The sequence below is a fragment of the Falco biarmicus genome, chromosome 3 (assembly GCF_023638135.1).
Source record: "Falco biarmicus isolate bFalBia1 chromosome 3, bFalBia1.pri, whole genome shotgun sequence".
NCBI classification, from domain to species: domain Eukaryota; kingdom Metazoa; phylum Chordata; class Aves; order Falconiformes; family Falconidae; genus Falco; species Falco biarmicus.
This window is the reverse complement of record NC_079290.1, coordinates 120,814,308-121,100,917: the sequence shown is the minus strand read 5'-3', so window position 1 is coordinate 121,100,917 and position 286,610 is coordinate 120,814,308. Positions and strand designations below refer to the sequence as shown.

The following is a 286,610-nucleotide window of genomic DNA, read 5'->3' as shown; positions in this document are numbered from 1 at the left end:
ACTCCCTTCTGGGGCCAGCATTCCTTGTGCACAAGTTCAAGTGCTTTCTCCCATTTCAAATTATCCAATTTGTAGAGTTTCTACCATAAGCTCCTTGATGGCTAGACATCCAGGACCCCTTACTATCTATCTTATAGAGCAAGAGAAAAAAATTCAGGGGGAGAGGGGAGGGTTGTGTATGTGGAGATATCTCCTATATATATACAGGATATCTGCTGTTTTTTCCTGGTTTATTTTCCTTTTCTAAAGCTGGAGGTGGAGGGACTGAGAGTGCCTCCACAGGCAGTGCTTGGGTGCTAAGCATTCCAGGTGATAGACATGCTTGATCTAATGTTTAGTTGGGAATAATCATGTTTGTTTATCCTGTTTCCCTACCTGGAACATTTCCTACTTTCTTCACACCAGTGTGGATGGTTTTTCTTGTCTTCTGTCTAAGGATGTGATACAGCTCTTCCCAGCTCCTCTAAGATGATGGGAGTGCAGGATATTCTTTATTCCGCCCTCCCCAGTAATTTGGCTTCCCCCCCTCCCCCCCAGGTGAAACAATCTGATTTGTCTTAAAACTGCAGGATCACTTATTTTTAGTGGAGAACAAACACAGTTCTTTGATTTATATATTAATGAAAAAGAACCTAATGGATGTAGGAGGACAAGTGATATTTGCTTTAATGCATCTTTTGACCATTTGCAGTGTCAGTGCTGGGAAGCATGTGGCAATTTTTCTGGGCTTCTGTATTTTACTGTGTTTTGGGTAAGAGCATCACTGCTGATGGGAATTGTTGAAAAAGAGGATGGGTTTGGGCATAGCAGGAGGCATCAGTAAAGACAGGAGTGGGCAGGTGTCCTGGTGATGGGAAGGGACAGGAGGGGTCACAGTGCTGACAGCATCGAGGAGGGGAGCAATGTGCCAACAGGAGCCAGGATGCTGAGTGAGGAAGCCTGGAGAGCCCTAAGAAACTGCAGCTGTGTCCAAGTTCGGATGCATATTGGCTAAATAAAGAGTTTTTTCAAGCAGAGTGACCTCCAGAATAGGCCTTTTCTTGGGAGGTTCCTGTGCTCGGAAGCCAGCCCCACCAGCAGCAGGCAGGAGGGAAATTCCCAGCTGCCCTGCTCCCCAGAAATGGAAATCAGAGCCTGCCGAGGCAAGCGTTGCTGTTGGAGGTCGTCTGGGCTCTTTTGGGAGATGATTATTTGCATTCAGTTCTATTAATTTCCTCTCCTAAATTATGCCCCGTGGGCCCCAGCATTGTTGTGGCTGTTCAGCCCTGGGTTTCGTTGAAGCCTTTTCAGTACTGGGAGGATGCTGGAGAATATATTTCACTACTTAGGCATTATCGTATTCATGCCAGTCAGATTTATGAATCAGTGCTTCTTACTTCAGCTTGCATTACCGGGGTTTTCTCTCCTCCTGCAGCCCCCTTCCCAACATCTTTCAGTTGTTTCCAAACAGCTGGCTGGCTGGTAGCATCGCCAGATCAGAAAAAAAATAAAAATCTCTATGAGCTACAAAAAATTTAAAAATAAAATCTCTGTGTTCTACATAGCTCATGAGAATGGGTTAAAAGCTGTGAGGTTTTAAGCATTAATACAGTTTGAGATTCAGGGGTGATTACTCATTTACTTCTGTATGTTTTATCTCACTGGCTTTAAGGATTTAGGGTGCAAGTTTTCTTCAAGCTGTTGCTATTAAAACAGAAACCCTCACTGAGCCCAGGAACTGGGCCTTTAAGGGCAACAGTATCAGGATGTTCTGGGTGAAATGCGAATAAATCTCAAGTGAAGCAGTTTAGACATCTGAATCGTGGTGTTGTAATCTGATCTCTGCTGGTGGGATCACTTTCCTGTGTGTCCCCTTATAGTGAGATCCTGCAGGATTTTACCCTGGGCTGAAGGGAATCAGCATGGTAGGGAGGAATTATCATATTCAGCACCTTCCTCCGAACACCTGGCAGGGAAGCCTCCGTGATGGAGAGGAAACACTCAAATATGTAGGTATACATATTTATATGCACACATATATGGCTGTGTACATATTTATCTAAGTCTTTAAGGGATGGGATACAGTGTAATCGTATACACTGGCATAAAGTGCTGTTTTCCGATGCATTCCAGTGTGATGCTGTCTTTCAACGGGTACCAACGGGGACAGACGGTACAAGGCAGCCCACAGCGTTGCACTCAGGGTTGCAATTCAGCATGTGCAATGAGAAAGCCTGATGGCGTGGTCCTCCATCAGAGAGGATGCTTCTCTGGGAGGACAGAGCTCACTCTGTGGTTTAACCTCAGCTGGCAACTGCGTACCCAGCAGCCGCTTGCTCGCTCCCCCTGGCCCCACAGCGGGATGAGGTGGAGGACTGGGGGAAAAAGGTAAAACTTGTGGGTTAACATAAGAACAATTTATAAGTGAAATTAAATGAAATATAATATAAAGAAGAATTGTAATGAAAAGGAGAGAGAGAGGAGTAAAACCCAAAGGAAACAAAACCCAACAAGCGATGCCCAGTATAGCTGCTCGCCCCCCACGGAGCGATGCCCAGCCAGTCCCCCAGCAGTGACTGGCAGCCCCAGCCAACTCCCCCTGCGCCCCCCCCCCCCCCCGTTTACATACTGGGCATGGCGCCCTATGGTATGGGATAGCCCTTTGGCCAGTCTGGGTCAGCTGTCCTGGCTCTGCTCCCTCCTGGCTCCTTGTGCCCCTGCTCGCTGACAGGGCTGGGGGAACTGGAAAGTCCTTGGTTTAGCGTAAGACCGACCTAGCAGCAGCTACAATACCCGTGTGAGCAACATCATTGCCATACTGATCCAAACCACAGCGCTGCACCGGCTGCTAAGAAGAATAATGAGCTCTATTCCAGCAGAAACCAGGACACTGCTCCATGTTATAAGGGGTTTGTAGAGGCTCCGCTCAGCTTGCAAGATGCGGTGGCCAGGGGGATGCGTGTCCGGATCCACTGGCTGGCTTGTGGGGGGTGATGCCTGCATTGCTGTGCCCAGCCTGCTCGCTACTGCTGCCCCAAACCCATGCAGCACCGTGGTTTTGTTTAGGTTGGTCTCAGTGACAGGTAAAGCTGTTGGGTTGCATTCAGATGAACTCAGTGAACTGTGTGCATAGGCTTGACTGAACTGCCCGTTTCATTCAAATTCTTACCGCTGAAAAGAAGCCCGCTGTGCTCAAGTGTCAAGAGGGGCCAGCGCTGAGCAATTCATGTTGTAGTTCAGCCCTGGTGAGGGCAGGACCGTCAGTGAGGCTACGACATTAGAAAGTGGGGGTGAACTTTCCTGGTAAACTGATAAAATGAGTATTTTCTTAGTTTCAGTTGCAGAAGAAAGTAGGGGTTTGGAGGTGTTTGGTCGGTTTTTCTTTTGTTGCTGTTGTTTTTTGGTTTTGGTGGTGTTTTTTTTGGGTTTTTTTTTTTGGATGAAATGTACTTAAAACCCTGGAGATTAAAGAAAAGAAAGTGCCTGCTCACGTGGGAATTACCGTGACCCCTTACAGATGGCACAGCTGAAAAGCATCCCTGCCATGTGCCTCGGGTTTGATTTACTCCATTGGTGCTGATGATGGGTGACGAAGTGCCAAGGAGCAGCGTTGTGGCAGTCAGCAGGACCTGAGAGGTTATCTGAGTCCGTGTGTGCGAGGCGAGTGTCGCGGTGAGCTCAGCCCTGCCTGCTGCTCGGCGTGTGCCAGGGGGAGCATGTGCCAGCCTGACGCATCCTTCCTCCGCACGCCGCGCTCGGATGCTCTGCAGGGGGGCGGGGGGAGGAAAAGAAAAAGCGTGGCTCTGAGGCAGATTTGGTAAAATTTGCATCTTGTCTCTGTTGGTACGTGTCTCCAGGCCAGGAAACGTGCTTTCCTTGAAAGTCTGTCTTGAACCACAGGGTCTGATAGTGCAGGGCTGGGCGCCTGGGGTGCAGGCTCAGCTCCTGCCACGGAGCAGGGTTGGTGGCAGTGACGTGACTTTGCTTTGTGCTGCTTAAGCATTTCAGAGAGGCAACACAACCTCTCTTTGAAGTACAATAAGAAAATTTTAATTGGCCTATATTAGTGCAGGAAAATAAGGTATATAGTAAGTAGGACTAATAGCCAAAAAATGGCTTTTAGTTTTGAGTACTGCAATTCTTGTTCTTTCCTGAAATTACACAAGCAAATGCCTGATTTTTCAGCTGACAAAAACTTGTGCCATGATAAAGGAGGAAGCCATCCAGAATCAGAAATCATTTGTGAAAATACACGCCTTAATCTCTGTGCTTAAACCCCTTGTGTAATGCAGATACTGTTGCTCACCCACTCACCAGACTGTAACCGAATGTTTTTTTAATCTGGGGCGTTTTGAGAGCTGATTTGTGGCAACTACCCACTTCAAACCCTTGAAAAGCAGAAATGCATGCCCTCCCTGCAAACCACTTCATCTCTAAGCCCTGCTTCTCGCTTTGTGCTGGTGATAACCCGGAGCAGCATCGGGGAAGCCTGAGGATTATCATTAATGCTTGTGTAGTGATTTGAAAACAAGAGCTCTGCTTTACAGAGGAGCAGTTGTCTCCTCTTGTAAAAGCAAAAAGGATTAACTCCTTTCTTGAAAGCACATTAATTTAGCTGAAACAACATCGGTTCACCTAAAACATGTCATGGGTGGTGAAATGGAGTGTGCAAGGGCCTGTGTGACCTACTGCTTCTTTTTTCAGTCAAGTGTTTTGGGGCGCCTGGAAGCAAAGGTCTTGCTGGCAGCCCCTACGGAGGAGCGGGTGCAGGCAGCAGGTGGAATAAGAAACCACCAGAATATGGTTCTGCATTTGAAAAATAATAACAATGAGAAAAAGAAGTTAATTGGACTAGATTTTCTAAGGACCACTAGTTGAATCCTGAGATGGCAGCCTAGGGAAAAATATTTATAAGCCTTACAGATCAACTACACCATTCACTGGAAAATCTATAGTAATTTTCTTTCTTTGACCTTGGGAAGACCTGGGATTTTGGAGAGGGGCTGGTTGATGTTTGTTAAGGTCTAAGAAATATAAGAGTTCTTCACAAAAGATCAGGTTTGCCATTCTGTGGCATATTCAGCTTTCCTAGGAAAATTACATCTCACATTTGCTTTCAGTGTCCTTCCATGACCTCCCCATGAATACCACATCATACCAGCAATATTTCTGCAGAATACTGTTGATATGAATAAACTGTTATCTCCTTGAAGTCTTTTTCTTTTGTCTTTTTTTTTTTTTTCTTTTCACCCCTTAGCCCTGTTATGCCTGTTCCTGGGCAGGAGAAAGCTTTGCCTTGAGTCCTGGCTGTTTGGTCCGTGGGTTTGTGCATTTGTAGGGCTCTCCTGGGTTTGCCGGCTGGTATAGAGCACAGCGGTGTGCACACACAAAACTCTGTATTAAGGTCATTTAACATGCAAGGGAGGAGAACAGCTTTTAATCCTTCTTAGATCTGGCTGGGCCAGATTCAGACTGGCGTTAACGAAGCCTTGAGGCATCCAGTTTCATCTGCAGTGCTAATTTAAAGGAAGAAAGGGAGATATGTCATGGCCAGGAAGAGTGCTGAAGAGATGTATGGTCGAGCAGTCCGATCCAGGATTTGCAAAATTAATTGCTAATTTGTGATTCACACAATAGATCACACATTTTCATGGACATTATATATACATATAAAATAAGTATTATATATAATATTTAAATTTATAGTAGCATATTGTTATATTTAACTTGATATCATGTTATTATATCTAAAACACATTATACATATATAAATATATGCATTAAATAGTATATATATTATATATATGGACTCCTGAGGTAAGCCTCTCTGAGCAGAAACCAGGACTGGTCCCAAGGTCCGTGGGTCCCGGCCAGCACCCTCAGTACGTGTTTATTTTGAACGTCTCTTGTCAGATTACGTCTCTAAATTCTGTTTACAGCGCTGTCTTTGCGCAGCCTCACGGTTCCTTATTTTTAGATTGGGTGCATGACGATAAGGGCAAGGATGCATGGCTGTGGCCAGAGAAGCGTGCTGAATGGCACCCAAGTCATAGCAGAAGGGGGATGAACTTGAACCCCATCTTGGCTTTAAAACAAACAGAAAAAAGTGGTGTTGCAGTGCAAAAAGAGAGATGTCTGCAGGACCCAGCTCCTGGCCAGATGGTGCACCCAGGGCCAGTCCCTCCCCGTGAGGAGCAGTGATTTAAATCAGTGCATAGCAGGCAGTAACTGTAGAAATAAAGTGATTCTAATTTCTGGAATCATTACCATTATGTCATATCAATTCTGTATAGAACAATCAACCTCTGAATCTGATGGGACATTTTGCAGTTGCTATTGGTAACGTTCACTGTTCCTTCTAAAAACACTGAGTCTGGGGGAAGGATGTTAACGTCGAAAGCCGAGTGGTTAGCACAAAATTTGTGTTTATTTTCCAGGACGTATTTTATTTTGGGGGTCATTTAAGGATAATAACAGACAGTGATTGATCAGGGGCAAAGTGGCTCCATCTGGCTCAGGAATCTGACTGTTTTGCTCTGCCTTCCCAGGCAGTTTTCCCGGTTACGGTTAAGGAGCTCAATGCTATCCTTAAAATAGAATATTTTATTTGTGAAAATGGCTTAAAATCCCCAGTGGTTTCAGCACAGATACATGTTAGTGATACAGTAACATTGTTAATTGCAAACCTCTCCTCTTAACAGCCTTTTATGCATGTGTTATGTTTTTATGAATCCTTAAAAGACTTCTTTTCTAGTGTCTTATGGCATAAATGACTCATCTCACCTGACATGAATAGTGAGAAAATCAGAGCCTGCTTTTTTCCTGCCTCCTTTTCTTCTGATTTCAGAATGCATAATTTCTCTGCTGTGGTTAAAGCCAAAGCCTCAGCATCCTTTCAGTTACTTCACAAGAATAAGGAATAAAACCCAACAGTGTTGGGTGGGGAAGAGCAGGGTGAGGAAGGACAATACTGTGGGGTCCTTTTGGTTTTCTAGAGGCTGCTTGAGGTTTTTTATGGCTGGGGTTTGGGGCATGTTGTGTTTAGCATTAATGCATTTTTTTCTTCCAAAACTCAGGGCGTAAGGTCACTTGCTTCACCTGCACTTCTCAATCTGCTCCTGTTTTCCCTGCTCCTGCAACTCAAGCTGCTGTCAGTACAAAATGTGACTTTTTTTTCCTTTTGCCGCTTTACCTTACATATTTTTATTTGTGTTCCAGTTGCCTGTCAAAACAGGAGAGTGTTTGAAATAAAAATATAAAACCTCTAAATTAATCACTATAGATCAGACTTTCTGCATGAGCCTTTTGCATCAGTATGATGACCTCACCTCAGCCGTGTGTGACAGTGGCACCTTCCCCGTGGGTGATGCTGCTGGTACTAAACCATCAGATGTCCAAATAACACTGGGGAGTCAGCAAGTTTCAAATTTCTTTGCTTTCCTCTCATAAGTGCCTCAAAATTATTCCCAGCATTTCAAAACGTTGCCCTTTGCTGACACAGGCTGATTTAGAGAGGAATGATATTTGTAATATTCATAGCAAGTCTCTTGCTAATTAGTGCTTCACAGAAGTACTGTTGGGGTCCACGTGTGTTATTTTCTGGACCAGGGCATGGCCTGGGGTGTGGGAAGGGATGCAGTTTTTGGGGCTGGGCCCTGCTGGCCTTCGTCCTCTGTGCAGCAAAAGTGCAAGTTAAACTGGGAGAAGCAGGAAAACTTTATGTCACCTTGTTCCCAGGCTGTTGTCGTTTCAGGGGTGCAGTGACTTTTGAAGCAGATTTTTGTTGCAATATGCAATGCATTTCCAGAGCACAGTGCAATCTTACTAGATGTCATGCTCTTGCACAAGCACTGGGCTTGGAAAATCCACTTGGCATCTTCAGGTCCAAGGAGGAAGGTGCAGATACCAATGCTGATGTGCTCCCAGAAAGTTTTTACTTTTATGGATGGTGATGCATGTAATCGTAGAATTGGAGAATGGGTTGGGTTGGAAGGGACCTTTAAAATCATCTAGTCCATGGGCAGGGACGTCTGTTACTAGATCAGGTTGCTCAAAGCCACGTAATCATGCCTGTGAGCAAGTTTTCCAAAGGTCTTTGATGCCTGTGATGAGTCTGACGGTTCTCTGTGGTGGCAGATGCTGGGAGCAGGAGCTACAGGATCCTGGAGCTGGAGCCTCAGACCCTCCACACCAGGAGGAGGGATGGACGTTCAGCAAGAAGAATCTCTGCATAGGAAGGATTATTATTTTGGCTATTTGCAGATCTATCAGTGATTAAAACTGTTACTAATGGCAAGTTATTTATAAATGTTTAAATCATTGGGGCTGTTTGCATCAAGGCAAACTTTCTTTTATTCCCACTGCTCTTGGGTGTGCCAAAAAGAATTTGCCCTTGCAGTGGTGCCAGTGCCTTTTCTCTAATAATACTACTCTACCTGTTAATACATTTTTCCATGGAAAAATGCCAAACGCTGTGCTGTTCTGACCTCCATGTCTGCCCCTTTGATTTGCACCTATTTAGGCAAAGCACGTCCTTTAAATTTATTAGTAAAACTGCAAGGAGATGTACTGGTATCTCAGCAGTGGCACTGGGTCCAAATTAAAGGTTTTGAGCCAGAAAGTGTGTTAGCATCTGTTCTCTAGATGGAAACAGAGCTGTAAGGAGGAGGAGGATGGCCTCCATAGGGTCAAATGAGCATTGAGGCTTTTGGAAAATGAAGTTATAACTGCTGAGCTCAGAGTCTAAGCATCAGGTGTGATCTGTGCTGTGCAAACCTGCACATGTGCACTCACCTCTGTGGGGAAGGACTTGCCCTCTCCTGCTTCTCGTTTTGGTCTCATGAGCAAACAGAAATGGGTGATCTTAATAGTAGGGTTGCATCTCTTTATCTCAGAGAAAGACTGATGTGCTTCAGTTGCCCTGGCATCACCTTTGTGTTGGTGAAATGCAGTTGTTTTGCCATTAGGTATTTAATTAGGAACTGCTTTTCCTCCTAATGCTGAGCCACATGCAGCTTTTTAATCCAGCATTTAAGTTTTGAAAATAGTCTATTTAGTGTAAGTTGAAGGCACGCACAGAAATATTTCCCACTTCTCATTTAGTCAGGGGGTCCCAAATATGCAGCAAATTGTTGGCTTGTGTGGTGACTTTCACAGACTTGATTGCAAATACGGCACTCAATGAAATGATTTTGCAGCGGTAAATAATGGAGAAGGAAAACAAGCAGGACATTTGCTGACCCCTGGAAGAAATGCAATCTCATTTCCAATTGACTTGTGTCTTGAGGTCTGCTGGCTTCCTAACTAAATTAAAAAAGGCTTCAGAGTGAGTTACTTATTAGGCATCAGAGACTCTACATTGGACAGAGCTATTACAAATGCCCTGACTTTGAAGGACAAGCTTTGACTAGCTTTCCACGCCCATTAGACATCAGAGAATCTACATGGGAGGGGACGCTTCACTGAGGAGTGTGTTCTTTGGTGTCTAATAATTAATAAAACTTCTCTGCAGGTTAGGGCATGCAAAATACTGTTCTCCTCTTGAATTAGCAATCTAATAAACTCATGCTGCCATTTAGTGGGGTCCCTGGAAGAGTCACTTTTTTTGTTGCCTCTTGTCCTATTTCCATGAAGTTTCTAGCAAAGTCACAATTCAGGCTGCTGCCTCCTGGTCTGGCGTGGTGGTAATGAACTCTGTTCAGAAGCTGAGGGGGATATGTGTGTAGGAAGATGTATGTCATACAGTCATACCGTCCCGTAAGCCCTGTGTGTGAGCTTTAGGAGACCAGGTGAAAATTCAGAAATCTGAGCACAGCTGAGCAGCGGAAGGAGCCGTTCAGATGAGACTTTAAATCAAGCCATGAAAACACTGAAACACAAGAAGGCTGCTTGAGGCTGGGAGAGTCATGGAGTGGAAAAATCCATGCTGTGGGCTTTTTTTGCCATAAGGAGTGCAGGAGTGAGCAGGGCACTGCTTGGAGCTGGAGACCGTCAGGAGCATCCCTCAGCTCAAGGAGTGGTGGGGAAGTGAGCAGAGCACTGCAGGGCACAGGCATCAGGGGCTGGGCTTCATCCCCTCAGCTTTTCAGAATCACTTATTGCAAGCCGACAGTAGAATAATTTATGCAAAATTTGGGAATCTTTGTCAGAGAGGCATAGAACTTCTTTGCACTGTTTTACAAAGTATTTTATGGTTAGAAGCTATGGAAGAGCTTAAATTAAAATAATTGAAGTTACCTGTAGGGAGTAAGTCATGACAGAGTAAGGAATGCAGACCTGTCCATTAGGCATTTACAGAAAAGCCAAGAGCAGTAACTACTAAATATGTAAATACTGAAATGTCCTTTCCCCTCTCATATGGGCACTACCTGTTTTGGGGTGAGGGATGAAGGTATGAGGGCGATGGAGCAGCAGAGGGGTGAGAGCTCTGCATGCATCTGCTCTGTCTTTTTTAACATAGATGGTAATGAGGGAAGGTGACAGCACAGGGTAGTTATTGGCCTTAGTTTTTCTAATTAATACCTGGTTAATGAGAGGGGGATGATGATTTTTGTTTCTGGTTCTTTGGGTGGGTGTTGGCATAAGCAGGGGGTCCTGGCTTCTAGAAGGGAGCAATCAAGTGCCTGGTGGTTGTGATCCCATCGGGGTTGCAGTGCTAGCCTGGAGGTTTAGGCTGGCTTTTGGGAGAACTGGAGCAAAGCCAAGGAAAACTGCATGTTACCTTAAAACAGGCAGTGGGATCGGAAAAGCATTGCAGAGTTTGTGCCTCTTGAAAGCATGTGGTGTCCCTTGAGTTGTGGGCAACTTGAGACATGGAGTCAAGAGCTTTGTTTCGGAGCTGGTAAGATGTTATATAGCCTAACTCTGACACTCAGTACAACACCCTCAGCGTTTAATAAGGCTGGGGGGGAACCCATCAGTCTGCAAAAATTTGAATTTTCTCATATTTGACTTGACTGAAATGATCAACTGCTGTGAATTTTTTTTTAAGTTCTGCATATCATCAAGGGTTTGCCATATGTTAATTCAAATAACCCTAATAAAATTTTGCTGCCTACTCAAACTACTAGATATATCTTGGGCTGGAGAAAAGGTGAGTGACGGCTGTCCTGGAGGATGGGGAAGAGCCGAGGAGGACTGTTGCTTCTCCTGTGAGTAGGAAATCCTCTTCACCTGTTGGCTGCTCTGGAGGAGGTACCCTGGGAGGTCCTTCTTGCTTGTGACCAGGACTCTCTGCCACGCTCCTGCTGAGAGGGGGCTCGGTAGGGGTCCTGCAGGGTTTGGGTTGGTTCTGTGTACTTTCACCAGAGGCTGGTGCCCTAAGAGAGCCGATGGATGTTGCACAAGCACAGATGCTGACAAACCACAGTGATTCTTTGCTTAAGTGTTTTTTTAATATAATATGAAACTACCTGAACAGAACCGCAGAAAAAAGCTGAAATTGCTACAAAGTCTTTTGCTTTATAACTTCTAGAACTTTGTTTTTATACTTTGTTTTATAACTTTCCTCTCCTGTTAAGAACTTTGATTAATGTGTCCATTTGCAGTTGTAAATTAACCATTTATTAATTCACTGAGGAGAATTTGAGCATCTGATGCAATTAGCTGTGCCAAGGTGCTGCTGTCTTTCAGAAGAGATGCCAGTCTAGAACATAAGGTCAGTGAGTCTGTGAGGGTTCCAGGCTTTATCAGGAAAAATTAGCAACTTGTTCTCACAGCCTGGACAGCATAAACCTTTTTTTTCCTTTCCTTCTTCCTTTCCTTCTTCCTTTCCTTCTTCCTTTCCTTCTTCCTTTCCTTCTTCCTTTCCTTTTTTATTTTGTTTTTGTTTAATAAAGGACTGACTTTAATTAAGGAAGTGCATCCTTGCATACTGGAGAATGAGCAATCGTTGTGGGAAGGGTGTTTTGGATGAGCACAGCCTCCCACATGTGACAATGAGTGGGTTTTGCTGGGGCAGAGTGTAGCTGAGTGGTATATGCAGAGGGGCAGGATGGACCCTACAAGGGAAGCTGTCAGGCACCCAGAACACTGCACCTCTCCCCCGCCACCCCTCACCAGGACTCAGGACAGCTTGGCAGCAGGGAATCTGGCCCATGAATGCCTCCTGTAGAACAGCAGCAGCCAGCTGATGGATTTACTGGCAGGGAACAACTATGAAGAAACAGTCTCACAATACACCTCCAAAGCTGTGTTTTGCATCAGCACAGCAGAGATGAGCAGTAAGGATTTGTGCTCTGCTAGGTGTGATGCTGGGTGTGCCAGTCAGCTCTGTGCCTTGGTTTCCACAACGGTCAAAAGGCTATTATGGCACTAATGGAGGGGTGCAAACCTCTCCAGGTGACTGCAGCTCATCCCACGGGCATTGCCATTTATCCCTTGCCCATCAGGCTGGAATCTGAATCCCATGTCTGTGCCTTCTGGGGGGGATGGCTACCACCCCTCCATGCATATGAGCAAGGTGAAGCTCTGGAGAAAAGCACCAAAAAACCCAGCTCTGCGTTAGGCTGGTCTGCGCCTGGCACCCATCCTGCATTAGCCTGGTCCCTGCCAGGCACTTTGCTGTCCAGTGCCAGCACCGCAAAGTGCCCGACTGCAGCCGCTCAGGGAGGATGTGCCCTTGAAAAAGCTACTGGGGCATGGCCACCGGCAGGGCCCGATCCTGCAGCCCTGTGGCAGATCTGTCTGTAGATGTGTGTTTGTTACTTTGCCAGCCTTCCTCTGCCTTTCCCTGTGGTCATTTTGGTTTGTCTCATTTCTTTCACTTTTATTTATTTATTTATTTTATTTTTTATTTCTTTCCTCCTTTCCTGATGAAAGCAATCAGTAAGTTGCAGGAAGGTTCAGGTTTTCCTCTCCTGCTACTCAATTAAATTAAAACAAAGGGCAGGAAAGGGTGAACTAGGTCTGTAGGTGTTTAGTGTTCAAAACTGACAGTTTTGACTGTCTGAAGACTTTTATGTTGAAGAAAGTTAATCCTGATTTTCCAGTTTACCCTGGCTGTGGACCTAAACTGATACTCAGTTTTCCCACTATTCATCCTCTCATGTTAAAGCTGGCCCAGGGCAGCCTGGTGCTTGCACATGCCAAATCAGATCTGCATGTCTTCCCTCCCAGCAAGGGACCCAACCAAGGTGTCTGGTGTCCCAGGGCAGTCCCACTAGCCTTCTCATCCAGTGTCTTCAGCTTTCTGATTGCTGTCCTGGGGCCGTTCCCCACCGGCCATGGCTGTCCTGTGCTGTGGGATGCAGCTCAGCAGCTGGGATGATTCACCAGCTGGAACCATCCTCGCTGAGGAGGGCGAGAGTTTTAAAGGCTGTTTAAAGATTTGTTTTCTACTGAAGTATATCCAAAAGAACAAACCAACGTTAGACTGCAAAACAGGTTGAGAAAATCTCAGACGCTGTGTTTTCAGCCCAGACTGGATGGGAAACCATCTCATCCCCTGCTCTGGGAGGTACAGCCCTGGCTCACGTGAGTGGCCACAAGCTGTCATCTTCTGAGGGCTGGTGGGGAAGGTGCCTGTGTTTGTCCCCTTCCAACAGGGACTAGCTGCAAGCACTATTCCATGACTTCCATGCAGGCAGAGATGCATAATCTGCGTACAAGTAGATCCATGAGTAATCCATGCATAAGTGGCACCCGAGAAAAAACAACCCCCTTTGTGTCCCAGGGTCTCAGGCTGTGTATGCTGTGTTGCAGATTTGGGGGATAAGGCGAAATACTTCCCCCCCCCCCCCCATCTTGTGCATTGGGAAGCTGCTGGGCTGCTTTTGTGAGTGTTCCTTGCAGACTGGGTTATTGGAGGAGTGCTCCCTGCTTAGGGCTTATCTACAACATTTTCCACCTGTGCTTCATTCCTTGCATAATCAAGCTGTGTTAATTCATAGTGTTCAGAATAGAAACAGTCCCTTTTATAGCCAAAGTCTCTTTCTTTAGCTGCCACCGACAGGTTTTCCAAACTGCGACAGCTGTCACTGTGCCCGAGCTTGGCAGCGGGCAGGTCCTGCGCCCCAGCCCTCACCTGCAGCCCCCTGCCCTTCCCCAGGCCGGCTCCATCCATCCCTGTCCTCCTTTAAAAACAAATCATGCATCTATTTCCTCCTTTGCCATTGAAGCGTTTGACAATTATTACTACTGTCCTTCCTTTATTGTTTTTGTTTATCCATCTGTCTGTCATTTCTGTAGAAGCTGCGCTGGTTTTAATTAATGAGAAATTGTTGTTGTATTTGCTGTTCAGCACTCTATTTCTTCGGAAGCAGGGGCTTTATTCTTCTGTTAGTGAGCCATTTCGAACTAGCCTTTTCCAGCACAAACCCCACTCAGTTTAAAGTAGTAGTTTTCTGGGATTAAGTGTGAGCGCTTGCACTCAGACTAGGCAATAAATGTCTTTATTTCTTATTTTGCTCTTGACTGAATGGATGTTCAGCTGCCTGAGACCGAGAAACTCTTTGTGGGTTTGCATTGAACCAGCAGCAATTCCTGTGTTTTGGAGCCTTTAGATTTTGCCTGAGGAGCTGCTTGCACTGGCTGGGGGCTCTGCAAGCCTGGCTGTGGGCAGGGCTGGAGCGCAGGACCCCACGGCTGCCCCCCTATCAGGTACCTTAACTGTGCCGTGCCTCTGCCCCTGCCGTCCTTCGCATGGGCTTGGGGCTGTCTTACTTTCTGGGGAAGATGCTGCCTGGAAATCATCTTAAAAGTAGAGGTAGTCACCAGTGCTGGGGTTTAATTCTGCCCAAAGTTCCTTGTCCTACACCCAGTTTCACTCCCCAGCTGGAGGATGAAGACTTTGAGTCGGAGGTTGGGTGCTCTGCACCAGGTGCCTCTGCAGCACCCAGCAGCAGCTGCTGCTGCTGGTCCAGGGCATGACGGGTTGGTGTTTCATTAATACCTGCAGGTTTGGAGGCACCTGGCTGCTGCTGCAGGGTGCCCAGACCCCAGGTGCTGCAGGTGCCCAGCTGTTCTACCGAAGCCCCTGAGCTGAAGGTGTTCAGTGCTTGGCTGGATCAGTCCCAGGCTCTGAACCAGATCTGTCATAGAAGTGGCAATTGGCCTTAGATTTTTCTGCTCTTGTCCAGGGTCTGACTCATTAATTTCCGCACTTACTGGAAGCATAGCTCATTATTGCAACATTCAATAAAATCATAAGCCAAAACAAAATATTGACAAGAAAATTGTTTCAATACTAAAGGAAAATTTGTGGCATGCTGTTAGCGATGAGGTTTGCTGCACTGCGCTGCATCTTCACTTAAATGCTTGCCATATCTTTCTGTATCCTGATTTTTTTATGTGGTCCCTTATCTCTTTTTGCCTGGCTCCTGCATGGAGGTAGGCATTCTTTTGTCTTGCACTTTCTTTGGAGCATCCTTTAATAATGACAGCTCTGATATATTTTTAAAAGGAGGACAACAGCATCATCTTTCAGCATGTTTGGAGCGATGAACCTGAATGCTGCACTTCCAAGAGAACTGTGAAAGTCAGTTGCTGATGAGGGTTCTGAGAAATGTACTGCTAGATGTTAATTATCCTGATCATTACTGGTCTTTATTTTTGTATTCAAGTCAGATTTCTGTACTAGCAACTGCAGACTTGGCAGTGGTTTGTTTTTTCAAGTAGAGGTAATTGTATTTAGTGATAAGATTCCTGCAGCCTTTCTGTTTGCCTACCTAATTCAATCTGCTTGTCCATACCCATCTAACTGGGGGCGTTAACAGCTTGTGGCTCCAGGAGCTGTGGTGTTTTTCAAACTCCCACTGAAGCCGATGTGGGCCCAGAGCCCCTGGCCTGTTACTGGCATTGCTCACGGCAGCAGAGCTCCGAGCTTCTGCTATGGCACCTGGTCACAGGACGGGCACTCAGTGGTGCATCAGCTAAGCTGAGATGCTGCAGGACCAGCAGACACTGCCTGAAAGAAAGGTGTGGACCTTCAAAGTAGTAGACCAGATCCAAAACCAGATAGAGGCACCTGGACAGGATTTGGGTAGGTCAGGATGAATCAAGGATGAAAACTGTAACCACTCTCGGTTGCAAGAAATGTGTAAACTAAAGCAAAGAAGCCATTGGCTGTGGTTCGGCAGTAATTTCCAGTGGATCCTTACGCAAGGGCCAACAGGATGGCCACGATGTGGGTCCACCAGGTTTGGCACCTGGGTGGTGCACAGCTCGTGGGTGAACTGACTTTGCACTAGTGGAGAGAGGGCAGAGAAGGAGAGCTGATGGACTGGTTGTTGAAAATAAATTACCCAAAGTTGTATGTAGCTTTGGGTCAGGAAAGTGAGTTCAGGTTGGATGAGTCCTGTCCATCAAGATGCAGTGTCAGTGTGATACCTGGGCCCTTACAACCAGTTTGCTTTGTGGATAGTGGGGACTTCTCCAGCAGAACTGGCTCAAGTTGCAGAGAGAGATCTCAAGCAGGGATTTTATTTGTTGTTTCTCCATGGACCAGGTCACCCATTCGTGTCAGAGCCCAATCCACTGGTAGCTGCCAGGGGAATGCTTTTTGGAGTAATGGGGGGGGGATGGGGACGGGGACGGACACGGACGGACAGACTTTTGTGCCAAAGGTAGCAGGAATTTTTTTAAGCCTGTATTACCTTTCATCACTTCTGTAGTAGGAAGCTGCATCCCCGAGAGTTAGATTTTGACAACCCTTTATTTCTGTTGATGTTCATCCAAACGTTGCTGGTTCGTTTGGTCCTGGCATGCCCAATGGCATTTAGGTGGCACTGGCTTCAATGGCATCCATCCTGAGTAAGGCTGGCTTAGGAAAGCCCGTTCAGACCCCATGTAGGACTACCAGCATGATTAAGTACTACTTGATTTGAGGGGGAAAGTGCCAAACCAGAGCCTTGCCTTTGCTGACAGTTCAGTGATCTGCTTCTGTCTCAAGCTTTAAGAGTTTCATGAAAAACCACTGAAAGAAGTTGCATCAATGGCTTTTCTGCTCAAATTGCGTTTGAGTTTAGGTTGGTAATGTGCATTTTGAATAAATGTTACCTCTTCTGTGCATACAAAGACTTTTAAATTGTCTTCACTAGCAAAAACGCTTATAGCTGTTACGTACTTTGCCTCTGCAATGGCAACATCTTCAACAGCAGAGCTGGCTGTTAAGGTTTTATGACTTTCAGGTATTTTTGTTGCCCTGGTAGCAAAGAGAGGATGAACTGACTTGCAGATCTGTTTGTAAATGAGTGATGAGGATGCACGAGGCGGAGTGAAGAGCCCAGCTTTGCCTTGGATCCTGGAGGGAGGTCTGCAGCCTCTGTATTATGAGGGAAAACCCTTTATCCTTGTAAACTTGGATTAAACATGTTTGATTCAAAAGTAAAGAAATGCTAACAGCTTCTGCAGTGTGTTTTTACAGTTACTTCTTGGAGTGAAAGCATGCTTGGACTTGGAAGCAAGTTTCCAGTCTTCACTGTGGAGAGGGGATTAAGAATCCCCAAGATGGGAATTTTATTTTCCAAGGTATTCATTCTGGCACCATTTTTATTAGCATAAAGTAGTGTAAAATGGTTTTCTATAAAACTCATGAAGTCTGTACTTGCCAGGAGAAGTCTGCACTCCTGAGCATTTTTCTTGGAGACGGGTGCTTCCTGAAGGCATTACACACTGCGCTTGCAGTCTTTGCCCTTTATGCTGAAGGCATTTGCCCTGATAAAGTTGTGCCTTTTATGACGCTTTACTGTTTAGCTGGGCTGCTTGAAATATCTTTGTATAGTGCTTTTGAAATAGTAAAATTCACTTGTATGAAAAAAAAAATCATGATTTTTCCTTTTTAGCCACTCGTTAAGGTGACTTCCACATTCTTTTATTTTTAATATGCCAGTAGAAATAGTATTGCCAAAACAGAACAACTTTTCTTCCCATGCTCATATAGAAAAGGAATCGTGATAAAATCAGACTAGTTTCAGGAAGCGTAAAAGGGGTGAGGATAACTGGAGGGGAAGCTTGAAGTGAGCGCAGGATCCCTGTAGATAAAATGGAAGTGTCAGAAGCACATTGTCGCTAAATTTCTGGAGACTATACATATGATTTGTGTGGTGAGGTTGTTGGGGGTTTCTTTTTCTTCTTTGTTGACAATAGAATTACTTTGTTTCATTTTTCTGAAGCATCTCATGTTGTGAGCATTGCACTGTTATTTATACAGCAACCTCTCAAGGTACGTATGTGGAATTGTTAAGTTTTTTATATATATATCATACCTGTGAAATCAATCCTTTCATGAATAATTTATCTTGAGCTGCTTAGCACTCAGTATAGATTATTTTGAATTCACAGAAGGTTTTTCACAAGGAGTTATAAATCCAAATGATTTAAAAAAAAAAAAAAGCCATTCACTGTCAACAGATAAACCTGTATGAGAATAATAAATGATCATCTGTCGTGCAGTACTCCTCCCAATGTCACCTGCAAGGAGGTCGTGACAGCTCTTCACTTGTCACGGTGGAGAGGGTGACACTTGTCTTTCCTTTCCCCCCTCTCTTTCCCTTGCCCCCTCCCTGTGCAGCGGGTGGCGATGCCGTGCTGGCCTCCCAGCCCCATCCTCTGCTCCAGGCGCTCCAGCGCTGTGGCTTCCGCGCTGCGTCACTCCAGAGCTGCTGTGGTTTTGTGGCTGTTGATGCTCCTGCTCCCTGCTCCAGCAACGGCTAACACCCTGTGCCCTTCAGTCACAGCCTGACCCGCAGAACACCAGCAGGATTAAATGCCGTGCTTTTAACAGCTTTCCAACCTATTGTGCAACTATTTTCTTTGGAGACCTTTAATTGCTTCATGCTAGAAGATTAAAATGTTTCGATGCTGTTGGTAATTATTAGGTAATGATTAGAAATAGGGTTATTTATAAATTAGCTGCCCGTTGTTATTATCCTCCCTGCAGGCTGCACATTTGACTCTGTTTCTTGGGAATTCTGCTGACATCGGGAGGAAGGCAGAGCGGTGCAGGGTTCACCGTATTGAGCCCTGGGTTGTGGGACAGGGACAGTGAATGCTTGCACAAGCAGTCACTCAATGACTTGTTTCAGATGGAGTCCTGCAGGCTAGAAAAGCAGTTTGCTATTTCTGCTTTGCCCCTTGCGCTGCTGGCTGCTCTCTCAGCTCAGAGCAGCTATCCTCTCCATGGGGACCTTGCTCTTAAATGTAAGGCGTGCGCTTGCCCTGAGGAGCAGGCATGCCGGTCCTGCTGTGGAGCATTTTGTAAGGGATTTGGGACTTACTCCCTCAGTGTAAATCTCATCCTTTCAGTGTACCAGCAAGGCAGCACAAATTGCCTTTTGTCTTACGAAAACACTTTAGGCCCGTTGCTCTGCATTATTTAGGTTAATTCTGTGGGTGCATCAGTTCAGCTAGAAAAGCTGAATAAACACAGGACCGATATTTCCCTGAGAAGAACTGAGGAGGATTTCAGGCAGAGACTCTGTGTTGCTTTGAAAGCTGAATAAAATCAGCAGTGCTGCTTTGTGACAAGGGCAAAGGCAGCCCTGGAGGGAGGATGCTTTCTGGATGCTGCATGGAAGGTGGTGATGTGATGGTGGGAATGGGGGAGGTGGTGGTAGAGGAGAATCCCCCACAGCCTGGCTCGTCACTGCCATGCCAGGTGTCCTTGATGCCTCCATAAAGCCATATGCAGTTAGCCAGCCTGCCATGCTGCATGGAGGCAGCTGATCTCAGCACAACTCAGAGGGGCAATTTTGTTGTACCCATTGTTCAATGCCATGTCCTGATCCAGCATTGCACAGACTCCCCATAGCAAACAGCAATGGAAGCAGGTCGGCACCAGCTGCTGGGCCGATCCCTGGTAGTTTTATCAATTTAGTTTACTTTGGGTACGTTTTTCTGTAAATGCAGGTACATACGTAATCCTTTAATAATTTTTGAGTTCTTCAGCTCCCTGTTGTGCCAAAGGCAGTGACTTTACAAGCTTGTTATATGTTGGATAAATGACTTGAAAAATGTTCTTTTGATTGCTTTTGGTTTAGTTGTCATTGTTTACCTCTTCATCCTGTGCTTAAAAATTATAGTAATTGACTTTGTATTATTCAGGTCACAGTTTACCCTCGCATCTCTCCTCTCGCTCTCCCTATCATGGATTTCAGTGAATGTATGTCTAGCTTATCAGCTGCTTCTTGCAAATTGTACCTTATGTTTGAGCAGGTACCTATCTGGAGTAAGGAGCCTGGAAATACTGTTTGATTCATTTGACCCATCCTGTAGAAAACACTCTTACAGCTCCAGCAACTTTTCAGTTACTCAGAGCTCCCCAGAGAGGTGTAACTGGAGTCCCCAGGCTCAGCTGTGTGTTAACGTGCAATAGCGGCAATGTTTGTGGAGGAGACCTTGCTGAGGCCATCTCCTAACATATTCCCTGGTGACAGTTCAGTTTAGAGAGATTGAGCTGGACTGGGGATACAGGCTGCCATTGAACAAGATCTGATAAAGTTATGATGAAATCTTTAACCCTTAAACCCTTTTCTTTCCTTAGGGTTTCCTTATTCCTGCATTCCTTAAGCTCCGATCCAGAAACGGTGCTTAAGCAGTACTGATCCAGCAACATGCAGGCATCAACCTCAATGCAGTTGCTGCTTGGAATGGTGGGTTTTGTTAAAGATAGAAGAATATTAAGCACAGCTACAATTCTGCCATCCTAATTTTGTCTTGATACTTATTTATTTTTCTGTTGTCTGTTATGTTCCAAAGTTAATGTGCAGGAAGGGGAAGAAACATTAAGCACTCTGTGTAAAGCACTGATGCGTGCAGTAGGACAGGATTTTAATTTCATCATGTAAAGAACTTCATTTAATTCTCAAATTTAATTAGTAAACTATTTAGCAGCACAATTAATAGTTTGAAAGACAGGATAAATGTCACATTAATTTAAGTTCCAAATGAGACAAAGCTAGGACGTATTACAAACAACAGTAATGACAGAAAAATAATACAATGCAACACAGAAACCTAGCAATAAGGGCGAAAACCAGCAAGATGTGTCTCAAACTGGAAGAATGTAAGATAACTGGAAGAAAAAAGAACCCAAACCTACTCATTGCAAAGGAAAGAAGCATGTGAGAGGCAGCAACACCAGGGAGACTGAGAAGCAACAGGCAATAAATCAGACCTCAGCTTAGAATGGGAGTAAAACAATTAGTATAAATAAAAACAATAAAACTTAAGCAAGTAAAATTTTGTTAGCTTTTGTAAATGTCTCATAAGGGTTCTTGTAATTGCCTACAGTTATTTAAAGCATGTGGATGCAGGAGAGAAAAAGTGTTGCCTCAATATTATCCGGGCTGATGTAAGGAATGAGGTGATGAAATCAAGCTGACCTCCTCTCCTCAGCTGACATAAAAGAAGGAAATATTTTCCCAGAAAGGAGGGGATGATCACTGCCCTGGTTGCTGTTAAAATACTGGAAGATAAAGTTTAGGCTATAAGAGTAGATGGGCAGAGGAAACAGAGACTGCTTTCTTCAGGGGTGTGTGTATGTACGTGTATATATATGTACATATGCCTATATATATAAATCTGTTCTTTCTAGACACAACCTGGGCATACCTACTTAAACGGTGTAAGTCAGCAAAGCTACATTAAGTTGGGGGTTGCAGTTGCCTCTTATGTACCCAAACCTGCCTGTTATGTACCCACAATTACAGCTTAGTGCATCACCCCACCGTATGCTGTCCCGCACCCCTCTGCTATCGTGCCCCTGGGACAATGGGGCTTATGGCGAAACACTCCTGGCCCTGCTAGCCCTGAAGATATTAAAGGGTTTGGGACTGTTTGCTCTCACTAAGTCAGTATTTTGGTATTTGCAATCCACGTTTATGCAGAACAGCTTATTATATCTTTATTCTTCTCCTGCCTTTCGCAGCCCTTATGTTTGACTTTCCTTAGACGTACAAGGCAGCTGATTTCCTTCCTGTGTCCACTGCTCAGCTGAGCTGGGTGCAGCCGATCCGTTCAGGGGAGCCCTCTCTCATATCGAGCTGGGAGAAGAGCTGGTATCAGAAACAGAAATTACACTTTCTGTTTCACTCCTCCTTTCTCCTCTCCCATTTTTGAGGGGGAAAAGAAAGGGGATTTCAGCAGCAGTGGTTGCAAAATCAGCTCCAGTCCCTTCCAGTTTATGTTTTCTCCCCAAGAGTTTACTAGTAGTTGTAATGTTGTCTAAGAGAGTATCGGAGGTTTTCCTATAAAACTTTTCACAACTGAAGAAAAAGGGAAGAAGAAAGACTGTTAAAGTGAAAGCACTAATGCTTTATAGAGCAATTGTTTTGGGTTTTTTCCCCCTATATTGAAAAATGTGTAATGGCAATTGCTTCCATGTAACCAGGAGGCTGAACCTGGCTGTAAATGGTCTATTTTCCTATAGGAACAGGGCCATGTGAACTCTGACTTATTTTATTGATAGTAGCACCCTTGAAAGAGCTAGGTGGATCCAGAGAGGCAATTTGAAAAATAATTTCAGCTCTTTATCTTGGATTGATCTAAATACTCCTCAACGTGACACAAGTCAAGCTGGTGGTGGGCATGCCAGTGCAGGGCATCCCCGGGGCATCCCCCCAGCCTTGCTCCATGCTGTGCCTGCGCTCACAGCACTCAGACGCTCCTGCAAAGATGATCTCCTGAGACATTCAGAAAGGGATCGGAGAAGACTGCCATCTTTAAGACGCCTGTACCGTGGATGTTTGGGTTTCCAGGCAGATCTGCACAATTAAGGCTTTGTGCAGAGACTCCTGTTAAAAATGAGCAGCCATAAAACTTCAACGAAAGAAATACCTTAGAGCTTTAGAAATGTCTGTAATATTCACAACAAAGGCTGTTTTGACTCTGTCTGATCATTTCACACCCCTTTGTACAAGTCTTCCTTGTGCTGCTCTGAGTGAAATACCCATCCCTGGCTGGAGAGGAGATGGAACAAATTGTAGCATGCAGCATCACTGTCAGCTGTGATCTGGATGGTCTGTGGTCTGGACGGTCGCCTGCCTGAGCACTGGCTAGAGATTATTAGCTATTTGATTGCAAGCTGGAGCAAATGTTTATTGTCATCCCAAACATGGAGAGCTGCTAAATGCTTTCTTCCAGCAAAAAGCGATCCTGAGCTTTCAAGCTCTGAGGAGAAGAGTACAGAAAAAAGGAGCTATTGTGTCTGTGTTGGGAAGAAAAGGAGAAAAAAATAAAAAAGTTTTTCTGGATGCCCTTTTCCTGATTGTTTCAATTTTCCAGCAGGACCACGTCTTGCTCCTGAGCTGCGAACAATCCAGGCGCTGTGTGAGGTGCGGCAGATGGAGACGTGTGGGGTGCTGGTGGGCTGGGAGGGTCTGGCAGCTCAGGCTTTGCCCAGGGGAGCTCAAGGGGAAAGGTGCAGGGGGTCAGGCTGGGATACATGAAGTAGCTTCTCTGGGACATGAAAGACTGAGCTTTCCTGTCTCTGCCCGACTGGAATGCCCCGGTGAGGCAAGCAGCTGGGGAGGGGGTGTGCTGGGATGCCCTTCCCCAGGGTGTGCACTGTGCGGACCCAGGGCAGAGCATTTTGCTGCATGGCAAAGCTGCTGTGACCCAGCCGCCAGCTCCAGCTGTGCTGCCCTGCAGTGATGCTGCTGCTCTTTGCTGCTGCTTTTTCCCTTTCTCTACCTTAAAACTTCCCACCCATGTTGGACAGGAGCACCTTTTATGGCGATGCCGTTAAGTCCTGCAACTCAGACTTCAAGCTGTGTCAAGGACAAAATGAGGTTTAGTAGATTTTTCCTTTTTCATTTCTAATTTCTTTGGGTTTGTGATTATTACTTTGCAGCTGTTTTCCAAGTGCATATGCTGTAATTGAGTTATTTTCGTGTCTGTTTGCTGCACATGTACCAGAGGGGTATCATGGTACCAGGTGAGGCAGGTGGAAAGAACCCACAGTGTTAATTCTAATGCTAGAAATATCTTCATTAAAAGTTCAGCAGAGATCTTCAAATGCTTTCTGAATAGGCCATCTGTCAGCTGAAAGATGTACCTGTCTGGGGAGTCTCAAAGAGAGCCCAGGGTGGTAGTGAGGGCACTGATTTTGATTTATTATTTTTTTCAGACCGTAAACACCTCCTGGGTGCTTTCCAGTCTCTGCCCTGGAGACCCCCCAGCCCCAAGGCCAGAGCACAGGGGTCAGACAATGAAGTAAGCCTTTGCTTCTTCTAATTCCAAAGCAAATACACCCAGTATAAAAAATATTTTTAGAAAGGAAAGAAGTAAGTTTGAGACGGAAACCTAGGTGTGAGTGAGTACCAGAAGGAAGGGAGAAGTGTGAATGGTACCCTGTGCCAGAAGATGCCCTGAGTAATGGTGACCTTCATGGCCATGACCTGACAGGTGGTCCTGGTGGATGTGAATAAATTATGAGGCTCATTTTGGTGCCATCTTGCTAATTAAACTGATTTTTTAAATGTTCTGCTGAAAATCCTGTTGGAAATCGAAGGGAAAGCTTTGTTCTTTAGAAACACCTTAATGCCTCTGCCCCATCCTCTGGGAGGAGATGCTACTGAGCGCATAGATGGAACCTTTCCCTTAGGAGCCTGTTTCAGACCTAGCGGAGTATGTAAAGAGGATGGCAGAAAGAACAGAGTGTAAATTAGCATCTCTTCATCATTCTCCTGTGCTGGCATGTATTGTGGCTGGTGTCTGGCCCGGGGCTGCAGCCTTTTGTGCTGCTGTAGTGAGTGCCATTCCTGCACTCCAGCCTGCTCCTTGCTTTTCGCGCCCCAGTGTGATGAGCAAGTGCACCGTTATTACTGTCTGATAAATGTTGCACTGCAGCTGTTAGCAAATCACACACAATGTTCTTCCTCTCCTTCTCACATATTTTATTGAGAGGCATACCTTGCACATTGGAGAGAGCTGGAAATAATTACAGGGTATTTGTTGCAAAAAGATGCTTTCAAGTAAATTATATTCTGAAGATGAAGGTCTTTGGATTCTTGACCATGTAATGAATCTTTTTCAATGGATGAATCAGGCTCTCAGCAGAAGTCAGAGGGCTGGCCTTCTGGCAAATATGTCTGTGCAAGATTCTTAGGCTGTTCCTTCTCCCCCAGTCTCCTAGAGTCTCTTGTACTGGTATTTGCTAAGGGGCAGGTGGAGGATCTCCAGGTTTTCTTCCTGTCCATTAAAATCTTGCTGTGGAGCTGTATCTGCTGGGAGCAGAACTGCTGGACTTACTTGTGAACACTTGCTTTGGAGCTGTATTTGCATAGTGTGAGCTTTTAACTCTACACCCGCTTCCTGAAAACCTCTGAGTTACGTTCATGCTGTGTGTGCTGGATGATGAATTCCTGCATGAGATGCAGATGGTCCTGTCCTGTGCTTCACCTCTAATCCCTGGGGGTTTCCCCAAGGATGTGGGAGAGTTGTCTCTCCTTTCTGTCCATTCTGCCATGCCTACTGTCAGTGCTAACTAAATAAGCGGTTACTTTTGTATGCAATCACCTTTTAATTCTGGGATGGGGAGAATGTCATGTGTGATTTTGCACTGCAATCATCGCCAGTGTGCTGTGGGGATGTTGCTGTCTGGCAACGGGGATTTTGGTGCTACAAACATGAGGATAATCTTTCAGGGTAAGGCATACCCTGCTATTCTGTGCATAAATACCATTTCTTGCCCGTATACATCTTCAGTAACAACAACAGTGGTGCTGGTTTTTGCTCTCTAATAGAGTTACCGGGGGAAGAGCTATTTCTCCTCCTCACCACTCTCTGATCACAGATGCTTTTTCTCTCCAGCACCTTCGAAGCTGTCAACCTACATAGCAAGACCCTTGCTCTTCAGATGTGAATTTATTTCTTCCTTCCAGTATTACCCCTTGGCCACTGGGCTGACCAGTATTGAACAAAAATTATTTCCTAGGCCAGTGGCTTTCTTGAGATATTCTGAAGATGCTGAGCTGCTATTAAAACTTTTATTTCTTATTCTCATTCTGTATCACAAGATGATTGTATAATATAATTGACATGAATCACGTCCTGCAAAAAGAGTATAGTTTGTTGGATACTTCAGTTCAGAGATTCAGTATTTTTGTTTTTTTGTCACTTTGTTTTAGGCTGCCTCACTGCTATGGTTTAGCAAAGAAGATTTGGTGTCTGTCTGCTGGGTTTTTAATGACTGGGCTTCCAGTAGGACAATTATTAGAAATTGCAGGGGCTGTCTGGAAACAGGCTGTTTGGTGAGAGTAGGAGATTGTAAAAATGTTTCTTCACCACCTTAAAACATATCTACAGAGCACTGTGCAATGAATTTGTTTTCTACCACTGTGGATTGGCTTCAAGTTGAATTCTCAGCTTCCTAATTGCCCATAAAGTGGGGGTGGCGGCTCTGCTTAAATGTTAATAAGTAAACAAACAAATTATGAGACAGAAAGGATGTAATCATAGGCTATTTACTTAGAAATCTGGATTTTAAAGCCAGTCTTCCTACTTTAATCCCATCCATAGAGTTTTGCACTCCTAGGGTTGGTACCTGAGCTACAGTTGTTCTGCAGCTCTGGAATTATCAGTACAAATTAATTAACGCCGTCTTCCCAGAAGTGTTCTGCCAGCAGCAGCAGCAGCTGCAGTGATGCTTACTGCCCTTAAGGCAAAAGCAAAGCAAGCGGTGCCCGTGTCCCTCTTGGCTGGTGCTGGAGTGGTGCTGGCTGTGCAGGGCAAAGCAGGGCTGATGCTGGTTTTCCTCATGTGGGGAACTTGACATTAAACCAGGGTGAAACTAGGGAAAGCAATGAGCCACCTGGGTGAGAAACTAACATGTGCCAGGGTGGAAAAAGCAAAGCCACTAAGAAAAAAACTGCTGCAGTCAAACACTGAAAACAACTAATAGGAAGGTGATAAATAACAGAAGGAGCCCAAAACCCTGTGGTTAGGAGCCTGGGGGATACATGTTACTGCAAGGAAGCCCTTGCAAAAGAGTAATGCAGCTCTGCTGAAACTACCCCCTTTCAAGCTGTGCCAGTGGGTCCATGCTGAACGTGTGCTTCGTATCAGCTTCTTTTGAGGGGATGCAGTCTAAAATTATGCCTAGCACTTCTGCCAGGCTACATTCAAAGCGAGTTTCGAGTGTCGCCAAACTCTATTTCTGTCAACTTTCCTGTGGTCCTTGTTACAGTAGCAAAAGGCTTGATTCTCCGTTGCCAGCTTAAGGCTTTTATTTTATTTTCCATATATTCCCACTGTTTTATTTTCTCCTACTACTGTATCTTTAGACTCTGTAACCTAGGGAAAAAAAGCTGTAATGCCATCCAGCCCATACTTTTGTGAGTGGTGCCGAGGAATTGTGACCACGGGCTGTCAGGGTGCTGGGTTCCCACTTTGCTGGCCTGAGGATGCCTCTGCTGCTAGTGCCGATGCCAGTGCATCCCCATGCTGCACAGTGAATCCTGTAAAGGCACAAGGGCTCCCTCCACCAAAACAGCTTGAAGTAATAAAAAGTATGTAGTATGGGCTGTAATTGTATCCCTGTTTTATGAGGGTATTTATTTGCATCACAAAAGTGGTAAAAGAAACCAGCAAATAATACAGTGACGCCAAGGTAAAATGAACTCCCGCTTGTATATTACTTAGAGTCGCTTTAGCTGCTTTATCCAACAAATGCAGTTTCCAAGTGCTTAAAACTCTTGTGCAAGGTCAGTGACTGGAGTTTTATCTGTCTTGAGGCACGATTTTAGCTGCCAATTCATCCACTGCTCCTCCAAAAATGTGGCCGCTAAAATTTGGGGTGATTTACGACATCTTTGGTGTAAAGGATGAATCCTAGTGACAGCACTTTTCATCAAACTTGCGTTGTGAATTCCTTCCTTCCCTTTTTGGGGTGACTGTGTTGGGAAAGGGCTTTTACCTGATAAATGTGCAGGGGGGAACAGCTAACGAGCTATCAAAATACACTCCTTTGGAGGCAAGTCAGCTTGCAAAATCGAGTCTTCCCTCCCTTGCCTGCCCCTGTACTGCAGGTGTGCCCAAGCAGAGCCTCTGGCCAGCTCACAGCAGCGGTTATAAAAGTGTTAATGCCAAAGAGGAGGAGACTTTTTTTTTTTTTGCTTTCTCTCCCCCTACTGCAGCTTTTAAGTTTGGAAAGCATGTGCCTTGATTTTAATATAAAGTAGCCATTGATGTGAGATGCCATGAATAAAGGGCGCTTTTATTTTTTCTTTGGCATTGAGTCATTGTACAGTTAGTTTTGTGGCAGTGCATTTGTGAATGCATTTGCGTGTGTGTGTATGTGTGTGTGTGGAGGGGGGTGTGGAAAAAGGCACTAGCAGCACACGAGCAGAATAGATTTATTTAGAAACCATTAGATTTTTCTCTATCCATCTTCTTAATGCCCTCTCCAAGTGTCAGTCAAACTTCTTCTTTGGATTTCACTCTTGGGTATCTTCAGTTATAGCCATGCTCCTCTGATAGGACACACTTATGCACACAGATATGAGAGAGATAAAATTCTTCTATGCTCCTCTATGCTAATAGCACCAAACCCTCTTACATCACTGAAAGCTGCATTGTTTTAGAGTTTTGCTCGGGAATGTCATATAAGTAGTGTTTTCTCCCATTGCCCTCCTTTAATAGAAGTAATAACAGTAATTGTGCTCTTCACCTATTTATCTCAAAGTGGATCACATAGTATGGGTTACAGGCTTCCCTGGGGAAGGGGCAGAGAGACCTGGGGTGAGGGAACCTTGTGTAGCTCTGTGGATGGGTGAAGATATGTGAGATGACCTACCGTCACCCTGCAGCAAAGAGGTATTTCTTATTAAAAAGAAATAAATTAAAGAAATGGAAGCAATAGCATTTAGCTAGAGCAGCTGACTGAGAGCTTGCCCAGCTGTGGGCCCCGTTGCACCAACCCCTTCGTGCTGCCTCCCAGCCTCGTCCCTCCACCGCAGTCACCCAGCGGCTCCCTCCAGCCGCAAGCTGCCAGGGTGGCAGTGCTCAACATAACACGTGCCAGTATTTTTTTGGGAAAAAGAGGTTTTTCCAGGGAAAGGAGGGGAGGACCCTTTGATCATCATTTCCCATTCCTCAGGCCTGCCCCTGCTGAGTTTCCACAACCTTAAACATCCTCTTGCAGCCTGGTTGCCGTGTTGCAATGGATGTCCAGTCTCCACATCTGCTGCTTTGCAGGCACGTTGTTTGACATCAAGATGTTCGTGTGTCTGCCTGCCTAGCTAATATCTGTTGATCTTTCTGGCACTCTGCCTGCCATGGTGGGGAAATATTGAGGCTTAATGGAAGCTTTGCAGCTGACGGCTAAATGGGCTTAATTTTGACTCGTTTTTTAGCAGAAATAATGTGTTTGGCTGGCTAATGCTATAGCATTTCTTGTTTTAACATTATCAGCAATTTTTGTGACAATTTCATGGCTCAAAAATGTCAACATGTTACTTTTCAACTCAGCGTGGAGAAATGTGTGCTAAATACTGAGTCCCTGTGTCACTCACTCATTCCTGTTAACTGCCCAGCGTGAAACCCTGTGCCTGCCAACCACTTTCAGCAGGTTTAAAAGTTCTCCTGTGTGGTGTCGGAAAGCCAGAAGTGCTTGGAAGGGCTCTCCTGGTCTCCCTGGGACTTTGTGTGTGTCGTCTGCAATGTCACTGCATGGCTTGTCAGTCTGAAATGCTTCTGCGAACTTCGTTTCCATCCCATTGATGGATGGCACGGCAGCTGTGTATGTCTGTAAATGGTGCGATCAGGCGCTTGTGCACTTGACTTTGCAAAAATACAACTTTTAAACCTATCTTGGACTATGTGTGCAATTTTGAAGGCAAGTCTCTTCCAGGGTAGCGTTCCTCCCAGCTGCCAGCCAAGTGGCTGAGAAATGCTTCAAGCCTTAATGCCCATGACCCCTTCTTTCTGGCTGAATAGGGAAAAAAAGCACGTTTGAACCAAAAATATTTATATTCTCTTCACACCAGCTGGTCTGAGCTCTATGGTTTATGCTAGGGGTCGTAGAAAGGGCAGAGTTTGACTTCAAGCCACCAACAGCTTTGGAAAGCAAGTGTGACCCTAAACAGCCTGATGATGATGATGATGATGAAGGGGTGTTTCCTATATCCCCACATAATTTTCACCTGTTCTCTGGGTTGTCCTGGGAGGTTTCTTGATGTGATCAGTATTTGCCCAGACTTACAGCCCAGTGCACTGTGATACTCCAATACAGGACTAAAATGCTTGGGGAGAGTTAAAATTAAGTAAGAACAGGTAACATAATAGGGCTTGGTCAAAATACTGAGAAAGGTGCCCTCAGCTTGGCGACAGGCTTTTAATAAGCAAACTCAGATAGTAACAGAACGTGCTCATTTTATTTTCACAAGAAAATAAAATATTTTTAAAGAAGTCTGCTGGTTTGAGGCCTCCGTGGAGGAATCCATAATTGTAGGTTAACCGGGGGCTGGTAAACAGACCCTTGTGCAGCCTGGGTGTAATTGAGGGTGCGTGGGTCAGGCTGTTTAATTGCTGTCTGCTGGCTTGGAATAGAAAACTCTCCACCGCTACCGCATCACTCGGCAGCTGATTAAGTAAACAAATTGCCAGCCACTGAGCTGCGTGATGTCCTGCGGGAGGATCCACTCACCCAGGATGTGCAGGGCCAGGGGAGCATCCTCAGTCCTACTCTGCTTCTCCGGCAAGAAGGGACCTAATGAAACTCCCAAACAAAATGCCATGTGAGCCAATGGTGCTCTTGCTGAAAGACAAAATTAGAAAGTAGAGAAGATTGAGGCAGCTGGGAGTGTGGGGTCTACGGTCCATCCTGAGTCTTTCCTCCATCACAGTATTGCTTGGCACCCCTGAGCATCTTCCGTGGCTGCTGTTTCCCCGGTTTGCTGGTGCTCCTCAGGGCAGGCAGCATTTACACGGTGTTTTATGTGTTTCTGAAATATGGACACTATTGGGCTATGGACGTCCAATAAAAGTTGGTGTTTTCCTACCAAGATTCCAAGCAGGAATTTAAAGAGAAAACATAGCTGTCAGCCTGCTTGTGATGCTGGACTTTATAACTTGACTGCAGTGAGGGCTCTTTGAAGCTTCTGATCCCTGATTCGATGTCATTTGGAAAGATGGTGCAATTTATTCCCAATCTGCAGATTAAAAGAAAAAAAAAAAAAAGATAGCAGGATGTACCTGTGTTTCCTCTTTCCGTCTGCCAGACTGATTTTAATAGCTGCTTCATTATTCTTATCTCCTTCTGAATTATGACTTCTTACTATGCTTCTGCATGTAATTTAGGGTTTTCCTGAATTTCACTGTGTTCATTCAGAGCCCCCTTAAACTGTGTTTCTCTGGTGCTGTGTAGGAAAATCAAATTGAAAGAATCTGGGATAATGAATTCATTGAGTCACGTGGTGCACAGAGGGCATCACAGCACAACCATCATCTCCTAATACCGTAACCCACATGTACTCTACACTTTTATTGCTCTTGCTCCCACTGCATTACAGCCAGATTCACCAGTGTGGTCTGGCAGCTCTGGATATTTGTGATGCAAAGCAATTACAAGCCTGGCTGGTTTTATAGCTCCATTGTGTCTCTGGGATAGCGCCACTTGGCCGGAGCAGGCTGGTGAATCTGCTGCTTAGGCTGCACGATCTTCGGAGGAGAGACTTTGTATTTGTTCTTTGCGCGCACTCTTTCCTAATGACAGTGATATATAAGATTACAGGGTGTGGCTGCTTTTTGAGATTCCTCCTAACCCATGAGCTGAGAATTCCTGTTTAGAGATGCTACCCAGCAGCTGGGGGGAAAAATCAAACACATTTGCAGTATAAAATGTTACAAACACTGGTGAGACAGTCTGAGGTTTAGCACCTTTCAGCCACCTCCGACTTTGATTTTGGTGCCCTGCGCAATGTGGTGCTTTTCAAGAAAGTGCTGTTTATCGTATCCTCAGTTCATTTGAATAAAGCAGGGACTTAGAGAGCAAGCTATTTCCTTGTTTAATATACACACAAAACTGCAGAATTACTCCATAGCTCAAACTTGTAGACTTGAAAAACTATCCAGCAAAGAAAGAAAATTCTCCAGCTGAGGAATAGTGGTGGTTTGGACTTTTCCCCTTCCTTAATGGGTTTGTGTCTGGGCATAATTTCAGTCCTTCCTTCTGATTTGGTGGACCAAATGCTCAAGTGGGTGTGAAACCTGCAAGGAAGAAAAGCAAGCAGAGAGCAAAATAAGTGTGGTGTTGCTCGTGTGACACTGTGTGGCAATATCTCAGCATAGCTACCTTCAGGAAAGGCTCCTGGTGGCAGCAGTAGGACACGGAGGAGGCAGTGGCATGTTTTCAAAGGCTCTTAGGTGAGTTGGTAGGTCTCTGTGAAGGTGTCCCTTCACTTTGTATAAGAAAGAAATGTGCACAGAGCAAATCCACTTCAGGCTTTAATGGGGTGTGGAAGAGGCTGGGTGTTCCTTGCCCCAAATCGCTCTTTGGGCTCTGTTTGGCCGGAGTGTTGGGCTCCACAGACCATGCCTCGCAGAGGAGCTAGGGACTTGCTGCTCTTCAGCTAATGGGGCATCTTCAAGGCATACATGAAGTGCATATGTTGCAAAATTGGATGTCCTAATGTAGGAAAAAGTAAAATTTTAAAATTTTTATTTTGTATGTCTTTTTCTTCAGGGAAAAGTTAGAGAAGTGGCTCATAGTTTATCTTTCAAATGTCAGTACACAGTAGAGTACGAGAGGCAAGCCCAGTGTTCTCAAGGTTTCCCCCTCTGCTGTTCGTACTCCTACAAATCCATGTGAAAGAACAAGCAGGAGGAGAACAAATCTGTATGCGGTGTTGTCAGGGACTGCGGTGTCCCAAAAGCATCCTGGGATCTGGGAATGAGGAGCAGGAATGCCCATCTTTTGCCTCCCTGGCGATGGGTGGTAAGCCTTTCCGAAGGAGAAGGTTCTGCAAACCAAGGTGTCCCAGGAGGAGTGTTCTGCAGTCCTAGGCCCTCATACCCTCCTTTTAGTTTAGCAATTTTCATACTATAGTTTGTTTTGTTTTCTTTGTTTTTGAACTTGAGAAATAAATTAGTTTTACCTATTTTAATGTTCTAAAAGTTGGGCACCTGTTCAACACTCCCTGAAGGAGAAGCTGTGGGCAGGTGGATCAGCCCATCTGTCTCAGACACCTACCTCAGAGGGGAAGGATCCCTCCCCATTTCCCTACTAGCTGCACAGGGAACAGAGACGATAGGTTGTGTCCTTTGGCTTGGAGACAGCAGAAGTCAGGGGAGCCCACCTCCAACAGAAGGCAGTCTGCTGTCTTCCAAAGTGTTGCAGCAAACAGAACTAGATGTCCTAATGGCATTGACCTAGGAAAAAAATCCCAGATACTAATGAATGCCAGATTTGCCACATGAATGAACGGAATTTTTATTCCTTGGTCAGAAGAAGAAATAACCATGATCTCTCGTAGGCAGAACCCAAGCCTTAACAATGGGGAGGGGTGGACAGGCCATGTGACATGCTTAGCTCTTGAGAAACAACTGGAAAAAAATTGAGCTACTGAGTTTTCCTGGTCTTTTTTTTTTCCCTCCCCAGCCCCGACTTGTTCTGTTCCTGACCGTGGTTATGCAGTTTCCCGTTAACTGCGTGGATGTCTGCATCTCATACCTGTGCTGTGCCCTGGTCCCATGTACCCTAGCGTGGTGCTGGGCTCCAGCATGTTGGGTTTGTGCTGCAATGTCTGCCAATTCAGTAAAACCAGAGTCCTGAGGGTGTGTTACCAGGAAGGCCACCTGGTGCCAGGACAGACTAATTAAAAATATCTGCTATTCCTTCTTTTTGGTGTGTTAGATGTTGTTTGGGTTCTGGATTTTTTTTTTTCCCCTAAATAGAATTTCATAGTTTGAAGATGGCATAAATACATTACAATCATTTTTCTCTTTGTGCTTCTGGTCAGAGGTGCTGAAAGTTGCTTGACTGATATTTTGTGACTGCCTCCCAGAGAAGGGCTGCTCTAGCAGGGTCTCTGATGCCTTTTTGCTTTGCTCTGAAGTCAAATCAAGGGAATAGCGCTGGTGTAACTTGGGCTCATGAATCCAAAAGAAGCTGTGGGTCAAGGAGCCCATCCTAATGTTTGAGAAGTCAGGGCTAAGCTTGGGCTGGGGGCTTGGGCTGCTGGAAGGTGGAGGTAAGGGTCTGGGTTTCCATGGGAAGGGCAAGTGCATGCCAGGGGGCAGGGAGTTTGGCCGAGGTCTCTCCACTCCCCTCACCTGCTCAATCCATTCTCTTTGATTACAGCAACACTTGAAATTTCACCCTCTCTGAGAGAGATGCTGAGGTGTCTGCAGAGGCAAAAGGGGGGATTATGGATTTGTTTGGAAAGTGTTTTTGATTTCAGCTTTTTCTTTTCTTTTTTTTTTTTTTGTGAGTAAATAAATATCTTGCAAGTGTTACTAGCTGGGGAGTTGCAGGGCAGAAAACTAAATAAAAACCTGGAAAAAACATGTATTCTCCTAATCATTTTATTATGCCACAGCAATTTACAGAATACCTGCATTGTGCATGTGGGATGTACCCTTAAAGAGCCGTTAAAACTAATTCTGTACCGTAATTAAGCTTCACTTGTTTTCTTCTTGACTAAAGGTATTTTGCACTGTACTTTGCGAACATCTTGGGGGGCAAAGTGTAAAACGAGGACTCTTTCTAGCTGCACTGTGGGATGTGGGCACTGCTGGCTGTGGATTCTGCAGCACCAAGCTCTCAGCACCTCCTTGCTGGGGCTGTGCAATGGGTGGCTGGCCCTGACTTGAATTTCCCCGCTGGTAGGCTCGGGTGCCTTTGCCACTCTGCACCTGGCAGCAGTCCCCACTTGCATGTCGCTCCCATTTCTATTCCCTTTGGGAGCACCATACCCCAGGAAACTCCCAGCTTCCTCTGAAGTGCTTGGCATTCCAGAAGTTTGTGCTCAGAAGCCGACACACCTTCACAGGACCTTCTGAGAGCAGTTTTGGGAGTCTTGTTTGGATAGTAGACTCTATCCTTATTCCTACTGGAATTAATGACAACCCTTCTCGCCACTGTCACAGGGCTGGATTAGGCCCTTAAAGAGCTGGTGGTAGCATGGAGGACAAGTCTGCTTGAGGTTTGTCCTGCTTAAAATAGGTTTTCCTTAGTCTAACTTTCTTATATTTCTCTCCTCATTCTTCTATCTCTAGGAAGTTATTAAACTTAAAGATTTTTGGGTTTTAGGAATTTGCCACTCTGCCTGTTTCTTACATAAGGTTTTCAACTTTGTTCAAGGTACCATAATTGGTATGAATAAGAAACAGCCCAAAGGAATAGTAGGTTAAACTTCAACCTAATATAACTCCATTTTTTTACAACCGGCAAAGTTAAATCAGGACTAAATTGGGATTAGTATTTTGTATTTGTGAGACTCTCTGTTTTTTCTCTTTGAAGACTGTGCTTTAGAAAATCCTGGATGCTCAGGGTGGGAAACACCTTCATAGTCACTTCTTTAAAATTCTACTTATTCATTTCTCATTAAATCTCTGCATCAGTATTATGGGTGTTTTACTGATACATCACAATGTATACAGTTAGTTTCACAACTCCATCAGATACTCTCTATCATACAGTTCATTACATTTAATACAGTTTTGTGGGAAGACAGGAGATGTAAACTCCAGTAGACTGTTCAATAGTTTAATTAGGTGTAGCAATGTATTTTTTCCTGTCTGTTGATTCTTCCAGGTTCCCTGACAGACAGTTCTGATTTTTTTTGTCTAAGTAGAGCTGAAATAGTTGCTTGGTTTTTTTAGGTATGGTTAGTTGACTGCATCTGTAATCAAAGGAGTAAACTGAATAGACCAAATTCTACCACAAGATTAATTTTATCCTCTACCAAGAAATCTGCTGCTTTTTACCCATTTTCCAAACACACACATGTTGCTGATTCATAGATGAAAATATTTGTTGTTAAATTGGTGATTATTTTCTGGAGCTTTTTGACTTTCATCTGTGTAGGTGGTCCAGAAATTCCTTCTAGTCATCAGATAGGCAGCAACTTCGCAAACCTCCTTTGCCCTGTGTGCCACAGAAATAAAAGAGCTTCATCTTAGCTTCAGCAACGTATGTCCTGCTCTTTGGGCCAACCTTGTGCACTCATGCTCTTGGAGGTTAGGTCTGAGTCCTCCTTGGAGCTGCTGTGGCAAGAGGAGCCCTTTCTTCCCCAAAGTGCCATGAGAAGAGCTGCTGAACGACAGGCAGCTCTGGGCAGGTCTGTCAAGCACCAATGAATGGGAGCAGTTTTTTTGAGAATCAGGCTTCAGTGAATTCCACAGCAGAAATATCTCATGAGATGTATAAAGTGAATGCAATGAATACTGTAATTAGTGGTATTGCTTCAGGCTCTCTGCAACCTCAGACAGATCTTCCAATGCATGGGTTTGTGCAGGAGGTGAATTCGCTGTCACAGTATCAATGGGCTGGGTTTGCCCGACCTGGTTGTGTCATCAGAGCATCATCAGATTGCGCCTCAGGGTGTCTTTTGCTTGCGTCTATGTGCTTGGTCACATCACTCTCTTCCCACCAGATGTATTTCTTCTTAGCCAGCAAAATTCAGTCTTTTGGGGAACGCATCGTCGTGACGACTATCCTGCCTGGAATCTCTGATGCTTTGATAACACGAGCGTTAATTAATCCTACAAACACTGTCATTAGTTTTTTTGCCTGGCTGTTCCAATCAGTCCCTAGCAATATCCACAGAGACTGCTCTGTGCTCCCTGTACTTTTTTTCTCCTGTCTCTTAGTTCTGTCCCTGAGGGTTGGGTACAGTTCTGACTGACCTGAGCAGCATTTCTTCAGACAGGAATTTTCAATGGACCCTGTGCCTTGAGTCTTCCTCTCCTTTTTTCCTATGATCCTCACAATATATCAGTGCAGATCTAAAAGGCTTGGAGGTGTATTTTGGGACAGTAGAGAACAGATGGCTGCCTCCTTGGTGCAGATCTCCAAAGGCCTGTTGGGTGTTGTTGCTGCCCATCTGCTCCCCTCTGGCGAGGACAATGTAGCCCTTTGTCCTTCTCTAAATAGTGCTTCTTGGCAGATGCCAGCAAAAAGCCCACCCTGGCCCTCCAGCTTCTCTAGGACTGACGTCTCCAAAGCAAATATAGGTCTTGCCCCTCCCGGTCTGCCTTAAGGTGCTCCCAAGAGCCCTGTCCCTGCAGTGGCACCAGTGCCACTAATGCTGATGCTCAGTGCAGAGCCCACCTGTGTGTGCAGTGGAATAATAATGAATATCCTCTCCAAAACATTTTGTGGTGTGGATTTTACTCCATCATCTTTATGGTGTATTGTGCAAGTTTTTCATTGCTCCCTGATAACTTCGCCACAAGCACCGTGTCTGTCAAACATTTATTTTGCCTTCTGTGAGCTTCCAGTCCCACGGGTGGCTAAGCAAGGTCCTCCGATGCATCCTTTGATATTCCCTGTTTATCTTATGGAAATGAGTCCCCCTGATATGGACTGATTCTTTCTCTTGCCATGTTTCCCAGCTGTCTTTCTGGATGATTTTTATTTCCCATTACCCCCAGGGCTGTTCAAAGGCTTCTTTGGAGTCTGAAATCCCTGCCTGCTTTCCCTGCTCAGAAGACCATACCTGATGGGTCATTATGATTTACTCTGAATTTTGATGCCCGGTGTGTGTTCTTCCATGCTGGCCCTGTGTGTAACACAAGCCAGAGTGCTCTGGGCCAGCACTGTGGTTTTCTTTTTTTTTCTTCTTCTTCTTTTCCTTTTTCCTTTGTTTTTGTTTTATTTGATTTGATATTCAGACCTCACTCAGTTCTCTTTGGCTGTTCTTCCTGAATAAAAAAAAAATGTTTAAAGAAGCTTGTGATCCTGGGTTTTTCAGGTAAATACATTGCTTTCTTCATTTGGAATGTGTGATTTGACCTTTAAAAATAAATAAAGAACAGCTCTGTTTGCTAAGTAGTTACAATGGAAGGGTCTGGTAATTACATGAATAGTTCATCTGGTCTTAAAATTATTTACTCAATAAAGCCAAGTTTTGTGGCTTTTGAATGTGCAGCATTTTCATGAAATAAAGAAAGAGTTAAAAGTGTAAAAAAATCAAATAGATACAGCTAGTGGCTTCTAGATATCAGAGGTAGCTCAATAGAAAATACTTTCAAGTTTAGGATTCCTAAATTGTTCCTACTGATGGGCAGTGGATTGTCCCTGCTAAAACTCCAATCAACCCTGTTTTGGGATGCAGATTCCCACTTGTGTCTGATGGCATCCCCTCCCCCACCTCCCCAGGGCTGACTCCGGTGTTCCCTCACAGATTCTGTTTGGTCCACAAAGGTGGATTTGCCAGAGAAATGTTTTTCTCCAGCTTCCAAGATACCAAGTTTGTGATTAACAGTGAATAAGGCACTGCTCTCCTTTGGCAATAGACTTTAAGTAAAACCCACTTAGGTCCTGTGCATCCATGTAGGGACTGGAAAATGCTGGTGCTGGCATCAGGAATGGGAGGTTCATGTTTTGTCAGAGAATGGGAAGCATGGGATCCTAGGTATCCTGGTTTGGAAAACCTTCAGTTATCAGTGATGCATTTACAATATTATTTTATTTTTTTAAGTCTAGAAATAATATATTAGTTTAATTGGTAATTTAACCTTTTTATCTCTCAGTACATTGACTTTATGTTCGCTGGCTTTGTGTGTCATGAAAGTAAGGCAAAGTTAAGCAAGTGAGCAGGACACTGGTATGGATATGTGTGCATTGATGGGCTGGGATGGAGATGTCCAGGAAGGAGGTGGTGGAGAAGCGGCTGGATGGGGAGGTAGAAGAGTTAACATGATCGTGGAGGCTGGCTTGTTGCGTGTAATCTGTTGGTTTGTGAAAGCTCTGGCAACGGTATGGTACGTGCTTGGATGTAATGAAGCAGGACAGCTGCTACACCTTGTCCAGCTGACTTAAGAGCCTTATAATTAAAAAGCTTAATAGAAATCAAATAAAATGAAGTACAAAATTAAAGGGCACTAAAGAAAGCCCTGGGTGGTATTTCAAATGGATGGCCTTTCCCCCCAAATTTTGTAGGAAAAAAGCTTTAATGCATGTCCTGGTTTGAAGCTCATTTTTCATCACAGACAGAGCTGGATTCTCTGTTGAGCATCATCCTGACAGGGCTGAAGGCGCCAACCCCAGCACCAGTAAAAGAGCCCAGCACACTTTCCACACACTTGGTCCTGAGCTATACCAGCAAAGGGCAGTGTTGTTTTGGGTTTTTTTATACTTCTTTTAAACCAGCAGGCCAACAGGCATCTGCACTTCATCTGGAATATTGTCTGTTTGTTTGGAGAATTTGGTATGGCTTAAATTCCAAGTTTTCTTTGGATCAGGCCTTTAGGATTTGGTTTGATTTATTTCCAGTGACACTACTGAAATGTAGCTTCCTTCTTTTTTTCCCATCTCTTCTGACCTGCTAAGTTAAAATAAACATTATGTTTTGATGTATTTATTTATTTATTTTAGTTACCACAGAGGCAAGAATGTGGAGTGAGAAAATTTGATTAAATTTCTAATGTAGTCATATTAGCTAGGACAGGTGCCAGGTGGCTTTGGTGCCCTTGTTGCTTGGGATGTTTGACGTGTGTTTTTAGGCTAGTTTTTCACATTCGTCTTGGAGTCCTGAGCAAAGTGAGTTTTATTACAGCCGCGTCTCCATCTGCACTGTGCGGGCAGGTTCAACAGGGCCGTGGTGGCAGTGAAATGCGCCTTTGGCACCACAGCGAAGCAGCTGCACTCTTAAAAAGCCAGACCAAGACAGCTCTGGTCTTGTTCAGCGTGGATATGATTTTTATGTCAAGCATGATGCCCGAATGGGAATGTTCACGATCGTATGCCATTGGAAGAGTTTCATCCATTCTCAGGTGCTGCTTGTTTCTTGCTGAGGTGTTTTGGTGTTTCTAAGCTGGGACAGTCAGTGTGCCCATGTGGTACGCAAAGGCAAAGCACCCTGGACACTGAGGATTTAAGCAACTTGAGCAAATCCATGCAGAGCATTTAGCTCCTATGCTGGAAAGATAACCCATCCTACATGCCCGCCCTTGCAGCCACTGTGCATGCAGCGCAGGCGAGCAATAAATTGCAGTGAAGACAACCTGTTTGGACACTACAGCTGCATTGCTTTGGATAAAGGGCACAGCTCTCACGTGCTGTGGTGCTGAGCAAGCGCTGCGCATCCTGCATCTTATCAAGGTGACGGCTGCTCTCCTGCCTGGCCCCCACGGGCGGCTGGTGTGTGAGCATGTTTGGGGACACCCTGGCATCGGCAGTGGCCCTGGATCGTCCGTGCCCCTGGTGCTGGTGGCCAGAGCACGCTGTGCTTTTAGCCTGGGTGTCTGCAGGGCAGAGGGGCTGGGTTTGAAGGCAGCCTCGGGGCAGCCCAGCGTGGGTGTCCCAGAGAGCTCGCAGGGAAAGCAGAAGTGTTGCAGAGTTAATGAGGATGACTGTTGGCTCTGACTTGAACACCAAGGTTTGCTGGTTTTGGCAGCTGGGGATGAAACTAGTCGGGAGCTGCAAGCGCAGCCGGGCTGTTGCAGAGCTCCTGCCTCTGCTGCTCGGGACTCCCAGCCACCAGGTTTTGCTCCAGGCAAGAGCTTCTCCTTTCCCTTTGCTGCCGGTGGCTTCTGCCCACACATTACAATGCACAGTGTGCAGCAAGCTCAGAGGACTGGTGAGGAGGGATAATATAAACCGGTTTTGCTTTAAGAACTAAAATCTTTTTGATGTTTAGGAACCAGCCTGTGGTCTTTGAGCAGCCAGGGGGCCTCTGATATTATTTTCATTGAACTAGAGTTTGAATAATGCTGTGCCAGTATAAGAGGAGGGAAGGAGGGATGCTTTTGGGGAGGACATACTGTGAATAATAATATGTTGACCTCATTTAGCCTCTGTAATCTATGGATAAAACCCCCACATTTTGCATGTTAATGAATTCATACAGCAAATGGGAAGGGAGCAAGCTTGGTGAACAAACATACACAGAAAATGATTGCATAATATAGATAGAAGGGGGGGTAATGTCGTTTATCTAGGTTAGGAATTACAGCAATTTCACATGTGTGAAAAAGAGATTGGAAGGAGTTAATTGACTTACTCAAAGCCTCAAAATTCAGAGGGGAGTTTGGGGATGTGGCCCCTGAACTTTGTGCTTAAATTTCTGAAGCAGACACCTTCGGGTGGTCAGCAAACTGAAGGATCCATGAATCTCTGCTTGTTTCTGGCATTTCAAATTTAGCCCTGTATAAAGGAGTTGATGGGAAATAAAGGAAATAAATTCAATATACTTTTTTTCCCCCTTGCCTTTTCTTGAAGCACTCCCTCTCTTCAGGAAAATCCCTTTAGAAACATTCATGAGTAACAGGAGTTACAAACTCTAAGAAGGCTGTTCGGTGCCACGCTTTCTAGCTGCACTTCATGGATTTTTGCAATGTACACACCCAAGCAAAAGGCTGGCCAGTCTGTTGTAGGGACCTGTGAGGACAGCACACGTCACATCTCCCTGATGGGCACATCTTCTCAGTGGTGGCACTGCGCCTTGTTTTAGGGCCACCAGAGCTGGATAAGGGAGGCTTTATGAGCTGGGACAGAATGGAGTTCAAGTTTTACTTGCTTTTGATGCATCAGTAGCTCTTTCAATGCAAAGTTTCCCCAAAATCTTTCCCTTCAAAGCCAGGACGTCCAATACAGCCACCTGTGAATATCTCTGCAGAGGCAGGAATTTGGCTTTGTGCAAGGCCGGGCTGGATAAACTCTGTATTTCACCTGGCTCTTCCTGGAGACCTGGGCTGACCCCAGGCAGCTGAGAGAGGCAGGAACTGCCTGTGTAAACTCACCGGGGTTTTTGTGATTCTGCTTCCCTAATTTGAAATGTTCATGTGTCACCGAGCCCATGTGGTCTGTGGAGATAAATGCTTAGGGAATGAGTCTGGATTCCTTCTACCCCATCTGTCTTTTATAGGAGAGCAGAGCCCAGGGCTTTCACAGCAGGGGAGAGGGAGCATGCTAGCAGAGGGGTGTTGCTGGCAGTTCTCAATGGCAATAGTGTTCAATATTTTTCCATTTGGAAATTGCTGAAAACTTTCCCTGGAGCAGGTTTCTGTCAGTGAAATCCAGTGGCAGTCACAGGCTTGCTTCCTTTTACTACAGTCAGTGTATCTCATGGTTCTACTGACCACAAGGTAAAAAACAGTTTTAAGAGCATTATAGGACATATGCAGGTCATACATATTTTGATTATTAGTGTTGGGTCACCCCTGTGACACCTTATGGGGAAAATACATTTTCATACGGGATTCGAAAAAAAAAACAAAAAACAAAACAGGGATTGCCTGACAGCATTTTAACTTGCTTTAAAAATTCATATACAAGTGCTGTTTCTACATGTGATTATTTCTGTTGATCATATTTCTGCTAAGAATTATTCTAATTATCACAAAAGATAGTGCAGCACAAGGCAGGACAGGGCTGAGTCTGACATTTGCCCCGGCTGTACTTTAATCTATTTGAACAGAGAAGCTGTTCCTCCAGCTCTAAGGAGAAATGTTCCTGCTGTGTATCCTTCCTGGAGGCAACTAATTGATTTCTTCAGGGTAATACTTGGTGAACCTTGTTACGGCAATAAATACAGGTTGAATCTTTGTCAGAAACATAAATGTTTTACAGACACATGGATTATTTGTTCAAGTCCTTTCTTGAATAATTTATTTTTTCGTCCCAAGATCTGTTCACAAAATTTGTTGTTGGTTACAAACCAGACTTTTCTTTAAGGAAAGGCTTGAGAACAGGTTTGCTGAAACCCCCGTAAGGCTGTGGCTTCTCTGGGAAACACTTGATTAAAGATGAAATCAGAGTAATCATGGTCACTGGTTCATTTACTGTGGTCCTGTTGGGACCCAGGTGTGACAGGTTTTTGGGGAAAAATTGGGATGTTCTGACAAGGGAATTTGTTTTCCAGCGATTTTTCTAGAGGATTATACATCTATAGGCTTGAAACTAGTCTCTGAGATACAGCTGTCCTGCAACATCTCGGAAAACTTGGAAGCAATCAGCTAGTTTTAAAGGTGAAAATCCTTTAAAATGTCCATTTTTTGTTCATTTTCCTGATCTGATCTCATACATCCTCACCTGATGTCTAATGCATGTGCTGCTCGTGCTGTTTGTCGGTAGTGCGGCGCTGCCCCGGCGCCTCAGGCAGAGCTCCAGGTCTGAGGAGCCTCCCGTGGTGTTGGGGAGCCTCGGGCTTTTCTTTGCCCGTCTCACGCTCCCTGCGTGGCACTGGGAGCCCATATGCCAGGCGCAGCTGGTCGGCGGCTCTGAGATCCTCCGCCACCTCCGACGGGCACTCGGGGCTGGAGGGAGCAGCAATCGCTCGGTGCCCAGCACAGGCGTGCTGGCTGTATTGCGTTGTGCACATCCTGGAGGCTTTGAAACGCTTTGTAAATTTCTACTTTAAAAAGATCCTCTGATAACACACCAAGGGGGATGGCTGAGTACTCGGCATGGGGCCTCAAGGGGAGACTGTGCTGCTGGTTTGTGCTGCTGTCCCTGACATGTAAACCCAGACTCATCCTAGATGTGTCCTTTTGGAGACAGAGTCACTATCTAATTCCCTTCAAAAATCACTTTCACTCCTGTTCCTATAGAAAGCAATAAAATTTTACTCTGTATGACTGCTCTACCCTTTATTACTGCTCTACTCTTGGTTGTTACTACTCTGCTCTTGCTTTTATTGGAGTAAGACTGGGGTCAAAGTGGACGAGGTAGAGTGCTGGATCTTGGGATATTTTCATGCAAGTTACTATTTCTTGTTGACTTGTTACTTCATTGTACCAGCCTTTGGAGGTGTGGGCCTCGCACACGGCTGGGAGGAGCGGCTCCAGTAGGAGATGCCATCCTAGAGATGCACACCAGCCCAAGTGCTGGCTGTCGTCCCTTCCTCTCCACACTCATCAGCACCCATGACCTTATTACGAGGGGTGTGAGGGGGTGACAGGTAGTGTGTGTGTGGGGGTGACAAGGGATGTCCCTGTCTGTTGACTTTGTCATTTGCTTCTGGCCCACAAATTTTGTCTCATCCAGTTTTGAACCCCCTGGTCTCACCTGCCACACCAGCCTCCTATAGCAGCAGGCTCTGGAGACTCATTCTCTGCTGCACCAACAAATACTTCTTTTTCTCTGTCTTACACCAATCTTCTACTAGTCTGGAGTGCTCTTTGGTTCTCATGTGGCAGGCTTTGCTGACTGACAGCTCTGTGTTGGCCTTAACTGCTGCCTTAATGGAGCCAGCGTTGTGGCTTCAGGTGTCCAAGGGTATTTTTTCTCGAAATCACAGACCTCTTCTGTCTGAAGCATGTAAACTAGGTGAATTTTGTATTGTTTTCCTGGATTTCACCCTAAAACCCTCCTACGCTGCACTTCAGGTAATTAGGTGCTATTTTGGATCTCATCTTAATTCCTTTATTGGATCTAACCCTTAGCTGCTTCACACTGATCAGGCTTAGTCAACAGATATATGGGTGGGAGACGATGGTTGCTCAGGTATGATAATCATAGCAGCCCTGTCTGAGAGATTGCAGCACTCCACGCTTCAAACTCCTGTGGTGAGAATAAACCTAGCAGCCACCTGAACCCTGAGATGCTGTCCTAGCTGAACCCTGCAGATGCTGTCTTAGCTACAGACCAGCAGCTGTCCTTTTGTTGGTCATCACTGGGAGCACTCAGCATCGACCTCATCAACCAGCCAACTTGGCACAGTGGCAGCTTTTATGTTGTCTTGAATTTCAAAGCCAAAATTATAATTCAGAGGGAAAGGAGGAGATGTAAGAGTGCAGCACCATAAAGGAGGGGTGATGGTGTGTGGTACCTTCATTAAAATAAATCAACATGTGACCACTTTTCACTCGGGGCACTGTGCTGTAGCAGCAACACAGACAGGATCACAGAATCACAGATGGGTTGAGGTTGGAAGGGACTCCTGGAGGTCATCTTGGCCAACTCCCTGCTCAAGCAGGGCCACCTACAGCCAGTTGATGAGGACCATGTCTAGATGGTTTTTGAATATCTTCAAGGAGGGACATTCCACAAGCTCCCTGGGCAACCTGTGTCAGTGCTCAGTCACCCTCACAGCCAAAAAGGGTCTCCTGGTGTTCAGAGGGACCCTCCTGTGGTTGTGCCCATGGCCACTTGTCCTGTCACTGGGCACCACTGGAAAGAGCCTGGATCTGTGCTCTTTGCATCCTCTCTTCAGGTGTTTATATACATTAATGAGATTGCCCCAAGCCTTCTCTTACCCAGTCTGAATAGTCCCAGCCTCTCAGCCTTTTTTCATTGATGAGGTGTTGCAGATCCTTAACCACCTATGTGGCCCTTCGTTGGACTTTCTCCACTATGTCCATGTCCTCTTGTAGTGAGGAGTTCAGCACTGGGTCTGCTACTCCAGGCGTGACTCACCAGCATGGAGCAGAGGGGAAGGGTCCCCTCCCTTGCCTTGCTGGCAATACTTTGTCTAATGCAGCCCAGGACATCATTTGCCTTCTCTGCAGCCAGGCCATGTTGCTGCCTTATGTCTAACCTGGTGTCCACATGGAGCCCCAAGACCTTTTCTGCCAAGCTGCTTTCCAGCTGAGTGGCCCCCAGCATCTGCTGGTGCTTGGAGTTGTTCTTCCCCAGGATTTTTTTTTCAGGGATCTGAAACAAGGGCAAGCTCTGAGCATGGTACAGACTTTTTATTTTTAACTTTGCAATTCTAAATCTGGAAAACTGGTAGTCTGAGAAGTGAAGAGAATAGCACTTTTGGAAGAAGGTTCATTGCCCTGAATTCAGGCATAAGGTAAAGCTGCTGTCTCAGCTGGTCACCTTGACCCCATCGTTGCTATCAATGGGATGGTGGCACCTCCGGAGGACAATTTATTGCAAGTAAATGTCTCCCTTAGAGAAAAAGTGTTCCTTGGGGTGCTGTGTCTCTCTGTTGACTGCCAAGGGAGCCTAGATGCTCAGGCTGCACCAGGCCACCAACTCTTAAGGGACTACAGTGAGCTGAGGCAAGTGTATTTAGTGGGTGCATTGCTGTAAGAATAGTTACAGAGATTTAGGAGCTTGTTTGAGCTTCTCATGAATTTCTTCTGTTGTGCTTCATGAAACTCTGTGTTGTCTTCTGTTTTCTCATCTGGACAAGACAATTATAAAGTATTTTAGCCACATTCAAAGTTGCATGAACTGAATTTTCAAATGGGAGTATAAAACATTTATTTCAGAATTGAAGTTTATGTTGAGTTTTCTTTTTTTCCTTCAATAACATTGATGAGTGTACAAAATCCTGGCCTGTTTCTCACTTTTCTAGGACCATTGGTCTCTTGTGCTCCTCAAACTTATTCAGAATTTTCTAAACACTGTGTCAACTCAGTCGATTTGGGGCAGTGTAAGAATGTGGTTGTTTCAGATGTCCGTGTTGTGTCCAGTTTTCCAAACCTTGAGAATTAGACATGCTGTTTTATTAAGTTAAAAAAATAATTAAAATAAAATAAATAGTTTTAAAAAATGAATAAATAACTAAATAAAAAAAATTAAAAATAGGGAGTACAGAATAGCTCTTTGCAGGCTGTTATGATCAATCATGGGGAATAAAAAAGTGAGAGTCTAACCCCAAGAGGTGCATAGGGATGCCTTTTAAAAAACAATTTCAGAAGAAATTGAGGAAGATGACTTGTAGTAAAAAATCAGACTGTAGTCTTTGACTCCCAAAAGAGTAAATGACAGGCAGAAACATGGGCCTGAGGGGCTGTGTTATCCCTGTGATTCTAAATTCTCATCCCAAAATGTCTTTTATAGGTACCGAAGAATCCCCTGGAGGACCTGAACTGGCTATTTCATTCAAAGCAAATATTATAAATAGAAAGGGAATAAGTAAATACACTGTATTGACACAAGGGCATCTTTGTTGAGTATTTTTCATGCCAGCTGGCAAGCTGCCTACTTTGTACCAATTTACAGGTATACCGACAGCGAGCAAGTCAAGCCTCCCCACAAGTAGCAGCAGCCACGGTAAACTTTGGAGATGAAAAGTCCAGTGTAGTACATGCTTCGGGCTCTGTTGCCACTTTCCAGCATAGGATGGAGACCAGCAGGCTCCCTGGCATGGGTCTGGGGCACGTCAAGATGGTGCAAGAGGAGTCCATGCCTTGTAGTTGTCTCTCTGTTTTCTGGGGCTTGCTGGGAGCAGAAGGAGATGGGAAGAAAGGTGGAAGAAAAATATTTGTGTGGAAATCTGAAGGTGATAAGGGGTCTGTGTGTGTCAGCTGGTGCCTTTCTCCGTGAAGGGCCTAACATCTTCAGTCCAGGCGGTGATGGGCAGCCATGCAGCCAGGCGGTGTGGAGTCAAACAGCCCCCTCCTCCCGCCCTGCGTTGCTTCTCCCTCTTGCCTGGGGTGTTGGGAAGCAGGCACAGGATGACCTGCTGTATTTCTTGGCTGCGACGTGCTTGCCATTTCTGGTCCAAGAAGAGAGTGATTTAAGCAAGACCAAGGGACTCGGTTTGTGCATCTTTCCTGGCTGGGAACTGTAACAGGTTGGCCCTCTCCTGGATGCTCCCTCACCTCTCCCCTGCCTGCGACCCCATCCTTTTGTAAAGTGGCCTGAGCGTAAGGAGGTTATTAATTTTCTACACAAGATTTTTATGTGCAACATAGGTTGTGGAGAATTTACAATCTTATACTAAAGGACTAAGCTTTTATTAAGAAAAAATATTAAAAAAATAGTGAGGGTAAAATCACAGTTGTATGAAAACTCCAGGAGTTTTTGAAATTATTTGTCTTTGCTTATATCTTTACTCAGCATGTCCACTTGTTATCCCATGGAGAGGAACCTCATTTCAGAAGGAAGAGGGGTTTTCTTTGGTGGAAAATGGATATGTTAGAACTAAAAGGCTAAAAAAACCTTAAGATTATGAAAAGTGGATATGATATTTCTCAAAGTTCACCAAAGGTCACTTTGCCCTTAAATGTCGTGAGACTTGCAATAACGGGAACAAGGCTTTCCTGAACCCTGTGCTGTACAAACCTGCTTTCTCTGCCCAGCCTGTGAAGTGGCCCTGTTTTGTTGGTCCTATGCAGGTTCCCTCCTTGGCATGAAGTGGTCTTCAAGAAGTGCAAACGACTGCTGGCAGGGTGGCTGCAGCGGGAGGGAGGTGGGGGAGTAGGTGCATAATAATCTTATACTGCAGTACTTCTGATGCAATTTAACTTTTCCTAGACAATCCTAAAATAGCTTTCCATCCTTGTGCTACATCAAAGAAGATGTGCTAGACCATTAAGAATTAACGCAGCAAAAATCAGCATTCTTACTTAATTCAAGCCCTAACCAAGGCATAAAGCTAACTCAGCGAAACTAGGAAACTGGTTGATATCTTTCATTTTAAAATCAGAAATGGTATGTTTCATTTTAAAATCTGGCATGGAGCTGTCACTTTTGCACTAAGTCAAAATTTTCAGAAAGTAACATTTTCAGCTACATATGGAAAGAACTCAGATGCCTGTTGTAGCTGAGTACAAATCAGTTATCTGATTGAGAAGTCCCATCTTCATTTTAAATGTTCAGCTTTTCTGACTTTAGGATTTAAAAAAGATCTTTGCATTTTAGAAAAGCAGCACATTTAGACTGTGGGGATGTGCTTCTGATGCAGCTTTCTCTAGTGCACTATCCAGGTTGTATTAGATAATGGTAAATTCCCTGTCCCACTGACAAGCAGTATACTTTCAGTACATTGCATTTAGCATAAAATAAGAATAAATAAAATAAAATAAAGTGCTCCATTATTTATTCAGAAGGCATTTCAAACCTGCACAGTACATTCCTTCTTGGAACTGTGACTGTACAATTTCGTACTATAGGAAAATGGAAAGGAGACTGGATTAGGCAAGACTCAATGCTTATCTATGAAATAGATACTCTAATGAGAGTCTGAAATATTTCTTTCCACCTGTATGCTGGTTTCTTTGGTGTGACAGAAGCAATATAGCCTCAGAGCTTTTTGTTGGCTAAGTGGAAAGCACCGTGTCTGCAGACTTTTGACGTATGCCAAAAATTAAAATAATGTATCAAGGCGATGGTGCTGCCAGCCCAACCTTTGTGAGCGTACTTTGATTTATCTCTGTTTCTGCCCCTCCTGGCATCCATCGCTGCTCATCAGCAAATCTTTATGCATCTCTATTACTTGTTTTTCCAGGTAGCTTGAGGTGAAGCTTGATAAAATGGTGATAATTAAAATGTGAAGTTCCTGGTGTCTTCCAGATAAATGGTAAAACCCCCAAATTACTTCATGCGGACATAGCACTGGCTAGCATCTGATCTGCCCTTAAAATTCTGGTATTGGATTGTGTAGCCTCATACAACATTTCCTCCAAGCCAGGTAGGATGGTGGCGAGCTTGGGATGGGAGGAGGGAGGCTTACACGCCCCCCTCTTTGCAGACAGTGGCAAATGCAGCATGACCTCTCCTTGAAGATGAAAGCATCTCAGTGGAAGAAGACAAAACCCCAGCCAAACCACGTGGTGAGTGGAAGTGACTAATAAATAATAATGGATTTTTTTGATACTACCCGAGTCATGTTATTGCTTTGAACCTCTAGCTACAGGGTAGCTGCTGTGTCCTCATGCAGCCGTTTCCCTGCTGGCTCGGGGCTGTGTAACGCCAGCCTGCACCCAGGGCTGGTTCTGCATCCACACCAACGAGGGAAATCCTGCTGTCCTGGGACCCACCCTCACCATACAGAAGCATGTTCACTGCAAAAAAACCCATCTGGGTCTGTTGCTCTCGCAGAGGGAGAACTTTTGAGATCCAGAGATGAAGCCTCCACTTGGAGAGCCTTGTTTGCTAGCTGGTGAGCTACCCGAGCCCCCAGCACCACCCAAGTGCAGAGCGCTTCTTTTATTTCGTGCTGGTTTAGACTGTCAGGGAATTCTGCAGGTTCCCCATTTGTGGGGTGCTGGGTGGCCCTGCTGAGCAGAGTGCGCTTATCAATCCAGCTGGGTGGGTCTGTGCTGGGGGAGAGAAAGGACAACAGGTCTAACACAGCATAACTAACATTTTTTTCATTGCTTTTGCGTGTGTGTAGGTTTTGGGTTTTTTTGCTTGATTCTGTTTTCCTAGTTCTTCTGGTGGATTTTTTTGCTTGTTTTTTGTTTTGGGTATTTTTGTTTGGGTGTTTTTTTTGTGTTTTGAGGATTTTTTTATTAGGAACTTAAATAATTCACATTGAAACAGTCGCAGGACAAAGCTGCGGTCTAATCAGAAGGACTTCCAGTATCTCTTACAGCAAGGTTGGGATGGAAAGAGAGTGCTGCCCTTCCAGAGGGAGAATTCACACCCATCAAAAGAGAGGTGACAAGGTTAAATAACCCTGGATACCAGTGCTGGTAGAGGAATATCGGTGAAAATGAGGACCCCTGGTGCCAAAAAAATTCTTTTAGCTTTCAGCAGAGAGGCTCTATACTATGAGCAAACTGAAGATGTGTCCTATATGTGACCTTATAATCCAGCAAACATTTTGAGCAGCTGTGGAAATATTTGTGTGGCTCTGGCTTTCATCGGGACATCACAGGTAAAACCTATAGCTCTGGCAAAGAGCAGAATGTGGGTTTTTTAGCTATGAGGGAAATTTAAAGAAAGATCTCTTGAACCAGGCTGTGGCTGAGCCTTTGGTTTCCTCTTGAAGAAGGCAATTTGCAGTGCTATGGAGGCTCATGTTTCTTTGTAGTTAAACACAGAACTTTCCACTCTAAGTTTGATGTTTCTCTCCATAGCCTCCACCTCTAAATCTCTCCAGAAAGTGGTAGGTACTTGGTATTTCCTATGTAGGATCTTGATCAAGAGATAATGTTTAGTTGTTGAAGGCTACCTATAAATAACTGACACTGCAGCATGCCTGTGCTTTTTTCCCCCTTGTATTTTTAAGTCATGTCTCACAGATGGCCCAGCCTGAACTCCATTACTGTCTTCCCTTTGAAGGAGATTACAAGAAGCAGAAGCTTATCTGTATTTATTTATTTATTTATTTATTTATTTGTTTGTTTGTTTGTTTGTTTGTTTGTTTATTTATTGGTAACACCAATAAGTACCAGCAGAGATTTCCTCGGATCAATCCATGAAACGGAATTTGACCTTGCAAGAGCAAATGCAGGTGGGACAGGTTGGGTTGGGGGGTGCTGGGAAGGGCCTTGAAAACAGAGACAAGCAGTTTTCTGATGCTATAAAGAGGGAGGAGGTGGAAGGTGAGATGCTCCAAGTGGCAGGTCATCAGCAGAATATTGGATGACAAGGTGACATTTGTCAAGGACAAAAGCATACTGAGATTGTGAGAATCAATCTGATGAGATTTTCTTTGCATGGATGTATAGAAAGGCTGTGCCTTTGGTGTGTGCCGCAGAGAAAAGGAACAAGGTTTCATTGTAGTTGGATATAAGTTCTTGGAGGAATCTGTGAGTCGGTGCTGAGGTGGCAGTTGTAGGTCACAGTGTGTCATAGCAGTGTTTATGGGGTGAACCCATCGTGTAGGGACACGAGAGCACACAACAGCGTGAGGCAGAGAGGACTAGAGATGCTGCAAGAAGGGCTGGGTATCCAGAACTGTCATTCTGGCATTGTAGGCACCAGGTTGGAGAGACTGATGTCTAATCTGCCTTCCTCCCTGGTACCCCGAGAGGTCTGCGTGCAGAACTGATCTCATTTGTTTTAATCAAATTATGAATGAAGTGAAGGTGCTGTAACTTCCAGGTTTTTGCTTGTTTTCTTGGGGGGGTTTTTTGTTTGTTTTTTTGTTTTTGTTTGTGCTTGTCTGTGCGTCTGAGGCTACACATTTATTTTCTGTTGGTCGTTGAGGATTGGCCATAGGTCTTCCAAGTTAAATTGTTCTTTCTGGGTGTGTGCAGGGACAGAAAGTTGGGTGAGCCTAGTGATGCAGTTGTAAATATAGGAAAAAAATGTTTAAGTCAAGGTTATCATTTTAGGTTCTCTCAATAGCCAGTTGGGAAAAACTGGGAGCTCTTAGAGGTGTTTTGGCTTCTGCTGAAACAGTCATTGAGTAGCCACCCAGCTTGAATGGAAAGAGTCTTGCCCATGGGAACATGGAGTACACCAGCATGGCACAGCCCAAGATAGACAGCTCCAGGTGTGACCGAATATACAGCCTCTCCCTGGCATCATGCAGCATCGCTGCAGGTCCCACAGCCCCCTCGTGCATGGCACAGTGGGTGTTTGCAGTTTTGCTAAAAGCTATAGAGGCAGTTGCAGAGCTTGTGCTGGTGAACGGGAAGCTCTGCTGTGCGTGAGCCCTGCTTAGGCTGGACTGTCCTGGTTTAACCCCAGCTGGCAGCTGAGCACCCAGCAGCTGCTCGCTCGCTCCCCCTCACCCCTGGTGGGATGGGGAAGAGAATCAGAAAAAGGTAAAACCCATGGGTTGAGATAAGAAAATAATAAATGAAATCAAGTAAAATACAGTACTACTGCTAATAATAATTGTAATGAAAAAGGAGATACTGAAAAGAAAGAGAAGAATAAAACTTGAGAAAAAACAAGCAATACCCAGTACAGCTGCTCGCCCCCAATGGAGCGATGCCCAGCCAGTCCCCCAGCAATAACTGGCAGCCCCAGCCAACTCCCCCTGTTTATATACTGGACATGGCGCCCTATGGTATGGGATAGCCCTTTGGCCAGTCTGGGTCAGCTGTCCTGGCTCTGCTCCCTCCTGGCTCCTTGTGCCCCTGCTCGCTGACAGGGCTGGGGGAACTGGAAAGTCCTTGGTTTAGCGTAAGACCGACCTAGCAGCAGCTACAATACCCGTGTGAGCAACATCATTGCCATACTGATCCAAACCACAGCGCTGCACCGGCTGCTAAGAAGAATAATGAGCTCTATTCCAGCAGAAACCAGGACAGAGGACTGCACTCATGGAACCAGTTCAGCTGGCTTTTGGGGTGCTTTAGGGAATTTGTGGGTGCTGCCTGCCTTGTCGGCTGTTTGGGGGGCTGCAGGCCAGTAGCTTCAGTGCCCTGTTGGTTCCACCCGTTCCTGTCCAGAAAATGGAGAAGGTGGTACTGAAAAGTGTTGACATTTATTTCTGAAATTAGTGACATAAGTGAGTACTACTTTTTTTTTTTTTTTTTTTTTTTTTTAGTTAGTGCATTCTCTGCCAATCTTTTGGATTCACTTCACTTGTTAATCCCTGCTCCAGCCATTCAGGGATAAGGTGTGATGCTTTTCCCTTTGGAGCTACTGCTCTGTATGAAGAGTATGGAGACTTGGGAACTGGCCAGTGCTTTCCCTACTCCCAGGACTCCCTCTCTTCCTTCTCTGTTGTTGCTAGATATTTTGTACATCACTGAAATGACTGTGGGGTCCCACATGAGTCTTTTCTCCACCAGAAGACCTCAGAAAATTGTTCCTCAGTTTCAGCTCCCACTCGGCACTGCTTTAAGTTCACGTTGCAAGAAAACGAGTGGAGTAACGTACCGTGGTGGCTGTTCATGTCTGTATGGGTGTAGGGGCACATGGAACAGGTACTGGTCCTGGGAACTGCCAACTCCACAAAACCTAGAAATCAGCTGGAGACCGGAGGGTCAATGGAAGAAGGAGAAGAAAAAAAAGGGGAAAAGATGGGGCAAGAGATGCCCCCTGTCCCATCCAGACATATGTTGACCCCAGAGCTCTCGGATGTGTTAGTACAGGCAGCTCTTCCAAAATGCCTCCTTGCACCAGTGTCAGCAAAGACTTTAATGGTGTTTCCCAGCCTGGCTGTAACTGTGGGCAAAGGGAAACGCTGTGCAGAGCTCACAGACTGGTGGCTCTGGGGACAGCGTATTTCTGCAGAGGAGGGTGCTGGGGGGACCTGGCTGGTCCAGACAGGCCAGTCTGGCAGCATTGTGCCATGGTGGGCTCACGGGTGCAGCTCCCAGCAGGAGGTCGTCCCTGCTGAGACACCAGCACGAGGGCTGGGCTCCAGTACAGAAGGGCTTAATTGCTAAATGAACATCAGAGCTGCCCCAAAGCTACCATTGTGCTATTGATGCAGCTTTTTTTTTTTTTTTAAGAATGCCTTTCTTTCCTTTCTTTTTCTCTGGTGTTTTTTTTTTTTTTTTTTTTTAAATGAGTAACTTGCACAGAAAAAAACCCAAAATGCATCTGAGTTTCATATGTGCCTCAAAATGATGTCAGTTAGAGATCACATCTTGTGAACTTCCCTTCTCACTTACCACATCCTGGTGGGGTTTTCTGTGTCCCATCTCAAGTCAGACATTTCTTACAGGAGGTAAATATAGCTGAGCACCTACTCGTGATGAAATGCGTGGGCCGAAGCAGTCGCCTTTGGGGGTGTAAGCACTTTCTAATTATAGCAGGTCCAGCTTCCTTTTTTCTCCCCTTCACATGTCATTATGTAAAACTCATTCTTCTCGGTTGTCTTTCCTGAAATAGGACCTCGGTGGATGTGTGTACGCAGACTAGAAGCGAGTGTCGGAATAGTGTCCTGGCCCAGTCTCCCTTTGGCCTGGTGGGAACTGGACCAGTGTAAATCAGATGACAAGGGCAGCCTTTGTTTCATTTTGTCTTGGGCAGCCCTGGGGTGCGAAAGGTGAACACAGGAGCTCTGTTCTGTAAAAATTTCAAGAAAGCTCTTTAGAAATTAGTTAAATAATGGCAATTTGGCTCCTGTAGGCTGGAGGCTGAGAATACAAAGAGGATAAATTGCACTGTGAGAAACTGAAGATTAATCACTAAACTTTCATCTCCCATTTAACTCACTGCTATAAGTGTGTGGCAATTGTAGTCCAGCCACTCTTAGGTGGTTTTGTTGTGGTTTTTTTTTAAAGGGAGGCGAGAGGGTGGCAGATGAAGGTCCCGTTGCAATACTTCTGTGCCCTAGAGAGTCACCAAAGCTGGTTTGACTCCCAAAGTGGAGGGGGAAGGGGTCAAGGTGAGGTGGGCAGCTGTACTTGATTCACTCTATGTAGTACATCAGCCTGGATTTTTCTGCTGAAGAAGTGAGCAAAATCAGTTGTGTAGGGCCAGGCATGCTGCATACGTAGGACTGAAGTTTCCATTACAAAGAGTGCTGAAAAGGACAATTTGAGTGGAAGTGCTGCTTCTACCACCCCAACACTGCGGTCAGAGGCTAACTGCAGTCCTCCGTCCATTCCAGTGGTGTGAGCATGTGTTGGGACTGGGGTCAGGGACCTCTCCAGCATTGTGGCTCCAAATGTCGTGGCATTTTGCCATGCCTTTGACAGCAGTCGAGGTGGATGCTGCAGTGGGAGGGATGCTGGGAAAGGCTGTGGGCTTGTGAGGTGCAGAATGTAAAGGAACCAGGGCTTTCAAAATAAACACACGTAAAAATTGCCCATAACCAAGGCAGACCACTGCTCACATGCCAAGTTATTTGATAACTGCTGTCACAGTGGGTACAAGATTATGCGATGATGTACTGAGGCACTCGCAAGATAATTCATCCTGTAACGTTGCCTTGTAAGCAGAGTGAATGGTTCTGACTGAGCAAATAAAGAGGGTGCTTTGTAGCCCTGCAGTGTTCTCTGAGATAATATGCCTGGGTGTACAGGTCCATTGATTTATTCCTTTGTTTTTATGGACTAATGTTTGTGGCAGACAGATGCTGACATACTGATATTGCAGATGGGTGGTGATGTATCACTTGCAGAACCTTTAGCTGTTTTTTTGTTTTAGTGTTTAAAATGCTTTTTATTGCAGCTCAGCCTTTTATTCTAATTATCCTGGTGTTGTCAGTAGAGAGCAGAGGCCGGAGGTTACAAGTGCCGTTACCACAAGGACAGGAGGAAAGAAGGGTGACAGCAAGGACAGGGATGTCCTCTGCAGCCAGGGCCATTGGGAGTGTGTCTGAACTAACAGCAGCCTTTTGGTGGCAACTTTCTTTTCTGGGTGAAGGGGTGGCACAATGGTGCTCCTGCAGGATGACAGCCACTGGTCAGGGTTTGGGACAGTCCCTAAAGTTCTCTTTTATGCGTCCACCCTCCTCAAAACAGGAGTGTCCATTGGGCCACGTTCTTCTTCTATCCATGGGTCATGTGGAGTCATAATCCTGTGATTTGGGGTTTTTTTACATGACTTTACTACCAGGGAGTGAAGGTGATTCACAACAGGCATTGCTTGTGGGAAAAACAGCACGACTCCAGCCTGGTGGGGTTGCCCGGAGCCCAGCTTCCAGCCAAGACACAGCAGAGATCTGCCCCATGCTTTCAGTGCAAGGTGGGAGAGGGTAAGAAAGGCCGGTAAATATGTTTTTACGTGGCAGTGCTCCTTTCTGTGGATAAGTATTCTCCTCAGTCCTTCACTGTCAACCAACCTAACGTGTGGATTTACAGATGAGTGGAGAGGTTATAATGGAAATGTGGAACGAATCACTCCTTAAATTGGTTATGGGAAAATCCAAATAACTGGGGTGTTCAGCACTGCCAGAACTAACAGTACATGGTATTTTCTTCCTCATAGGATATATAGTTGAGCCACTTTTCTCTGCTGCTATGATAAGGGATCAGAGATGTTCCATAGGAATTAATGGTGTCCCTTTATGCTTCCAACTCTCCACAGCTGCACTCAGTGTTTCAAAAAGTGCATGGAATCATTCTAATCCATAAAAAAAGCCTGAAAACAGTCAGTATTTGCTACCTGTCCTGACCTAAGAGCCCTGCCTGTAACTATTTTGGGTGCTGTTTTTCTGCTGTTTTGGGGAAGTAATCCAACAGAAATGGGCAGATCTTTAAAAGCTGGGGCCATGTGGAAGCTCCTGAAATGAAATTACTGAAGAAGCCAGAGCTGCTGTCCTGTGGGGTTCCTAGGTCCTCAAAGGGGCTCTTTTGGAGTACTGGCACTCATGGAAGGCATTTGCAGCAAGGGCTGTAGAGGGCAAGGAAGCAGCTAAATTCTTGAAGTGGTTTTGTTTCTTGAAAGAGCATCTTTGTCCCAGCAGAAACACTGTTTTCCTCCCAGGAGACGGAGGCAGGAGGCTTTGCCTTGTTCTTGGTTGGTGGAGACTACGTGGACCTGCAGGGAATAGTCACCCGTTTTCTCTGAGATGGGTGGGATGACAGGTGTGGAGGGTTGCCGTGAGTGCTGCTTCCAGCAGGCTCTTGACTACTTTCAACAGTTTTGAAGCAATGAGGCATTTTGCAAAAATATGAGTACCTTCCCGTTCCTCACTGTAACATTTGGGTGGGCTTGGTAAATCCAGATAAATAAGTATTATTATGCTTTATGATTTTGCTATATCGGCTTTGCAGTTGAAAGCCTGTCCTCAAGCAGAGGTGGGCAAGCAAGATTAGTCAGTGTAACAGTTATTCATGTGTTCTGTCTGAAAGCAAGGGATACTCCTTTGCAGAAGCGATTGTGAAAGATTTCTCTCACCCCCTCCAAATCTGATGTAATAAATCAGAGCTAGAATGATCTCTTCTCTTTCTTTTTCCCTAGTGTAGCATGATATATTTTCTGGGAACAAATGTCTCATGTGCCTCTCTGCAATGGAAATGACCTCATTTTGAGAAAATGTCTGTGGATTGTGTGATTCTGACACTGTACATTGCTACTGCTCTCCTACTGAGGTGCAAAAACTTTGCTTCTTTTGGAGGCAGCTATGGCAAAATTATCCCGACCCTAACGCTGAAGCATATCTTGTGTGTGCATAACGTTTGGAAGGCTCTGCCCAATGCTGCCGAGCTGCACTGGCAAGGAGGTGCAGTGCGCAGCTTGGAGCAGTCCTGTGTTCTGTGATGCACACTGCAAATGGTCCAAGATGAAGTCATCCAGGCCTTCCTCTGCTGTTCTCTGAATCAGCTTATTCTCATAAATTACTTTCAGGTTCCTCCATAAAACACCCAGGGTGTGTGTTAGTGAAAGAAGCAGGGATCTCTCCCACATATATACTGTAACGATTGCAGCTCTCTGTAAATAAAGCAGTTTACAGCTGAGAGCTAAGCTTGCTGCAGACACACCAGTCATTTTTTATGGTAACAGTAGAAGAATTATTCCTTATTATATATCTGGCATTGAGGTATATCAACAATATTACTCTTTCAAAGCATCATGAGGGAAGCAAATCACCATAAAGCTCTTGGTTTGAGGGCTGTAGAATAAATCCATATTGTTTGCTCTTCTGCTGTTTTATGAATCACCTGCGCCAGAAACTGACAAAAAAATGTCATAGGTCATAATGAATGTACACTGAATCATAAGATTTGTGGGGAAAACCCCTCTGAATTTCATCAATGAGAGGTTTTATTCAGCCCTGCAGAGGCAATGCTTACTCCTCCAGGTTTCCCTGTCAATCATAAAGAGGAGGCACTGTTAGTCAGTGAGCTATTGGAAGAGGAAGTGTTTAAGCAGGATGCTAACTTCAGTAGAAATTAGTCAGCAGGACAGAGCAATAATCATTCAAGACTCTCAAAGGCACTTAGAGGGGGTGCTAGGCTGCCAACAAAAATACACAAACCTGTTGAATTCTACTTCTCCCCAGGAGAACTGGACTATAGCACATGCCATAGCTGTCTGCAGGAGCTGCAAGGTGATGAAAGAGAATTATAGATCAGCACAAGGGTGCCATGCAGAAAACTGGATGAAAGAGCTACAAAAAGACCAAAAGTCTTCCACTACAGGACTCATGCTGGTTTTCTGCCTTTTTTAATTTTTTAAAGGAATCAATATGCTGTGCAGTCAGAGAGCCAGCAGGCTAGAATTTATGTCAGCTTCCAAAAAATCTTTGATGAGGACTTTCACGATGATGCTTTTAGAGAAATTTAGTTATGGACAGAGATGATTTCTAATGATATTCCATTAGATGACTAAGTAGAAGCTGAAATCCTCTTTGGGCAGTGGAAGTGTGCAGGCTGCATTCGCCGTGCAGGTGGGCAGGGTTTGCAGTGGCTCAAGCCTTTGCAGGGGAGACTTGGACAACTCAGCATTAAGTTCTGCACATCACTGAAGAAAGCAAACAAAGGTAGTGGGTGTGCAAAACTTGGGATGGAGAATAATAATTGACATTATCAAAGCATTTGAGAAATATGGCTGTGTTCTCCCTGAGCTTACTGTCATGAACACCATCTCGAAGTGCCTCTGCTAATGACCAGACTTTTAGGCTGTGGCTAAAATAGGCTGAGATTTACCTCTGAAGAAAGATTAAAAGTGTTTTAGCAAAAGGGGAAACAAGCGTGATTTTGTAGGATATATTAAGCAACAAGTGGTGAAGAAAAGGCCAACCCAAGTTTCCTGTTGAGGTCTTTCTGCAATACAGGAACAAACACAAAGCCTTAAAGACTGAAAAAGAAATTTTAAAACAGGCAGCTGGCACAAAACTGCTTCGTTGAGCATCTGCTTAGAGACACAGACATGAGATGTTAAGTGGACAGTGTTCATAATACCTTAGCTAAGATTAGCTAGCTGTTAGCTAACATTAAGATGTTATGGGAGTATCAATATTTCTGCTCATGAAGACAGCCTGAATGCCAGGTGCTTGGAAGGCGCTCCCTGCGGGCACAGCATTCGGAGAATGGGTCAGCGAAGGAACCTCTGTTCTCTACTGTCAGAGACAGGTGCTTACATACCCTTTTCCAAGTATTTATGATTTTGCGAACCCCTCAGTTTAGGATCTGTTTATCAGTGGTGATTTCTCTTGCTCCATAAGTATTCAATTAAATTTGTTTCTCCAAAATTTTAAGCAGGAACCATGAGCTGCAAAGTGTTTCGGGGTTTGTCAGTTTCTCACACAGAAGAAAACCTTTTTTCATTAGGAAATGGTATTCTTACAAAATACAAACATGGTGTTTGTTTACAAAGCAAATCTGCAGATGGTGTTTTTGAACAGTATCAAAACTGTGGTTTAGGACAGGTGAGATTTCATAAAATCACTGATCGTGTTTTGTGCTTGCATTGTAATTACCTAATCTTTTTTTTCTTGTGGCTTTCAGAGAAAAATAGATGAACAGCATCCAGCAGTGCTTATGCTGATACAACACTTTTAAACAGTAATCTAAATGGAATATGAATTAATAATGTGCCTGATCCCTGCTGTAGTTCCATTTAAGTTACACATTTGCACCAGGGCAACAGACTTGACCCAGTGCATTAGGTGTCCTAGGCTGAAAATTCCCTTCTGTTCAGGGTTTGTGCAAGTTTTGTACCCGTAGCAGTGAGCTGGCCTGCTCCGTGCAGCACTGGTGCAGTTTCATTGGAATGGGAGATGTTCCCTGTACCTGCCGCTTCTCCTTCCTCCCTCTCCTGGGTGCCTGTGCCTTGTGGTGCAGTGTGGGAGGGCTCAGCACCACGCTGAGCATGTGGTGTTGGTGTTGCTTTTGGCTCTCATGTTGCTGCTGCTGCAGACAGTGGGACATGCCCTGCGGAGTGTTTCCATCTTCACTGTGTCTTGCTGGGAGGGGTGGAAAGAAACTGACTGGGAGCGACAAACAACACAAGTCATGGAAATGTGTGTTTCTGCCCACCGTCAGACCTAAGCCCTGCGTGTGAGTCCCTTAGTTCTGAAGATGCTCCTTAGGGAGGTAACTTGAATAAAATATCAGAGAAAATTTGAAAAAGAGGCTGTAAATGCAGCCCTTCCCCATGGATTCGCTGCATTAGCATTCCTTGCTTAAGCAGCAAACTTATCTCTTGTGCCTACCCAAAATCTCACATGGGCACCCAAGCACCAGCAAGATATTTTTCCTTGTTTTAGCTTGATTTCTTAAAGATGCTTTGGAAGTCACTCTGCCTGTCAATCTTTTCCTAATATCTTTTGCATCTGCTGGCCAATTTCAACTTCATTCGGCGGAGGGACAACCTCCAAGATAGTAAGTTCTTGCAATTTCTGTGAAAACTGGCACCAGGACAGAGCAGAGAGACCCAAGTGGATGCTGCCTCTAGTTAAAGGACTTTTATAGTTCATCTTCTTGATCACTGCAGCAGGCAATGGCCTTATGGCCACAAATGTATCCCCAGTGGTGGCCCAGCTGGCATGTGTGGCTCCAAGCTGGTGACACTCTGTTCCTGCCTCATGGGCAAAGCACAGGGATTTGGATGAGCTGGGCAAGGCAGGAGGGGCCATAGGGTGCAAACCTATAGCACCTTCATGTCTGCTTCTGCATGTGGAATAAGTGTGTGCGTGGGGGGTGCTGATCTTTTGATCTTAGACTTTGAGTCAGCTGGGGAAGACTAACTGTCAGGGCTCTCCTGGCTCTTTCTGCTAGGCAGGGTGGTTGTGAGGTGCAGGGAGGGATGCATGTGGATTTTGAGGAAAGTCAGGCTGATCTGAAGTGTTTTCATTGTAGTGGTGAGATGCAGGCTAGAAAGACCCTCGTGTGGTTTTCAGATCCAGTTTAGAAGTCTGCTTTTGGGGAAGGTCTGAGCAATCATGTACTGCTTCCCATAAGCATGTGAACGAGCTTTGTGAATTTTCCCTTCTTTTGCTTTCTGTTAGGCTCTGATTTTCTCAATCACTGAACAGAACCTGGTTAAATACATACATGTGGTTGCAGGTCCCAAACTAATGAGGCTTTTCCTGGATGTAAGAGTAATGTTAACTTCTCCTAACCTAAGGAACCTAACATGGACCTCTGCATGGTCCATCCTTGCGGACTGCACTGGAGAACTAGCCCAGGCCATCCCAGCCTTTCGATGTAGACTGACTGGTGCCTGCACTGCTCTGGGTGAGATGGCTGCATCCACCCTGCAGAGTTTTTCATCTTCTCCAGGCCTTTATGACACTTCTGTAGCCCTGAGACATTGTTTTTCTTTATTGGTGGGGTTTGGGGGCTTGAAAGAGGAGAGTGTGGCATCCCCTGTGCACTGCTTCTGAGCTGAACCTGATGCGGGTAGCTGGCAGTTGGAAGCTGAAAAGCTTTGCATGCCTTCCCCATGCCCCCAAATGATTTTTAAAGAGGTCTTTGTCCCTGTGGTTTATTGATGGGACTGGCAAACCTGCTTGGTGGTTTGTAGTTGTGCAGGCTCTGACCCCTGCACCTCCCTGCCATGGTTCTCCACCTTTGCTCGGTTCCTCTTTACCTTTCTGTTTTGTTCCTCCACTTCTAGCCCTCTCTGCCTGGCAGGTCTCCATCCACCCCTGCCCATAGGCAGAGTGTGGCGGCATCCCTGCATCCCAAGGGTGCCCAGCTGCGCCCTCCTGGCTATCTGAGCTGCTGCAGCAGGAGCTTTCCACCAGCTGGAAAATCCAGGGAACTATTTCCTTTACAGTCCCACTGGCATTAGTATACAGAGTAGGTCTTGTCCCCAGTTTGACAACCCTCTTTTTTCATAGCCCGGTGGTTCCTCTGTTCCCCTCCCCACCACTGTGCTCAAACAGCCGAGTTACAGAGACTCTCCTCTTCTCCCTGCCACCGCCCAGGCCATCCCCAGCCCTGCTTCCCTTACTTCAGCCCCTCCTCCCAGCAGAAAGACTTTTCTAGACTTGTTCCTAGTTAGTTTTAGGATGTTCTCACTCATTTATCTTCAAAGACCCCCACTCCCCACCACTCTTCCAAAAATTAGAGGTGCAGTGATTCCACACAGCACACACTGCTGATGAACAGCAACTTCTTGCAGAAAAACTTTGACCCAGCAATTCCCGTCTCTTCCAGTGTCCTACAAACTTAGAGGCTTTTTTGGTACCTTCAGAGCTGGTTTTGTCATTTGCCTTTTGAAGATACTGCAAATGAGAAGGAGATCTCTGCCACTCTGGAAAGCAGCAGGCACTGAATAATTGTGAAACAGTCCCTGTGAAATGAACCCAAGGCTTCTATGGATAAACATGTGAGCACTGGCCGTGCTAGCTAAAAATATAATTTATGTGTCTGGTGTCTTCAATATTTCACATGGGCTGGAGAATGAAAAGAGGTTTTATAGAGTATGCTGAGATAATATATATATATATATATGTATATGTGCGTGTGTATATATATAAAACACTGTATCTCTATATATATTCATATTTAATTGTCTATTAGAAAACAGGCTTGGTTTTGGTTTTAGTTACAAGCATCTTTATGTAGTTTGGCTTTAATCAAGTTGCTTATCTGCTTTGTACTTCCATTTTCCTGCCTGTAAAATGGGCACAAGGATATTGCCCTTATTAGGAACTGATGAGATGTGTCAGGAACATGTTAAAGCCTGCATAGGGGGCTGAATAGAAGTTGACAGACACATGTGATAGATGCTGTTACTGCTGGATGCCCTGATCCAGCAGTGTGGATCCTGACAGTTGCTCTTAGCAGAAATAATTTCACTATTTGCTTATACTGTGAGACAAACATATGTAAGTGTATTCAACCTTGTAATATTTTCATTGCTGAAGTGGCTGAGGGCCTTTCTACTGTTGCTGAGTTCAAACAGATCCTTCTGGTAAGGGAGTCTAGAGGTACCAGCAGGTGGCTGGTAAAGCAGAGGATTTGGGAATGTCCCCACCACCTCTCTTTTATTGATGTGAAGAGCAGAGCATTGGGACCGTGTTAATTATAGACTCAGGATACAGCAAATCTAAGCAGCTGTATGACAGAAGGAAATACACAAGCATCACTTAGCACTGCTGTCCTTTAATTAATAATTAGCCTTTCTGACTGTAGATGAGAATGTCTCAAAAGTGCCAGCAGAGAGTTTCAGCCCTTGGTGGAGCAATAAGACAAACAAACCAAGCCTTGAGGAGCTAATTAAGGGCATTCGTCATCAGACCTAACCTCGTCTGCCTGTTGCTCTGGCTTGAAACCTGTGCGGGTGACCTGTCCATGAAGTCCTGGGTTGAATTTCCATCTGCAGAAGAAGGTGGTTGGCACTGGGGATGACCCAAGGGTCTGAGACTTGCATAAAACCACTTGGCTAGAAAGGGAGGTAGCCACAACCCAGGGCAAACAGGCCAGACTGCAGTCAGCCACAGCTCGGAGGGAGGGCAAAAGCTGTGGTCAGAATTGTCCAAAAAGCCGATGGGAGTGTTTTGTCAATACCTATCCAATGGGTCATGCAGGGAAAGAATCTCTTTTTTTGCTTCTTGTGGGTCAGTCTGACCAATGGGAAGGGGCTTGTCTACTCCTCTTGCTAATCCCTTGCCACCTCTTTTAGGCATGTGGTACTGGCCCACCGTGTGCTTGCTCCTGGGTCCTCAAGCAAGGTCTCGGTCTCACTAGGTCCATGGCAGGAAGGCTGGAATGGGGGAAACACCAAAGGGACCTTCTCAAAAGTTGCCTCAGAAGTCCTGGTTTCCCCAGGACAGATGGTTTTCTCTCAAAAAATCCAAAACTTGTTGGCCTCTGTTCCTTGAGGTGTTTTGAGGGTTGTATGTTGATGACAGCAGTCTTAAAATTTTCCTCCTTCCACAATACAAATATGAAATGTAATGCAGCCATGTGTATAGTGCCAGAAATTGTTTACTTTTATATGAGAATCAGCATTAGAAAACCATGTACATCACATTTAGGAACTCATTGCTCACATCGGTGACACACACTGTCACTTCTGTAATGGGACACATATGAACAAGCAGACGTAGTGCAAGGTGAAAACTAGACATACTATGCATGTGTCTACATGTGTGTAATTCACAGCTGGGTTTAGAGAGATGGCAACTGGAAGAGCATTATACAAGTAATCATTCAGAATATAAATAATGATGTTTATATGGTGAGTGCTTAAAAAAAAATCCTGCAAAAATATGTCTCAAAGGCATTTTCACTGCTGATGGCATTCCTCTCCCAATGCCTACAGGCTAAACTGAAGGTCAAGAAATTTTAGCCAAAAGAATGTATTTTTCTGAGAAAAGTTAGTGCCACCAGCACGTGAGCTGTCTGTGAAATGCAGCACGTGTTCAGCCATACGGAGGCACTGGGTGAGTTGCACAAGTGTGTGGTGCTGGGGCTATGCCTGCAGGCATATGAGAACTTGATTTCCTTGATCTGAGGGAGTGACACTTCTGTTACAGTTAAAGTTACACAAGATATTTTATTCTGATAGGATTTTTTTTTTGTTGTTTAAAAAGTGCTAGCAAAAAGTAAAACATGGGAAGTGCTTTTCTTACTGGCTTGATATAGATTTGGGCAGGTTCACATGGAGTAATGCAATTTGTCATGGCTACTTTTGAGGAAAAGGCAGAAGAGATGCCTCAGCTGCCCAGACACTTTTCATCTTGTTCACAAAGAAAATCTACAAGCAGCTGGGACTTGGATTCTGCCTTTACTTGTACCACTGCTAAGCGATACGGCACAATATAGAATTAGGTGTTGCTTTTTATTTTTTCTTTCTCTTCATTTGTACAAGCTGCAGGATTTTTAATAAGTTTTTCCATTATCTGCTCATTCCCAAGATGTTGCAGTTTTGGAAGTGTGACCACATGCAGTTGTAGCTGTCATGACTCTGGCTGAGTACGATAATAATTGCAGTATTTGATCCTTGTGAAACTTGGGTCGTTATCTATTCCCATAGTGTTTCCTCTGGCACGTATTCTCAGGAAAATACTTTCTGGCACTGATTTCTATTAGATCGTGGAATAATCTTCCAAAGGAAGTGGCGGAAGGCCAATTGTTGATCCAATTAAAACACTGGTTAGAGATTAACCCCTTAACAGTTGCAAACCACATATGTAGTTCACCAAGCACAGAAAACCAAAGTAATGGAAGATACAAAGGTTAAAGCAACCATAAACTGCGTATCCTTTCTTCACAATTCTTAGGGAATTCTTGTTATTATTTTCCCCTAGTGCTCAGCTGGTTTGTTATTAGTGGCTATAAGCCTTGTAAATGAAGAAAATAGTCACAGTGCCCGCCTGTTACAGAAACTACCATCTAACTTTGCATGGAAAGTGTGCTTAATAGAGAACTATTGCTATATATACATTGTTTTTAAAAAAGAAGCTGTCTTTGTGACAATGGGGCTAAGTCTAAGGCCTGATTAGATGGGTTTTGTCTCTTCCCCCCACCCCCCCACCTCACATAGGCAGGCTCTGATTACTGGGAGCGATATCTCACCGTGAATGAATGGCATAGAGGGAGCTGCAAAGACAAAGAGCTGGCTTTGTCTGCTGATGAATTAAGATAGCATGTGGGTGGCTGGGTGGCTGGTGAATAGCACAGACTTTCTTCATCCTCCTGTCACTGAGCTTTTCTTGTGTTTTCATTAAAAAAAAATGGGCTTAATCCCATGAACAATGAATTGAGAGCAAATTAGGGGGCTTAGAGAGAAAATAATGCTACATCAATATCTCAATGGCGACTAGGGCATTGTCAAAACTCTTGAAGGAAGCAGGATCTTGGCCTTCTGTCACTAATAAATATATAGAGAAAGCTGCTGCTATTATGATCATCATATGCTTTCCTCCCGCTTTGGTCTCTGTTATATCCATGAACATCAAAAAGTCCTGGACTTGCGGGTGTACTCCAGGAAATGATAAAATTTGTGTTGGATCAGTGATTCACACCAATCCTCTCATGTCTTGCTGTGCCTGAGCTCTCTCCCTGGGCTTTTCCAGGTGTCCCTGCCAGATGCCAAGTTTTTACCGCATGCAGGGTGGCATTTCTCCACCCCTCTGCTCTGGTGCTGCTAGCAGGGTTACAGCCGGTGGCTGGGGATGGATTCAGCACATAGAAGCAGGGCTGGGTCCTGCCTGGAGCCTGGGGCAGGGGCTGAGGAATGGCTCTCAAGTCAAAGGAACTACTCATTTCTCAAAGGTGCGAAGCATTTACAACACAGTGCAAGTAACAGAAAGAGCTTAACCAGTTTGTACTCCTCTCTTGGCTTGCAAGCATCCCACCTCCACTGTCTCCCTGCCTTTCCTGCCTTCCAGGCTGGATCTCCTTTTTCTAGGATGGGTGTCCTGCCCATATCTGCTTTGCTTTCCATTTTTCTTTTGGGGAGGGCCTGGGGGAAGCTATCCCTTGTAATCTTAACTCCTCTGAGGTCAGATGCATCTGCTTTCTCTCTGTTATTTCTTGTCTTTCCTGTTTGGTGCTCTAACAGCCCCATCACTGTGTCCTTTGACGTGAGGAAGGCATTCAGGTGGGCACAGAACCCATGTGGTGGGATAACGTGGGCATTACAAGTATTTTCCCACATTATTACCTCTCTGTTCAGGGCTCTTATTCCTTATTATTAGTCCAGGAAAGGAACATTTTCTTCCACGAGGAGACCTGTGAGATGTGATGTCACAACTTGGCCTGAAAATAGGCTCACCATTGCATACTCTTATTTTCTGTTTTTCTCGAGATTTCCCAACAGCTGCTTTTATTTGGCCTTAGGTTCCGCACATCAGATCCTAAGTCTGGATTTTTAGCCTGTCAGTCTCTCAGTTACTTTTAGAGTCATGGGCTTGATTAGTTGTGCAAGTCTTCAGACCATGATGTTCATATCTGACCTTGAGTTAGATACTTCTCTTGCTGCTGTTGAAAACTGCAGCACTCAAGTGAAGAGGGAGAGCAGAGCGCATTTAGCCGAGAGGTGGATAAGAGGTAGTTTTTTATTCTGTGAGTCCCAGCCATGCTAGCAGTTTACCTGCCTGTTTTTGTTGGGTTTTTGTTTTGGTTTTTTTGGGGGGGGGTGTGTGTGGTACTGGATATTGCAGTCTGTGTGAGAAAAGCTGGAGTGGCTTGGAAATTTCTGAGATTCTAAGAAATGTGCAAGCATGAAGTTAGCCCATATTGTTAATAAATTAAATAAGTAAATAATTATTCATTTACTGACATGTTTACTTCACTACTGGAAATGTAATAACCAGTTGCATGTTCTTTAAGAAGCTACCACACCATCTCTCCTGAGAAGGTAATAAAGTAGCCTAACCCGGTAAACTCCTCCATATACCTTGTACATGGGTCATCCAGACATGCATTCAAACATGTCCCTCTCTCCCCCGTGCCAACGGACACAATGTATAGGTGCACTTGGCACAGTCACTGGTAAGACAGAGGTCAGCAGCCTTGTTTCTAACCCTGGGTGCTACATTTCCAGAGCAGATGCAGTCATAGAATACAGCAGAGCCAGCCAGATATGTTACTTATGCTGGATGTTATGCTCAAGGTTTTTTTGGGGGGGGAATGTAGAAAACTTCAAATTTGGCTTAAAACCCAATAAAACTCAACATTGTTTCCATGTCTTGTCTGGGTCCTTTGAGGTAGAGCTTGCCACCTCCCAGCCTGGGTGTTGTAGCCCGATCTCTCATGGCCGTACCTGGCTTTGCTCTTGTCTTTCCTGCAGCAACTTCTGACATTTCTTGCTCCCTTATCTGCCACCAGTGCTGTTTTTGGCAGAATAAAAGGCATCACTGTATTGAATCCACCTCCTTCTTTGCCATGGAAATAGCTCATGGCTTTCTTGCTGCAGAACAAAGGAGGATCAAAAGAGAAAAGAGAAAAGGAAAACGCTTTGCTCCATTGGGATGGCATCTTCTGACCTGATCTTTACTCTCAAAGAAAGGCAGGGAATTTAGCCAAAAATAACAAGCTTGAAACTGGGAAACCAACCAGAATGCTCGTTTTACTCTTCCTTCTTTTGACCTCATGCCTTGTAGCAATATAATTAATGCATATATAAACTAATCTGTGGGTCCTCTTTTGCATACCTTAAGCAATCAGACCAGAAAAAACCCAAACTTAAAACATTGGCATATATATTGTGTGTCCAGTCAGAGTACATTGAGGAATATGCTGTAGTAGATAGCTGTTATCTCAGATTTTTATTGGATATAGGAGAAACTGTGTTCAGAATGTGATGCTGGAGCTCAGGAGAGTTAAGTACAAGGGAAATTCATTACCCTAATTCTTGAGTTCTGGTAGTGGAAATTAAACCCACCAAACCCATAGATTTCCACTGTGATCACGGGGCACCAGGAAAACCTCGTCAACATTGTTGAGGCAGCTTTTTGTCCTGTGTGGTGGAATAAGTTGTTTCAGTATCTTTTGCAAAATCCCTTGGGATCTCAGCTCCCTAAGCTTGTTCATGGTATTACAGATCATACCGCAGGCAGGTCACTGGCAACAACCTACCCTGCACCTAGGACTGGAGGGATGGAGCTGAAATCAAGCAAGACCATGAGTCGGGGCTACGGTCCTGGCAGGAGCTTCTTTGTATGTGCTGAAACATTAGTTACGTGAATTGTGCAAAAGCAGACGGGAACACAGCAGTGTTTGGGATGCACTTGCTGTTTGACATGTGAACGATGGCTGTGGGCTCTGCACTGGGGTGTGCGCGTGCATGTGCTTGCCGTTCTTGTATTGCATATTTTTATAGGGGAATTACAGGAATTATTCATACTATTTTCCCCTGTCAGATTTTCTAGAGGACAGGAAAAGGGAAAATGTTTAAAATAAAAGACAAATTTTTTGCTCAATGTACCTAAATCTTGAATACATTCTGTATGTGTTTTGTTAATAGTTTAGCTGGGAAGATGGTAAAAGGGTTTAACAGAAAAGTCGTCTTTGGTGTTGAACATGGACCTACCCTTTAGACTGAAAACACTCATTGCAGATCTCAGCAGCTCCACATACATCTCTAAAGCATGATACAACTTCTGATTATTTGATATAGTTTTTATTTATAAAGCAAAATGGAAGTAAAGCAAACTATATTTTTGATAACCCTTTCTGTTCTTTCTTAACTGAACCTGGGCTTCATTTTATTTTTGATTGTACTCCGTATTGAAAAACAGTTTTCTTCTCTGATTTAGTTGATTTAGAATAAAGATTTAGAAATGATCTTTAATAGGATTTTTATCAAGATGCAAGAAGGAAAAAAATCCAGTTTAATTTTCATATCTCGGGAGGAATATGCATTTAGAACAAAAAAACTTTTTTCCTTGCCAACTTAGCAAATTTGCGCTGCAGTCATCAGCAAAGGGATTTTATTCCCATATCATGGAGCACTCATTATTTTGTCTGTCGGAAGAAGCATCTCATCTGCATGGCACTTCTATTGAGCAGCAGTGTCAGTCCCTGCTGTTGGAGCTGGCAACCACGTTGCCAAGTTGAAATGCTGTTCTGAGCTGATGCAAGCTTCAAAAGCAAAGCCCAGGTATTTCATTATTCCCACCGCTGCAAAGCATGCCATGGCATTTTCCTTTCCCGCAGAACCATGTCCCGTAACACAGCAGGACTGAGATCTGCGAGTACATTTGAAGGAGGGGTGGGAAAGAGAACTATTTAATGGAAATGCACTGAATTAATACTGCTCTGAAGTCTAGGGCTGGTTGCCAAGGAATTTTTGGGGTGGTTTGAATTTATTCCCACTGTGCCACAGAGAACACTTGGCCTTGCTTACGAAGGTTGAATCTTGGCTGCAACAAAGCTCCACAAATGGGTAAAACAGGGTGAGATGCTGCCGCTTTAATGTACTTCCAGGTGCATCAGCCCTGAGAGCTGTGCAAGTTCGCTGGTTCCTTGGACTTCCTTGTCGGGCAGAGTCATGGCCTCTCTCTCTCTGGGGTGAAATGGAGTCTGAACTTGCACTGCAAGTGAAAGGAAAACCATTTGTGAGGGCAGCAAGCATGAATTTGCCGGCGTGCTGCTCTTGCATGATGAAAAGAGGATCAAGCAATTAACTAGCACATGGGAGCTGATGCACTGCTGGCTAGACAACTGGTGCTGATTCATTAGACTCTAATTACAAGTTATTTTTACCCATCCTCCCATCTTTACAAAGGGCTGCTTGGAAGGCAGTGTTGAAAGTCTTCCTTCATCCAGGCTTTGATAAAAGTCAGATGGAAGCCTGTCTGTACTTCTTTGTGTTTATTTCTTTGGAAGAAATACAAACCCACTTTGCAGATGGAAGGGGCACTGCTGCATTACTGAGAGTGGCTTGTTTGACTTTTTGCTCAGGCTGAGATGAACTGGGGGGCAGGAAACCTGTGCTGGCAATATTTGCTCAATGAGTGTTTCCAAGGGAAAGCCCAAGTTTCTCTTCAGATTAGTGGGGGGTTGATCAGTGCAAAAAACATATATTGGACTTAGGATCTCAGCCTTCTGGTTTTTCTTTCAGTCCTCTTCATGTGTTGTTTCTGTAATGATAAAGGAAGTAATTAATTAGCTGCCTCTCCATCACTTTTACTTTATGACCTATATCATGCAGCATGTGTGATTAAGAGATGGTCTGTGCCCAAAGTGACACATTACTGTCCTGTTTATGGTGCATGAAGTTTGCTCAAGAGGAAGCATTTAAATCCCATATCAGTGCCCTTACTCTCAAGGGTCAGACCACTTGCTGAAGGCGACACTTGTATTTCCCTCTGTACATAGCTTAATACTCTTCCACTAAGCACTGTCTCTAGTGACAAATTGCCCTCTTAAAAAATCCTGACGTGCTTGGATAAAGCATCTTGTCTGAGGATGAAACAGTATCTTGGTAACCCTGAGATTTCCATGCAGGTGGGAATGACCTGCCTACTTCCCTTCCTTACCTCGAGTAACACTTCCTCATGCCCTTTTACATCTAACGTGTCCAAAGCCCTTGGTACTGGCCTGATGCGGTGAACCCATGTGTGCCCAGAGCAGACTGTGGTAAGGAAGATGCCTGGACATGAGATTTCCAAGCAACCAGCAAGCATTATCTTTCTTTTTAGCTTGCCCTTTCCCTTCAGCTGGAGGTCTGAGGTCCCTGGGGTGAGTTGGCCCAGGTCCTGGGGAACGTTGGTGCAGGGAGCATGTGCCACCAGTCCTGCGGAGCCGTGACAGAGTGATGCTGATGGGATAACATTGCTCGTAGATAGTAGTTATGATTGCTGGCTTTTGTTGGGAGCTTTGGATTTCAGGCAGGCATAAAAGGTGCAAATCATGGAAAGAGCTTGTTTTCCAACACAAGATGGATAGGTCTGTTGAGAAACCTGTCTTGGCCAGTTGGCTTGGGGAAAGGTCTGCAAAGGAGTTGTCAGCAGGGTCATTGCAAAGGAGCAGCAAGGGTCATCCTGCTGCACAGCGTCTCCTTCTTTCCTGGCTTACGTGTCTCAAGAAGTCAGAAAACAGAGCAGGGAAGAGCTGGCAGACTTGGAGCATGACCCACTGAACCCTCTCTGGAGGGCCCCAGGTCAGGAGGAAGAGTGCGCACATGATGCTTCATGTGACTTGAGAAAGCCTTCCAGTCTGGGATGGTTCTCAGTCCACAGACAGTAATTTATAGGTGATGATACCTGTGCTCTGCCAAGTTCCCTCAAGCTTTTGTCAAAGACGGGAGGGATGCGGACTGTTTTCTGTGAACCCCATCTGGAAAGAACCCATTTTTCCCCCTCCGGGTCTTTCTGAGGGACTGGAGTAGAAGTGGCAGAGAGCGCGTGTGTAAGGGCAGCGGAGCGAGGAGCCAGGCAGGTTGTGCCGATGCAATGGAGAGGTCCAGCTGGGGCACTTTGGCCAAGCTGGTGGGTGGGAGGCAAGGCTTCGGGGGGGAACAGGGAGCTGGGGAGGAGGGCACAACCCACAGCACACGGAGGGAGGCAGTGCAGGAGACTAAGTGCAGGAGAGACTGGAGGAGAGCTGGTTCTGCTGGTCGAGGACAGAGTGGGGCTTGGTGGCTTGGGCAAAGAGAGAGGAAAGCACAGCAAATGCTGAGAATATGTATCCTCCTTATTTGGAATTAATACAAAATTGAGAACAAACCTCCTAACCCCATTAAGTAGTTCTGCAGAGAAAGCATGGTGCAGGCTTTTTATTACCTTCTGGAAGAGCACGCAGCCAGACATTTGGCAAGAGGTTCCAGAAAATCACTAGGTAAATGCAAACTGCAGGTGCTGTGTTAAAACGCTCAGTTCCCTGGTTCTCCCAAACTCCAGGAAAAGTCTTTTAGCACAGGGAAAAAAATAAAAAGGTCAAAAATGAGTCTTCTATCCTCTGTATAAGTAATGGGGCTCCCTAATGTGGCTTCTGCAAGCTTTTGGTGCAGGAAATGTTTCTTTTCATGCTCATTTGATGCAATCTGTAACTTTTGGTGTGCTGAAGGTTAAAAGGGGAAGAAGACCAAGAGCCCTCTCCTGGCACAGACCGAAAGGACAGCTGGAAAAATAGCACAGGCTAATGGACTTGGATGGGCAGGTGAAAAGAAGGCATGAACACTGAAGTAGGACTGAAGGGCAAGCCACACACTTTATTTATAACCCAAATATAAATGTACTCCAGGCTTAAATCTGGAGAGTGTATTCTGGGTAGGCAGGCCCATGTTGCAGGCTTGCAACATGGAAAGTGGACCGATCTTGTGGGTTCCCTCCAGGCTGCCCCTGCCCAGCAGAGCACCGGCAGTGCACAGGAGGTGAGGGAGCGCTGGATGGCATGGTTGATGGTAGACAGGCATGCTGTCAAGCCAACTTGCAAGAATTTGCGTAAACAGCTCAGCAAACTACATTTTGAAAGAGGTTTTTGGAAGGCAGATCAAGAGGTACCTTTACAATTTTACTGGACTTCCTTCCAAATTTGAGCAGCAGCTCTGGAGGAAGCACAGCAAGGTTTGCTCTTATCTCCAGACCACAGCCCCCATGGAGACCTGCAGGCAGAGTCTCCTTACTAAGTTGATTCTCATCTCACAGGCATCAATACTGAGCAAATAATCAGCTATGGTGATACAGGATTTTGCCCTACTCTTCTTCTGAACTTGTTCTATACCATTTCCCCATGGGCTCAGGATATCTCATGGGCTGTACTTGCAAAGCATGGGGACACGCTCAGGGGTTATGCTGGCAGGTGGAGCTGAGCTCTAGGATCCGTGTGTAGACTGCTTTTTACAGAGCTCAGTAACATCTCAGTGTTGCGTCTGGGATCCTGCATCTTCCATGGTATGTCCAAGCTCTTTTCAATCCATTTATGGGTTGGAAGTCCCTGGTCACTGTGGCGTGTCTGTGGTCTGCTCCCACGCCAGGTTGTCCCAAGGACATTACATTGCTGTGGTGCTTTGGCCAAGCCATTTGGACAGCATGGGTCACTGGAGAATATTCCTGATCTGGCCTGATGTGTATACTGTTATATGTTCTGTGAGCACTGCCTGAGGTCAAGACCACTGTATAATTGCTGTAATTCAAATCTTGTCTACGCTTATGTATCACCCACAGATCCAATATACCTTACGTATATGTAAACCCTAGGTTTAGATGTGACCCGTGCAGTACGAGCTCTTCCATGCTGCCTGGGTTGTAACTCTCCTTTAAAAGCCAAAATATGCATGAAGGTGTTTATAAGTTAAATTTTCCCATTTTGCAAACAACCCTCAGGCTTTAGCTGTCTCAGGGCTGGGAAAATCCTCAGCCTGCCCAACACTTGCAGCATGCCTGTGCCTGTGCCAAGCTGCAAGGTGCTGTGTCCGCCACAAAGATGGAAGCAGAGCCAGGCACTCATTGCTCTTGTAGTCTGCAGGAGTGGGGGCAGAGGGAGTCAGTCCTCCTCCAAACTTCACATTCCCTCCTAGCATGCAAAAGGAGGCTGGGAAGGAGAGGTGCACGTATCATCTGTGCGGAGGTGATGGCCTCAGTTACCTTCCAAAGAAATAAAAACTGCCCCTCGTGTCCTCCTCACTGCCAGCATGCCTGCATCCCCAACTGCTGCTGGCACAGATGCTGGCTCCCTCCTTGCTCCTCCCTCCCTGGCACATGCATGTGCTCCCAGTACAGTAGTTTGGAAGCGCAGAGGTCCTGGAAAATGTGACGTAGTGTGAAAAAAAATTAATGTGTTGTCAGAGTAAATAAACAAACAAGGAGGGATACTCTCCTGATGGCCCAAGGCGGGGGGTGGGGAGTGGGGGTGGGGGGTGGGGGTGGATGATGCTGGGAGAGGGCCAGAGCTGCACCATCAAGTGCCCCAGCCACATAGTTCTGGTGTGATGTGTTGCGTGGGCAATGGCTTCATGCTGGCACACGGACAGTGCACTGTGAGTATTAGGTTACAAATTGTCATACAATTTTGGTGAAATCCATGCATATTACAGACGCCTGTGTTACATTATTATCCCTTCAGATCCTAGAGACATTCTTCGGTGCTCCTTTGGGGCATCATCTGTGCTGCTAGTTCCCATAACGACTTGTGAATTCATCATTCCAAAGCTTCTTTAAAAAAAAAAAGAAATCAGCCCAAATTCTCTTGTCTTTTGTCAGCTACTGAAGCATTCGGATCCCTGGCAGCCTGCCGCTTCTTTTCTCCTCCTCTTTTTCTTGTTTTTTTGTGAAAAGAAATCCAGGCATATACTTAGAAGAGTCATTACAATTATTTATGAAGAAAAAGCATATTACCTATGCAGTATTATAGGTGTTGGGCCTTGGTAAACATTTAAAATTGAAAGACTGGTAGATTAAAAGATTTTTATGTTATGGGCACTGATTTAGTTGATGTATTAGTCTCTTTAGCATCTCTCTGACAGGTCTATTTAGAGCTTCCTTTTCATCTGGCCTTCCTCGGGCAATGACACTCATTACTCTCTGCCTGTCAGTCAAAAGGAGTTATAACAGAGCTTGAATGGGTCTCCTGACACAATGCCCTTGTAAGAGTAAAGGAGTGATAAATACCAACAATAGTGCTGCTACCTGTAGGCGCCTGGGGAGGGGGCAGGCAGCACCCCCGCTGCCCTGGGTGCAGGCACTCCTTCTCTCTCCCCGGGGTGCTGGTGCAGAGGAGAGTGGGTTTGTTCTGGGAGTTAAGGGGTGATGGGAAGGAACTGGAGGCTTTTGAGGGATGTGGAAAGACTGATCTTCTAAACACCCAGGCAAAGCAAATCATGACTGTGGTGAACTGAAATTGGTATGTTGTCAGTGTGGAACTAAAACTCAGTAAGTGAACAGAGGAGGAAGATATTCGACATGGAGTGGGACAGACAGGGAGGGTTGTTTAGTGTCAGCCTGTAAAACACCCCAGCATCCCCAGGGAGACAGTCACTTTTGAAAGTGAACATTTTATAAGAGAACATTTATGGACCATGCTGAATGTTAGCATGGAATAAAAATTACTTAACTGGTTAGAGATGAATGCATCTGTTATTTTCAGCTCCTGTAGATCTTTGCCCTCATTAAGGTTTCCTTGCCCAGGTATTTATCAGGTTACTTTTAATTCACTATCTTGTTCTGCCTTGGTTCTTGAGGATGGTCCTGTTTGAGTGTGTACCCTTATGTGCCACTACTTTTCTCCTCCTTTCCAGAAAGAATACACAAAAATGCAGTGAAAACTTCAGTAAGTTTAGAAGTACAGATGCTTAGTAACATCGGATATCACTTCGAAGCTATAGATAGACAAGTTCTGCAAATGTTGACAACCAAGTAATTGGACTTAAGTCACGGACTTAGTCACATTCCAGCATCTGTGCTTGTGCAGATGGGCTGCTTTGAAATACAGAGGCTGTGGGCAAAATCAGAGCTCAGGGCAGTTCATGACTTTGCTAAATTAGTGGCCACACTACATTTTAATGCAGTGGTCAGTCCTTGAGGTAAAGGACTTAACAGCCCGGTGAGAATGAGCCTGAATGTCTCTGAGGACTGTTTATTCGCCCTTCTGTCAGTCATCACCCTTCTGTCAGTCACCACATTCCTCTCTGCTGAGCAGACCCGGGGTTCAGTGCTTTTAAGGACAATGAACTATTGCTTAGGAGGAGAAATAGTCCCATTTGAATTAGATTATCTGACAATTTACGTGCAATTGCATTAAAACAGCATTAAAAAAACCATTAAGATATTCTAGATAATAGGTCAGCCTTGCCTGGTATTCACATAGCACTAGCCTTGGTTTCTTGGCTTGCTCCACCTTGTCCATCAGCCATCCAGGAACAGAACAAGGCAGATGTATAAAACTTACACAGAAAGAAAAGAAATACCTTTTCTTATATGCCAAACCTGGTTCTTGTGCATAATGGAACAAATTAAGCTTGCGGAGCCAGCCGTAATTTTGGCATTTCTCAACTCTGCAAATAAACATTCTTTAATTAAAGCCCGTCTCTCACTTCCAATGACTTTTAGAAGAAGCAAACAGAGCAGCCTGCGTTGGCTGCATGGCTGGACCCTCCCGTTTGGGCTTGCGGAGCCGCTGCCACCACAGGACACTGGTGGCACCAGCGAGTGCCCCCCTCTGCGAACTTCTCTGCCTGGGAGCGGGGTATGAGGTGCGCAACTCGGATTCGCTGCTGCCCTTGAACAGTTCTTTACCAGCAGCGGAGGCCGGGCAGAAAGCAGGACTCCTTACAGAGGTGGTCTAGCGGCACAAGACAGCAGGAGCAAAGCTGGCTGCTGCCATAAGCGGGGTGTATCTGCTCGGGTGAGATCGCCAGGTTTACTCAGCCCTGGGTTCTGTTCCCAGCTGGGCCAGAACTGATCTGATGCAGCTTCTCTGCTGTCTTAGTTCTACGAGTTTTGAATTATATTTGCCTTGCTCGTAAGATCAGAGACGTTGCTCAGTATTATGGAACCCGGGGAGGGCATTGTCATGGGTTGCTGGAGCTCCTGGGACTGGAGCATGTGAAAGTGTGCCCCCACAGTCCAGTGCTCCTTCCTGAAGGGGCAGTTGCAGTTTTTGCAAGCAGGGCATGATCACATGCCTCCCTGCGAGTGGGGTATGTGGGCTGCAGCAGGGCATTCAGTGTCCCGAAGTCCAATGAGGGGGCAAGGAGGGACTGGAGACTTTAGCCCCAAGTAAGTGCAAATGACGATCTTCAGGTGTGTGTAACTTGGTGAAATGGAGTGAATTTTCATAGGAGCTGTAAAGATCTCCTTCCCAAATCTAGGACTTCTGCCATGACAATTTTCCAGTTGGAGGGATCTTTAGAGAGGTGGTTGGACAGCACAATTATTTTTACTTGGGGTAAGGCATTTTATTTTTCATTTGCTTTTTGATTCTTCTGCTAAAATTATTATTCCAGTAGGACTGAGTTGTTCCTTACTAATTTAAGTGTCTAAAATAAAGTTATAAATGAGCTGTGTTTCCATGAGTAAGATCTTCATTCATCATTGCAAGGTTTCTTTCATGGCAGTGAAATCATTACCAGTAAGCAACTAGTGTGCTTTGAAAACACTGAAATCATTTAGCGATGATAATTAAATACAAGGAGTTGGTTTAACAGCTAGTATAGATTAGTTCGGCACACTAAAAAATTTGCATTTATTTACACATTGCAAGGGGAACACGTTAAGAAAACAGCACAGTGAGATTCATATTTAAAGAGCCTCTCTGCTCTCATTCGTGTGGTTTGTGCAACCAGCGTACAGTGAGCAGAGCGGCTCTGAGGGGGCACACCTCTGTAAACCTGCCATAGTTGACGGTGACGTTTTCCTGAATCTTTTTTTTCCCATTTAAATCAACAGCTTTAATCACAGTTTTACCACCTCAACTCTAATTTAGTCTCAAGTATTGCCCCTGGGAAATTCCAATTTTAGGTTTTCAAAGGTTACCCAAAGTATCAAGTTATTGGATTATATTCTGTGAGCGGATTTGGGGGGACCAGGGAAGAAGCATGATCAATATCTGTGTCCTCTGGAGCTTTATGAAGAAATCCTCCCAGGGAATAATTTAAGCTCTGATTTTGCAGAGGTTTGGCATGGCTTAGTGCTAGCTGGAAGTGCTCAGCATCTCACAGATCGCGGAGCTGGATGTGAACTGGGCTGTTGCGCTGTTTTATCCGGCATTTTCAATGCCTCAGGATAACACTTAACAAAACCGGGCTTTGGCCAGTATCTGTAACTTGGGGTGGGGCTATTCCCAGTGTGAGCCAGACATCCCAGACATTATTGTATTTACATGCCTTGTTTTTCCTGAAGAATCGCATATCTCTTCGTTCTTCTCTCGTTACCAACTGACTTAGTTCAGAGAGACTCTTCATAACTCCCATAGGTTGACTTTGGGGTTGTCGTTAGTTTGAGATGTTATTGGCAGTGGGTTATAGGAGTTACCGCCAAGAAACATGTTTAGGCATTTGGATTACTCTTGTAAATTTTAATTAATCACTTTGCTGCTGTATAAGGCAGCACTGTAACACACACTTAATGCTCAAGTATTCAATTTCTTACAGCAACATTGCACTGCTGGTTAAAAAATAAAGCTGTGAGGTAACAAATGTCTACATTCATGACAGTTTTATTTGTAAAGAGGCTGTCTAAGTGCTCTCTGTGTCTGGAAGGGTTGTAGTTCAGGGGTACCCAGCAATGCACCTTCGTGGTGTTACCTCTGCACTGTCCAGTTAGCGGGGTGGTGATGAGTGCTCTGCCTCCGCTCCTGCAGACATCTCTCCAGACGGTTCTTCAGAAATGTTGTCATCTCCTGGCACTCTCCAGATAGCTAAAATTACCCGGTCAGCTGTGTGCAATAGGAGTCTGGCTCCCAACATAAAGCCTGTGCTCGGGGGTTTCTGTTTTCTAAGAGATGTCCAGACTTCTCAGGGGCTGCCTGATGCATTTGGTCTTTGTTTGCTTTGACAGAAGGGTAGGCATAAGCCTTTAAAATGGCAAGTGTCAAACAAAAATAAGAGCTGATGGTTTGTTTCTCTGGTCACGGCTGCAAATAGCCACCTGCAAGCTGGTGCTGGGAGGGGTGCGGAGCATCATCTCGAGCAGCCCATCTGTGGAGCAGCACCTGCACAGTTGCTGTCCGGATGATCTGCCCACAAGCTGCCGTCAGGCAGGGCAAGGTGTGCGATGGGCTTCTCAAGCACCTGCAGGGACGCTTCAGGTGACGGGATCAGGGACCCAGGATGCCCAGGCACAAACATCTGCCTTTTTTGCAAAGAGGTCTGTGCAAAGCCTGTGTGCCTTTTGAATTATGCTGAAATACTGCTACGGCCTGAAAATGTGCTAAGAGAGGCTTTGAGTGGTGCAGGGGGTTTCTGGTGCTTTTGCTTTACATAAAGAAAAAGGCTTTCTGTTCCCAAGTTTGTTAATGCAGCACTTTACATCAACAATAAATGCACGGAGTAAGTCACAAAGAGAATTAAAATAGTGTGTTGACTTTAATTGAGCTACAGCTGTGTGCCATAGTTTCCGACCTCGTGGCATAGCAGAAAAGTTCATGGGTGCTAATAGGTGCAAACCATGTCCCTAATACAGTTAGCCAAAGGGGAGACAAACTCCAAACAGCAGGAATGACATGAACATACTGTCTTCAGGTTTTGTTTGCTGTCTTTGATGATGCAGTTGCGGTACTTGCAGGAAAAGGGGTTTTCAGACTGGGACTTGTGTTGTGCTAGGGGTAACCGGGTTGATTTTGAGGCACAGAGCAGCTGCTGCCGCCTCTTGCCTGCATGTCGCCAGGAACTGCTGCTGCTGTTGCCGGTGCTGCTGCCATGCCCAGGGACACAGGCTTTGGTAAGTCCTGCTGCAGGGTGAGCATGGCTGAAAAAATCAGCCTTGCCATTATGGATTATGCTGGGGAAAGGAGCTGCCACAAGTGCAGGAATCGGAGGGGAAGAGGCAGGTCAGGTCAGATTTATTCCTCCTCCCCGGAGCCGGTGCTCAGCAGAGCCTTATAGCCCATTCTCCAGGGCTTTGCCCAGCCTTGCGGTAAAAGGGCCTGCTACCACTTTCTTAGGAGATATTCCAGTCTCAGATGTGTCTCCTCTCTGCTAGCTTGTTTTTGTAGTACTCAGCCTAAATTCTCCTTTCCATCATCTACTTTACCAGGAAAACACACTCCCTAGATAATTTCTTTTCAATCCAGTGTTTACACCCATCGAATTATTTGCAGATTTATATTCCCTCCCACTTTTTTTTTTTTTCTTTTTTTCCCACTTGAATGAAACCTGCATGTTTGGCTCCTTTAACTCCTCCATACAAATCAGTGCTTCCAGACTCCAGGCACTGTGTTGCTGGTTCCTGGACAGGTGGTAGTTTGACCACATCTTTTAGCACAAAACCCCCACCCTAAATGGGCTTTTGGACCAGACCAGAGTTTTTGCATTGCAGCCCTGTGCAGAGGATGTTGTGGAATAGCATCAACCTAAGATGTTTGGCCAAAAACATGTGTAAAGGGATGAAGAAGACAATTTTGCTGCTTCCTTGTCTTTGATGCTTTGATCTAGGGTACCAGTGCAGCCTGGGATAGGGCAACACCCAGAAAGATATACTGAATAGTTTTTTTTTTCTCAGAAATACTGTTACAGAACCTGCCATCAGAGGCATTACAGCTATTGTGAATTCCTGTGATTTTGCCCTGCTCTTATTCCTGCAACGGCTGAATAGTTGTTCTTTCACTTCTTTTTTTTTTTTTTTTTCCTAATTCTGTTTGAGAGTGAGATGGGGAGATTGACAGAGGCTCAGCACATTCTTCCAGGGCTGGAACAATATAATGGATGACTTTTGCAACAAGGCAAAGCTGTGATTTTTTTTCTTATTTTCTTTTATTTTTTTAAAGTGAAAACCAGACTCCACAGCCAGCCTCATTACTCGAACAACTGTCCTTCTGGGACAGTGTACCCTTGCCTGCTTAGCGCTGCTGTAACTGCCTGCTCTGTACTGCATCCTGGAGCCTGGTACTCCAACCTATTGATTGACATCTCTGTCTCCAGCTCTGATCTCATGTCTTGACCATCTGCTTCTTCTGGTGGTCTCCGGAGGGTCTGCCAATCAGCAAAGCAGGCTCAAAACTCTCAGGCAAATGGGTTAGATTATTTTTGGACCCTCCTTGCAGCCATCTGTTTGGGAGGGAGCCATGAGCTTGTCTTACCCAGCTGGGTTAAGGTGCTGTGGCAGCCTGCAAGGGAGGAGGAAGCAAACAGGATAAAGAAAATTACCCTCTTCTTAAGGAGCTGATTCAGCTGCGAGACAGCGCTGAGCTCTCAGTCAGCAGCTGGCACCGCAGGGAGATAGCAGAATATTTCCTGGTTCTTGTTGGAGCTGGCTGGTGCCTTCCAATGACACCAAGCAAAACAGCAAGTTTGGGGTGGCTTTGAAGCTGACTCGTGTTTCCCAAGACAACCTGGGTTTGTCTATTTTACATACACACTCATATGCATGTGCAAATGTTGCTATAACAGCCACCCAGGACTTTTTTAAAATGTTGGACTCTGTTTTCCAGGTTGCAAAAAACACCTAACTTCTGCTGCAATCCAGGAGGCAAACAGCTGCCTTCAGTCTCTTCCCCCCATCCCCGCTAAAAAAAGCACTAAATCAAGTATGTGAGGCAAACTGTCTGGGTTAATTATGTAAAAGGAGTCTGTAATGCCTTAGTAGGAAAAGAGAGGCACACAGGGCTCTGTGCTATTCTGGTGTTCGAAACAGCCCAGCCAGTTCACGGTGGTAAAGACTGAAATGTAAATGCTGGGTTTGGTGTCTCCAGAACATCCGAGTTAGGTAACAGGACCAGTAAAGCTACTGGTGTCACCAGGCAGCAGTAAGTCATGGATCGTGGATGAAGACTATGGCCTCTTCAGTCTCTGACCCAAAGTGATCCAAAGTAATGCTGTAACCTGCAGGCCAGCAATCAGGTAAGGGTCAGAGCAGGGGGGTGAGCAGCTAAAAGCCCACATTAGCCGTAGGAAGCCCTTCCCTATATCTGCAGGCTCTGGTTAAGGTACGATATCTAGGCAATGGCATTTGTCTCCTGTAGCAGGTTCACACCAATACTCTGTATTTACTCCTTTATTTCAGAGTGATGGGGACGCTCTGAACAGTGTTGTGTTCCCCCAAAAAAAGTTTTCTTGCAGGGAAGGGGAAAAGACGGAGAGGCACATCCACCAGCCAGCATGTGTTTCACAGGATATGCATGCGATAGCCCTCATGTGCTGGTCTTCATCTTGTGTGTGTTTGAAAGTGAGTTTCTCCCATAAACCCAGCCCCGAAGGAGGGGAGGGGGCTCTGGTTTCCCCTTGTAGGCAGCGCTTGGTCTCCCTGAGCAGTTTGTGGTGCAGCCTGCTGCTGGGCCGCATCCTGCTGCGCAGGGTTGGGCACCACTTTCCTCCCACACACCGCAGATAAGATGACACAGAGGTTGGAGCAGGTCACTTAAGTAAGAGCTGAGAATAGAGCCCAGGACCTAATACAACACATCTCCGTGTCCCCTGGCTTACAGCTCCACCTCTGCGAAGCCATCCCCTGCTCTGCATTGGGCCCTCGGGGCTGCAGGTGATCTCAGGCAATCAGATATGAGGCATGCCATGCTGTTTCATGTTGTTTAATCTGCCAGCAAAACACGTGTCCTGTCACTCCCAAAAGTGACATACAGTTCTTCATGTGTTGGTTTAGTGGACAAAGATTGTGCTGGATTGTCATATTCCAAATTCAAGCCCATTATATGAGGGGAGAAAATAACTTGTGATTCTGTGATTAACTTAGCACAAACACCGATGCCTAGGGTACTCCAGACTTTTTTCCCACCCAGAAGCTATGTTGAGAGAACAGAGGAAAAAAATGCTTTGGATATTTGTTTGGGATTTCTAGGTATGTGATAGTGCAAAACCAGCTACAGCAGCTAGGCTGTTGGAGGTCTGAAAATCCTAGAGTAATCCTTGAGTAGGAGGTTTATACCTCCTGGTATCAACCATGATTTTTAATTTGTATGAGGGCTCTTCAATGATTTCAGCCCTTCCAGCAGGTTTATGTTGCAAAGCACTGTCTGCAGACATGGACTGCGGTGCTGGTAGACATTTCTTCCAGTCATGTTTTGCAGGTGATGTTGGCCTCCCATTAGCAGTTGAAATTTCATGCTTGTTTACAGGCTGTACTGAACAATGTCTGAATAACTGTGGGGGGTGCTTTGCCTATATTCAGAGATGGCGTCCACAAAAGGACAGAATTTGATGTAAACATGCAGTGTTCTAGAAATCGGTTCAAATTTCCAACACATGCCCTTACCTCTTACGGCTGACTGGAGACCTCAGAACCCACTCAACTAAATAAGGACCTTTTCATCCAGAGATCACTACCCTGAATCCAACCCAAAATATAAAGTATACATATTTTGTGGACTGGGGTGGTCTGTATCAGCAGAAACCATCGTGTTTTGCTCCCTGTGGTGGCTTCCAGAGAGAAGCCTTGAGCTGTGTTGGGTCTGCAGCCTGGCCTCCCTTCAAGGCCGTGATGTGCTGTGGCAGCACTCATGGGAAGCCTGTCCTCATAGACAGCCCCGTTTGCCAGGCCAACACTAAACTCCACTTTGACGTACAGCTTCTTCTCCAACGTACAAATTAGCTCATTAAACACTTTGCATAAGATACACAGGAGCTGGCAGCGAGGGAGAGGAAATCAAACCTGCTCATGCTTTGTTCACCTGCGTTCAAAGTTATGAAACCTTCCTGCAATGATTCATCCCAAGCCGCAGGCTCTGGAGCCCTGGGTTTGCCTTCTTCAGAGCTGCTCCACGGACAGGGACAGGCTGCTGAGCTGAAAGGAAGCTTTTTAGCTGCAAAATTGTGCAAGCCAGCGTGTGCTATTTCTGGAGCATGCTGTAATGTATGCGTCTAGCCTGGCTCTCTCCAGCAACGGCCAAATGTTTTTCAAGCAGTAAAGAAGGTAAAATAGAGCAACACTGTACTGGAGCCAGATTTTCCATGCATTCCATGAGCAGAGCCTGCAGGAGCTCACACGTGCGCTCATGGACACATAATTAAATTCGCCAGTCACCAGAAGGATGGAGCAGGGGGACCGGCGACCTTGGCTCAGCAGCTGCACCCGGTTATGTCGTGCTGTGGCACAGCCTGTGGCAGCGCAGGCAGCACATGCACTCCCACACTGGGGCCAGCAAAGCCCAGGCTGGGGTGAGGGTGGGCACTGCTGAGTGAGCTGGGGGTTCTACCAGGGGGAGAGAAGTGGCAGTGAGAAGGAAGCAGCAAAGCATGGTAACACATCACCCCATCTGTAGGGCTTGCAACCCCCAATGTCAGCTTACCTTCCAGGGGGCATTGGGGTGGTCATCCCACTGCAAAACTGCCACATGAAGGGCACGTCTGCGCAGTGCAGCATGGTGTCACGGGGCAGGGGCTGTACTGGCTTGTTAGGGGACTGGAAGCAATTACAGCAATGTTAGCTTGCTTCTTTGCCTGGGCTACACGTTGCTGCTTCTAGGGAGGGAGGACTGGCCAAGCCAGTGCCACGTGAACGAGACCCAACAGATTTTGGCTCTGGAGCGAGCCAATCTGGGGCTGAGTGGTGCATCTTGGCTCAGGCTGCTGAGCCCTGCAGCACACTTCGTGATGCCACTGTCAAGCAAATGTCATGATATCACTGCGTGTACTGGGAGGCCTTTGGGACAAAGGGACAGTTGCAAGGGGCTCGCTATGGGCACTGTTAACCTTTTTCCTATTTGACTGGTCTCTAGCACCCTGCTCAGGCTAATCCTGCTGAGCAGGACGACTCATCCCTGCCGGGTTGCAGCTCCCAGTTGAAGATACACTGGAGGATGGGACCCCTCTCACATTACAGCCCATCCTGGGGGGCTCTTGATCCTCACTTGCTCCACCAATCTGGCAGCCTACTGTATGATTCCTGCACTTTTGCAAGGGTGAGAAAGTGGTGATGCCGACCAAGGGGAGAAGAGACGGAGAGAGGGACCTATCTGCCTTCCCCTGCGTGATGATTGGGATCACCCCGTCCCCCTTGCTGGATGCTGCTACTCAGAGGAAAGAAAAGGGAAAGAAGGAAAGAAAACAGCAGAAACATGGCTAAGGACTGTTTAGAAATAATGCAGAGTGGGATCTTTCTGGATCAGCCACAGCTTGGCAGATTTCTGCATGCATGCATGGCAGCAGTACCCAGCCACAGCAGGGAGACAGGCATAGATGTCTCCTTGTTTCCCTTCTGGAAGCTGGCAGGTATACGGGGCTCTGTAACACTACTGAGCACCCATGAGCCATCCTTGTGTTTACTGGCATGGAGTTTTATATGTGTTGAATGAGAGAGCTATGAGTATTTTCTAGTGTTTTACGAATGCTGCTGGCTCTCCAGGAGCAGCGTGGGGGCAGGTGCAGAACATGACAGAGATCTGAGCTGGGGCTTTATAGATCTCTGCAAAACCTTAGGTAAATTCACATTTGAGAAAGGGGCAACAAAGTCTCTTAACAGAATTTAGCAGAAAAAGGGATGATTGTTTGTCACAAGTGCTTCAGAAATTAATTGACCCATGTCCATGTTACTGTGTCCTGATGCTAGAACAAGCATTTACTCACAACCTCTATGGGTTGTTAAACTGATTTTGTAGACTCGTTGGACTTTAACTCTTGTTAAATTACAATATTTTACTGTAAGACTGTTGCAAGATTAACATGTGTTTTTTTCTTTGTCTGGTATTATTGAGTAGGGTGTTTCATCTTCACCGGTGCTTTTAGCTTTTTGCTCACAGTGATTTAAAGTATTCTCAGTGTTCATATTCAGCTTTGTCCTGCCGTTTTATTTTTGTGCATAGGTACTTTTGCAATAACACTGTAAGGAGTTTTCTGTAACTTCTTACTAGCTCTGCGCCTGCATGCGTCTGCCAACGTGCTTTCAGGAGAAGCCACTAATAGGGGTACAGATTTTAAATTATCTAATTGCTGGCAGCAGAAGGCATGGTTCAGGAGATGTTATGAAGAATTGCTGGATGGCCTAACAGCATTAGTTCCATTAAATCCTCAGAGTCTGACCTGTCTGTAGTTATTTCCTCCTGTGTAATGAGAATAATGAATTTAAAGAGACAATGAGAATAACCATGGACGGGTGTATCTGAAAGTCCTGGAAGAATTGTGGTGCTGATAGCAGATCATGGGAACTGTGTGGGCTCTATACCAGTGTCTGTGCAGCCCTGTATGGCCATGGCTGTGAAGCTGCAGCCCTCCCTTCCTCGGTTTCCACACCAGTGAAATGGGGTTAATCACTTGCTTGTTTATCTGAGATCATGAGAATTACTGGCTCACTATAAAGTGCCCAGAAATCTGCTGACAGGAGTCATGCAAGGGCACTATTCCCCCATGCTGCTGTTCTGCAGGCTGCGGTTGCTCCTCTCACTTTGCTTGCATGCCTGGTCACAATTGGCCACTGAGGATGCTCCATGCCACCATGGGGATGCCGCCTGCAGCCACTGCAGCCACCTCTGCACATGAGGCTGCTGCCCTGGGGATGGAGGCACTTGGGAAGTGATGCCCAATGGCAGCTTTCTCCTACTGCGTCTTTTCCCTGCTTCCAGGGGAAGTGTTATGGCTTTGTTCTTTAGCTCTGCTCTAAAACAATCTCAGCCTTTTGAACATTATTTTTCCTGGATACCTTCCTATAACCCGTTGTAGTTTTCTATTAAGGCTTAGCCCTGCCAGTCCCAAGCTTGGAAGTGAAGGATCAGTTCCAAGCTGTGCCCACAGCAGCTCACCATGTTGCAGGCTGGGGCAGGGGCAGGGCCAGGGTTGGGCATGCAGGCAGCCTGGGGCAGTGCTCATGTTAATTTTCCTACTCTGAAGCAGTCAGGATGGGGTCCAGTTTGCATTCGGGGTCTGATTCTAGGAGTATGAGAAAGCCCATCACCATCCAGGTTTCTGTGCCTCGTCTTTGCACATCTGGAAATCAGTCATTTCATGTGTAAAGAAAAACCTATGCAATTATATTCTTCAAAAGTTATTTGTCCTCAAGTCCAGGTCCTATGTGAGAAGAGGACAGCATAGAGAAAAATGCCTAAAAGGTTAGGCCGAAACAGCGGCAGAAGGGGATGCAGATAAGGTGGAGAGGGCAAGTAATGAAAAGCCCTAATGTCTCGATGGGAGCATGTAGGAAAAAATCTGAGCTGTTAATACAGTTGGAGAGATTGTGTCTGTGGTATAAATAGCATACATTTAACTGCCTCATTACATTAAGGTCTCATGTCCTCTACCCCAGGCTCCCTTTCCCAAGTCACTGTATGAATACCTGAGTCTCCTTGAAGTATCAGAGAGATGAACCTGTAGCGGCTTATCCACAGGTAAGAGGCTCAGGCACTGCTTTGGTGCCTGCTCCAGTGATTTGGGAAGCGTGGGGGGCCACCAACCCATGGCTGCGGTGCTTGGGGGCTGGAGCCCATGCCCACGCTGCCTCACCTTGTGATGGGATTTGCTTTCTGCCAGGGTTCCTGCAGGTTTGATGCCCCTCTGAGGTGATGTGGTCACAGGGGTTTGCAGTTCCTAGGGCAACTTACAAAGGTGTTTTGAGGAGCAAGGACTGATCCAGGCTGCTGATCTTGGTTTTTGATTTTATTTCTGCTGACAGTGTGTCACTGGTTTTGTTTGTAGCTGCCCATCCAGAACAACCTGTGCTCCTGTACAGGTGCTGGCTGTAATTTTCTAAACCCGGTAGATGTGGATGCAGCACTGTGATTTTTCCTATGGCTCTTTATCCGACAGCTGCCTAACATAAAATATTTAGAAACAAGCTGCTGCTGGGTGTCTCCCCTTGTAGCTGAGCAGCATGACCAGCAGGTACCCAAATCCCACCCTCCCTTGCCTGCTCTCCCTGTCCCTTGTAGCCGTGCCTCTTTCCCCTTGCAACCTTCACAAAGTTGCTTCATTTGCTGATGAAGTTTTACCTTCCTTGGAGATGCTGCTTGCCCAACTTTGGGGAAGTTTGTGGAAATAAGATGCTGTTCATGGAGCTCTTGGAGAGCCTCCAGAAGAAGGTGCTGTGCTGCTGGGCATGGATAGTAGCCACCAGCATATCGTAGAGTCTCATCCCAGGGTCTGGCACCTGTGTTGGGTGGATTTTAATGACTGGGAGTCACTTGGCTGGTATAAGACAGATTAACACAGTCCTCGAGTGAAAAATGGGTTTGTCTGCTCCCTGCTTTAGAATGTACAGCTTTACCCATGGGATGCATCCCATGCTGACTGCAGCTGGGTTCACAGACCCAGGGGCACATTGCAGATCCACAGCCAGGGGTTATTTTCAGTGTTAAAATGCAGCCACGTAGGATGGGCAGCACAGCAGCATTCCCTGCATGAGCAAAAGGACGGGGATGCACTGGGGATGGGGACAGACTGGGGGGGTGATGGTGGTGCTGCCCCTGCAGAAGCCACAGCCTTTTCTCGGGGAGAAGCTGTTGGTCTGGAAATAACGTGAGAGTGGGTGGGTAGGAGCACAGCATCCCAGTGAGCAGCAGCCGCTGCCCCGCTGTGACACAGCCAGGCCGTTTGTCTCATCGGCGAGCGCTAATTGAAGGGGACAGATTTGGCACCCTGGGAGCAGCAGGTAGCCACACTCCAGTGAGAGCTCAGAGCCAGCTCCATCAGCAAATGCTACTTGCTCGACTGCAGTTATAGCTCATTATCTTGCTGACCTTTAATTTCGCAAGTGTTTCTTGCAATGTGTTTCTTCAGCCTGGCCTGGCTTCTGACCTCCATTCCCAGAGGCAGTGGGATAATATATTCATCTGCTGTGTTGTCTAGCCACTTCGCATCCCTCCCTCCATCCACCCCTCCGTCTCTGTCCTTTTTGGCAATCTGTCATTTTTATTTTTGGTACAAGTCCAGGAGCTGAGTAAAAAGTACTTGGGCAGCTGGAGCGAGAAACAATGGATTTTAAATATGCTTTAATGTGTTTGTAAACAACTGCACTTCATCAGGGTCCCTGCCCAGCACACTGGCAGCAGACAAAACTGATGAGACTCTTCTGAGATCAGAATTAATTACGCTGCATGGAAATGGTGCAAAACAGACAGCACTGCAGTGGGAAATATCTCCTGTTCCATGGTCCGTGTCTGTTCGTTTATGCTGTGCCTGCCACTGTGGCCACTGAGCACCTGAGATTGCTCCTCTCTCAGCTGTGGCAGGGAAGGAGATGAGAAGAGAGAGCTAAAAACATTGGGAGGACTGTGTAGCTGTTGCACTTTGAGGATGCTCTACGGAGTGTCCGGTGGGATATCGTGTTTGTGGGAAATATCTATCAGGGAAGATCAGTACAGGGAATAATGCTGCTGTCCTGTCGAAATATTCTTATTTCTCCTGAATCCCCACAGCTTGTTCCTGGTGAAAAAAAATAGGTTTGTGGCTTCTTTGTATCAGGGAATAAAAAAATCTTTCACTGAGGATGATTTGAAGAGGGAAGCGAGCTCAGAGGCATAGGGAAGGGGCAAAAGAGCTGTACTTGGAGCCCATGGATCAGGTGATACCAGGTAACCCATTGGTAACTCACTGATTTTGATGAATAAATACTCAGTTTGCAGGGATGGGACTCCTGCTCTGTGGCTGACGGCTGCGAGCGGAGTGGGGCTGACCTCACTATATGACTGTTCATACCTGCAAGAGTTTTTCTAGTGGGGAAATAATGGAAGAGAAAAATCAAAGCACTTTGAAATTGACCCCTTCGCTGCATAGCGACTTGGCTCAGAAAGCCCTGGTGGGTCTGTGGCTGCTCCTGCTCGGGGGATGGATGCAGCCGGTCTCTGACTCTTCTGTGAGTAACAGTGTAATTGCAGAAATTGGCACGGTGGCTTGGAACGAGATCTAATTAATTAATTCAAGACATGCTGGGATTAAATTTTATTAAACCTTGGAATCAGAGTAGACTAGATGAAATGTAAGCAAAGGCTGGGAAGAGAAAGGAGGAGTATGTGCCACATGTGCTGCCTGCCAGCATTGCTGCCATCATGCCTGTCGCTGGCAGGGTACGGAGGGCATGCTCAGGTTATATATAGATATATACCTGTGTACATATATATGTGTGCACATGTGCACCTATATACACACACATATACCTGGTTTCACTCCAGCCAGGGCGGTCAGGGAGGCTTTACTTTCCTTGTCCAGTTGCTCTGGATTTTTGCATGCAGGGTGACTGGCCCATCCCTCTCTCCTGCAGCAGGTCGTAAGACACGCGCCTCTGGCCGTGTACTCCCGAGTATCATTTGGAGTGAAAAGGAGGTTTCTTTTGCTTTTCCCCTGATCCTGTGCTGACAAACATGTCATGCCCCATCCAGACCTGCCTATTATTTTGTAATAAGGGATGTCAGCTCCATATTTACTGCCTTTAAAATGATTTGGGGTCTCCTGGAATGGAAATTCAAGACGGTCCTTGCTCACATAGTTGCGTCTGAGAGCTTACTCCTCTCCCAGAAGCTGCCTGGTCAGGCATATATGTACTGGCACATATTTACACTGCTGGACATTCCCGGAATAACTAAGATTTCTGAACAGGTAAACAAGTGTGTACGTGGGGTGTATGCAAAACCATTGGCTCTCCAGCAAGAGGTGCAGCACAGGACCCAGGCTCTTCAGGGATGTTGTTTTGCCTGCCGAATCTCTAGCATCCCACACGAGCCATCTTTTCTTCTGGTGGTTTCAAGAATACACTTAACACTAATATTAGCTCTCCCTACAAGGTGGGTATCTTTGGGGCTTGGGCACAATGAATGCCTTATTCACAAAACTACAAACACTGTAAAAAGAAGAGAGGAGGTGGGGGGCAGAAAGTGTCCCGCCCCAAAATGTTTCTGATCTCCAAGCAGCTATAATTTTGGCTTGCTCAGAGAACAAGCTGAGGCAGTGTACATTTTAACAGCCAGGAAAGGGCTGTCTGTTTATATTTAGGGCCTTGTAGATTTGCGCAGTATATGCAGGTGGCACATTAAAATGTGTGGATGATTTCTTACCAGGATAAGGCTGTGTTTTTACTGGACTGCCACTAATTCTCTTTGAAGGCTAAGTAAGTAAGCATTGAAAATTTTGTTCTAACAGTTTCTGGGGTTAAGTTTTGTAGCCTTTGGAGTGTTGTTTTGAGCTTAATCCTGGTGAATTCCTCCCATGCACCTTCCTATGCAGTTTTGCCCAGAACCCACATTTTTAAGAGCAGGTTGGCAGCTCCTGCTGTTTTGAGTCTGTAGGGCATTGGCATTAGTGATCATCATTCAGTTCTTACTGAGTAAGTGTTAGTAGACCACTGCAATGAAAATAAGTAGGTGGGTATAGAGCATCCTCCAGCAATGGGGTGGGTAGTTATCCAGGATCTCGGTCAACTTGATGGTTACAGCTCTGACCTTCACCCTGCCTGAGTCTGAAGAAGGCTGTGCCTCCCATCTATCTCCAGCCCTGCTCATTATCCTGTTGGCTCCAGGAACTGCAAAAGCCAAATCAGTGCTCACCTGGAGTCATTTAGATTTTGATGGCTTTTCCTTGGCAGGAGCTGAAGAGGATAGCGTATCCAAAACAAATGCATGTGCTTTTGGGCCATGCCATCTTGAGTTGGGCTTTTGTTGCTGTTTGTACTCCAGTACTGCAAAGTCCTGGGCAAGCTGCAAAAGAGGCAGCTTTCCAGCATGGCTGAGGTTGGTCCTTCAGAGGGAGCAGCGTTCATGTCTGGAGAAGCAGAAATTGTAACAAAATATGCATGCTGTTTGTTCTTGAGCTGTAGCTGAACAGCAACCAAATATGCTGAAGCTCCCTTGCTGATATTCGGGAACTGAAAGCCTGGTCCAGCGGCCCATCATTCTTCTGCCATCTCTCAGAAATTGCTCACTGGCTACTAATCTTGCTCTATTAATAACTAATGCCCTTTTCGTGGGGGAATCCGGATGCTTATTTGGTATTTGCAAGCTTACCAAGATCACAGAGCTGAGGAGGTTTGTAAAAAGTAGAGTGCAGCTATTAACGTCAATTGTCTCAGTCTCCTGGAGAGTGCCTGGGCTCCAAGGTTTGTTCACCGATCCAAAATCAGAAAGTTGTTGAAGGTTTTTTCATTCAGAGTTATGAAAAGTCCCATTTGACTGAACTGAAACACCGGGCAGCTGTGAGCAAATGAGCTTCAAGCTGAATGTAAGAGATGGATGGAGCTCAGTGTAGAGGAAAGATATTGAACGTTAATTATATGTACCTGTGACATATCATGGCAGGTTACGGTCTCGGGACGTGGGATAGAAAAAAATGAAATCCAGGTTCTGTTTGCACTAAAATATTTCCAGGCATGTTTGGGTACTTTGCTGTGGTAACCAGAGGGCCTATTTTTAGAGTTGTTCCCAAGATGCTCCTCTATACTACACTGAGTTGCTTGGGAAGCTGGCGTACAAAGCAGTCCCAGGGGTTTTCAAGTTAAAATGAGCATTAATTCAGAAAGATTCCAAAGGACTATGTTCTTCAAAACTGATCAGCTTATGTGCGAGATCCTTCTGGCTGCACGTCCTGCCTGGACTTCATGTTGGGCATCTCTGAGATCCCAAATTCCAGCATTTAGGTGTGAAAAGTGTCTTCTTTTATTTGACCAGATCTTGACTACAGCACTAAACCAATTATATTGCAATGGTAACTTGTCTCAGCAGTTAAAGAGTAATCCCAAAATATATGGTAGCATTTTATAACCAGGGTATTTTTGGCACTCAGCCAGCACAGTGCCTCAGAGTCCAATCTTGCAAAGATCAGCTCTGTTTTCCTGTGAAGATTCATCATGGAAGAGAACAAGCCCACAGGTTCAGTTGCACATTTTTGTGTGACTCTATGGTGAAAATTTTACCCTGTCTTGTTCATCTGAAAGTCCTTCAGACTTCACTAGGCTGACACTGGCGTATTTGTATGTTCTGGTTTTCAAATGAAAGGTATTTAGAAGATTCAGCTTGAAACATTTATTTCTTAGGAAAGTGTTGTTACGCTCCATAAGGTACATATCCAAAAAGAACAAAAGCAGTCCTATTCAAAGAAGCCACAAACAACATCAACAGAGAAAGGCAAGCTTCTTTTTCAAATGCCATTCTTCGTATTTTGTTGTCTTTCATCCATAATCATTTAAATACACTCACATGTATTTGAAAAAATAACAGCAGCACAGCAATTGCACTTTACGCATAGCATGCTTGTGAATACATTCTATTCTGTGATATATTGTTTCTCTCTTGGATTTTTTTCAAAGATGTTCTGCAAAGCGTTTCCATATGCATTTTAACAAGACGGTTCTCTGTCTATACATGGATTTTATACCAGAACAATGTGCGCTTGCTCAAGGGCTCCATTATTCTTTGAACATTTTAGAAATGCAGTAACTGAAAATCTGCAAAAGAATGTCTATACACTGTCAGATTCTGAGGAAAAGGTAACCTTACACATATACATCCTAGCATACAGGCCATCAAAGAGGATTGACACAGGGACTGGGACAGTTTGGCATAATGGAGACCCAGGACTGGCACACAGATTTGTAATGCATTTCAGTATTTGAGTCATGAAGAAATGAAGCCCCACAGCTTTTAAAATTATCTGTGAGTAATGGGTCATCTTTGGTCCATGTGAACATGGTCGCTGTTGAGAGCATGATGGATTTGCCTCTCCATGATGCATCAAGCACATGCGTTAGACTAGCATGGGTGGTACGCAGTGAAAATCCTAAAGTGGAAAGTGATACGGTCTTGTTAGCATTTGTAACATGGGCGCTCTCAGCTGCTCAAGTCTTTTACTTTTAACAAGCATGCGTTGTGATATTGAGATAGATTTCAGACTTATGCTCTATTCTGTAGCCATAGAAGCTATTATAATATTATTTGCTTAGTCTCAATTCTTCTGGCTTTTATATGAAAAAAATGTAGCTTCTCACAGACAAGGAGGTAGTTAGCATTTTTTAATGCTTTGGATTTGCTTTAATCCCATGTGTCCATAGTTATGCATTTAATCCTGGAAGGTGAAGTAACTTTTAAACTCAAAAAGTTACTCGAGTTTTAAAAGCGATGTTTACCAGCCCAGTTTCATGCTGACACAGATGAACAAAATGCCCTTGTTCTTTCTTGGTTGTTTTCTTATTTCTTCTCTTATTATTATTGTTATACCACAGAAAGCAAAATTAAGTAGGTGAGTAAATAGCATCTTGCAGCAATGAGGTGGGTAGGTTCATTTTCTTATTTGTTCTGGGTGTGGGAAAAAAACAGTCTCCAGAGTACGATTATTAAAACCAGGAGGCTAGTATGGACCTGGTTACGTACAGGTGTAAGTCAGCAAGTAGCATTTAGAGGAGCAAATCTGAAATCTGTGCACATACTTAATCTTCATCGTATTAGATCTGGTTGTCATGTCCTGGTAATGGGGAAGCTGAAGCGAGAATCTGGGTGTTGCAGCAGCATGCAGCAGAGAGGCTGCTGTGGAACCTCTCCATGTACGCCTGTCCTTCTGTAAAACCAACTGCACATGTATTAACCCAGCTCACACTACAGGGAAAGCTTGTCTGAAAGCTATTAGACATGGGCAGTCCTGGCATGACAGCATGGTTTACACCACAGTGATCTAGAAGCAACAGCATTTTATCATCTGCTGGTTGTGGTAGCACGACAGCCAACGTGAAGTATTCGTTTGAAGAATGTCAGTGCATAAACACAGTTTCTCCCCGAACTGTGAGGGGAGTGTTACCAAGATGAGTGTGGAACAACAGATGTTTTTGGGGCTTTTGGCATTAATTGAGATGGATGTGAAGGATTTCTATAAATCAGTGCAATGTTTAGAAAGGGTGACTCCCTTGGAGGATACATGGCAGTGGCAACGTATCCAACACACAGGAATTCAGTCGATACAATAAACATAGTCTAAAGGTACTCAGGATACCCAGCCTTGTTATTCAGCCTGCCCTGAGAATGCAAGAGCACGTGGCCTCTAACGAGATTAGATATTGCATTTAAAAACACTAAGGCTGTTAACGCAGTGCATAATTAAGCCCTGGAACTCATTGCCAAGGAAAATCTTTGAGTGGATCTTAATAACATTCAAAAAGAGACAGACACATCTATTATTAATAAAACTAGGCATAGATCTGTTCCGCGAGAGGTATAAAAAAGCACAGCTGCTTAAGAAATAGTCTTACATGTGCAAGTCAAACACCGTCTGCCTAGCAAGGAAGCATTTTTTTCCCTTTCATGCTCACTATTATGTTCTGATTTGCACCTGTCTTTGAAGTGCTGGTGCCTGTGACTGGGGGAGATGGCTGGGATGTCCACAGGCAGGTCCTGCAGCTCCGACCAGCAGATTAGGGAGCTGTCAGATAAGCAGCGGGTCAGCTAAGGCACTTCTGAGAGCGCTCGTGCTGTTTAAGGTCACCATTACCATTTAGCAGAGTGGAAAAAAAAAGGTGTCAAGTCTTCCAACAATGTGGGGTGTTTTTGTAGCGGTTTGCCCGTAAACAGCCGAGTGTGGGGCGCGTGGATTGCTGTGTGTCTGAGCTGCAGTTGTTTTGCTTTTGAACTTTTTAAGCTGGAGGAGCAAGCAGGCCAATAAAAGTGGCTGCCAGCAACCTCAGAGTATTCTGGGCTTTCACAAGCCCCACTTTGTGCTAGGGTTAACCCAAGCAAAATCTGTGGAGAAGGAAAACGGGATGAACGCTGTCTAACCGAATGGGTGTCCTGTATCTGCACTTTGTGTCCAGGCAGAGCTTTACTCCTTGATTCCTTTCATTCTTAATCAGCTTTATGACACTGTAAGTCTATGAGGTCATGTCCAGTGACCTGTCAATGGTTTCTGTCATGCCAGTTCATGATCTGGTGGGCATTAATGTTTCATGCTTGATGAGGTTGTGGGTGGCTGGGTCCCATCCTGCGCTGTGTATGGAGAGGAGCTTTCTTTCAAAGGGAGGCAGACACATGGTGTGGTGATGCTGCAGGCAGACCCTGGCCATGCTGCCTGCATCTCTGCCTGCAGGCACTTGCTGGACCTAGAGCCACCGCAGCACCTTCTCAGGTGGTGGTGGTGGTTTGTGGGGCAGCCCTGGGATATGGTGGACCCAACACGTGCTTCTTGCCTCTGATCTCAAGCTTTCCTTGGTCTGGCCCACACCAGCCTCTCCTCACTCCATCAGTGGAAGGAAGGTTTATGAGGGTGTGGCAGCACTCACATGGGGAGCACAACAGGATGCGCATCATGGTACAGAGATGAATGCCCAGCACCAGATTCTCTGTGGTCCATGCGAGGCAGCTTGCGATGCTCAGACTGGCCCAGTGCCAGCAAGCTCTGGGTCAGGAAGCCCTGAGGCACTTAATGTCAGGTAACAGCCCTAGGATACCTGCTGCAGGTGTCCCTGCTTGAGCAGGGGGTTGGACCAGATGATCGCCAGAAGCCCCTTCCCACCTCAACCTTGCTGTGTTAATGTGTCTGTGAAGGATGTTTCCCTTATCCTGGGCACACAGGGGTGAATCAGGTATTAAAAGTAATAGCCCAGTGATGCTGCCACTGGTGCAGAGCCTCTTGAGAGCCAGGCTCCTTCTTGTGCTCTTGCTGTGACATGGGCATGAGGAACGCTGGAGCTACAGCCCCTTCCCAGCTTGTGGGAAGAAATCTGGGGCGGTGAAGTCTCAGCTTTCCATCTGCTGCTTTCCCTCCATGTCCTGGGATTTGCCTACTCAGTTTCCCCTCTCCGTCATCCCTCTGGGCTTGGCTGTGCTGCTGCATCCCGCTGGTTGCTGCCATCATGGATGATGAAACCTTGAAAGAGCAATTCACCGCTATGTGCCTTGCTTGGGACGCAGTGAGCAGAGACCTGAGGAGTGCCTGGCTCTCCCTTCCCACCAGCGTGGCCTTTGGAGGGGATGTACACATTTACCAACTGGATAAAAGAAAGTTTTCAAGTTAATGATCTTTTTTTAACCTTTTTCTTGAAGCTTGTGTTACTTCCAATAATCTGTGCTCAAGATGGGGGTGGGGGTGGAGGATTCCCACAAACTCCCTGACTCAAGCTGCTGGTCCCAGTTCCCTGGGCTCTTTGGGAGCCAGCCCTCTGCCAGGAGCACCTGAGGAAGCCTGCTTCATGCTTGCTGCTTCTCCTCTTCCTCTCTGGCTGTGGCAGTCATGGGAATGGCAGGAGCCCAGCAAACGCTTACACACTGCAGCTCTTCACACTTTGTCGTGAGCTTCAGTCTGGGAAAGTATATAAGAACATCCTTAAAGTTAATTATGTGTTTCAGCACCCTCCTTAAGTAGGCATGTGTTTTTTTTTAATTGAGACCCTAAGCTGGAGGTGAGAAGAGACAGGATAAGAACGTCACTAGCTTCACCCTGCAGGTTTGAAGTTGATTTTATGCCAAAACATCATTAATTTCTGTGATATCAGAAATTAAGCCTTTGCTGTCTGTGCTCAGTGCTGAGATATGTAGGTCTTGCTACATAGCTCTATTAGCTCAATTTACCTTTCTCTTCCAAGGCAGTTTTATCGCTAATTGACCAGAATTCAAACCAGCCTTCTCTCCTGGTAATGTGGGTTCATTGCTTATAATTGACCTGCTTTTCTGGCAGTGAAGATAGCTCTACTGGCCAGCATATACTGTGTGACTGTAGCCTGTAATTACTTAGTTTTATGCCCTTGAAGGAAAGTTTTAGGAGCTTTCTCTGCTGAATTGGAACTATAAAATAATATATATAAAAGAAAAAATTCCAAGCTAGTCTTTTAAACATCTAAGTAGAGTCAGGAAAGGAAGCTTAGCATTTCAGAGCTGGTGGCAGAATACAGCTTTCTGGAGGGGGTTGTGGATTCAGATCTCCTGGATGGGTGACCAAAGAAGCAATTTTTATGTTACTGTCTCAGAGCTGTTGGTTGTAATGGGTGACACAGAGATAGCAAAACAATTTTGCCGTTCTAAAAGCAAAAGAAACCCTGATGCTTAGGTGCTGCAGTTGACCATGGTCCTGTGCCACTCTGCAGCCTCAGCTGCGCCAACTTTGCTTGCTGGTACCGACCCACTCACACACCAACATCTCCACATACACCCTCTCTGGCAGCTGGCCAGGACACCCCAGTCTCTCTGGTACCCAATTTTTCCTGTAGTCTCACCTGTAGTGAAACATTTGCACCCCGCAGGATCCCAGGACCTTCACCTACTTGCCAACTAGTCCAGCTTGGTGTTTGCTGGTGATCACACACTGACCCCCAGTCCCAGGCCAGCTGCTGCACTCAGACCCCATACACACAGGCATGCAGAACAGTCCCACATCCAGGAAAATGGTTAGAAATTGAGTTTAGTAGAAGATAGGACGGACCGCGCTCATCAGCTCATCATGCATAGGGCATGGCTGGACAAGCGTACTGACCAGCACTGTTTACACAGGGGTGGCCCTTTTTATCTCCTTATCCCTCTGCTTTACTACATATGTTCCTCCCAAAACTATCTTGATTCCTCCCTTCCCCAACTGTGGTTCCTTCCCTAAACATCCTATTGTAAGTCTTGTGCAATCCCCAAATGCCCTTCCCCTACATCCTATGTGTCCACACCCCCTCAGGCCCAAAGGAGCTCCAGTTGACTCATCTCAATGGGTTTCACAACTGTACCCTGGGGCTGGTAACTCTCCTGGGACAGCCATGGGAGGCAGGCTGTCCCTTTCTCCCAGCCCATAATTTGGGTCTCCACCTGCCATTGTGCTCTGTGCTCCTCTGGGCTTGTGGACATGGGCCAGGGATGGGCTGGTGGCTCCTGGGATGGGCCTGGGAGTAGCTGGGCAGGGTGTTGTTTGGTTCCCCTGCCTGCCATGGGCTCTGTGTTCTCCTTTGTCAGTGTGCAGGTAAGATTTTTATTGCAGAACCTAATACAGCCCACGGAAGTGGCTGAGATGGTCACAGCCATGTTCTGGCACAGCCTTACATGGCAGTCTCCACCAAGAGACTTCCCTCCTGGGAGGTGAGGGGAGCAGGAACAGGTGTCTAAGGGGAATGGCAAACCTCTAGTCCAAGATAATGAGATAAACCATCTTAAAATAAAACTTATCCTGGGAAGGAGGTGACTTCCCATCAGCAGTTCTCACACAGCACCTCTCCCACTGTATCAAAGAGCAGCTTTTGTGCTTCATGCTGCTTTTGGGGGTTGCTCCTGCCTAGTGGACGGGGTCTGAGCTGTGAGATGCCTTCCCTTTGAATCAAGACATAGATTAGATATGAGCAAAGTGTCCAGCTCCAAAGCTTGGGCATTTCTGAGCATGTGTGGATGCCTGAATGCCAGCACCCAGGGATATTTTAGGTACTACATGGCCTCTGGTCAAGTTTAGGCATCTGCAAGACTAAGCAGCTTGGAGGATGGCACATCTGGATTGCATTCCTGAATGTGTGCAGTGCATCAGATGCCAAAGTCAAAGATACCAAAGAAGATGCAAAAACATCTGGACATCACCTAAAGCTCAAAGATTTTCTCCATCTTCTGCTGATATCCAGCATAGAGTGTTGGCTGATGTCCAGCAGAAGTCCTTTTGTGTTCTCCTGCCTTGGAGGTAAGCAATAACATAACTTCTGCCATATAGCCATGAGGGAGAGAAGAAAATTGAGAGAGTGGGAAACACACCTCGCTGTTTAAATTAACCTCTCTGGGGTTCTTTTTAGAAGATAGGAAAAATGACAACCTGATTTACAACAGCCCTTTTCTGCCTTGAAATTGACTGTGTGCCTGTCCTGTCTCTCAGCATCTAGAAATAAATCATCAAGCGCTTCAGAAACAGGCTCATAGAAATGTACCCTTTTATTTGTCCACCATATGCACTTGACAGCTCAAACACGCTTTTTCAGGCAGCGCTGCCTCTCCGTGGTTCTTCTCCAGACCCCCTTGAGTTTGAAGCATTGATTTTACATTTAGGCTTTGTGATTTTTTTGCTTGGTTGGGTTCTCTAAGGGGCTGCACAAGGGGACTACAGCAGTTTTTCATGTTGTGTAATGCTGTTTTGGCGAGTTATAATGGGAAACTTAAGAAGGATGAGCGGACGAGTTTTAAAAGCTTCATCCTCCAAAATGAGCAGGGTGTGCACGGATACACAAGGCCAAAGTTCACAAAAGCTGGTGTAATAGCAAGTTGGTGAAGCATCACCTAGCTGCTGTGTGGGCCCAGACCGGCTCTGGTTTTGCCTAGGGCATGAGAGCTGACTCAGAAAGTGCTTTTCTCTCTTTCCACTTCACAGAAAATAAAATCCAAGCTAAACCAAACCATTAAGGTCTGTCCTTCTTACCTCACGTGACAGAAGAGGCAATCTAGAGGCAAAGAGAGAGAACTACCAAGTATTTAATTCCTCTTTCTCTGCTCAATAAAATAACCAAAGATAATCTGCTGGCTAATTTTATGACATAATGGTACACTAGAGAATGAACTTAAAGTAGCTGTAAAACAAAAATTCTTTTAAAAGTAATCACAATTTTGAAAGTTTGCATTTTCATACAGAGAATGGAGGACTGGACACTGTGTGCTGGGGGGGTGACGATCAGTGCAGCTTCCCTGTCCCCAGGCTTGGACACTCAGTGTGTTCTTAGGCACAGAGGAGAAATGTGGCTGCACTCTTCTGAGCGCGGGGAAGCAGGAAAATTGGAAACTTTGGGTGGGAATATCCTCCCAGTTCTGACCATTTTCTCAGATCTGGAAAGAAATCAATGACAGAGGCTCCTGGGAAGTCCCATGCACAGTCAGGCTTAGCTGGTCCTGCCTGTGGGACAGCTGTGCTCTTGCTAGTTGTTTTGATACACGGAGAACCCTAGTCAATTTTTTTCCTCCAGTTGATAACTAATTGTTCACATAAGAGACATCCAGTTCCCTATGCGAAAGGGTTATGATCCACCTCAAACCTGCCAGGTTATTAGGATGCTCACTTGGATGGAGAAAATTAGATCTCATCTGAGCTTCCCTCGTTGTCACTGAACACTTCAAACAGCAAATTAATTCAAGCCGAGTGAAGTCTTCCTCCTGATTTCATTTTTCAAATTACAAAATGTGAAAGATCTTCATTGCACTCCAAGGCAGAGCAGGCAGATCTCTGAAATAAGACATGCATGCATGCACACACACAAAGAAAACCTGTCTGCCAGCATCCCTGCTACAGACACAAATCTGTGTGAACTTCCCCATCTTCCTCCCATAGAATCTGCTCAGAGCGGGAGGCTGAGATGGCCCAGCAGTGCCTGTGTTTAGCTGGTTCCTTTGCCCTGGGGGTGGTGGCTTGCAGGACTGGTGTGTACTGCTTGATTAGGAGTCCAGGTGATCCCATGCTGCAGGCTTTCAGTTTTCTGGAGTTTCAGTGCTGTTCTCTGAATTCCCAGATATCTGCCTTCTCATTTCCTAGACCACTGCCATATCGTATTTTTCAGGAATAAATCCCCAAATCATCTCTATGGCCAATTCATACTCTTTCAGTTGGTTGTGTGACTCTGAATGCAGGAGAGAGAATATGGGACAGCAGAAGAAAAAAAAAATTGGAAAAAAATATCTACTTGTGTAAAGCAAGTTTATCGGGGGTGGTCCTGGTGATTATGAAAACTCCCCTAGTCCTTAACAAGATGTGTTCCGTTAAGACAGCTGGGATCTTGCATGTAAACTGTTTACTTTCAAGTTGTCAAAACTAAGTTTGGAAGAACCTTAGCCAACTCTTGTCTAAATTAGCAATGCCCTGCCCAGTCCCTGGTGCTGCCCTGGGAGGAGCAGCCGTCAGCAGATGGGTCAGATCCACCCCTGAGTGCCAGAATAGCCTGCACACTACTCCAGGGGTACTACTACTGCAAGCTGAACTTCACTTGAAAATATTCCAGCCCCAATGACGTTGTAGCCACATACACAGATACGGTCTGGGTCACTTGGCCGTGTGAGGACATTATCAGCTATTTGCTGGCTCCACATGGACTTCCAAGTGGCCCAGGCACTTTGCAGCTGTTTTACCCTGTTTGTGCAAACTGTTGGCAGTTCTGGGTCTTCATCATGATACTGATGAAGTTTGATCAACCAGTGGAGAAGACCTGTCCTTATCCTGAGTGCAGTTCGATGGTACACCGAGCTTCCTACCTGCTGGCCACCGCTGGAGGAGGGATGCAGGAGTGGATACACCTCAGTCTGACCAAGAATGGCAGCTCAGCTTCTGGAACCACAAGCCCTGCAGTGGTGACTATGGTTTTCTGCAGTGCATTGGCTCAGAGTGTTAGGGGGGTTTTGCTACCTTCATTTCACATATGTTTATTTGATTTTATTTTTGTATGTGACCTGAAGTCTTAATTTTCTACATGTATCAGTTCTAAGTTACTACATTGTACTTGGAAGGGACTTTTTGATGAATTTCCTTGTCTAAGATTTTTTTTGTTTTGATGACATTCATTAGTGAATGATACACAACTGAATGTATGAATAATACATAATAACCACAGTGAGGGTAGTCAGGTGACATTTCTAGTGGTTTGATGAAGTGTAAAATAATGCACACTCATGCACCCACATACATCCTTTTAAGAGCATGCTACCAGAGTTTCGGGACAGTGCAAGCAGCAGGGTTGGGGCTCCTCTCATCCCTCTCCAGCTGAGAAGTCATCCACTCTCCCTTTGCAGTCAGTAGAGAGAAAAAAATGTTCCAGAGTGTGATTCACCTACCACTTTAGATGTGTATCTTGCAAAGAAGTGAATCAATTCTAGGACTTCCTCCTTAAAAGGAGGTGTGGAGGTATTTATTTTGTAGAAATCTGAAGTTGGATGAGAGAAATTCCAGCTAGGAAGTACGCTGCAGAAGACAGACATTAATATATTTTTATTAGCAATTGCTTAGGAGGCTATGCTGCCAAGAATAGCAGATTGGGAAAAGGTGTGCAGAGTTACAGCCCCCAGCGCCCTTTTTCTCTGTACTTTAAAGGCTTTTTTTGTGCTAGGAAGCAGCACACAAAGATGCCAGACAAAGAGGAAAGGCTGCTGGGAGCCCTGAAGTCCCCAGTGCTCCAGCTACCCAGTAGCCACAAAGTTTTTAACAAGCAGTGGCAAGTAAGCAAGGAGAACTGCTGCCACACTCTGCTGCCCCTGCCCATTCGTTTCAGCCAGCAGTGGATGTACAGCCATGGTACATAGGAGATTTGTTAATTCTTGTCTCACAACAGCCCTGCTTCAGGGATGTTGTATTAAGTAGCCGATGTAACGTAGGTGAGCACATTGAGTAGGTGCAACGGTCTTTCATAACTTTGCTTCATTATATTTTTCCTAGCATAGTCTACATGTAAGATTTTACTGAATTTTAACTTTGCACAAAGTATTTCAGAGCCAGCGTTACTGTGCTGTGAAGTCGCATAGGACAAAGACAAGCTTGCTGCAGAAACTAGTTTTGCACCAGTTCTAACATTATTACTCAGTGGACGCATATTTCTACACTTAAAGAACAAATGCTGTAAATTTGGAGAAGCTGTGCTGTGTGCATTTTCTTATACATCAAAGAACTGAAATCCCCCCTTTACAAATGCAAAAAACCTCAACTGACTCTTAACTATAACGTTATGGTTGTTGCCTGAATGATGCTTTTTTTTTCCCCTTTTTCGGTGTTGTTAGGCTGCTGCCTGCTCTCCCTAGAGCTTCCATCAAAAGATGCTGCCTGTTGGTGGCCAAATGCATGCCCCCAGGTCCTGTTGAGTTTAGCCACAGATGCAAAACTTATGATGTTTTATTATTGAAGTTTGTTAAAAGGACACAGTCCGCTAATAAAACTATTTTGGTTTTCTATTGCTAATTCTGACTTGAAAGAGAGAATATGAGCCGACAAAATGTTGCAAGTTTCTTTATTGAGAAGCAGAAATGAAGTAATGCAATTAATGCAAAGAGCAGCAGAAGCTTCTGGTAGAACTCTCACCATGGGAAATAATTATTCCAAGAGAATTCACTTATGCGTTGTTACCTGCTTTACAGTATATGGCTATTTGTGGAGTTTCAGTCCAAACACAAACTGCTGATGCTACTGCCTTAAAAGTTTTAAGAGCTTCTAATTGCTGCTCAGTATACTGGATTTGGAAAGCTGTAGCAAAAGTTGTCTGTTTATCCTTAGGTCCTAGCAGAGGAGGCAGTTTTAAGGAATGCATGCCTGTTCCCTAAGCACTTTCTCTAGAAGAAAATAAGAGCTGTCATTGTCTGGCCCCATCCAGGCCTCGTACTCATCTGTCTCGTGATGTAGCCCTATTCAAAACTGCACTTCAGCATTAATCTAGTTTTTCTCTAATGAGGATGTATTATTCAGTGTTTCTTGTGTCATTTTTTATTTTACTTCTTCCCGGGGAGTCCAAAGCCATGTGCAGCTTAAGCTGTCCTGTTTAAACAGCACTGAGAATCTGGGGCCAAATGCAACCTCAGAATTACTCCATCGGAATGAATGGGCAAATTGTTGGGAAAACTTTCCTGTTTGTCTGTGTACAGAATAATGATATTAAAAGAGCACCCATCCAAAGGCCTGGGTGCCCAGGGGAAATTTTTAAAAATAGTAAAGCAACTTGCCAGTTCGGCTGGGGCAAATGAAAAAATCCTGCAAGTGAACTGAGTCCCTCAGCCCCATGGGGCAGTGCCCTGGCTTCCCCCTCTGCTCTGTGCCAGGGGAGCGGGGCTGTGCCGGGCCAACAGGTAGCAGGATGCTGAGGGAGCAGCCGGCGAACTTGTGCCAGGGGTCCCAGATGGGGCACACGCTGCCTGCGGCTGCCACCTCCTGCTCAACCCCTCCTGCGGGATGGTGCCTGCGGCAACAGGTGCAGCAGGATGCTGCCCTGGAAGGGTGGAAGAAGCAGCTGGCTCTTGCTGTGCATGGGGTTTGTCCTCTGAAACAAAGAGACAGGTTCATCCTGGCTGCGATTACACCAGTGTGGAGCGTGCACAGCATGCTGGCGATCCACTCAGCTGCACCAAGGCGCGCAAGCTGCAAGTGGAGGATCCGCATCCGAGGGTCGGTGGGTTGTGACTTAAAACCTGGAGCTCATCCAAACACTCAAAGCCCATTGCGCTCCCTGAGCCTGACATTCAAATAACATGGCTCCCCCAGCAAAGTGTGCACATCCCACGTGCTCCAGCAGCCTGTGTGGCACCAGCTTCGCTTTGCTGGCTCCGGCAGCGGAGGTCTGTACCACACCACTTCTCCCAGCAGGATCCCCGGGGCAGGCTGCTTGGCTGCGCCACCCTCTGCTGCTGGTGGTCGATGGCTAGGTGTGACGGGGCAGCGAGGCACGTGGTAAGGGATGATGGAGCAAAAAAGTTTTGGGTGTTACTCAACTCTCAGTTGCACTGGAGTAAACTGGGAGGGAAGGAATCGACACTGTTAGGTCAAACCCCATGTTTACTTTTACGCACAGCCTTTCTCCAGGGTGTGTAGTATTTTTTTTCTTTCTCTCTCTATTACCTCCTCCACCCTTTAAGTATTTTATTTATACTTTTGTTAGTTACTAATTTCTTTTGCTTGGTTTCCTGTTTGGTGCTTGGAAGCCCTGTCTCACTGCTGGTCACACATAGAGCTTTCACTCCCTGCCTCCTGGAGGCCTCGGGGTTGTGGGCAGTGTCCTGTCTGCTTGGGAATTCACAGTGAAGGCATCCTTTGCTCTGCCGTATTTATGGGTGTTTGCATGGGACAGTTGATAATTTCAGAGTCATGAATGATTGCGGTTAATTGAAAAGTGTTGTCAGGGTCAAAACTATGGAGAAACAGGTTTTAGGCAGCATGACTGAGTTCTGATGGCAATTTAGATAGTACCTTTTGTCTAAAAGGTGTGGACTATATACATATGGTGCTGCCAAAAAGGAGATAGGCTTGGCGATAGGAGGCTGATTTTACAAACGGGCATTTAGGATATCTGAGATGAGCAATTTCTAATGGGACGTAGGAGCTCTACTAGATAGAATTCAAAAGACTTTATCCAGTTAGACACAATGATGGCAATTTGTGGCCATTTAATTTCTTAAAAGCAAAATGGAGCTTTTATTTCTGCATGATTTTTGAGGGGAGATGACTTCTGTGTATATAGTGTCATTCAAAATATATGGTGAAAACTGAAAATATTTATTTACTTTTTAGATTAACACTCTTTATGTATAGACACCCATTCTGCTAGATGTGGACCTGCTCTGTAATACTTCGTTTCATGTGTGTTGATGTGGTTATTGGGGTGTTTAGAATATATTGGTCTATGTCAGTGGTTTACAACTTATTTTTATTATTATTATTTAATTTGTAAATCTTACATTTTTACAGTGGGGTGCAGTCATTTGCATGGCAAATTTAAGGTTCCAGGCACTGGATTTGCTTTTCTTAGTTACAACTCACAAAACCCTTAGAAGCTGCCTCTGGATCCCCAGGGCTCCCCAGGCACGCTGGAAATGACTGGCCTAAAGTTAATAGGAAGGTTGTACAGAAAAACACAAGGGAAGGGAAAAAAAACGTGCTGGAAGGTAGCTGTGTCCCTTCCCCCAGTGCAAAGAGGGCCAGCAATGGTGAGAGTTCAGGCTGACAGCTCTGAAGATGCTGCCTCCTGTCCCCTGGTGCTTTGCAAAACTAGGTTGGGCAAGTGAGAAGCTGCTCAGGTGCTTGTGCAAAAAAAAAAAAAAAAGTAGGGTAAGGTGATGTTTGAAGACACATGTGTAGTTTGTTCTAGCAGTGCAATAAGCATTGCTTAAGGCCCTTTGATCCCTATAGATGCTCATATGGCTGAAGGGAGAGGTCGCAGGTGTCCAGTGGGCCCTTTCCCTGGGAGATGCGGAGCAGAACCTGGGAGGCAGGCAGGGAGCTGGCAGGCTGGGTACCCGCAGCTCCTGGGAGTGGTGGTAGAAGGAAGGGGCACAGGCAGAGGGAGAAGGCAGAGCCCCAGGGCGGGGGTCTGTGCCCCCAGCAAGACCTGGGGGGGGCAGCTGGAGGCAGGAACTCGGCAGCCTGGTGATTTTGCTCATTAATTCCTGCCATGCCAAAATGCAGCAACCTCTCTCCCTGAGCACTTTTCACCGTAGTGGAATATATGTGCTCACTCGTATTACTCATAGTTGGCTGCAAGTTCTATTCGCAACATATTGTTTGACAAATGTCAATTCTGAAGAAAAATAATTTAAATTACTTCTTCGAGACAAAGTTTCAGATTTAACATTGAGCAGATGCTCTGTCTAAAATTAGCATAATGATTCCTCATGCCTGCTACTTACCAGGACATGTGTCTTTAATGTAAGTGTTGGAATAATAATGAAACTTTGCAGTGATTTTCTTGATAATTGAAGATTCTCCAGCAAGCTTTTAAAATGTTTAATGAGCACAGGGACTTTCTGAGTTAAGGAACGCTGTTATTCCCATTTTACATATGTGGAAAGTGAGATGCAGAGCTCTTGCGGTGCCTGAGATCCAGTACCCAGGCGAGCTGGGGAGAGCAGAGCCACAGAGGCTGGGGGGTGGGGTGGGGGGGGTGGGAGAGAGGTGGACCAAGGCCCCCAGGCACTGAGCTCCTGATTGCTGAGGTGATGGCTGAAAAGGGACCTGGGCTTCTGGGGCCAGCCTGTTCAAAATAAACACCTCTGGAAAGGTGCCTGGTGGGATTTCCATAAGCAGGGGAAGCTCAGCGCTTGTCGGTGGTGCTGACTGAGCCTAAAACTTCTGAAGAGCTTGTTTCACTTCTAGGGATTTACAGTTCAGTTGAAAAAGGTTGTTTATATATATATATATCTGAAATACGTTTGATTCACAGGTTTCTGCTGCTCCAGCTTTCCCAAGGGGAAGAATGACATGAAAACCATATTCCCTGTCCCCTCCTCAGCCAGGAGCATGATTGCTCATACTTGGGCATAGGGGCTTAAAGAAAAAGCCCCCAAAGCAGCATTTGTAAGTCCCTAGACACTTTCCCCAGATGGGAAGACTTTGACACAGAAAGGTGAGATGACTTGTTGGTAGTTGCACCTGACCGTGCTTTCAGCTCCTGTTAATGCACTCTAGCAGCAGGGAAGAGAGGGATGAGTTAGGGACCAGCTGGCAGCATGCAGAGCACCGGAGCACGCTCCGAGGAGGAGCACGGAGCACGGAGCTGGGAGCTCTGGCACAGCAACAAGGATGGTAGAAAAACTAATAGAGCTCAAAAAAAACCCCAACCAAAAACAAAAAAACCAAACCTCCCAAAACCAGGTGGGAGCAGTTTCAATGAGGCCTTTTCAGGCAGCGGGGAATTTTTGCACACCCGGGGCCATGCTGAGGTGAACAGGGGTGGGTGACGGATGGGCAGCCAGCGTACCCAGTCTGAACACCAGGGGAGGGAAGGAGCCTGACCTTTAAGTGAGGAGTGAGATGTGGTTGGTTTGACCATCCTAGGCCTGAGGAAGGTCCCTTTCCTGACTAAATGCTCCTTTCTAACAAATAATTTCTACAAAACTTCCAACCGTGGCCTGAACTTAACCCCGTGTGTTCCTGACCCTGCAGTGGGAATAGGTGTCCCAGGGGAACCTGGTCCTTCATTTTCCCATTTAAGAAAAACCACACTCTTCCACCTAAGAAAAGGCACCACCACTGGACTAAGGAACACCTTTGTGGATTGCCTTGAATGGGCACGATTACCCTGAATGGCCGCCTTTGTACTGTTCAGGGAAAAATACCTCAACCTTTTTGGGTGTTGGAGCACAGGCATCAATCTCCAAAACTGGGAAGAGGGTGTTTGGTGTGATGGGCAGAGTCAAGGATGCTGGTTGAAAACAACAACAAAAAAATATCTATAGCATTTATTATTTTTTTTTAATGAAAATCTTTAGTGTGCCCATGTTGGGTACTGTGCGGTGCACTTTAAAAGCAGCATTAGCACCTTGCTGTTATTTACATGAATTCCTGGGTCTGTGTCTTCCAAAGGGGAGAGAGTTTATCATAGCAAAGGCGCTGAAGCCTCTTGCAGGCATGCTGGGTGCCCTCGCCATTTCAGACTGAAAGGTGATATTTTAGTAAGTGCTTCCCACAGCCAGTTAGTTCATCCCCATGTGCAAAAAAAAGGAAGGAAGATCGTAGATGTGTCAGGAGGAGATGATCTGTCTGTCTGGCCTAGTAAAATCATAACCATCATGAGGCTGCTGCTAGAATCTGAGGCGCTTGCACAGTAACTGAGATGCAACTGATTTTCCCCCCACTGTGGCATGGAGTAAATGAGAGACATCTTTGGTGGCAGCTTTTGGTTGTGATTAGGGGTTCTTGCATTTCTGTCTGTGCTCCTGGGAGCTCTATTTCATTTATTACGCATCAGTCCAAATTCTCAACTCAAATTTGATGGAGAAAGTGGGTGCTTGCCACTGAACCCCCGGTTCAGTCCGGACTGCACTAGCTGGGCTTTCAGTGGCAAACCTGCTTTTGCTGCTCTTGGCCCATCAGAGTGGGTCCGTGCGGGGCTGGGTGGGATCTGCTGGGAGGACCAGGAGCAGGCTGGGGGTGCAGCTGGGGCTCTGACCCTAGCAACCCGGACGCAGAAGCTCTGTAACTGCAGCCAGCCCCATTTGAAAGTTTGCTCGAGGGGGAAACACACCCAATTTTGGGCAGTTTGGCAGGGCAGAGGCTGCTCCGCACACACTGCCTGAGAGTCCTTGCAGGCCTGTTTACGTATCCAGTGTCTGGCTGCATCTGTGCAATTCCTTAAAGACCTTGAGCAACTGCACCTGCTGGCACCAAAGTGACTCAAGCTGAGAGAGAGCGGGGAAGACTGTAGCAGCATGGGAACAAAATTAAACAAATAAAACTCTGAAGAATTTTTGCATCACACTCTAATTCTCATTTCTGTCCAGAATGAGAGAAGCTGAAATTGAGTGTGAAACTGGGCTGTTGAGGAAATAATATGCTCATAGAAAGTACATGCATTCCATGGTATTTTCTTGGGTTTAGCACCAAAAGCATTTTTGGGGATCCAGTTTACCTGGAGTTTGCTCTGTGGCTGGCTGAAGATGAGCCAGGCTGGTGTTTCAGTAGCAGGTTTGCAATTATTAATTCTCCTAAAAGCAACATGATATTTTCTGAGCAAATCAACAGCTCTGTTGATGTTCACCCGAAAAAGCACATCCTGCTAAGTTTCTCGTTTGGCTGCCAGTGTAATTCTTTCCATCACAGAGACTTTGTATCATCATTATTTCATTGTTAAATGACTTTTTTTTTTTTTTTTTTTTTTTTTTTTGTGCTTAACCCTGACTCTTGAGCCAGGCAGGAACATTGGCTTGGTAATAGTGGTTTTAGGGGGTGTGGGTGGTGTTCTTTTTCTTCTTTTTAAATAGTGTGGGGGTTTTGGGGTTTTTTTTGTTGGTTTTTGTTTTTTTTTTTGTGTAGCCTGCATTAGAAAAGAAGGGCTGGGATGCAGGTTGGCTGGCATGGCCATGCCAGCTATGGGGTAGAGCCATGGCTGCTTTCAGCATGGAGCAGTTTACCAGGTACACTGCAGAGTGGCGATCAGTTATCAAGCACATACTGACGAGCTGAGCAAAGTCAGTTATCTTGGCCAGAGTTCACATTTTTGCCAGTAAACGCCTATTTACAGCAGCACTTCTAATGACCGCAGAAGTAGGAAACATTTTGCTGAATGTGCACGTATATTTTAAATGTGAGCGCAGCCTGGGATGCGAGGCTGCCCTTCTGCTCTCCTCTAAACCCCCCAGCCTGCATCTTCCCAGCTGTCTGGCTGAAACCCCGGGGTTATCTCGCTGTGTCCTCTGAGCTCATCCCGGGCTGCCCGGAGCCGGGATCCCGCCTGGGAGCCAGGACAAACGACACTGGAGCCCTTTTGCCATGCCCACGTGGAGGAGGGACACGCTCTGTGGATCTTGCCTGCCTGATCATTTTGCCTCGCCTGCAGCCGTATGAAGGAGCACTTTGTCTCCCCCTTTTAGCACAAGAGCTCGGGCTTTCAGTTTGTTACAGCAGTGATAACTAACAAAACAAAACAAAACACCAAATCAAACAAAAAATATGGAAGAAGAAAAAAAAGGCAAAAAATTAAAAAAGAAAAAAGAAAGAAGATAGAAAAACACAAAAAAGAAAGAGAGCAAAAAAGGAAAAGGCAACCAAAAAATGAGAGGCCAGCCGAAAGGCGAGGGTCGCTCTTTGGGGATGAAAGGGGCAGCGTGCGGGGGCGCAGGGCGCTCCGCGGGGGAGTCGGCCAGGAGCGGGCTGCCCCGGCGGCGCGCGGCCCGGCGGGGGGTACCGGTGGGTGTGCTGGAGGATCCCCCCAGCGTGGCCAGCATCCCCCTCCCCGTTCCCCCAGCGCAGCCGGGGGGGGCCGCTGCCGCAGAGCGCTGCGCGGGGGCGGGGGCGGCCGGATCAGCGAGCGGGGGAGGAGGATGAGGATGCGGGGGAGGGATGGAGAGAGGAAGGAGGCGGCGGGGTGGCCGAGCGCTGGCAGCTCCGCCGGCAGCGCGCTCCCTCCGCGCCGGGCCAGCCTGGCCGGGACCCCCGGCCCCTTGCAGGCAAGAAACCGCTTCTGTGATGGAAAATGCCGGCTGCGCGGGGCGGGGGCACCTTCTCCCACCGCTCCCGGGCTCCGGCCGGGAGGAGCTTCGTTCCCCCCCCCCTCAGTGTCTGTGCTGGGGGGTGGGCAGCCTCGGCAGCAGCCCCCAGCCCCGGCCCGGAGGATTCCCTGCTCGGCGCCGCCAGCGCAGCAGCCGCCTGACAACAGGAAACAATGTGTAGTGAATGGAAAAGGGGGAGGCGCCGCCTGACCGACTTCCCCTGACATCACTGCCCAAATAAGGAGCTTCACACCGGCCCTATCTGTTGCAGCCCGGCAGAAGATCCCCCCGGAGCCCCAGGGCCGCTACCCCGCAGCGGCAGAGCCATGGGAGAACCGCGGCTGCGGTGCGGGGGGCAAGTGCAGGTAACGAGCGGCCGCGCCGTGCCAGGGCGGGTGGCGTGTGCGTGCTTCACAGCTCTAGCGATATTATTATTATTTTTTCTTCTTGTACTAGCCGCGGTCAGTGCTGAGAGGGAAGAGCAGCCGATGAGGCGTAATTAAGAGCACTTGTAACGCGCCGCGGGCATGTCTCGCTGATGAGGTCACTGCGATGAGTAACCGGGAGTTGCTGAATGTCGGGCTGCTGTGTACTGTAAACACGGAGGGATTGTTTCTCTTGAGCCGCCGCCAGCCGGGCCGGGTGCCTACACGGGCACAGGCATAAACTGCAGCTCCGCTCTTAATTGGCGGCCACCTCTAACTAAGGTCCTGAGAGCCGGGGACTTTGGCTGGCTGCAGCGTGTGGCAGGGGTGAGCTGGCTGGCTGGGACGGATTTCCTCCGTAGCACTTGCACGGGGAAGCCAGCGGGAGGCTGGGGGGGCTGCGGTGCGCGCAGGGGCTGTGCGGGTCCGCTCCGGCCGGCGCCCCCCGCCCGCAGCCCCGCTGCTCGCCGGGGAGAAGGCGGCCCCGCTGGGTGCACAGGGAAGTCTGGCCCTGGGGGTCACCTTTTGGCTGTTTTATCCCTTTACATTGTTTCTCGCTGCTGCTTAGCACCTGCACATCAGCGTAAAATGAGGCAGCTTTAAAAAATGGGTGCTAACGATTTAAGCTTCTTAATCCTGCTCGATGGAAATTAATAACGCTTTTGATGCACCCAGAGGTGTGATCAGAAATGCAAACACACGCCGAGCTGCTCTATGCAAATGTGTGGGTTGTTATTCCGGAAAAAAGGCACTGTGCATTATTATAGGTTTTTTCCTACTCGTTCTTTAACTAATTGGCCCACCATCACGGAAGCGCCTGGCACTTTTACCCAGTCCCACTCTGGCGAGTGGAAACGGCTGGGGCAGCTGACATGGTGATTTATGGTATGAGCAATACAATCCAAACCCTGCTCGGCTGCTGGAGGATAACCTGTAGCTTACAGGCTTTTCATTTCCCTGGTGGTGAAATATTATTAGCGTCAGTGCGCTGAGCCAGTTTTACCCTCTGCTGCCGGGATGTCCTGAGAGCCCCTGCCTTGTAACTCCCACCTCTCTTACTTCAGCGATCCCCCAGGCAGCTGCTTGTGCCTGTTGGGGACTGTCAAGTTTTTCTCACAGTCTCAGTGCTTCAGGGGCTTTTCATTCTGATCCTTGTAGGATAACGTTCACAATGCCATCCGAGTGCACTTCCCTGAGAATAGGTAGGATTCGTGTGGGGTGGGATGTTGTGATTCTGGCTTGGCTCACAGGTGTTGAGAGGCTCCAAAGCCCATTGCAGTGAGTCTCATCATCCCCATCCCCTTCCTGCCTTCCCCTTCTTAGCAGGCAGGTCTGAATGAAGGGGTCCTAGCAATAAGATTTCTTTCATCCCCAGAGAAGTATCATTCAGTGAAGGATGCAGAGATACTGATGCAGGAGATGGGGGGCGTGGGGTGTGTGTGTGTTAGTATGTGCTGCCCTGACTTGCTTCTGAGAAGGCAAGCTTTCCACCTCCAAGGCTTGCTGTTTGGCTTCTTGGACTGGTGAGGGGTTTGCTGCAGTCCTTTTTAAGGAAAGGGAAAAAAAAAAATCTGTAGAAGATTTATGTAAATGGTGCATTAAAGAAAAAACTTCCAGAAGTTACTAGTTAATTAATTAATGAATGTGTTACCACACAACTGCCTGCAGCAGGTCTGGGCTTCGTATCCTCTGGGACACACTCAGCACACACAGAAGTGCGGTGCAGCCCCTGAGAAATGCCTTCCAGGAGCCCTCTGCTCTCCTGGGGAGGCTCTTGCAGCATAAGGCAAGGGGACTTGCTCACTGTGCCTGACTATTTTCATCCTAATCCACAATGGACCCTTTTTTTCATGTCGGATTTCATGGTGTCAGAAATAATCCATTTCAGAAACATTTGTATGTCCCATTGCACTTTTAGCATCGTAACGAGGGACGCTCACAAGGATTCTTTCCCCCCTGCCATGATGAGTGGCTGCCCCAGGTGCATGAGAGGCAGAAAAAGGAGAGACAGGACCACAGGCTCTGCTCGTTTGGTTTTCCTGACTGAGGGAAAACATGTTCTCACAGCTGGGGTGAGGGGAGAGCAGACCGGGGGGGTGAGCAAACTCAGAAATGTTTGGAGTTTGCTCTTGAAAAATATACGGCAGCTGTCAATAGAATAGCTCAGTGTTCAGCTTGCCTAGTTTGCAGCGTGTGTGAGCGTGATTGGATGTGGGGGACTACTGAGGGGATCCGGTGGGGTGAGTCCCTGGAGGAACGGTTTCGAAAATAATATTTATTCTGAAGTTAACAACAAAAGCGCTGTTGAGAAACCTTTCCTGAGCTGCAGGGATAAGGCATCGCTGTCATGGGTGGTTTAGCAATAATTGGAGAGAGCAGGAGAGTGTATCCCGGCTGGGGAAATCACCGAGGCTATCCTGTTGATTGGGTGGCAGGTCATTAATGAGGGGCTCCTGGGAACTCCCTTGCTGTACGTCACTGGTGAAGTCCCATGGCCGTCGGGTAGCTCCCTCTGCGTTAGGAAAGCTGGCTTTCCTCCGGCTTCTTCAGTCTCCCCTGGTCACAGAGGTTCCTGCTGGCTCGTTGCTCGGAGGAGCTCTGCCGTCATAACTTCTGGCCACATTTGGCTGCACATGTTGAATGCAAAAAGCGTTTCAGCAGACTTGCTGTTTCTGAAGTGCTTTAAAGCATTTGGTTTCTTGGCAAGGGGGTTCAAACTTGCGGGGGAGGGGGGAACCTTTGGAAAGGAAAATAATTTATTTAAAATGTACATTCAACACGATTGTCTGTGACTTTAGAAAGGCTGCTTGTTAGTAGATCTTTACAGCTCTGCTGGGATCTGCAGTCAGTAGGGCCAGTTGGGATGCAGGGAAATATATATTCGGTTTTCCATTCTGCCCTTTACACTTGCTGAATTCTTCCCACCTTTCACTTGTTAATCCGGACGGGTTTCTCACTGGTGCTCCCTCTCCTGGGCTCTGCGGAGACCACCTTGCAAGAGGACAGTTGTGCTTAGTGCTCCCGCTGTGCCAGGACTCGAGTTCAAGCAAACGGTCTTTCCCAGACCTGCTCTGTGCAGGCAGCTGGGATCTCGGTCTCTATAATCGGTGCAGTAATCAGAATGGAGATTTTTATCCTGCCCGGCTCTAATTACATGCCTGTATAAGGTGAACCTTTTAATGAGCATCAAAAGATGCATTGTGTGGTGGTGGTGGGGGCTGTGTTAAAGGGACTAGGAGATTATTCAGTCATTCAAAAACCATTTGGTGAAAGTAAATGTGCAATAAATCTTCCTTAACCTCTCCATTGCCTCATTTTCTTTGCAAAGCCCTGAGCTGAGCCCAGCCCCTCCTCCCTAGCAAGTCCAGGCTGTGACTGGCTCATGTCGCACCGGTTTTTGCCTTCTGCCTGCTTTTTGGAGCTGTCTGAGAAAGCTCGCGTGCGGCAGGGTGAGGCGAGGCCATCAGCTGTGTGGAGCTGAAGGTGGGGAGTAGAGATGTCCCTGAGCATTTACTGCGTGGGAATCTTCCGAGAAGCCCTAAGAGAAGCAGTACCCAACCCATTTAAATACACCTAGATGGTATTTTTGTAACCGTTTTTTGTTTGGTTTTGGTGTTTTGGTTTTTTTTTTCAGTTGCATGGAGATTTTGGTTTGAGTGCACTTTCCTTCTGGGAACTGCTCAGCAACATTTAAGCAGGGATAACTAAGAGAGAAAACATGAGCGAGATCAAGTTTTCCTGCCTTCCCAAAAGTGACTTGCTGTAAGCAGGGACTGCTTGTCCCTCATTGACTTGAAGCCCATGTGCTGTCTCGCAGAGGCACAGAAGCATTTGCAGGGCATCGCTGCAGGGGCAAGCAGTCACTGGGACAAACTCAGAGCATCCTTGGCATTGTGGGAAACCTTGTTGTATATCAGCAACATACAAATCCTTATTGTGCAAATGAGGTTTTTGTTTTCAGCAGCTCCTCAGCCTCCAGATCCCAAGTTCTTTTTCCATGCCATTTATCCAGACCTTCCCTTGTTCCTTCCTTGGGCTTTGGAGGGTCACTTGCCCATTAAACCATTATTCAGGCTTTGCAGCCCTGGAAGGCTTTGGGCTTTCAGTTATTTCACTCTGCTTCTCTGTTGGACCTATAGATTCTAGTCAAGAAGGCAAGACGTGTCAAAATTTGTCTAATCCAGCTGAATTCAGACATAGGATTTGGGTTTCTCTGCTAATGTTGCTCTCAGGTGCATCAGGACCCAGAGGGGGTTGCTGAGCACTTATTTGGTGGTGCAGTTTCAAGGGAAAATCTCAGGAGAATCCAATAAAACTGAGCCTGGCCCTTTTCCCAGCAAAACTGGTTTTAACTGTAGTAGCTCCCTGAAGTCTTCACTGCCACGCTCCTCCATCTGGCTTGACATCCAACTTCTGCATTGCTGAGGCGATCTCTCCTGAAGGGCAGCTCACCGCTCTGCAGAACTCCAAAGGAACAAAACAGACACAGCTGTTAATTCTGTAACCGCCTGCTGTCACTTTTCATATGAATTACTAGTAGATTTAAGTCTCAGGTATACAAGGCCTTCTTCATCCTTGGGTGTATGAGTATTCTCTCCATAGCTCTGTCTGTCACCAGTGTCATGATGAACCATGAGCCAGCGGTGACAAAGGGACCCGAGGGGTGCTGGGCTGTGCACTGGCTGCATTCCCGATGCAGGGCAGGGTACAGTCTTGGGGTAAAAGGCCAGCTAAGTAAGTGTGCGACTGGACACGTGCTTCCCAGAAGTAACGTAAGAAGGTGGGTTGTGGGCTGAGTGCTTTAGAGGTCTGCATCACCGCTGGGAGTGGTGGTGGTTGTCTCCAGCCATTTCATCTGATGAAGGTGAACGGGAGGTTGTTGCTTTAGTAGTGGGGTACAGGGTTCACAAAATAGATTCTGAAACACAGATAGCTTCTAGGAGCTTTCACGGGCTTGGAGGAACACCCTGAGCCCTGGACTTTTGGCTGGCTGTTCCTAACCCAAGCAGCTGGGAGATGCCCAGGAGAAGGTGTTGGGCAGAAAGGCTCTCCCCGTTGCCTGCTGTTCGGGGCGAGGCAGTGAGCATCCTGAAGGATGCAGTGAGTGACCCGGGGCCGAAGCAGTGGGTTTGTCACTGACAGGAAAGTGCCTCAGAGTGTTCCATGAGGCATCGCTGACTCTTTAAATAGCTGCCCACAGGTTTCCTGTGTTTCCTCCTGCCCTTTATTCAGTCTTTTTGGGTTTGTTCCCTTCTGGGGAGATTTACTAACAGAAGTTAAAGCTACAGAAAAACTGAAGATGGAGCTGAGATGAGCTGAATAGAAATTAAAAAGTTTCATAAAGTTCACGTGTTTTGGAAGGCACTGGGATGGCACCTACTGCCTGTAAGACAAGAGCAGCTGCGAGTTGCTCACCAGTTGGTAATCTGCAGTTTTGGCACAGGGATGTAAATCTAATTAGCTCCCTTGGGGGCTCTGCAGCCACATAGAGTTCCATCAGCTGCAAAGGAGCAAACTCAGGGTGATTAGCTGGCGGGGCATGAGGAAGGATGGGGAGGTCGTGCTGTTCCTTGAGGGGATGCATCCCTTGGGAGGACGAGCATTGTGCTGTGTTTCTGGAGTGGCTCAATTTGGGAGAGCTTTGTACACGTGAAAACAGCTAAGGGGCTTCTTTACTCAAATTTGAGGTCTCTTGGTGTCCCAGCTGGAGTGCTGGTCTTAACTGGGAGGTTTCTGTTGTGGGGGATGTCAGGGCTGGTAGGGGCAGGATAAAGGGTTCTGTGTGTATTTGAACCCACCAAAAATCTATTGGATCTTCATGTATTTTAAAGGGGAAAATAGTTCAGGTTGTGTTTAAAAGAAAAATACCTTCATTGTGAAGATGTGGAGTGCGTGACTTTGGAACAAGACAGTGCAATGAAAGGTCAGGCTAGAACCAAGTGCAAAAATAGTTGTAGATATCTACAGAAGAATGTGGAGCTTCTCTGAGTTGGAAGGGAAATGAAGCTGGGTGTTTAATTACCGCCCACAAACTTGCCTGTAATGCTCAGGTATTTCTTTCGTGACTTTCTCAGGCTAGAATTAACAGAACCTGAAGAGAAGCCACTCTTCCCCACCGTTTCACCGCTCTGTTTATGTGAGAAAATTGGCCGGACACAACAGTGTGACCACTGTAGTCTGACCTAAGCGTGTGTTTCTTTTGGAATTAAGGAGCTCTGCTGGAAGTTATCCTGCAAGAATTCAGAAGTGTTCTGGCCAATATCTTTCCATGGAAAAGTGCCCGTCTCACTTCCCACTTCTGTAAAATGGGGTTAAAAATATTTTCCCTCCCTCCCAGCAGCATTGCCACACTCCCTCTGCAGCAGTTCGTAAAACACCACAGTATTTTTTCCTCCAGTGTGAAAAATGCTAAATAAAAGTAAATTGATACTATTTAAAATAGTATTTTAAGTGCTTCATGCTACAGTGGATGACTACAAATAACTATTAAAACATCATGGTAAAGATTCACAGCTACGGTTTGTGAGCACCCTAGGTTGGGGAAGCTACTGCTTTTCAGCCCTGTTCACCCAGCATCCACTCAAAAAACTGCCAAAATGGGTAAAAGGGATCCAAGAATCACCCAAGATCTTCCTTGCACTGCACAAATAGACCTGCCAGCAGCACAGGCTGGATCTTCACATCTGATAGCATCCTATGGTAATGACTCACTGTCTAATGAGTTTACTACCGTGGTTGGTATCATTACTAGGGTAATCCTTTTTAAGGATTTTTCAAGGAGTGTTTATTAAAACCAAACCCTTGCTGCTTTTGCAAACCTGCTTTGAATGGCACCATTTGCATTCAGAAACAGTAAAGCAAAGAAGGCTAAACCCATTACTGCCAAACTGAAGAATTTTTTTCTTAACCTTAAGGCAGCGCTGTGTTGTTTTGCTGCTGATGAAAAAGCCTGCAGTGTTGGTTTTATTATGTATTATGCAGGTTTTAGGTCTTTAAAGAAGTTAAGGGAAAGTCCCAGATGAGGTTGTTGGTTGCCTTACAGTCTCCATGGAATACAGTTGCTTTTTGATTCTGCCTGTAATTCCATGCCGTAGACACGGTCCGCTGCCTTTGTGTTTTGATCTGTCATCCACCTGTGGGGATTTGCCACAAAGTTAGAAAATGCGCTGTGTTCATATTTGCATTAATCAGAATTTGGAATTATTCAGAAGATAGGAGATGGTATGCCAAAATGTTAAACCAGCAGTTACATTTTTTTTAAGTAAACAGGTGTAAAGGCAGAAATGAAGTGCGTGAATATAACAGAAATCCTCAAATCCTGTTTCTTCTGAACTGGCGATAGATCCTCGCTGGCAGTGGGGGATGTGTCTAGACCATCTTGGGAGGCTTTTGGTGTGGATGCATCAGTTGTGCCGAGCACAAAACCGATCACACAGAATTCTAAGCTGGATATTGTTGTTTAGGGTTGTGTTTTTGTTTTTTTTCCTTTTTTGAACCTATTTTTGTCACCTTTATATTAGAGTGATACCTTCCTAAGTAAACAGTAGTTTGGTCAGGTACTTTAATAATTTTTAATGTGAATCAAGGGGATAAACATGGTCCTTTTTTACACGGGTAAGTGTGTTGAGTTCTTCCCAGGCGAAACAAGGCTCCTGGCTGTTGAGGACCCTGAAAGGACACAGGGACAGAGAGCTGAAAAGGAGAAGATGCTTGAGAGGGCTGTGGGGAGAGGGTGGGAGCTGGTGCCTTATTAGTGAGCAAAAAGTTTAGTTTAAAAAAAAAATAGTTCATTTTGCTCTTTTCTCAGGAGCTGCGAGGCAGTAAAGAGTTTGAAGCAGGTGAGGGCACTTGTTGCAGAAAATAGCTTTGGGAAGGTGTTTGCTGAAAGCCTTCTCTCTCGGTAAATAAATGAGGAAAGGCAGAGATGCCAGCCCAGCCAGAGCGGCGGTGGAGGCGGCGCAGGGACAGGGGGCGCAGAGTGTCCCGCAAAGACACGCACAGTTTCACACAAATGGAGACCGCAGCTCTGCATGCCTTCGACCTCAAATACCCTAATGAGCTTGAGTGCTGGGGCCGGCTGGCTTAGAGAAGCCCTGACACTTAGTACTTTTCTTTCCTGCTTTTGCAGCAGGTCTGTTTCAGAACTAAAATTGCCTCTTGTAGGGCAGGACACAGCATCTGCAGGGGTCATTTGTCCCACCTTGCTAGGCAGAGTATTTTGAATAGTGTACTAGGGAAACTGCTTTTGGAATGTGGTCAGGGATTGTATCTCCATTTGAGGGTATGCTATTGCATGCCTGCATGTCGAGTGTACCTGCCTGTGTGCCACCACCAAGACACCTACTTAAAAAGTGATATTTTGACTCTGTTTCCATCTCCATTTGCATTTGCGCTGGGGTGGCTACTCTGTGCTTGGGCTGTCACTGTGAGGAGTCATCCCCGGTGCTGGTGAGCCCGTTCGCATTCAATGGGCATGTGCCCGTGTGAGAGTGAGTGCAGGGGATGTTTTCCATTTAACAATGTTATTTCTGGCACCGCTGCTTTTTCTGTAATCACTGTGGAAACTGTTATGCTTGAGGGCTCATCAAGGAAACACTGTAGGTTCTTCTAGGGAGATATATATTAAGCAAGCAGCCATGATACTGGTTTCATAAGGGCTCACTTCAATTGGGAACAGTGTTTTCAGGAGATTTTTACTGGCTGTGTTTCTAATGGATCTGGGAAACAGTGTAAGTAGAGGAGAGCACCCAGTGTGCTGAGAAAGGGGCTGTTGGTGTTGGGGCTCTAGTGCTGTGTTGTATGATGGTGCTTCAGAGGAGGAAAAAAAAAAAAAAGTGATTTTTTTATTGTGAAGAGCAGAAAAGTTTGAAGATAGATGGGATGGTCTGGGCCCAGTCTTGGAGAGATATGACAAGTTACAGATGAACGTGAGTTGTGGTGACAGGGGTTTATTAGATCCGTTAACGGGTGTCCTGCTCTGCCACGGCCACAGATGGCTCTGTTAGACTGGTGTGGCTTCGCTGTGTGGCCGAGGCTGGATTTGAGATGCCAGATGTGCCCAGATGCAGGAGCATCTCCTGTGCTCGCAGAGGGAGGGCTGCGGGTGGGAGAGCCCATGGCCCCACCACCATCACACTCTGGCTCTGCAGGCACAGCAGCTTGTACCACACTTTTGGGGAGAAAAGCGTACAGTATGTAAGTGCTGGGAGAGGATGGCGTGTGGCTTCCCGTGCCCTGCAGCCTGTGAACCCAAGGCGCCATGGCCAGAGGCAGCAGTGAGGGCGTCTGTCAGCGCTCACCCCCAGTGCTGGGCAGGCTTCTCCTACTGTGGCATATGAGGCAGTAACGGAGTGATGGGCATGAGCTGTGCTTTACCAAGGTGCCTGATATTCCTCACAGTGTGTATTTCTGCATGGATATGGTAGCAACGCTGTTCACAAATGGGCAAGATACTTCCAAAGAACTTTTAAAACTGATTTTGTAGATACAGCACAAAGCAGAGAGGTCCTAAGCACCTGCATGAGGCTGTGAAGTACTGGCATTTTGTGCAAATGTTGTCTATTAGCCCTCACTAAACTACAGTTTGAGTTGTTACATTTCCCCAGTTCCTCCTTTGATGTAGAAATAAACAGTATTTCTCCTGGGTTTGTGCTTCACATGCTCGAGGGGTCATTATTGCTTGTCAAGTAGCTGATCTGACACAGTCCAGAGGCTGGGTTATGCTGCTGCTGCTGGCCGGAGCACACGGACTGGGCAAGCTGAATCACATCAGTTCACCTTGCTGAGCAGCCTCACCCTGGAGGATGCAACAAGCTTTGCTACACATCAGCCATGGGATAAACGTCTCCTGGCCATTTGTGTTTATTGTCATTAACCACTTATTTATAATCAAAATATCACCATCATACACTAGAAATTGCATGTATTGGAAAAACTGGCCACGTGGTCCCAGCCTTAGGGAGCTGACAATCACAAGCAAAACTCAGAGGGAGACAGTGCGGAGATGGGGGGAAGAGAAAGGGTTACGGTGGCCAGGTGTGTGGTGGATTTGCTAGCTTTCCTGTGGGCAAGGGTGTTTTATTTGTGGTACTTAAGAGTGCTCTTTTGCCTTGACATTTGTGGAAAGGCTGATACCGGAAAGAGGAAAGGAGGTTTTGTCTATGCTATACATATTTGATGTTTTGCATTTTAATAATTACCTTAATATGTTACTCAAACTCGCCTCTCACTTTATTTTGGGATCTCTGGAGGCATTCTGTTTGCTTAACACTCTTAAAGTCTTTACAGTGCTCAGCAAATGATTTATTACTGTTGATTCATATGGCACCCAGTACAAGCTTCATGGCAGTGGTGTGCAGAAATTATGATTCTTTCAGGACCACTTCACCCACCATTGAAATAGACTCCTCTGATTAACAGGAGAGTGGAGAGTGAGATGGACAGATTCATACAATTTGATGACCTCAGCAATTAATTATTTATTGAGCTTTTAATTTTGCATCCATCATTCTAGCTGTCTCCCCTGACTTTCCAGAGTAGTTTCACAGGGAGGTAGAGGATCAACAGATGCCTTTAAAGGTGGGGGTCTGCAGCTTTGTTTGAAGCAGCTCAGCTGTGCCTGTGTTAACCCCTGAGGCTCTGGGAAGGGAAGGAGCTAATACCTACTTTGCCCCTGGGTGTTTCAGGTCTTCAGAGACCCTTAGTTTTAATCCCAAAAAGCTGTGTTTTCCCCAGCACTGTGAGCTGTGGGACAGATGACAGTGTTAATCTGTCCTGGTCCTGGGGCCTGTATGTGCATAAGCTTCTTTTTCCTCCGGCTGTGGACAGAGAGGGGTTGCCTTGTTTTTCTTAGCATCTTGTACTACTTCCAGCTCGGCATGAAAACTCTGCTTTCCTTGGGTCTTGTGCTTCAGGGTTTCCAGATGATGTCTGCAGGTATCAGGAGGGCGGTTTTCCTAAATGCATGAGCAGCTGAGGATGTTTTGCCTTGGTTTTTTGGCTTTTTTTTCCCTCTCTTTTTTGAAGGATTAAGGGCGGCCTCAACTGGTAGAAGGACGCTGAGGTTTAGGATAATCTGGTGCTTTCATGACTGTGATTGTTTCCTTCCTTGCCTGTGTTGTTTTTCTCACGGATTCAGGATCGCTGTATCTGTGACACAGAAGGAGGTATCTCATAAGATACTCTTGGGATTTTCTTCTTTCCTTACAGCCAAGGACACTTATGGGACCTCTGCACACCTGATCATTTCCAGAACCTCTGGGATAGATGGGAGCTTGTGCGTAAGCCCCAGAGCTGCCAAGTCTCCTATACTTGTGCTTGTAGTTAGTGGCTTTTTTAGAAGCCACCGGAAAGATGTGCAGGATGGGAGAAAAGGTGATGTGCTCCTGTCCAGCCCTCAGCTGAGACTGTGCAAGATCTGGACATGGTGGAGTGGCCAAGCAGACCCGGTCCCTCTGCTTCATCTGCTGAAGGCACTAGGTCCATCCGTCCCTCCAGCTCCCAGCTGCCTCCCATTGCTATAATGTGGGCAAGAATGCTCATTCATCATTTTAGGGCAAAAAAAGCACAAAGAATTGAAGAGTCTCCATTAGGTGGATGTATCCTCCGACCAGATTGGGATTGTTTCCAAAAGGTCTGTGGCATGGGACATAAAACAATGAAGAAGGAGCTTTTTGTAGTAAAAGTGCTTTCCTCCCAAGCCAGACAAGCGAGCTGTTGAGTCCAGTTCTTCCACCCTCCGCTCTTAACGGGATGCTGCTTGATGCCTGATGAGCCCAAGCAGCAAACTGGGATCTGTGGTCAGGCTCGTCCCACTGCTGACTGCAGGCTGGCTCGGATCAGGCGTCAGTGCCGGGAACGGCACCGCGGGGCCCCCATGCAGGGAAAAAACGTCAGATAACCAAACCTCTTACCACACACTTTCTTTTCCTCTTTCAGAGCTACAGTATATTATTGATGAACTGGGCTCATTTTCTCTGAAAGATCCACTTTTCTCTTCAGTCTGTTCCGTTTGGTGCTACGGAGAGAGCTGATGGGAATCGCCACAATAAAATTTTAATTAAATGCCAGGCAATAATTTGCAGTGAGTAAATTGTGGTACCTGCAGTGTGCTGTTGACATCTGTTCACAGACCCAGAGGGCCATTAGTGACTTTGAGAACCAGGAGAAAAACACAGGTCCACTTACCTTGTTTTTTATTCTTTCAGTCTAGGGCACAGAGACCTATTATGTTTAATATTTTATAGCAGTGCATTGTTGCCATCCTTCCTGTGAGTCATTTTTCCACAAGAAACCCGTGCTCACTGCGTTATTTAACCCCTTTAGAGGCTTTAAAGGTGGATTGTAAATCTTCTGCAGAAATGGTCTTTCATACACTGTGTTTCTGCCACTGCATTGCTGCACAGTGCCAGGAAGCAAAAGCTGCTTTAATGTTCAGCAATCTGCATGCTCAGGGAAGGCCGGCAGCGCACCGGGGGATGGCACAGACATCCCAAAATCACTTGGAGGCTCAGGCTCAGGTCTGAAGCTCTGACCCAGGCTGCACTCCTCTTGTGTGGTGCTGTTTCCCCCTCGTCTGAGTCCACTGGAGCCCAAAATGTAGGTTATGATGATAGTGAAAATCTGCACCCTGAAAAGGAGTGTTTCCAACCTGATAGTGCGAGGACATTTGTCCAGCCTTGAGATGTTTCAAGTGATGGGATGAACCATGGTGGGATTTCCTGATGTTCATACAGCTCTTCCCTTCTCCTGTTTTGCCCCATCCCATCAAGATATGATGTATGTGCCTGTGCAGGTACCTCTGGACTCTGACTTTCACGTGCTTGTAGTTTTGTCCGTCCCCCCTCAAAACATCTCCAATGGCTTTGCCTAGTGGTACCTTGAGGTCTTTCCAGGTTTTAGTTGAAGAAAGTGAGTCACTAATTGTTTTTGAGCATCCCTTGTGTTTTCTCTATGTTTCTGACCAAAGAACCTGGACCTGGGCACAATTACATGTTGTTTTACTGATTTTCAGCAGAGCTCTGCTATGCAGCCTCATGGGTTTGAGGACAAAAATATACACGGGTTTCATTTAAATAACTGTAGTGGAAACTTTCTATGGAAAGAAGATACCCCAAAAAGCCCCTGAAAGAACAAAGTAATTGCCTTACAGAATGACTTCCTTTTGCTGCATTGTTTTCCGTTTGCATCAGCCGTTTGTCTCCTTTGGGCTGTGCAGTTGTGGTTCTTCGGTGTGTCATCCAGCAAAAGTACAGCAGAACTTCTGTGCAAAGAAAAGAATTACTACTTTTTTTTTTTTCTCTCATAAGGCAAAAAAAAAACCCCAGCTGCACTTTCTATAAATTGGGTCCATGACATGAGTGGAATTTAAAAATTACAATTAGTCTTGGACACTGTGCTCAAGGTTACATTTTTGTGTTGTCCTTCAGATGGGGAGGTTGAAGAAAGTGAGTGGTAGCACAGGAACTGCTAATAGGTGAGACAAAAATGCTGTGCCACTTCAGCACATGCCATGTGGAGAAGTGCTTCTATTTACCATGCTGCAGCTAAGAGAGCCTGTCTTGTCATAGAGTGGCTCTACCTGGCTGCTAAACCCTCACACCCCCTGAAGGTTGGGGTTTCTGCTCTGGACATCGGTGGGGCTGCACGGACCCTTGCAGGGGACTACGGGAGGTGTGATCTCTCCCCTTCTGCTGATGAGGTGGGAAGGTTGGTGTGAGCTTTCTTGTTGCTGGCTCTTGGGAGGAGCCTGGATAGTTGTATTTTGGAGGCTGGAAAGTGAAATTTCTCATTTTGTGCTGCTAGGCAGTTGAAGCAAAGATTTTTATCTTAATGAGTCATTAGTACATATGTTTGGCCATTTATTTTTTAGTGAAATAGTTTTCTATGTGATGCTTTCTCCTCAGAGATGGGGGCCAGTGTTCTGCAAAGGGATTCTGTTTCCATTTTCACTCTTCTGTAGCTGGTTACATCCTAAACGTAACTCTCATGAACTGCTGGTTCACTCACAGCTCACAGTCTCACTCCACTTTCTTTAGTTCAGCAGAGTACTTTTACTCTGCAAAAGTGTCAAAAAGTTAAAGTGCCTCACACTTACCCATACCTGTGACTTTCTTTGCTCCTCTTAATGATTTCTAAAGGCAAAGGTCATGCTTTTTAACATCTTGAAAAACTCTTAAAATACCATACTGAAGTAAAGTAAAACCAAGAAATGTGCCACATGAATAATTTTTCTGTTGTTCTTGACACGCTGTTGATACGGCTGTGGGAAAGATGAATGAATAGCTGTAGAAACTGCCATAGACACTATGTCATGCTTGACAGCAGATTTCTTTTGAGAACATTGTGTTTAGAATGTGTTATACAACACTTGGGGAAGGGGGAGGGGGATGGGGGCTGCAGATCTCCTGAGGGTCTTCAAGTCAAGACATCACTGTGCTTGTGCTATCCGCTGCATGGGCTGGGTTGGAGAGGCAGGTTGATGGGTCCCTGCCACGGCGAGGTTCGAGCTGCCTGCCTGAGGATGTGCATCCTGTCCCCTGCGGGGAGGTGACTGATGGGGTTGCTTCCCACCCTTTCGTACCACCTGTTTGCTGAAGCACTTGGTTTCAACTTGGAGTAGCCTACTGAGCAAATGCCAGAAGATGAGAAAGACAAGACCTTCTGGTCTCCTCGGTCTTCCAAAAAGATGGAGCCCAATAAGGTCAGAGGTGTGTGTTTGGAGGAGAACCCCGAGAAATTTCCTTCTCAGCTGCTAATCGCTGATTTCAGAGCACCATAAGCTGCTGGACTTGTTTTTTCCTTTTTATACTTGTTTGTGGCTTGCAGTACCTTATGCTGAAAGTGCATCTCATTCACCTCAGAGACCACAGCTTCGGGCTTCTGCATGGCTTCTTGCTTCCTGCCTGGGAATGTGAAAATAAATGTTGATGGTGGGTTTAGAAGAGGTGTGTGGAAAACAAAGAACCAGCTTGGAGAGATTCTCCGAGTTTTCCCAAAGCAAGCAATCTGTGCTCTGTGGCAGGCTGATTTCACCTGTAGGCACTGGCTCCCTGTGGGTGAGCAGTTATCCCAGCCTGGCAGTGTGGTCGGTCTGTCATTACGTGGGTTTTCATTTAATTCCCTAGAAGATGACAAGAAAGTCCTGGTTAGGCATGATCTTAATCTTGACATTGATGTTAATTAATCCTGATACTCTCATAACAATGAATGAGGCCAGGCAGGAAATGAGCAAAAAAAGAAAAAAATCTCTGATTTCACACTTTGGGGTGTGGGGTGGGAAAGCTTTGAAGATGTTGTGTTCCTTCTGCAGTATAATATATTAACTTTTTTGGGTTTGGCTCATGAAGTACTCTTTTTCCCTCACCCTTAGAAGCATCGGATGTAATTAAGCTCAGAAGCAATGGCCCTTTCCAGCTCTTTCCTGTCAGCAGGGTGAAATAGCACATAAATGGGGGAATTATTTTTTTTTTTTTCTTCTTAGTGGGGGAATAGCCACTACAGAAATTCAGTTCCTTGCTGCTGTGCTACCTCCTGAGAACTGCAGCTTTGCTGGTACCTGTTCTCAGCTGCTGAACCAAGACCCTGGGTGCTTTCAGTTGCTCGTTTAATTGACTTGTCCTGCAAGTCCATTTGGGACGCAGCACTGGTGTGGGGAGACAGGATGAAATCCTGCCAACAGTGCTGCAGAAACCCACTGCTTTGTAAGAAAGCAGAGCTGAACGGTGTGTTATCACCCTGTTCAGAGTCGTGGCAAAGGAGACTTGCCAGATATCTCCATGCTAGACTAGTTACGTGATTTACAAAGTTGTTTTCAACCCAAAATAGAGATTTTCTTGCCCTCTAAATGGTTTTGCAAGCTTTTATTCAACAAGAAAGGAGAAGCAGCAAGGCCCTTCCCTCTCCACAGAGGATGGCCAGAGGAGCGAGTTGCCATTGTCTTCCAGAAATGCATAGTGCAAGGTTACAGGAGCCCCGACCCTCCTCTGGCTTAGTGAGGGCAGCCAGGCTGGGATGTGAATTTTTAACCTGTGTTCAAACTGCTTTCCCAGAGTCACTGCCTGAAGACAGAAAGCACGCAGCCTCGTTAGAGAGGATGATAACAGCTACTTTATCTGCAGTGCCTGGACCGCTGGTGTTTTTCTTTCCCTTTTTCCTTTTAATCTGATATTCTTTGTTCAAAACCCAGAAGGGGCAGATGCCTCCCAGTTAAGACTGATGCGGCTTATCAGTATAAGTCTGCCTGCTATTTCACAGGATGTTCCCCAGCTAAATTGGGGTAAAGGCTGGAGCTTCAGCTTGTCAAAGACAGTGCAAAAAGAAATCTGTTTAAATGTTTGTGCATCAGCAAGGTGGCAAGGCCAGCATGTATTCCCACTAGCATTTCAGCTGCTCTTTGTGATTAGAGATGCCTTGGAGAAGCCTCCGTGGCAGAGGAGTGACATGACAGTAATACTTTGCTAAAGCCAGGACAGTTTTGCACTAGTTAGCATCACTCTGTGCTTCTGAAATGCTCTCTTTATTAGTTTTTTGGTTTGTTTGCTTTTTTTTTTTCTTTCCTATTAAAATGAAAATTCATTTCTCTTAAAAGCATCTGTAATGCCTGTTCTGGCACTGGATTTTCCTAGCTTATCTACAGCCAGGTGGCAGTGAGGACTTAATGATGCTGGGAAGTAGCAGTGGTTTCAAAGAGCCCCTTTTGGTCTCTTGAGATCACTGGTGAAGATCTCTGCACATGCTAGAGACTGCCTGTTCTCTGCGGGTGGGGAGGGAAGATCAAGTGGCCTGGGGGCGAGTGGCCCCCTGCCGCTTGAAGGAAGCTGTGAGACCCTTTGCCAGCCCAGGTGAGGTGCCTGTTGCATCCTCTGCTGCGGCTGTCAGCAGCCTGCCAGACTGGGGGAGCAGCTTATTATAAATCTATTTTTGCACTCAATGAAAATGGCTGATGAGCAAAAGCAAATATTTTAGCTATCAAACTCCTGCCCTCCAGCCCCATCTTTATTCTGTGCAGGTTGCTTGTAATAAGAAATTAGGGCTCTGATCATTTACGTTGCGGTCTTTCACCTGCGAATGAGTATTTTGCATGTCATGTGGGAAGGCAGATTTGTTCAAAAATAAAACTGTTTTGAGATCCTATTATGTACGGCCACAAGCAGGGCATCTGCAAATATTTGAGTGAGACCTCTCTTGAATATGCTTTAATAATTCCCTAAGCAGAAAGGTCATTTTGAGATCGCACCACTGGACAGGGCTTTTCTTTTATTGTGGCAGAGCCTCTATGACATTGGCATGTGACTTGGTCTCTTCAAATCTGTTCCTTCTCCACAATATTGACACAGTAATACTTCTTTCCCCTACCTGGTCTGTGTGGGAAGACTGGCTGGGCTGCCTGTGTGGGTCGTGTGGTGGATGGGGCCACGGCCTCAACTGTTGTAATATTGTTAATAAATTAACAGTGGGTTATGTAGGTTTGGCTGGACTGTCTTTGGGTTGCTTCCTACATTTTTTTTACCCTTTGAAACAAAAAAAATTAACACTTCAATGTGTAGCCATCTCCTCTGCGCCCTTTCCTGATGGACAGTCCCTTAATTTAGCTGATCTGAATGCTGGAGAGCCTGCAGCCGTCCTTGAATTTCTATCTGAGTGCTTTTCTTCCCGTAGTCAGGAAGCTCTTCCTGGTGGCTAACCCATGTTCCTTGGTGCAATTTAAGACTATATCTTGTGCTACTCTTGACAAGCCAAGAAGATGGTTTATTTCTTTCTGTCGTGGCCCTCTTGGTGTGTTTGAGGACCATTACAATGCCTCCCTGTCATCTTTACTTTTTGGTCCAGGCTAACCTAAATTCTCAGCTCCCCCCTTGATTTTCCAGTCTGTGCTTTCTTGATCTCTGATCATTCTTGCTGTCTGCATGGGACTTTCCCTACAACTTTATTGAAATGCCGTGTCCAATATCAGAACTTCAGCAGTGCTACATACATTAAAAGTTCCCTTTGTGTATCTTGTGAGCAGTATACCTATGTATTGCAGTGTAGTGTTTGGTTTTATTGCAGTAACATGACGGTGTTCAGCTCCTGTTTGCTTTGTGATCCGTGGTAATCCTGAGATCCTTTTCCCCAAAAAATAACCTTTGTGAGCTGGTATTTATTTCTCTTGTGACCATGTCATTGATTATTCCTGTCTTAGCACTGTTCACCCGTTGTTCCTGAATTGTCTTTTTCTTTTTCTCTCTCTCTTTTTTTTTTTTTTTTTTTTTTTTCCAGACCATTTCTACAATTTATCAAGATCATTTTGAATCCTAATCCTGGCCTCCGAAGTACTTGCAGCTTGTCCCAGCCTGGTATCAGCAGCAATTTTAGTAAGCATGCTATGTTCCATCATTCAAATCAATTATAAAGATACCAAATTGTGCTAGAGCTAGGACATCTTAGACACTCACTTGATATGTCTTTCCCTTTGCCAGTACGTACTGTGGCAGTATCCTGCAGTGCTGTGTTTGCTTTACAAAAGGCAATGCAGCTCCCAAGGATGATGAGATTTGTGACATTTATACCCCAAAGTGAGAGATTTCATCGGCCCCTTTGAGGATTTGTAATGAGAAATAAGCTTATTTGCCATATCACAGCAGTCTGGACGAGTAGAAGTGATGCTTTCTTGGAAAACCAGCAAGTCCGCTTTTCCCAATGTATTGGTTACAGTTTTCTTATTTCCTACAATCTCAATGGAAAAAAACACCTTCTGTTCACACCTCGTAGCTGCCCTTTTACAAATACTTGCTTATTAAAGAGTGTTTGGGGCTGAGACCCGGAGGGAAGGGAAGGAGACACCATTTGTTTCCTGAGGAGGCTCAGGAGAGACCTTCTTGCTCCGTACAGCAACCTGAGAGGAGGTGGTAGCGAGCTGGGGTTGGTTTCTTCTCCCAAGTAACAAATGATAGGACAAGAGGAAATGTGCCAGGGGAGGGTCAGACTGGATATTAGGAAAAATGTCTTTGCAGAAAGGGTGGTTAAGCACTGGAATAGGCTGCCCAGGGAGGTGGTGGGGCCACCATCCCTGGGGGTGTTTAAAAGCTGTGTAGATGTGGTGCCTGGGGATGTGAGTTAGTGGTGGCCTTGGCAGTGCTGGGTTAGTGGTTGGACTCGATCTTGAAGGTCTTTTCCAACCTAAGCTATTCTGTGATTCTATGACTTATGAACTGAGGAGGCAGTTGTAGGTGATTTTTGGGGTTGTGTTGGACCTGCTGGGGGTGGCAGCTGGTATGTGTCCACGTAGATGGTCTATATGTCCTTGGCTTGGATTTTTGCCCTCTGGCTCAAACACTGCGTTTCTGTATAAGCAGACTATCCCATAAATTCATTTTGGTGGAGATGGCGAAGGGTGTAGTATTCAAGGATTTATGAACTTCCATAGGGTCTGATAAATGAAGCTTTCTTGACCAAGCTTATATTTACAGTGCAGAGGGGCAGAGCCAGATGCTGCCTGTGGAGACCAAAAATATAGTGGACAGCCACTGTTTATGTCCCTGTAACTGTCAGTGTTTAACAAATAAGAAATGAAAACAAAAATGGTGAGGGACCTCAAAGGTAATCAGTTGCAAATGAACCCAGATGAGAATTAGCTTCTTGTTTTTCTCTCAGGAGGAGTATAAAGCTGGGGTTTGTTGTTAGCCGCACATAAATATGCGTGTGCCTCAGAACAGCTCTCGGTTTCAAACCTTGTCTTCTCTGTGACATCTGCTGTTTCTGGAAATTTAAGCTTAAACAGAAAAAAACCCAAATTGCTACTTGCCTTTCACCTCAGACTTCATAGATGTGAGAGTGAATTAGGATTTGTGGGACCTGTGTCACAGGCCAGAAATAATACCCCCCATGGCACGGGAGGCCAGGATAGTGGTAGGCTCCTAGAGTAAGCCTAGATGAGAAATACTGATTCTCGTCCCCTCCTTTCTGACCTCTGCCTTTCCCAAAGGTACAAGAATTTGACAAGAAATGAAGTTCTGTGAACAAAGACATCCAATTTGAGATTGTCAAGAACTTTAACTACATAAAACTGATTTACTTTGGGGGGAAAAGCCTTAAATATCCCTGTAGAGAGTACATAATGTGAATGATTTTGTATTTATTCATGCATTTCACTGAGTGGATGAAATCTCTCCCAATCGTAATGGAATTATATTTGGATGTGCTATCTAGTATGGTGGTGTTAAAAGCAGGTACACAATGGGAATTCTTTTTGGAGAGAGGCGAAAGAAAGCTTATGGTACCAGTAAATGATTCTTACCACGGCATTAATCCTAATCAGATTAATTAGAATTAATTTAGTTGCCTGGCTTTTATTTATGTGAAATAAAAACATGTCTAAGGAGTCCTGTTTAAAACGTTTATGAGTTTTAGTAACATTTTTTTACTTGTTTCATGTGATGTGTGTATAAATCTCCAGCTGGCTGAGCTTTTAGGGAGAATTAGCCATTACTTCTCCATCTCCTCTTACATCTTTTGTTTTCAGTACATCCATCTCCTGTCACGTTTCCCACATTGCCCGGCTGTAGGTGGCCCAGCCGCCACTGTTTCTTTTGAGAATGGAACCAAATCTCCCCTCTGGCAGCAGCCTAGTTCTGCTCCTGAACCTCTGGCATGGCCAAGCACCCCACCTGCGTAGCAGGACCCTTTACCCCATCCCATGCATGGCCTTTTCCCTCTGGAACAATCCTGCTGTAATTTTCTACTGCTGTATCTCAACAGGAGCCACATCTTTCCTCACTTGCATATGCTGCTGACTTTTCCCATCACTTTTTTACTGCTTCTTGCTCTTACTGATTTCCATTTCTGAAAAGCTGTTCAGATTTTTACAAAACAAAACTGTATGGCATTGCATATGTGTTTGCCCATATGTATCCGCATACAGCAGAGGTTTCAGAACAGTATGTCAAATGAGGTAATTTTCCATCAAATTCATCCTTCTATTCTCGTTTTATATTTACTCCTTGGAAAGCTTCAATTAAAACAGTAAAATGGCTTTGAGTTTTACAAGTCTGAAAGACCAGAAGATTCTCCCTGTGGAGCTTTGTGGAAGCTGTGACTGTTCCTGCTCAGCGCTGAGTGGGAAGGCTTGGTGGCGCGGGGCCACCAGCAGCCACGTGCGCTGGCAGAGGTTCTCTGCAGCCGCTCCCTCGGTGCCTCCACGTCCCACCTGACTGCTGTTTTCCCGCCTGGTTTAATTCACCTTTTCTTTCCTTGCTTGTTTTCACTGTGCCGTGAATCTCTGGTATTTTGGAAGTGTACCCTTCACGTTTGGTCTTGCAAGGATTCAACAGCATCTTCATTGGCATGTTTTCCTGTGCGCTGTCACAGAAGGTCACAGAGCACTGGGAGCTGCAGAGGGGACATGGCGTGGCCTGTGGAAAAGTAATTGCTCCTGGCAAAGATTCCATTATCCACAGTGGCTTTTGGTGGACACCTGAGGACATGAGGTCCTCGCGAGTCCTTGTGCCAGAAGTCTGCTGGAGCCTGTTTTGGGGGAAGGTGCTGGGGGCACACGTGTGCCGGGATGCTGCTGCTCTCCTTCCCTTTTCCGTTACTTTACTGGTGCAGAACGGGTGTGCTGGAGGTGCCATGTCAGGATAGGTCCTCAAGTCTTTGCATCCAGGCCTGGCTTCACAGCGACGTTGGCGTTTCTGATCAAAAGCACACATCTCACCAGAACCTGTTTCAGACCCAGGGCTGGCTGTCAGAAAGCAAACTCCTTACCCAGAGTTACACGCAGCCTTTTCTTGTCGCTTTTTTAGTGGGAAATATGCTGTTACTGCCAAAATCTTTGCTCATCCCTTTTCATTCCTCTCTCTAAGCCCTGGCATCTTACTACGTTAGCAGTGAGGTGTTAAGACTGGTTTTGAACTTCCTCCCCTCCGTTTTTTCCAGTGTTTTCTCTCACCTCGGCAGCGTGCGGGAGCCCTGGTGCTGGGTGTGAAGTGCCACAGCTCTTTACGTCATCCTTTACCAACACAGAGAGGCGATGTTTTTTAACAAGGTAACACACACTCTATTTTAAGGTGCTTCTAAAAATAAATTCCCGCACAAGTTGGTGTTGCTGCAGTGATGTTTCATATTTTAATTGGTGCAGTTTTCTTAGGATGATTCATAGAAAGAAGATGAGCTTTACTAGTTTTACCCTGAGATGAAATAACGTAGGTGAGTTGCTGACCGTGCATGAAGGTCTAGGCAGCTGTGAGGACTTTCCCAGTTAGCTCTACGATTGCTGGCTTTTCCCCTAAGGCTGAAGTGTCACGTTAAACCCTGGACAAGCTCTCTCCTGGAGGTGTCTGGCAGCTAATACAACACATTCTGTATGCAGACGGTGTCCCACAGTGCTTTGGAGAGTTGAAGGCATTGTCACATCTAATGAGAACTAAGGACTAAGGGAAGTAATGAGGAAAGAGATGGTTCCTCTGGGAAATAAGGCAGAGATTTAAAACTTGTTGCATGTGCTCAGAGCTGCAGGGAAGAACCACAAGAGCCAGAGGTACTGGGTGAGGTGGAGGAACGCACTGCAGAAGTACCTAGAGAGCAGAAGACAACTCTGCCTTCCCAACCCAGTATCTCAGCATTTTGAGGGGAACAGCTTCCTCGCTGTAGCTCCCAGCATGTGGGACAGGTTTGTTCTTTTTAACATTAAGAAGACCAAGTCTCCTGTGCTGAACTACTTCATGGTCACCCTTGTGCAGGCAAACATGTGAGCAGCTCACAGAGGAAACCTTTGGCCTCTTTTCCAACACCAAGATGTCTCGTCTCCTGGGGTTAGTGTACACTTAGAGATGATTTAGGGATTAATGTGAAATAAGGAGAAGGAACCAAAATAACTGAAGGGAGCAGAAATGGCTCAAGTCCCCTGAGTAGACTAATCAAATGACTGTCAGTAACAGTGGTTCTGGTCTGCCTGTGAGAGCAGCAGGATTTCAGGGTTGTCATCTTGAAGTTGTCTTTGAAAGGCCAAATACCTCAAAACTGTGATCTCCAGCCTACCAGCTTTGGAACATCAGTACTGAATGAAAACTGGCCGTGCTGAAGGCAATGCCATCATTTGCTTTTCCTGTAGATTTGGAGCGGAGCAGCAGTAGGCTTGTGTGTGGTCACGGGCCATGTCAGTAGGTTGCAAAGGCAGCAGGTGACCCAGTGGCCATGGATTTGCCACTGTGGGCCTGACAGCTTCAGGGGATAAGAGAAAGTGCTGCTGCTTGTAGGGTGTTCACATGAACAATGCAGGATCATGGAAGACATAAGGTTGCCTTCACTTCACCCAGAAAACTTGCTCTTGTGCCACCAGCAATGCCTGCAGTGCTAACAAGTGCCCTGCTAGAAGCCAGGTGGTCCTGGGCTCCATCCTATGGTAAAAACAAGCTGGTGTGTCCTGTGCTCTCACTGGTGCACCCTGGCAAGGGGAAGCAGAAGCACAAGCTGAAGAAAGCCTGCTCACACCTGAGGTCCCCAGTCATGCTTCAGGGTGTCTTACTGAGCTCGGTGCACACAAGAGAAGAGCCTGTCCCGCAGAAGTTGCAAATATGACTTCTCCTCCAGACCCCTGCTGTAGTGCAGATGCACACTAGAACATTAGTACTTCATGGGGAGACACACAGAATAACTTAGTGATGATTGTACTGGCATCCTTGTGTATCACAGATGGCCAAAAAGCCCTGGCCATGTGGAGATGGGCACATCTCGCTGCTGAACAACAGGAGAGCAGATCGCAGAAATTAAAGGTTGGGTGATGATGTACATCAACCCACAGCCTGGTCCTGTTCTCTTTGAGGTCTCTGGCTGTCAGAGGATTGGGTGCTAGTCTGCAAGCTTCCAGCTCCTCTCCTGCTCATATGAATATGCCTTTCAGAGCTTGATGGCACCCTTGAGACCTCTTGTTTCCTAGAGCTTTCTGTGGTGGCATTAACCTGCAGCACATCATAGTGAAGCAGACATGATTTGCTTGACCCCCTGGAAGAAGTGATGAGACTCCACCACGCAATTCAAAGGAAAGATTGCTGCATGGGAAGTGGGAGGAAAATATCATTGCTTGCTAACAGTGTGGTTCTTTAGAATGGAAAAAGAGAAGTTTATCATGATAGGAGGAGGCAAACCAGGACGTCTGGGCCCAGCTGTGGTACTGGCTTGTCATGCAGCACTTCTTCAGGGTCCTCTCTTTCAGTTGTAGTACAGGAATGATGCATTTCTGTTTTTGTGAGGCTGTCTAGGATTCACTGATGTCGGACTTGGGATCCTAGAATAAAACGCTGCTCAAGAAATTCATCATGTTTTGAACTGACAGTAGGGATAGGAGCAGAGGGACAAATTTAGCCTAATTCTGATCTTATTTACTGTGCATTTCAGGGATGTCTGTCTCAAAGACAGCAGTTACCACCATGCAAAAACAGTTAAAGAAAATCAGAATTGTTGTCAAAGCAAAAGCGTGCAAGTCGGGACCTCTGCTGAGGCTGAGCAGAGGCGTATTGGTTTTACTTGCAAGGATACAGGCTTTTTAACCTGGTGTTTTCTTCATTTGTCTTCATTAAGAAAATGACAGCCGGAGTGAAAATGAAATACCCTAGTGAAATAAAAACACTTCAGCTGTTGATTAGATCTGCCCAGCACTACAGCGCAGCCTTTTCAGATAAGTGTGTTCCTTGGGTTGCCTCGTGGTGAACGGAACGAGATCATCTGCAGAGCATCAAAGCCCTTGAGTAGGCAAGACAATGAAACCAGTGAAGAAGTGGGAAGAGCTGCAGTCTCACCTCTCTGTGCTGAAATTGAGTTTTAATTAGGTCACCAGGATGGGACACACACATACCCCAATAGTAATATTTGTGCCCCTGGTTCCGCATGGCCGGGGTTGAAGCGGGACAGGGACTGGGGGAAGTCCTGCTGCCACTGCCAAAGTGTTAATCCCAACATAATTGTTTCATTCTCTTTCGGAGAGGAGTTTCTCCGTGGCAGCCTGCAGGGCCGGCGGGTAAGACGCGTGATTGTGTGTTCTGGCAACCGCTTTGCAATGTGAAATAAACACCCTTTCATATAATGGCATTCATTGAGCATTGTGCCTGGAAACTCATCATGACACATGTCAGCCCGGGGCTGGGCAAGCTTCCTCCTTTTGCAGCTCAGCAAAATATTTATACAGTGTCTTCTAGTAAACCAGTTCCTCTGTGCTGCTGCGGGAAGTGGCTCTGGAACTGGGCTTAATGGCTGACCTTGCTCCAAGTCCCTCCTAAAACAGCCAGTGCAGCTAGACTGTTCAACCTGCCAGCCAGATGGAACAGCTACCAAATTTGCTTCCCTGTTAGGTTTACTTTTTAATTTGCTGTAACAGCCCTGCAGATTTAATATTGCTTTAAGTAACTGGAATATTGCTTTAAACCCAGCAGCCAGCGTACCCAGTCCTCAGGCTGTGCACTGGGGAGCTAACAGGAAAACTGTGGGGACTGGTGGTTGCATTGCATTGAACTTTCATTCTCGGGTACTGTGCACTTTGTGATTATTAAGTCCTGCAGTTATTAAGAAAAAAAATATATCTCTCTTCTTGTTTGCAATGTTTAAGAATAACATTTAAAAAATCTTCATGTAACAGGAAAAGGAATATGAATTTTGCTGTTGGCAGATAGCCAGATGTGGGTACTGGAATGTTGACTAGTTTGCAAAGAATAGAAATATATATATTTTTATTATTTTTTTCCCCCTCCTTTAACTTTCAGCACCATAGGATCTCCATGACCAGAGAAAATTGTGATGGTTTCTGGCTCCTGACAATTGCTGCTCATCAAAAGCTGTTCCATAGTGTCACAGTCAACCTCTGCAGACCGCAAAACCAGTTGCAGCTAGAAAGTTTGTGTAAGATGGATAGAAGGCTGATTGAAAAGAAGCATGTTTCCAAGAATTCTTTATGTTTTGGTTTGTGTACGGTCTAAAATTTAAAATGTGTTTCTATTACCCCAAGTAGATCTCAAGTAGTAATTGTAGGTAGGGAATTACAACGTAAATGGCTGGTTTTAGGAAGGGCCCACAAAGATCTGTTCTTGGCTTGTGATAGTGTGGGTATTTCTCCTTGAAGAGCAAAAACAACAACAAAATAAATCTGTTTTTTAATTTTGTAGATGCAGGGTTTGGGCAGTGAAGCTAGACAAAGTAAGCCTAGAAAAAAAGGAACAGAATCTCAGCAGAGAAGAAATCAATCACTGGAACGTCTTAACTGAGAACTGCTTCTCCTACCACCGTTTGTAGTCTTTAAATCAAGACCATTTTTGTGTTTTTGTAAGAGATGCTGAAACTCAAGGACAAGTAATGAGCTTGATGCAGAAATGTCTGAGGTTCTGCAGCCTGTCTTCAGCAGGAGGTTGGGCTTTATCATTTATGGTGCTGTCTTCTGGTCTTAACATTTGGGAGTCTCTGAAGATCATGTGAGATCGTGGCATCACGTTTTGAAAATCAAGCTCTTAATCTTCCTAATTAAAAAATCAAGGGCCTTGACTACAGTATAATTGTTTTCCTGAAATTATCTATCTGTAGCCCCATAAATGTGCGCTTGAATGTTGTTTGCTGTTCAATCTAGAGCTAAGAATAGGAATTCCCCGGACAAATGCTGGACTAACTGCACAGCAGGTCATGGCTGTTAGGATTTGGCACCACAGAACAGCCCGGGGAGCCCCCACAGGTCACACTGGTTTGTGAGCTGGGCACAAGCTCCTTGTGGAAACAAACATGCTCTCTTGTGCAATTACCATGCAGTTCATGTATCTTTAAATTAACACCTTTGCACCCAGGCTTGAGCTTCCCTCTATTTCAGATGATCATCTTTTTATTTCTGGGACCGTTCTCTTAAACTCCAGGTTTGGTTCTAAGAATGCCACTGGAGAGGAGAAAAAAAAAAGGGTGTGTGTGTGTGGGGTGTGTGCACAAAAAAAAGGTATGTTACTGTCTTTTTGGGTGCATGTCAGATTGGTACTTGTCTGCCCAAGCATCCTCTCTTTGCAGCCAGAGCAGGGCTGTTATTTATGGCTCTCCTCCCCCGTAATCCTGTTGTTCATGAATGAATGCAAAAGACTCAGAGGAAAATTTTACAAAGCAGAAACCCAAGGTTGTAATTACAGGTTCCTCAGAAGAGGGCTCCTACCCAGATGGCCAATTAATTGCTCGGTTCCTTCAGCTTTGGACGCTGTTGGTTACGGGTGAGCTGGTCGGGTAGGCGGTGGGGCTCTATGAAGCCCGAAGGATGATTCAGCATCCTCCACCCCGGCTCCGGGCAGGCGGTGGTACCTACGCCATTCTTGCAGCACCACCTTCTGGCCCGCAGCCCCGGGCGGTGGAGGAGCCTGGGCGATGCTGGGGGCGTGCAGAGAGGGGGGCTCCTCACCAGCTCCAGCCTGGAAGTGCCGTGTGACTCCCGGGGTGGCTTGTGGCCAGCTGCCAAGGTGATGTTGGAGTCGGGGCCAAATCTAAGCAACCTTCACGCTGTTTTTCTGTAGTGTTTCCGAGCCCTCGGGGTGCTGGGCGGTGACAGGGGTGCTGTATGTTGTGCACCGCTAAGCCAGCGTGCACAAGGGGTGTGGGACCACATCCTGCCCGCCGCGGTGGGGCACACCCCATGCCCTCGGAGCCAGCGATGGCAGCCAAAAGGAAACAGAGAATTACTGATCTGGCAGATGAACTGGCTGGGCAGAGGCGAGCGGCAGAGAGGGTAGAAGATCCGGCAGCACCGTGCCGTGGGGGACTTTCCCCCTGTGGCACCCCATTCCCCCCGGCGGCGTGAGAGCTGCTCAGTCCGTGACTTGTTCTAGCAAAAGCTGTGGTGTTATCGACCTGCACCAGGGCTGGTGTGGCTGAAAGCTCAGCCGGGTGTTTCTGACTATGTCAGTTGGTCTGTTTAAAGACAGGAGCTCTTCCTCCAGCCTGGGCTGGCTGTTGGTTACATTAATGAGAGGTCTCCCAGGTCCCCTCCTTAAGATGTGGCTGGAACCGTCCGTCTGTTCAGGGGTGTGCAGAAACCTCCTCCAATACATTTTCTGAACCTGTCCCCCACTGTTTTGTATTTGTACTGACATAACTGTCCTGCCCAGCTGCCAAGCAGATGAAAGGCAGCCTCTGCTTTCTGCTGCCTAAATCAGCGAGTCGTGGCAGCAGAGGCAGCAGCTGTAAAACAGACTTTCACCCGTAAAACAGCCTTACACCCATGAACGAAGGTCTGCTCCTGCTCTGTTCCTGTCAAGGCCTGTAGCGATTCTTTTTTTTTTTTTTTTTTTTCCCCTGCTAATGCTCAGGCATAAAGCAGGAATGCTGGCCTCTTTAATACATGTGTGTTTTGGGGTTTTTAAAATATTTTTTTAACCTTTCTTAAAGAGGCTGGAGGCAATTTCAGACTTGCCTCATCTACAAACATTGTTTTGCACGTTGAGGGGAAGATAGAGACAAATCTTGTAACACCACTTGGGGCTCCTATAGTCTTAACAGGCTGTTGTCTGCACCTGGGCCCTGCAAAAACGACTTCCTATGAATAACCAAAGTGGCCTTCATGTTGATGTGGAGGTAGTCATGGCGCGTTTTCAGTAGCCCTTGACAGAGAGTTGCTGGTTAGGGCTTTAGTGCTGTGCTTTGTAGATAGTATTTTGCAAAAGAACTGTTGCTACTCTGGGGTACACCAGGAGACCCCATTGTAGATCCAAACATGAAGATTACTGGAGCTAACCAAAGCATCTGGGCAAAATTCAGGGTGTCAGTACTCTCATAAGCTGCTGTTGTTATTTCTCATGCTTGTACAGCATCGTCAGGAGGAGAAATGACCACTGGCTGAAGAAACATTTTGCCAACAGATGTTGACTTGATGGGTTTAGAGTGGTTTTGTTTGGTTGGTTGGTTTTTAAAGTAGCCGTTTAATCTGAAGTTCAGATGTGTAGCAAGTTTTGATCTTTGACTGAAAAGTTTCTTGCTTGCATTAAAATAATGAGGGGCTTTTGTGATCTTTTAGCTGTTCAGTTACTTGGAGATTTCATCTTAGGTGAGTTTTTTTTGAATTGTTGTTCCTCTTGAGGCTTTGCAAAGCAGGAGGCTTTTTGGATCAGTAGCTGAGGCACATGAGTAATTCTGGATCTAGGTTCTGCACAGGTTTAAGATCTGTTATTTTAGTTTCCTTGAAAAAGTAACCTGCTGTTAATTTACGCTTCCAACCTGATTTTTATTTTTTTTTAATCTTTGTCCATTTTTTCTTGCCAAAGACATTTCAGTTCTTTTAAAAATATCACCAAGTAAATGTTTTGAAGCCTAACTGTTTCTGTTGCGCCCTCTGTTAAGCAGAAGGAATATGATCTCAGATTTCCTGGATGACTATGCACACAGATACATCCACCTTCTTTGCTAGGGACGTGGGACCAGGCTTTGAAAAATATTTCTTTGCCTTGAAATCTTCAATATTTGACCTCCATAGCATTTCCTTGATGCCATTCCAACTCAAAGCCCTATAAGCTCCGATGTGAAGTGCTGGAAGATATTTTTAATGGTGCCTCTGGTCACCAGTGTGAGCTCATTTCTAATTAAACAGAAGTACACACTTTATTTCATTATAAGCATAATAATTAATATACACACAATTGGCTGATTCTTAATTCATTGACTATTAGAAACAAATTCCGTAAGTCTATTAGGATTAGAAAGTGGAGCTATGTGTCACTGAAGTGGTCTCATTCTCCTGATCTACATTAAGATGTCCTTTTGCTCATGGCCTTGATACGTTTGGACGATTTATCTGCTCTGTGGATGCGGTGGCAGCATATACAGCTTCTGCTGAACCACTGCCATAGGTTAGACCGTACATAAGATCTCTTTCCCTTTGATTTGGGGTAGGTGCTGTAACTTCCCAGCTGCTTTCAACAAAAATTGTGATTCAGTGTCACCTCTCAGTTTATCTTCACTGGGCAGATTTCAGTGGCCAATTAAATCCTAATAAAAGTCACAAAAATTGAGCTGCTCCTCATGGATGCTGGGGTGTCTAAATAGCTGCCTTAGAAAAATAAACAGGTGGATGTAGCAAACGGGGATCTCCTGCATTAGCTCTTCCTTTGATGGGTTCAGGTGGCCCCAAACGAAGACACCCCACCCCCCACCCCCCAGCCATCCCTGTGCTGTGGGGTTTGGAAGGTTTTGCACAGTTGGCTGGGAGTGGGGTGAGGCTGGAGGTCTCGCAGAGAAGATCCTGCTGGGGTGGGTCCTCCTGCTCGTCCTGCACTCCAAATCCGTGCGTGACCTACAGCCACGTAGGACTAGGTGTTGTGGTGGACTTGGGTGGCTTTGTATTCCTTATGCGCTGCCCTTTGAAGCTCTCAAAGCTTCACAGAGATAAGGGGAAGGAGAATGTCAGGGAGCGGCATTGTCTGAAGCAGCCCGGAGGCTCGGGGCGAGGAGAAGGCAGCACCAGGTTTCTTGGCTTTTAAATTGGTTGTTAAAACTGGGAATGTCTCTCATATCTTGGGCACAGGCAGAAGTCTTTAGTTCTTCATTGTCGTAGAGAATTGTTCTCTGTCCTGCCGCATTGCTTTATGCTCAGTAAATTTTCCCACTGAAGTGGAGAGCAGCTTCCCTGTGCAAAACTACCCTAGCTCTCCAGCAGAGCCACCACAGCCCCTTGGAAGCAGCAGATGCTAGAGCGAGTATTTGGTCTAGCTGAATCCCTGTGTAGGAGTCAGGGATGGGGAATTTTTGATTGATACTTTAATCCAGTCAGATTTAAAAGAGTGGAGGCTCTCTGGTGTGGGGGAGATCCTGTCTGGGGTGGTGGAGATGTGGAAAATCCTCTTCTGGGTTTTCTCTCATTGCCCCAGTGAAGGCTACTGCTGTGGATTCCTGAGCAACAAGTTTATGAGGGGGAAAAAACAGAATAGATGGACACAGAGCCGATAGGGTCCCTACTGTAAATGTTTGCATTCATCTACAAGAAATACCTGTTAATAAAAGGCCAATCACCTGGAAATTAACCAAAACACATTCTGGTTCTCATTAAATGCTGCTTCATTTCACTGGCATAAGGTGTATTTTTGTATGTGCATACAAGGGAGTTTTGTAGAGCTTGTGATGACAAGGAAGCAAACACTGCCCAGACTTGATTCTTTTCTTCCTACAAAGCTAACAGCATTCCCGCCAAACTCAGTCATGTTTTTTCTTTCTTTCCTGTTAAAAAAATGTATATCTTGATTTAAACTTATTTCTGCTTTTTGTGACTTGGCTTGGCCTTTGCTGGCAGTACGAGATCTCTGAAATGTGACATTTCCCTCTGAACCTCCACAACGCTGGTGTGCGGAACACCAGGGGCTTCCAGCAGTGACATGGCTTCACACCCTCCATAGCTGTTTCCAAAGGGCTTGCCATTTGGAATCACTGATGTACATACATATGTGTGCACGTGCGCGGACATCTGCAGGATATATATTATTTTTTCGAAGTGAGGTTTGAGGCACGTTGCTGGGGGAGAAAAGTTGCACAAGCTGCACCACGTCTTGCAGCTGGTTCAGTGTTCATCGATCTGCTTCCCTTTGCCCAGCTGCTGGTGCATGGCGCTTCAGCAGCTCTGTGTTGCCTGAGAAAATATTTATCTTGAGAAAAGTTGTGTTAATTAAACTGACTCTTCTACCAATTCCCCTACCATGTAATGAAAACACAGCAAAGTCTTTATCAAGGAAGCTTTTCGAGATGCAGGTGGCATTGGGGACAGGCAGGCGCTTGCAGAGTGCGTGTAATATGTATTTCTACTTTTTTCACCATTTCTATTATGTGAAAAGATACAAATGAATTTCAGTATATGCTCCCAACGAGTTAAGACTGTTTCTGTAGATAGGAGGTTGCCAGCCTGGTGATAGATCAGAAGCTCTATTTTTGCCTGTAGTGAAATAAAAGGACTATTTTCTTCTCTTTCTGGATTTCTTTTCATTGAGGGTAGGAAAAACCCCATTGTCTTTGGTCCTGAATCAGTGGGGAAAGTTTCCTTGTTGAATTGTTTACACTGAGATTCCAGGATTGTTTTTTTTCACTGTCACTTAAACAGAAATCTTTCAGCATCTCCTCTTTGTGTTTGGTTAAATAAGATACAAACTGGCATAATACAGCGTTGTGTATTGATGCTGTGTCCAGAAAGTAATGCTCTACTTAGGAAGATCTGATAATTTTTTATTCTTTTCAGAGACTGCGGACAGATGCAGTAATTCCCCATCTACATCCTGCTTTTGCATCTCCCTAATTCAGAGAAATAATAATGTATTTGTATTTCTATAAGTATTTTCTATCCTTACTGGATATCAGAGCACTGAGGAACTTGGCTAACGCAATGCATTGCTTCCGATGCTGGAGTACTGGGGCAGCTGGGTGAGAGCATGCAGCAACCTTGCACCGTACTGCAGGGCAAGCAAGGAAAGAAAAGCCACTTGTCCTGCAGAGTGTGGGAATTTTAGGCTGTGGTTGCCCAGAAGGGTTTATGAGATCTTTAATGATCAGTCTTTGGATTTCAGTCACAAACTTCCACCAACCTCCCAGCCTGGGGGCACTGATGTAGCTGCTCCTCTGGTGTAGGGCAGCTGTCTGCTGCATCTCCATCTGGATTTCCCTGCAGACCTCCAGCAAAATACCAGCCTCTTCCAGATCCTGCTGTAGCCAGTGAGATCTGGCGAGGTTATGACCTGAAGTGATGCAAACTGTCCACAGCAGCAGGGATTTCCCACCTGGCATGCCATGATCTGGGGAAGTGAGGCAAAAAATATAAGCTTGCTTTTTGCTGCGTGGAGAGCAAAGCTGCTTTCTTCTGGGCAAGCTGCAGTGACGCAGGCCGAATAGCTCCCCTGGGGGTGGCATGGGAGCAGCTGGACTCCTCAGTGGCACGAGGAACGGGTCTGTTCCGACCCCACTGCTACCAGACTCCGACAGTTATGAAAGCCATAGCTAGCCCCTGCAGGGCACAACCCAGATCCTTTGGCCACGCCTGGCCCTTGTGCCCGGGGGCTGTAAGGCAGCCCCTTTGCTGGGGGCAGGGGCATGCAGCCCACCCTGAGGTGGGTGGCAGGGGGGTACCTGCTGCTCCCCGCTGCCCAGTGCCAGGGACAATGTGGGGGTCGCAGCCCAGCTGTGCATTTGCTCTGGTTTGTGGTGGGTTTGGTGTTTGGCTTTTTCTGAAGGGAGGGGGCTAGGATTAAGGAGATTTAGGTTCATTCCTGTGTGTCTCACTGTAGCAGTTTGCTGGGCAAAAGGGACCTTTGCTGCCACTGTGTGTGATGGGTGCCTGGCTCCCGTCTTCCTGCAGCAGTGGCTTCAGGCTGGGCTCTGCACCTTTGGTCCTGGGTCAGCACTGGGTTTCCTAAAGCCAGAGCGATGGCAGCTTCATGGCAGGGGGTGCTTTATCAGCCTTGATCCCTCTCTGCTTTGGTTGAAGGGGGGAGGAAAAAACAGCAGGCTGGGAGGGCAGCACTTTTTGTGTTTTCTGTGGAAACTTTCTGCTGAGAACGTGTTTTGCTGAGGCTGTGGGGAGCGCTGCAGTGAGCAGGACAGGCAGTCACCTCTGCGAGGAGCTCTGGCGGCTGTGGCCTCTGCGCATTTGGCTTATTTCTGTATTGTACATGTCGGATGTGATGCTCCAGATTTTCCTGGCTGACTTTCAAACGCCTCTCACCTTTACTGGTGACTGGCATTTAAACTTGGGAAGGATGCAGCCCTTGGCACATCCCAAGAGTTTTCCAAAACCTTGTAAATTTACTTTTTTTCCTTAGAGATGGAAATTACAAATACCCATAGATATTTAATGATTATTTTTTTATATATAAACCAGAAAACATTAAAAGGAAAAGAAAGTAACTATGTATGGGCTAGCCAAAACAAAGTATGAACACTGGAGCTGGGCTGTCAGTAATATATTAACAAAATGAACCTGCCACCCCTTTGTGAATTATGGCAGAGGTCCCGCTCCGTGCCATCCAGCCAGGATGTGAGATGCTGCATCTGCCCATGGCAGAGCCTTGGCTCGGGCAGTAGCTGCTCCCGCCTCAGCTCAGCTGGTTTCTGGTTTGTTTCCCATGTGTCAGCCAGCAGCGGCTGTCAGAGCATCTTCATCTGTAACAGTAGTGGGTTACAGAAACCAATGCAAAGATGCCCTTCTGTCCACAGGGCCTTGGAAATGCATGTGCAGTGACGGGTGGGCGGCTGGGGGTGGCTGGATCACAAGGCAGAACATCGTCTTGTCTTCAGGTGTTAGATGAGGTTTTCTGCTTGCCACCTGGCGCTGCCTGCCTGGCTGGTTGGAGCACAGTGCCTTTACAAGGTGCTGTCTGCAGGCCAGTTCCACCATCTCATGAATGTGCTGCTTAAAGGATACCCAGTTTTTCAAACCTAATGTGTCCCTGAAGGCAGAAAACTGAAGCTCCTGTGTAAACCTGGACAAATGAATTCATCACGCAAAAAAAAAAAAATTAAGTCATTGGAGAAAAGGTTGTCAGTTTGGTTGTATGTATGTGCTGACATGGAAAGGGTGGCAAACCAAAACTGGTGAAACCTCAGCAGTTGTTTCTGTTTTGACGGTTACATGGCTTGATTGAGTATGGTGTGTTGGTGCACTGTTTGATGTGTATGTAGATATACACCAAGGTGCAAATGCATTCAGGAACAGATGCCTCATTGCCCTGTTTTTCTGTGACTGTGTAAGGAGAGGGAGCTTTACTGTGGGCTTGGGCTGTAATTCTGCAAAAGGATAAATGATAATGCAGCTTGCAGCCACTGGTTGACCTCCACTCCCAAGGAGAAATGTTTCTGGAGACGTTTTTCTGTAGCATTTCTTCTTGCTTCTGTATTCAAAGCGAACTAGAAGTTTGAAAGATCACTTTGTCATTTTAGTGAGGTTATACAATAATCTTGGAGTCTGTTTTAGTTTTATTTTGCTTAAGTTTTATTGCATTTTGCTTAATTGCCTCTGCTTTATTGTTAATGAGACAAAAAGCAGCTTGCGTAATAGCTCACAGAGTAAAATTATCAAGGAGCAGAGATGGAATTTGCATGTTAAAAGTTTATTTTTATTGTTTTCATTGTCTTCAAATTCCTCGTTTGGTTTTGTTCAGTCCTACAAACCTGCTGTGCCCTGCAGGCAACATCACTGACCCATCTGTGTCCTGCAAGTACATCCTTAGGGCAAGCTCATCTGGACCAGAGCAGAGGGAGGAGTTCTCCTGGCCCGATGGTGATGGTGCGCTGCCCATACTCTTGGGCATGCACTTGGTCAGGGCAGTGCCTCACTGCCTGAACACTTGCATCAGTCTGTCCTTTCTGGTCACTTCTGCAATCAGCTGAAAGTAGCCCTCTCTTCTTATATTTGTGAAATACACCAAAATGCCTCATTTTCCCTATTGTGGAATGACTTCAACTCCTGTAGTAACCAACTGTAGAAAAACCAGAGGCTGAGTTAAATGATACAGCTAACAAGGCAGTGAACTTGTTCTTTGGGTGGTTTTTTTTCTCCATTTTTTTCTTTAGTGAAGCCTGAGGGGAATACTACTCTCAGGAAGCCCATGAAATGCAAAATAAACTGGAAAGGAAAATATATTAATACAGCTGGTGAGCATCACTCAAGAAGCTAGGACATGCAGGCTTGTGCCTAGCATTACCCCTGCTGTAGAGAGCTGAGGAAGGCTAAATGAGTTATTACTAGCTCCAATCTGAAAAGAGTATAGTTGCAATCTTTTCACAGAGCTTTCTCTGTGTCCCTGTGAAGAAAACCGTATAGAAGTTATGTCATCTAGTGTGGGGTCCAAATCATGGGTGGTAAAATCTGTGTATCTAAAACACTGTAGAATACCCTGCAAGGAATGGAAATTAATCGCATTATTACATGCAGCCATGATTTCCTTGCTGTTGCTGCCTCTTTTCTGTTATTCGGTACTATTTTGCATAGTGATTAACTGACCATCTAATTTACATAGCTGCAGGCTTGCCTGCTGGGTAACCTTTTACTCCATTAATTGTTCTCCTAAAGTCAATGAGAGAAGTTTCCAAATTGGTCCCTTATGGACACAAAGTCCAGATGTGTGAGGAGGAGCCAGGACCTGGGACTTGCTGTGTATCATTGCTGGGTAAAATGAAATACGAAAAGTGCTGGGACAAACTTATTTCCATTTTGGTGGTTGATTTGGGGTCCATTTTCTCTCACTGAATGCTAAAATCACTGCTGTGTTACTGTGATAGAAATTTTGGTTCTCAGATACAGATGATGCACGCCGCCTGCGACATGGCAGGGTTCTGGGTCTGGCATGTATTTGCATAGGGCTTGGCAAGATGTGTGCAGTGAGCCTTGGACGCCTACGCATGCAAAACGACAGCTTCATGACCCATGCTCTATCTGCCTTGCTGCAGGTCTGCAGCGTGACCTGGCTGCAGGGGTGCCATGGGTCTGCCTGGGACCCCCTGCTCATCGCAGCGGCTGCTTACAGCTCTTTTCAAACTGGGGCCACATGCTGTGAGGCAGCATCGAGCAGGATGTCTGAAAGCTGTCCGGTTACCTGTTTCTTAACATTTTAGCAGCCTGACCTCCACTGTGGTTTGTCTGTCTTTGTTCAGCTTCCCGCAGCATGCTTCCTTCTGCCCCGTGCCAGCCCTTGGGTTCGCCAGACAGCGAGAGGAGTCAGTTCCTCAGGGCAGGAGAAGCAGGGTAGTGACTAGCTGCTGGTACAAACCTCCACCCTCCAGCTGTGGAGCAAGTGAGGCTACTCTTACACCAGCAAATAAAAGGAGCCAGGATCCATTTTCTGACCCTGGGAGTCAGTGGCACGGAAGGACCTCACTCCACCTCAGCCTCTAGGCTTTACACATGCTCTCTGCAGAAGGGCAAACTTCGTCTTGAAGCAAGATTCTGCTTCTCACACAGCAAAATAGCCTGGGACAGTCCCTGTACCTGCCGGGGGTTTGCAGTATGCGTCCCCTACCCCCGGCCTGTTGGCATCTGCACAAGGCAGGTGGAGAGCAGAGCGGGCAGTGTGCAGTGACCCTTGTGCTCAGCAGGGCTGCCCAGGCATGGCGGTGTGCACCCAGGGGAGGAAGGCAAGGCAGCCTCGAAGGCCAGGTTCATCGATAAGTCAGGGGAGGGTCAAGGGAAACCATTTTCAGCTGATCACACAGCTCGCTGGCCGTGAGACCAGGGACTGTGGTATTGACTAAAACCTCGTTTCCCACTGATTCACCCTGCAATTATGAGATTGAGCAGAAATCATAAACTCCATCTGAACTGTAGTTGTCCTTTTTTTTTTTCTTCTCACTCCTGTGGTTTGAAACTATGTAGAAACGTTTGGAAGGTTTCTCAATACATGAGTTTAACCATAAGTCTCAGCAGGGGGAACATATTATCGGGGAAAGGGAATTACTGCTTTAGCTGTATGCAAGACACATTACCTCGGAAAGAATCAACATCTCGCCAAAAGCTGGCTTCCCACTCTTGGTCTGGCAGGTCTGGAATTTTCAAGTCAGATGAATTTTGAAAGAATCATTATGTAGCAGCAGTTTCAAAATATTAGTTTACTAATGACTTCCTTGCACCAATGAGTGTGTGAGAAGTGAAAGCAGCAGAGATTTTTGGAGTCCCCTGGAGGAGGTGTGACAGTGATGCACATCGTGCCTCCTCACAGTCACAAGCACTGGATGGTTCTTGGGGTCATCTTAAACATTGCTAGAGAACTTGGTTTTCTTCAGTTTTGTTTGCAAGAGAACAGAATTAGTTTCCTTACAAGTGTAAAAAAAGAACAACCAACAAACAACCTCTGGAATAAGAGTGGTGTATTGCCATGCCCTTACCGTCTGCAGGAGCCTGACTTCAAATCCCAGTTGTGCTTAAGGATGGAAACAGAGCAGCTGTGGGCTGGTCCAGGCAGCATGAGCGAGGCTGTGTGCGAGAGCTGGCTCTGCCTTAAAACTCTGCCGGAGTCGTGTGTTGGATGGGGCCGAGCCGAGTGCTGGCCTGGCAGGTAGGATCAACCTGCGTGTCCTGGGCGCTGTGAGTGTGCCCAGGAGGAAGGGAGCTCTCTGCTGTGGTTTGCCTGTCTGGGTTCGTGGTGCAGAGCTTTGCTCCCTCTCTGCCTTTCTGGTGGTGGTGCTTGCCAGGCTGCACAGGGCTAGTAGCTTTTTTTTTTGTTATTATTTCCTTTTTCTTCCTAGTTTCAATGATGATATTTCTGGGAATGTTTAGGTCTAAAATATGCAGATTTTGCAATAATTACTCTGTTCTGACTCAAAGGCTTTTCTGGAAATACGGTTTTAAGTTATGAAAATAGATTAACCCTTTGCATGTGCCTTGCTGGCAAAATGCAGAGTTGCTTTTGTTTGTCTGCTTTCCTCATGGTGCAGGTACTGGTGCCCTTGGCTGCCTGGAAAGGTAAGGAGAGAAGCTGCTGAAACCATGGAGGGTATAAGTACAAGTTAATAAGCACAGCATTCAATCCTAGACCTTTTAATGAGCAGAGAAAGTCTCCTGGATGTCCTGTCTGTTTCTAGTTCCATGGAACCCTGTTCATCTCTGTGGGTCTCTCCCTTCCCGTAGTATCTGAGGGCCTCACAGACATTAATGAATGACTCACAACACATCTGTGAAATAAGGAAGTATCCCCGTTTTAGAAACGGGGACTAACACGGACGTAGATGATATGACTTGCCCAGTTTCACACAGGAAATGTGTAACCGAAGTGGGAATTGAACCCAAGTCACTTGAGTTTAGCACTGGATTGCCTTTTCCCTTGGCAGGGCTACAGCAACTCTGCAGATGTTGCATGTGAGAATTTGGTTTAAGAATCAAATGTGTGAATCATGCTGGTAGATGCCTGGTTTTGTGGGTTGTTTTTTTAAAAATCCTTTAAAAAAGAATTTATATGTTTTCTAACAATTAGCTGCCACTGAAAAAGAGTAAAACTCACCCTGTGTGTCTGCCTTGGGACAGACGGGGATCAGGCAGTTTCAGCTGGGCAGGGTGTGAATGTGCTGCAGGGGTTAGGCAGCAGTGTTCAGGTGTGTTGAGTGAGCGGCTTCTCCCAGGGAGTGTGCCCAGCCCCTACTGCGCTGCCCTTCCTGCTGGCCTGTGCATGGCGGGCGCTGCCCGGGACAGCCGTCCCCCTGCCCCTCTGACCATACACTCCATCCTCACCATCAGCGCCGGGTACCTTTCATGCCTGCAGCCTTTGCCCCGTGGATCTCGTCCCTTCCCCTCACTGCTGTGCCTTTCCAGCTGCCTCCTTGCCCAGCTGCGCCAGGAGACTAGGGGCACGCGGAGGGTAAGTATGGCGTGGGTCGTCAGCTGGAAGTGGGGTTAGAGGAAAGGGGGCTGCGCATGGACACAAACTGCCTGAGACTGACCTTCACACTTCATACGGATATGCTTCTTTTATCATCGAGCCAGAGGAGCACAGAGGGAGCAGTCTTTTGCCCATCCCAAGTGCTGCTCTGAGCTGTGGAGGATGCACATATCCTTTCTGTCACTACTTTTTTAGCCATCTGTAGCCACTTAGGGAAGCAGCATTTGCCCCAGAGCATGGGGAAAGGTGAGCTGGGAGTCAGCATGGAGATTCCCTTGCCCCATGTTGGCCCCACGTGCCTGCTCGGAAGAACTTCAACTCTTGTTAAAGCAGAGTCCTCCTTTCTCCAGCAGAAGCAGAAGTTGGAGAGGAAAAGGGAGCACTGCTTGTCCATGGTCCCTTGGCAAAGAGAGGAGGAGGACCCTCACGGCTTCTTACCCCCTTCAGTCTAGAACTCCCATAATTGGCATGATGATGGCAGTGGTTTGGGGAATTTCCTACTCGAGGGTGGCTGGAGGACTGGCTGTCCAGAGCAGGCACCACAGACATGACGATGCTGCATAGGCTAGAGATGGGTGAGGGGGCATAAGGAGTTTTTGCAGAGCCCACCAGCATTAACTGCTGCTGTACATCTCTTCCTGCACCACTGCCCATGTGCATCTGCCCTGCTTTGCTCACATCTCTCTCAGCTCCACCTGCGAGCATGCTCCCTCTTTCCTCTCTCAGTGTGCAAGCTCCTCATGGCAGTGTTTATTTTCTGTGGTATGTGACACTGAGCCCATCATTGGGACTCCTAGATGGATAAATTGTCACTTGTTGAAACGGCTGATTGCTGGGTCGAAACGCTTCAGCGACTCTAGGCATGAGCAAGAAACACCTGCAGGACCCAAGGTCTCTTGGTGCACAAAGCGCAGCAATGAGTCCGTCCAGCTTGTGGTTCTTCACCCACAGAGCACTGCCTGGAGGTAGGAGCTGGGCACAGGGGATGCTCCTGTCTCTCCGCCATCCCACAGAGCTGCAAGGTGAAGGTCCCATTTGTTTCTCCTCTCTTTGGCTCATGACCGCTGTGCTTTTGGCTGCAGGTTGGCCAGCCCTATCTGGAAAGACAAAATACACCATCCTGGTGATGGGGCAGGGAGGATAACCTGGGACATGGAATCCAGCTTCTTCAGGGGCAGGACAGTCATGTCTTGCATTTCATCACCACGTGCTTCACAGCAGTGCAGGAGGCACCTCCTCTCTTAGGGATGCCTTGTCCATAACACAGCATGGAGGCATCAGCTGATGCCAGATGCCAACAGGACTGAAGTGGTTTGAGCTGTTTGAGCTGGGTTTTAGGTGGCGTGGCCCCAAGGGAGGTGGAATTTCAGCCCTCTTCCCAGCTACATGAGTGCTCCCTGGGCCTGGGTGTGTGGTGGCCACAAAGTTCAAATGGAGTTTATGACACTTCACCAAACATGTTTCCACTTTGATCTTGGGACTTGGGAGTGGGCAGGGCTGTGTCCAGGCAGTGCAGTGCCATCATTCTGCTGTTTTGCTCTTCCTGAACTTACAGCTTCTGGGAGTCTGGATGGCAAAACTGGAGTGAAAACTTAAGTGGTGAAAAAATGACCATTTTCTCATGGATGTGGTTGGGCATGCTACTCAGGGGAGAGGATGCTACCTGCCACAGTGTTCAGCTTCCAGACTTACCCTTTTTTAGATGTTTGTATGTCCCTGTCTGCCTGGACTGAGTTGGTGTCTGTGCAGGGAGGTACACGTGTCCCTTGGGAGGCCCTGGCACACGCTCAGGGGTTCTGCTGTTTGGAGAGGTGGGCTGGTGAGGTGGCGTCACACTGCAACCTCACCTTTGTACAGCTGGTATTGGCACAAGGAGGTGCAGCGGGGCTTGCTGCACTGTGTTTTCAGGAGGAAGGAAATGATGGGGGCTGGAGATCTGACAGGCATGATCAGGTCTGTGATGGCAGGAGGCTGAGCAATAGGGAAGGTGCAGTGCAGATTTGGACATGCTGTGGTAAAAAGGCAAGGTGGTGGCAAGCTGGGTTAAAGGCAGGTGGAAGAAGGTGACAGGAGCAAAGCTCTTTTGGGCATGTGAGCCATAAAGTCAGAGGTTGTCCTGCAGCAGCCAGCTGTGGGAGCCCCTTGAGCTTTCATAAATTTGTCACAAAGCCTGAGAGACCTTAAACTGCTTCTGAAAACCGGGGTTTCTGTGCAATCAGAATTGTCCTCTGAAGGTGCTTTAGTAAGCAATATGTTCTGCCTTTGGTCCTTCTGTGGTTCAGAAATTCTGTGGCCATGTAGGAAAGTAAGACAGAAGTGTTTAGTCCTGATGGTGTTCCTCGCTGAGCTGAGCTCTGGTGGCAGGTTCAGACTCCTCTGCTGCAGGCTGGGCTACACAGGTGCCATGGGACACAGGATTCGTGATGGGGAGGGACATCAGCCTGGGGAAACCAAACATTCTCATGTGGAATTGCAATCCTTGTGTGCAATGTGAAGGAAATGTCTTTTTCTTTGCATATAAAGCACACTTGGAGCACGGTCCATACTCAGGGTCGTTTTTGAAAGTAGATCTTCATTTGGAATGTTGCTTTCCTATAGCTAAACCTGACCCGTGTGCAGATCAGTTCTGGTCCTGTTAGGAAATTTGGGGAAGGCAAGTATGGAGGAACTGAATGGTCTACTTAAAACTGAATGTGGTCTAAATGCAAAACTCAGGACTAAATAGGAGCTTTGCAGGAAGGGCTGTGGCACCTGTGTGCTGATCTGAATACTCAGTATCTGAGCAGACCTGAAATCCATGCCAGGCTGTGGAGCTTTTGCCTTGGCTGTGCTGCATCTGCCTGCAGCTGACACTGGTCCAGGAGGAGGAATGCCCCTGGCGCTGTGGTTGCTGTAAGCATGCACGTCACCATCAGGGCACACGTGCTGAAGGAGGTGAATGCAGTCACCAAGGGCTTCTCCAGCTGTTGGGACTCAGTTTGTGTACTGTTTCGGTTACCAAGCAATCCTCTCCATCAGGGCACCTGATGTAAGTCCTGTGTGCTCACTGCTGAGATGGCATTTTAATGTACGCGGATTGCAATTCCAACATGCTGTTTCTTTTACAGACTGAATTAAATTGTGGGCAAACAGAAGAGAGACAGCATCAAAATTACAGACTACCAAATCCACTGTAAGTAATCTCTGTTTTTTCTCTAGTGACTTAGCCTGGATGTGTGCACTGTCCTTTGCAGTGGGCTTAACCTGGCAGCAGGACTTGCTTTGCTCTTTGTCTGGTTTATTTTGCTTTATCTTCAATATATTTGAGAAGCATTTGCCTGGTGCGTCCTCCCAGTGCTGCAGTAGCATTTTATATTTCTGAGCCTAGTTACAAGAGGTAGTGACAGGGGATCTACTACAGCTGCCCAGTTTGCGTTGTAAATCCCTCTGTCATGAATCACTCTGAATGTCTGAGGCGGCACCTGCCCTTTTGTTCAAAGCTGCAGTTGGGATCTAGTTGCAAAGGCCACAATCTCCAGGTAGCAGAGTGCCCTACCACCCTGTGCTTTGCCCATCACCTCATCTGCTTTTGTAAAGTGTGGACTTGCAGGTTTTTTGCAAGAACTGGGGAACATATTGAGCTACTGAAATGTTTCTGTCCAGATTGATTCCTCGGTAAATTAAAAAGGGGTAAATGCTGAATGTGGCTTTTCCGTAGATGGGACATTTTAATGGCTGCCAATAAGAAGGGAGCTGCATCTGTCCCTCAGAGGAGCAGCAATAGGAACTTTTGTTTTACTTAGTTCACTCACTTCCACAAAACTTCTAAGATTTAAAATATATTTAACATATGTCAGATGTTGGTAATTAGTTAAGTTTAGTTAAAATTGCCCAAATGGCGTAAAAGTTATCACAAGCAATAAACAGGCAGATCTTCTAGCAGCACAGCAGACATTCTCAAATAAACTTTGCATTCTTAAAAACAGGCTCAAATTAGGTGTTATAGAAGAAAATGTTGTTATGGTTGGAAAAAAAAATAAAAAATATAGGAAAGGCAGAGTTGTAACGTCTTCCCACTAGTCACACTGGGTCTTGATCTGGCTGGGAGAGGACCAAGCACTGGAGAAAATCCTTCCATTTGCTTGAGTATTGCCAACAGCAGAGTTTTGCCATCAACAGGATCTACTGTAACGATATGTTTCAGTGTCCTGGAAACAAAAGGCAAGGGACAGAAAGCTAAGCACTGCAGTTTCCACATCGCTTGAAAGGAATGAATTCTGGAGGCCAACTACAGTGCAGAAGAAGACCTGATGCCTTCACATGTCTTTTCAGTGATGTCCCCACCGGGAGCTCAGGTGGCAGGTGCAGCCTGCAGCATTTCTCTTCCGACTTATGGGGGGTCTCAATCCTAAATCCAATGGTAAAGAGCTTGTCTGGGTGTGTGGCTGCATATATGTGGTATAGTCTCAGGCACAGAGGGACCAGCCGAAGGCTCAACACTACTTAGCGTTTCCTCAAACCCTTTAGGAGGACTTAGGTGGGGCTTAGAATTGGGAGAGACTCTGTGCTTGGGCCGCTTTGCAGGAATTCATTTCAGCCATAATAAAGTAATTAAAAATATCAACAATTGTGGCTTTCTAATAGAGCATTTCTAAGCATTTTATTTCAGGCTTTAGGGTAAAATTCTGGTCCCATTAGAATCAGAAGGAATTTTGTCACTGATTTCTTTCATCAGGTGGCAGTCTTTGTTTCCACCACTGCAAATGAAACAGGCATTTCTGTTCATGTTCGCTCTATTGCATGTAGAGTAAAACCCTAAGAAATTATGTTTGAATAGAAATAATAGCTGGAATGCCCAGTTTTAGTGCCTGTACTTTGGATATGCCCACAGACATGCAATGTTAACAGCTGGAAACCATGTGCCACAAAATCCATGTGACTTTTTTTCTTAAAAGATTTGCTGATGTGCCAATGCCATGTGCTGTCTTGCTGTGCATTAGCTGTTGTTGTGCTGCTCTGCAGAGAGCACAGTGCAGAATACACACTAAGTGAAAGTGATAAGCAAAAATAGTAGAGGCATAACACATGACAGAAAGAAGAAGCTACTCGGGTCATGAGGAGGAGATGAAAGTGAAACCAAAAGATGTGCCTTTTCTGAGAAAAAATGGGAGAATTGGGGAAGTGTGATGAATATTAAAAGGCTCAAGTCTGAAGGTAGATTTTGACTGAGGTAAGGAGTACAAAAACTGGAAGGAAAATAAGGAAGAAAAAAAAAAGTCTCTTTTCCCACCCACCTTAGTCCCACTAAGTCCAGGAGCCAGCAGGCATCTGCCTGTGTGCAGAGGAGCTCTGTGGAGGGCTGGCCTGCGCCAGCCCCCCTGCCTCTGCCAGCTGGAGGGATGCACCAAGTGAAAGACAGAGCAGTGGGAACAAGATCTCTTATCTGGTGTAATGCAACGAGATGCTCCTGAGTTACTCTAGGTTGTATCTGAGCTGAGCGGAGCAGTGCCAGGCATCTGCAGCCAGCTTGCTGGAAGCTCTCATTCCCTTCCTTCACCATGCCTTGAGGTTCACAGGGGAGAAGGCCTCCTACAGCTTTTAACTGGGTGGACCTAGTTTTTTACTACCACTTCATTTTCACTGCTGAATTTTCTTTGGAGTGCTTTCCATCTGGAGTAACTGCATCCAGCTAGGAGATTGCCATTGCCATTCCAGGGGCCATTTCCAGTAATGGAAAAAATATGTGGAAAGTAGCCTGAATTGCCTGAGAATGGCTGTGCTCGCTGCTGTAGGCAGCAGGTGCGCCTTTTTGTTGACCAATTCTTTAAATGTTAACTTTTGTGCAGAGTTCTTAACAAAGTCAGCTGGGGCCCATGTGTTCATCAGAGGAGACCGAGGATGGTATGAACATTTGAGATGATACTGAATCATCTCAGGAAGCTTCCTCACATTATTCCTAATTATTATACCTTTAGGAGTGAAAAGGGAGCCTATAGGAGAAAACACTATTAAAATGTTTTTCAGGCATTCTTGAGTTGGCAGTTCTTAAATGTGAGTGCTTGAGCTTGTGGGAGGCAGCGTTCGCTTTATGCTTGCTGAAAAAATCTCTGCTTAACTCCATTTCTACCAAGTTAACATGCCCTGTGTGCCATGAGTGGGGCAAAGAACAGCATCTTGGGCAAAAATCTACGTCATAAATCAGCTCTGCAGCTGTCTTTGATCTTAAGTAAGTCCTGTGCTGTAAGTACAGTGCTCTAAGCCTAGCCCAGACCATGGTTGGTGTTAGTCAGCATTGAAGAGCCAGCACTCTCCAAAAAGGGGTTTCAAAATGTAATTAATTATTCTTCATAGCAATGAGCCCATAAACATGAGGCACCTTTCTTAGCAGGCTGGGGCAAGTGCAGGTGCTCTGGAGGTCCTGGGAAGAGGTGAAGCTCATGCTGGAGAGGAGCAGAGCCTATATTTGAGGAAAAGGAAGGTGAAGTTTAAGGACAGGACTGATTTTCTGTATATTCACCTAAGATGTGGGTGCCACAACTGGCCAAGTAAGCCATGAACCCAGTCAATATGAGCTGACATCTCAGGGCAATCAGTCTCACTGAACTGGGACCTTAATGTGGGACTCATTGCCCCCGCTGGGTCCCTCATCGGCACCTGCCTGTCTGTGATAGTATAAGGAGCTGTGTCTAAGGACTCGAACCCTGACTTCTGGCCCTCTAAGATTAGGTGAAAACAATGCTGTCCAAAGAATAGGCAGTTTTTAACCACTTTTGTAAAGTCTAGTTGGTCATGATATGTCCTAGGGTGTTGTCATATCTTGAGACTCTGCAAAATCAAAGTTGCTTTATGCTCCATTTCTCTCTCTCCTCATTGAATGTGGAGGGTCCACAGGGTTGTGGGAATGACTAAGGAGTGGGTAATCTTGCAGGACTTTATGTTGAACGCAACCAACCTCTTCTGCTGGCTCTTCACCATTGCTCCCCAAGATGAAGTCATACCATTGTGCAGCTGAAACCTCAGTCCCCTGTGCTTCCCTGTTTTGCTGGGTTTACACTTCAGCCGCAGCCACACACCCTCCCCCTGCATGGGACAGGATCAAAGCAGCAGAGCTATGAGCAATTTCCCATAATTAAACTGATGCCATTCTGTCATAGCAAGGCACTGCACCCTAAGGCAGATAATAGCTTTGTAAAGAAAGGCGATAGTTCTTTTCTCATTGTAAATTACATGTATCAATTTACTTCACCTAAAGAGCACCGTCCTTTTTTCCTTAGGAGTATCCCACCCATTTGCTATTCCATCTCTTGGTAATGCTGTCTTATTGCAGTGGAATCAGAGAATTTCCTTTCCGAGTGTCTCATTAACAGCTATATTTGCTGACGAGGGTGGTAGGTTTAATAGAGCCACCCATTCAAACTCACTGTAAGAAGGGTTCCCCTTTCCAGACAGCCAATTTCACATCCTGCCCGGACAAAATACACGCACACTATAGAGGTTGGATTTGCAACATTGTTTGGTAACAAAAGGCAGGAAATTAAAGAGGCAAGGTTTGGGTAAAAGCATGTGTGTTCTTTCTCTTTACCTGCTGTTGTAAATGACACTGAAGATTATTACAAGCTTAAGAGCAGATTTTATGCAGAAAAGACTTGCTTTTTATTTGTCAGTGAATGTATGTGTTACATTAGGCAGTGCTTTGTATTTAGGCACCCTTACTATGTAGTCTGTTTGGAAGGGAAACATAATCATATTGTAAAACCATAAATGTTTGCAGAAGATTAGAAGGAATTCAAGTTTAAAACTGTTTTGATACATTTTTCAAAACTGTCTGTGTTTCAAGTTACTGTCTTTGGTTACTGCTGCAGAGCCAGGTTGTGTGTGCATTAAACTGAGCATGAGTCCCTGAGGTTTGACTTAGTACAATGTATGTTTAGATTACTTTTAATGGCACTGTCTCATGAATGGTAGACATTCAGTCAGTTATTCTGAATTACTTTTGTGCAAAATATTTACTGTTATCCTCTATGGAAGTAGCAGTGTTTAATTACTTAAATACAAATGCTGAAGTAATTTTTTTTCCTGTTTGTTTTCTTTTGGATGTAATTACAGAAATGTGGGAAATACTTTTCCAAGGCTTTTGAACTCAGAAGTGGAACAGAAGGAAGACACAGGGGGACATACACCATTCAGTGTTATTTTCCTTGCACAGGAAAAAAAGATCATTATGAGATGAGCACTAAAGTCTCAAGTTTTCAAAGGTTTGCATAACAAACAAGAGACACATTGTGGGTTGCATCTTGACTTTGAAGGCTTGCCACTGTCAACTGAAATAAAATGGCAAGGTTTAAAGCCTTAACCAAGTTCACAAGGAAAATATTTGGACTAAAAGTTTTGGAAAAATTTCTCTCTTTGAAGTAGTTTGTCATGTGTTACCAATGTGAACTTTATTGACCTTGAAACTTTTTTTTTTTGAATCAAATAGCAACTAGTGACACTTTAGTAAAATCTTAAATCAACAACCATCTCCTGGTGGCTCCAGCTTCATAGCAAATGCAGGCAAAACAGGGAATCTACAGAAGAGACCTTTATTATTCATAAATGAAGCCTGCCAAAACCTTCCCGAAATAGCATTCAAAGACCCTTTTAAGGTCATGGATCCTGAACAAAGCCAGAAGAGCACAAAAAAGGCTGAGGAAAGTCCAAGAAAGAGGCTTCCCAAAGGAGAGGCTTTCCAAGCCAGTATTTCATCTGCAGCTACGTACCAGGGCAGCTCTGCTTCTTCGCAAGGAACCCCTCTCCGAGATATCATATCGCAGCAGCACTTTTCTGGTTCTTTGCCGATTCCAAGAGAGGAGTCTCAGGAGAAGACTGGACATCAGCAGCAACCTAAGCCTTCCTCTTTTGAGCATCCTCCCCACGTTTCACAGCTTCAGCAGCACGCACTGTCACCAGCATTTATGTCTCCTGGGAAACCAGAACATGTCCTCGAAGGTCCCACGTGGCAGCTAGTTGATCCAGTAAGACCAGGTCCCTCTGGCTCCTTTTCATCACCTGGGCTTCACTCTCACCACGGCCAGCTCCTACCTTCCCATTCACCAATCATTCCTGGAGAGGACATGCCATCTGTTCAAAAGGTCTATATCCCTCGCCCTTCACAAGTTTCCTTAAAACAAGCTGAGGAAGTGCACAAGAAGGAAAAGAAACCTCAGAAGCCAGGCAAATATATTTGCCAGTACTGCAGCAGGCCTTGTGCGAAGCCAAGTGTGCTCCAAAAACATATCAGGTCACACACGGGTGAGAGGCCATACCCTTGCATTCCATGTGGCTTTTCTTTTAAGACTAAGAGCAACTTATATAAACATAGGAAATCTCATGCTCATCGAATAAAAGCTGGGCTGGCCTCAGGGATCGGAGCAGAGATGTATCCATCGAGCTTGGAAATGGAAAGGATTGGTGGGGAGGACTTCGAAGAGCCAACAGAAGGAGAAAGCACAGATTCAGAGGAGGAAACGGGTGCGATGTCGGGCCACTCGGTAGAGCTGTCGCCGAGGCGGAAGCACACCCTGCTGTCCAGCAGCCTGCTGAGTGGGGGGAGCCAAGGCTCCAGCCATGACCGGTGTTCATTGTCTCATTCCAGTATGTCCCAATCTCTTGAGGACAGCAGCCAGTTCGTGGAGCCCTCGTCAGACCATGCTCTGAGCCATAAATCTGAAGATACCCATACTATAAAGCAGAAGCTTGCACTCCGCTTAAGCGAACGGAAGAAGGTGATAGATGAACAAGCTTTCCTGAGCCCTGGGAGCAAAGGGAGTACCGAGTCAGGCTACTTCTCACGATCAGAAAGTGCGGAGCAGCAGATCAGCCCACCAAATACTAATGCAAAATCTTATGCAGAAATTATTTTTGGGAAATGTGGTAGGATTGGGCAAAGGACTGCAGCGTTAGCTGCAAACACAACCCAGGGGTTTCCACACTTGTCTACCGAAGAGAAACCTAGTATGGTACCATTATCTGTGCCTAGAACACAGGTCATTGAACACATCACTAAGCTAATTACAATTAATGAAGCTGTTGTAGATACCAGTGAAATAGATAGCGTTAAGCCTAGAAGAAGCTCTTTATCTAGACGTAGCAGCATTGAATCTCCAAAGTCTGGTGTATATAGGGAACCGTTTCAGTTTGATATCAAGTCTGGTTCCAGTAGCCAGTTGGATGCATCAAAAGTGTTGACATCCCACGGTGAAAAAATTAAGCCCGAACAATCATTGTTGTCACTTCAGCAATCCCACAGTGCCACAGAGACAGTGCCTCTCCTAAGAAGCCACTCAATGCCTTCTGCTGCATGCACTATAAGCTCCCCACATACCTTTAGAGGTAGCTATTCATTTGATGATCACATCATGGAGCCTGAAGTCTTAAGCCGCAGTCAAGCTTTTTCTTCGCATCCTCGAATGCTAAAACGACAACCAGCTATTGAGCTACCTTTGGGAGTGGAATACATCTCAGAGGAGGTTAGCTCCACGAACAAAGAAACTGTTTCCAAACCTCCCGAGGAACCTGAAACCAAGGAAAGCGATCTTACCAAAAAGTCACGGAAGGGTCCGAAAGTTAAAGGGTTCATGTATGAGTGTAACATATGTGGTGCTCGCTATAAGAAAAGGGACAATTACGAAGCCCATAAGAAATACTACTGTTCAGAACTGCAGCTCTCAAAGCCTCATTCTTCCACTTCCCATACCTCTTCAGAGACTGAGAAAAGTGTTGCGGATCCTGACACATGGCCCCAGATCATGCATTACAAGCTAGGGAGCAGTTTGGAGCTCACCCCACTACGAAAGAGGCGAAAGGAAAAGAGTCTCGGTGATGACGAGGAGCCTCCAGCTTTCGAGTTGTCTGACACTCCTTCCTCCAGTGCTGGGCCAACAACTCAGTTTGCAAACCCAGCATCATCTGATGTCGCTTTAAACCTGACCCGTGAATCCATTAAGTCACCAGCAGATACATGTAAATCCGCACCTTCTGATATCAGTGGCAGCTTTCATCCCAGGAATACCAAACCGGCTTCAAGTGCGGAGGGTAAAGAGAGGAGAACAACCTCAAAGGAGATATCTGTCATCCAGCATACGAGCTCCTTTGAGAAGTCTGATTCTATCGAGCAGGCGAGCAGCTTGGAGGAAGACAAACCCTTGTCACAGTACTCCTCTCAGCCGCCCCCCCAGCAGAGCCGCCCGCCTCACTCCCTGCAGCCCAAGCTGGTACGCCAGCCCAACATCCAGGTCCCCGAGATTCTGGTCACTGAAGAGCCTGACAGACCAGAAACAGAGCTGGAGCCTCCTCCAAAAGAGCCAGAGAAAACGGAGGAATTTCAGTGGCCGCAGAGGAGCCAGACACTTTCTCAGCTCCCTGCGGAGAAACTCCCACCGAAAAAGAAGAGGCTGCGGCTGGCAGAAATGGCTCAGTCCTCCGGAGAGTCCAGTTTTGAATCAGTCTCTCTCACCCGAAGCCCAAGTCAGGAAAGCAGCATATCCCACAGTTCCAGCCACTCTGTCTCGTTCGATCGTGAAGATCACAGCAAGTCCGAGTCAAGTAGCCAGCCCTCCGAGTCCCACCCAAAGCCGCCTGGTGTTGGCTCACATATGTTGATGGTACCAAGCCACCATCATCATTCCAGGGAAATGCGGAGATCTGCTTCTGAGCAGACACCGAACGTGTCACATCCTTCCCAGATGTCAGAGACCCGCAGTAAATCATTTGACTATGGGAGCTTGTCATCCACTCCTGCCTCCACCCCCGGCCCTTCAGCCTCCTCAGCTCCACAGGAGAGAAGGAAATGCTTTCTGGTCAGGCAAGCATCCCTCAGCAGACACCCAGAGCATGAGCCAGACTCAACCCCAGCAGGCCGGCCAGAGACAGAAGATCCCGTTCCTTCTTCAAGTAAATCTCCTTCAACAAGTCTGCCCCATCAGCTGACATCTTCATCCCCTTTGCCGTCTCATGGTACTTACCCTAGTGAAAAGAGTCAGCCAAAAGACAGCCCTCCGCCAGCATACACCCAGCCATACACAGAAGCTTTGCAAGTGTTTCACCATCCCGTACCACAGCTAACACTGCATGAAAAGCAGTTCATGTCCCCGCAGGTTTCTATCTTTCCCTACCAGCACCTCCTGCCTCAGCCCGGGCAGTCTGCGGAGCTCTTTGCTGCGCACACTATGTCCGACATCCTCTCTGCTCAGTTCACCATGCCCCAGATTCCTCCTTCCATATTTCAGAGCCCACCACTGCCCCTCCCCCAAACGCTCATCCACCCAGGCCCGCTTCATATCGCTCCTCCGTTAATGTCACACCCTGCCGACATGCCCTTCAGGCAGCATCCTTCATTCCTGCCAGTGCATTACCCTGGCTCCTCACCGATCCCTTCAGCCTTTTTTCTGCCTCTTCAGTCCCAGTTTGCTCTCCAGTTGCCAGGTGAAGCTGGTGGACATTTACCACAGATCAAATCCAGTATATTCCCAGCAGCAGGAACCTCCAATCTTTCCCCGTGCACAGAATATGGCTCAGACAGTAGGTTGCACCCTCTGACGTGCACAACAAGTCCTTCGGTGTCTGTGTCCACATCTCAGCTCGTTGTTCCTACAAGGTCAGACCCAATGGTGTCACTTGTTGTCCCTGTTCGCATCCAGACAAATATGCCGTCCTATGGGAGCGCAATGTACACAACGCTGTCCCAGATCCTGGTCACGCAGTCCCAGTGCAGTTCCTCTTCTATTGTCCTCCCGAAATTTGATGATCGCCAGCCCAAGGGCACCCTAGTCTGTAGCGCTGATGTTCATGGACTAGGTTTCGATCTGGCACAGATGATCACGGAGGATCAAAGGAGCATTTTCCAGAGCCCCTATCTGAGAGTGCCCTTACCCTTACCAGAGCGAAAAGGCTACATGCCACTCACCTCCCCATCAGACAACGTCCTCGGACTGGAAGGAGGCCCATCAACAGTCGGCGGAAGCAAAAGGATGCTCTCTCCAGCTGGAAGTTTGGAGCTGACAATGGAAACACAACAACAGAAAAGAGTGAAAGAGGAGGAGGTGTCTGAAGCAGAAGAGAAGTTGGAAGTGGTGAAGCCACCCAGTGCAATAGAGGAAGGGAAAAAGCAGGATAAATCTCACTTTCTTGCAGAAAGCCAAGGCAGGGTCGAAGTTGAAACACCACCTAGTTTGTCTTTAGAGCAGCCAGAGCCAAAGGAAATCCCAAGTACTTTGCAGCAAGCTGTGTCCCATTCAGGTTCTCCAAGTTTTGAGGCACTGGAAGAGTATAAGCAGCCAGCTGGCAAGCAGTTCCTCAGCAAGGCATCTTTGCAACCCGTGAAGAAAGAAGACTCCAAAGAACTGGTGGAGCAGTCTCCACCAAACCCTGCAAGCGCTGCACCTCTGTCCGAGGTCACTCATAGTGCAATGAAGTCTCGAGAAGGTACAGACATGAAGAAGGTACTTCAGTTCCCCAGTCTCCACACAACCACTAATGTCAGTTGGTGCTATTTAAACTACATAAAGCCAAATCATATCCAGCAAGTTGATCGACGGTCTTCAGTGTATGCCAGCTGGTGTATTAGCTTGTATAATCCTAACCTTCCAGGTATATCTACTAAAGCAGCCCTGTCCCTCCTGAGGTCCAAGCAGAAGGTGAGCAAGGAAACCTACACCATGGCTACTGCTCCACGTCCAGAGGCAGGCAGGCTTGTCCCATCCAGCTCCAGGAAGCCAAAAATGACCGAGGTAATGCAATCCTATATATTTCTCCTCATCCATTTGGATACATGGGAAGAGGGGGACAAGGGACGGGGAATTGCTATTCTTAGTTTAGTAGGAGTTTATTCATCCCTCTCCCAGTTTGGTAAGCATTTGTTCTCAGTGAAACTTTTAGAATGAAGAAGCGAAAACCCCCTGTAATAAAAAAAAAAAAAAAAAAAAGGCAAGCCTGCTCAAAGGCAATGTGCCATATTTCTGTTCTCCAGTTTCTACTTGCCTTGTAATCAAAAGAACATGTAGGAATCACCACCACACCATGAACTGCCACTGCTCAAGCACAAAGCATTAGTCTTGATTTGCATTTGTCTTGATATTTCAAATAGCTTTACAACTTTTTTCTTTTTTATTTTTTTTTAATAAATGCTGTTATAATTCCCTACGTTTTGCATGTTATAAATGAAAAAGGATTACCTTGGGGAAATGGGATTCTGTCTGGTTGTGCATCTGCTGATCTCACATTAATGAACATGGAGAGGCATGCTTATAGTATTTAAAAATATTAAAGGAAGATTTGCAAGTGTACTCTAGGCCCCTAAAGAAGTGTAAAGGCATGCAGTGACATTTATAGAAGTGCCTCAGTAGGTTAGATGTGGTGTCTTGTTAAAACACACGTGGTGTTTGGTCCATGTAGTTCATGTCCTTAGCTGTCTGCCTGCTTTTGCAGGTATCTAAGGGTATTTTATACCTGGCCTTTAGAGTTAAGGGGAGCGAGGCAAGCAGCTTCACAGGGGCAGAGCTCGCCAAAGGCACTGGCCAGGCAGAGAAGTCTTTGAGACACTTCTGGTAGCTGCTTAGTGTTATGTAGCTCATTTTGAGGCCAGACTTTTCCCCTCTTGGTTAATGCTGAACCATGCAGGTCCCTTTAATCCAAATCGTGTTCATGTAGACTAGCAAACAGAATTGCTCTAAAGATTTTGCAATTTGATATTCATCTCAAGTCAATTTATATTGATGGATTATTCATTTTATTTCTGTATCATGAAATGAACTCTGAATATTAAATTTACCATAATCGCTGCTGCAGCTGCTGCTTATAAATATGTCTTAAAATACACAGTAGAGTCACTTTGATTCAATAAATGTTTATTTCTATTCAACATTTCTCCCATTCTTCTGCAGAAATCCAAAAGACAGAATTTCTAGGGACATAGGAGCAGACAATTACCTGCGCAGTGCAATAACCATGCTAATGCTCGATATTTATGCACTCGTTTTCAAAGGATTTTATCTGTCATACCATCCTTGATTTCTCCAACAGAAGTGCCTGTGCTCCTCTGAGCTTTGCTGTCTGACATGGTGCTAAAATGCACACCAAGTGTGTGTTTCAGAAATACGAGACCCTCATACCCTGAATTTAAAGGTTAAGCTCTGGACAGGAATGGTTAAGCCCTTCCTCATCAAAATACATATTTCACTGCATGCATTTGCTCAAAAGACTCAAACGCCTTTCAGAAAAAACCTTAAAAGCTGACTGGTTGTAGAAGCTAAGGTTTTCATGGTACAGCTTGCAAAAGTCAGAGTTTGTCCTGCCAAATTCATGTTAGTTCTGACATTAGTTCCTGCTGCTTAAAGGAGTGAGGTTTGCAGAAATTATGGTAATTTCAGTGGAGATAAATTGACCTCATGCCAGGCAGAGAAATAGGTTTTGATTAGACGATCAGTAGGAGTGAAATCCTCAGTTTAGTTTTTAAAAAGCCTATGACTAGCACAGATTAGGAAGCAGCGTTGCTGGTTACTCAGGAAGATGCGATTAACAGGAGCTGCATAGCAGTAGCATCAATCAGAGGTTGAAAGTTCAACCTTCAGTGAACTCTGCTCTAGCTATTTTTCTTAAATATTTTCTTCTTGATGTAACTAGAAGTTGTCAGTCAACACAACAGAAAATGTAAAAAAACTCAAATATTTTGTACAATTATGCATGCAGCAAGCTACCGGCAAGCAGTAGTACTGTGTATACAATCTACAAACTTGGCTTGGTTTTTAAATTACCAGTGGGATTTACTGAGCAGATCAATTCTGAAGTGACTGTAGGCTCCAGCGTGCATGTAGGGATGGCTAATTACACTGTATTGGGCTTGCACACTTTGTAAATTAAATGAGATTGTAAAAGGGGATAGTAGCGACTGTATGATTTTGGCTCTCTCTGGTGCCTTTCATCTGTCTATGTTTTGTGCTTTCAAAAGCTGCAATAAATAAACCTCATGCTACATCTAGCAAGTCAATTGTTTTGTATTCCTCAGTAAATAAGGGACTGAACTGGGAAGGTTATCACTAGCATTTTTACGAGCATGTAGCTCATATCAGGAGGTGAAGTGACAATGGCCAAGGTCTAATTTTTGAAGGTGCTCAGTGTGTCTTCTGCCACTGATTTCCTCTGGGCACAGATGTCTCCATGCCCAGAGACACAGCTCAAGACTGTTTCTGCTGGAAACTGGTTCCTGGCACTGTTCTGTCCTGGGCTGATAGCCCTCTCCTGAGCAGTTCCTGGGCACATTTAGGGAGATAGGACAGGACAGGGACCATTCCCAGGAGGACCTAGGAAGGGTTAGGTCGGTCTGGTGGTGTGGATGTGGGATCATCTGCGCGAGCTGGTTCCGGGGGCAAAGAGCAGTCCCGGGTGCAGGTAATGCTCCGAGCTGAGCTTCTGAAATTACTGGGCAAATTTGAAATGTTTGACCTCAGTTTTGTAAAGCTACATCTCAGTGAGTCCATCTCTTCTCCTGCTGAGAATCTAAGGGCAGTACTGGCAGCTGGCTGCTGTGGAGGCCAGGTTAAAGCCCTCTGAATTTTGCAAGTCTGGGTTTGAGCTAATCACTCTTTGGCTTCCCCTATAACCATGGGAGACAAAGAGGCACCTCTTGTGTGATTCATCCTCCCTTAAGATAAGTGTCTAAGGTAGGGCAGATGAATCACCCTTGAGAGCTGCCACTCTTTCCAGCAACTATGAAGTGTAGAGGGTGACCAGCTCTGCTTTTGACTTCTGCCAGTTCTTTGGCTTCGTTCACACCAAAATCCCTCTTCATAACCCTGGTCTCTCAAATGCCTTCAATCTGTTCCCATAAATTATATATAAAGCCAGGACAGGGGTAATTCAGTTGAACTTCAAAGATCTTCTTGCACTTGGGTGAGAGGCAATCTGCAGTCCTCTTTCAGAGCTTTGGAGGCCCCTGCTAGTTGTGCTGTTAGGTCGTAGAGGGGCAATGTCCCAAGATCTCATTCTGGGTGTGGAGAGCTCCCCTGGCATCATGCAGAGCTGGAGAGGCAGCTGTAATGTTTAGGTCCATATACTATAACAAATAACATTAAATATGCTAGCTGAGATGTCAGTGCATGACTTAAACCTTGGTCCAAACAAGGGGTGGCAATTTTAACAGTGAAAAAACAAATTCTACCCTGGGAACATCTGGAGAGGTTGAGGGTTATTTTCTCCTGTTGGTTTTGTGGCTTTCTCTGTGCTGTGCCCTTGGCAACCAAGTTTTGGTGAAAGGAAATCGCCCGAGAGCTTTGACTGTCAAGAGATTTATATCAAGTTTATGTGGCTAAAGTCCAAATTTGTGTGAATGTGCGTGTATGTGGGGGAAACCCAAAGGTTGAGGTTAAATATATGAATTCTACAGATGCCTCCTCTCTAGACCTTTGTAGATGCATATAATAGAGAGAGGATTATCCAAGGACAGAGCAGTGGATTTGGGAACAGAGACCTATGGTTCTACCACATGTTCAGAGTGACCCCAGCCAAGACACTTCTCTTTATGCCTCAGTTTTCCAGCTGGCAAGAACTGGATAATATTGAGCCACCATATGCAGGGGGTGATTTAAAAACTTGTAAGCAGTCACAGTAAATATAACATAACCAGCAGGGCTCAAAATCCAGAAGCAGAGGCCCTGGCTGTTGAGAGGATGTCCTAATTACTGCACTTAGCTGTCAGGAGCAGCATGTGCGGTAGGTTGCTGTCTCTTTCTGAGGCTGTTTGGTCTGTGTCTGTCTTAGAGTGATTTTGTATGTAATCATTGATTGTTTTGCTCTTTTGGGGAGATAGGTTCATTTGCCTTCGCCCCTTTCTAATGAAGGTCGAAAAGATATAACTAGAGCTGAGAAGGAAGAGGATAAAAGAGGAAAATTGGAAGAAGAGGCTCTTGTAACCAAAAGAGGGGAGCCAGTCAGGATCAAGATCTTTGAAGGAGGGTAAGTGTCTCATTTTATTTCCCTTTCTGTGTTACAGTTGCATAGGAGTTACTGATAACAATGATGGCAAGTCAGTGAAGGTGCCATGTGGAGGTGAGCAGAAGTCCAGGTATGGTTGGATTTCAGCTTACTTTCCACAGCCACTGTAAAAAACTGGCCCTCAAGATCAGTAAATACTCTGGACTGCATTAATTTTCTTTTTTTTTGAGTTGTGTTTAAGCTAGCAAGCACCTCGATATCTTTTCTGAGCGGGTGGTTGAGCGAAGACAGCTGAAGAGCACAAATGCATCTTGTAGCTGTCTCTGATGTGACAGAAGTGTGCTCGGTATCTTTTAAATCCTTCCAGAGCCACCTTCTGAAAATGATGTTCCTGATGGTTGTTACCATTACAAGGAGGATCTGGGGAGATCTTTTCTGATGCCTGGGGTTTGGGTGGGGGAGAAAAGAAGGATTATATTAATGTGATTTTAATCCCACCCAACCAAAGTAGCTCAAACCAGAATGGATGCAAGATCTAAATTTGATGTATATCTTAATTCTCAGCTCCAGATAATTCAGAGTACTCTTCAGTAAATCAGCACTGGTCTGATACTTCTGTTTATCTTTTCAAAAATAAACAATCAGCTAATAAGTAGCATGTCTGTGGGGTACAATTAAAGATCATCCTTCCTGTGTGTTGCAGAGGGGGCCAAAGACATGTAAGAAATCCCTAGCAGGGTTCATCAGTTCTGCTTTTGCCATTGGGTGGTCTTGTTTTTTGTATGTAAGAAAAAGGCTTTAATTAGTCAGTAGTTGTGGTTTTCTGCTGTTACTAGTTGAAGTTTGCTAGTTTTTAAAAAAATATTTCGTTAACAAATGATCAAACTAGCTAATAAAAAAATTAAAATACTCCTTTGGGAAAGGAAACCTGCTGCTTTGTTCAAAACTCACCTCCCACCCAGATGCAGGTGCTGTGCACCCAGTGCAGGTTTAGATGCCTGTCAGCAGTGAGTGGGGAACGCAAAGAGCTAAAGGAGTGCGGACCCGTGATGGGTACGACCAAAGTGATTGAGGGAGGGAGCCAGGAAACAGCAAGAAAGCTACAGACGGAGGGGTACGATGGGTTCGGGGTGTTGCCATCACCCTCCTGTAGCAGACAGGGGCCATGGGGCTAACTGTGCACTGGGTTTCATTGCTCTAAAGCCCATGAGCAGCCTCAGTTTCCCTCAGCTGGGCTCTCCCAGAGCTGTGGCCGTTTCAGGGGGACTCGGGCTCCTTCCTAGACATGGTGAAAGAGGCTCAGTTTTAACATGGATGAAAGTCACCCTGCCCCTCGCAGAGCAGCTCTGCAGAGGCTCCCTGGGGAGAGGTGTTGGGTGCTGGCTGCTCCCCAACTGTTCCCCATCAAGACGAGCTGCATCCCCACATCCCTGTGCTCACATGGGGAAGCTGTCTGTGTCCCTGAGCCCAGCACAACGGATGCAGAGTCACGTTTTCTAAACAACAGACACAAAATAAAGCAACTTTTTCAACATGTTCCATGTAAGCCAGCATCAGGGAATGTATTAGTCATTCTGAACGTATGCTATGTTTTATTTTAAAGTTCCTGTAGCACTGACCTAAGGCAGCCGTCCTTCTGGATGTGAGACAGAATATAGTAGCTGTTTAACACCAAGCACAGGCACTAATGCAACACACCATGTCACAGAAATAAATCTCATATCTAAATTACATGCCATACACACTGCTAAGAGGTCAGGCAAGACAGGCTGTTCTCCCGAGGTGCTTTGGTGCATACCTGGTGGTCCGTGCCTAGCTCCCGCAAGGTTTCTCATGTCAAATTGTTCAGCCTCAGCAGCTTATATCTACGAGGATATTTCCTTGCAGTAGAGGAACAAGCCTGCAGATGAATCTGCATGGTGCCTAGTGCTTTGTGCGAGATACTGAAAGGATCAGACCCCTTTCCTGGCCATCTCTTGAAAATGTTTTACAAAAAGTGCGTCATTCTCAAGACATTATTTCACTGTCTTCCCCCCACCCCCAGCCTCCTGAAAATTTCCTCCTTGTCTCATTTTCCCCCTTATTTATTAGTTTCACATGGTCTGCTTCTGGCTGGACCCATCCTTCCAGTGGGATGCAGTTGGTTTCAAATCTTTTGGAGCCATCCCATGCTTTGTTGCCTCAACCAAGGAGGGAGACTGTAAAGAAATGCAAGTGTTCTCACAAAAGGTGAACTTGCTGCAGCTTTATTAGCTCCTTCTTCCCCTCAGTTTCTATTTCTTTAGAGCTCTTGCCTTTCTCACTGCCATTTTCAACACTTGCTTTTTCCCTCTACACAGTCTCCTGGCTCCATCAATCCCGTAGCTGCCTTTCCCCTGTTGTTACATTGCTTGTAGCACTGCCAGGACCAGCTCGCTACTTTCCCTGCTGCTGTCCAGCCTGCTGGCTGGAATCATATTTCTTGGCTTTCAGAGAAGACCAGAAAAGACAGATTTCATACTTTCATTATACCCAGTGCCCATTTTTAAGGAACAAACTGATGAACCTGCCAGAGTCTCTCGGAGTGCGTGGGGCAGTTTGGCTTCCCTTGCAAAGTCTCTCCCATTTGAAGATGTCTCCTGCCTGGCCGTGAAGGTGGATAGTTGCTTTGTTGTGTTTACCTGCTGGGAAGTGTTTTGGAAACAGCTTGCAGATTCCTTGAGCCTTGAGGTACATTCGTACCTGGGTGTAGGGTCCAGGCTCAGCAATGCCATGCATGGGGTGTGCTCAAGCTCAGTTTTTCCCTCATCGCTCCTTCCCTGAAGAATGTCAGTCAGCTTCCTGTGGTGCCATCTCAGGATGTGGAGTGGTGGCCCCTGGGGCTGTCAAAAGGACCTGGGTGGTGGGAGGTGTTTGGCTCCAGCTGAGTTACCCAGCCATTGGAGCATCTACCTCCCTTGGCCCCCTGTAGTCCCTTTGTATTGTGCCTCTGCTTCCTGGGGACTGCAGGAGTGTGTGGGTCTTTCTGCCTTGACTTTTCCACAGTTAACTGTAGACAGGATCCGCAGAGTTTTCTGTTGGGCTCCTGTTTAAAGAGCAAATTTCTCTTAGAGAGCAAGTCTTAAGGTCATTCCATATGCAGTTTCAGCAGTGGCTTTTTACTTGCACTCCTGACATTTTTTAAGACTGGATATAGCTCCATTGCAACCAGCATTTAGCCCGCACCCCACTGGGGACACCGCATGTACCTGCCTGCAGAGGAGGTGGGAGTCGTTTATCACCCCACGCACAGGCTGGGCGCTGCACAGTCTCCTCAGCTTGTGTCTGGGAGAGCCATGCCATTAGGCAGCCAGGTCAGTGTTTGTACTCCTGAAGGAATTGATACAAATATCCATTGGACTTGTCCTGAGGGATATTGTGGTGGTTTTGAGCAATGAAAATGACCTTTGAATGTCAAGCTGGCCAGTACTGCTTCAGGGAGAAGTGCTGTGATTCCTTGGTGGCTCTGTGTCACCTTCATCAATCCACTCTGGTACTTTGGAGGCACCAGGCCCATTCTGAAATCTTACATCATGAAACTATAGATTGGTATTGACCTGATTTGAGAGTGAGGTATGCGATGGTATCATGGTCTTGTCAGGGAAATGTTGCCTGTTTACTGTGCATTAGCATTACCATGATGAAATCTGATAGTAGTGGGGTAGGTACAGTCAATGTATGTTCTTCTGTTTCATAGCCAAACTCTCTGGGCTTTCAGGGGGCCCATCAGGACGGCTGTCTGTAACTGGTGGGGAAAGCAATACTAAGATACAGAAGGTTAAAGGCCACTAACCTTAACTGACATCCCCAGCCCAGGGTTATGTGATTTGAAAACTATGTCAAAAGGAAGGCTCTCTTTGAAAAAGTGTGTGGCTGCAACCTCATGGCTGCAGACCTGAGTATCCTTGCATTCGCACCTTAAAAAATACGTCCCCTTCACACTATCCCATGTGTACAAATCCACACATGAGCAAGAAGAGGCCATGGTGATGTAGTGTATCGTTCGAGGGAGATGCTTATAGTGCTGTTGTAACCGAGGCTGCTCTAGGCATTGGTTTGGTCTGACTCAGATATGAATCTGAGTCCTTTGCTCTTTGTCCTCATCAATAAGTAACAGAGAGTTGCAGGTTCACCAGCTATGGGATCTTCTGAACTGAGGTCCTGCACCCCTACCTTAAATCACTGCTCCCTTGAGCCTGGGCAAAGCCGCTTCTGCCTGGTACAGTACAAGTGACGGGGGAGTTGAGCATGGTCTGTCCATTGCGTTCCCTGGAGACCCCCAGGGCTGGAGGGGGCAGGGGCTGCTGTGTGGCGCTGCCCTTTGCCTCCATGCTGTGGGGCTGCTTCTGGGGCTTCGGGCAGGCGAGAAGATGAGGGAGCTCTACATCTACCTAACTTGGCCTCTCTAGCGAGAGACTTTCCCCTTGGTTGAAGGAAAATGGAGAAGCCTTGGGACCGTGTTGTCAGAGTTGAACATGACTGCTAATTAGTGGATGTGTATGGAAAAAAAAAAAACCCCACCAAACCTTTGGGGGACCCATTAGCTGTATGCAATCCTCCCTTCCCCCAGCTATCCTCCCAGTTCTTGCCATTGTGGACTCACTGGGATCTGTGGTTGGCTTCTCTGGGGTGATCTCACTCCACTTCTATGACTGGCCACAGAAACTGCAGCTCCCACCACCCGCTGACACACACCTAATGGAAAATCCCTGGCACAGCAATGTGAGAGTTTTATTACCCTGGAGAAAGCCTCTCTGTTAAACAAGCAAAGTTTCTCAGCGTGTAACTCTGCATCGGACCCGGTTCGGTCAGGGGATTTCCTTTGCTGCTTAGATGAGTTCTAAGAATTTACTGTGTTTATTTTGAGAGAAGTCATTCTTTATCCCAAAGACACTAACTTCAGCAAGCGCTTTAGCAGCATGGGAGGAATCCGAGCGAGCCCCCATCTGCAGCACATCCAGCTGCCGCGTTGTGCCAGCGCGGGTGAACGGCTGCTGCTCCCTCATTTACCTGCAAACCTGCCCGAACCCTGGTGGTGGGCTCACCTCGCAGCCCAGGGCACTGCCCCACATGGGCGTACATCTCTGCAAAGCAGGGCTGGTGGTAAACAGCAATATTTTACTCTGTACTTTGTTCCTAGATATAAGGAAATAATGCCTGTAATTTGCATTTTTAAGTGAAAGGGGTTTTCCTGAGACAGGTTGCTTTGCACAGGAGGGAGAAATTGGTGTTAAAATGTTTCTGTTGAGGTAGTGGTGCCAGACTGACCACTTGGCATTAATTTGAGCATCTCATGGGGTTTTGTTGCTGGATTTTCCCTGTCCTGAGAAGCGCTGAACAGGCATTGCTGTGCTCCATTTGGGCAGCCCTGTGGCTGCACAGCCCTGCGGGACATCTGGTCCTGCATGTGTCAGGCTGTTCTCTGAAACATGATGTTTAATGTCTGAAGCATCAGCTTGTGCACAGGTGCTTATCCTGCTTCTGTAAAAAACCTGTAAAAAGAAAAAAGTGTTTCTTATATGCGAAATTGTGTGTTTGTTTTTCAGATAGGACTTTACACCAAATGGAGAGGAGAGCTTTCATGCCGCTGGCTTTGGCACTACCAGGGCCAGCCCTGGTGCCTAGGCAGAGCTGAAAATGATTAACCAGCTCTGGGAAAAGGGAAGAGCATACCCTGTTTTTTTTTATGCTCATATGAAAAAAGACATGTCGTGTTAGGTACTGGCGGCTCTCCAGGAATCCCTACCAAAGTAGCCAATCTCCATTTCCCTCTAAGAGGTTGGCTTTCTGGTGGTCCATGCGCAGGGGGCTGGGGGATAGCTCGAAGGGTCATGGTGCTCACACTCACCAGGTTCCATCCTCATGGGCACTGGGTGCTGTGCTCTGTGCAGGGGGAAGGACAAGCCTCATTTCTCGTGCCCATATAAAAGAACATAAGGTCTCTGTTGAGCACCATACGTTTACACTCTCTTTCTTTTTCATAGCACAAGCAAAGCAAGTTTTCTGCTTAAAAAGCTAACAATCCAAAGGAGACAAGACACAGGGTGGTAATTTAAGGAAGGACAGATTTGTGAATTTTACTGATGCTGACAAGATGAAAGGAGAAATTGTTTGAAGAGACAGGTTTGCAGGCAGTGAGAAAGGCAGCTTGAAAGATACGTTCAGGAATAGCAGCAGAGAAAAATAGCAGCTAGAGAAAAAATATTTTCAAAATGAAAGGAATATGTACTTTTTGCTTTGAAAATCATTGCATTCTTATGTTAAAATATACTTAAAAGCTACTGTGAAGACAAGGTTCAATTCAGCTTGAAGCAAATGCTTTTTTCTCCCCATCATATGTCTTCATGAAAATTTGGATTTTTCTTTCTTTTTAATTTTGGGTTCAATTGAAAAAAAAAAAAAAATCCCCCTGGCAACTCAGGGAGTAGCCAAGCTGAAAAATTCGTTCTTGTCAGTGGTGTGTTCAGGAAATCTTTGCTTGGATCAGGAGCAGCAAGGCAGACGGCAGGAAACTGCCCACGCAGGAGGAGGGAAGGGAGAAGTTTGCAGGTGGAGTCAGTGCAGAGAGCAGGCAAGTAAAGGTGTAACTTTCTTGGCTCCAGCTTTGGGCACCTCAGTCTGTCTGTTTGCTTTGAGCTGCTGCTGAGATGTGTTAGATAAGAGCTGGTGTGTCTGGGAGAGCTGACAGATTTGCTTTCGGAGGGAAAGTGTAGGACGGCTCTGTAACGGCGCCAGTTCCCGGACCTGCCACTCAGCAGATGGTGCTGCGTGCCAAGAGCTCTTGTATAAGTAACCTTGTATAATATAGAAATAACCTGGGGTTATTAACTTTAAAACAGGTTATTAATTTCTCTTGGGAGTAGCTTCTGGTTGTATAATCACTATTGAAGCATCATGCAAGATCCCAAGTGGTGTATCTTTGGGACAGAACTCAGGGCTTGAAGAACTTTATATTTTCCTTGCTCTTATGACAACACCTGCAACCTGTAAGTTGATTCTATCCCTGAATCCTCCAGGATCCATGCAATGCGAATCAGCCTCATTCACATTCAGTCTACTCTTTTCTATCTCCTTTGGTTGCCCCTTACAGATGCCAGGTACAAAAAAAAAAAAAAACCACCCACAACAAAAAGCCCGCATTAAATCCTGCTGCATATGTTTCAGTCAACTAAGCATGGACCGAATCTCATTACCATCCCAGTCCCGGTACAGCTGGATGGAAAGGTACTTGCAGTCCACGGAACCCTGTGCTTTTCATGCTTCTGGTGCGGTGATGCTGGGCCATCCCTGCACCACCACCACCTTGGCTCCAAAAAGCAGGACATCCCCATGTGCCTACAGCTCAGAGCTTTCCTTTAGTACCAGCTGTGTTTGTGCTGAGCAGTTCCTGAACATGCTGTTCCCTGGCCTCCTGTGAATGGTGGTGGTTAGAGCAGAGCAGTGTGACTTGGGGATGTTGGACTTGTGACTCACAGTGACTCTTGGATAAGTTATTCTCCTCTCTACACTTCAGTTTCCTTGTTTGTGAGAGGGGACACACAAACTCACCTGCTCCAAAGCTTGATTATATTATGCCTTTAAAATACCTTAGTATTCCTCGGTGGGAATTGTTAATGTTTCGTCTCCTGAGTATCTTGTCACTTCACTTGACAAATTGGCTTCATTCTGCAGCTTATTCCTGCTTTCCCAGGAAGTTTGACAAACACAGAAGGAATTAGTCTAGGTTGTTGTCTGGTTTTCTTTATTATTTTTCCTTAATTGTTTTTGCCTGTACAGCCAGCCCTCTTCCTTGACATGTCCTGCTGGCAGGTGCCCGTAGTGCAGCTTGATGCTCATTTCCCACAGCCAATTATTAAAAAAATGTTATCTCCAGTTTCCCATCTGACCTTATGTGGGATGCTCAGCTTTCTGCAGGGATTTCTTTCCTCCTAATTAGAGATCCTTGTAAGCATCCAGCCAGCCAACCCGTGGGCTTCCCCAGTGTGAGATGGTTACAGTGGGGCAGAGGCAGTGTGGTCCTCAGGTGGAGGATGGTGTACCTCCTGAGCCCAGCATTCCCAGTAGGGTTTTCCCAGCCTCTTATTCCACTCACTAGGACTTTTATCTTCTGTGGTTACACACAGACAAGAATTCCCATTTGCTTTCAGTTCAGATAATGAAAAATACAGACTTAATGAACAGTATTAAGCAAGAAAATGTCTTTGATACCTTGCACAGGTGCCTGGGTTACCCGGCAAGGGCCAGCCTGCCTTGCTAGCATTGTGCTGTATCTTTTTTTGGGAATGAATGGTGCTCCAGCTGCCAGACTTGTCAGTGTCCTGTTGTAGCATTAAATTAATTAAAAATATACTAATAATTGCATTCATTCCAGCAATTACTTTGCTTATAACACCGTGTAGATCCAAGGCTCAGTCCAGGTAGATAAAGAGAAGCAGCCCCTTTCTGCAGGCTCTGAGACTGACAAGCAAGTACATCCCTGGGGTAGGACAGAGCATGATCTTCCTTCTTCAGTGGAAAGATGAGTTCAGGTCCCTGCAGAGGCAGAGGAGGAGCACTGTCTTGCTTGGGGTACCCCTTCCATGCCCTGCCAGAGATCTGTGACCCTGGCCATCACCCCACTTCTCTCTGTCATCCCTTTGCAAAACTGTGGGCAAAGTGGAGATGACAGTAGTGGGTGTTTCATTTTCAGACCCTGTTGGGGCTGTTTAGACCATTCCACGAGTCTGCAGCGTTGCCTCTTCCCTGAACCTATGTGCAACTTCGTCTCATTTCTGGGAGTGTAGTTTGCTCATGAAACCCTACATGCACTACTCTGGGGTCATTCTCTGTAGTGAAGGCACAAAGTATACGCACTCTGAGAGGGGGAGAAGGTAAACATGGGGAAGATGACACTGTCATCCCAGGCAGGGAGGGTCTGAGGATGTAACCTGTGTGCTGGTGGGCGTTTTATACCAAAGAGTTACAAACCAAACTGGACAAACAGCATTTGGGCCAAAATGCATCAGTGGGCATTACAGGTCCAGTTGGCAGAGCAGAGCTGTGCCTGGGAGCTGGCAGAAAATGTGACATCTATGAGCAGCTGAAGGGACACAGAAGAGCATTTCACAGTGCCTTGGTCACACAGGTAAGGGGAGGCCAGTGGAAAGGAAGAACGTGATTTGATCAGACAGACAATTTTGGCAGCTGAGCAGGAATGCAGAGGGGTAGAAATTGGTTAGAAGGTAACATTGCAATTATCCAAGCAGGAGCAGATCAGGCTGTAAGATCTGAGCTCTCACAACAAAGAGGGAGAGCGTGGGATGGAGAGAAAAATGGTATGAGTTCCTGCCAGCAAAAAAGTGAAGAGAAAGAGAGGATGAGGGTCAGAGATTATCCTAGGATAGGGAAAATTACATACTCATTGGACTTGGCGCATGCAGGCACCAAGTGAGTAACAGTCATGTCTGTTTGCATTTCCAAGAGTTTCGTAAGAGTAAGCATTTTTTTGCAGTTTAATAAAAGGCAAGCTGGACACTTTCCTTTGTCAGGGACTTGAAAACAATAATGTAAAAACATCTGTGTGAAGTCCTGAAATAAGTCCGTGATCACCTGGACTGTCCTTCTGCATCTTGAATTCATAGGCATGACACAATGTCTTATTCTGAGCCACTGCTTGATATGGGCCAAATGTCTGGAATAATAAGCTCTCCCCATTCGCAGACTATTTATGGGCTTGTGGCAAACATCAAGATTATAGGGTTGTCACTTTATTGATTCTGTGACACAATTTCTACAATTAATTCAGTGGAAAATTTAAGAAGGCAAACGTTTTTACCAGGTTTACTTAGGATTAGCCAGTTCTTAACATCTGCATATCTAGGCAGCCTGTCTTACACAGAAGTGTAATTTATAGAAGTCCTTTAATAGATTCCAAGTACTGTGCAATCAATTAGAAGCTTGATGTTCAAATAGACAGACCCAGACCTGACTGCCTGTTACTAAATCCATATTCCACTAGGTACGTGGCAGGAAGATGACTGAGAATATAATTCTGCCCTGATTTTTGGGGACTTCCTTTTCTGTCCCTTTCTAATGATGAAAACGTTACTTTTGAGGAGACAGGTCTCTTCTCAAGGCAGATGTTAATCTGATTCCTGTTTGGTGGTTTTTTGGTTTTGTTGTTTTTTATGTTGGTTTTTTTTTAGTCTTCCCAGGTGTAGCAGTTGATTTTTCAATTCTCTTTAGTATTGACCACCAGAGGATGCTGATGATGACAGATGGGATGTGACATTCTTGTGAACAGTCTACATGACGGAAATGATAGAAGTCCAAGAGTAAAGTGTGCCTGAATTGGACTTGTGAAAAGTGACATGCATTTGGGAGCATGAATCCCATGAAATCCACCCACTGTGTTTCACCTAGAGAGGGACCATGTCCCTGAAAATCAGGGAATTAAGCACTCCCCGCTCCCAGTTTGGATTCTGAATTTTATTTTTGGAAAAGTTTTACTTTTTTTTGTATAATTTGGAAGTTAGTATATGAGTCATACTGTTGGTGAGAATGCTTGTAAGAACTGAGTAAAGCCTGTTACATCCTTAAGTGGTGGGACTGTGAGAGCCAGACTCTACATTTAAGAAAGATTTTCCAAGTCTTCCCATTTTGTTGCTGGAAGGAGAGCAGCTTAGCTTGTGTGCTTTGTCCTGATATAGCCCATCATGTAACTGGATCTTTGATGGTTTTTAATATCATTGTTCATCTGCACAACTGATGGAGGTGCAGTGCCATGGAAGGAAGGTGAGATCATTCCTCCTCGTGGGACGCTGCTGGGCTTGCTCAAGGAGAAGAGGCTTGAGAGGCTGTGGGACGTGGCAGGAGCAGATGGAAAGAAGACCATCAGGACCAGAGGGAATGAACAGTCTGCTGCTGCTCAGAAAGTCAGCAAGTTGCTGGAGGCAAGGATCCAGCTGCAAAGATGTGCTGGGCAGGGCTGCATATAAACTTGTTGTTGTTGTTTTCTTTTTTTAATACTCCATCTTCCCAAGGTGCTTTTCACTATTTAAAAGTTATAATTCCATTTTTTTAATGATAAAACACGTTTACCTACTTTTTAGTTGTAGTCCTTTTTTTTAGGAGGAGATCAGTAGGGATGTGCTGCAGGCAGATGCATCTTAGGCTGTAGCCAATCTGAGTCCCATGATCTCTGGACCATGAAGTGCTGTAAGGCAGCTGCCAGCCCAGCTCAGTTCCTCCAGGATGGAGGAGTGGGGAAAAGCCATGGTTACTCACTGCAAGTGCTTAAAGCAATTTCCCTGTCCTGAAGGACCTGCTGCTGCATTGGATGAAAAGGGAGGTGGGGGATGTGGTGTCCCTCCTTAGAACCATGTGAGACATTCATGTGTATGTGTTGAAAAATACAAATCCAGACTGACTGTAGCTGCATGCTGCTTTATGTGTAGAACCTCAGACAAAAGGCAATGTGACCTAATAAGATATTTTTGTGGGGTTGTTTTGCTGCTTGTGCTGGTGTAGAGATAAGGCTGAAGAACTACAAGATTTTTAAAAACTGGAAGCAGGGAGGGGAGATTACAGGCAGGGTCTTGGCTGACTCTCCCGATAATGTTCACCTGGCATCTGTGCACGGTGGTTCAGTTTCTTGGAAGTTCATGTGTTTCTTAATTCTTGGGTGCTTTTGTCTCTAAACTTTATTCAGGGCTTGGTGTGTCAAACAGGGGAATAATCAGATGCGTGCAGCCAAGTTCTTATAATGCTTATTCTTATATGCTCCAGCTTCTTGTGGACCCCAGACATGATTGAATTGGTTTGTGTAACTCTTGGTTGGGTTAGCAGCACAGTAGCGGCACTTTCAAAGAGCAAATATTTCTTGCAGATGTTTTAGATCAGCAGTTAAACCAGTGGTTTTCAATGTTTGTGAATTTCTTGCCATTCTTATTTAAACAAACTATTTGATGGAAGAATTATGTGGTTTTCAAGGTTGCAAGAGGCTGAGCACTTACACCGCTCTTCTGAAATCCAACTGTATGCATTTCAGTCCCCTTACAAAACCAACGGGTGCTTCCAAGTGTGGGGTTATCTGCAAAGCATTGGCCTGAAGTGTGCCAGAGCAGCCTGTGCCTGCAAGCTGGTTTTGATAAAGTAAGAACATTTCCCAAATGTGAACCTTCATTACTAAAAATATAGCCCCTCTGCTTGGCAAGAGAGCTGCTATGGGGTGAGAGACCTGGCAGCTGGCAGTTAACTGGAGCCGGTCACTGGGGGGGACACTGTGCTCCATGAGGTCCCTGCGTTGGGTGTTGCAGGGGTAGAATGCTGCTAGAAAGAAGCAGGAGATAAAGAGAGCCTTGGGTGGGTTTGTCTAAAGAATGATCAGTTTTTCACAAGAATTCAAAAAAGCTGAGTGATGTTGGGCCTGTGCTTACTCAGGCCATGTACAATGTAGGGGGGAAGCTGGTTTTTGCATGGCTCTGTTCTTGCCTTGGCTTGTGGGTATTTTCCCTCTTTCCCAAAATGTTACAGTGCTGAGCTGCAGCGAGATCTCCTGTGCGTGTGGAAATGTAGGGTCACAGTACAAGTAAAGGATAATTAGTCTATTCACGCTGGTTGTGAATGGTTTTGAATTTTGGAACTGAGAAATGCTAGTTGTGCTGCAGAGTATCACTAATAACTATAACCTATTATGAATTTAGCTCTTTATGTGTTGAACCTGGAGTTAAATTTGTTGATCTGAAAGCTGAGTTCATCACTCAGAGGAGGACTTAATCTTCCGAGGTGCTGAGTAACGGGCAGAGCTCGTTGCAGTCATTAAGAACTATGATCATTTGTACCTGTGCAAATTGGTCCTACATATGGGTGTCACTGTATGAGTTTAAGAAGCTCACTCACAGCATCCAAGAACTGTGGCCCTACTGCATGGTTGTACCATTAGCGCCGATGGTAAATTAAGAAGATGCTAATACATTGCAAAGGGTACTTGCAGGTGGCAGCAGCCTGTAAAAAAAAGAAGAGCCCTGAGGGATCCCGGTCCTGCACTGTGAACACCTGCAGCCCGCAGCTTGGCTTCACCAGCAGAGTCAGCGCGGAAATTCCTGACCCTGTGCCGCTGGCCATGATGCATCGCTCTTGCGCAGCGCAGCAGCCTCCAGGGTGCTTGGGCACAGAACATGCTTGGGTCTCTCTGCAGAAGCTTAGGGCATTTTTTATTTCTTGCAGTGAAAAGCAGTGAGTTAAAATTGTTTCTAATTCTGCCCCCCCTCCTTCAGAAGAGGGCTTCACGGTCCCTTTCCTGCACAGCTCAGAAATGCTGGAGAGCAGAGGACGTGTCAGCAGCAATGGCAGCCAGCTATTTTTGCACAGACAGTCTCTGCAGCCTTCCTGCCGTCTCATAAGAAGTGTGAGTCGTGTCACCAGAACTGCCGAAGCCTCCAGCAGCCAAGGTCACATCTGGAGCAGTGGGTTCGAAAACTGTGCCTGGGATCAGATGGCTTCAAGTTCCTCTGCAGATGGACCTGTCAAGGGAACTCCCAGCTGGATGGTGATCCCACGAGTGCTGGTGGTTGTTGGCAGCCTCCTACCGCTTGATGTTTATCTAAGAGAGCGGAAGATGAGTGGTTTTGAGGAGGAGTTGCCTCGCATTCTTGCAGGGTTTACTGTCGCATCATCTTCAGGCAGCAGCATGTCTTCCAGCAGAGTCTTAGTTGGAAGCAAGCCCTCATGTCCCATACGAAGATGTGTACCTGAGAGACCCCCAGGAGTCTGTGTGTGTGTCCCTGGCTTGGGAAAAGTGCCATAATCATAGGATAAGCAAGGATGGCTGGTTTCATAACTTTCTGGAGATAAAAATGAATATATTCTGGTCTCAGGAAAACTGAGCATGATACACTGGTACATTTGACAGTCTCCCTTGCACACATGCAAAACAGAGCGAAAGCATTCTGGGCAGGGATTTCTGGGATCTTTCAATCTTGTTCTTTCAAAGGGAAATATCCCAAACTGTTAGTGCAGAAAGGGGTTTCCTGAAATACATGGAGAATGGTCTTTACTTCCCTGGGTACAGCACACTCTGAATAGGTTGAGTCTTGTCTGTGAGCCATGTGATATTGAGCTTGTCAGGATCCACTTCCAGGTGGCAGCTCATCTCAGAGGTGGGACCAGAGATCTCTTCCCCATTCCCTGGGGGTTAGTCTGGCTCCTGGCACCCCAGCTTTTCTGCTGGGTTGGCATTAGCTTCTCCAGTGGCAGGAGAGGGCTGCAAGCTGCTTGCCATTGTCACGTAACTGATCGCTCTGTGGAAAGGCAGCACAGGTGATGCAGCCTGACTTTTCTTCTCTGATGAACATGTGCAAAACCAGCAGCTGTAAATACAATGGTGCCACCAGAGTATTCCTGCCTGTGGAGTGTTCCTGTCCGCGTGGCTAATTTGGCCTGGGTTGGCAGCGTGGAGATGACTAAGGTGAAATGAGGGGAATCCTGCCCTAAGCATCAGCTCAAGTTCAACCTGGAAAAAACATGCTGTGCTGCAAATTTTCCATTCTCAGCACCTTTCCATGACAGCACTCAACACCACCACCTTCCTGCTGTTCTCTGGGGAGCTCACTCTGTGCAGGGCATTTCTGTGGTATGTGTAGGCTCTTTGCACTTCACCAGCTCTTCATGTACAACTCCTGAATACCACCTTTCCTGTCCATATATAGGAGCAAAATTCATCAGATGCTCATCCAAATCCTTTGCTGTATCCTGTTCTGCATGCTGACAGTGGCAATCTGGGTCTGTCTCAGTCCATTTTGGAAAATAGAAGAAAAAGTAATTTCCCTAGAGCTTTGTCTACACAGAGCTCTCTTTGCATCCTCTTACACTGCCTGCTTGCCCCCTATCACATCATATGCAAACTGCTGTCACCAACAAGACTCTTCACCGCTCAGCACCACCCTGCCTGTTGTCTCTTTTTGATTACAAAGATCTCATATCCTGCCTCTGGATGGTGGCATCTTTTTCCATCCGTTCTCCACTCCCCATGTGTTACGTTTTCAAACTGTTCTTCCCTGCTGGAAAGAGCTCTCTGAAAACATCTGCCAATCTTCTTTTTCCTCCTTCGACTCACCTCTGCTGTGAAGTGTCTGCAGAAATGGTGTTTTTCCAAAACATCGAGGCTGCTGTGCCAGGACATTCCAGCACATCGCAGTGCTGTCCTGCTCCATTCCCATGCGATCTCCCTGTGTCCATCTGCTGTGACTTCATATATCCTCGGGGCAGGAACTCTGTAGGGTACAAACTAGTTTTTTATTCTGCGTGCAGTGCCAGCATAGTGGACTTGTAGGCACCATGCTAAGACAAATAACAGGGTTCCTGTCTTGGGAAATTGTCTTTTTTCATGTGTGCAAGGTACTGACCTGCAGCACTGGGGAGCAAAACCTCTGTGTGCAGAAGGGGGGCTGGCAGGGTTGAAGGGGACCCATTCTGACCTGGGAAGGGAAGGGAAGGGGAGAAGCCAGTCTGGAGTGCAGAGACATGATCCATGGGAGCTCAGCTGCAGTTACCAGCTTCTTTCTCTTACGAGCTACCAGAAAACCGCCACACCATGACAGCTTTTAGCCACTACTGCTTTGGGCTGAATGTTGAACTACAGACTCAAAGTGAAAGCCCTTCAATGTCATCAGCAGACCTTGAGGCTCTCCAGGGACTTCTTTACATATATTTTTTTTCTTTTTTCTTTCTGTTTAAACACCCTCCCACAAACCTTAGGATCTTCCACCGTTTGCACACACAAACACTGGTACATTTTTCTCTCTCCGTGTTATCTCTGTGAGAATTCCATGGGAAACTTTCCAAGGAGGGATTATTTCACAGTCCCTTTCAACCCACAGGGGAGGCAGCGGGACCCATGGCATTTTCCATCAGTGACTTGGGAGCTGGTCACCTCCTCCCACCAGCGCCACATTTTTTGGAGAGAAATCCAGACTGCCGGTGTGTCTCCATCCTGGAGATTGAGGGACTGCATCCCTGCCTTACTCATTTGTCAGCTGCTTTGCTGCTTGTGTCTCTGATCTCACCCACAAGTGTGGCATAACATCTGGGAACAGACGGACCATCGCGATCCCGCAGCCCTTGCAGGGCCTTGCAGGGGTGGGGAGTGTTGCATCCTTGAAAAGCTGGGGGTCCCTGCTGGAGCAGTGAGACCTGCATTGGCCATTTGTGCTGGATGATGGTCCCGTGAGAACCACTCTGCTACTGGGGCTTATGAAAACATTTGCGTGTCACAGAACTGTTATCTGAGGTTGTAAAACTGAATCTGTAGAAACTGTTTCTAAAACTATCAGGATGTAAGTGAGACTATCTCTGGCTGAAGAATATTTAGGGACTTCTTGAAGAAATTACTTAGGGCATGCACAAATACTGCTTAAGCTACAAAAGAGTCTGCTCTTGGCATAATGGTACTTTTTTATTATTACTGTAATCATTGTACACCGAAACTTCTGCACAGCAATTACCTAATGCATCAGCTAAAAGCAGATCTGTAAAATAGAGGTGGGTTGTGAGGTTTCTTTTCTTTTTTTTTTTTTCTTTTTTAAGTTCAGTTGCAGAAAATTGAATGGGAAAATAGCATTATGAGTTTTCCAGATTTTTGCCTCAATAATTGTGGTATCTAATGTGCGTCAGTTCCAATTTAAAAGATGAGGGTTTTGAACTCTAGGTCCTGCAAGCACAACTTTGGCTCTGCTCACCTCCTCACACATCATCATGGGTAACAAAGGCTCTACCCCTGGTTACCCTTGTGCTGCCCTGTTTCCTTCAATTGCTTTGTATATGTGATCGTAGCTGCCTAAATAGTTGTGCTGATTATGTGTGAGAGCAGGATCCAGCTCCCTCTCTCTGGGCTGTCTTGGTTTTTGCAGCAACAGCAGAGGAGGGAAATGCCAAAGTTTTTTCAGTTGCCAAGTCAGAAATTCTGACTCTGGAGATGCCCTGGGGAGGAGCAGTGACATGGGAAGAGGCACTTTCTGAAGCACTTTTCAACTTGCTGTGAGTGGCCCTGAAAAACCATGGGGTGGTTGAAACTTTGCTGAATACTGCATGGCTGATGGAGGATGGTCCTTAGGGATGCGGGATTTTGTACAGAAGTGGGAATGGTAGTCACCAAACTCCTTTCAGAGTGCCTGGGCTGGAGGAGTGAGCTGCCTAGCTGGCAAGAAGTCAGTCACTTGGTCCATGATTCATTTACGATACATGGACCCAGTTCACACCATCCACAGCAAGCCCTGGCGTGACCCTGCCTGCCCCCGTGTCTGGGCTTTCACACTGGCTTGAGGGCTGGTTGGATTGGGGCCCCTGTTTTGGCTGTAGAAACACTAAAAGCATCCTGGTGTTCACAGATTCTGTGGGAGTGATGATTTACTGCCTCTTGCCAGCTGTTTCACCATGCAGGTCCTTCCCACCAGTCAGTCGTTATTAGAGTAGGGTTTAAAATCTGCTCATCCCGCTAGTCCAGATGTGTGCTGGAGGGTTGAGACACTTCGCTCCAGCTCATCTGGAATCTCTTACCTGCTAGAACCACTCTGACATTTGGTAGGACAAAATGTTCTTATGCAGTTCTGCTGTGTTTCTGCTGTCCAGTTGGACTGATGGTATCTCAGGCCTCCTTGGGACTAGCCCTCATTTCTTTGCTTGGCCATGACAGGAGACAGGAGGTGCAGGAAACGGGAAATAATTTAATCAGTTCTTACAAATTAGTATGTGTCAGATCCAGTTTGAAGGACGGTTAAGGGCCTGGAATGAGTCTGAGCACACATTTCCTTGAAGCATTTCTCTATCTACCAGAATAAGGTACAGAATTTCATTAATAATTACAACCCCTAGGTCCTGTAGAGCAGAATGAGGGTTGGTGCGATGGTCTTCTTGTAGGTCATAATCTAAGCTTAAGCCATTAGATCCTCTGGGATGTCATGATGTCATAATAACCTAAGTGGCTTTGGGTATTTTGTCAGTGGTATTTATATCTGGAAATCAGAAATTCATCAACCATCAATACCCAGTGGTGATAAGGGCAAGAACAGACCAGAAAGTGATACTTACTATTTTTGTTAGTAGTGGTTCTCAGGCTGTCTTCACTCTGCCTTTGTATACGGTTTTGTTATCTTTGGGGAAAAATGGAGCAGGCAGCTGCAGCTGCTTTTGTTTACTACGTTTCAATATAGCCAGAGGCACTTCAGTTTCCATGCTATAGAAATAAATCTAGTCTACTAGGCTTTTATTTATTGTTGTTACTTATTAAGAGCTTTCACTGGGGAGTTGGACCTCACTTAGGAAAGTGTCAGACTCAGAGAAACCATTCTATTCCATTTTGCCTTCCAGCAGCCAGTGGCTGGCAGAGCCAAGGTGCATCCCTCAGAAGCCTCAGCTGGCAGGAACCTCCCAGGATCCTGCTAGCGAGGAGATGTACTCTGACATCTTGAGGTCAGCCACAGGTTACACTAGGGAAACACATATTGCAAGAGACTGTGAAGGACTTGGCTGATGCTGCCAGACCCATCCGTACTGCCTTCTTGCCTGAAGTCTTTCTGAAGGTCTTGAGACCCCAAAGGGGACCATTTCTCTTGCAAAACCACCCTGCTGCTTCCAATCAGCTCCCTGGCTTCTGCTGGAGCTTCATGTGGGGTTGGAAGTAGGGTTGTCTGGCCTGTCTTGTGTAGACATTTGGAAATCAAGCATTTGTCTTGAAGAAGTTATTCCATAATGTGCAGGATATCAGGTTCATGTCCAAGGTTCTTTGAAATCAAGGCAATTCCTGTTATTTCAAAGCATAATCAGGCCGTGCTTGGATGGGGCCTGTGTTATTGTTAATGGCAGGCAGTCTTAGATGTTCAGGGTTTATTGTGCCAACAGTTTATGGATGGGTATTCATGCTGCTGGTGAAGAAGTGAGTAAAATTCAATACTCCCTGCAGGGCTCTTGCTGGAGCTGCTGGAAGCCTTCTACACTTGGAGGAGAAGTGTTTGGGTTTCTATTGCTAAGTAACAAAAGGATGGGGATAAAAACAGTTCCTGAACAGCATCCCCCCTCCCATGCCCCCATACACCTCCACTGAGAGCTGAGCATTGCGGCCTCCTCACACCAACTAGAGGGAGACTGCATTCCCCAAGGAGAGCATCTCCAGCATGTAATGGTGGAGGTGAAGGGACTTGAAAGGAAGTTTTCTTTTCTTTCACCCTTCCGTTTGTCCTTATGGATTCTTCCTGTGACGCTCCCCAAGTCTATCACTGACTGAGCAGTGGGAATGAAGATGTAGGAGGTTGCTTTAAAAGCATCCTTGCCAAAGCCTTTCAGAAAGTCTTTCAGAAATAAGCTCACACATAAGGAAGCCCCATGAGACAGCAAGAGGAAAACAGATGTGGCAAAGCAGACATCCATCAGTGAATGGGTTTAGCCTGAGCCATTCTTGTGGCTCATTTGTGTAGCAGAATTAGTCCTTCCTATTCCGTCTGTGCACTTCTGAGTAGTAGCATGATCAGCATTACTAACATTGGCTGATAGTAAAGGAAAGATGGAAGTAACCAGTGACCCCTGTATTACATTGCACCCTTCTTTGAGAGAAAGGAGTAGCATCTCCGTTGTTTGCAGGGAGTTTTTGAAATTTGCTCGAGTGAGTTAGCTGCACCAGAAAATGCCTCTTCTTCACCTTGTGAAATGCTTTACAAGTTTTACTCAAATAAGAATGGCTGGAAATTCCTTTCTCTCACTTGGAGTACTCAGGGGGTTAAGTAGGTGGCTTGGCCAAACAGTAAGTAAACACAAGATTCCTTGAAGACGGGACATGCCACCAGCACCAAGGGTGCTCACAGGGGAAGTGGCTTCAGGTTGCCGATGCTGTTAAAATACCAGGTTCTGTAGCTCTGACTGTAGCTCATGGCTTGTCCACTCTAATGAATACCAAAAGCCTCTTAATTGCCCATTTGAGTGATTAGAAATGTTCATAATAAAATGCATTTATTGATGTCAAAAAATAATGAAAATTTGGAAATGTCATATCACATATCTTCCAAAGCTTGTCAACATTAAAACTAAAATTTTAAAGATCGTCATCTAAGTTGTAGTCAGACCTATAAGGCTAATGGTTAAGAGGACAAACTTATATGTGGTATTTCCTGTTTTCTAATTAATGGAATTTGTAACTCTAACTGCAAATTTATTTTATTCTATGATTTAGTTATACAATTTTTTCTTTAGTAATATATACTGAAATTAGAAATAGTGCATAAGGCATGGAGTCAAGACACTTAAGTCCTGAAGCAGGGTTGGTGTGCAGATGTGATAACAGAACTTAACATCTCCTAGACTTGTCTAAAGTGTGAAATGAAACCCAGTACAGAAATGCCTAAAGTCTGGTGTGATGGAATCAGTTCGGTTCGGGGTAGGGCTGATGGCCTCACCTGCACAAAGCTTCAGCAGCCCTGGCCAGTCCCTTGCTCCTGCCGGGGGGTGCTCGTTCAGGATGCTTCCCCTCACCAGCCTGGATGCGGTGATCTCTGGCATCATCTGTTCACTGAAAGCTCGGAACCTGGGGCTGAAGGGCAATCGATGAGCCAGTTGGGTCTGTTCAATTCTTTTAACTGCTGAGTGTTTCTTGTTATTACTGAGGTTGTCTTTGCCATTTATTTGGTCTGTTCATGTCGCAGCTTGTAGCTCTGCAGCAATGTTGGCAAGTGGCTCATTTCAAGTACGTGAAATAAGCTTAGGAACCTTGACTTGACAGTGGATGTTGTTGATCTCGGTCTCAGTTTCTTTGCTGCTTCTTGTCCCTCTTAGTGAAGAGTAAAGTGGTTTTCAAATGCACCATTCAGTGCTGCACCCCCCTTTCCCACCACAGAGGAGGAACGGGACATGGGGGAGCTGGGCTGGGAGTGCCTCACTCCAGAGCAGTAGCAGAACAATGCAGTTAAATTTCCCTTGTGTGGTGTTTGTCTTAATTACTGTTTTTCGTTATTTGCAGAAATGTCATTTTTTTTAACACAACAGTGTTTTAGTCTAAAAACGTGCATCATGGCTTTTTTTTTTCTTTTTTTTTTAAACAAAGAAAGAACCAACCTCATTAGGTATCATCTTTCTAAGTCTCACCACAAAAGCAATTAGCATTCAGGCTGAATATAAAATATGTTTTCTATGTTAAAGACCATACGGAATTGGCTGCTACACTACAGATTTATTGTAAAAGCCAGTAGATGGCTCTTTTTTTTTTTTTCCTGTTTGCCTACCAGTAATTCCATTGACTGTGAATGGGACAGTGCAATTTGTAAGTCAGTGATCTCTGCAAGCAAAGGAATTACTTGCAGAAGATTAAGCAATAATTGGATGAAACAATGTAAATATAATTTTGGACAGAATACTAGAAAAAATTTCCAACCCAGCCTTCTGTTAAGTGTCAGTTGAGTTTGTTTCTCAAGTGAAATGATGAAATTCCACTTTTTAATAATTTAAAACTAAGCGATGTAGCAATGGAGAGCATACAGAGGCAGCAGTGATTTTTTTCTATACCTGTCTCAAAGACACAGAGGTGTGTTCCTTTGAGGTATAAGTTGTAAATGGGATATTTATGCATTTCTAATAGGCTGGAGAACAAGAAGGCTTGTATCAGAGGTGTTGACAGAAAAGAAAATGCATTTCTGTAGCATAGTCACTGGAGTCAATGGTTACTCACCCTGTCCCATGGCAGGAATATTAAGCTTGTTTCACCTTGACTTGTGTTAGGTAATGGGGGCCAGTCTGATAACAGCGCTCCCCTGTGCTGCATCTTAATGACATGGCGTCTGGCAAAAACTAGACCTGGGTCAAAAATGGAGCAAGCAGAGCACCGTGAACCCCTCAGAATGGACAGGCACCACGCAGAGAACTCAAGGAGGAGACAACCATGTCTGGGAGACAAGCGGCTTTAGGAAGAAATACTCAAAAATAAAATCTTCTGGACCAGCCCATGCATCAGGCCTAGAGGTGCTGAGCATCCTCTGTATCACCCAGTTGGACTAGGAGGGGATTGAAAGCCAGAGAAAATTCATCCACAAATGGAATAAACTCTGAATCACAGGGAAGTGTCACTCCCGAAAGCAGATTTTTTTGGCCAGAAAATGTCTATTGAGAGACTCCATTGACTGTTACATCACAGATCTACTTAATTCTGTAGTGTGTGCATTTCTGCAGTTGATAAATGGACTAATTAGAGATGAAGTATTGGTAGTATTTACCCATGTAATTAATAGCTGGCTCAAATCAAGATTGCCATAAGGAGCGGACATGACTTTGAAAAGGACTGGATTTATGCCGGACTACTGAAAACTATGCTTCCCAGATGAAAAAGTCGGTAAATGTAAAAAATACTAGAAGCATCAACCCTTCAGTAAATGGTGTAGAAAAAAAATCTACTTGGAATAAATGTGGAGGTAGATATAACGTGATGGTACCCAACCTGAATGATGAGGAGTCATGTGTACCCTGAAAGTGTGCTTTTGTCAAAAAGGGGACGTTCTTTATACAGGCACACAGAAAAGGATTAACTAAATGCATTTATGTTTATGCATCTCAGAAACCAAATCCTCATGACGGTAATTTCTCAGAATGTCTGTAACTGTGTTAAGATAAACTCTAGAGTATATTAGTAGCAGCTTCAAAATAGAGCTTGATCCCCCCTATAGATCCTGGAGCTAATGACCATACAGCAAGAGTAGTGGGCAGAGTATTTTGATGTAGGCACTTGCTTCTTAGAGTGGATATTTCTGTTCCACAGCCTCAGTGCAGTTTGAAATAATTCTTGAGTTTTAACTGATCTCAATCCAAAAGAGTTTCTTCAAGAATTTGATGATCTGTTGAGGACTAACAAGTGTTACAGACCCTAACGTGCCTCCAAAAATACAGGTACTGAAGGGAGTGCAGTCAGTACCGAGAAACAAAGCACTGGATTAAGGCCATTAAACATAGCCCTTCCTCCTTGACATGGCAAGCAACAGAAGGCCAGGATGGCAACCTATAATTAAACCAGCAATGGCATCCAGACTTGTTCATAGCACTTAGAAAAATAGTTGCAGAAAGAGCTGTTTTGGGAACAAGAAGTATCTGTGTCAGACGAGAATCAGTCAGACAGAGTCATTAATGTCAGATTCTCTGGAAATTGTTTAATCAGTTCTGATGGGGGTGGAGGAGGAAGAAATGGGATTGAGACAGGTCATCTATGGGGATTTCCATGCTAGACTTTCTCTATTAATATTTTATGAATCAGCTGTATGAGTTTGTGGTGGTTGTTTTTGTTGGTTTTGTGGTGGTTTTTTTGTTGTTGTTGGGTTTTTTTGTTGGTTTTTTTTGTTGTTGTTTTTTTTTAATCCAGTATTTTATTCTATTTGTATGTGATCTTCAAAAGGGAAAGGTGGTGCTGGAGCAGTGCCCTGGGAACAGTGTGCGTGTGTATCCATGTGGACTTTTGTGTCGTGACCCAACCTGTTTGGCTGGTGCTGGGAAAAAAAGCCCAGCCTTGCGTTAGCAGTCATACAGCATTAATTTATTCTAACAGCGTAGAGGGAAATCTTCAGAAATGGACATGTAGAGGTGGAAGGCAGTCATGATGCTTTGTGATGCTGCCATCCTGGCCCTGTCATTGCAAAACACTGCAGCAGCTAATGACTTTCTTTTTTCTTCCCTGTTTTATGCCACTGTGGTGGTGGGATGAGGTGTGTAGATTGCACGTGCTCTGCAGCAACTGTTTGACTTTTGCTTGGCATCTTCTGAGGACAGGGACACATGGCCCAATTGTTAAACAGAAGTGAGAGACTGTGGAAGTTTTTGCATTACTCCTCTGCTCTTGCAATTGGATTTAATGGAAGGGAAGCCCAGAAGGGACTAATTAGCCTGTGCACACAATCAATGTAATTCCACATTTCTTCATGCTTAGGTGGCTAAAGCTGGCCACCTGGCAGGGACGATACACACACTTTTCACTGAAATACTTTCACCTTGCAGTGAATGTACTTTCATTTTTTCAGTCTCATTTCATCTCTAATTGCATTTTAGTAATCAAGCCCAGGTTTTCAGCTTGTATAAAGCAGTGTAGTACTATTTATATTGATTTTTTTTCTGAAATAGATGTGTTTTTATAGCCATTTGCAACAGCAATTAAATGATTAAAGTGTAGAGAGGATGAAGTTGTGTAACAGCAGATAGAGCCATAATGAGTATAACCATAATTTTATTTCTAATAGACTAGAAGAGGTCTGATGCCACAACCCAAAGCTGAATCAAGCTTTCTCTCAAGCATAACATTTAGAGAAGTAATATAAAACTGCACTGCTTTTGCAGTTTTATTTCCATGTACAACATTTGCTGGTATTGTGCTTGCTCTCTGTTGGATTAATTTAATTGAAGGAAGTCCTGTGGTCTGTTTTGGACATACGACGCTGCTGGAGGGCCAGCTTCAGGATCAGGGATCAGCTACAGCTGTCAGTGGAGCAGTCCTCCCACCACAGACCAGCTCGCACACTCCCAAATGCTCTTCTCCCTGTAGCCCACAACACTTCTTCAATCAAAATAGGCTCTATAGGCAAAAGGATTTGCTTTTGCTGATGGAGAAATGCCATTAAAAGTCATTCTCTGGCCTGTGTTTTTATGCTAGTAAAAGCTTCTTGTGTGGATTTGGGTTGTTTATGCATATTTTCTGTATTGCTCTCACTCTGGCTGTTTGTCTACCTCTGGAGATGCTCTGTGTGTTTTACAGAGGTGTCAGCATTTGTGTCAGCTCTACCAGTGAATTTACAGCAAGAAGCTGTGTCCAGTGAAAGGTGCTTTAAAGGCTGAACATGCAGGAGGTGTTATACTGCTTAAATTCATGCCACGGCTTTGTGCAGGGTAAATATACTTGAAGACATTGGACATCTTTTTTTCGTATGTAGCTTAAATTTTCCACTTTTTGGTTTTACTCTGTGGTTCTTGGGATAACTGTCAATATTAAATGTCTCTTCATCCTGACTATGACGTACATCTTTCCAGACCATTAGCCTCCCTAGACATTTTACTGCCTGTGGTTCGATATGATGTTTAAATTGCTCACTTTTGGTACACTTTCCTCTCAAATTCATCTTTGCACCCATCTCCTTCACCAGAGATGCTGTTTCCCTTCCATTTGTTCCGGTTTGCTAGCATCATTCAGACTTCAAAACCCAAAAACCTGGACACAGTGTCCTAGATGTGATCACATCAAGAGAAGTTTCCTTTGACTTGATGTTTCTACATTGACCTCCCCATGTCCTGGTGGTCTGGCTGCCTTGTCACAGGGCAGTGCTATAGGAAGCAACTCCTGTGGCTTTTTTCAATGATATATGGGCTCTGCCAGTGTTCATGTTTTGTTGGAAGCCTGGAGAATCACTGATCTGCTTTTGGACAGTGCCTTGACCACCCATGGTGCTAGCATCACTTCTGAAGCAGCTGGCTTGTCCCACGCAGCCCCAGTGCCACTGAGGTCGTGCTGACAGAGCTGTGATCGCAAGGAGCACACTGTGGGGATACACCCACTTTATTGCTTCCCATTCAAAGAAATGTGGAAAATTGCCTTAGGTAAAATCTGAGCTGTGAAGACCCACCAAGGATATTATAAAAAGCAGAAAGAGTAACTTAGGCCTGAGCTGTCCTGTATGATCTTTTTCTTTTGCAGTGCCACAAAATTCCTCTTCCTCCTATCTAGGCTTAGATTCCCGCAGAGAGAAAAATGAGCAGGATGCATTTATTCCTGAAGTTGCCTTTAGAGTCTTTTGCTGAATTGATGTCCATTTTGCAGCTGTGGTGATCGGCATTGCTGGCAAGCCAAGGGGACATCTTGCTCAGTGGGACACCCACGCTGCCAAGGAGTACAGGTTTCCATGCTGGCAGACATGCTGTCCGGTGCTTTATGTGTGCTAGTGACTGTACGAGTAATGACTGTACGAGTAGTGACTGTATGAGTAGTGCTCCTGTCCCCCGGGAAGTGCCTCATCCCGTGGCACCCAGCACGCAGGGGGTTTACATGCAAGAAAGCTGGTGGGTCTTTGATCATCCCTCTTTTTACCTAAGCAGACTGGATGATCATAAGCAACATCTTCCTCGTTGAGGTGCTGCTCTTTGGTGAGGCTAGAGATGTTCCTGTGCAAAATGATTTAAAGGGTTTCTTTGAAAAAGTATGATCTGTTATTGATAGGACTTGATGCAGAAATAACAATATTCAGTGCTCAGAGTATCATGGAATCATTTGAGTTGGAAAAACCTTTGAGATCATCAAATCCAACCGTTAACACAACACTCTCGAGCCCACCACTAAATTATGTCCCCAAGTGCCACATCTATGTGTTTTTTCAGCACCCCCAGGGACAGTGACCCCCCCAGCTCCCTGGGCAGCCTGTGCCAGTGCCTGGCCGCCCCCTCGGTGAAGAAATGTTTCCCAACACCCAATCTAAACACCCCCCCGGCGCAGCCTGAGCCCGTTTCCCCTTGTCCTGTCACTTGTCAGCTGGGAGGAGATCGACCCCCCCTTCCTACACCCTCCTGTCCGGGAGCTGTAGGGAGCGACCAGGGCCCCCCGTGCCCCCACCTCTCCAGGCCGACCCCCCCCAGCTCCCCCAGCCACCCCACACCCCCTCAGCCCCCTGCCCGGCTCTGGACATGCTCCAGCCCCTCTGCGTCCCTCTGCCCGTGAGGGGCCCAACGCTGAGCCCAGGGGCGCGGGGCGGCCCCGCAGCGCCGAGCGGGGGGGCGGGGGGGACAGGGGACACGGGCACTGCCCTGGTCCTGCTGGCCACACCATTGCTGGTGCAAGTCAGGAGGTGCATGTTTGAGATTCTGTGAATTCCATTTACTGGAGGGATGATTGGTTTTCCTGGTACAGATGAGATTTTGGCAGGAGATAAAATGAGAGTATTTATCACTTGCTCCTTCTGAACTCCTAAATGATATGTACACTTAAATAAGCTGTTAAGCTCCTTTAAGAGTGCCATATTATAATTTATCTTTGCAAATTTCTACTCCAAACAGAAAATTCCTATATTACTAGCCAAAAATTAAGTAGTTAGTAACTAAAAGACAATCTAACTGCTACTGGGTAATAATGTTTTATTAATTCTGTGTTAACATATTTGTTGGGGGAATATTTAGGATGAGAAGCTTGAGCCACATTAGCACTCATAAGACCAAAAAAATCCTGGATATGTTCAAAATCTTTGAGTTGTGCCTCTAAAACATTAAAAGCCCAGTGCATCAAATGAAGCGTTCCAAATTTTTAAAAACAAGTCAAGTCAGCATTTTTCCCCCAAAATGGAAAAATTTCTTCACCAAAAGGGTTGTCAAGCACTGGCACAGGCTGCCCAGGGAAGGCAAGGAGTCACCATCCCTGGGGGTGTTTAAAAGTGATGTAGATGTGGCACTTGGAGACATGGGTTGGTGGTGGGCTCGGCAGTGCTGGGGTAACGGTTGGCCTCAATCATCTCAAAGGTCTTTTCCAACCTAAATGATTCCGTGATTCTATGAACAAACTTGAAACGGTCGCAGAAGCTTGGGGAGAAGATGTGCTGGTTTTCATGTATTTCTTGTTGCTCCTTGTGTGGAAGAGACATTGGCAAAGCCGCAGGGTTTCCGATCAGACACCAAGCACCTGCGGTCAGTGCGTCTGTCATGGTGTCTCCCCACTTCCCCCTTCCACCCTGCAGCCCCAAGCAGCCATGGACCTGAGATGTGTGAGGGAGTCCTGAAAGGGAGCCGTGCTGGTAATATTTAATCATCCGCTATCAGCGATCAGAGGGAAGATTTGTGATAGGGCACATCCATCCAGCTCCTCTGCATCAGCAAAGAGCCCCATGCACTGGAGGCATTGCAGCACGTGGGGGTGGGAGCAGCGGCTGCCAGGCGCTCGTCCCATGCCAGCAGTATGTGTTGCTGATTAACAGATGTAATACCCCTCGGCCTCTGTGAGATTCCCCATTAGTACAAGCCAGCTACTTGTCTTTGGATCAATCCCCATCTGTTACCTGAATCGGAGCCCACTCAAAATGAGGGTCCCCTTGCTCCAGGCACTGTGCTGTGCCTGCGGCGGGAGATGGTCCGGCCCCGACATCTTACCAAGCAGAAGGCCCCGGGGTTTGCTGCCTGTGAGCTGGTCATCTAGCATAGTGTAATTCTTCCAATGTTAAATCTTATTTTAGCTGCTGATACCTAATTCAGGGGCAGAATGATGTTCATAGAAACACCTTCACACCAGGCCTCTTTGCATATGTCCAGTTAGGGTGGTGGGATCACATTCAGCTCAGGCTCTTCTGCAGCTTCACTGGAGACTGGCAAGTGCTGTTTGCAAAAGATCCATTACTTCAGGCAAGGAGGAGGGAATTTCTGTGCCAGGTCCTCCCATACCCATACCCAGCTCTTTCTCTGTCTTGCAATGTCATTCTTTGGAATTTTTTTGTTTGTCTTGGTGCAATATCCCTGTCTGGTAAATGGGGATGCTAGAAGGTTTTATGATGATTTTAGAAAGCTGGAAATGACATTGTCTGGTCTGAATTTTGTAAAGAGATCCTTCTGTTTGTTCTGCTGCAGCTTGGCTTGAGTTAAGGGAGATTTCATACTGTCTGGCCCTTAGGACACACCTCTGCATGTGGTGGTCCTCAATGTCAGCTGCAGTCTTGCAGGGTCTCCCACCCCCTGTTTCCCTAAGGTCTGCAGCGGGTGAGATGAAGGACTTACACTGCACATGCTGTTTCAGAGTGGGGATTCAGGTGTCACCGTGGAAGAAGTGGTCTAATCATCTAGTAGGGAGCTGTGAGAAAGGCAACAAACTTACTAGTGATAGTGACATTATAGTAGTTACGCATTTATCAGCAATCTGGCAAATTTTGCGGGTGGCATAAAACATAAATTAGATTAGTTAATGCCAGGGCAGACTGTCAGGAACTTCTGAAAGATTTAGCCAGGCCAGATGAGTGGTCATCCTGATGACAGATCAAATGTGCCATCACTAAATCCAGAAGACTTACACCAAAGGCAACAACCGGAGCTACTCAGTTCACTTGACTCTGAACTAAATGCAGCAGCTCAGGAAAGGGTTCAGATATCTGATTCCTGTTACTGTGCACCAGAAATCCAAAAAGCAAACAAGTGAGTTTAACAAATGTGAAAACCAGTTGAGGAAATACTTGTTCAGTTGCTGCAAAACTAACCAGAGATGTTCTTTACCATAATATATTGTCAGGCTCCAGATTCTGGAAATTCATAAAATCAGGCTGCCTCCATGTGACTGGCAGAGAATGTAAGTGCAGCTGCTGCGGTGAGGCTGTGACCAACAAGGTCGCATCGGCAGAGACTTTGCAGGGCAAGGAAAACTCCAGGGGGTTGGAGAAAGCAGGAGAGAAGGGGTGATTCAGTCCGACTGTGTCTCAGTGAAGCAGTAAGTCCCCCAGAAACCTGCTCTCCCTTCCTGCCTGTGAACCACCAAACTTCCTTCCCCCTCCTCTCTCCAAGGTTTTATTGTGTGGTTTTCAGCCACAGGAAGATTTTGGATGTGCTCACAGCACTGAGAGGGGAAAAAAAAAAAAAAAAAAAAAAGAAGAAAAAGAAGTGTCTGTGGCTAAAAAGGATAGCCAGGTATTTGTACCAGCAGATATTAAGAACTAAGCCTGCTAAAGCCTGCAAAGGAATAAATGCTTCATGGGTTTAGGTTTCAACTAGGTGTAAGGGAAAAAGTGGAGACAAAGCTTTCTCAAGGTTCATGTTTTCCCGTTGCTGCGTTCCCTGTGGCTCCTGACAGCAGTGACTGGTTTGGGGCCGTACAGCTGAACCTGGCACTGCCTGCGGGTCCTCTCATGCTGCCATGGCTGCGCCAGCTCCTCTGGTTCTGAAAAGCATTTGTGGTGGTTGCGTGATATTCAACACAGGCATTTGCTAGCAAAACCCAGCAAATAACCTTTCAAAAAAGCATCAAATAACTGAATTTGTATCTTTTTGTGTGTTTGTTTGAAAGAACTATTTCCTGAATTAGTCTCCAAGCTTGTAATGACCAGTTAGCTCCCTGGGTTTCAGATCATCTCGGTGTTAGATGGGAGCTGTGAGTCTGTAGGAGGTGTAAGTTGCTAACTACAGGGTTATGAATTCCACAGTGCTCTGGCAGAGAAGCCCAGATTTGCTGACACAAACTCCAACTGTGGATATTAAAGGGATCTGGTTACAGCAAACGTTATGGAGCAGGAAGATCCTTTGTCTTCACATGAAGTGAGCTGTCACTGATTTGTCTTCCTGAGGCAAATCATATGAGCCTATTGGATCCACAGAGAAACCAGTGTCATACGGAAGTAATTACCTCCATAAACATACTATAGCCTTCAGTGTAGACAGATGGCATTTGCAGCAGCCTTCTCTATGTTATGGAAGTGTCACCTCCCTTGCTTTCTTCTTGTTTGTTTTGGTATTTAAGTTACCTTTCTTTTTCTCTTTCTCTCCCCTCCCCGTGTGTTTCACACACCATCTCAGGGAGCTGTAGAAAAATATCTGTGTTGAAGGATGGCTCAGTCTCACAGAGCGTCAGATAAACTGCAATGTCTAATTTCAGATCAAATCACGTGTCCCTTTTTATCCAGGAAAAGCCAGCCCCGATAGTTTTAATGAGGCTGAAGGGACTGTTGGACACAAAGAACTTGCTTAGAGATTTCCATGTGAGAGTGTATTTGTGGGTAGTGCAAGTACAAGGCTGATAAAGGAGCAATTTCAGTTTTTAAACGGCAAGGTGATTACCAGCACAATGACAGAAAGAAAGGAGGGCAAGAAGGAAGCTTCAAATATAAATTTGAACAGAAGGAGAGGAATCAGGATTCCTGACCTCCCTTTGCTCCTTTTGTGGCTTTAGCGTTAAGTCACTGACTGAGGAAGGGACACTGGCCATCCCTAACCATTAGTTCTGTGTGCCCTGGTGTCTGCAGGGCTAGATGGGGAGAGCTGGACTCGCCTGGGGGGGAGGCTGGCCATCAGTGTGTGCTCTCCAGCTCAGGCCCCTCTGGCCAAATAGTGAGAACCTCGTGATGAAAGGGTTTTGGTATAGGGGTTTTGCTGGGGTGGAGGTGGGGGGGAAGGCGCAGGGTAGATGGCATTGCTGTGGCTTCAGTTACAAGAGGCAGAATAGAGTATCTGGGCTACCAGCTGACCCTGGTTATGGTCTGGAGAACTGCTGATACTGAAAGACAGAAGTGGAAGCTGTTCCCCCCACGTGTAGCCATGCACACCAAGACCTGGGTTTGCTGGTGCTGCTACTGGTATTTCAGGCTAGACTGGGGCTATCAAGACACCCGTTTTCCCTCTCTTCTCTAGCCTATGTCTGAACCTGCGTGGGAGATCTGTGACCTCATCACCTTAGCGCATGGGCAGCTCATCATCTTTTAAGCATCTGCTCACATGTCTCCTATGAAGCAGAGAAGTGGCTCAGCCTGCCCGTTACAGAAAAGACCTTGAGGCAGAGAGGCCAGGACTTGGCAGAGAGGAGGGGTTTAGCCCAGAACTCCCACCTACCAGGTGACACCCAGGCAGACCATTCTGAACATCACGTGTAGTAGGTCCCCCAAACACTCACGTGGAACTGAAATTCCCTGTATGCTTCCTAAGTGAAAGAAACAATACGGGGTTAAGGGCATGTGCATTCTGCCTGGGAGGGGGTAGATCAAGGGGGTCGTGCAGTGACCTACCTGCTTTTAAATCCACACTTGGGGGTAACGGGGATGTATTTTCTTGGATGCATCCTGTACAGGCCATGCCATTATCCTAGCACTTCAGGGCTGGATTCATGTCCTTTTTGTATATTTTACTCAGTTTTAAATTATTTTTTTTTTCATTATAAATACGTATTTTTTTAGAATGCACTATATCTTCACTTACTTAAGTGCTCAAGCTATTCCTAGTGCTGCTGTTTGTATCCAGTTTCTCTTCAGTCTGCTGTTTTCTCAACATTCTGGTTTGGAAAAGGCTTTATTGGGAAGATGTGACTGATGGTGTTGTGTCTTCGGATCCCCTATTAAGATGCTTGGATGTTTGGAGATTTCTAAAGACCAGAGATAATTCATACTGGATAGAAAAATGAGTTGCAAAAAGTACCACACTTCAAAAATTTGGCCTCTTAAAAATCTGAGGGGACCAATTTCGTGGTACCTTATTCTTCTTGTGCTGCAAGTACAGGAAATTGCAGACTCCATTTGCTAAATGGCAGGAGGCTAAATGATTTGTCTCAGTCTTAGAATTATTTTTCAAACCCCCATGACATAGCCTTCCCTATGCACTAATGCAGGGACAGAAAATAAATGAATACACAGTGTGAAGGAAGGATGACCAATCTCATTCTCTTGGGTAAACCTAAGTGAGGTATTGAACCATGTATTAAAGAGCCTGATGTCTGTGGTGCTTACATTTAGTACTAGCACAACATAGTTTTAAAAATTGGTATTTTCTTCTCTTTGTGTCCATTCTGGGTGTCTCATTCTAGCAGGAGTCTGTGCAGGGACCACAGCTTGCAGTGTGGCATCACAGCCTTCTCAGATGGCTCTCGCTGTTGCCCCAGTGGGGGGAAAGGCTGTGCTGCAGGAGGCTCAGGGTGTATTTTCTCAATACTTTGCATAGTGCGGTGACAGACCGTGCATATTTTGAAACACAGTATAAGCTGAGAGAGATGGTTCAGGCAACCAGGCTGGACTGTGACATATCTTATTCAGACTATTCTGAGTGCATTGGTTGGTGTTTGAGGATGGGGAAATTCAGGACATTTGGGTGGCTTTGTGACTTGTCTCAGACTTTGGGCTATTTGTCTGTACAAAGAAGCAGATGCAGGACACGAGGACAAACCCAGACAAGGAAGCAGGCATCTAGGCAAAAGCTTTGGAAGATATTTTGAATTTAGCCTAATTACCCAGAGCTAGCAAATGGTAAATGAGGCTGGTGGTGTCAATAACATGCTGAATTAATCCAGGAAAGTTGTGACTACTTTTGAGGTGGGAATCTTCTTTTTTTTTTTTTTTTTTTTTTTTTTTTACCATGACACCTGTTGCTCATAGGTACAAATCAAACGAAGAGTATGTGTATGTGCGAGGCCGTGGAAGAGGGAAGTATGTATGTGAGGAGTGTGGAATTCGCTGCAAGAAACCCAGCATGCTGAAGAAACACATTCGCACGCACACAGACGTCAGGCCATATGTCTGCAAGTACTGTAACTTTGCTTTTAAAACCAAAGGTAAGAGACAGACAGCTCCTAGCTCCTCTGCTTAGTATTTGACTTACAAGCCTTCTTGGGGGCACTGGTGAAGGGGAAGGGAAAGCCTTCCCAGGGTCTGGAAAATCCCAGGAGTCAGAGGGAGGGGGATGAGGGAGTCTTAAATTGGCTGAAATGTTCCGAAGAGGACCAGTCATGCGTTAAGTTGATGTGTGTTGTGGTGGAGAGCACTGGCTGCATGTGCCAGTCTGCAGCAGAGCATCTGCACCATCCGATTTGAGCTTCTTAAAGGGAATGATCCTGGAATACAGCTTCATTGGCAGGGATTTATAAACCAAACCACCCCAAAGTGAGAGCAGGAGCTCCTGGGTACAGGCACATTCCTGACCAAGCACCTGGAGACAGTCTTTGGGTGGCTTTTTATGCTAGTGCTCTCAAGATCTGTTTGCGCTGCACATTTCCATCCTTCGCAGCTGCATGTCGCTTTGACATTTTCTATATCATATCAACAGACTTCTTTCTCTAAAGATCTCCATTCCAGGACATCTAGTCATTAATGATCCACAACCTCATTAGCACCGGATATTCTTTGCAAGCGACCTTCATCATTGCCTCAGTGAGTGTGCGAGTGAACTCTGTCAGGAGCATGCAAAACCACATTGAAAAAAAAAGTTTCTTCCAAGAGACTGTGGGTAGTTTTCAAAAGTCCCAGAGGTGCCCAGGTCCCTTTAACTTCCCGTAAGAGTCTGGCACCATGGGTTTGACAACTCTCCCCACCATCTTTGGTTACAGCAAGTCTTGCAATAAAAATGCCAAGTTCATTTTCTCTGTTACAGTTTGACATAAATATAAAATGTCTATTGTAGCTCCATCATTGCAAATCTCAGAAGATGACACAGCTGGGAAAGTTAATTTTTCAGGAAGAGCATCAACCCCCAAAACGGTGCTATGCAAGAAATTGGCGCAGTGTGGGTGTGGGGAGGAGGCACCGTGCGCTGCGTGAACCGCAGCAGGGCTGCTTGCCTGGCAGTCCCAATGAAGGGCATGTCCGTGCCAGACAAGTGACCCCGACACCGGGTGATTCAGGCTGAGCGATGCCTGGAGCTGGTGGCTTTGTTGGTAAAGCTGGTGGGTGATTTCTGGGCAAAGACATGTTGGCAATCACTGGGTATATGGGAGCATGGGGAAGTGATACCAAATTTGAGGCTAAATTCTCATCAGACACATGCAGCTGATCCGAGCGACGGTTCTTTCCCTCCCAGCCTGGAGCTATTTCTGATCCATTTTCTTTCTCTTTCCCTCTTGCTTTTGTTACTTTGTTCTGAAGTTTTCCTTTGAGAGGTGAATCCATTCAGCCTCTTCCATCTCTTCACCTTTCTTTCCACCATGCTTCTGTTAGGCTTTTATTCAGGATGCTGTGATCAAACCATCCTTTTCACCATGTCTCTAGCTGCTTTGCTCTTCATCTCTGCTCCCTTGAAGCACACAAACCGGCAGCGCTGACGGTGCCGATTGCACACTGCAAATAGATGCTTGCCTCCAAGGGGCTTCCCTTCTTTAACTTTGCAGAGACTTGCATGAGGAAGGCAGCATGGAAATGCTTCCTTCAGAAAAACAGCCCAGTATGGGGATTTGTATGCAAAACTATCCATTTGCCTGTGGATGCATGAGGGGACAGAACTTCCTGGGATCAGTGATTTCAGGACAAATAGTTGCATGATGGTAATTTGGAATTGCATGGAAATGGCTCTTTGCTGGAAGGGGAGGGGACAGTGGGAGCCCTGGCTGTGACAGTCAGAGCCCTGGCTGTGTCCTGTGGGCATGCTCATATGCCGCGTAACTTTGCAGCACTTGAGTAAAAGCTCTTTGCTTTGCTGATGGAGACACAAGGACCTCTGGAACAGTTACTGGGAAGTGAGGAAAAGATCAGCCTTGTGTGCTGATAAAATCATCAGTTAAAGGCCAGTTACAGAATCATTGCTGTTGGTGATGGAGTGTGAACCGGAGGTTTGCAGAACTGGATGTTTCACAGCTTGTTTTGCAGACGTCTAGAATAAGTTTATTTGTACCCTGATTCATGAGGATCCTCCTTCCCTGTGTGCAGTTTTGCGACCACATTTAATTGCAGAATGGAGAAACTGGAGCTCTTGCTACCGGACTGCACTTGCAAAAATATAAGCTGAGTTGAAGCTCTTTAGAAATCCGCTTTCCAAGGTTAATTTTAGCCTTTAAAGTAAACTCAAGGGGGCTATCTGTGGAGCTGTCTTCATTTTGGCTGTGGTAGATCTCTCCAGCATGATCTAATGCTCTAAACTCTCAAGTAGGCTGGAAGCGGTGAAATGTTTTTTATTATGATGTTTGATGAGGATCTTTATCTGGTTAAAATGTCTCCCTCCCCGCCCCAGAAAATCCGTATCTGTGTTCCAAGAACCTGGAGAATTTTTGTAAAAGGAAGAGCTTTAAGTATTTTCCTCTTTCCACTAATTACACTGCTTGTCTGCTTTTTGTGCATTTCTGTCAGTGTAAGCAAAGCTGTTCCTTTGGGTTATAGAACTGTAAGGGATTTTTTTAAATAGTTATTATTATTTTAAAGCAAATCCATGAGATTTTTGTATGCTCACTTAGCTGATGGAAACAGCAGTCTTGGAAATTTGGTTTGTAAAGATTTATTTGATTTTACGTTTCTGGACCAGATATAAATGTGCCTCTTTAATGAGGTGTTGCTGCCTCTACTGCAGTAGCGCTCTCCTGGGGGCTGTGTTACCGTGGCCTCCAAGAGGTTGTTTCGGAGAAGTTAAGCAGCTTCTTCATTGTTTTCTTACCAGGAAGGAAATGAAGAAAAAGTTGCAGTCTTAACAATTCACCCTTTCAGAAAGGTCAGGGGGAGCTTTTCCCTTGAGCACCATCCCGGAGGGGACACAGGGACTGCCAGCCTTCCTTTGTCACTCATCTCCAGCCCCCCGAGGGAAGGGCAGCCCCCCCTGCACTCCTTCTCTTGGGTCATGTGGGGATGTGGGTCAGTGTTGACACATTCATTCCCCTCCTGTGCAGACATGATCCTTTTCCACAGCTATTTTCTGTTCTCGTTCAGGCTTACATCAGACTCTCACGTCCTGATTGCTTAAGATTTCTTTAAAACTTCTGGGCAAAGCATGTGGAGCAGCTTGCTGTGTCGATGCCGCTGCCTTTGCTGGGAGGTCAGAAGGGACAAGGAGCTGCATATTAATTTAAAAGGTGCTTGTGTAAAGGACATCAGTGCCTGTTGGCTGGAGATACCCATTTGATAGTCTAGTCCACTCACAGTTTCCAGACACCAGACTTCTTCATGTCCTCAGCCATAGTCTTCCTTTAATAAATTAGTTTGCAGTTCCTTAAATCAGCACATGACAGGCACTGAGGTTATTGAACATGTTAATATATTAAAGGCATTACCCCCTCAGCCCTTAAAGGCAAGGGTATAGCTGCACAGTTTATTATTATTACTGCTCTAGCAGACTCAGCGCTCTGCTAAGCCTCCTCTGGAAACTACATAGCAGGTCCAACTGGCGGAAAGCTCCGAAAGAATGAACTGCTATTATAGCAGGGCAGATGGATATATAGATTTGCAAAATGTCCCTGCACCCTGTGTGTGCTAGGGCCCTTCCTTAGAGGCTGGGAGGAGGGAAAGGCTTCGAGCATCCCTGTGGAGCCACTGCTGGGAGGAGGCTTTGGTCCCCCTGCTTCTCAGGGTGTCACAAACCTCCGATGGGATGGGGACAGTTATCCTCAGGAATTTGCTGCCTGCTCCCTTACACAATGGGGCGTGAGACGTGTTGCTGGGATCAGAAAATGTCCCAGTGGCCCAGACAGGAGATGAAACAAAACGCTGTGAGTAAAAGGGCTTTTCAGCTTACCAGGGAAAGGTAAAAAAATAGAAACAAGGGCTGGAAGTAAGAGACTGGCAAAATCAAGTGAAATATTAGCTGTTATTTTTTTAAACAGTGCAGCTATTAAGTCTCAGCCCAAGCCTCAATGGGAATTATGCTAATTCTCTGTGTTTTGAAATCTGCAAATCCAGCCTGGGTACCTTTCTGGAAGATTAGTTTTCAGTCAATACAAGCTGATAGGCTTCATCAGAAGATGGGTACTATTTTATAGCCTGCATCATTACAGGCAGGCAGCCTAGATGTTCAGGTTTTCTCCTTTAATCTTTAAGTCAGTAAGTATGAAAGATAATAAATATTATTTTTTTTAGAACTGAAATCTTTTGCCTAATAAATTACATAAATTAAATCTTTTCTTTTCATAGAGTCTCACTTGGGAACATTACCTCCTTGCTGAGACCTAAATCAAGGCCTGCACATTACTTAAGTCACACATAAAACCTATTTCAAGGGTTTATCTGGGATGAAAAGTACTGGCCTGTGGCTGGTTCTCTATGTGTGAGTGCATCTCACAGCAAAATGGGAGTTTGCTAGTTACAGGGCAGCTGTTGCTCTCCTTGACTGTTATTTTAAAAGAGGAGTATGAAAGTACCTGGAAATCTGTCCTGGAAAAGCTGTGAAAAACGTCCTGGAAAGCTGTGAATGTTTGTATCAAAATGTCGCCTTGGATGCTGAGATCATACAGTTGATCATTTGTTGGGTTTTTTTTGTTGTTGTTGTGGTTAAATTGTTCACATTTAAAAGAAGAAATAGAAAGCAGGGTGTATGCCCTATACAGACAGGATAATTTCCCCAGGAATCTTAATGTTTCTGTTGCCTACATTTTGCTTTAACTCTGCCACCTTTAAAATACAATAATGGATATTCTCAAAAATTAATTTCCCTCTTTAACAGGGAAATCACTTCTAGTCCCTATTAAGCTGCTTTAAGTGCTTTTGAAACACTAGAGTTTTAGCTTTCAAAACAACACAAGTATTTAAGCTGTTTTAAGTCCAGAATAAGACCTCACAATAGCAGAAGAGCTTTAGCAGCTGGTAATACATAGTTATAAGCAGGTGTAATGCGAGCGCTGTGCTGATGCTGTACAGACTCCTCCAGTGCAGCAATAACTGGGCTGGGGTCACAATTTCCACTGGTTCCTGAATTTATTTAGATACAGCCAGTTTATTTCAAATCTGGGAACTTTTTGGTATATAATCCTTAAAGAGGACCACTTACCTGCTTAGGAATCAGTATAACTCTTCTGTTATCTAAATCCAGCTTCTCTACCTGGTAGTTTCTCTCTTGCTCCTTCACATGCATTTTTCCCACTGTTCCCAAGGAAGCAGTGCTGTGTGGGACTGAGGCTGGTTTGGGAGTGTGTGGGGTGTTTCAGATGGGAGCCGGAACTCTGTAAGACAAGTAGCTGCAAGTCTTTCCTTGTAGGACTCATACCCAGCTTTTACTTAGGCAAAGTCGTGTTGATTTTACTGGAAATTTGTTGAAGGACTTTAACATTTAATCCTGCCAGCATTAATTGAGGGGTCTGAAACCACAAACTGTAGAAAGAACCCTGATAAGATTAATATCCTTGTCCTCCAAATTGCTCCCAAGATGGTAACTCAGCTTCTCAACTGGAGTAAACAAGCCTCAAGCTTTTAACTGCCTTAAAATGATGCAAACTTAGGTCAGATGAGAATCTGGCCCGCTGAGTCTCCCTTCTCTGAAAGGACAGCAGCATCTCTACTTTGCTGGCATTGCTTCTTGGTGTGCAGGCAGGGTGCTGTACATGGATAGACTGCACCTGGGGATTTGCACCGAGAGCTCTGCAGGCTTACTTTGTTCATCAGCGCGTGTGGGTGTTACCTTATCTCATCAAATGGGAATGGAAGATGGAAAGCAGAGCAGAAAAAAGTAGAAGGCAAAAGAAAGCAACACTTGCAATGAACTGGTCCTTTGGTATTTTGCATAAGCTCATTTGCAAAGTGGGATGGGGGGTGGGTGGGTGGCACTGTCTGTGCAGTGCCTTCCAGCTCAGCCTGTGCAGGCAGCCAGCGTGGGGAAGGGAGGGGAGAAGCCATGGCCTTGCCTTGCACAAGGACAGTTGCCTCCAGTGAAAGAAAATTTAAAAGGAAGTGACACTGATGGCTTCTGGCAGAGCCTGTCAACTCGAACCATTGCCCAGGGTGGAGCTGAGTCAAAGCAGAGGCGCAGTGAAGCGATGGGCAGGGAGCTGCAGCCTGCCGCTGCACCAGCTGGGCTCCCCGTGGCTGCCCAAGTCCTGCAGCAGCAAAAGGGAGAGCGCATGTTCGCTGCGAGCAGCGCTGGAGCTGGGACAGCGAGGAGGACCGGGGTGTGTAACCAGCCTTTAGACATCTGAAGTGGCCAAGGTGGCCACTGTATGCCCCCGAGGACCAGAGTCCTTTCCTTGAGTACAGGGGTGCCTGCAGTCTTGCCCAAACCATGGCACTGCACAGTCCCCCTGAGTGATCAATGTTATGCCCTCCCGGTTTAGCCAAAGCCAGATACACACAGCACGGTGAACTACTGAGCTTGTTTTGGGGATGTGGTGGCGCCAGAATGCCTGGTGAACCTCCCCTCCCCACTCTTCCCACCATGGGGATCACAACCAAATTCCTGAGAGGCCACAGACACCAATAACCAACAGCCCCCTGCTCACACCAGGCATTTACTTGAGCTTATTTTCTGTGTTTATTGTCACTGGAGGGAAGCCAGGTAGGGATTTTGCTGTGGTAGCTGAGCAAAGATGGGTCATTTTTGCCAGTCAGGGTGTGATGTGCAGTGATGGACAGGCAGCAGCAGCAGGGTTTGATTTCAGCAGATTGAGTCAGTTTGCCTTTTTGCTAGTTAGGCCCAAAGTTAAATTCCAATTCCATGAGGCCACAATTTGGATTCACTGGATACTTCTCAGTGAAACCATTTTTCACTTTAAAACAATGGTGATTCACTGGAAGCAGAAGTGTCCGTGAGAGCATGCTCTCGTTTAACTGGGTGTCTTTGGATTCCACAACACAACTCCTGGTCCAGAGTGGAGAAAGAGAGGTCTGATTTGGAGCAAGGACCCGAGCCAAGCTGGCTTCATCCTCGTACCTGAGTGTCCTAACTGATAGGCTAAGGGTATTTAGGCATAAAAAAATAATAAATCTCTCTTATTGGAGCTGTTTTGCTGCATTTAAATTATTAAATATCCTTTGAATCCACATCCTAGATGGGAGCCAGATACACAAGGATATATAGTCAGCCTTTGTCTCTCTTGGTCTTTCCTGTTGGAGCTATTCCATTTTATATAAAACAGGCTAAATAAATAATTCATGGGCTAAAGAGAAACTTAACTTGGTAGCTAGATGGTTATGGCAGTCTTCTGAGATGTGAGGGCGTCACGGGTAATTCTCTGCTCCAATGAATAGTTGCTTATTTATTTATACTATCCAGAGCAGTGGGAGGCGAGGTTGATAGAGGCTCTCTGTACTCCCACCCAGCCCAGGGACCGGGGGACTCTGTGCATTGCAGGATACTGGCTGAGGGAACTCAGCCCTCAGCTGAAGGTTATAATAATGTGTGAGAATTCATTTTTTCTTTAATTTTTTTTTTTTTTTTTTGGTGCGAGAAAAAGAAGCCTCATGTTCAGCGCTACTCTCAAGTGCTGGCTAACGGGAACCCTGATGCCACATCGTATTGCTGCAGGGAGTTTGGAGTGCGTAGCCAGCGCCCAGGCTGTGCTGGGAAATTAAACAGCCCTTGGTGGAGCTTTAGCAAGGGCCCAAGTTTCTTCTCATCATCAGCTTAGCCCGTAAAGAGCTGTGGGAGGAAAAGGAAAAACCAATATTTTTTTCTTTATTTCCCCTACCCTTTATTTTTCTCTCTGTTCCACCTACCTACCTTTTCTCCCTCAACAAAGGTTCCCCTTTGTTCAGTGTTTCCCTTGGATGGATACAGGGTTAATAACTGTCTAATTAAAGTGCCTGTAAGTTAGGAGTTAGAATTAGAGAGGTGCCCTGTGAGGCCAGCATGCCCATGAGTTACCCCCTCAGTGTCTCAGAGCATTAAGCAATGCCCTCATCCTGGACAACCCCTCGCAGGGGCTGCTCTTCCCATCCCAGGCCCGAAGAACCCTTGTCAGTGCTCAGCAGGTTTCCCCGTGCTGCCAGCCCGAGTCCACAGGGCTTCACAGGGCGTCTGTGCCTCCTCCTGCTCCAGAGAGCTGAGAACTTTTGCCTTCCGTGCATGCCAGAGCATCTGAGCCATCCTGCTGCAGGGGAGAGGGTGACTGTAGGGGTTTTCCCCGTTGCTGGAATCTTGAGCACTCATTTCAGCAGTGCCAGTCTGCCCTGTGTGCCAAGGAGCTCCTCACCTCCAAGCAGGTGACCCTGTGTGCTGGGATGAGGTGGGACGTGATGCTAGATTGACATGTGTTTCTCTTCCTTACTTGCCTACCATTTTTCTTTGCTGCACCATCACAGCTGAAAGCAATCCAGGACTCTCCTTTCCCCCCAGACGTGTACCCCAACTGTTTTTTCAGGTTGCACAACACCTGAAAGGTCTCACAGCCCCACCAGCACCTCCTCTTCCACCCCAGCACAGCAGCAAAGGAACGAAGGGGAGGATTTAGCCTCATGCCACGGGCTGTTTGCAATGGAGAGTGGTCTGGGGAGAGTCAGGGGCCTCCCCTGGCCCGTTCAGAGCCAAATTCTTAACTTGTAACTGCTGAACTTGCAAAATGACAAAAAAAAAAAAAAAAAAAAGAACCGTATTGACCAAAATATGTTTTCTGCTTCTTTTCAGGGAATCTGACTAAACATATGAAGTCAAAGGCCCACAGCAAAAAATGTCAGGAGATGGGTGTGTTAGTATCTTCACTGGTGGATCTGGAAGCCGAAGAAGGTAAGTTCTTTCCTGTTATAAAGCTGCCATTGCTGCTGAGCAGGCAGCCCCCCCAGGCAAGATGGGTGCTCCCCGTGCCACCCTCCCCAAGACCTGGAGCAGCTTTGTTCACCCCAGGTCCCTTCCAGCAGCCAAGGGGGGTTCTGCCTGCCTGGGGTGGGTTGTGGGGCTGTCCTGGGGGGCTGCATCCCTAGGAGGGTCTGTGAGCCCCCCTCTCCCAGCTGGGGGTTGTGGCTGTTTGGCTCCAGTGTTTTGGCTGGCTGCAGTGGGGGGCAAGAGTCATCAGATGGGTGGGGGCCATGCTGCCTGTGGCCAGTGCCCTGCATGTGGGCTGTGCGTGTAGCAATAAATAGTGGGTCCCCGGCATGAGAAGGTGCTTCTTGGTCTTGCGGGGTGTCTCTAGCAGTGGGTTCAGGAGGTGGACTGCAGTGCTCTGGAAGAGCCTGGGTCTCTCCTGGCCATAGCGGGAGCCGCTGAAGCAGCAAAATGAGACCTAACCCCAAGGATGAATTGCATGGGGCTGTGAGCCTCCGTTTTGCTGCTGCAAGCACAGTTTGGTGGGTGCAGGAGAAAAATCAGTCCTGGCACCCCTGGTTAGGATCTGACAACATCATTTACTGGAGATGAAATGCTGAGCATGAGCATGGGGTGACCCTTGGTGCGTTGCCCATGCAGGCTGTGATGTTCTTGCAGAGGGGATGCACTCCATCAGTAGAGGAGTCTTAATGTTTCAGGGGATGTCTTCCTCCTGAAAGGGCCTATGGAGGAGGACTTTTCCATAAGCATCACCTTCTGGGGACCTGCCCATCTTACTGTATTTGGCTGATCCCAGGAGACTCCAAACTACCTGTGCAAACCTGGTCTGTGGCCAGAGGGACTGGGGCGTGCATGAGCTGCTCCCACCTCTGCAGGCAGACCCAGCCTGGACCCTGGACGGCTGCTGCGGGCCTCAGCATACCAGGATGGGGCATGAGCAGCATGGGGGCAGCTGCTTCCCTCATCCCTCACTCTCATGGGTCTTTTTCATGTGTGGAAGGGAAGGTGAATCACCTGGGACAGAAATTATCTGGAAATTTTCTCAGTAGGGAAAGAGCCAGCAAAATGAAAATAATGTGCTTTGACATTTATTGGCATTATTCTGAGTGCTTTACAAGAAGATACATTTACCCTGACTCACCTGCTTGTTTTTCATCTACTTATGCACAAACACACACACACAGAGCCTGTCCAAAGGCTCTGTAAATTCAGGAGTCTGTCTGTTCTTTTAGAAGGATGCATGACTCTCTTATGGAGTAATTTCCGCCCTGGTTTATAGTATCTGCAGCTGAATTTCCCTAAAGTCATCCCAAGAAGCAGATCTCCTCCTGGGAGGCTGGGCAGCATCAGGCAGGAGTGTGGTGACCATAAGCACTCCTGTCTCCATCAGAAATGTTGAGGGAAAAGTGAGGAAGGTCTCCAAGCTGGGAGATGAAGGAAGATGGAGAAGTCTCGTGTATACTTAGCTGTTTGAGCTGGAAAAAGATATTTTACCCAAATTATTGGAGGCTGCGCTCCGACAGCTGTTAAGGGTTAGGTTATGTGTCTCCAGGGAACACTTAGATGTTTTTACAATTGTTATTCTGTTTCCTTTAGCAAGACCCTGACTATTCGGGGCTGGAGCCACAGCACAGGAATGATGGGGAAGAAGCCTTAGGGGTAGCAGATCTCAAGTCCTCATGAAATTTTGGGTGATGTGCATTTGTGTTCAGTGGGTCGTTTGCATTTATAGGATGCACATACCAGCTGTAGAGGAAGGAGGGGCTCTGGGGGCACAGGTCTGTCTCTCTCACAGTGTGTTTATTCCTGGATAAAACACTCAGTGCCACAGTCAGGGTGGTGGTTTCCATTTGCACTGCATTGCAGGCTGGTCATGACACCATTGACCCTTCCTGGCTGCCACCCCAGAAATCCCAGTATGAAGGCAGCTCTTGTGGCTGCCTTTAGCATTTTTTCCCCCTGTTTCACCCTCCTGTCTCACCCCAAACAATTTTGATTCACCCATCCCTGGGATTCATTGTACCACAGCCCACAAGGTTTTGTTGACAATGGGTTAAAATGAACTTCATAAAACACATGGCGCCACAGTTATTTTTATAAAGTGAACATCAGCTGAGCAAGTTCTGGAGACGGTGCTGTGAGCCAGGGAATGTTAACTCGGCAGGAACAACAAAGAGCGCTTATCACCCCAGTTCCCCGCTGAGGTCAAGTCCATCAGAGGCTTTATTGGGAAAGGGGCTGGTTCCTGGGGCATGGGCAGTGTCACATGCTTCCTGCTTCATAGGTAATTGAAAATGACTAAGTGTGTTCCCCTGCATAGCCCAGGGTAGGAACAGGGTTTGCTCCGCCGCAGGCTGCAGCCCTTCATGCCGCAGGGTCAGCTCGTGGTGCAGGTGGCTCCCGGGGCTGGGGAGGCTGTGCCCGCCAAGTAGCCCTGGCCACTGGGACCCTCTAAAGTGCTTTAAGTCTCAGGTTTTGGGTACTGAAGGTTAGAAATGCTGTCCCCCACAGCGTGCTTTATACTTGGGTATCTTCGTGCTGGTTAATTAAACTGCTGGGGACATATGCAGGCACTGGGATGCCATCGTCTCCACTTAAACTGCAGGAGCAATCAGCAAGACATCTGTGGTTCAGGCCATCTACCACACTTCCAAAAAAATGCTGAGCATAGTTTGGGAATTGGTGTTCCTGCAGAGGAGGATGGATGCAGCCACCCTGTTTTGCAGGCACAGAGGTGCAGATGCAGAGCAATCTGATGGGGCTGCAAGACTTGTGTCTCTGTCCCAGGACAGATGTAGCTTGGCGGGCTGATGCAGCTGTCCTTGACCTGAACAGACCATGGCTCAACTTGCCGGCAGAGAACCTGTAGGGGACACCTGAGGAGTCCCCCTGGCTGAGCAGTCCCAAGCCCCCATGATCCCCAGTGCAGTAGCACTGCGCTCAGGGGACCAGGACAGGGGAGAAGGGAAGAGCCCTGAGGCATTACCAGACACCTGTGCACCCTTTCACAGTGCCTCTCCTGATGTGTTCAGGGTTGGGCAAAGGGCTATCCCAGGCCATGCAGAATAAACATCAAACAAAGGCTAAGGCTATCTGGGCTAGCTGACAGTGTGCTGCTCTGCTGCAGGGGATGGCTTTCTTCCTTTTATATCTGCTTGAACTCTTGGCTTTTCTCCAGCTCTTCAGAACAGCCTTTTGATCAGGCAGAGACATGCTGTACTTGGCCATGGCCTTTCCGAAGGACATGGCCGAAAGAAAACCTAGTCAGGGATTTTGCAGTAGCCGCCCCAAGGGAAAAGTGCCCAAGCAGGTGCTGCAAGGGAGGCTGCTCCCGTGTGAGGTTGCTGGAAAACACCTTCAGCCCAGGAACTAGCTTAAAATGATTGATTGGCTCATGGTCTCCAGAAATAGCTCCCTGCTGTTGCACCACCTGTGGGTGATGCTTCTGCAGATCAGAGCTAGATAAGGGAAAGAGGCTCCTGAAATGTTGGTTGCATGACTCTGAAAAGAACAATTGTTATTCTAAACTTTTCCATTATAGTCAATTAGAACTAATGAATCATATTAATTGAGTGTCATTTTTGAAAACCTGCAAATCAGAAGTCCTATTTATGTTACATGTAATTGCTGGCTTCTGAAGAGAGAACTGCCAGGGCTCGCTGCACCAGGCCAGGGGGGTGCTTTCTCTCATGTTTTACTTCAGTCATTCATCCCCAGGCTCATACAGGGTTAATAGCAGTGCACTCTGCAGCACGGTGTGCCAGCCGTGTAAGCTGATGGAGCACTCTGCTTGTGAAAACCTGCCTCTGGTAGGTGATGAGGCTGAGCTGGTCTCAGCCTTTGGCCTCATGGAAAGAGTCGGTCTGACCAAAAGCCCCAGGAAGGTCTGCCTTGCATCCCCACCTCATCTGGGAGAGCACTCAGCAGAAAGGATGGGACCATCAGCTGGGGGACTTAATTTTGGCCATCATTGTAGCATTGGTCCCTGATTGCTGGTGGCTGAGCACCCGGTGCAGGACACCTGCTAAGCCATGCGAGGAAGGGCCCTGCCTGGACTGCAGAGGACAGGAGCCCATTAGCTTTGGGAAGGGACTCCTCTCTCTTTGTTGCTGTTGGCTGTGTGGCTGCTCACTGGAATGTGTTGCAATGTCTGGACTTCATTGTGTTATGCAAGCAATCTGTGTAATTTTAGAATTACAAAAAATATACAGACCCCATTTCCTCCCATTGATGAAGACCATTTGTGTTTGTGTAAAGGGGACGGTCTGCCAGGAAGGAATGCAGAAAGGTGAAAGCGGGAAGGCGCAGTATCAGAGGACGTTTCCTTTCTTTTCTTCCAGCTTCTTTTTCACCTGGTTAAAGCTTTTTCACCTGGTTATTGTACTTCTGAAATTTCAAACATTCTGCCTTATGAGTAAGGAGGCCCACTGCTCAGAAATGCCAAGTAAATACTAAATAAAGCAGCCAAGAAGATGGTCAGAAAATAGTATTTTGTACTGTAATGGTTGGGGCTGTTTGGATGGGTGAGAAAATAACATAGAAATGGCAGAAAGGTGCATGAGAAATCAGAGATCACAGCTGTATCATGCATCCCCTGTTCTCAGAGCAGTGGATTACAAAGAGCCTTCCCCTGTGTAACCACAGAGTGTCTTCTCTGTGTGTGAACAGGCTCAGAACAGAGCCTAGCAAAGGCTATTTTAATTAAATTTAAAAATAATAATAATAATAATAAAAAATACTATTTCCATGTGACAGAAACCAGCGCAAGAAGATTGCTGTGCTTTCCTTTGGGACAGGCGGGAAAGGAGCAGCAGTTTGTAAAACTCCCTGGATTATTTTAAACTAGCATTATATTTCACTTCATTGTTTTTATTTCTATTTAAGGGGCAGGAGAAAGTAAGGGATGTTACTATAAAAGGAGACTGGAGTATAATTCTTTACTCCTGCACTGGCTTTGCTTGGTGTGATTGCGCCAGTTTGGTAGAATAACCTTAAAATAACAGATGTGTAATGAGATGCAGCCCTCAGACAAAGCCGTCGACAGGGCACGTTTTCAGTAGCTCCTCTCTCCTTCATCTCTCCCCCCCACTCTGTCTTCCCCTAACTTGCCCTTTCGCTGCCCATTTGCTCAGCAAAATGCAAATCAGTTGCAAGAACCCAGGGCTCAGGTCTGTGCTCTCTTTCTGCCTGCAAGAAGGGGGTTAGGAGGCCAAAGCAAATTCCCTTTGGGCTGTCCCAGGACTCACTGAAATGTTTCCTTTGGTGCCAAATGCAAACAACTCCCCAGTGCGGAGCTGGCTTCAGCTTCCCTCGCTCCATACTTCCAGCCTTGCTCTCTGTCCTGGCCAGGGCCTGTCCGATGTGTGACTAGAGCCAAAAAAGGAGACCACACAGGACAGGGCTCTCGGACCCGCACCGTGGGGTGGAGGCCACAGCTGCCTGTCCATTCCGAAGCCCATAGACGTCAAGCCCCAAAACCAGAGACAGGGACTAGCTCATGGCTCTGGGAGTGAAACACATTCCTTTTCCAAGCAAGAAGCATGCACAGTTCACCCTACAGCTGGGAGAACTGGTCGTGTGGAATAATATTTGTTCTGAACTCCGTTCCTTTGGGAGCTCGCAAACAATCTGCCACTGGATCCTGTGTCCAGCAAATACCATCATTACACAAGTGTTTCACCATGGAAGTCAGCCTCTTGGTGGGGAGCTGCTGCCTTTGACTCTATGCCGTATGAATGCTGCAGTAGGTTTCACTTTATGGATAATTAACAGATACTTTTTAAACCGGGTGGGGAGCAAATGAGATGCATTTCAGGCTCCCTCTTGGATGGATGATCAGCTATGGTAAAATGCATGTCCTGTGTCACTGGTAATGCCAAATACATCGTGAGCATTTAACTAGTAAGGCCCTGTTATTCAAAGTAAACAAAATTAGACTTCTCACTGTGTGGCCACATCCCCTCCTGAAAACCACCCTGCCTGCAGCTGGCAGGTGTGGGCCAGCCTCAGCACTAGCTCCCTCTAATTTCCCCTCCGGCTCGTCTTGCTGACAGATGGCAGCTCTAAATGGAAAACCGTTTCGGTGTTCATCAGAGAAGAAACAGTGTCCTAGGCTGAACTGACGGGGGAAAGAGGCCAGCGGTGCTGTAATTAGTTACCCGGCTTCACGCAGGTGTCGGAGCAGCATCCAGGTGCTCTCCTTCCAAATCCACGGACCCAGCGTGTCCCGGCAGCTCTGCACCCATCGTCTTGGCGCTGGCACAAACGGAGTTCGAGAAACTAGTATTTTATTACACACACACACACCGCGCAGAGCAGCAGGGGCTGGCAGGAAAAGCCGCCTGCCAGTGCGGTTTTGCTGAGCTACAGTGACATCCAGTGGCTCTTCCCGGTGGACCGCTCCGGGCTGAGCCTGCATTCCTGCCAGGATCCCTGCCAGGATCCCTGCGCATCTGGCATGGGGAATGGCAGATTTTCCCCAGTGCAGAGCAGAGCAGGGGGTGAGGCAGCAGCGATCAGCTCGGGAGCTTGGTACCCATCTCAGAAAGCTGCTGCTGGCCCTTAAAGTAGAAGAGAGATGCTTTGGTTTTACCTGCAGATGCATTTCAAGTCCTTGGGAATTTGCTTTTGGTATACTCCTCTCTGTTTCCAAGAGTTAACAAAGCATCCCGGTGCAAGACCTTCCACAGACAGACAGCAAAAACCTCTGCCACAAAGAAGCATCTGCTTCATAGCTAGAATTTATCAAAATAAGGAAAAATCCAGAGGTTTTCCAACCCTATTGTTCACTTTTTCAAAAAAGTCCTGTCTTACTGATGTTTGACAGCAATCCAGGCAGGAGAAGGGCTGGCATGTGGAAGATGGGAGCAGTCATCACAGCAACTTCCCCCTGCTTGGGCAGCTGTTGATATTTTGTATCACTTGTAACATTTGTCACATTTGTCACATTTGTCAGGTTGTAGTTTTGTAACATTGTAGCATTGTAACATGGTAACATGTAACATTGCAACATTGTAACACTGCAACATTGCAACATTGTAACAGCACAACCGCTGACATTGTAACCTTGTACTCCTGCAACACTGTAACATTGTAACATTGCACCAAATGTTCACAAAAAGCCCAGCGAAGCTGGGTGATGCTCTTCTCCATCGAGACACTTTTTTGCATTTCTAGCGAAAGGCAGGAGGGTGTGTGGGTGTGGACAGAAGAAGCAGGGACCGATGGCTGTGTGTGTTGATGGAGCAATGGCTAGAACCAAAATTAGGCTAGAGCAGGAGGTCTGGATGGTGGGGTTCATCTGGATCTACTGGGATCATCAGGAGTGAAGTTGGCACAGAGGGCACAACTGCACAAGATGATCAGATCTAGGAAAGAGCCGGGCTGTCTCTCCTCTTGTCCCCTTATAACTTTTGAGCAGATTTAGCACCCAAATTGTCCCTGTACGTGTGTTTTACACTTTCTGTTTTGTGTTTGCCCACCCCTTCAGGAACCAGTGAAGACCTATTCCAGGACTCTGAGGGGCGGGAGGGATCTGAGCCAATTGAGGAACACCAGTTTTCAGACCTAGAGGAATCTGATGATGATGATGACAATGAAGATGAGGAAGATGAGGAAGAAGAGGAGAGCCAAGATGAGCCACCTTTAAAGTTGCTGGAAGGCAAGCATACCACCCTCCCAATGCACTCTTCAGGTGGCTCTCCACCTTCTCAAGAGGAAGGCACTGAAAGAGCATTGTCCTTAGCCCAAGAAACTGTTTCCAGCAGCCAAACAGTAGGTGACGGCCAGCAGGCCTCCTCCTCCGGGCTGGAAACAAAGTGGTCAGCAGACAGCAGTGACATTGCTGTGTGCCACAGCTTCTTGAGTCTCCACAGACCAGCTTTGACCTCCACTGAACAATTAGTTTCTGCTGAAAGAGAGTCTGTCACAAGGCCACAGATGACCTTAGTTATGGACCTGTCAACCTCAAAAGACACCTCCCCAAGAAAAAGGTGGTCTCCAAGCCAGGACTCTGGCAGAGGTGGTGGCAGCAGCAGACCAATGCTAGTGAGAAAACACCTATTAACCAAAAATGAAACTTCACCAAAACGGTTTTCACCAACTGGAGAACTGTCTTCTCTAAGGTGCCTGTCTCCAGGGAGAGGGTTGTCTCCTTGCCAGCGCGTCTCTCCCAGGAGGGAGGCATCTCCACTGAGATGTGTGTCACCCAGACTTGAGCTGTCACCCAGCAGGCATCTTTCCCCCAGAAGAGAGCTGTCCCCAAGAACATACCTTCCACCAGAAGGAGAAGTCTCCCCTGCGAGGCACTCCTCGCCGAGCAGAGAGATGTCATCAGTCAGATATTTATCGTTGAAGCAAGTCTTGTCACCAGGCTGTTCGGAGTCATCTAGATATCCATCCCCCAGGAAAGAGGACTTGCCTGGTACTAGCAAATTGGCAGCAGATGACAAAGTTCAAAGCTCATATCAAGCCCAGCATGGGATATTATCTTTGATGCCTCTACCTCACAGGTTCTTTGGCAAAAACATAGAGCTCTATGAGTCCAAGCTGGTAAGTTCAAGCCCCTCTTCCCTTCCAGTCCCTGCAGTATGTCCTCTGATACGTTTTTAAATGAAGGTTGCAATGCAGAAGTGCACAGTGACTCTGACTGTGACCAATGTCATGGGTAACCCAGTGAAAAGTGACAGCGGACAGCAAGGGGGGTTGCAACCATTTTGGTCCTGCCCATCTCAGTTCAGGAGAAATAAAGTTGTCCCTTGTCAGCAGGATTATTTACACTCATGACCCAACCAGGCTCTTGCTGAGACAAGCAGTAAGGACAATTGTTTAGTAATGACTAGTTGTCACTAAGTAGCATTTTTTCCCTGGGATATCCCAAGGATACCTGTTTCTGAGACTTCACCAGCTGGGGTGATGCTGTGACCATTTTTCACTGGTCAGTGACCTGAACCAGATCTGAACTGGCCATTGCACTCTGTTGCTGACTTCTGAGCTACATACATATGCAGCCAGCTCTGTTAGATTAACTGCTGGGAAATGTTTGTTTGAACATCTCTAATTTCATCTTGCTTCTCTCTTCAGCACAGAGAGGTGTTTCCCGCTGGGTCCAGAAAATTATTTAATCTCTCTGCTGGACCTATCAAATACTATGGGTAAAGGAAAATTCCATGTTCCTCCCACTGCTACAGGCAAATTAGGTATTGGGTTTGGTGGGACGCTTCCCATTTCTACTGAGGTGCCTAGCTCTCCTGTAATTCATGCTGATGAACACGAGATTCAGTGGCTGGAGTTGCTCTGCTGCGAAACAGGTGTGAGGAGAGGCTTGAGCCCTTAGGGACTGCACTGGAAAGAGAGGCCTTTATACAGGCCCTGGAGAACCTGTCACAGCAGGTGTTGACCCATGTCTTCTCCAGAAAAGCCACACTGCCCAGTCTGCATTTCTTTCACTACCGTCTTTTGGTGCTGCCTTCCTACTGATTCCCATATGAGTGTCTGTCTTACCTTCTCAGAGACTGTCCTTTGAGGTCCAGACTTTTGCTCACTTTAATGCTATTTCCCTTTCCTGTCATTTAACTTCTTGTGGTGAATCCCAGGCTGTGGAAAGCCGAGTCCTTCAACTTTAAAGCAGCTCTGTCAGGAAAACTGCTCATTGCCCCTACTTGCAGCTAATCCCCTAAGCTCCCTAGTCCACATAGAAGACACTACTGCATACCCCTGCTTATCTGCCCATTCACACCTTTTAACTTATGCTCTCGCACGCATGCCTTTTTCTTTCATTTTCCTGCTCCTTTCATGCACCCAAAGTCACCACTGGTGCTTTTCTAATGTGCCTCCAAAGTGACAGTAAAGATCTGAATGGGAAACTTGCCATTTATCAGCAAGGTGGACACCTGTGCTTTTGTTGCTAAATCATGTTCCTGGTAAGGCTACAAGAGACAGAAAGATCAGAGGTGGATTTATGGGATCCCTATAGTGATTCTGTCAAGACTTCATGTGGATAAGTGAGTTTTAGCAAGTGTTTGGGCTTGTAACTGCTGGCCAACTCTACACTGTTTCCAGCAGCTCTTGCTTTCTCTCTCTGCTGTTCTCTTCTGCTGCATTCCTCTGTTGCCTCTTCACAGAGATCCAGCTCACAGGGTCAGGCAGTTCTCCCTAATCCTACAGAGAAATATGCCCTCCAGTGAATCCTCAGGTTTTATAGCTAACTCCATCTTAATGGAAAGTTGATTTCAGTTTCTGTTGCTTCCTGTTCTTGGGAGTCCTGTTTAGGGGTTTAGTTATAACCTCATCACTAATTAATCCATTTCTGTTTAGCCACATATGTCTCCATGATGTACATTAGGAAACTATGTGAAGCACCGAGAGAGAAAGAGGAAAAGGTAAAATGGTGGGGTCTTAACCCTTGAATTCTACAGACCACACCATGAGGGTGGTGGTGGGGACCACACTGCTGGGTGTGCTTTGTGTCAAATGAGAGTTAATGCTATATCTTACTTGGTCCAAAACATCCTTGCAATTAGTAGCTGTAAGGTTGTAATCCTGCTTTCAGAAAGAACAGTAAAAATAAATAGCGTTGTTCTGGGCTCTCAGAAACCCCATGTACTGAAAGGGATCCAAAGCAGCTTGGATGGAAGGAACACCGGCATCCTCTGCCAGGGTGTCAGAGGCAACTCTGATAGCAGGGCAAGGGGTAATGGTTTTGAGCTTAAAGAGGGTACATTTAGACGAGATACAAGGAAGATTTTTTTTTTACAATGAGGGTGGTGAAACACTGGCACAGGTTACCCAGAGTGGCTGTGGACGCCCCATCCATGGAAGCATTCAGAGTCAGGTTGGATGGGGCTCTGAGCAATGTGATCTAGTTGAAGATGTCCCTGCTCACTGCAGGGGGGCTGGACTAGGTGACCTTTAAAGGTCCCTTTCAAGCTGAACCATGCTATGATTTTGTAATTATCCAAGCCTGAACCAAAGCCCTGGATCTGTGCCCCAACAGACCATGGGCACATTTAAGAGGGAAAATGCTGTGGGTTGTGTTGCTCCTTTCCTTAAAGGTTTGGGGGTCCAAATCTTCCTCTGTTGATTGATCTTCCTCAAATTAGCATAAAATGTTAACAAACCCAATCCTTGTAGGGAACATTAATGATGCTAATGCTGTTACTTGCATGTTGCACTGATTTGGCTGTTTCTTTTCCCTCTCCGGTGCAGAATATAGAACCACAAAGCCCAACAGGCTCACCTGGCGTCATGCAGCCTGTCTGCTCCAGACCCTTGCAGGCACCTCATGAGATACATGTCCACGCTCCCAACCGAGGGGAGGAGAATGTCTTCAGCCATCTCCCGTTGCATTCGCAGCAGCTCACAAGGACCCCATATCCTATGATTCCCATTGGGGGCATCCAGATGGTCCAGGCAAGACCAAGCAGCCATCCCAGCTTGGTGCCCAGCTCAGTTGTGTCCCTGCAAGCGGGGTACTTTGCCTCTGGTGGCAGCAGCTTTGCGGAGTTCAGCTGGGGTCCCAGGAGGGACAAGGGATCGCAGGTCCCGCAGGAGCTATCGTCAGCATCCGTCTCCCCGGTTGCAAAAGTTTCTAAATACACACTGTCCCCAGAGCTTACGAGTGGTGGTTACTTGGAAGAGAAAACAAGGACTAGTGAGCTTCAGCAAAAGACAGACCAGGAGGAATACAGGGTAAAAAAGTTCGCTGAGTCTAGCCACGCGGAGCAGGCAGGCTGCTCGGCATCCCCAGCCAGCCCCAGCACATCTGACGAGCACTCTCCAAAGCCTTTGACAAGTGGGGAAGAACCCTTGAAAAAAACGGGCAAGAAGCAATCTGGCAGCTCGAGCACTTCTTTTGAATCATCCTGCACTTTCATCTCAGATCTCCCCTCCCAGCCATTGGACCGAAGCAGCAGCACTGGCAGCCTCTCAGAGCCCTCACCGAGCCATTCGCACTCCGAGCCATTCTCTGGCCGGAGGAGAAACCTCTCTGGAGAGCCCAGTCGCCAAGGAGGAACCTCCAGGAAGAGCAGTCCACACCTAGAGCACGCAGATTTAGGTCAAACTCAAAAAAAGGTGGATGAAAACACGGGAAGTACTTAAGCCTCCACCATCTGTTCCACCTTTAGGCTTCCTATGTAAAATCAACAGACATTTTCAACACTATTTCCTTTAGTATAATCATTGCTATAAGAAGCACTCTAGTGAATGACCAAACCCATGGAAAATTCCTGGTTTTCTTTGTCCCAGTCTGGTATTATCTCCACATGTATGCAGTTACTTGTGCCTTTTTCTATACCTTTTGTTGCTTGAAATGTACAAAACTGTTTGAGGCTGTGAATATTTTTTTAGAGTTTTTTGGAAAGGGGTTTGTTAGACCTTGTCTTTTTTGCCATTTAGGTGTGCATAATTATGGGCCTGAGAGATGCAGAAAGGAAAGGGTTAAGCATTTTAAGAGGAAGAAGATGCACTGAAAACAAAAACAAACCAGAAAAACTTTTTTTATATTGATTAAATGATTAAAAAAGCCCCACAAACCAAACCCTTGCTCCTGTGTACAGAAGTTTATGATTCGTATTTATTACATGCTTTATTTAATTCTCGCAAAGTGCTTGGTTTTTTTTTCTTGCATCCCTCTGATTGCCTATGGTTGTGCTTTAAACAGTTGAGACTGCTTTACATTTGAAAAACTTGTTTACCCTGAACCTGTAAATGAAACTAGCACTTCCCTGACTAGGGGGAGGTTCTTCGCAGCGAGAGAAATTGTCACGCAAAAGAGAAAATGAATCTTGAGCATCCCTCCCTCCTGCAGAACCCATCAAAAAGCACTTTTCTAAAAAGGGACAAAAAAAGGTTCCTCTTCAAAGATTTAACTGCAAGAACATAGGAATGTATCGAATGTAGACCCAGTGCCAGGAATGGTGTCTCTCGCTGGACGAGCCGGCCTCCTGCTTGCTTTAATCCTTCCATCCTGTGCCCGCTCCCCACGTGCACGGCCGCTCCGCGATGCTCTACATCGCCCCGGCAATGTCATGCCTGTGCCTGAGAGCCCCTCTTTTCTGGGGTTTGGAAGCCCTCTGTAAACCCTCTCCCTTGGTTTCAAAGTGGAAGTAAACTCAGCCTTGCAACCATTTTCCCTCTGTAATTTTTTAGTTGCTGACAAGCTCCCTCCATCCCACCCCCACTCAGTCCTGGCTGGTTTGGCTTCGTTGAGCTCTAGGGATGCAGGAGCCGTTTGTGCTCTGCTCGTTTGCACACCTGCGGTTCTGTAGCTTACGAGTGACTCTGTGTCTTATTTTAATTTTATTTATTTATTTAAGTGGAACATCGCAAACGTAGTCCTTATTGTGCAGATGGGCCCTTTTTTGGTGTTTTGGAAGAAAAAAGTTATGATGCTGAGTGGTTCATGTTTGCAATCAGCTTGTTATGCATGCACAGTAACTTTTTCCAGAGCAGATTTTTAATGATGACCATTCACAGCAGAGTGATGGCCTCTACTGCCAATAGATACGATACCAAATACCGGGAGACCCGATGGAGCCATTCCTCTCTGTCATGTTAACACACTTTTTAAAATACAGATGTTAAATATATTTGCCCTATCAGACAGCAGGCTCTTTACTACTTCAGAGGGTTTTCTGGTCTATGGAATCTGTACAAACCTCTTTTTTTTTTATTTTAACAGAAAAAAAAAAAAAAAAACAACAAAAAGAAAGATAAATATTTAACAAGTGGACCAGTTCTTTCTTCTTTTGGAGCTGTTCCAGTTTACTGGGTACGTAACACACTTTTTTAAAAAAAATAAAAAAGAAAAAAAATCAAAAGAAATCAAATAAAAATCTGAATTAGAACATATTTCCTTGCCAGACTTGATGAGCTATGAACTGTTCCCATTTCATGGGCAAATAATATAAATTTTTTAATAATCTTCTGTGATTTTTTTTTTTTTTTGCTTTACTTGTAAAGGGAATTAAGTACAAAAGAAGATATCATGGAAATAACATTAAGCCTGTGACATTGACCAAAACAACATCCAGAACACATTTATACCTTAATTAGCACTTTTATCAAGTTTCCCTTTTTCCCATCTCCCCCTCTTGTCCCCAAGCCTGGAAGCTGGTCCTGCTTTCAGACCTGTCCAGATCCCACAGCTGCAGCAGGGGCTGGGAGCTCCGTTCGGCGTCACAGCTTCTTTCAGTGAAACTCTTAAGCACCAGCTGAAATCCTGCATGGGCTTTAAGCATGTGCTTCATGTCAAGCATGTGCTTTAAGTGTGTGCTCATGTCAAGCATGTGCTTTAAGTGTGTGCTTCATATCAAGGCGGCTTGGCAGGGGCTGCTCAGGCAGGGTCTGTGTGAGCACCCCTGGAAACCATCTGCCAAATGCAGCGACATTTGGGCTTTCCTGGCTTCTGCCACATTTCCCCCCTCCTTGCCCTTGTCACACTCTTAACATTATTCCGAGGTAGCTTTTTGTATTTAATTTTTTTTAATATATATATATATTGAAATTGTACATAAAAAAAAAAAATGCAGCAGTTGTGCACTCAGCGTCCTGGTTTTGTTAGGTGCATTTGACATGAGCTTTGGGCTAGATCAAATTTGCTCGGCTTCTTTCTGTAATTGTATCTTAATCCTTGACCTGTTGATACTTTGCAAGGGGTTTGGTTTTTTTGGTTGTTTTTCTTTTTTCTCTCTCTGTCATTTCTGGACAGAGGGAAAAAAAACCCACCAAAACACCAAACCTCAAAAGTCATTACATTAGTTTCTTTCTTTTGTTGTTGCGTTTTATTTTTTTAATTATTATTATTATTATTTTATTATTATTATTATTTAAAGTGTTTCCAGCAGCTCAAGATGAGTTGAAGCTTTCTGCATCTCTCAGCTGCAGAGCGGCCAGGCTGGCAGCTGTGTGTGCAACTGTCCCCATGCCCCCACCCACGGCCAAAAACCAATGTGGGGAGAGGAGCTTGGGAAGGGGCCGTGCAACACTGAGGTGCCCCCCAGGGCATGTGACAACTCAGGAGCTGGGCAAAAAAAAACAAAAAAAAACACCCAAGGCTGTGCCGAGTCTTGACCCAGTTTGACTTCTCAGCTGTGGGCAGCGCGGGGGAGGCTCTGGCTGGGGTGAAATGGTGCTTCATGCTATACCTACCGGGTGCGATATGGCCTATTCGACAGGCAAAAAGGATCACAAAAAAATAATTGATATTTAAGGGCTAATTATCACGCCGACAGCTCAGAGCTCTGCGGGAAGGGTGTCCTCCTCCGCACCAGCACCAGCATCTCCGTCTGCGGGCAGAGTGGGCATCCCCAAGGGCAGCCCCAGCCCAGCTGTGAAGTTATAGTGTGACCCTGTGTGACTCGTGCCCTGCTCCCCCCCCACACTCAGCCCAGGGATGCAGCGATGCCACTCCACCAAGTGTCCTAGAGCCACGCATTGCTTACAGCGGGGTCAAAGAGGGGCCGTGGCTGGTGGCTGCCTTTCCTGGCTGGAGCAGCCCTTGGCTTCCCTGGGTCACACTTGGTGAAAGCTGTTTGCAGATCAAAGATTTTAATATCACTCTGGGTGTCTGTTCTGTCTGCAAAATAGGGACAATAAATCCCCACTTACTTTCCACAAGGGCTGCAGGGGTGGCTACATTTGTATCTTGTGCAGGCACTTTGCAGAGCAGTTAGCAGTATTACTTGAAAGGGAATATATTAATAATGCAAATAGGCAAATTAAAAACCAGAGCCCAGTCCAGCCTTTTCGTCCGCAGGTGGAAATAAAATCCCCTGCTTTTCTTATGGCAGAGGTTCTTAAATTGATAGTCTGTGAAGGCATGTGGCCCCCAGAGACTGGCTGCTCCTCCTCGTTATGTAGCCGGTTAACCAGCCCGACCCCTGCTCTGAGATTTCCTTCCCTGGTAAGCTGTTTATGTAGCTCCCATGAATGCAGGTACTCAATAGCAAATGGATGCTGTGGCATCCAAGAAATCATTCTGCACAGAGGACTTGGCCCGTGCTCTTAAGTAACTCTTTGAAGCAGCCAAGTACCAAGCCTTACTATAGCCAGAGCTAATAAAGCACTTGTATGTTGGTGTAAGCTGAAGCATTTCTGGAGTTTCAGTAACTTCTTTGTGCTTAAACATGAATTTAGCTTCTTTTATCAAGGTTACAGGACTCAGTGTCTTGCAGGACTGAGCAGACCATGGGAGGAGGAGAGGGGAGCAGTTACCTCCCCAAAACGACCCTGTGCCTTGAATCAGATCCCTGTCAGCTCTAATTATTCACAGGTTGTTGGCTGGATACCCAGGAACTGCAGCAGGAAACTCTTAAAAGTAATGATGAAGTAGCTGTGACTTTACGACTTCTGACTGGGAAATGTATTTCATCACCTGCTCCAAGAAGGTGACATTTTCAGCCCTGGTGTCTATAAAGTTACACTCCTCAGCCAGCACTCGGGCTCGCTGATAAAGCCACCCGCCAGCCCCAAACCCTGCTGTGGCTCAAGCCGTGCCAAGCTGCTGGGCTTGCTGCGAGTGCTGCCCACTCCCGTGCCGAGCCCAGCGCTGGATGCGCAGAGGATGCTGGCTGGCAGTGCCGGGGGTGCTGCCTCAGCCGGTGTCGGCATCCAAGCACCTGCCACTCCTCGGCCACCAGCTCCACCGAGCCATGGCAGGTGCCACTGGCCACCTCCCCTGCGCTTTTTGTTCACCTCCCCCAAAAAATCTGCAAAAGAGGCGGTTTTTCCCTTAAGACAGCTTTCACTTTTACCCGGTTTTTGTTTCAAAACCACAGAAACAGCAGCACCTGAACAAGCAATATACTTGGTCACACAGAAGTCATTAAAATTATTCCAGTTTTCATGCAAAATCCTGGACAATTTGATCTAGCCCTTTTCTGCTGTTCTTGCAATAGCTTTTCACTTGCTTACTTGGTTTCATCATGTGCTTTTTTTTTTTTTTAAGTATTTCCATCTATTGCACAGTATTTACAAATAAAACCATATTGTAAATTATTTACAAAAAATAATAAAAAAAAAAATTAAAAATCAGTCCTGATGGCATAAAACCAATCTGTTTTCATTACTGAGATATGATGGCACTTACGATCACTTTAGTAAATGTAATGTAAAAAATAATAATAATAATGTGTACGCAAATTTAATATACATGGTCTCATGTAAGATAAATATTTGCCTTTTTTTCTAAAAGGTGTATGTATTCTGTAAGTGGAATAGTCTGTAGAAAGTTTCTATATGTTCTTAAAATGGCAATACATTCCAAAAAAGGTACTGTAAATATGTACAGCATACAATGTAATTTGGTAGTTTTGCCTGTAATTTTATTTTAACTCCAGTTTCTACACTTGCATCTTGCAATGTCTGTATGGTTATATCAGTGCAAAAAAAAAAAAATGCAGGTAAAAGCACAGACTGATGTAAAAAAAAAAAAACCCCAAACAAAAACCACAAAAAAACAAAACAAAACAAAAAACAAAAAGAAGAAAAAATACTCAGTATTTGATGTTTGTGACCCTTATTGTAAATGACATCTGTACTGTGAATGAGAAGTTTTTACAAGCATAATATTGCCTTTACTACAGCTCAGATTGTCTGCTCAGTCTGAGCGTATTTTTTAAAAAATGGTGTGTTGGAATAAATTTTAACGTCCCAACATATTACTACTTGCATGACTGGCAGTCTTTAATTTTCATTTTATTTAGCACAGTCAGGGACCTGGGTTGTAAAATGACGGAGGCAACTTCAGCTAAAGCAGCGTTAAGCTGCAGTCACCCCTTCCAGCACCCCGGGTGCCTGTAAAGTGCTGCTGTAATAGAAATGCCACAAATGTGTTTTTTTTCAGTATTTCCTCCTTGCAGTGCAGGGGTAGCCAAGCAAAGGCACACTGTGCTGCTCTGGTGGGGCTCTGCAGAGGCTGGGCTGGATTCAGTGCACTGATCTGAGACCATCTGCAGGAAGCAGCGCTGGGTTTGAGTTTTTAAGAGGTGTCTTTCCTTGCTGGATGCCCCAAAGCCTGGGATGCTGCCCAGCATCCCACCGTGGCTGCAAATGCTGTGAGGGCTTGCTGGGTTTTCCGCTGCCGGGTGAAGCAGCATGCCCTGCCAGAAAGCCAAGAGGGCTGCTTTCCCCACTCCCTCCTGTCCCATCCCTCCAGATGGTTCTTCCCCCTCTGGCCAGGCTTGGGCGCTCCTCCCCACCGCATCCCTCCTCTCCTCCGCTGCCCTGCCATCGTGCGGCAGTGCTGCCTGCCCCTCTGCCTGGGGCACCCCTGCCACAGGGCCAGCAGGGGTAAAGCAGCCCTAAAAAGGGTATTTTGGAATCTGCTGCCCTCCTCGTCCTGCTCTGCCTGCTCACCCTGCCAGCGGGGAGCGGCTCGGGGGCTTCCTGCACCCCAGCACCCCTGTGAACCCCAACCTTTCCAACCATGCTTTCCAGCTAATGCAAGCCTCGGTGCAGCAGGCATGCATCACTTCTCGGGAGCCAGGCCTGCCTGAGGCAGTTTCCACTGCCGCGCTGCTGGTGAAATGAGCATGACATGGGGGGGGGGGGGGGGAGGGGAAGGGGGCGGGGGAAGAAAAGAAAAAAAAAAAAAAAAAAAAGAAAAGCCTGTAATTTCCCCCTGCTAATTGTCCTTCCAGTGAAACAGGCTGCCCTCAGCCCGTCACTTCTCTTTATGGGTCAGTAAACCCTTCTGGGCAACTTCCCACCTGCTCATCCTCACCCCATCGCCTCCAGCGGTCTGACCAGCCTTTGATGGACGTTTGCAGACAAGTTCAGAGACCGAAGCAGGGGGGCTGGTGGAGGGAGGCTTTGTAAAATGGGTCAAGGAAGGAAATCTCCATCTGATTTCTATCTGTGACCAAGCAGCTGGGGCTGCATTAGCCACCAGAACCAGCTGCTCCCTGTCCAAGTATCAGAGCCTGTAGCATGAATAGTTGGCTTCTCTGGCACTGTGTTTTCTGACACAGTGGCTGTGCTGGGTAGGAGAGGTGAGGGAAGGGGTCTCCATTTAGTCTCACAAAAGCCACATTTCTGCATGAAGAGGAGGGAGCAGTGTTGGTGTCAGGGTGCAAACCTCTGCCTTCCTCCTCTCCTAGATCTGCCTGGCTTTGCAGCAATTACTGGGTTTTAATTTATTCATTGCTCACTCAGGAGGAAGTAGTGTACCAGTCCCCAGCACTCAGCTGGGGCAGCAAGTCCCTGCTCTGTGCCTCAGTTTCCCCAACTACAGACAGCAATCATGGCTGCCTCATGCAGCTATGAGAAAACTCCAGTGGTTAAAGCATATGCAACAGCAAGGCATAAGGATGCACAGCTCTGGGTAACATCTTCCCAGGGGGGCTCCTGTGTTGAAAAGGCTTAGAAAGCTTTGGGTGGTAGATGCCATAGCCCTGTTCCGAGAGCCTGCTAGGTGCAGCAGAAGTGGATCTAGCATTTTGGTCTGTGCATCCAAAAGCCTCTGTGGGACTAGGGAAGATGTGTGGGAGTCAGGGCTTGGGGAAGGCTGGGTCCCTTACTGCCTGAATAACACCTTGTATTTTCCTTTATGGTGGTTGAAGGCAACAAGTCTTGGCTGGAGGCTGTGGGATGGTGACATTTGTTCCAGATACACTGCTAGCCCCTCCAGTGTGTGCTTTAGCCACTGAATGGAGGAATGATTTTTCCTTTTAAAAAAAATAGTTTCTCAAAAACAGAGAGGCTTTAAAGGCAGGCAGAGCTGTCTGGAAAATGCTGCAGCTAAACCCTGCTAATCTCCCAAACCTGGAACCAATTTGGTTTACATGAATCTCCAGAGTGGCTCCAATTAATCAGGTGTCCCAAGAAATTCCTTCCCCCTAAAGAATCTTTGTTTTCTAGACACAGAGACCAGACATTTCCTCCCCTGTCAATCCAAACATAGTATCAAAATATTAAGAATCCTTTGGCTGATGTTACAGGCTGGTTAACCCCTGGGAAATGCCGTTACTGATAGCCGTGTGAAGCAGGGAAGGTTGTGATGATGCTGTAGGAAGTTTGAACCAGTGCGTCTCTCTGGGAGGCTGAAATTTCTGCTGCTCTTCTGAAATACCTGAGTCCCAGGGTGAAATGGTCTTTCCTTCTCCCCAGGTTCAGCCTCAGCCTCCCAGCAGCTCGGGAGCTTGATTTGAGAACCTGCAAAGATTAATCCCTGTTATAACCAGGCCTTTATGTGCATTGCAGGCATAAAAGCACCTTCAGAAATCTGTACTCCTTGACCTCTCACAGGGCTCTTGCCTGAAGAAGGAGCCAGATTACCAAGCCAAGGGGTGGGGTTCAGCTGCACTGTGCTGGAAGGTGTATCCCAGTATCACTACTGGGAAGAGCTGATGATCTTGTGTGGAGAATGAGCTGGATGGCTTTAGCAAAATAAAATTAGTTTACCTGCTTTCAGTCACTCTGCAGTCTTGCACCAAGCTGTGGCAAAGGGAGCTGCTGGCGTGGGAGGAATAACGGAGGGGAAAGGACTGGGGACAGGGATGAAGTAATGTCTCCAGGGGGATGCAGCAGGACTGAAGCCCAGACAAGGGTGGAGGTGGGCAGGGGCGACTGTCCACACCAAGATCCAGCCCTGCCAGCAAGTTTCTGGTTGTTTACTGGTTTTGCTTTTCCACACCAGCATCAGTGCAAAGGGCCGCTAGTGCTGCCCTGAGGGGTGGAGCTGGCAGAGCTTGCTGGAAAAGAGCTGGGAAAGAGCTGAGAACCACTGAGGAGGGTGTTGGTCTTTGGTCCTGGCACAGAAGGTCTGGGTTGAACGGAGCTCACACAAAGCTTGTGAGGAATGGTGAAGGAGTAGGTAAACCTCGGGTCTTCGTTGCTTTGTCCTGGAGCTCTGTTTCTGACAGACATCTGGGTGTAGCAGCAGCCCCTCACTCCAAACATCTGCCATTGAGTGGCTTTGATCTGTCGCTGGCCATGGGCTTCCAGAAGGAGAAATGCCTTTGAGGCTTTGGATTTGATGGGTTTTCTGGAGCACAGGACTATTGCCCAGTGCCCCTGATGCCTTCAGGAGCAGCTCTGGCTGTGCCTGTGCTCCTAGCACCCCTTGGAGAAGCATGTCCTAAGCCACAGGGAGCCCGTGGGGCCATTTCATCTGCCCTGGTCGGCTTTGATCCTGCCAGTGCCTCAGGGTGCGACATGTTGGAGTTGTGTCATACAGGAAGGAGAGGAGACCCCAGGGCTGAGAGGCTCTGGGGATATCGGGGCTCCGGCGAGAGATGGAGAGGAGGGATTGCTGGGGAAGGACACGGCCCTTCCTGCATCTGCCCCACATTGCCTGACTGCGTGGGCAGCTGGAGGGAGGACAGGGCAGGCACAGAGGGAGTGGGGCTGCTGCATGGCCAGGGACATCTCGTGGCAACATGTGTGGGTGGGGGGAAGCAGCCCCCCAGCCCCCTGCCTGCGGGTGAGCTCGGCCTCTTCCCCACCGCGGCCAGACGGCTTGGGGCTGGGAGCCGGGGCTTTCTGCCGGGAGGTGGTTTTGCTGGAAGAGCTGGCATGGCCGCCACGGGCTGATGCTTGTTGTTATGACAACAAGAGGAGGCTGCTGTGTGCAGAGCAGAACAGGGGAGGAAGGGAAGGAAAAAGGATGGCAGCAAAGAAGGTCTGAACCAGCCAGGGCTCAGGCAGAAGCATGGGGTTAGCATGCATGGTGCAGGGATGGAGGACAGGGGTGCAGGGATGCAGCCAGCATGGAGGACCATGAAAGGTAGGGCTTTATGCCTCCTCCCATGGTTCATGACACCACTGTGCACAAGAAGGGTCTGAGCGTGCCTGCAATGCTACATGCCAGCAGCCTAAACCCTGCCAGCATGTGCGTGGCTAATGGGACCTGTGCAGTGGGCAAAACCTGGGGAAATAATGCCTGATGTGACAGACTACTGATTACTGCAGCAGATCACTCATGGGGAGCACTGGCAGGTGAAGCATGACTTCATTCTCCTTACAGACATTTCTTGGACAGTTAGCAAGACAAATAAAATCACCTAATAACAAACTCTGTGTCCTGTTGGAGTCACCAGTGCCCCCTCACAGCCTCTCCTGCCCAAAAGGGGGTCGGCATAATGCAGGAAGCTGTCAGGGTAAGTCCATAGTGTCAGCTTGTGCTTTTCATTTTAATCAGATGTCTCATACTGTGCACTTCTTTGTAAAAACCACAGCTCCTGGACCTAGAAGATTAAGTGAAAACCTTGGCTTCCATTGTTAGAAAGATGCAAACAACTGTATCCTCTGGGTTATGGAAGAAAACTTGGAACTGTGCCTCCTGTGTGCCTGCCAAGAGGGATTAACACCCATGCAAAATTCATGACTCTGCCATTGCCTTCCTGTGACACCTCATCACATCCCTTAGGAATGTGGCCCTGACTTTTTTAAAGTGAGCATAAAGTAAATTTTCAAGACCAGACAACATAAAGGCTGGTGTAACCTGGTCTGACCTCCTAGCTGACCCTGCTCTCAATTCGCTTCCAAACTGGATTATCCTATGATGCCAACATGTACATCTCTGTGTGAGCAATGGGTTAAAGCCTTCCAGGTGCTCAGAAGTTACGCTGGAGGCAACACCAGCCAGACATTGCCTCTGCAGCCCTGTGCTTGGGAGCCTGGGGGACTGTGAGCCCACCACATCCTGCTGCCGCTGCCCTCGCCCAAGCCAGTGTTGCAATGACGCCAGTAACTTGCCCTTATGGCACACCTTTAACTAGGTAACCAAAAAACACTTTAAACCTAAAAAAACCAACCCAACCCACCCCCCCCCACCCCCCCCCAAATATCCCTGAGACATGAGTCAGCTTTATTCTTCCTTGAATTACAGATCAACTACAGAGAGGACAGGGTTTCAGCAAGAGGCGGCAGTGGGTGAGAGCATATTCAAAGTGTTGTTTATCTCAGGTCTTCCCCTGTTTCAGCTGCAAGCTGAAAGGCAGCTCAGGCCACAGATATGCCTGCTTGCTTCAGTCCTAAAGAAATGCAACATTCCAGCTGAAATATTTGGGTTAGGAGATGGAATACTAGGCTCCCAGAGAGAGGATTGGGTTGTGCTTTGAACATTTGGTTAAACCTTTGGTCCTATAAATATGTGAGCACTGGGAATTCCCAGGCACACGCATGCCATCGCTAGCCTGGGATTGTTCAGTCCTGCAATGTACTTCACTTACAGCTTTTTGCTCCTGGAATCAGGTTATTAACTGAGAATCCAAATTTTCACTTTAAAAATAGATTTCTGAGTGTTGTGGCTGTGAAAAAAAAATGACTGTATTTCCTAACATAAAGCAAATATGAAGAATTCAAAATGTATTATTCTTTTAACCTCATAACATTGAAGACTTCACTTGGGACTTCTCAATACACAGAGCCAACAGTGCCATGTCTGAACACTAATCCCCTGCAGAGGGGATCTCCAGTTTTAAGATCTTTACTACCTACTAGGTTGCAAATTTATTTAAGGAGGCAAGCTACATAAAAATCAGGTAGTGTTTTAAGGAGTGCTGTACTCAAGGAAGGTCTTTTCATATTTTCTGACAAGCTCTATAGTTTTGTTCTGGGGCATGTATTGCCCAGCTGGTGGCTGATGGCATGTGAGCATCCCAGCTGCTGGCCCATCACTCAGACAGTGCCATCTGGCAGGTGAGAGTGGGGAGAAAAGGGTATAAGGGTTATGGGGAAAGTACGTAAGAGATGCATGAGGAGGAGGATACCCAGGACAGATGGATCAAGGTATAGGGGAAAGCCTCCAAACTGTGGATCCACATTGCTGAGTGGAAGAGCTCAACTTCTTGTGGTAGACACTGCAGCACTGGCTGATGGCATGTGGACATCATGGCTGATCGTCCTCTGTGACAGACAGATAGGCCAGAAATTCTCCTCCCAGCTTGTTTTCTATGCCTTCCTGCCTCTTCGTGAATGTTTGTGTAGTTATCACCCGCTTTCTGAACTCCCTCTTCAGAAACAAACCCCACAATTCCCAAACTCTCATGTGGCACCAGAGGCTGGTACTTTAAATTCTTCCCTCACAACCCAGAAAACAGTGTGAGACTCACAGGCTTCTCACAGCAGAAAAAGTAATGGCTATTGCTAACAGCAAACCTATCCTCACAGTGCTTTTATATATCTGACTGGAGACCTAATAAGCACTGAATTGGTGTGTGATTTAATGGGTCGAACTTCAAAGCTGCCATTTCAACACCTAATTCACTCATCTAGACTAATAACTGAAATGGGTGGCATTTTTTTTATTTCCTTCTAGCAATTTATTATTTACCCAGTTGCTTTACAGCTCCTAATTTAATAAGTGCAATAACCCAGGGGTAATGCTTCAGGAAGGAGGAGAAACTGTAAAATCCTACAATGTCTCCTATGAACTGCTTTGGTGGACACCAGAGGTCCCATTATAACATTTTAAGCCCCTTACGCCATTGGCAAGTAAGAGATCTGGAGTGTTGTGCATCGTCAGGCAGCCTCCATCTCCAAAATGTGCCAGCAGCTGCTGAAATGGAAGAATGGCAGCGCTGGTTCCTCTGCTGTGGACTTGTGTCCTGCAGAGGCATTAAGCGTGGCTGACTATGCAGCAGAGATGGGCTGCTCCCCTGCATCGAGCCAAAGGGCACCTGCGGATGGCAAAGCACACCTCCTTTAGGCAGTGGGGCTCATTTCTGGGGTCTCCTCCCCATCCAGGGATGTACAAGAAGGAGCAATGAGCCTGTCTTAAAGTAATTTCTTCCTGTGGGTTAAAATTATACCCCACTCTGCCTTCCAGCAAGGCCGAGTCATAAGTCCTAGAGGGTTACTTATAGAGGTCTGGAGGATGTTTTGTTGGGGGATGATCGAGGATGGAAGTTTCCAGACTCCTTCCAGGGACATGTGGATAGCTCTGGGTGTGAGGGAGGGATCCCAAAGCACATTATGGTTCTTAACCTCCCTCGGCCCAACAAGCAGGATAAATGAGAGGTCTTTCTGCCCTTGTGCTGTGGTGACAGCTTCTGCACTGCTGGATCATCAAGAATTGCCCGTTTGCTTTTCTGCTAGCTTCATCCCACCTGAAGCATCCTTTAGGTCATGCAGCTCCACGGGTCTCCTTGGATATTTCTCAGCTGTATCAGTTGGGAGAAATCTGAGCTGAGCTGTCTCACCGAGATATTCTTCAGGCGTGATTTCTCTGAGCTGTTGCATTCAGATATGCTCGAAGCACAATCTGCCGTGTTTGTCATAACCACCATCCTTCCCCTTCCACATTTCTCATCCCTGGATTTCAAAGCATTTTTGCAGACATTAAAGAGCTGTTCCCCAGAACCCCAGAGGCTGTGGCTAAACCGAGCTTGCTCTGAAATGTTCCTGCTGTTGCTGTGATACCAGTGAGCGCTCGCACCAGCCGCTAGCCTTTTTATTACAGCCTAAACTAGCTCAGAGGTTAGGTCATTTTACAGATAAAGAACTGAGCCAGAGATGTGACTGTGCTAAGATCTTACTGTTAGCCACTGGCAGAACAAGGGATGCTGCTTAGGATTCATCATCTCTTTAGGCAAACTCACATCCTCCTTTTTTGCACTTACACCATTCTCCCCTGCCTCCCCCCACCCCCCAACTTATTCATCCTTCAGGCACTGGCCGTGCTTTTTGAAAATGTGCAATGTTGAAAGCATTATGGTGTTTTGTAGCCTGTCCGTTAATCAGGCAGTTCTGCAGAAGGGGAAAATCCTAATAAACCTGCAGCAGGTTCCCCTGCTGCTAATTAATTTGATCTATTTTCCTCTGATTTAAGTGGGAAAATAGCAGTGATCCTAGCTCGTGCTCCAAAGCCACATTCCTGGCCCATGAGCTATTCCCAAAAGACAGCTCTGAGAGCATCCAAGGCAAAAGTGCAGCTCGGTTTTCCTGACTGTGGTGCACAATGAGATGGGGCTGCATTTCCCATTTTGGGCTGCTGATAATTGAAGCCAGCAAAACCTGCCGCCAGACCTTGATTTTAGAGGTGGTTAGGCAGGGACCTGCCTGGGCTCCAGGCCACGGGGCTGGGCTAAGCTAGGGAGCAGTGCAAGCCATTGCCAGTCCTGGGGCACAGCAAGGGGGTCATACCTGGGACTCTAGAGGCAGACAGACACTTCAATCACAGCCTCCGCTGCTGAGAGAGGAAGGGGAGAGGCACAGATGATCTGCATTGGCATGGAGAAGTGTACAGGGCTGGGCTGCTGGTGCTGTGTCTGCTTGGGGAAAAAGAGCACAGGCTGGGGAGGATGCGGCTCAGCCCATGCTCAGCCAAGTGGTGCACACTGCAGGTCTGGTTATGGTCTCACCACACCAGCCTCAAGGTGTGCTTGAGCCAGAGACACCTGGAACTAATGTGTTCAGTCTGAAAGTCATGAGCACAGTGGGAGGGTGAAGAACCACAATGGTGCGGGGCTGTGCTCCTCACTGGGGCTGTAGGCACAGCGACGAGATCAGGCTTCACAAATCTGATCACTCTGTAAGTCCAGCACATCCTAAGAAAGACCTACCTAACCCCTGCCCTGCAGCTGGAATTGGAATGGGCTCAGAACTGATTCTTTCTTTGAACCTCTGCTTTTCACCTGTGGATGGCAAAACTGTGGAGCAAAGTACCAGATCCCACAGCTGAACAGCTCCAGCTCTGTGCATGTGCCTCTTGGGAGCGCTGGCAGTGAAGGCATGCAGCTGGGCTGGGCTGGGGGTGAAGGGGAAGGGAAATAGCTGATGGGCTCCCTTTTCTCACTATCAACAGTTCCCCACCCTCTGCCACCGTGCAGTGGGGTGCAGAGGAGTGTTATCTGCAGAGCACCTGCCAGTGTAACTGTGTCGGGGTGTGCACCCAGCCAGAGCTGTTTGGGGTGAACATTTGACTGCAGAGACTCAGGCTGATCTGTGTCCGCAAGGAGCTACATGTGACACCTCTGCGTGCATGAACAGATAAATATGCATCTGGTTTAACTCTGGGTCAAGGTGCACACAGCTTTGCCAGCTGCATCACTGCAAACCCTTTGGTGCCAGCACCCTGCCTCACCCAAGGGACCAGCACCACCTGCCAGCTCTCCTGGCCCATGATGGACATTGTCACCATGTGTCTGCACTGGAGACATCCACCTGTATTGCTCTCTGGCAGCAGTGGGCTGGGAGATGAGTAAAGGGGGCTGCAGGTTCAGCAGCCTTTGCTGTGCACGGTGGGATGCACAGCTCTGCAATGACAGGGCAGGGCAGCGCAAGAGGATCAAGCCACAGAAGCAGTGAGGGTACTGTTTAAGCCGGGTGCAAGGAGGATACTGCAGATGATGGAGGTATTAGTGGCTATTTAACCAGGCCTGGGCAGCCTTTCTAGGGGAGATCACCTGTGTGCTGCCTGTGAGGCTGTCCATGGCTCTGTCTGGGTACCCATGGCTTATTCCTGGGATCTTTGCAGTTTGGGCTGCTGCTCCCATAGCCAGTCCTTTTGCTTTTATTTGGCTCTTGGCTGTGGTTGTGCCTGCCTCAAACCTGCTGGACTGGTAGCTGTGGAGGTGGTTTCAGCGGCCATTGACAGAAGACAGGCTGAACGTCCCGGTTGATTCCCCACAAACTATCCATTGAGAGGCAGCAGGATCTTGGTGGCTAGGTTTGAGTCACTCCAGACACAGCTTGTGGCTTCCTGTGATGATGTGCCACATCCCCAGTCTGCCGTGACACTCGGGCAAAAGGAATCTCCACTTGGGTTTTTCAAGTTGGGACCTACCTAGATCTGGTCCCTGTCACAGGCTTCCTTCATTCTCCTCATTCTGCTCCTTTCTTGTCTAAAGATGGTCACAGCCCACCCCAGTCACCCTTTATGGCCCTTGGACCCTCAGCCCCAAACTCTGTGAGGTACCCGGCCCATCAGCATCCCTGCTCTCATCTTCAGCCAACCCTTGAGCACCACCACCTTGACAATAAATTCTATTTTCCCACCAGCCCTGAACACAGAACAGCTAAAATCAAACCAGTCATGGCCATCCCCAGTGCCACCAATGTCTGTCCACCCCTTGCAGTAATGGAAATATTTGCCCTTGTTCCTGCAGAGCAGTAGTGATGGAGTGGAAACTGTTCTCATCTCAAAGGCCAGTGTTTCCTGGGGCTGGTTGCTGCCATCACAGACATGACGATTCCTCGATGGCTCGGTAGGGTTTGCAGTCTGCACGGAGGTGGCTGCGTGTACCCTCCGGCCCCGTCATTGCTGCCTGTCTAATGGCTGCATGGTCTTACAGTGGTGATAAGAGGGGATCGGATTGCTGACAGATGGTATTAAAATGAGCTTGCAGGAATGAAACATGAAAAGATTGGATTAGCACGGGTGTGGGTGCTCATGCCAATTACTGCTGGAGCGCAGCCCCACTCCTAGCAGCCCTCCATCAGGCAGGTATGTTCGGCAAAGATTTCTTTTTAAGAGAAATTAATGGCTTTTCTTGAGCACTCTTGTCTCTTTAATTAAATTGCCTCAGGAAGCTGTCAGTCAAGCCGTGTGAGCTGCAGACCTGCTGCCAAGCAGCCATTCGGTCAAGTGAGCATTTTGTGCTCATGATGCTTGGGAAGGAGCCAGATTCACCATTCGCCCCCATGGGGGTGGCACTGGGAGCGGGGCTGGCGATCTCCCTGTGCCTCAGCTGTGGGGCTGGGAGCAGGGCCTCTGATGAAGAGCATCACCCTGGAGAAAAAAAAGACCCTTATGGGCTCAGCTGTTCCCACAGGCATCCCTGAGCATGGCACACAGAGAAGAAAAGGGTTTGAGGCCCGATGGAAGAAAGGATTGGGTCTTGGGGTTTGCTAGGTGTTTCTCTAGCCCAAGTCACATCTTCACAGTGCGCAGCGAGTTTCCCTGGTGGGGTCTGTTTCTCCCAGCTGCCCTCATCCACCATGCCATGGAGTTGGGAAGCACCCAGACCCTCTCCTCTGATAATTATATTCCTCCAAGCAAAACAGGACCCTTTCCAGCTCCCTGTAGCCCAGCAGCAACCCCCAGCTGTCCGCAGCTTGGTCTTCCTCTGGACAAGCACCCCACTTGTCACCTCGGCTGGAGGGCAGGCTGGAGCCGCTGGGCAAGGGGAGCAGAAGGAGGAAGATGCCCCTTCCCACTGTCTCTGTCCTGCAGCCACATCGAAGGACAGCTCCCTGGCATGAGCTGTTGATAAAAGGGTCAAACCAAGTTTTCCGTTGCCCTAACGCCAGGCTGTTTGATGCCGGTTATACTACAAGGGAGATGGCTGTGGTGCCATCCTTCCTGGCAAACTGAAGCCTCCCAAGCTAGAGCAGCGGGGCAGAAGCCGTGGTTTCAGGGCTTCTCTCCCAAACGCACTCCCTCCTTCACTTCAGCAAACCACTACCTTGCCTTAGGGCTCCATTTCCCACCCCTGAAACACAGATTGCAGCCCCCTTACCTACATAAGGAGAAGCAGACCCCCCCGGGGTTCAACAGGGAGACGAACGGGCTGGGGTGCCCGGCTAGGGGCAGAAGCAGGGCCCTGGCACGGGGCACGGGTGCTGACAGTGTTGGTAGGGCACCAGCTCCCCGCGCTGCATCACCCGCACCAGGATCGGGCCCCAGCTCTGCTGCCAGCTCAGCTCGGCACGGGGCTCTGCCTCACTTAGACAGTGAATTATGCGTGTCCACAGAGTGCCATCTAGTGGGGTTTTATTTTATCTTCGATATTTCCTTAAAAAAGCTGTGTTTCCTTAAAAAATACAGCACTGTACATAGGATGCATGTCCGAGAGGAGAAAACAAACTAATTAATGCAAATTTTCCCTATCGCACGCTCTCCCAGAAGCTCCTTTCCAGTTGTGTTTTTGCTTCTCCTTTCCTTGCATAATGTCTGCTTTTTTTTGGCATGTTATCAATCTTGATTTAGAGTGGAAGCTCCACAAGGAAAATATTGCACGTTTTCACTTGTATTTAAAAAGCCCTGTAAGTCAGTGGTACTACAGGGTGGATAAGTACTGTAAGGTCTAGATCCTTTTGTGAGAGACCCTACAGAAATGACTACATCTTCTCTAAACCTACTAGTGCGTATATATACGTGCATCTCTGTGTATGGGATTACGTGTGACGGAGAGGGAGCAAGAGAGTGTGTGCTTGCACTTGTTTAAGAGTACATTTGCATTTCTTTGAAAACGCAAAGTATGTCACTGCAAGCACAGGTATGTGTGGGTGCCTGCCCAAGGCACATATGTGGGTTCCTCCGAGGGACAGATGCGTGTTTCTCCATGCTGGTGGCACTCCACATGAAACGCAGGGGACAATTTGGCTCCTTGCAGCATGTCTGTGCTCTGCTCTGCCTGTCTCTCCTTCAAGACCAAGAGCCTTGCACCAGAGCAAGCCTCATCCTCATGCTTATTCCACGCTGGAGTCATTGGAAGGGTCACTGTGAAAAACTCTCAAGTGCTTTTATAGCCTAATTGTGTCCTTGGAGGTCCCCATAAGTCATGGGAGATGCTGGGCTGCATTGAGAGGACCTATTTGGAAATCACGAGTCTGGAAGGGGGGAGACCAACAATAGAGATAAGGGGAGACCAAGGATAAAGGAATTGGAGCTGGATTTAAGGCTGCAGGAGGCTTGGCCCTCTGGAGGCCATGTAAGCTATGATCAGGATTTACCTGGGCCCCTCCATCTCTCCCTTGACCATACGCATACTCCCAGCCCTTTTCACCCAGCAGCTGGTCCAACACCAACGCCTGAATCTGCCAGCTGTGGACTCTGCTGTTCTCTGTGGGCTGGTACAGAGAAACTGGAGGATGCTCCTTCAAAGAAATGCTGAAGTGGCATGGGCGATGCACCTTCCAAGGCTCAGCCCCCAGACCAGCGATTGGTGATGCTCTCTGCATCAGGGTGACCACCTAATCAGGTCACCTGTACTAGGAATGTAATGTAATATTTTCTTGAAACAGAATGTCATAGAGCAGTGGGGAGAGGCTTCATTTGCTGAAAAATCCTCAAGTTTGACAAACATTTATTTCTGTGGTAGAATAAGGGTGGGTGGGAGGCAATGCCATTGTAGCTACAGTATGCTTATGCATTAAATAGAAAGTAGGACACTGTGGTTTAAGCACCGTATGTACATATTTTTAAATATATGTATACACACATATGGTTGTGGTTTAACCCCAGGTGACAATTAAGTACCACAGAGCCACTGGCTCCCCCCCACCCCCACCCCCCTGCAAGTGGAATGGGGAGGAGAATCAGAAAAAAAGTATGACCTGTGGGCTGGGATAAGAACAGTGTAATACTTCAAATAAAGTAAAATATAATACTAATACTACTACTGCTACTACTAATAATAACAACAATAATTGTAATGAAAAGGGAGATAACAAAAAGCAAAAGAGAAATAAAGTTCAAGGGGGGAGGGAAAATGTCTAACAAAAATCCAAGTGATGCACAGTACAACTGCTCACCACTCGCTGACTGATGCCCAACCAGTTCCCAAGCAGCGATCCCCCGCAGTTTACACACCAAGCATGATATCATATGGTATGGAATATCCCTTTGGGCAGTTCGGGTCAGCTTTCCTGGCTTTGTTCCCTCCTGGCTCCTTGTGACCCCCCCATCCATCCTGCTGGCAGGGCCTGAGAAACTGAAAAGTCCTTGACTAGTATAAACACTACTTTAGCAACAACTAAAACCATCACTGTGCTATCAACATCATCCTCATACTAGATCCAAAACACAGCTCTGTACCAGCTACTAGGAAGAAAATTAACTCTATCCCAGCTGAAACCAGGACATCCACAGACACACACACATACATATGTATGTATAAAGTATTGTTTCTGATATTTTAAATATATGTAGCAGAATAACTGCTAAGACTGAATTATTCTTCCTACTCTACAAGTATGGTGGATGGCTGATATATTCTGGCTGTTGAAAGAGGTACGAGTTGGCAGAAAAGGTGCTTCCCCGTCCACCCTCTCTTTGCGCTTAGAGTCTGATCAACTGAAGTGTTAAAAGTCAGAAAAAAATAATCAGTTTATTAAAATCTATTGTCAAAAATTGACCCTAAATTTATACTTTCTTGTAAAATGAAATGATAAAGGTGGGGCTGCCAGAGTGGCATTATGTCTGCTGCCTTTTGTGGGTACAGCGAATCTCTATCCGAGTGTCAGCCCCAGATAGCATTAGTCATATTTTACTCGTTACTTACTCAAATCACCACCCACAAATGAGTTGTGTGAGGAAGAGCTGAGCAGAGCCCTGAGAAGCTGATAATGTAAAATGATAGATACCTGGCTATCTCCCTAGCTTTATTTGCGCACTCATTATCAGGATACCTGATACAGCCTACATCTGCCCCGTGGCCGCAGCCCGGAATGCCTGCCTGCCACATCGGACCCAAGGTACGGCTGTGTGGCAGCAGGGCCTGCCCATGATGTGGCTGGGTAGTGCTTTGGAGGGTTAATCCAGGTCAACATGAGTTGTCTCCTCGGTGGCATTTCTCTGTTCTTCCTCCTACCCAGGATAGCCCGATGCAAGGGAGAGAGAAAGGCAGAGAAAAGCTTCGTTGAATCTCAAACCTGGTTGGAGGTTTGCATTCCCAAGTGGGATCATTGGGCTTGGAAACATTTAGCTTGGCTCTGGCTTTTGCCTCCGCACTTTTGGCTGCTAGTGGTCTCTCTTGTTTGCTGTAATTCACCCTCAGATAGTCCCAGTGCCCGGAGGAGCCTCGCTGTTAAAAGGCTCTGTGTTTATTCAATGGAGCAGCCTGTCGCTCCAATCAGGCAATTCCTGCTCATGTTTCTCTTGCAGGGGAAGAAAAGAGCAGTTGTTTAATTTATTCCAAGTGAGTTCCCCTTCTCAATGAGGCTGATGATAACGATACCATGGACCTGTGCAGATAGGGGAGCGCAGCCACATACAGCAGATGTGAGTCACCAGCAAGCCATCACCGCCACTGCTTTGGGACTGGCCAGCACTGCCTTAGGTCCTCAACAGAAATTTCCTGCCTGTTAGTAAAATTACACCCAGGTGCAACTGGTCAGTGGGAAGCCACAATCACAAGAAAAATACCTTGGGTGCTGAGGTTACTTTTGGGATTAAGGACTTTGTGGTGTACTCCATCCATGGTGGGCCCACAGACATCATCACAGTCCACCGTCCTCTTTCTGGGAGAGCTGGGCTCGTGGGTGGGGTTTGCGTTTGAGGCTGGCTCAGGCTGTTGGGCACATGCCATAACCTGACACACTGTTTATCTAAAACATATTCCAACTTGGACCAGTCTGTTCTCAAGAGACCTTGGCCACAGCCAACATGGAAGCAGCAAAGGGGCCCCTTTGGGAATTTGGCCCAAACAGAGACAAAGCTGTTGGTGGTGATCCAAGAATTTTAATTGATTCTGCCAACACACACACACCCCTCAGCACTCCAAGGGGCTCAGTGTTGGCCCACGTGCACGAAATCTTGCCCCAGGGGCCTGCTAGTGTTGTGAATTGCTGGCACACTCAACAGGCAGCACTAGGGCTTCAATGGGAACATGGTGGAGAGGCCCTGCTTGGTACCAGCTGCCAGCATCTGCTCCCCTGGGGAGACCATGTAGACATTAGAGCATCCAGACAGGATCTGTGGAGAGCAGTCACAGCAGGGACGCCGCTGGCTTTGCCTACGTGTGAGGGGTGACACACAACCTTCCTTCAGCCCTGGGGCAACTGGTTGGGCATAGCTGCTCCCAGACCTACAGAGGCAAAATCACCAGAGGTGACTAATTAACATCTCTGGCCTTTTTACACCGGCATCCTTGGGATGCTGTGAGTGCAAAGAGTGTGTGCAACAGGGACCTGGTACGCTAAACTCAGCACAGGAAGGCTTTGCAGCCATCTTGCACTGGCACAAGGGACCCAGAGAAGGATCAGCCCTCAGGCTGCCTGGTAGTCTCTCCGAATTGAGGCGGGGATGAGGGAGTGGGGCACTGGGCTGGATTCACTATCTCTAATTAACGTGACTCATCCCTGCTTGCTGGGATTAAGCTCCAACTGCTGCTCCACTTGCTGCCCCTCAAAAAGTGCAGGAAGAAACACCTTCATCTGAGGGCTGCTGGGCTGAGGGAGTGAAGCAGCTTGGAGGGAAAATAGATTCTGCTGATCTGTATGAAGGGGGGCTGTTTATACTGGGTTAGTATAAGCAGGTTCTATGCACAAAGTATTTTTCTCCAGTCTTCCCTGAGTCATCTGGGACCTGGTGAGCTCAATGGTGCCACTTGAACAGCCTTTGACATGTTGATTCTGGTCCCAACCCAGAATGGGGAGAAATGAAAAAGAACAGGAAAATTAATGAAACTTCTGAAAAATCTCTAATTAATTGGCTTTTGCTTGACAGGGGGCACAAGAAGAAGTTTCACTGCTTTCCTCCAGTGCAGTTTCGGGAGTCTCTCACTGCTTCTCTTCCTGCACATGAGCCACTGCTGTGCCAGACAGATCAGGAAACAGCTAGGGAAGTGCCCGACTTTCCGTGGAGCATTGCCTGCAGCTCTGCTCCCAGTCCTGAGGCTATGATACCCTGGGGTGCCAACGCTTCAGGAAGCTCCTAACTGGAGCCTGTAGCTCTGGCGTGTTGAAGCCATGCGGCATTGCAGCCTCTTTAAGCCTGCCTTACATCACCATGATAGAGCAAGCAAACAAAATGTGTGTAATCAAGAGAGGCGAACGTGACAAGAGCGATAACTCACATGCCACTCTGCTTGCTCACCCGGAGTAAGTTAGGCAGAAGCTATATATAGAAGTGAGATTGCTAATAACTGGCACGGGAAAGCCTTCAGTGTCTCCATTCAATTCATTTACACCTCCCACAAAGAAGACAAAGCAAGCCTCTTTGAAGGACTGCCAACCTGCTGCCATCTGAGTCAGTCATGCTCAGCCACAGCCTCCACTGCAGCCTCCGCTACCCTCTGTCATGCACGTCGAGGGCCAGGCTCACCGTGTGGTTACCTTCAGGTGAACTGCTGCACCAAGGCCTTGCTCGTGTTGCTAAAATCAGCATCTGGCCTCACCATCCCTCCACCCATTATCAAGACCCTCAAATCCTCTGGTTCAGCTAGAAGCCAGCATGGGAGAAGATAATCTACCGTTGATTTTGGAGCTCCCTTTGCTGGTCAGACTTCACAGGCTCCTCGGTGAAGGTGACCAGCACTGAGCTAACCCCAGCAACACGCTGCACATTAACTAAATGCTGAAAAGTTTCTCAGATGTCAGAAAAGGGGATGTGTTTCAAGCATCTGGACATTTCCCACACCACAGTATTTTAATTGCTGTATAAATAAGTATTGTATGTTATAATAGCCTTCTGCAGTTAATTGGTAGCCAAGGAATGTTTGAGACACAAGAATTAATAGCCCCACCTGGGTTTTAGCCAAACACTGTCCTCCATGGGCCTTCTGGAAGGGCCAGTGCAAGGCTCGGGCTGGGTACTATGTCGGGTACACCAAAGGTTTGGCAGCTCTCTGCCAATGCGGTTTTCCAGGCCCTTTGCCATGGCCTTGACTGGGGCAGGGAAGCTCAGCTGAAGATGTATGACTGGCCTGGGAGAGCCCTGAGGTGCGCTGCAGGGTGACAGGCTGACCAAGCAGAGATGCCCTGATTACAGAGCAGCAGGCAGATGTGAATAATTTTTGATTCTTAAGAACAAGGCTGGGATTAAACCTGTTGGCATAAAAACAAGTCCACCCTGACCGCACTGCTGCAGCCACTGCCTTGCAAGGCAATAAGGAGGCAAATGTGAGATGTCTTCTGGTCCTGCGCCTAATAGGAAGGCAATTAATATCAGACCTGTGATCAGTGCTGGACACACATGTCCTGGCGATTTTGGACAAGTCACGCAGGACCTGAACTGTAAAGTTACCTGAGGCTGCATGCAGTTTGCCTAATTGAGGTGTCTAATTCAAGTGCTACCTGCTGGAAATCTTCCATGCCTTGCCTCAGGGATGGTCAGGAGAGGTAGGTGGCCTACAGTAACCGTGTTGGAGGAGGAGAGGCCATTGTCTTGGAGAATCTGCAGAAAATGAGCCAAGCAGCCTAGTTTTGCTGTTCCTCTCTTTGTGGACAGCCCATTGCCTAAATGATTCCAGATGCATCCACCTCCCCACTAAGAATATAAGGATGCTACTGGAAATGGAAGTTGTCTTCATCAGCTGGGAACCATCCTTTCTCCTGTTTGAAGATGGTGGGCAGCAGGGTGGGTGCTGGCCACCTCGTATATCATCATCTCTCGGGGGTAACGGCCCTGCTGTTGCAAGCCTCCTGCCTGCTTGTTTTTTCCCTTTTGCATGAAATAAAAATAAACAAAATAAACAAATACGTCCTCTGGAGCTGGGATTGGATCCAGCTCTGACCCTGTGCTGAGGAGTGCTGTAATCACGGGGCGGCTGGAGCCCTCTCCTCCTTCCCCAGCCCTTTCCACTGAGTTCCCAGCAGCTCAGCAACACCAGGGTGAGTGTGAATGGGAAAGCCCCCTTCGCTGCCTGCTGAGGGAAGCATTGCCTGCTGAGGCAGAGAAGGCACCTTCCTGGGGAAGTGCTCTTTATACAGGGCTGTTAGCCCAAACATTCTCCAACTGGACTTCAGAGGAAGAAGGGACCTCTTTCCCCACTGGACTGTTGGTGGACAACCAGGCACCTCTCATAAAGATCCCATCACTACTTGGACATGGGGAAGCTGCAGGACACGCGGTGTTCTGGTTTTCATCCTGAGCTGCCTGGTGGTTTCAGTGGCGAAGTGTGTGCTTCAGTAGGAGTTTGGTGCCTATTTGTGTGGACCCGGACTGTTACCTGTTACGCCTTTGCTCCTCAGCCATGCAATAAGGGTACTGAGCCTGCCCTTCTTCGCAGCTGCGTGAAGGATAGATCCACCCCTGCCCCTCAGACACATGGATCCTGCAGAAAGGTTGCAGCAGTAAACAGGTGAGCTATGATTTCCCCTATGTTAAATCTTGTTAGCATCTGTGGTGTGGCTTTCAATGTGTGCATCAACATCACAGGTGAGGGAGAGCTGGGCTTGCTAGGCTGGGCATATGGCAGATGTCATTAAGATCTTCTCGAGTCTGTGATGGTTAATCTGCTCCAAGCAGAGCTTGTTTTCCAACTCCTACATGGAAACACAAGGCAAGATGATGCAGTCCAACTGCAAGACAAGTCGTGGTTTAACCTCCTGAAAGGCAGCTGCCCGGGCTAGCTGGAGTCCAGGATGTGGGTGCAGTGTGCTGCGTGTGGAGGAGGTTGAAGCCTTTTTTGCCCCACTGGTCCCTGGCTCCATATCACCCCAAAGGAGCCACTCTGGCTTCATCTGTGGGTGCCAAGTGATGGCATGTCAACCCTTCTCTGCAACACCATTCCAGGGATGAACTATGCTCCCTCTAAAAGCCCTGTACCTCATTTACAGACATGGCCATAACTTCTCTGAGGTGCTAATTTAGGGAATGGTTAAGGTGCCAGCCCAAGTACAGGTGAGAGGAGAATGCCGACAGTGATCGATTGAAGCGATGAGGGCAATGCTAGAGGGAAGGAAGTGTTGACAGAGACAAAACTGAAATCTGTCCAGAGTCTAACAAAGGTGTGAGGCTGGAGCCACTCCAGGGAGCCACGGGAGAGGCCACTGCACTGAACGTTGTTTTCTCTGACCCTTTGCCAATACATTTCCCAGATTGTGACAGATGATTTGGGTTTTTAGTTGCAGCATGCATTTTTCCCTCCTGTCTGGTCTCTCACACTTCCACACCTGACTGACCAGATTGAGGAACGCAGTGCCCGACAGGTATCTTGGCAAAGCAGCTCGTTTGAGAAACAGTGTGACCACATTCCAGGACCCGAAGACTGTCCCAAGAGCAGCCTGCAAACAGATGCAAATAAAACATTGGACGCACATTTATGAGACTCCCAGGGGGTTTCTGCCTCCTTTGGGTATCCCCTGGGGACTGATATTTATCTTCCTGAGATTCCTTTAGCTATAGCCGCTGTTCTGAGATTCTCATGACCACAGGCATTAATGAGGCTTAGACTCAAGTGGGTGCCATTTATCAGTCTCCAAAGAATCCCCCCCTTACTCTAATTCAATGAGCTGAAAAGAAGTGGCCTCTCAAGACAGCACAGCTGATTCATACCCCACAGCTTGCATTCCAGTGGCCAGGGAAGCCACCACACAATGCCCATGTGATACAGGAGTACCTGCGGGAAAATGGCTTTCACCTTGGGATGATCGTTGGAAGGGAGAAATCTGACATGTCCAGATTGCACCATGGAGAATGCACAAGCCCAGAAATGCTCTTGTCCCCAGCCTGGAGAGTTATCAGGTACGAGGTCCATCCACCTAAGCATTTTTTGAAAATCAGAAGTCTATGTCCAAACTAGTCAGTCTCTGCTTCAGTGGTGGGCAGGAGACCTTCAGAGGGTGGAAGCAGGTCAGGGGCACAGAGTCCTGCACAGGGACTCACCAAACGTAGTGGTCTGATCTCATGCTGAAAGAAATAATGCCCAACCTAACTGACCTTCACATTTTGATGCATTACCAGTGGTGAATGCTGCTGGACTGAAAGCAGGAATTCAGGGCCTGGAAACCTGCTCACCAAGGCATAACAGGCACAGCAAAGGCAAACAGCAAAGGTGTTTTCTGCCCATCGCTTTATCCACCTTCAAAATAGGGAAAAGGCGCTGAATAAGAATCAGGTTGAGAGAGATTTGCCACTCTGTGCAAGGCTACAGCTGGACAGTGTTGACTAGAATGGTCCCCTCCAACATCAATAAATGGGAATGGACATCACCATTCCCTTCATCCTTCCACTAAAATTTTGCTGTGCATGATCATAAAAAGTTTATTGCTGATTATATCGCTTTTGTGCTCCAAATTCTCATCTCCCAGGACCCAGAGTAAGACTTGCACATATTTTCACATAAATGAGCTGAAGACACTGCCAAAGGTAGAAATATTAATTGATACCTGTGTATGAGAAAATGTGCTGGGAGGAGGGTGGTTTTGGCTATTTCAGGCTGTGTGAATGGAAGGCGGCTCACAGATGGCTTCCAGGGGCACATGAGCATCTCTAAGTCCCTGCTGACACTGACACTGGTCACAAAGCTCAGTGCAGACAACAGATACAAATCCCATAAGCACATAAAGGCCAGTGCCCATCCATGGTTTGGATACATTTCTATTTGACATCCTCACCACTCTGCCTTGTGCCCTGTGGGAAAGGACAGTGCTACCATCCCCTTTTTGAAGCTGGGGAGCTGAGCCACTCTCCAGCGGTGCTGTGGCAGACCAGAGAGCTGAAACTCAGTGCTCTGATTTCCTGGGCAATCTTTACTGATGTCAGTAAAGATAACTGAGAATAAAACCCAGATATGTACATTCCCAGACTTGGAAGCTCATTTTACGGGGACTGCAGAGAACAAGCTGTGGGCAAGAGCCATAAGTGATTAATATACCCTTTTAGGAAACAAGCCTAATCTTTTACTCATTCTTTGTGAGAACAACAAACAAAACCTTTAAGTCAGGGTGATAACAATAGTGTCCTGCCTTCCAGCCTCCCAGGCACTCACTGCTGCAGGGACATGACTCTTCATGTCCTTGTGTGCTGCCCACTACAAGGCAGCAGAGGCAAATCCTTCATGCAGTCACAGGCCTGTGTCTTCTGCCATGCGCTGAGATTGTCGTGGCCTTTGAGCAGGTATTGTTGCCAACAGTGCATTTGCTTTCTCTTTGAAATATTTAGGCTAAAATAATTTCAGCAGACCTCTTGATCTTTGACAGTCTCTATGGCCTGGGGTGGGAGGCTCCATGTGCAATGCAGCTGCCTGGCTGAAGCAGGGGGTTTAGTCCATCGTTGCAAGGACCTGGCCAGGGATGTCACAGCCCAGAGCAGACTATTTTGCTGTACGCAGCAGACCTCTCAGGAGTGATGCACAGGATTTCACATCGCCACTTAGCAGCTAGATGGAAGCTCTGCTCAGGTATCATTCATTCATCTGGACATCAAAAGTAGCATTATGCCAGACATGACACAGATATAGTTAGTTGAACCAAAGTCAGCTGCAAGTTCATTTCCATGACTTGTTTGACAGGTCCATGCTATAACCTGGCATACCACAGCCAACAGTGATGCCAGGTCATCTTCCTTCTACCTCCTTGCCACCCCATGCGGTATTCCAGGCTCTGGTATAGGCAGGTCAGTGATGGTATTTGGGCTCTGTGACCACTGATTGTTGTAACCTCAGGTGCTTTAGGGTACTTGGCTCCCGCCATGGAGCCGAAGGGTTGAAGACTGTTTAGAGATAACCACTGGGGAAGTGAAGAGTGTGTCTCAACTTTGCTGCTCACTGACCGTAGGGATGTGGGAAGGCTACAGGGAAATTCCACTCCCCAATGGCACAGCTTTGCCCTGACATTAGGCAGACACCACGCAATTCAAATACAGAACAAGGGCTGCTTTTGGACAGGACTTTGTGAAGAGCTATTTTCCAGCTTTAGGAAGTAACTCAGAGCTTCAAAGACTGGTTTAAGGACTTGGTGACCAGAAGGGAAATTCATATTTCTTCCATCCCTAACAGCAGACTACAACCTGGGTTGAAACTAGGATGGGAAAAAAGTAGTGTTCCCTGCTCCTGCTGCACACCTCTCCTACCTGCAGACTTTGCCCTCCAACAGGCTGTTTGCAAATGCCCATCATCAGAGCCAGCCGCCTTCCTCCTCTGAGCCTGCCAGAGGTGCTGAGGATCCCAGCTGAACCCTTTGAAGGCTTTGCCTCATCTCCAGGCCCCTGTGAGTCGCGTTCAGTTAGCGTGATGGGGAACCCATGCTGCCACAGGTGAGTGCTACACTGTAGGTAATCAATTATCACTGTTGCACATTGTTTTCATTCCTTGCCTGTGCGCATTTCCCAGAGAGCTGATTATGTCACTCATTAACCTTCCAGACCTCTTTATTTTCTTTATGCAAAAAGCCGGCTTTTGTCAGGCCAGCACGTTCATATTTCGGCTGAGCTTCAAGAACAAAGAGTCCCCATTAATTCCTTTCTGCTTAGTCATACCCAAGTCACGTAGAAAGCTATTACCAAAATTGGTACAGAAAGGTTGCCAACCGCAGAGCTCCAGCCCAGCTGCGTGTGGTGAGATTTGCATATCAGCGAGCTGGGGAGAAGGCTCAGTGCAGGCAGCACTTACCACAAAAGATGTTTTTGTTCATTTCTGTGAGTGAATGTTTGTAAAGTCAGAGCCTTTCCCAAAACAGTGGAGATAATCCTCCCATCTGGCCTGTCCTCCCAGAAGCTTTTATCCTCTCTCAGCACCTATGTCAAAGCCAAACTAAGCTGGCATCTCAGTGGATTAAAATCCAGGGTTTTTTGATTTGCCACATGGAGGTATTTGCTTCTTGACAGTTGAGGAACGTGGTGCCATGAAAGCATCCCACGTCCCTTTTCACCCCTACGTGCTCAAAGCATCATATTGGAATGGTGCTACTGTGCAGTTGGCTGCCCAAGATCTGCATGACTGCCTGATTCCAGCCAAGATTAAAGCAGCAGCACATATTACAGCAGCATGGCAGCAGGGCTGCAAGCCAGGGGAATATTCACGTCTAACAGGTCATGAGCCACCCCTGCTTCATCATACACAGAGTGAGGTTTGGGCACTGGTGCCTCCTAGGTAGCATCTGCAGCAGCCACAGGTGTTCCTCCAGAAGAAAGCCAAGTCATCATCTCCAGGCTGCATTCCCAGCCCCTGCTCTGCACATAAGTAGTTTTACCTTGGATCTAGACAGAGTAAGAAACCTACTTTCAAACCATGTAAGCTGAGATTGTCACAGCATGACATGAATCCAGAGCCCGGGATTCTGAGGAAGTTTTTAATAAGATTTGCAATCATACTCTTACAACTGGTGCTGATGCATTTCAGCATCCCACAGAACAGTGCTGTACCTCAGCCTGAGCTCTTCTTCTGCTTGCACAGAGTGGTAGGTTATTGAAGCTGAAGTGCTCATAGTTACACCTGGTGCTGATGACTAGATCCAGAAGACAGTGGTCTAAAACCATGGTGACACAGGATATAACATCTCCATGGCTGAAGAAGTCATGACAAATGATCCCAGAGCAGAGTCATTCTTGATTTGGCAGGGGGAACACCTTTATTCTCCCACAGAATATCTTGCCTTCTTCTCTATGTAGTCGACTCTTGCTGTGGCGTGGCTGTGGAGGAAGTACCTCCAACGTGTCATGGTGCTCGTGGCTTCTGGTTGCACTCACGTTTGGAACAGCGCAGGACACAAAGCACTGTGAAACAACGAAGGGCTGTGTGCAACATGCCCTTCTCAGGCAAGCCCTTGTGCCTTTGTAGGTTTGTGCCTTAGGGTTGCTTTGCTGAGCTGGGTGGGGTACACTCCTGGTTGCAGCTTCTCTGCCTGCAGGAATGTGTGCTCTCCATGAACTGTCATCTGAATAGTTATTGTTAAAAGTGCCTAATGTTAACTAAGATTTGTGTTACATCATCTGTCAGTAGCATGTATACCCCTTCCTTAGGTGGCATCTGTCACCATGCAGATAAATAAGATGCCTCCCAGGGCTGCCACAACTCATAATTTTCACACCTATCTCATTATGCCATTAACCTAGGGCAGATCATCCTCCTAGTATTTCTGTTCATCCCTCTGACATAGCTAGACCAAGGCTTTGCTATATCATGTCCAGACAACCATAGCACAATGAGGCATCTGCTGCTGCGTGCAATTAGCTGTGCAAAGCAGCCTGTCTTGCTGGCACTGAATTACAAAGGTTTGAACCTAAAAACACGGTGATTGGAACAACTGCAAAAGCAGGGCAGAGGATGACTGAGCCAAAGATGAGCCTCCAAAGGGTTGAACAGCCCCTCTCGGCTCATAATTTATCAGGACAAATGTTAACAGCAGGCTCAAAACCTGTTCCTGATGGACTCCCTTCCCTCTAGCTCTGCGTGAGTACGGTGAGAGCCCTCGGAGCTGTGCTGGAAGCTGCAGGGCTGTCAGTGAAAGGAAAAGCTACCTTCTGTGCTTTTCATACCAAATCAGATCAAAGCTGAATTTGGAAAGGCTTTTTTGAAGCTAACTTTGCACAATGGACAGATCTTTAAAGGCAACAGACATCTTCAAAAGTTTTGATTCTTCAGTGTCCAATACTTTGGAGGAACATGGCTTTGGAGTGCAATGACAGATCCCCTCTAAAGCCAAGTCCCTCTAGCTCCTCACCTCTGGACACTCAAACCAATGCCAGCCAGGCCCTCCTGTCATTTCCAGGCTATGGACAGTCTTTTGGATAAATTGTCCAGACTCTTGGGTCCTCTTTGATGAAGCCTCTTGAAGAAGTCCTGGATTCTGAAGAGCAATTAGTAATAACACATCGCTCCTCTGTACCCAGTTTTTCCCCTTCCTCTCATGGACAATAAAGCTCTAGCTGACCCCAGGAACAAGGTGCCCAGCAATGCCGTTCCAGTGGACAGCCTTGGCTTTTAATTTCAACACTCTCACCCTCTGGTGGGATGGAAAAGGGAAGATGTGCCCATCTTTCCTCCAGGAATCAGCTCTAAGGAGCAGTAACACCCAACTACCTTCAATTTGCAGCCCAGCCATGCATGGTCTTCTACAATCACCAGCTTCATCCTAAGAACCTGCCCGTGTTTCCTCATGCATTCCTTCACAAGACTGACTTCTCCTTACTGTCCCTAACCCTGCGGGGACAAGTTTGTCCTCCACAACCAACCAACCTTGCATTACACCTGCAAACATTTGCCTTCTACTCTTTCACCTGAAGAAATTCTTGAGGGACTTGGAAGCCAATGAGTGCTATCATGTGTGGAGCTCTCTATGTGTTATGACTATTAATGTCTACAGTGATGCTAGATTTCAATTTAGAGACACAGGCAGCCAATTTATGTTCACTTCACTGCAGATTATTACTGAGGGAGCACAAGCAAACTCACACACTTCTCTCATGAAAACTACTTCTGTTCTTTCTTGTTTTGTTCTCTTACACAATAAAAAATCCTTCTGGCTCAAAGCACCTTTGCTCACCGTGTATAGAGAAACACACGTTTTGCCAGCAACTCTCCTGAAGAGATACCCTGCAGGGATATCCTGTCTACACTTTTCCTATCGTTAAGCGGAGGATGGAAGTCTGTATTTGGGGAGCTATCAAACACCCACTGTTTGCCACTTTGCCAATGTTATCAGTGTTTGTCCCTGCTCTGTTATGTGTCCTTCAGTGTACTGCTGAATTCCTTTCCAAAATGTCATAAAACAACGGGGACAACTCTGTTGTTTTAGGAAAGAGGAGAACAGTCTGAGTGCGGTGGAGAATGTTTATGCCATGGGGATGTGCACGTACCTCGTGTAGGATGTCTGCCATGCAGCAGCAGAAATATGAGTGTCAAAAAGCCTGGGGTGTAGACAGTTTTGTGTGCACTCCTTTGGAGGAACGTCAGCACCCAGGAACCTAAAGCACCTACAGTGTTAGGTGGCAGCTCAGGTTTTCAGTTTCTCAAGGATGCCTACATGCTAGGCTTGAGCACTTAATCCCCTCTGGATTTAGCTCTTTGGACATGGTGAGCTGCTTGTGCACAAGCCCTGGAGAGACTCTTAAACTAGGCGTTCCCCACTTTCTGTTTTTTTGGCAAGACTTGATCCATTAGGCATGTGCGGAGCTTGCCAAACCCACACAAAAGACAGCAGAGACGAGCCCTCAGACATGTGTGTGTACTAGTAGACTCAAAGCCCAGTGGTTACAGCGCTTCCCTGGGCTGTGGGACAGGCCAAGTGTGAATTACTTTACCTGTTTTATGCTGTGGCTATTAAATATAGAGCCCTCTTTGTAGGAGACAGTGAGGTTATCTGGGATGGGATTTTCATCTCTTTCCTTATATTTTGTACAACTAATTAAATACTGAGTAAAGTAGAAGGTTGGAAGTAAGTGGTCTACTGGGTAGAGTGAGAAGGGAGAGAGAGAGACCTTTTTCTTCCTGGACCTCATTTATCATGGAAAACACCGGACCAGTTCCCTTATTGAACTTTTGTGGAACATTCACAGTTAATATCCCTTCTGGCTGCCTAACTCCCTCCTTTGTATTTCCCAGTGGTTTAGGCAGCTTTCTGCTCAGACTGGGTCTTCTCTGTGTCCTGTCTCCTGCTTACACCTGGCAGCACTTTGTGGATTTACCACCTGAGACAAAAGCACCTCTGAAAATTCACATTTCTCAAGCACCTTCATCTTGCCATGCTGGCAGGAGAATTTCTAACATTTTAAAATCTGTGTTTTGGCATTTCCCAGGGCCCTGGAGGACGCTTGCAGCAGAAAAATGGGACTGAACCCAGTTTCCCAAGGTAGTTGATTTGCAGCACATTCTAGTCATCACTGTAGAAAATTTAACAACTTCTGTTGCAGGCAGATGAGGATTATTGCAGAGAGGAAAATGAAGGGGCGTGGAAATCTGGGTCTGTGGGAGGGCAGTGAGAAGCACATCTGACCTACAGCTGAGCCCAGCTAAATCTGAGCCCACTGGAGACAACGGTGAAAGGGATTGACTTGGGCCCTGCAGGAGGCAGAGGTGCTTCTCTGAGAGGGAAGGGGAAAGCAGTCACAGGAGGGTGGGCTGGCTGAGCCCCACTGTGGTGGGCAGCTGCAGAAGTGGCAAGGAGGAGTGCAGCCATGGCCAAGCTCAACAGAGGTTACTGGGGATTATGGGAGGGCTGGGTAGAGATACTGCTCAGGCCAGTCTGCTGTCTTATTATTTGGTTTTCAGTGAAAGTATCCAGAAGTATCAGTAAGAGCCTGAAAAAATGAGGCAGTGCCCCCCACCAAGGACCACTGAATTCCCTGACACCTCCTCAGGCAATGTCCCTGTTTGAAGGGGAAGAGGGATTAAAGCAGGCTGCTCCTGCATCCGGCACTCTGAGCCGCGTTGGGGTTCTAAGCACCCATCCCGACTGGATGCAAAAAAGCATCCCTGGGCCATCTGGATGGGCTGGGACTAGCCCGTTCAGCTGCCCCCTGGCTGAGCAGCACAGGCTGTATTGATGAGAGCCAGTGTCTATGTTTGGGGCTGAGCTTTCCCCATCAGAGGAGCTTCAGCACATAGTATCAGCTGGGCCAGAAGCAGATGAATCAAGGTGGGTGGTAGGTTTAGATTTGCTCCCAACTGACAGCATGATGTAGCCTCGGTCGTCAAAAGGAAGAGTTTGTCTGGGAGCGGCTAAGAAGGTTTTTGGGTGTCCTTCCTGATGGCATCACGAAACCCTCTCTTCCCCAGCCTCCCCCCAGGGCTGAACTCCTCCACCAATGGGGAGACCCCATGATCTTCAGGCAATGCTGGGCAGAAGGAATGTGCATCTCTACGTGATTCGTGCTAGAGAAAACCACCCTGTAAACACAGCAGAGGCTATTTTGAGGAATCCCTGAGGTATAACTAGCAACAGCTCAGGAGGAGCTGAGTCCTCTCACCTCTGCTACTCCTGCCTTGTTTTCTCCTCGACTTTCTATTATCTCCAGTAACAAAGGAGATGGTTTGTGGCATGCAAGAGATGTCAGACATAACTAACGAGTGGCCTTCAGAGCAAAACCACTCAATGGAAACACTGTGCTCCCTGTTCAGCAGCTCCTGTTGGAGACCTGCTCTCTGGGCTGGGACTGGATTACTCAGAACCATCACAGACAGCCAAGGAGTTTCTAGAATAAATAGACAAAACAACCAGTGGCAAGAAAAAGGACAAGATTTCCTCCTTTATTCTCTTCTCCACCGTTTTTATATTGGGAAATTGAGACAAAGTGAATATTAGAAATGCAACTGCTTTGGGTGAGTTACAAACACAGCTAGTACTGTTAAACAGCCTTTTCAAACACTGATTGTACTGAAACCAACAATCAACAGCAAAGTTAACAATGTTAAGTATTGTTACAAATCTGCAGTATCTCATGTCTACAGTTCAGGAATGGGTTATTTTGCTATCCTGATTAAATTTACTTTTCAAAGTGAAACCTTTCCTTCAATATACTAAAATTCTGTTTGCTCAGAATACTACATTTCTGTGACCTGAGGTAATTTTGCTTATGAGATTATTTTCTTAATATGAAATGCCTAATAGTTTTACATCATTTTTTTGTTGGAATAGAAAACTGCAGAATTTCTAGTGAAGCAGCAGATCTGGTCACTACCTTCAGCTCTGATCCCTCTGGACTTGCAGTGAGATACCAACAGTTGCAGCACAAATGAGCCTGTAAGAATGAAGTTTCATGGCAGGCTAGTTAACCAGTAACTGAAATTATGGTTACATCTGTCCAAGGGCAGAGGCATACAGCAAAAAGACACTGCTAGCATAGACTGATCCCTTGCCAGCTTTGTGTTGTGATTCCTCAGCACCTAATTACTCCTACTTTAATTAAACTTTCTTGTAAAACTTTTGTTGTTTCCTTCCCTAAACGATCTGCTTCTGCAGACTGGAGTCTCTCATCTCCTACCAAAATTGCAAATAGAGCTGGATGGAAATTATGACCTTCTTAGTTTGCTGGAAATGTTTTTGTGTTTGTTTTGGGTTTTTTCTTCTCAAATCAAGTATTTCTGATTTCTTTTAAAAACAAGTTGTTTTTCAAAGTTGATAGCTTGATTAAAATGTTGCATTTTGACAGGGGAAATTTTTTTCCATTACAATTTTGAGTCCCTGAGTGAAGAAAATTAAATCAATTCAACCATTTCGCAACAAATTGCAAGACTGAGAGCTGGAATAATTTTACTGAGTGTAACAAACTGTCTGATTCAAAAGCTCTGGACTTAATTTCTAATTCTACCTATTATTTGGGGGGAAAACTGAGATATTCTCAGTGTTCAAATTTTTCAGCATTCCAGCATCTGCACTGCTCATTGGAAAACCTTTGCAAGCAATTCAGATACTGTTGTGGATTTGTACATCGTTCAGAACAATAGGGTCTGTCCTCCAGGTGGCACAAATCAATACATCAATACATCAATAAACCATATCAATAATTAATAATTAACCACATCTACAGGTGCTGAGGTTTAAAGGGCATACACTTGCATTTTCTTTGTTTTTCTTGGTTTTGTTCAAACTAGATTTAACTTCTGCCTTATGCTCTATATGAATTTCTGCCTCTGCCCAGTCTTTGCAGCTTATTTGCCTGGGTACTCTTCCCCCGGCCCCATATCTCCCCAAAAGAATGACCTAGAAAGAGTGATCTGGAATGGATGTAAGCTGCTAGCCACATGAAAACCTGTTGCTTAAAGGGGACTTCAAGCACTTGTCATCTGCTGGTATCTGAACGGGATACTGAATATTGCTGAGTCTGCAGCCTGGAACACCTTGGCATCTGCAGAAAGCAGCTGTTGCAGAAAGGGGTATTTGTGCCTGTCCGGGTGGCAGGAACCTCACGGAACTTGTCTCAGCTGGAAGTAGTTATGTTACACAAGTTGTTCTCATGCACTTGCTGCAAAGGATTGGTATCATAAAGCAGTTAGCGATAGAAGACAGCTTCGAGGTGGTGATTAATTGCATTACACCTATTGTAATTATAAATTCCAGGTCACTCATCATTCTGGAAATCTGAAGGAGTTCAACCATCAGGGTGGAGTAAACGCAGACATCCATATTAAAGTGTTCCAATGAACACCCAACATACAAGGAATGTCTCCATGGGGCTGTCTAAACACACACTGCGCTTTGCTTTTCTTGCCCTTTGGGCACAGAAAGTATGTAATCAGACAGGCATACAGGACAGATCTGTTATTGACATTCAGTTTAACTCTATAAAAAAATGGTCTTACCTGCAAATCTTACCCTTTGGTGCAACTTTTCCATCCATAGAAAAAGGGAGAACATGTTTTGCTTCCCAGGTAGTGAGGAAGGAATAGGACAAGTTCACAGCCTTTAGAGTCCTTATGTTTGTGAGAGAAGGAATAGCTTGTGTGGAAAATATTCAGCAAATTTCTTGGTGTGGCAGAGTTGCGAGTTTTTACCGGTGACTCTCTCTGCAAAATCTCCCACAGCAGTATGGAAGGGTGTCATCAGGAGCACATTTATTATGACTTTAAAATAACAACTGTAAATGCAGGCTAGCTCAGGTCTGTGGTCTGTGGCAGTGACCAGCAGAAGATGCTGAAGAGGAAGGTGGACAAGTCTTGCCGTTGAGGATGAGGTATGGCCTGCTCCTGCTGTAGGTCTCATTCCAGGTCTAATGTAACAGGAGAGCCCTGATGCATGAAGTTGAATGTCCCTTCCAAAGCTGATCACATATCCATATATTCACAACATCCCCAGTTTATCTGGTGCCTTCCTGGATTTAATTTGAACTGCTGTCCTAGAGGCAAGTCTTACCTCCCCCCCTCTTTTATTTTACTAGACTAGTTACTTTGCTATAAAATTAATCACACTTGTGTAACAGTGTGATAATCATCTTAGACTACCGACAGCTCAGTACATGTCAAAGGTCTCTGAGACATTCAAGTCATTCTTTCCCCTTCAAAATCACCTGAGAATTGCACCTCTCTTTTACTGCCCTGAAGTTTTCATTAGCAGGTTCCTGAACTGCAGGGTTGCAGGGGCCTCCTTCTGCCCACCAGCCATCCCAAGGCAGTCCGTCATTGCCACAACCCCAGTGGCACCAAACCTGCCCTGTGCAAATGACTTTTGAGACCTCTAGTAAAAGCCGAGGAGCACAGCAGCAAGGGAGCACAAATTCACTCCATGCCTGCCCTTCCCCTTTGTTGTCTTGTAGCCTGCAGTGGCTAGCAAGGATGCCGTGCACAGATCAGCCATACTGTAACAGGCTGGCTCAAGGCACAGACAAGGCAGGCGAAGGGCAGCATCCTGTCAAGGGGTCAGTACCGCCACGGGGACACACACTTTCTGGGTGATGCTACAACCGGGCTGGCTCTCCGGGATCTGACAGGTGGTCCGTGCAAAGTCCAGCCCAGCTGCTGCTGCCTGCCCCCCTCCCACCTCACTGGCAAGGATGGAGGCAGCAAGCCCCAGGCTGCAGGGCATGGTCATCACCTTCCCCTCTAACCCCACCTTCTCTCACCATTTTCCTAGGGAGATGTCTGCCTCTGCAACAGAGAAGCCTTGTTTGTGTCTGTGATATGGGGAGATGGAGGCAGCAGGACAGCTCTAGCAGTCTCGGATGACAGTCCCTATGCCTGGGGCCAGGCTACCTCTCCCCATGCCTGTGAGGGACACGGGTTTTCTGGAAACTCCTAGGAGAGGGAAAATACACAAAGATCTGGAAACTGGGACTAAACAACCCGTCATGGTATATTCAGGTGCCAAATAGCCATATGTGTGCTGGTCAGGTTTGTGCCTGCTCAACACAGCATTTGTGATAATGCAAACCACAGACAAACACAGAACAGGGACAAATCTGTTTTCAGTAAATCATGCAAACACTCATGTCTCAATGCTTCTTTTATTTAAGGATGCCATTTAATGACTGGCTTAGATTCGCTGAAGTCCTTTTTGCTGTTGAAAGAGTAATCCCATGTCCAGCTTGGCCAAGCAGTCCCACCTCCCCATCGCACTAACAGCAACCTGCTTGCAACAAACTGTGTCAACCCAGAGCTGCTGTGCCCTGCAGGGAATCTGACTGGGGTCTTGCAGAACATATCTGGGAGACGTGAGAGAAGCCTGAATTTTCCATAATAGCTCAATAATGATTGAAAAATGTCACAACCTGTGAGGGCTGCCTGGCTATCCCAGTCCTCTCGTGGGACTAGTCCCTGTCAAAAGAAAGAAGCCAAAGGGGAATTCAAGAGCTGCCTCGGAAAATGCCTGTGTACTGCAAGTGAACTTCAGGTCACTCTCTGTGGAGCTGGTTTTAAGCCAAAATAAGAGAGTCTGGGATCTGGAGGATGTCCTCATACTGCTCATGTAATTTAGTAACCTTAAACTTGGTTGAAATTCTCCACACCACTGTCTGTGCAAGACTCTGCCTCCTAAGATCCTTGCCATTCTTAGCAGCTTTGACGGTGCAAGGACAGTGTTCCACACTGCTGCTGTGTCAGCTCAAAGCCCTAGATAGCTAATGAGACTCCTGCCCCTTTGCCCTTACAAGTATCCAGACCCTCATGTGCACCCTTCTTCACTGTGTGAAATATATTCTTCAGGCAGCCCTGTGCTCAGCCTCCCAGCACCACCACTGAAATTCCTTGTAGTCAGCAGAAAGCAGTGATTTATAACTGATGCGTTGATCTGGGGTGGGGAGGGGGGGCGATGAATCTCCCAAAGGAAGCTTGACTTGACAATGTCTCTTTCCTATACTTCCTAACAGGGACTCAGTGGGGGATGACCAACAGTGGAAAAATTTTGCTAATGTCCCAGGACAAGAATTATGATTATTAGCTGGGCTTCCATCCACCGTGGGGAATTCTGGCTCGTGACATCACCCCATTGTTCCTGCTGGTGCCAAGAACATGCTGGGATCCTGTCTTTTCAATGGTTAAAGCACTTTCCTGTTTGCCCGTTCCTTGTTTCCAAACAGCGCACTTCATGAATGCTGCACGGGATGTCTCTTTCTTGAGCTGTTTTGTCCCTTTCATCATGTCTGCCTGAAACTCTTCACAATGAAGTGAACAATGTATTCCTACAGTCAGAAACAAAAGGGAAAAAATAACTGCAGGAGGCAAAGCCCATCTTTGGCATTTATGATCCTGTGTATGCCTCTGTTCCTCCTTTGGAAGCCACGTCTGTGTAGCACAGACCCATCCCTCTGCTCCAGCCTGTTGTTTTTCTTAGGGATTTTAGTGTGGTGATAATGCCAGGAGGGCTGGCCCTGGGAAGCAGTGGCCCCTGCTTTTTATCAGGGGAGCTGGGACAGTGGCAGAAGCAGTGCAGCTTCTCTGTGTCTAGGAGGTCGAGGAGAACCACTGCTCCCAGTCCCAGCTGAACCCCCCAGCCCAGAGAACGAAGGAACAGCCTAAAATGAGGAGCTACCCTTGAAACCACCATGGTTAGATACCGGAATAGTACTCTGTGGGGATGGCTGATGCTGAAACAGCTGTTTCGCCCTATGTCTGGATGTTCTTCAAAAACCTAAAGGCAAATTACTTTTTAACAAGTCTTTTCTTTATTATTTTTTTTACCTTCCCATACAGAAATTCTGTGGCTCTGGACAAAGCTCTCAGAATCAAGTTCAAAGCGGTCCTGGTCAATGCGATCTCCACTCCACCTCTCGTCTGCAGGGTTCCTACATCCCTGCAACAAACGGAGGCTTTTCTCCATAGTTCCACATTCTTCAAGATCTTTGAAACAGTGGTGCCAAATAGCCATACGTGTGCTGGTCAGGTTTGTGCCTGCTCAACACAGTAGGGTATTTCCTGGAGGAAAAAAAATAGTTCAAACTCCATTCAGTAGACATATATGAACAAGAAGGTGTAACATTTGCTCAATTTTCTGCGACAGTGCAAAATCTCTTGGGATTTATGAGAAATGAAGAAAAAAAAGTGAGAAAAGAAGTGGGTGAAGGGTCTGGTTTGTAAAGATGTTCCTGCACCTGGCATTAAAGGCAGGTACCTCGCAGGTGCCTGGGTGCTTCTGTTCCTCTGGCTGCACAGCAAGAGACCTTCTTGGAAATGCAAGCTAAGCAACAAAACTACAGCCACAAAAGGAGTCTGATGAAGGTAATCACTTGAGCCTTCATCTCCAAAACCTCAGGTTAGCTTGAGACTCTTCTTCCTTCCCAGAGGTATGAGGTCTTTGTGTGACAAAGTTTTCGGCTATCCCTTTCAGCAAATGAATCCTGGAAAGCCATATTACTGGGGCTCTGTCTCGCAATTCTTGCAGACAACTGATAGCACCTTTCCTCAGAAAGTGCCCCTTCTTTAAGCAAAGTGAAGTCATTCATTCCCCAGCCTTTCCTCCATGTGGGTAACTACGGCTGCATTACCTTCCCCACGTCAAGGATATCTTCTTTCACCCTGCAGTGACCAGAGTGAGGATCACAGAAACTGGAGCCAAGGGAGGTTTATTATATCACTGAACTGGCATCTGGAATGTCACATAGTATCCGAGCTCTGACATAACTCTGAAACTTGGCACAGCTGGAATATGGGCTGTAACAGGTAATGCTGCTATTGTATTTCCCTATATTCTTTAGGACAATCACTACACTGGCACACAGGCTTAAAAACTTCCCTCTGCTTGTTTGCTAGTCACACCGAAGCTGTATTTTATCAGTTATATCTTCATTTTCTTATTATTTTAAAATAAAATTTTCACTATTCCTGATTTCCTCTGCCTAATGTATCCCCTCCCTGATATTTTAGCTGCTTTTCCATATTTTTTTTTTCATCTGCTCTGGCCTCCTGTGTCCTCACGCTTCAGCCACCCGCCTCCCCCCTCAGTAAATGCAGCTCTTGACAGTATCCGTGTTCTCATGCGCCGTCGTAGTCAGAGTTGCTGGGTGAATAGAACAATAATTTCCCCTGAGCATATTTTTTGATCCCACTGTGGGTTTTCCCCTGCACACATGCATTTTGCATGAATAGAGAGAAGCACTCACACTGGTGCTTGGTCTGTTAAAGCTTCTTGTCATTGCTTGCAGGAATGCAATCATAACTTGCTTCACTTCCACGCAACGCTGTGAGCAGAAACTATTGCTCAGATGAAAGCAGTTTTCCACACTGGTTCGGTTCATTGCACTTTTTCTTACTTCTCTTTCCATTCCTCATGCACGTGTTACACTTTGCCTGAGACCTCACACTGATTGACTGTAATTGCCGTCATCTTGCATCTGTTCATAACAACAGTGCAATAAAACCCTAAAGTGCTCATTGTAAACAAATAAAAATACACTCCCTTTCCTAAGAAGGCTTTAAAAACATCTCAGAAAGGCAAGTGCAGTAGGTCTTTGTTGGCTTTTCTAACCTGCTCACACTCCAGGCATGCTCTGCTGCCCAGACTTACCACGGATCTGTGTGGCAGTGGCCCCAGGTGACACGGGGTGCCCGGAGGCTTTTGGCCAGCCCTGCTGCGGTCAGCGCCCGGCGCCTCTCGGGGACAGTGTCCTGCTTCTGCACAACACGCACCATGGGCAGGACCAGGCGGCTTTACCGGCCTCCTCGTGCCTGCCAGCAGGTCATTGCCCTATTTCACGTCGATCGTATCCTAAAAGTGTGCAGATGGCGTCGCGTATGCCATCATTAACGTCGAAGCAAAATTAGACAGCTCTCGGAGAGGATTAATGCAAGGGATGTTAACCGCTCAGCCTAGCAGAAGGCTTTAACCAGTGCAGTGAGCCACGCGTTGGGGCCAGTGACCGTGTCACCTGCCTTGAGCCCCACGGGGATCCCCCCGGCTCCCGCCGCTCCAGCTCGCCCGGGCCGCGCCGCGCGGGGGGAGGGGGGCGGCGCGGGGACCCTGCGCGGGGGCGCGCGCGGGGCCGGCATCACCCGCGCGTGGGGCGGCGGTTCCCCCGCGGCTCACGCTGCCCGCGCCCCGCCCGCCCCACCTGCCGGCGGCGGCTGCGAACTGCCTCCCGCCCCCCAGCCGCCGGCGGGCTGCGACCCCCGGCCCCGCCGCCCCACCCGAGACCCCCCCTCCACGGGACACCACTCGCGCACACGCTGCCCCCACTCCCCCCCCCTACACTGCACCCACTTTCTCCTCGCACCGTCCCCACGCCCCCTCCTCGCAGCGCGGGGGGGGACAGAAGGTTCCACGCGTGTTCGGCGCCGCCCGCGGGGCGGCGGGGCCGGCAGCGGGGGCAGCGCGGCGCGGGCAGGGCTCTGCCCAGGGGGTCCCCGCCGCCCCCACGCGTGTGCCCGCGCCCCGCTTGCTCCCCCGCGGCCGCCCCACGCGGCGGGGCGGAGCGGGGCCGTGACGCGGCGTGGCGGGGCTATAAAGCACCTGCCGGGCGCCCGCCGGCTCCAGACGCGGCGCGGCGGCTCAGGGCAGCGCGGCTCCCGGAGGAGCGGCAGGAGGAGCCGGCCCGGGGGGCAGAGAGAGAGAACCCCGGAGCGAGTCCCCGGAGCCCTGCGGCCGCCCCGGCCCCGCCGCCGGGCCGCGGCGATGCCCACCGCCTCCGCCGTGCTGCTGGCGCTCGCCCTCTGCGCCCTCCTGGGAGATGGTGAGCCCCGGCCGGAGGGGGCTCGCTGCCCCTGGGGTGCCCGCCCAGGCGGGGACACCTACCCGCGCCCCCTGAGCGGGGGGTGCTGGGGGGTGCCCGGCGGCTGGCTGCGGGGTGGGGGGTGTCGTTCCCGGGGCGGCCCCTGCAGCTGCCGGGGTTACGCGAGCCCCCGCGGAGCCCGCCCCGCTAAAGCCGCCTGTCCGCCGTCATCCTCAGCGGAGGTGCAGCTGCGCCATCACACGGACGGGCACGCCAGCGCCCCGCACCGAGCCTGCGGCTCATCCCTCCCTCCTTCTGCCGCAGGTACAGGCCACCCGCCACCCGAGTCCCACCTGGCCGCGCACCCCAGGACCAAGCGATGCTCCTGCAACAGCTGGCTAGATAAGGAGTGCATTTACTTCTGCCACCTGGATATCATCTGGGTCAACACACCTGGGTGAGCATGAGTGCTGCTTTCCGGCTGGGGGGTGGCCCTGCTGCTGACTTAGCCGTTGTACGTTCTGATCGAGGGTGGGGTTCGGTTAGGGGAAGGTGGGGAAGGGTCCCAGACCCGTGAGGCGCCTGCAGCACCTGCTCCAGAGAGCATTGCGAGTCCAGTCCTTTCCCGCAGCCAGAAAGGGATAAGCTGTGCTTCTGCACAGGGTTGCGGTGTAACCCCCGCGGAGCAGAGTGGAAACACAGGGCTCTGCTTCCTCATCGGCTTCTTCTGAGATTTGCACCTCTGTGTGCCCAAAGCAACACGGAGGCATTACAGCTGCAAGTTGGAAAGTTGCTCTGCCCGCTCATGAGCAGTAACCCCAAGTGCCGCCTGCCAGCGCAGCTACAGCCAGCGAAGCAGGGGTGGGCTGGCACTAAGGTCCTGCAGCTGCCAAGTCCTGCCCTCGAGAATGCTCGGGCAGCTTTCGGAGCAGTTTCAGACCAATGGCCATCACGCTGTAGGAAAACACATGTACTCAGGTGTGGTTATAATCGTGCTTGCTAACGTGCAATTACAACTCGCTGCTTGCTCAGAGAATAGTTGCAGCCACTGCCAATCCTAAACCCTCTGGGAGAGTAGATTGCAATCAAAGATGAAGCAGGGAATGTGCTAACAGATCTGAAAGCATGCCGTGATCAGAAGAACCTGTTACGGCCCCAAGACATCTTGATCTGTACTATGTCCTGTGTGTTAAAACCCACAGGGGGAGGGAAAGCCCTGACACCTCTGAGCTTGAGGGGCTGGCAGCTTCTGCTGGGGGCCTGGGCATCTGTGCTGCTCCTGTGCTGTGCCACGCAGGTGAGCTGCCAGCTTGCCTAGCCCATGTTGCGACCCTTGCACGGGCGCTCGGGCTGTTGCAAGGAGAGAAAATTCCACTGGCGACCCAGCACATACTGGCAATCTCCCTGGGAGGGGTGGGGTGGGGAAAACAGCAGGTAGGAGAGGAGATGAAGTTTAAAGGCTTAGATGTATCAGCGACCTTTTCACCTTATGTCTATAGATGCATCTTTTATTATCCCGGCACTGGCTTGTCTGCCTCAGGATGGTGTTATAAACATGTTGGCTAATAAAAAGTTGGTTACATAGCTGATTTCTTTTGTTTTAACAGACACACCGCTCCCTATGGCTTGGGAAGCCCACCAAGGCGGCGCAAGAGATCACTCAGCAGGTGCGAGTGCTCGCACTCCAGGGACAGCATCTGTGCCACCTTCTGCCAGGTGAAGCCTGGGTAAGTCACGGGGGTCCTGGGGATGTCCCTGGGGGCTGCTCGGTGAGGGTGCAGGCAGGCAGGCAGAGCTTCGGAGCTGCAGTAACTCTGCAAGCCTCCGTGGGGACAGCTGCGCAGCTCTTTGCAAACAGCTGGAACTTGTCTAGTGGCTTCCATACCCCTCCCAAGAGGCCCTGGCGAAGCGTCAATAGGTGGTTTTGTTGTAGAATAGTCTCTTTACTAGCTGATAAGAAGCAATGTTACCTCCATTCCTCCTGCTGCCAGGAGGCTGAGGGAGTGCTGAGTGCACTGGTGGGAAGGGAGTTGCTGGCAGCATGCTGGAAGAGGGGCAAGCACAGGACGTGAACCTTTGGGACACCAGTGTCTCCTGCACGGCTCAGGTGGGAGAGGCTGCAGGAGAGTAGGATTGCTGTGAGCTGGGACTTGGAAGTCGGATATCTTCCATAGCCAGCTTGTTTTATAGTGCGTATGGGCCCTCCGTTGTCTCACTTCAGCCAGCGGCACAGAGGCGTGCTTACACTGCAGGGAGTTGGGGACCTGTCATTCATTTCATAGCAAAGCTATAGTTAAAATCCCCAATCATTAAATGTGACGGTGAATAGAGAGAGGTCTGGCAGAAGAGGATAGTGTAAGAATGAGCTATGAATAGCTCTCAAATAACTGCAATTAACTCTTCAAAAACATGCATTCAACTGTCTTAGTCTGTCATGGGTGATGTTAAAGCGACACTCCTCTGGTACTTACCATAGCACACGGCTGGATGTCAGTGGTTCATGCATCTCCTCTTGCTCATTAGGTACCTCCAGAGTCTGAAGCTCCCAGCGAGCTCTGGAGCACCAGCGAAGTCCCCACAGAGTGGTGGCATGAGGCCTTCCCATCATGGCCTGCTGAGAGCTCTCAGGTGAGCATGCCACTGAAACCCACTCTGAACGTCCCTCCTGAGCACTTCAAAATCTGCAGTTGTGACCCCAGACTGCAGTAACCTTCCCCCTCTTGTCTCCCTTTAAGTGAGTACACTTGCCTGTTTCTGCTCTCCATGGAATTGAAGGCTAGCACCTGAGGGAGCCAGTGTTGCTTGTGTCCTTCCAAAACTAGAGGAATATTACATAAAATGTAATTCTTGATTGGAGTGGGACATTGCTGTGATATGGGACAGGCAAATGGGTGATAGACACAAAGTGGGGGAGGGATGGCATCAGTCACGCAGGAAAAAAGTTCATTGGGCAGCAACTTTGGATGGAAGGAAATAAGCTTTTCTCACATCACGTCAGCGAGCTGCAGAACTCACTGCTGGGAGAAACTGTGGACTCCAGGAATGTAAATGAATTAAAGGGAGTTGGCAAACTGAAGGAGGGTTGGTCTGTTGGTGGCAGTTAAATTGGATGCAGTGGGAACACTTTCTGAAAGGCAGATCTGGGGAAGCATCGCTTGGGTCATGCCCTGCTGCAGGACTCCTTGAATCCGCTGCCACTGGCCGCTGGTGGATCCTCATTGTGGCTTAATATGTCTGCGAGTAGAAATTCCCCCTTTTCCTTCCCCCATCTTCTGCCTCTTGGTGAGGGGTAGATAAATATCATAAAGAGGGGCAGTTGCTGAGCAGTTAGAAAAATGGACGGGAGAATGAACATCACATCTCTTCTTTTTACAGGGATCTTGCTGCCTCCAGCCTGTGGTTCGGCAAGCACCAGCACCATTCTCAGAGGGACGCACAGCCAATGGTTTTGCCGTGGAAGAAGAAGAGATAAGAATCAGGTGCATATCAAGTTCACCAGAAGAATCTGGAGTCCTGTGGGTGCCACTAACTCCGCTGTCGGTAGTTAGAGCTGAAGGAAAGGCCATGAGTGGAAGGGGGAAGAAGTGGAAGCCTCCATGCTCCTGTTGTGTGAACCAGTACTGCATGCGCTCCAGAGAGTGTTGTAAAGGGAAAACTGCCTCTATACAGTCATAGATGTGTTGTGGAGCTGAATTGTGCCTTTTTGGATCGGGCAGGGGTCTTGCTGGAGGAGTACTAGCTTAACTCTGCGCTGGAGTCCCAGGCAGAGGGTCAGCCGGCGCTGGGCCGTTGAATCACTCACAAAGCAGGCAGCTCAGTGCAGCCCCAGGCTGGGTGCTGAGCGCTGGTTCCAGCGTGGCCCCATTCAGTGGTGGTTTGGCTGGTCTTTGTAGATGGGGATCGACCACCTCCAGCGTGAGCCTACCTTTGCACTTTTTTCTCTTACTTGTCAGAGAGTATGATATGCGTATGAATGAGACTCCCACGGTAAAGCAGCTCCCAACTTTTATTAAAGAATATGTATCATCTAGAAGCCTGAAAGCCAGCTGAGCAGTCAGGGGCATTCTTTGGCTGAGAAGGTCACTGAAGGGCCATCCGTAAGTGGCTCTTGTTTAGGTGGAGGATAGCTTGCTTACACTGGAGCTTGCACCAGATCCAAGCTGGGCTCCTGCCATCAGACACAGCAGCAGTGGGGAGGGGAGGCTGAAGTGGGGCTATATCTCTGCAGGACCCCCATGCGTGCAGCCCCCTGTAGCCTGGGGGAGGGAGCCCTGCTGGGTACAAGGCAGAGCTGAGCTGCTAGCTTGGATGAGTGCAGTGTTGTGAATCTGTCTCATCTTGGACATACCCTTAGCAGGGTAGTGTTCTTCCAGCTCTTAACCTAACACCCCAGCTTTCTTTCAGCTCTACCTGAAAAGAAAGGCTAGGGGCAGAGAAAATGGGTGGTGGGAGAATAGCCTGCAAAGGCTTGCTTGCTGCTTCGCTTAGGTCAGGTTTTTGATTCGGGCTCTATATAATAGATGACCGGTATATGGATAGTGTGCCACTGCGAGAGGTGTAACCTAAATGAAGAACACATTAGGCCAGGGGCAGCCAGGTGGGACTGGCACAGAGGGAAGATTTGGGAGGAGGAGAGCACCATGCTGCCTGTGCAGCTTTAGGAGAAAGGCTCAGATTTAAACTCATGACAGAATCCCGGCTGCTTCCCCAGCCGTGGAGCAGCACGGTAGTGCTGGCCCAGAGGAGAGGAGGAATAATTTGGAAAAATCACTGAGCCCAGAACCTAGAAACCAATCTTGCAGGCAAACACAATCTCAAGGCTCTGGAGCTGTATCACAAGTGCACTTTTGTTTGCCTGGGCAGATTAACTTCTTTTATAAATCGTGGCTGCAGCTGTCATCTGGTTAGCGCGGATAAATAATTGCTCTTCTGGAACCACTGTTGGGTCCCCCTCGCTGCCCAACCCAGTATTACACGTGAGCGTTTAAAAAGGATGCTTGAAGGTGGTGGTGGACCAAAATCTGTGGCTGTTGCAAGTGTAGTCCCATTGGACATACAAAATACTTCCCTGATTTTGCTTTAAGCCCGGGGGGTGGGGTGCGGAGCAGAATGAGACCAACTGATTGTATCATAAATGAAACAGCAAACAAATCATTTGGTCCCCAAAGCTGCAGAGAATCATTTTATATTTGGCCTTCTGAAGGTTTGAGTCATTCTAAAAAAAAAAAAAAAATAAAAAAAATCCTTGAAAGGGTTTGTTCCAGAGGAAATTTTGCACATGGTTTAATGTGAGCCTAGTAATTTAAAATAAAACTACTGCTGTAAAATACTATGTATATCTCCTTGTGTGTATAATGTCTCATCTTTAAGTGACTTATTGCACACATGCCATATGTAGCATTCAGAAATCTGTGTATTTATTTAAATATATTGATTTTTTTAGACAGTAACTTGCAAAATCTAATTTGTAATAAATAATGACAAAAGTCAATACCATTTTTCTGTCTTATTTGATGGCTGGGTGGTGGTGGATAAAGGGAAAGAAATCCAGATGGCCAAAAGCACCATGAGGGTGGGTGGGGATGTGGAGGCTGTGTAGTCTTGTGAATGGTCCTGAGCAAATTTCAGTTTAAAGTGAATCCATCCAGCTGACTTAAATGTTCTTTCACTTAAAATAAATACCCTGTTCCTTTCTAGATGCCAGTGGGAACATATATGATAATTTCATAATATGAAATTATCCCCAGCTTGTGCTTAGGGCTGTGGATGCCAAGGCTGGCTAGAATCCTTGTACCAAGGGATCCTGTCAACGTTTTCCCGTGGTTGAGTCCTTTGCTTCCGATCCTTTTAGCAGCTCTGTGACCGTGGGTGTTGGCATTGCAGGGACAGAGCAGCCACACACTCTCTTCTGCACCCAACAACTTTTAAATCTGAGTTTGGCTGATTGTTTTAATTTTTTTAAGCCATCATCCATTTGATGGTCATCTTTGCATGAAGACCACACCATAGATTGTTCTGGTCTAGTTAACTCCATGAATCTCGGTGCACCTGTGAGAAGGGAATAAAAAAGAAACAGCAATGTAATAGCTAGGGCTGTGCTTGCTGCATACCCAGAAACCACAGCACTTTTTGTGGGTTTGCATGGCTTCCTGGGAACAGCAGTTCAGGGAGCTACAGCCCCATCCTTTCCTACTGTCCAGCTTTCTCGGCTGAGTTGCATCTCCCATGGCCGAGTCTCCGTCCTGGGACCCAGTGTCAGAGTGCGCGAAACTCAGATTCCTTCAGATGTTTCTATGACAGTAAGTCATAGTTTCTATGATTTTAATGGTAAAGGTCCATGATAAAAAGGACCTTGAATTACAGGTAGAAGAAGAAAAAAACGTACCCTGAAGCACTGCAGATTTCCTATGTACAATATCTAAGGTGCATTTTTCCCCTCTTCTGCTGAACCTTGTTTCAGAATGGCCTGAAAATTTTGCCTGTTTGGGGTAATTTCCATGGTGTCCTGCTTGGACTGATTTCGGGCGGTGTGAATGGGGCAGCTGAGGGCTGCTAGAAATTCATACATCTTCCAGGAAAGATTTCCCCATCATCTGGAATATTTATTGAGCCAGCTTTGGGCCCAGCCTTCTATTTGTCTTTCTTAAGGCACAGAACCATGTCAGCCCTTGGTCTCAGAGAACAAAGCGTCCCTGTTTGGGCAGCTCGAGGCTCAGCCAGCTGCAAGGGGAGCATCACATTTGCTGGAGGTGGAACCGTAAGAAATGCACTTACGGTATGTGGGCTTGAAGCAAGACATCCAAACAGGGAGCGAGAAAATTCTAACCAAGCCATTTGTGAGTAAGTTGGTTGTTTTGGTGTTTTGATGTTTTTGGTTTTTTTTTCTGGCCCTAAGATCAATGATCAGAGGAAAATCCGACATAGGGCTAAATGATGGAAAATCTTCCAGGGCAGGCTACTCACATCCATTTGTGGAAACTTTGGACTCACCACTGAGTACTACAGAAGGAAATACTGGAAGTCAAAATACCTGGAAAACTGGTTTAAAATTACCTCAGGACAGACATCCAGAAAAGCCCCCCAAGGCCCTGATCACAAAACCTCGGACTATCTCCTTTCTGGGAGCTTATATAAGGTCCCTCAGGTGTCCCACCAAGTGCTGAGGAACAACTTGAGCCTGGCAGTAACCCCATGATAGCCTGGGACAAAGCCAACAACTGTGCAAAGCCCAGCCCTTTGGGTACAGTTTTAATTACAAGATCTAATTAGCTATCACCCAAGGGAAGAAGAGAAAGGAGATGCTTGTGGGCATCTTAATTAGGGTGAAAAGAGAGAAGAGAGGGCTGTGCTTATTCTGTGGTTATTGAATGCAGTGATAAAGATTCACTGAAGTAGGTTGAAGGAGGCATATTTTATAAATTCTCACACATTAACAGGAAAGAACAGAATAATAAGACTTTATACGAGAGGAAAAGACAGGAAAGCAGGCAACTTCCAAAGCCAGTCCTAAGTATAAGTGATAAGGTATCTTTCCTAAGACACAACTTTTTGATTGAGCAGTCCTTTTTATGACTGGCAGTTCCCACAAAAGTGGACCTCTTGTGCCTTGCATGTGACTGTCATCTTTTCTGCAGCAGGTATTTCTTCCTGAAGAACCTTTTCTCGGTAGCCTACAGGCAGCTAACTTTCCTTCTGCACTGTGGGACAGTTCTGTCCTCACCAAGTTGGGCAATTTTTTTTTTATGGAACTCTGTTCACATCTCATGTTTGTTGAACTGATAGGTTCTGCTCAGGAGAAGACGTATTGATATAAAAATAGAAGGATGCTTTGAGGGAGGGGTATTTTGGGTGGATGCCTTTCACAAGAGGCTTGGTGAAGCAGGGAGTGGGAGCACATGGTACAAGGGAGCTGAAGCCCTCAGCTCACCCTGCAGCCAGGGCAAGCAGCCAGCAGAGCCATGCCCCATCCCGGGACGTGCACTCTCTCCAGCAGCAGGAGGCTGGGGGCTGCTGTCCCAGGTTGGGGGGGGGTGGTGGGGTGGGGGGAGGGGGGCCTGCTTGGGAGCTGTGCAGCGGAGGGCAATCCTCCCTTTCACCTTCTGCTGCATCCCAGAGGGTGCAGGCTGCTGAGACAAGGAGCACAGAGGGGAAAATTGCTTATTTTCTGATTTAAACGAATTCTCTTTCTCCAGTTGTGTTGGTGAAGGGGAGGGAGGGTGTCACGGGCTCAGTTAGAGTCTGCACTGGAAATCACTATCCCTGCAGTGCATCTGGAACACGCTGCAAGTACAGCTCAGTGCATAGCTGGTGTTGTCTGGAGGACAGGGTATGAACACCTTGCTGAGCAGCTTTTGTTGAGAATTTACAGGGAAACACCTGAAGTGCTGCATCCAAAGGAAAGAATGACAAGGCCGATAGAAAGAGTCTCACAAACTCCAGGATCTTTAGTCTGTGATGGAGTGGTTCTGATAATGTACCTAGGAGTTGTCAGAGTTTACAAGAGGCTAGAAAATCATTTTCACTTTTCTCCCAAAGACAGACCCCTCCCTTCAGCATATCCATGCATTCATTGTATTATGACCCTAATAGCACATTATCTGCAATATGTGTTAACCAATTCAGTAAGTCACCCTGATGGCTTTTTTTTTTTTTTTTTTTTTTTTTTTTTAGTTTTCAATGCATGCCGTGAAAATCTCCAAGACTTCATTTCAGCAGCAGGACCATAACAGTTTAGGCAAGTTCTGAAATGGTGAACAACCCTCTCCCTGGGGATTTGATGGCAAATACGAGGTATGCCTCTGTGACTTTATTATTAAAACAGAATGATCTCCCTCCAGCTCTGTTGGAGGGGGAGGAGGAGGGAGCATATACAGAGCAATTAAGAAAAATGTCTTTGACCTTCAGCAACTTAATCAGCTGCCAGTGTTCTTCCTAATAGTGTGCTAATGGTTAAGTTCTTCTGGATGCCATAAAAAGTGCTATAACTGGAGGCTACAATAAAGTGCTGATCAACCCATCAAGTGAGTCAATCCAAAAGTAATATCTGTCTTTGTAATGACTACAATAAAACCTATGCCAAAGCCAGGAGATGACGTGAATAAGAATGCTGCTTAATTATGCTGAGCTGCAATGCTGCCTGAATTTGCCACACTTCTGCAAACTTGCTCTTGGGTGACATACCCAATCCTGCCTAGGAAAACCAGACTTTGTATTTGTGTGGCCAGTGCTCCAAGGACAGTCCTAGGTGGTTTGGGCAGGTGACATTGCCATCCCAGCCCACCAGAGTTTTTGTGTAGAAAAGGCTGTTGGCTTTGGGCTGTTCATCCTGGCAGTAACTGCACAGATGAAAGGAGGATAGAGACATTACTGTGATTCCCTTTCTGAGAGGCTGGGGCTGGGAAAAGGGTAAAGGTGCTTATAAATTTTATGTATCCCAGTATTAAAGATAGCCTAATATTTAATGCCATGGTATTGAAACGGGGTTAAAGTTCACTGAAGCACCCCACACGGCGGCGTGGGATGGGATATCTGAGTGTTATGATAAAAAGAGATGGATGTAATGAAGCAGAAACACCCCTGGCAGAGGGAAAAGGGCCACCCAGGTGAATCGGAGAGACCCTCCCTGGCGCTGGGCATGGAGCCAAGGAGCTGACAGAGGCTGAACACCATCCCTGAGTACTGACCATGAAGAAGGCAATATCAAGCACCTTTCAAAGGTAACTCATGGGGTAGCAGGAGCAGAGGGACTGAAGGTTCCTGCCATGCATACTGCTTTTTCTTGATGTCCCTGAGAGGTGAGGGCACTCAGCATCCCCAGGCACTTCCTCACCCTTTGCAGGATGGAACACAGCCCTGGGCTTCTCTCTAACCTGCAAGCCCTTTACAAATCATGTTTTGCCTGTCTTGCCCTTTGCAAAGGCACAGCTGAATAACAGGGTCACTGAGTAAACCAACACTGAAATCTTAAATCCCCCTGCTTTGGGAATGATCTTTCTGCCCACAAGCAGCAGGGGAATCGGACAGAGCACAAAGGGATGGCAGGTGCCAGGAGCCCAGGCACCTGCTGCTGTTGATGGAAGGATGGCGGTTGTTTTCCTACAAAACATAGCCGGTGTTTTGGGATCCTTCTGAGCACAAAGCTGCTGTCCAGGATGCTGAGAAGCAGGAACCTAATTCACAAACCCAGCATGGAGCTGGTGGAAAACACGCATCAGCCTTTCAAGGAATTGCAGAGCGGATTCCTCCCCCATCAGTAAAGAAAACAGGATGCAGGCCACATTCCTGCTCGCATAGACAAGGCTCTCCACACCAGCACAAACACATTTTCTCAGTTCCAATTAAACCCTGGCTTTATATCACCTTGCTGCTGATAAGGGTCTGATTAATGGAAGAATTGTCTTTTTTTTTTTTTTTTTTTTTTTTTTTTAATAAAGTCTCTAGTGCTAATTGTTTTTTCCCTCTCCCATTTCTTGTTTAAAAGGTGCTTTCGAGGAGGGCTGCTGATTGTGCTGGAAGTTGTATGGGAACACTTAGTCTCTTCCTGGTTTTGTTTTTGGGGCTAACTGCTGCCACTGAGACTAGCAGGTCCAATAGACAAATCACCTCTGCGGATAACTGGCAAAATACTGCCCTTGTGCCTCCTGATAAACAAGTGCAGATTCATGTGTTTGTTCATGACACAGAACACAGCCAGAACAATTTGGTGACTTTTTGCCAGTGTTGTTTCCTCTGGAGAGCTGACTTCCCTTGCTGAGCCTCAGGTGCATAGCAACAGCTCAGCAAAACAAAAGCCAGCCACTGCAAGGCATTAGAAAAATATTATCCTGGTCCGAAGGGTGGGTCTCACCTTCCCATCGCACCCAGGCGCAGGGATCAGCCCCAGCGCCAGCCCTTCCCACGATGCAGCCGCATGCATGCCAAGCTAATTACTAATTAGCTAACCATTCTTCTCCCAGGTGAAGCTGCGGGAGCAGTAGAGAGGTGGCTTCTGCTCCAAGCCCGCGGGGGACAGTGCGATGATGTGCATATGTGTCATAGTTTAAACGAAGGACTGGAGTCTTCATTTAAACATGTGGTTTCTTTGGTCATCAAAGCGCCTTTGCTCTCTGCCCTCCATGGGGTGGTGTCAGGTGGGAATGGCTCCATCTCCATGTTCGTTGTCCGGTCTCTAAGATGCAGAGTGCTGAGCAGAGATGCTGTCAGGGAGCCACACGGCTGCTCATGCCTCAGCCCTGGTGCAGGTAAGAAGGCAGGCTCGATAGACCCTGGCTCCTACAGAGCTGACACCAAGACCTAGCAAGGCCGTGTGGTACTTGGCCTCTGAAGTGTCCTCGAGCATCTGTCCTGTGTGTGCTGGAGGAGCGCAGCTCTGCGTTGTCACTGCATCCCTGGGGAAGCTCACTAGAAGATGGTGTTGAAATGATTAATAGAGCAGAAAAACCTGAGACCCTGAGCTCCTGTGGTCCTCATGCCAGCAGAGGGGAAGCACAGCCAAGAAGCTCAGAGCAACAGGATATGAAGGAGACCAGCAAAATCAGAGACTGACAAAGCAAATGGAAATTGTGAACAAAGAAGGAATCAGCCAGTCTAGTCCAGTGGGGTTGAAGATGTCTGAGCTAATGGGAGAAATATCTGCTAAAAAGTCCTGTCTGTGCATGGCAGGCTGTTATGCTCTCCAGGCTGGTCACACCTGTAGGAAACTTCCAGACCTTACTGTGCTGCAGTGCCCATCTGGGCACCTGCTGTGTGGCGAAGCATTGGCTGCATGCCTGCTGTGTGTGGGACACGTGTGACCCCGTCCACCCCATCCCATTTTCCCAAGCTGTGCGATACTGCCCTGTGGGTTGCTCCCCTACACCCTCTGATGGATGCATGCCTTTCCCCAGCCAGGCTGGCCTTTTCCTTTCTTCTTCTGTTTCCACATTTCCCTGGCTGAAGCTCTCCACCTTTCCTCTGCACGTTCTTCCCCGTCTCCATCCCATGACTGTGGGCCCCTGCTTTGCTTTTCCCTCCCCTTTCTTTACCTTTCTACCTCTTGGCTGTTATGACTACACCATGATTATTTCTGTGGTTTTTTTTTTTTATTTCACCTTTTCCTCTCCACTCTTCCTTGCTCTTCTATTTTGCTTTCCACAGTAGGTGAGGTTTCAGATTTAAGTCAAAGAAAGGGCATCAGGGCAAGAGAAGGGTTAGGTGAGGAATGTCATGACAGGAGCAGGGGAGCAATGAAAGAGAGAAACCACACAAAAGGGCAGCTCAGTGTCAGCTCACACTTATGGGGTAAGCAATGAAATGGATTTGTCACAGTGTCTACATCCATATTGCGAAGGGCACCCAGTCCACAGCATCTCATACCCTGGCCCAGTGGGGATGAGCAGCTCCTGTCCCACTGCTCAGGGGGGTTCCTCCAGGACACACAGTGCCTGGGTCCAAACAGCTCTCAGCATGGCTCTTTTCCGAGCTTTTTTGAAATATTACCAGTTTCATAGTGGTTTCTCAGGTCACAGTGATGGCTTTGTCACAGTGTGATATTTCTGTAGCACAATGCTAAGGACATGTGCTCTGTGTACTAAAACCCAGAGGGAGGGCTTGAGGGAGAGCTTGTAAGCACCCAGGCTGCTGGGAGAGAGTGGGATGGAGAGCCGCCTGATCCATGCTGCCCCTGGGGAGCCATTCCCTCAACCACATCATTGTCCCCAGAACACATCTGCTTTGCTTAAGAGAGAGTGATCTGATGCATCTGACAGCACAGACATAGCTGGTATAAACCAGCTGAATAGGGCATTGGGGGGATGCTCTGAGGAAGAGCCATGTAAGGAGTCCCCTGGGCAGGCAGCAGGTGACACCAACTCTGCTGGTAGCCCTGCCCAGCTCTGGGTGCCGTGTTATGCATGGGAGCCCCCTCACTGGAAAGGGACTTCATGGCACAGCTACCACCTCTCTGGCTATGGACAGAAGTCTTGGAGATGTGGGCTTCTCACAGGGATGTCTGAAAGAGACTTGACCAAAGTCTCCTTTAGGTAAAGATTTACAAGTGCTGGGTCCAGCACGGGAGACTGGAAGAAACCGTGTCAGGGAACAGGGGGAATTTTCCAGCCTGGACTAGACGAGGTGTCAACCAGATGGTTCAAATGGATCCTGCCAACCTCACAGTCCTTCAGGTGTCACTGCAAAGGCAGGTGAGAATGGAGGAGAAATTTTGAAGGCGATGGAGTGAATTGGCAATCATCCCTCTTGGCTGTTTGGGAGCACGAGTGAGAAGTCGGCACAGTGGGACTGCAGGAGCTGGGGGGAGATTTCAAGGAGCAGCTGCAGAGCCAGGACTGTCACTGCAAAGTTTTATCCAAGTTTCTTGGGAAAACTGACCAAAACACAGCCCTTGGAAGCCTTAAAGCCTGAGGGTAGGTGTGGATTTTTGCTTCCTCTTTGTCATCATCTTCCTCACAGCATAGCTAGGATAGGGAGCTGCAGGCATTCCCCACCAATAAAACTTTGGATAGGATGCTGCTGCCTTACTGGGGGAACAGCTGATGCTTCATGCTGCCTGAATGTTTTATATTGAGAAGAGATCTTCGTTTTTCTTAGCTGCTGGAGCAACAGTTAGAAGATTTATGTGTCTTGTGACAATGGTTGTAGGTAGGGCTCGCTGCTCACACCTGGGGCTGCCACCAGACCCAGTGCTTGGAAGCAGATGAGGCTGACTGCCTTCATGTCTGCTCTCACTGTCAGGCAAGAGACTGAGGACATTTTTCTTTGTGTTGTGTGTGCTTGGCGCGTGTGGGGCACATACGTATTTGCAAACACCTGTTCAAGGGGATGGGCATGGAGATGCAGAAAGGTACAGGTCCAAGTTCTAAATGCAACTCGCCCCTCCATCACTGCCCTCTGGGCATGGTGGTTTGCCTTCTGAGAGATGAGCTGGGGGGCTGCAGTGGGGGGCAACTGGGGAGGTTTTGGGGCCATGACTGCATGGCATACAAGCATAAACCTTGAGGAAAGGTATAGAAATTGGGGAAGAAATGATGTGCGGTCTCCTTAAGTAAAGGACACTGCAAAAGTTTTAGGTACTAAGAAGTACACAGTTCAGCTACTATTTTATTGGTCATATCCCTGGAGAAGTTAATAGAGTACTTTTTCACTAAGCTCAGAAATTTAAAGGATCATAAATCTGTATGAAAATGACTTTAGTATAACACTGACTTCAACATCTGGCTGTACAGAAGATTGTCAGTGTGGGTCTTTTTTAATTGTTTTTTTGATGTTGAGCCAGAAAAAAAGTCATGTCTGAAGTGCGCTTTTCAACATAGGAGCTAGGAGCACACTTTAATCTTTGTGAAAAGAGTGGAGTCTCACATCACACCATGACTCTAGGAGCTGGGGATTTAAGGAAGATGTCAAATACAAGCTGTAGCACCGATTGCTACATCCTTATCTTGGGGAGTGATTTCACTTCCCTGTCAGAAACGTGGAGCCTCAGTTCAGCTGGGAAGCTTTTTGTACACATCTTGAAAAGAAACACACTTTTCTCCCTTGTGAAGACCTTCACCTTCAGCCCTGGTTGTGTGTTTTGATATGTTGGATGCCCAGTGCCCCACTGCCTGGACTGTGATTGATCTGTCCTCTCAGACCAGGGGTAGCAGAGAACGGGAGAGTGTGGGCAGGTTGCAACAACACCTCCACATCTGATGCTTTCTTCAAGGGCTGCTCTCTCTGTGTCACCTTTGAATTTTAGGCAATTCAGTCTGGGAAGTTTTCTAGGTGGAAGGGTTTTCCACCTCTCCTGTGCAGTGGGGACTCAGGGACTGGGTGGTCCTGCTCCCGAGGAGAATGCTGTAATTGCAGGTTGCCACAGACCGAGGAACAAGAGGTGCCTGTTTTTTACCTTGAGTTGTGAAGACATAGGAATGCTGTGGATCATAGGCAGGAGGTTGGCAGGGAGACTTCCACCTGAAACCTTTGTCCTCTAGGATATCTCAAGGGCCTAAGACTGAGCAAAACTTTCCCAGATCACATTCCACATGTCCCTACCTATTACCACCTATTAGGTCCTGCCCATCAACATTTGTGTAACCTTCTGGATTTCACTTGTTGTCTTTATCTAGGAGAAAGAGGTTATTAAGGGCCTGGTTGGATCTACTAAATCAGAAGAACAGCATTCTCTTCAGCCTTGAAGACAGATCCATCAGCTGTTTTGTGCTCCACTTCCAGTTGTGTCCCTGCCTTCAGGGGCAGAGGAGGGATGCTGCTGCTGCTGCTGGCACTGGGCAAACTGGTGCTGCTGTGGTGGAGGCGATTCTGAAACTGATAGGGCAGTTTGAAGCCATATTTTGCTTATGACTGTAACCAGGCAGGCATAAAGAGACAGTCAGCAACATATCCTTCTGTTGACCTGCCTATGACACTGATTTAGAAAATTGACTGATATTTAAAGAAGTCATTATGAAAATATGGGATGGTGTTTCACGGAAATGTATTATGGTTTATCATCAGTCAGGCATTGTAACTCTTGTCCTGCTTTGAGGATGTGAATGATTAACTTGGTTTGCCGCGCTGTAGCATGAACTAATTTTATGCATATTTTTATTACTGCATTTGTTACTTGAAAAGCTAGGCACCGGCTTCTCAGAGTGTAGCCACCTGCTGCTGCTAACACCTACCTGAATCGTACCTTTAACTCAACCAAATAAGCATTGGGTTCTTGGCTTTTGCATTTATTGCAGAAGATCTCGGTCTGAACATCATTTGCACATAGTAATGAACTAGTCGTGGTGGAAAGCAGAACTCTGACACCTTCAAGTCGTGGTCACCAACATTTGCAGCACACAGACCAGGCTGAGCCAGTCCTTCTTCACAAAAGAAAAAGCACTTTAATTTGAAACGTTTCAAATGTGTTTAATGAGTCTTTTACTCTCTTAAAACCCATGCCATCACCATGGAAGGAGCCATCAGAGACTGTTCTCTCTAACGCTCTTCGTGGCTTGACTTACTCTGAAGTAACATAAAAACATCACAACTTTTTCTATATGTCTTTTTGGTCAGTGATGTTTGGAGACCTAAAAGTTCTGGGTCTATCTTTAACTTATACAGTCTCATAAAAACATATATATAAAACACAGATTCCCGATATATGGATTTTCCCAGTGCCAAAACAAGTGTATTCACTCTGCTCTGTCTGCTTTTTGTATTGATTTATGCACCCATGATTTAAAGAAAACTTCACTGAAGCATTTTAAGACAGTTTCAATTGTAGACAATGATTTATATATTTTTTTTAATGTACTGCTTGGCAAGAATGTTTGGTCATGTTAATATGTGTATGATGTTGGTAGAGGAAGAAGGGAAAACAGAAGAAAATGAGCTTTTAAACCTGTTTAAAAGGCTGCAGTGGCTTTCCACATAGATCAGAACATCATTAATTGATTGTCCCACACCTCAGCAGCATGTGCCTGAAGTGAAGAGCAAGTGGTTCAGAAGCAGCAGTGTTCACATGTGTGCCTGTGACTCTGCCGAGCTTCCTGCCATTCTGCCAGCCCAGGAAATGGGTAGGAATGGAATAACTTCTACAGGGAGCAGTTAACCAGAGGCATCTGCTCGCAGGAGAAGGAAAACGTTGCTGATGGTCCCCAGTTGTGTTCTTGGTCTCGCATGAAATCATGCTCTTACACCAAGAATACCAGATCTGCCTTGGAAGGTGTGGGTGGGGGTTGCAAAGACACAAGAAATGCATTCCCAGTATACAGGTTTTTGGGGCACTGAGCTTTAATACTTTCCCAGAAACAAGATGGAAATGTGTCAGTCATGGAATTAAGAGCAAAAAGCCAAGATTCTGGGTAATCCATTCGGAGAAGAGGGATCTGAGGCCATAGCTTTGGTAGTACATTATTTTAAATAGGAAACTGCCTGAAACCTGCTGAAGTCTGAGATTTCAGGAGCAGTCCACAATGGTGCTGAGGTCACTGCCTGAGGCCAGCAAAGTGGTTTGAGGTTAAAAAAAAAGGTACAGCTGCAATTTTGGAGCAGACCCACTTGAGTGGCAAGGTTTGCCTGTAGGAAGGAAACAAGCCTAGCTTTGGAAGAAGTTTTCTCTTCAGTAATCCAAAAAAACCGAAGAGTTGACTTAGTGCCATGAGTAGGTCCTTGAATACAAGATGTTTTACAAGAACAGTTTTTTGCCCTTGTTGACAAAACATTGGCATTCCCCCCTGGAGGAAATGGGTTTTCTTGCTTTGTCTCTGGTAAAACAGTGGTTCTGATCTAACCTCATGCTTCAGGGCTGATCTGTAACTTGACTTTTGCTTGTGGGTTATGAATTCTGGTTTGCCCCCTCTAAAACATCCCAGATGAGATAGGACTTTGTAGTAAGATGGGACAGAGACCCTCCAGCACCTCCTTACAGGCACAGAGCTCCACATTATCACCAGGTTTGGGGTAAAAAAAACCTTTTCTGAGATTAAGTTGGCAGGTTCACAGCTTTCCTCCGTTTACTCTGAAATATGAGACACATCAGTTTCTGGGATTGTCTCTCACCCAAGCAATGTCCTGCTGTCAGAGAGGCATCAGAACCTGGCCTTTAGTCTTCCTAGTCTTTTTTGGGTCACTCAGACATGCTCAGCACAGATACCTACATAGCTGGAGTCTTTGAGTTTGCTAGGTGTTCACATTTAGGAAATGTTGATTTAACCCTCTCAGGAATTAGCATTACTCAGGGCAGTGCTGCTTTGAAGTGGTTACAGCCTAGTTAGAAGTAAGTGCTGGGTGTGGTGTGTATCTGCAAGGCAATAGTGTCATTCTGTTTCCTGGGGACTGAACTTTTAATAAAGGGAGTTTCCCTTATTGCAGGGGGCAGGTGTGAGGCAGCTGCTGTTTTGGGTAGCTGAGTGAGATGCAGAATTTGGACAACATGGTAAAATACTGCCTTTTGTTAAAGCCACTTCACACTTACTGGCATGAAGCTAGAGGAATGGCTGCTGCCCAGTAGGAGACAACACGGTTGAGTGGTTTGAGCAGAAATGTCCTGTTGCTACTTAGTACTGAATCATATTTGCAAAACCATCTCTAGTTCCTGTTTGCAAGTGGTCTGCAATGATTCTTATCTGTATCTCTAGGGTTTCACCGGTCCTGTGATGTTAGGTTACCACTTCACACATGATGCTGAAAAGTGCACGAATGGATTGTACGTGGAAATATGTGTAACTCTATGGATCAGGGTTTGCACTGGGAACATAGAAATAGTCCTGAATTATTATTATGTTTTCAACCTTGCCCCACCAGGTAGTGTGGTAAAACAGCTGCCACCAGAGGTAGAGCTGCAGCTCACCCCTGTTGCAAAATACTATGCTGGTAATGTCTAAGACATGCTCTCAGTCTATTCTGGAGGGGGTGTTTATTCATTTTCTTGAGTGCAAAGTTGGTCCCTGGACATTTTTGTTGGCAGCAATGCTGTAACACCTTGCCTTTTGGCTTTAGTTATGTAAGGATCTAAATATGCTGGAGTGACTCACCTCACTGTCTGAACAGAGCTGTTTGAACAAGAACAGCGCGGTGAGTTAACCCAGAGGTGGGTGCAGAGGAATCCCAGGAGATGCATCTCCCAGCAGCACCCCCTTGTTGGCTGCTTCTCTTGAAGACCCATTTGCTCTGCTTGGGATTCACCTTTCCTCTTCTTCTTCACTGCTGGTTGTCAAATGATGTTAGACATCCTGCAAAACTGCTCAGATTCATCCACTGAACCCTCCAGCAGTCAGGCTGTGTCTTTACTGGGGGACAAGCCAAGTCCTCTCTTGCCTTTAGGAAACCTGCGTCCCATCTCCCTTTATTTGCTCCCTTTCCATTTTTCTGCTTTCTTTCTAGGGAAAGCTTCAGTCCAGAAGCCTCTGCAGTTAAGGGAGGCTGGACCCCAGTTATTTTCCTTGATCGCTGTGTGCACAATCTCTTACTGTAGCTACTCACCTATGGGCACCATGGTGCTTAACTCTTCCCTCCTCCTCCACTCAGCCTAGCCCTTGCCTGATCTGTGTCATAGGCTTGTGCCCCTCTGCAAAGAAGACTCAGTAAGTGTAGAGCAGGGGTCCTCAAACTACGGCCTGCAGGTTGGATACGGCCCCCCAGGGTCCTCAATCCGGCCCCCGGTATTTACAGAACACCCCCGCCACCCCACCCACCCACCCCCCTCCCTGCCGGGAATTGATGGGGGGAAACCAAGCAGCTGCAGATGACCTGCCACTTCATCCACGTGATGGCCCGCTGTTTAAAAAGTTTGAGGACCCCTGATCTAAGGGGTATGGAAGAGGAGCAGTCAATGAAGAGAGACCTGGAAGAAGCAGAGGGAGGAGAGCAAGAGTGCCCTGGAGGTAGGCGAGACAAGGAGGATGCAGCAGAGGCAAGAAGCAGAGGGACTGGCCTGAAGAGGATGAAGAAACAGCACGAACGGTAGATGAACCATTGAAACCTTGTAGGGGATTGGTGGCCGTGCTGGGGCAAGGTGTGGGAACCACTTATTTAAGTTAACATGGTGTGGGATGGTAAAAGCCTTATTGCAGCCAGCTAGTTTTGAGAGTGCTGTGACGAATAAGTACCTCATATCTTCTTTCACAAATTACTTTTTCTTATTTTTGTTGCCCATATCTTAGTACTCCACCAGATCCAAGACAGGTCTGTACCAAACAGACCGAACTGGTCCTGGATAGAGGGACTCCAACAGAGATTTTAGGCTACTGATTCCAAGCTTCATTTTCTTAGTGGCCCTTAGAAGTAGTCAGTCAAACCTATAGTAAAATCCATGTTAAAAGTGCAGGCATGGAATACAAGGCATTACTCATCATTTCTAGACAGAGGGACATTGGATCTGGGATGCAGGTGGTTTATGCAACAGCT

The 286,610-nt window shown here is 46.7% G+C and overlaps 2 protein-coding genes across 12 annotated transcripts; both read left to right on the top strand.

Moving 5' to 3' along the window:
- The first annotated feature begins 111,807 nt into the window (after nucleotides 1-111,807).
- HIVEP3 (HIVEP zinc finger 3) lies at nucleotides 111,808-226,449 on the top strand. 11 transcript variants are annotated; one of them, XM_056331378.1, is made up of 11 exons: nucleotides 111,808-112,304; nucleotides 130,623-130,717; nucleotides 134,277-134,385; nucleotides 154,777-154,841; nucleotides 159,755-165,414; nucleotides 169,488-169,633; nucleotides 202,684-202,859; nucleotides 211,544-211,642; nucleotides 219,168-220,228; nucleotides 221,993-222,057; nucleotides 222,884-223,013. In XM_056331378.1, the coding sequence occupies exons 5-10, from the start codon at nucleotides 160,297-160,299 to the stop codon at nucleotides 222,008-222,010; spliced, it is 6,618 nt and encodes a 2,205-aa protein (XP_056187353.1). In that variant the 5' UTR covers nucleotides 111,808-112,304; nucleotides 130,623-130,717; nucleotides 134,277-134,385; nucleotides 154,777-154,841; nucleotides 159,755-160,296; the 3' UTR covers nucleotides 222,011-222,057; nucleotides 222,884-223,013. The 11 variants fall into 11 exon arrangements, 10 of the variants coding, with proteins under 10 accessions (XP_056187353.1, XP_056187352.1, XP_056187350.1 ...); XR_008820716.1 differs by having other exon boundaries at nucleotides 219,168-222,057; nucleotides 222,884-222,967; XM_056331377.1 differs by having other exon boundaries at nucleotides 221,993-223,018.
- Nucleotides 226,450-266,577: 40,128 nt separating this feature from the next.
- EDN2 (endothelin 2) lies at nucleotides 266,578-272,229 on the top strand. The gene is made up of 5 exons (XM_056333524.1): nucleotides 266,578-266,759; nucleotides 267,063-267,195; nucleotides 268,346-268,465; nucleotides 269,262-269,366; nucleotides 270,114-272,229. Exons 1-5 carry the CDS (start codon nucleotides 266,702-266,704, stop codon nucleotides 270,208-270,210), a joined length of 513 nt encoding a protein of 170 aa, XP_056189499.1. The 5' UTR covers nucleotides 266,578-266,701; the 3' UTR covers nucleotides 270,211-272,229.
- The last annotated feature ends 14,381 nt before the right edge of the window (nucleotides 272,230-286,610 follow it).

Bases quoted from the DNA above. Each gene is read 5' to 3' on its own strand.
- HIVEP3 (XM_056331374.1), top strand. From the start codon at position 160,297: ATGGATCCTGAACAAAGCCAGAAGAGCACAAAAAAGGCTGAGGAAAGT. The intron at 169,634-202,683 runs GTAAGTGTCTCA...TGTTGCTCATAG, and splicing joins ATCAAGATCTTTGAAGGAGG to GTACAAATCAAACGAAGAGT. The intron at 220,229-222,883 runs GTAAGTTCAAGC...TCTCCGGTGCAG, and splicing joins AGCTCTATGAGTCCAAGCTG to AATATAGAACCACAAAGCCC.
- EDN2 (XM_056333524.1), top strand. From the start codon at position 266,702: ATGCCCACCGCCTCCGCCGTGCTGCTGGCGCTCGCCCTCTGCGCCCTC. The intron at 267,196-268,345 runs GTGAGCATGAGT...TTGTTTTAACAG, and splicing joins ATCTGGGTCAACACACCTGG to ACACACCGCTCCCTATGGCT. The intron at 269,367-270,113 runs GTGAGCATGCCA...TTCTTTTTACAG, and splicing joins GGCCTGCTGAGAGCTCTCAG to GGATCTTGCTGCCTCCAGCC.